General features: G+C 35.9%; 1 protein-coding gene across 2 annotated transcripts; it reads left to right on the forward strand.

Moving 5' to 3' along the window:
• The first annotated feature begins 59,282 nt into the window (after positions 1–59,282).
• Positions 59,283–175,550, forward strand: GPM6A (glycoprotein M6A). Of its 2 annotated transcripts, XM_063402180.1 has the most exons (7): positions 59,283–59,464; positions 135,090–135,282; positions 148,270–148,426; positions 161,996–162,149; positions 164,273–164,349; positions 166,729–166,794; positions 172,807–175,550. In XM_063402180.1, exons 1-7 carry the CDS (start codon positions 59,428–59,430, stop codon positions 172,957–172,959), a joined length of 837 nt encoding a protein of 278 aa, XP_063258250.1. In that variant the 5' UTR covers positions 59,283–59,427; the 3' UTR covers positions 172,960–175,550. The 2 variants fall into 2 exon arrangements, with proteins under 2 accessions (XP_063258250.1, XP_063258249.1); XM_063402179.1 differs by lacking the exon at positions 59,283–59,464 and having other exon boundaries at positions 134,048–135,282.
• The last annotated feature ends 112,808 nt before the right edge of the window (positions 175,551–288,358 follow it).

Consider the following 288,358-nt stretch of genomic DNA (forward strand, 5'->3'; position numbering starts at 1 on the left):
GGATTGACAGCTAACTGATGTGCTCAAAATAGAACTGACTGTATGTAACTCAGCAGGGAGTCTGAATATCAATTAGGGAGGAGGGGGTAAAGAGGAGGGGGATACAGAGAACTAAAGCCCGTACAAACGCGATATAATCACACCTTAATAAAACTTTCCAACTAACATTTCCTCATGTCTATTTTCCACCCACAATAGTAAACCACTCCAGAGTCCTTCTCTACTTTTCTCTGCCTCAGTTTCTCTCTTCCTTAATCCTTCTGTCAGCGCCCTCAGCTACTGCTCCAAACAGTCCTTTCAGAGTCTTCTCCCTCGTCTGTCTGTCAGCCATCTTAGCACAATCCTTTTAATTCACTTGCTCAGTCTCTCTGAAGATCCTTGTCTCGGCTTTCATCAACCAAATACTCATAAAGGGTCTAAATGAACTCATAACTCAAAAGCACACACCGCCACACCCGAGGATCTCCGGGGGCCACTGGTGCGTCCCCAGGCTTCCCAGTTACCAAGCCAAGCACTGTAAAGTGAGATGAATATTGACTCATTTAGCTGTAGCTGCACTTCATTCGCAGAGACCGTAGCTCCATGCTGAGGGGCTGAAAGGAACTGCAGATTAACGCACTAATCCCATCAAACAGGAGTCACATAACGCATTCCACCAGATCCCACTGCACCTGGGGTTATCACGTACATACATGAGTTTATGATTCACAGACACTTATTGGGCCACATCCACTTGTTTTCCTCTTCTACTTTTTCCCTCCCCCAACTGTTTGTGCAGCTGGATGGTGGCTTGCAGTGTGGAACTTGTTTCGTGAAAAGCATTTTCCCTCAAATTATATTTCATACAGAAGAATTTCCTGGTCCAACTCAGTTTATCACTGTTGCTTTGTTCATGTCAAAGCAATGTAAACAATGGGAAGGTACCCAATGGACTGTGAAATTACAGTCTCAAAGATAGTTCTTAATTTATCTTCAATAAAGCTAACAGAATCCACTGTACCTGACATGTATGCACACTCAAATAAGAAAAAATATCTTCTTACCCTGTTCTCTGCAAAAAAGCAATGTGTTGCTTGAGAAGATTTGTTGTACCATGTAATTCCTGACAAATCCTTCTTTAGCAGAACAAACTGAGAAGACATGGATAGGGGATCACTGTCTATGATTTACTCTGCAGAAAATTGACAATATACATCACCTGCTAGTGAAACTTTGCTTCCTTCCTTAGAAGACTATGCACTGTTTTAACCTAAATGACCTTGAAGATCGTAGCAATCATACTTGATCACAGTCTCAAGCACTATATATTTTCGAAATCCAACAACAGTCAATATAAGAAGTGGGTGCAGACAGAGAACGGAACAAAAGGCCCTTAAGTATTATACTTCAAGAAAAGCTTCTAGCAAAGGTAGATGCAAAAATATAAGGAAAAGAAATTTATTTTCTTACTCTAGAGATTGTATCTTTTGGCAATTATAAACTAAGAGATTCTTATACTAAATGTTGCATTCAAGGTCAGGGTTATGTACCCCATATATTTATCCACCATCCTAGAGCTTTGATCTCCAAAACATCCCACAACACTGAACACTATTTTTAAAGTCAGCATTTGCATTTGTTATTTTTAAAACACCCATCTGGAAATCCATGTGCTCCCTTTTTAATGACAGATAGCAAATAATTTTCTGTTCAATTTTTGTCTGTTCATGCTTTCCTAGCTCTTTTCAGCCAACACTTCCACCAGTTGACGAGATCTAGCCTATTTTCACTCTTAGATAAGATCTAACTGATAAACACAATTTTTCACACTTGTTGCCTTTATCTTTTCTAGCTAAACTTCATTCTTTTGGCCTAGGGTGACTGGAACTGCTTATAGGTTATTCCCTGAAAAGTGTCAGTCTGGATCAAAGGACCATTTCACAGGATCATAATGTAGGAAAAGAGGATGATTCAGATTAGAAGGACCTTCTAAGACAATCTAGTCAAACCTCCTGTTAAAAGCAGGGTGAACTATGAGGACAGGACAGATCTCTCAAGGTTTTATTTTGGCAGTCCTCCACTGAACTTAGTCCCTTTTGTTGATGTCTTTCTTGTGTTGGGGGCCCAAAACTGGAAGCAGTATGATAGATGTGGCCTAAGAAGTGCTTAGTAGAGAGAACGAAGTTAAAGATGTAAAACAGAAAACCATTTTAATACTTTCTCTTTTACATGCTAAGGATAAAAACATCTTCTTTAAATAGAACTAATCACATTTGAGTGCATAAGGTAATTTTCCCTTGATTCTGAGATTATATTTAGTGCTGCAATCTCTGTTGTGTTGTGTTTCATTTTATTTACTCAGAAAAGAAATAGAATTTTTACTATTAGTAGTCTTGATTAACACTGGCACACCTAATAACTCTTTTATGCAAGGTGTCTAGCGCTACCACACTATTAAGAATAATCCTACTTTTTCTAGCTTCTCTGTGACTCAAGAAATAAAGGTATCAAGGTGAAATGCTGTAGTTTATTGTCACCCCATGTCCACCATACACAATCTTACCTACAGCATTAGTTATAGCTACTAGAGCCCTGAGTCTTTGCAGAATTCTTTCTTGTTTTTTTTCAGTCGCTGGAAGATAAGGGGAAGTTTATTCAGCTGCTTGTTTCCTGTTCTTACCAGAGCTCTGTATTTTCTCCTGCACTGGTGTTACTAAAGGACATCTTTATCCCAATTATGAATATTCAATAAAACCAGTAGAAATACAAATTTAAATGGATTGAAAATGCAATTTTGATTTCCATCATATGTAGAATCAATGAGTACTTAGAATTTTGGTAACTTTCATTTTATTCCTATGATATGAGTGACCTCTGGTGGGTATATATAAATTAAAAAATATTATTTTAATTTCTCACTAAGAATGTTTGGGGTTTTTTCCCTCTAGTGATCCTATTCACTTGCTGCCTGGCAGGGAACATATGCCTTTCTACCTCATGTTAACTGAGGTAGAAATTATATCCAGCAAGTTATTTCATGGCGGACTCAGGCTGGTGCTTATCTTCCTCCGTTTTTTTTAAGAAGTCTTTACTGAAAGGTGTCAAAATGAGAAAATAGTTGAAAGAAGCTTAATTCATTGTGTTCATGCAGTTGTTTTATTAGGTGCATAGTCTCTGCTGTGACTAAAATCAGTAACATTTCATAAACTATTTTAACAGAGGAATTGCTACCTTGGCAGTGGTGTTGATGTTTGTTGGTAATTACAGCATTAGGATTGCCTAGAATTCATTTCAGGGAATGAAATGCAATGAGTCCAACATTCGCAAATGACATCAAGTCAAATCAGAAAGTCCCACTTGTCCTTAGTGACTTGCACAATGTAGACTTTGAACAGACACTGCAAGAGGAATAAGAAGGTGGCTGATGATTAGTGGTAGTTTTCAAAAAGAGGTAACCAGGGATAATCACTACTCTGAACAGGCTGGCAGACAGGCTCTGTTACCAAATCTAGCACTTGGGTGAGATTGACTTTGAAGGGCTGGACCAGTAGGTCGTTACTGTTCTTTCTCACAGGATTCCTCCTGTCAGTAGCTCAGTTTGCAAGAGACTAAGAGTTTAGGATAAAATTAGTTGTTTGCTCTAATCTATTGAATGTATTGATTAGATCATTACTGACTATAATGGGAATTTTAAACACCTAAATTTAAACCATCTCCAGTGTTTTAGTGGCAGGAGATGTTTGGGCTAGATCACGCCTCTGTCCTAGAGTGATACTGACCATCAGACCCTCGCATACTGCAGAGCTACCAGCCCAGATAACACTGAACCTGAGGTGGCTCAGGCCGGTGCTGTGCTGTGCAGCACATCTCCCCAGGCTCTCAAGCCTATGGCTGTAGAACAACTTTCAGCCACCTCATTGTGACAGAGGAGGCTGCAAGCCTGCTCCCACTTGGCACCTAGAGGCTTTGCCATTGTCTAGAAGTGCAGTAGGAAGTTTTCCTGCAGGTATCTTTCCTGTTCAGGAGTAGAAATGATGAATATATAGTTATATACATGTAAAAAATTCCTATAGCAGCTCAAATGACCAATGTGGGGTAGCCTTTTCTATAGGCAGGGTCTCCATGGTGTGCTGCACACTGTTCAATGCTGCACAACTTTGATCTCTAAAGGAAGGTAAAATTACCTACACTGTTTGCTATTTCTTTATATTTTTTAGCAATTATACAGAGCATTTTAACTTATAATTTGCAGAGTTCAAGTGCCCTTCTAACTGGGAGCATAATGGACCATAATCTCTAGTCTACAGAGAAGAGAAAAAAAGTAACCTAGAGGCAAATATTTTAGAATCAAAAAGGTGTTGAGGCTTCTTTGCTTCCCTTCTTCAGGTTTAATACAGTTCCAATTGGCTTGGCAGAATTCCTTTGAGGTAGAAAATGCAAGGAGCTGGCAAATGTAATTTTATGTAACTCCTTTTATTATAGATCAGAACAGATAAATTTGATGCACTGGAATAGAGTTCCCTGAGAACTTTGTGCTCTTACACATCTGTATAGGAACAAGCTTTTAGCAATAGTACATAAAAGCCTTTTTGTTAAAGGCAGTACCTACTAATGTAATGGTATGTACTTAGTCCCTACAGCAGTAACTCAGGTCTATGCTTGGGTCTCTACAACCAAGATCTATGATTAAACCATCAACATTCCACCTGAAATCATTATTTCCTTTTTACAATGCATTCTGTAGTGGCCACTATAGCGTTCTCATAGAATAACAGAATCATCAGGGTTGTAAGAGACCTTCAAGATCATCTAGTCAAACCATCAATTTTGCATCATTAAATATCAAATGCATAAACCTAAGATGATAAATCCAAGAGTTAACTTTTTTAGCTCTGCTGGATATTATAAGATGTGCTCAATGGACCCTTTGATGTAAAAGTACATTGTGTTCTCCCTCTCAAATGCTTCCTTCTTCATCTGCATATCCTTCTTCAGAGACAAGGAAAAAAGGGAGAGAGAAGGATGGGTATAAACTGTTTTAGCATTCAACCCCACTAACAACAGCTCTAATTTCACAAGTAGCAATTTTGTCTCAAATACTTTATTTCATGCACTTCTAATTAAACTTTCTCATCTCACATTTAACCTGTGAACAAATCTCACATTAAATCTTGTAAACTAGGTTCCTTTCTTTTTCTTCTGAATATCTTGACACTATTTTGAAGTAAAATATTAGATATGAGAAACTCTATGTTTTATGAATTTTGTTTTATAGCAACTAGGCAATCTTTTTTTTTAGCTTTAAATAACTGCAAAAGCTGGGGTAATATCAGGTCTTTAATGATGGACAACTTTTCTACTCATTATTAGTAAATCTGCTGGTAGAAAGGAAGAAGCTGTACAACTGTTTCAATAGCAACAATAGTTCAAGAACAACAATAGGTGCCAGCTGTACCATAATTTTGTGTTTTAAATCTATTGTTACTCATGCTGCAAGCTCTTAACACTTCCAATGAACATTGATATTGTAGCACTGCTAGGGCCCAGATCTGCCAACACAAGAACCAGATCTATCATCAGACACAAGGACTGAAATCACCCCTTTCGCTAGGAAAGTCTGTCAGGCTCAAACAGCAGTGGCTGGATTGAGATGAGGTGGGATGAGGTGATTTCCAACACAGTGCTGTGTCCAGTGCCAGCAGGTGTGTGGGCCGTGGGCCATGGAGCTCCCTGGGGTGTGCCATGGAACAGGGATTAGAGCTGTGTGCTGTGGGCAGGGGCCATGCAACGTAGGTGCTGTAGGATGACACTACAGAGCATGTGGCATGTGTGAGCCAGACATCATCATTTCAGGAGATGGAGACGGGAAAATGGTTGAAGACAGGGTTTTCTGTTTTCTGCTGAAACTCCAGTTTTGGGGTAGTCCTGTTCATTGTCAGTACATTGAATTGTATAACTACATTCTGTTCTCTTCCCTTATGTGTTTATGAAATAATTTCTTTAATATTCTTACTATATCCTACCCTTCTGTTCTGCCTCCATCTTACTTCTTTCAGTCTCTCATCTGCACCTTTTATCCTTGAGAAGCCTTTCAGTGACCAGGTGCATAGTTAATTTTATTCTAGCCCTCTCCGTACTGTGCTTTTCACAGTGCTTAAATCTACCTCAGTGTAGCCTCTCCCTAGCAGAAGTTCTCTTTGCTTTTCTTTCATCTTCTTCTACTGCTGTCTCTTGATTATAAGTAAAATCTGACAGCTTAAATAAGGGATGGTAATATAGTCAATACACAGTAAAATTATGTCAGGCTGTGACAGTTCTGCTGAAGAATTAAAAAGTCAGAGTTCACACGTCTTTTTTTTCTGTAGAAAGACATTATGAGCATTCTTCATATGCAAAAAAAAAAAAGAAAAAAAAAAGGAAGATTAAAGAACAATTCGACTTAATTTGGTTTCTTTTGATCTTTTTTCCTTGCCATTCCCTCCTGCTTGCTCCCTGATGCCATTCTAAATCTTCAGTTTTCATTGAATAAAGTAGAATATTATGTTTCTTGTCAAGTGCTTTCATGCAGGTATAATTTCTTAATGCTTTCTTATTCATTTCTGGAGGCTAAATCAGACATTTGCAAGAAAGCAACACAGTGGATGTAACTGGAACAGGAACAAGTTCCAGAACAGATATCTTGTTGCTTTCACATCTGGAGCATCTACATAAAATAAGGATAACACTAGAACTGCTTTTGTAGAAACAATGCATTTAAAAAGCTGCCTTTTAAAAAACTTTATAGTAGTAAGATCCAAGAGTAATGAATCCCACATTTCACTATATTGAACAAAAATTTTGTTCCTGATTTCAATGGGGCCAAGATTGTGCATGGACACACTTGAAACAGAAAGATAGAGCCTGTTTTCAACACACTTCCAACATACTAGAATTTACTGAAATATCAAACATAGTGTTAGGAAAGTTAAGCAGAGCTACTATAGCAGATAAATGCATTCTATGATTCATAAAATATAATGCAACCCATTTTTTTTAGTCTGCCACATTTGTTTAATAATGGCAAATATATGCTCGACTTGCCTAAATGAACTAAACATAAGAGTAATGTACCCTTCAACAAAATAGCAAATTTTTTTCCTTTCATAATGCTGAACATTTCATAATCCAGTGTCAGTGGATACACCAGTACATTCAGTAGAAGCCAAATCTAGTACTTATTCTGTACCAGATAATTTACAAACTCTATGATTGTTACAATGTCCCCTTTGCTGCATAACTGAAACTTAAAAGCAGGTAGAGCATTCTAATTTTCCCTTTTTTCTTTAAGTAGTTAAGGCTATTTTTCAATTCCTTGCTGTTTTTACTCTTCCTCCTACCCACCCCCTTTTCTTTTTTCACATTTTTCTTAATGTTCTTATTTCGTGCTATTTTTACCTGTAGATCTGGAAAAAAAAATAAGTGTTTTCCCCTCAGACTGCAAACCCTGCAACTTTCAGAGTGCTTTTCTCCAGTAACAACCTCAATGCTTTTGCCTTGTTGCTGAGAGACCCCATCTCCTGACCGTACAAGCTCTGCTTGTGTAACTTGACAGTTTCATTCAACACTGCTGAGAAATACAGTAAATAGCAAGGCTGGCTTTGTGGATGGAGATGTGCTTTTTCAGGAGTATTTGAGTATTTTACTGGGGAATCTGGAAGAGTAGTGTTATCTTGTTTGCAGAGGAATCGATCCACCACAGAGAGTGGTGGGGTGGTTTTCAGGGTTTTGTTTGTTTGCTTTCTGTGCCTTTTTGCTGTTGTTTGGCTGTGCTGGATTTTGATCTCGGGTTGTTTTTTTAATGTGGGGGAGGGATGTTCTATAAATTGCTCGTGTTACCTGCATGGCAGGATGTTGCGATTTTTTCTGAGAAACGGTGTTTAGCGCTGTAAAACACGGGGGAGTGGTAATATTGCTGACTGCCTCATCAGCTCTGCAACCCATTTAGGCTTGTTTATTTATTGCACAAGAGACAGATAATTCACATTCGGTTTGCAGTGTACGCCAGTGACATCACCGATTGGGCTCTGCTGAATAACCTGAGCCGATGGCTGTCCAATGCGAGGCGTTTCTTTAAGGCTTTCTTTACAATCTGGTCGTGTTCCTATACCAAAATTTTCAGACCAGCTATTTAAAAGATGTGCCAAAAACAGAAAAGAGAGAAAAGAAGAAAAAAAAAAAAAAAAAGAAAAAAGGAACCCGAGAGCAGGGTGAAAACCTGCCGGAACACTTGCCCGCCGTGACGGTGGGTGGGTGGCGGAGCGGAGCCGCCGCAGCGGTGACGTCATGGCGCGGGCGCTGCCGGGGGGCGCGGCCAGCAGGGGGCGCGCGCGGCGCCGCTCTGTCGCCGCTTTGTCCCCGCCGGGCGAGCGCTGTCCCCTGCGGCTGCGGCCGCGGAGCCGCTCCTCAGCGGAACGGAGCGAGGGAGAGGACCCCAGCGGCAAAAAACGGCCTCTTGGCGATCCGCCTTTTCTTTGCTGTATTTGATTTTGTCTTCCCTTTTCCGGGAGTGCGTGGTAATTATCTCTGTTCTCTGGAAAAACAACAGAAAAAAAAAGTCGCCCCACCCCCTTAAAAAAAAAAAAAAAAGCAGGGGTTACGTCATCTGTTTTTAAAGTGAGTGGAAATCCTTTTTGCTTGAGGACTGGAGGACTGAAGGGAGATTGTTTTTCCCGCAGCCTCCTGCTGATGGAGAGCTGGAGGATAATTTAAGGTCTGATGGAGAGCACGTCATGCAGTTGGACACAGAAGACAACGCAGTTCCTAATCTCAGACAGGAATTTCTTGAAGTCAAAATTGTTGATCTTGATTCGAGTCACCGCCCCATCATAAAAACAGCCTTTATATATATATATTTTTTTTTTTTTTTCTGATTAATTAGAGCTGTTTAGTTTCATAGAGGAATGCAATTCGTATGAAAAACAGTGCTTCCACTGGACAAAGCCGAAGCTTCTATCAGCTCAGAGAAGTACCCCTGTAGACCCACTCCCCTATTACAAAACCTTTCCGTGTAAACCCAATCCAGCTGCCAAAAGAAATAGTCCTAGAAGATGATTGTTTCTGTCTTTGTAAGCACATGAAACAGTTCAGTGGTTGTTTCAGAACAGGGTAGACAGTGGCTCAACAAAGTTGCAATAATCAATTTTCTGGTAAAGAAAATAAAATGTACTGCCACTAAGGAGGAAAAGGGAGCATGTTGAAGAAAGCTTGTTCCAAAATGTTGCTTGTGAAATATGCAACATTTTGGTAATCTTAGAAATGAAGAATACTCTCGAATGTGAAAATACCCAAATCCTTTTTGTAATATCATCCTGAAGTAATTTTGTGAGAATCCTTTTGCTAATAGTGAAACCGATTAGAGCATTGTCAGATGTGCTTTGATACTGTGTGAGAAAGCTAGTGCAATCATGGAAATTATTAGCATGGGGAAAGAGAGGATGATAACGTAAATGAACAAAGGGACAGATACTGGAATAAGAAAAAATACTGATAATACTGAAAATACTTTGCTAATGACTGGTGCGTTGAGAACTTCTGGCTTTAATAAAACACAAAATTTCACAGGTATCCTAGGTAGACATGATTTCTTTATCCTGAATATTAATCCATTTTACTGATGCCATTTTGGTTTGCTTTTCTCCCCCAAATCCCATTGATTCATTGACAGAATCCCTGTATTCTGAGAGGAATTTATTTTCAGCTGACTTTTAAAACTATAAATATTTCTATAACATACTAAAGATAGTAATTTGAGATTTTTCCTCAAAAATCTCAAAATTTTCCTCAGTTTAAAAGTTGTGTAGGTCATGGGACATGGCTAATCATGATATTTTTGTAGGTATGGGCTTTTGCATTCTCTTCTCCTCCAGCTGTGAAAATACAGTTACAAAACTAAATCCAGTTTCTGTTGGTTACCTTTTTTTTTCAAAGTTCCAAAGAAATGGTTACGTGTCTCTGCTAATGAAGCTGTGACTTCAAATGCAGGAAAAGTTGATGAATATAGTCACCATGCAGGACACAGATGTTGAATTTAAAGACAATTATAATGACAGTTTTCCTCACCCTAGTGATGCTAGTATGATGAATGTTAATGAGATCCTATCACTGGTTCTACTAGATTTTCTTCCTTTAGAAGATGTTAGAGCTTATGCAGTACAGGAGATACAACAGTAGGAAGCACATTTTGAAGCAAAAACTCCAGGCAGAAGTAGCAGGGGGAAAAAAGTCTCTGTCCTTCAAAGTGTTGCTCTTCATATTTTGTTTTATGAATATTTACACTGGTGTTGAGAGGCAGCAGGAGGAGTAGCCCAGAAAAACACTTAACTGAGAATGATCAAATTGAACTTATTAGATGGAGTGTTTTCTTGAAAAAGGAGTTGGAAGTGTAAGATTTATCTGCTTTTGTATTATTCAGGCAATGAGGAGAAAAGGTTTTAGTTTGATCTAAAGGATTTTTTCATTTCAAAGCATGATACTGATCAACAATCAAATACTTTCTGACCAGGTCAATATCAGGTCTTTCATAGCAGGAAACTGTCTAAAAGTACTGGTATTAAGCATGGCATGTGAAATGTTTATTCATCCTGTGCCATAGCCCATAGAATGGTTTGAACCAGATCTCCTTCCACAGTCATCTTCTGAAAAAAGTGTGCTTTTGAACAGTTGTCTTATATTAATGCCCCAACAATGTAACAAATAGCGACACTGAGTATCATAAATTGTCCCTTCAGGTAGGTACAGTTTTCTAATATATAATATAGCTAATATACCTACTCTTTTTCCATTTTAAGATTTTAAAATCTTAAGGGGATCTCTGTGGGCCTCTGGTCACTAGCCTCACAGACCTCTGTGGCTCCTGTGAAAATCTGGGGAAGCAGATTGCTGACTATGTGAGAGGAAGACTCAGTTAAGGTTCATATAAACAAACTGAGACTGCTGGATGTACATTCAATATTGATATTTCTTATCCTTATTTTAAGATTATGAGAGGTCTTCAGTAACTGGAGAAAGCTAATTAGTATGCCCATTTTCAAGAAGGAAAGGAAGGATATCCAGAGAGCTGTACACAGCACTGTCTCATCTCAGTTCCTGGGAAGATTATGAAATAAATCTTCCTGGAAGCCATTATTAGGCACAGCAAGATAAATAATGTGATTCATATCAGCCATTGTGGCTTTATTGAGAACAAACCATGTCTGACTAACCTGATTACATTCTGTAATGAGGCACCTGTCTCTGTAGATGAAGGTACAACAGGTAAACTGTTTTGTTTACCTTGACTTAACCAAGTATTTTGACATGGTTTCGTAAAGCATTAGGGACTAGTGGCCACAACACAGGTGGGAAAGCAGCTCCACTGTATGTCTACATACAAAGGTCTACATACCACAAAGGACAGAGGTGTACAGCATGATGTCTAAGGAGTATCAGCACTTCAGAGGCTAATACTAGTGCTAATATTGCTTAATATTTTCATCATTGACATGGATGATGACAGGGAAAGTGCCCTTTTGTTTGTGAATGACAGCAAAATGGGTGGCAAAGCAGGTCAGCCTATACACTGGGCTATACACATAGATAGCATTCAAAAGGAATGTACAGCTACCCTGACTGTAAGTTATCTGGTGAAATTTGGTAAGAACAGACAGACCTGGCTGGCATAACCCCATGCAGCAGCAAGGCTGGTGAGTGACTTGCCACAAAACAGCTCTTTCATAAAGGACTGGAGTCTGAGTGAGAATTTAAACATGAGTCTGCACTGTGGCATGAAGGCTGTCTGCCTGCTTGGTGGTCACATGTGTAGCCTGCACAGCAAGGAAAGTGATTCTTGCCCCTCATTTAGTACTTGAGATTGCATCAGGTGAGTGCAGCTCAGAGATACATCCATCCTTCCTCCATACCCATCAGGAGATTGCTAAAGTGGAACATTTTCAAGCAGATGGCTATCAGAATAGCTAAGGGGATAGAGCACCATGGAGATTTTTGTCTGTTGAAAACACAGAGGTTGCATTTCATAAAGGGATAAATATATACAATTATTTAATACAGAATGGATCATTAAGGATTATGTGCTTTTAACACCTAGGGCTGTGTGGGTAGAGAAGATCTGGAGTAAAAACAAAATCTAATACCTAGGAAATAGTTTGGAAAAAGTACTGTTCTTTCCAAATGTACAAAGGTTAAAAAAACAAAGTATTATTGACCCTTCATATTCCAATTTGCATTATGAGAAGGATTAAAAATAAACAGATTAAAGGAATTTTATGATTGGCTTGTTCACTATTCTCCTTTTACACTTATTCTAGTCTGCTTTGGTTTCCATAGCTACTAGTTTAATCATGATGCACAGAGCTATTTCTAATTACAGTATATGCCAGCATAAAATTAATTCTTTGAGTATCTCAAGCAAAAAAACCCAGCTTGCAGCTTGTTCTTTGACATTTTATTATCACAAATCCTGAAATAACACACTAGCACATCATATTTAGTCTGTTCAATTTTATTAAAAAATAAAGTCTTTAAATATATATCTGCTTAGATCTATGTCAAGGGAGACAGGTTACAGAAGGACTGTATTGTACCCAGGACTGATGCACTAATTTCAAATTATATAGCACTTTTAAATGATCAGTGGCTATTATAGAAAAAAAATTGTCATACTAAACATTCAATGTCATCTAGTTCTGTTCTCTGTCTTTTATCAATTTGAAGTTTCTGTGACATCTTTAAATTCTTCTTAGGCAAATACATGATTTTCCTTCCAAAATAAAGAGAATGAATTAGAAATCTCTTCTGTCTTGAAGAATTTGCAAGGACTCAGGTTCTACAACTGAGTATAGGTGAATTAGACATACAGCTCAGTGAGAAGTTATTCAAATGCAGTGATTGCAGGCTAGGTCACAAATTAATCTTATTTTGAATTCACTAAAAGTAAGTAAAGAATGTGAATTGGGATCGGAATACATTCCTAAGTAAGATCTAGAATTTTAAACTTCTAAAATGACACACTGATTTTTCTTGATTTATGAGTTTTAACAATGTTTCATCAGTTGGAGAAGCTTATGTTCATATTTCCTTTCAACAGAATTTGGATCATGGAATACAATAACCAGCGTCTCCCATTTCCTTCTTCCGTAAATGTGGTTGCTATATTGTATAGTGAACTCTCTCTTTTCATATAGTGTACATTATATACTTGTATTTCTTTAAAAACGTTGCCAACCTGTATTGATTCAGTCACTTCTAGATGAATTTTCACATGTACATCAAAAGATGCTGCACTCATTGTAAGATAATCATTAGTGTCTCATCACTTGAAAAATTATCTATAGACTGAGGGGTTTAATTGTTTTTTTTAAAGTTAACTCCATCTTGCTTCATCTTTAGCCTTCATCTCCAGCTCTCTTAGTTTTCCTGTGTAGAACTTTACCTGCATGAGATGGCTGGTCTACTAGACTTTAAAGGTACTTTTTAACATTTTAAATGTATCTTTTATAGCTTTTTATATATAGCTTTTTATATATACCTTAATTGTGGACTTGGATTGCACCAAATTAGAATATGCTTTTACTGAAAAAGTATGAATATTTCACTTTCTCATCTGTAAAGTTACACTCAAACAAAATCCAGTCTAAAAACTCTCACAATTCATTATATTTTCATATATTCCCATGAACACTGTTTTAAGATTAATAGGCATGTATTTGTTTCAGTAACTATGGGGCTGTACTGATAATACAAAATAGTTTGTTTCTCTCATTGGAATTAACTATGAAATTCCATGAAGAATTTCCAGAGGATTGTGGATGATTGCTTCAAATTGTATTGACATATTTGAGTATATTGGTGTGTTTTTTGAGCAGAGTCATTGGCCATCATTTGTTATTGGCAGATGGAATTGATATCTGTGTGTTACAGATTATAATCAGCTCAAAACTTGTTCTGTCCTTATTCTTCAAACCTAATACATACTGCATAAACTAGTGCTTACATTAATTTGTTTTAACTGACTTGAAAATTTACTTTTAAATTTCCCTTTTTGAATGATCTTATAGCTATCCTAGCGTGTTTAAATAACCAAATAACTGCTAAATATTTTTCTGGTAAACTCATAAGGGAGAAAAATAATATAGAAGATACACAAGAGCATTGGATTATATGATCATCTATATTAATTTTTTCCTCACATTTAGTGATAGAGGAAGTGTGAATTGATCCCATAAAATTAAAGTTAGTGTTAGCTAGTTCAGAGTTAAAATAATATTACTTGTTTTGTTGTAGCCAATGAACCTTGCTAGATGAAAGGTGGCAGCTTCTCTGTTTGTAGGCAGTCTCTAGCCAGGCTACTTCCCACTGGGCACACACTTATACAGACACAACCACATATATTGCAGGGACAGCCAGCCATTGCAGACACCTGCAAAACCACACAAAAAGTGTTCATAAACATGATTAAGATAAGCCAGACAAACCTAATGACCAGTGTGTCAGGTCTCTCTTATTCCCTGACTTCTCTCAATTTTGCTGGTCTTGTTTCTTGTTGATTCATCTTGATCGCTCCTCATCTCCATCCTTGTCTTCCCCAAATTAACAATTTTTGTGTAATTACTTCTACCCAATGGGTTGCTGTTGTACCTGGGTACCACACGCTTTACACTCTCTGTTTGGTAAACCATTTTGTTCATCTAAATGCTCAAGTGATTTGTACTGTTTAGTCTAAAATGCCGTGTGTGGTTGTTACTGTTGCTAGTTGGAGGAAATAGGCAATGGAAACAAACTTTAGTAACAACAGGATTGTTATGTTATAGTTCATATTTTATCAACCCTTTAAGTGAAACATTGGTTAAAATTATTCTAAAATGTTTTGAAAAATATTCTGTGTGACTCATTTAGAGTTTGGGGCTTTGTTCTCAATGTAAACTGCAGTAGTGTGGTTTTTTAATATCTAATGGCTTTGAAATTCAGTGTATTTTTTTATAAGCAAAAAAATTTACTGTTTTTTACATGTTTAAAAAGCATGAAATGCAGATGTTTAAAATTATGCTTATTTTGACTAAATGAGTGTTTCAATGGATGATGATGCAGACATTTAAATTTCATAAATGGTTGCTTTTCAGAATCATTGTTAATGGAACTGAAAAAATATCAGTATCTCTCTATTTTAGCCGTACTTGTGAAGTACACAAGGTCTAGTTTGAGATGCAGTTAGGAAACGAGTTCTATGAGAAGTTATATATATGTTAATAGTAACACATTTAAATTCAAAATTTTTGTTGGAATAATCCAGCCATTCAGTTAAGTAGTGGTTATGTAGGGATTAAAATTTAAAGTGGGAATTAGAAGGGCCCAGTAAATAGCTACAGTGTTTTTAGATAGCAGGGAATTTTTTAAAATGTGAGCAGAAATAAGTTGAGCATTCCTAAGCAGGTTCCTGTTGAAAGTAAAAGGATAATATTTTTGAAAGTGAAAAGTCTAAACACATGAAGGAGGAAAAGCTCAGGCATAACATTGCAGTCCTAGTTTAATTCAAATGAATAGGTTTGAGGTTTACTGTGTGCATGCTGTCCCCCCTCCCCCTCAAGTTATTTAACTAGGGATGACACCAGGAGAGAACTCATAGACCGCTGGAGTATAAAATTTGAACTCAACAAAAATAGAGCTTACAGCTGGCAATGACACACTGGAGTGCCTTTAGGTAAGGATTAAGGGACAAACAAGTAATGTGGATGTCATTGTGGGAGTAGATTATAGACCACTTAGCCAGAATGATGACACCAAGGAGTTATTCTTTGAGGAACTATGAGCCACCTCCAAATCAAGTGTCCTTGTCCTCTTGCCAGAAATTAACTGGGAGCATCACACAGCTGGAACAAACAGATCTGGAAAATTCCTAAGGCATTTGGATTATAACTTCATGGCTCAGGTACCAAGGTGTAGGAGAAGGGAACACAGGTGACCTTGCCCCTGATAAGTGACAGCTGTGTTAATTACCCAACACAGCCTCACCCCTGATGAGCCACAGCTGTGTCCAATAAAGATAAGTGTGATAAAAGGGAGTGGGTTAGCTGGTGAGGAGAGTCATTACAGAGGAGGAGCCTTGAGGAAGAGGGAATGAGAGGATCATACTGTAGAAGGATCCTGGGCAGGGAGAATCACTGCTCTGAGGTTGGTCTGGGTCTGCAGATAGAGCCTGTTTTTGGATCCTGCAGTCACAGTCTAACTGGGTAAAAGCCTGCAGCCAGAGTCTGCAAACTGATCCCTGCAGTCACAGTGTAGCAGGAAATAACCAGCAGTCAGAGGCTGCCAGGGAAACCTGCAGTAGGAGCTTGATGCAGCCAGAGCCAGTGAGTGGTTGGAGTTAAGATGACTAAGCTGTAAAGGACTCTTTTCATGTTGTGTCTTGGCTCATTTCTATTCTCTAACAAGAGGGCTGCTGCAACACCAAGGAAGGAAGCAAGCTAGGAAAAATGCCGTCATTGATTTGTTCATGTTAACAGAGTGGCTCTGATAAGTGGAGATTGGTGGCTTGCTTGTCCGCAGTAACCACAAAGCAATTGAGTTTAAAAGCTCTGTTAACAGAAGGAAAAGTGCCAGTGCCAACAAAACATCAATGCTGGATATGAGAGTAGACTTGAGGCTTGTCAGGGAACTATTGAGTGAGGTTTCCTGAGAGAGTGCTTCTGAAGATGCTAGAATCCATCAGTGCTGGTCAGGTTTTTATGCACCACCTTCTAAAGGCATAGGACCTGGGAATTCTAAACTGCCTGAAGTCAAGCAGGTAAGATGCAGAAGGCTAGCTTGGCTGACCAGGAATTTTCTTTTGGAGATAAGGTAAAAATGGAAAGAATATGGCCAGTGAAAGCAAATGTAGGTGACATGTAAGGCACACAAAGATGCTGATTGGCAGTCAAGGGAGAAAACTTGTGTGGCCACAGTTCAAGTGGGGTTGAAGCTCGTGAGAAGTATGAGGGAAATAAAAGTTTTTTAACATCTATTAATGTTAAAAGGTGGTGCAGAAATTATATCAACCCATCACAGAACTAAAATGGTCACCACACAGTCAAGTATATGAATAAGGCAGAGCTGCTTAATGCATTCCTGGGTTATGGGGATCCCAGCATCCTGAGCAGGAGGATCATGGCTGTGAGACTGATAAACTCTGAGTTGACTCTGAACTTCTGTAGAATTTGCTGCCCCAGCTGAATCCCTGTAAATCTATGGGCCTAATGGGATTAATCTGAGAATATCCAAAGAGCTGATGTCATTACAAGGCCTCTCTGGATGATTTCTGAATGATCTTGGGAGTTTGGAGAACGCTCAGTTCATTGGAAGCAGTTGTTCCAGTTTTCAAGAAGGGCAAGAAAAATGACCCTGGAAGTTCTAGGCCTGTTGGTCTCATTTCAGTGACTGGTAAAATGATGGAGAAGATTACTATGTGAGGTGTTGAAAATCACCTAAAAGATAACATTGGTCACAGCCAAAATGGCTTCATTCAAGTCCTGTTTGTCAGAACTGATTTCTTTTTATGAAAATGTAACCCATGCATCTGACCAAAGGAAGCCAGCTGATGTGATCTTTTGGTATTTCACTAAAGCTTTCTGCACTGTCTCTCATAGTATCCCTCTGAACAAAAATATTCACCTGAGTAAACACATCATGTGATGGGTGAGCAACTGTCTCACGGTTGGGCACAAAGGGGGTTACTGTGGTGTGATAGCATTAGGTCAATGACCAGCTGCTGGAGGGCTCCTCTGTAGGGCCAGTGCTCTTCAACATCTTCATAAATAATTTGAATGCAGGACTTGAAGGAATGGTAAGTTTGCAGTTAATAGTAGATTTTGAGATGTTGACTTCCTTGAGGCAGGGAGCGACCTGGATAAAATAGAGTGTTGGAAAATCACAAATTGTTTAAAGTTTAGCAAAGGCAAGTGCTGGATTCTGCACCTGGGAAGGGGCAACCCTGGATGTACAGCTAGACCAGAGAACAAGAAGCTGGAGAGCTGCACTTCAGAAGAAGATCTGGGGGTCCTGATCAACAGCAAGTTGCATCTCTGCCTTGGCAGCCAGGTGGGCCACCGTGTCCTGGTACACCTCAGGCACAGCATCACCAACCAGGCAAGGGAGGGGGTTGTCCTGCTCTGCTCTGCACTGGGGCAGACTCATCTTGAATCCTGCGTGCAGTTTTGGGCACCACAACATAAGAAAGATATTAAGCTATTAGAGAATGTCTGAAGGAGGGCAGCAAAAATGGTGAAAGGTCTTGAGGGGAAACAGAAAGGAGCAGCTGAGGTCACTTGGTCTGTTCAGCCTGGAGAGGAGGAGAGTGAGGGGAGACCTCTTTGTTGTCTATAGCTTCCTCACAATAGGAAACAGCAAGGCAGGCTCTCATCTCTGCTCCCTGGTCATAAGTGACAGCACTCTAAGGAATGGTATGATGTTGTGTCAGGGTAGGTTTAGATAGGATATTAGGAAATTGGATTTATCCAGAGAATAGTCGGGCACTGGAACAGCTCTCCAGGAAAATGGTCATAGCACCAAACTTCAGAGTTTAAGAAGTGTTTAGACATTATCAGGCACATACTGGTGTTCTTAGGACTGTACTCTGCAGGATCAGGCTCTGGATTTTGATAATCCTTGTGGGTTCTTTCTAGCTCAGGATATTTTATAATATAGTAAGATACAGCCATAACACACAAAGCTAAATTGTTGTGGTCATTGCTAACTCTATTTTTACATAATCTACAGGAGCAAGATTCTACTCAGAGAGGATCAAACTTAAAACATTGCCTCAAATAATGTCTTACAGGTTTTTAGTAATGAAGATAGTAATTGACTGCAACAATCATAAAATTAATCTGAGACTGCTGAAACCTGATATTGTTTTACTGCTAACAGGTGTTTTAACATACACCTGAAGCCAGCCTTGACGGTGCTAGGTAAGTGGCAGATAAAAGAGTCTTTTTTTTTTTTTTTTTTCTTTATAGGGAGTTAAGAGGGCTCCCAAAAATTTTTTAGAGTGCTACTGATTAAATTTGTTTGAAAATTCAGGCTATAGTGAGGAATATCCCTTGTTTTACTTGTAATGGTGTCTATTAATGATACTTTTTTGAAAGGTGAGTATTGGGCTATTAAGATGTTTTGGTTTGATCCATAGGACTATTTCAAGTGGGTTTGTGTTTTCTTATGTTGATTGAATTTTGACTGAACTTTTCTGTTCAAGGGTGGAAAGGTATTTTAAAGATTGAAAAAGTCTATAAAATTTAGGCTAGCAAAGAATATGTCTAATTTTCTATGAAATGTGTCCACTAACTTCTAGTGAATTCATAGTTTGCATATTTCCCAGCATGCGTATCTTTATAATCCTTCAGGAGGTTCCTTATAGCCTGTATAGTGAACTTAGGAGCAATTGTAAAAGAGTTTTAAAATGTGTAAGGACGAAAATTAATTGCTAGTTTTGGTTCCTAAATATTTGAAATAGCAAAATAGCAAAAGGAGATTGAGGTTCCAAACTGTCATTTTACCTTACACTAGAGTGCAAGAGAAATGTAAAAAAAAAAAAAAAACCAAAAAAAAAACAACCTTTGGGTTGACTTGGCCATGGAAAGTGTAAGAGAGGATCATTGAGTACAGGGTGTCTAAAATCATAGCAGCTGGGACACTGATCTTCTTGGGGAAAAGTCAGAAGATAGATCAAAATACAGTCTGAGTAGTTGACAGGGTATGGGATGTGGGTGAGGTATCTGTTTTTTTCTGAGAATCAGTTGGGAAAAGGAATGTCCCACCCAGAGAATGCTACAATTTGGTGATGAGGATGCATCACTAGAACAGTATTTGAATTGCCACAGGCAGAAAAGGAAAATGAATTTGCAGCTTCCATTTCACAGGTGAGTTTTTTTGGATTGTACTGTGGTATATGTTTTCTTTTTTCTCCATCTACATTGTACAATAGAATATTTATCTCCTAATTATTGAAAGAGATGCAGTTGGCATTTACCCTCCTTCTGATACCTATTTTACTGAAGGTGTGCCAGACAAGGGATAGATTTTTATATATTCTGCATTTCTTAGACTTCCTCTTGGTTAGTCCTAGACATCCTTCTGATTGATGAACATGATATTATTTATATCCTTTAAAATATCAAGTTTTGTTTCTGGGTTCCTCTCGTAGGGTCCTAAGTTTCAGACTTGTGACCAAGCAGATAAAATTAAGGTAACTTGTAGATGCCTAAATATTTTCTTACATCTAGTTCTTATCAAAGTGTTAAAAAGATCTGAAAGTGCGTATGAAAATTTAACTACACACTGATTTCAAATCAGCAAGAAGCAGGAGACATGGGGGTTACTTGTGTAAATAGTTTTTTTCTTATTCTAGTGCTGTTCTCTGGGAAAATATTCAAGCCTCAAAGAAAGGACCATTTAATAGGAATCCTTGCTATTGCCAGTGAGCACACACACTTCCATGAATGAATTGAATAACTAGGCCAATTTTTCCTTTTCTTATTTTTAATACATTGTTTTCATCAGATCTTTTTAGATATTTTGATATGATATTATAATGTCATGTCGATCAATCACCTATTACTCTATTACATGCATCAGATCTAGATGGATGTATTAAACCTCACCCATCTGTTAGTGATTTTAATTACTGTTGTGTCCCTTGCTTGGATTGACAAATATGTGTCTTGCTTCTGAGTCATTTCTGCACAGAGCATACAGGGACCATCATGCTGAACACATCCCCAGTCATGTGACTGAGGAGTCTGCTGCATGATTTATCTTGAATCATACCCTGTAGTTTTGTGGAACAAACAAGATATATTTGCAACAGCCAGGAGCATAGCAAACCTCACTGGTTTTCTAAACAGACATTGCACTAAGCTCTTTAAAAGAGTAGAAAAGTTAAAGCTTATTCTAGCTTGTGCCAAGAGATTTAGTCTGCATTCCCAGTCCTCTTTTCTGTCATTTTTCCTTTATACACGGGGACAACTTAGCCTCCTTGCTTATTTCACACACATTTTCTTTGGTGGATATGTCTGTGATTTTGACTGCAAAATCCAGATATTGCTTATGTATTAGGTAATCTGTGAGTCTGAACCACAAAAGATGAAAAATCATAACCGTCTTATGGTAAAAAGTCTGCCTTGAGTTACTAAGGCATTTTTGTTTTCCAGACCTCTGGAGAAAAGCAGATCTTCCTATTCACTGTTTCTGTTGGCAAGTCCTGGATTGTTCCCTGGTTTAACCTAGAATGCTGTCCAGAGGGTCTAATTCTGATATGCCTTAGGAAAGGAGTTTAGGTGTTTAAATGGGAGAATATTCTGTAACTACTACTATGGATGTAACATTAGAACAAAGTCTGTAGCAACAGCTCTCAGGTGACTTTGGAAGTCTTTTTGTATAGATGTTTTCTGGTTTTTTTCTTTTTTTTTTTTCATTTTATATGTTTAGAATCTTAAATGCTTTTTTTCTTTAAATAGAGGTTTTTGAAAATGAATATTCTTGTCACTAGAACAGTACTGCAAACAGAAAGGTGTCATACTGCCAAGTGACAGTGAATGCAACAGTTGCTTTTGGAACTGAATAGAGTTCTTTTGATGTGGTTTCTACTGTGAAACATCTAAAAATGTTATGTACTTTTCCACGCTATATAAGTAGTAGTAATAGTATGTCAAAATATACAGCTTTAACATAAATAGTGTTTTTACTTGCAGATTTTACTTTGTATGCCCCAGAGTGTAAAGAATACTTTTTTCCCATAGTGAAATCCTGTAAGTGTTGAGTTGGAATTGTATTTATAATAGAAATTTTATTTCAGAAACTACTTGGCTCACAAGAATAAGCATGTTAATTTTAACTAGTCACAGTCAGATGAGTTTAGTCCAAAAGTAAAATAGAAATTTTTGTTTATTACTGTACTCTTCACTGCTGTCCAGGCAGACAAAATTAATGTTTTTCCTTCCTATTTTGAAATTACCACTACTGTTGCATTCTGAATCCTAAGAAAATCTACAAAGATTTACTCTAAGATTCATTCATCCACTATTTGAAAATGCTGATATATTTTTTTACTATTTTAAGGAAAGATGATGAAATGGCTTTAGCATGTGGTGTTTCATACTATGGTATCTGTATGTATGTATGCAGTGGCTTTGTCTGTATTGAGTTGTATTAGATTGGAAATATGCAACAGCTTGTTTTCTTTTTAATTTTTAGCTGTAAAAATTCTTTGGAGAAGACAGACTGACATAGATTCCAGCAAACATTTATTTTTCTTGTTTTGTGTATGTTGCAAATTGTAAGATTTTTATGGTTATTTATATCTGATCCACATTAGTAAAATATTTTATTTAAATGTTAAATTTGTTACAGTATTTCTTCCCATCTCTGCATTGCCTATAAAACTTTTAGTAGCAGAATGCTGCATGTACTTTCCAATGGATATCTGAAATTAAAAAATACTCCCACTGTCATTATTGTATTAAGGATGGCACTGAAATAAGGACATGACTCCCAAGCTTATTAGCAGAGTGAGAGCAATCTTTATTCTTCTAATTCTTTTTTATAGACAGCTCTGAAAGAATAAAGTTTCATTGGTCAGCAAATTAACACAAGACTATCATTGCACAGTTAGGAACAACACTTGTTTCTTGCGAGTTTCTTGCAAGTAAAAAACAAGTTAGAAAAACTCTAGGCGTTTGAATTAGGATATTTACAAGGATTGTTTGGATTCTTCTTTATGGTTTCCTAGACTAAAGTGAGAAAGCTTTCTGTTTGACTTGTACAGACTCAAGCTGGTGGCTGAAGCCTGAAAACTTCTTATTTGACAACTGTCAGTTCCCATATTCCCACAGCAGTCATATATTCAATATCAGTCCTGTTTAATACTTTTATCAGTGATCTGGACAAGTGGATTAAGTACACCCTAAATAAGTTTTCAGATTGCATTAATGGGCTGAGGTTTGTACAGGGTTCAACAAGGCCAGGTGCTGGGTCTTGCGCTTGGGTTGCAACAACCCCCTGCAGCACTACAGGCTTAGGAATGGGTGTCTAGAAAGCTGTCTGGCAGAAAAGGACCTGGAAGTGTTGGTCAATGAGAGCAGAATTTGTCAGGTATATGGACATCTGGAATTTCCTTTGGCCTCCCATAGGGTAATAAAATGTGAGGGTCTTTCTTGTATCTTTATAAGGTAGTCTAAGTTTCAGTTATTTGTATGTTCTGGTAAGTTGTTTGTGCCCATGATGAGTTTTTTCATCTAGTAGCTACTTACCACCTACTAAGAAATTAAATTCTTACTTACTTATCTTAGTACTGTATTTATACTTTGAATTTTCTTGTGGATCATCTGAGAATTGGAAGACTTTGTCAGGACTCCAGCTGGACACATGAGTGTCAAATGCCCACATTTCAAAATTTAGAAGCATATACTGGCCTGAGAGTCAGTTGTCAGAAAGTGCAACTTACAGGCTATGCCGTGTTCACTTGTCATTACTGGCTCTACATGATGAAGATGGCTTAAAATAGACACTGTTTTAATTTAATGCTATGACACCTTGATCCAAGAGTTTTATGGAGAAGGTACTGCGTGCTATCAGGCAGTCAGTAGTGGTGAGCAGGTAAAGGGGAGCAGGCAAAGTACGACGATCTTCTGGGAATTCTCAGTACAGACATTCTGATCAGTTTTGATAATGCTTGTGTATAAATCTCATTAATTTTCTCACAATTCCAAGTACAAAGAGCTGCAAGAGCAAAAGAATGAAATTGTATTCTCTTTTAGATATCTTCTGTATGTAAATACTGTTTAAAAATCACAAGCAAAACCCGGACCATCTCCTAAGAGAAGCTCCTTTTTAACACAGGGCAGGCTAATGCTTTGTCTTCATTGCTTGACTAGAGTTCTAGCATCTGTATCTCTGGCCCAGAGGCCTTATCCTTTCCAGGAATGGTCTTCAGCCTATACCTGCTTTTATACAGCTGGATTAAGATGAAACAGATGGCTGGTTGGAAAAGAGAATATAAAACTGCATAGAAATATTCTAAATGCTCTACTGCTTCTCATCTTGTTTAACACAAGGTCATTTTGTGATTTTTTTTCCTATCCAAATCCTTCCTGAAGACTAAAATGTGCTGTGGGTTGTAAAACTCTTAATTCCCCACCCTTAATGGCCTGATGAAAGATTGAATAATCCTCATGCAAGTTAAAACATTAACATGAAGTCCACAGAGGCGGAAGGAAACCAGGAAAGCCTAAAAAAGAAAGATCAACAGCTTCTGATTAAACAACATGTTATTTTAATTCTGTCTTGATTTAGCGGATGAGTTAAAATCAGTGGATTTTGAATAAAATCTCTTCTACACAGTAGATGTAGTGTGTGTCTGATGCAAGTTGATATTCAGAATAGAGGTTTATCATCCTGGGAAGCTGTTTACTAGTTTGGGATGACCCAGCTTTTTTGATCCTTAAGGGATAGAGTCCTTACTTTTAATGAGCTTGAAGATATTTATGCTTAATTGATTAGTTAGATTTTTAAAGTAGTGGTGCATGAATTTCTTAGTTTGAAAAATTATTTCTGCCTGTGGTCTGCAGTGTTTTCCAGTTTAACCATGGAGGATGCAGAACTTTGTAGTCTGATAGTGTTTTCCTTTTTAAACTTTTCCTCTGATTATCATCCCCTGTTTTAACCCTGGGTATCCTGATCTGTTTGTTTTAAAATATTATTCAAATGAATTAATTGCATACTTGATTATCAATTGAAAAGAGGAGTCAGTGGAAGACTGATGAACCTACTGAATAGAGTAAAAGATGTTTACTACATAATAATACTTATTCCTCTTTATCAGGTAGTGTCCTTGGCATCTCATCTTCTAAGATCTGTGCATCTCTTGATATATTCACCTGAGAATAATTTGCAGTCTGCAGTGTTCCACATTCCTGGTATTTTGTTTTGAAGACTGTAGTACTTTCATCAGCAGTTTTTGTTAGACAGGCTTCTGCTCTTCTATGGGAAATATGGCAAAATAAGGAACTTTCATTGTGGCTGATGTCACTTGGTTTTGGAGGTTAGCTGTGTCTCAAATTTGAATTCTAAATTGAAGACAGAAAATACTGATATCTTGCTCTGTAGTTCAGGGAATAAAGTAAAATTATTGGGGCTTATCTGACTTTCTCCAAATCAATCATGACTAGCCTTACTGAAATCAATATGGTTAGAGTGGTATAAAATCAGTGTTGAGTGTGTGTTAAATTAAGAGTATTTAGAAGTGAGCACAATCGATGTAATTTCTATAGCCTAGTATTTTATCTTTTCTTATCACATGGAACATCACTGCAGTCTCCACAAATGCTTCCATAGAGCCTCTATGCCTGGCTAAATTCTAACTAAATAATTTTTAAAGGAGTTTACAGAAGACCTTATTCATAAGCCCTATTCCACCTACTGAAACCAAAGCTATAAATAACCCACCTGCTCTCTGTCTGCCTGCTAGCATATTTGCTGACTTTTGCTTTCTTTTTCTTAATTGGCGTAATTTCTTGTATGATATATGAACAATGAAGACAAGGCTTTTTTAAAAAACAATTTTTGATAGCTAACTTTTTAACTGTTTCAGACTTCCATGACTGTGAAAATTTGATAAAATTTATCTGAGACAACAGAAAAGTGGTGATGCTGCTTCAAAATAAATAATTTTGCCTAGAAATAAGAAAAGAACTGTCATCTAACCACTATGTTTCCAGAAAGAGCATCTCAAAGTGGCATAAAATTATCTTGAGACAAGTTCAAGATCAAGTTTTAATACTTTATTTATTTTCTTGTGGTCTTAGAAATTACAAAGTAAAGTTTGCAGAAAGCTCATTGATGGCCTGGATTAGTGGATTAAATTACAACTTTTCAAGGAGTCTCAAGGAACAGATAAAAGAAGGCCTGAGACTGAGTTTATAGCTTCATTGATCGAACACTTCTCTGGAATATAACTGTACTGTTAAGCAGAGAAAAAGAAGGCACTTTTCAGAGCCTATGGCAAATTGCCTAGTTGTGAAATATTTATTCTGCTTGAAGATCTGCTAGATGTTCTGGAGATGGTAGCTTTAAGATTTTAATTGTTAAAAGAAGTAATTATTACTTGGGATTTAATTTTGAAAATCTGTCAAGAGTTCTATGGCTTTCAGAGAGAACAATAAAGGTCAGCCCATCATGACTCAATTTCTATATAATAGCTGATATTGTGGTACATGTGTACAGTTCAGAAAGAATTCAAATTTAACTCAAGGAACATGTAGTTGTTACAGCATCTCTTGTAACCTCTGGGTTTAGTAGGTGTGCCCTTATTTTCACTTCCATAAATTGCTCATTTCTCCATGTATTATATCTAAATACTTCTTAATACCAGTATCTTAAAGCATTGGGGAAGTATAATGAAGGAAGGGAGAATAATTACTTCCGTTTGATGAGAAGGTTATTCTTAAAGACAAGAAAAAATGAAATTTCTGAGTTGTCAAACATCACTTTTTCTGTCACAGTATTTTCATGTGTATTACATATTTTAGATGTTCCGTGAAATGATAATGGTTCTAAGGACCTTGGGAAATGTAATCCAGTCTTTCATCTTTAATATTGTGGTCAAGTAGCTCTTTTTATTTCCAAATGAATTTGATGACTTTGTTTTAAATAATGAAGTAGCTTCTGGTGAGGCAGAGCTAGAGATGCTTGTGAATATCAGTAAAACTCCTGGAATGTTGGAAGACAGGAACTGTAATCTCCTCAAATGGAAGGACAAGAGGATTTTATTGCAGTTACCAAATGGAAGCTCCTGTCCAAAGATGTGTTAAATTGGAATATATACTTTGAGAGAGGAGTGCTTGTTGGTGTATAATTCTTTCAGGCATATCTGTATTTTCAGTTGCTATAGGAACAGGACTTTAGATAGAGTTAAGTAGAGAATAAACTGAGAACTTAATGTACAGCTCTTTCTGATGAAAGAGATGTCCTTTAATCCTCACATCTTGATGCCATCTGGACTATAGTTCAATATTATTTTACTATGTCATCTAGGTTTCTTCTAAAATATACTTTTGATCATACTTCAGCAATAATTGCTGAGTACAATCAACTATTTGAGTGGAGAACTGTTACTCTGCAGGGGGTGGGTAATTCACAATTATAGGTAGAAGGCTTAATGATAGATCTCAATTTCCTTTTACATATGTTGCATATATGCAGGTAAAATCCCTATGCATACATGAAACTTGCATAAAACTTCAAATAAAAATTCTGGAAATAACTGTATCAAATTCTTTTTAGTCTTCTTGTGGAAGCTGGTGCCTGATCACTGTCTGTTTTCAAAGTTAACGAACCTTTCCTTCGGTTGTATTGACTGAGTAATAAATGACATCAACAACACTACTTCTTTGTGTTCAAATATAAGGGCTGGTACTGAGAGTGCAGGACTAGTCATGAAGAGGAAGATTTCAGATTACATACTTAGATGTTTCAAATACAGGAAAAAATACTTAAAATAGAACTCTGCATCAGTAAAAGCTGTATAGTGAGGATAATGATAAATTTAATGAACTGGGAATTTGATAGGCTTTAGAAAAGCACAATGAAAACTGAGAATTGAAATGCACCAAAATATTTCTTTTGTTACAAAGAAACATTCTCTGAGAAATATGCTACAAAAACCTTAGATTCTTCTAAACACCATTTTCCCTGTTCTCAGTCTTATGGATGTCCAACTGTGACCTGAAACTCAGTAACTTTAAGAGTCTGTGGTCTCTGCTGGATCCCCATTGCCTCATTGCAGTCTCTCTTTTCATTTTTGTCTTTTCTTTTTTCTTTTTTTTTATCACAGACAAGCAATGTTACATATGAGACAGTCTGTAATCTGTGTCTTATCTTTTGACTGATATCAGACCATTAGATTTTTAGTATGTGTTTGTATTGAAGATTCATTCTGCATAAAATGTGTCTAGAGACTCAATCTTTCCTCTTCTTCCATACAACTCAAACCTCCAACCTGAATCTCATTATTTTGAGATGTAACAGAGAGGTCTTTTCAGTTAAAGCATGCTTATGTAAACTGTCTATAACTTTGCATTTTATGATAGTATATGATTTTTTTTTTGTTTGTTTCTTTGATTTTTGAAATGGCTCTTGTGGCCTCATATCACCTTCTTATTGTAAATAATGACATGATGAAGTGGAACCAAGAAATTGAACTGAACTAGTTTTCATTAACTAGAACAAAGGATTTTTGATGTACTTCAGGGTGTATTTGTTATAGAAATGACAGCTGGAATAATTATTTCTCTATAAACCTATGAAAATACTTACCAAAGAAGGATGTTGATCCTTATTAGATTGTGTTCTTGATTTTTCTGAATGTGTGTGCCCAGACAGCCCTACTAAAGGCACTCTGGAGTGCCAACAGGAGATAAAAGTCATTCAAGTCTGTAGGGCAGTAGAATAATTACTGTGCAAACAGAGGCACTCTAAACAAATGGACAATTTGAGAGAGGTAGTTAAAGTCCAAGAAGAGGAAAGTATGCATTTTTGAAAAATCAGATCTGCCAGTCTAATTTTTTCTGTGTGGAACAGAATTTATTCTATTTGTCTGAGTAACTTGGCTAGTGCACATAAAAAAAACAGTGTGTCTAAAATATTAACACTTTGATACTGTCTCTTATCAGCAAAGTATAGAGGAAAAAGAAAGTAGTTTCATCTAACCATAAGATCAGTGCAAAGATATCTGAAATGTTTTATTCAAAATAGGTAGAATTTTTATGAAAAGTGATCTGATAAATTGAAGATTTCTGAAAGCAACAAGTTAAAATCAGCAAACTTGAGGTGGTTTGGGTTGCTCAACCTGGTGAGAGAAGCTTTTGGGGAGACCTTAAATCCACCCTCCAGTACTTAAAAAAGGCCTGCAAGAGAGCTGGAGAGGGGCATTTTACCAGGGTAGGTAGTGATAGGACAAGGGGTAAAGGCAAGAGGGCAGGTTTAGATTAGATGTTAGGAAAGAATTCTTTACTGTGAGGGTGATGTGGCACAGAAAGAAGTTTCATGGAGAAGCTGTGGATGCCCCATTCCTGGAAGTGTTCAAGGCCAGGGCTCTGAATAACCTGGTAAAGTGGAACAGGGGTTGAAACTAGATGATCTCTAATGTTCCTTCCAACTAGACCACTAAGATTCAATGAAATACATATGTATGAGGCACAGCACTTAAGTCAAAAGCTAATGAGAATAGCAGAATAGATGGAGCTATCACAGAAAATGTAAATCTAATGCTGGGAGATGCTAAAGAAATCCTTGAATGAAGATGCTGAATGTGCTTCATTCCCTTGAGTGTTCCAATATTGTATTAGAGAGCATCTGTCAAGTTTTGGCCATTACTGCAATGGAGTGATTAATACAAAATGTCAAGTCGTAGAAGGGAGGGAAAAGTAATAATAGAAAGATTGGATAGAAAGGCTCCTCCAGTTCTCTTATAAGAGAGGAAATGGAGAATAATGGAAAATAAATTATAGTTTATTAGAGTAATGATTGTAATAAATTTCTTTCCAAATCCACCCCTCCCTCACTCCCCAATAGGATAAGATATTAAGTCCCAGGAGGCAGAACCAATATGCAGAATATTTTACAAATTACAGAATTCAGAAAGCATCTGCATTAAAGAGTCAAATTTGTTCAAAGCAAAATTGTATGTTTTTTACCCCAATTGTACTCCTAGTTTATATCAGAACGGCTTAATGCCTTTTTAATGTCATTTATGTAACTACTTGTCCTCTGAAAATTTATAATTTAATATGATTATTTAAAAAATTGTTTCCATTATAAAATGTATTTGACATGAAATGATATTTTTATATTATATGAGGATTCTTAGTGCATATTTAGGTGAAAATAGGTGGAAAGATGCATGATTCCAAAATATAGGATGAGTGTCTTACTAAGATTTATATATATATTAAAAATTACTTTTATATATTCACTTCTTATTTAAATATCTGTTCTGCACAAAGTATAGTTCAGGTCATTGTAAGAATGATTTTTCTTGTGAGGAATATTTCTTTTCCAAAAAAAGTGCATGTCATCACATTAGATTTCTAATAACAAAAGAGAAACTACTGAAATATAGAAATTTATTCTATATGTATTCTATAATATTTATGAATAGGAGAGTATTTAATCAGATATAGTACACCCACTATATCACTTATACCCACTTATAACAAAGATTGCTATTCTTATTCATGATTTCAAACATTTTTGGACACTATTGTATACAGAAAGAATGCGACTATTTTATACAATCCTGTTTACAATTTGAATATTTTTCTTCTTTTGTGGGAAGAAAACTTTCATAACAAGTGCACATATAAGAACTAAGATTTTTATTAGCTGACTTATTTTCAATATGAATTATTAACAGATTTATTTGTGTGGCAGTCTCTTCAGGTATGGTTGAATATCTGCTACTCAGGGAGCACTCATAAATTTTCAAAAAGTCAATCTGTTTCTTGTGTAAGAATTTCAGATCTTATCTATAATACTTAATATTATATTGATGTGGTGTTATGAAAAATTATATAGAATATACTAATGTAATAGAATATGTTATTCTGTAGTGAGTCCCAGAAAAATAAAGCTAGGGTGTTTTGGTGGGTTGTTGGGGTTTTTTTGAATGATCTGCAAAATCCAGGATTTATGAGAATAAAATTGGTATTATTACCTACTTAAATATAGCAAACTCAAAATGATTGTCAGGGAGAGCAGAAATAGGACAATTGTAAAAGTCTGCCCGCAATGCTCTGGCATGTGGGGTCTTCCTCAAGTTAGTTCAGGGGCTTTCTGCTCTACAGGTGAGTCTGTGGACTCCTGCCTGGCATGTGTGGTGTTTGTTCTCTGAGACTTGGTTGCCTGCTTCACACGCTGCTCAGCACTAATCTTATTCTCTTTGCCTGAAATGCAGCTTGAACCTCTTCAGTGCCACTCTTGCTTCCTCCTTTGTGTGCTGCCTACTTCAAAGTATCTCCACCATTAGCATGCTCAGCCTCTCCTTGGGAAAAGAGCAGCCTTCCCCTGCCATCCATTCATTTTTTTACTTTTTTTCCCAAGGGATCTTACCTTAGATAGTTCACTAAAATCATATAGCATAAATGAAGAATAAACCAATAAAGTACTATCTGCTACCTGTACATACTATTTTAATTTCAGTATTTTTAAAGACCGTTATATCAATCATATCAGTAAACAGAATTGCAGCCTTTTGCTTCAGTTCCTTAGGGACTTTACTGTAGCATAATAGAACAAGTAACATGAAAAACCTTTTAGCTATAACGAAACTCAAGAAATTGTTTAAACTTTTATGAAGTAAGATGATCTCAAACAGGAATAATCTGAATGAGTATTCTAGCTACATCTGGTTATGTAATAAAAAGCATCAGACCAGTGATATTTCCCCCTGGTATTGGAATGAGGATATGAGTGGGAATTTTAGTTTGTAAGAGATGTCTTTCCTATATTTCATTTCAACTCTGTTCTATTTCTCGTCTCACTTGCTTCTGATTCATTATTCTTTTCACCCTTTTCTTTGAACCCTTCTTTTACAGAAGGGATTGCTTGAAGCTGTTATGGAGGAGATTTGACTTATTTTAAGATGTTTCTCACTCCTTATTTTATTCATTTTTTCAAAAAGTCTGGATTGTGCAGATACTGTTTCTTTTTCCTGCTGACTTCTTATCACATAGCTGCCGACTTGGTCTGCAGTCGATTCGGTCCACTTTGTCTACAGAGGCAGTGCAAGCAGCTGTTACTTAGCCAGACTGGGAAGTAAGCATTAGATCTTAGTTGTTGCATGTTGATCAGTGCTCAAGCCAGTACAGTCTTTTTCTGATTGGAGATGAGATTTGCATTCTAAAGATTTAGTTAAAGTATGAGTTTCCAAGGCAGTCTACACTGACTTGGTTAAAATTTAATTCCTTTTTATTAATTCTTCTTCCATGGACTTCATTCAGTTTTCTTAGTGTAAGTGTGGGTAATAACTTTTTAGTCATACAGGACAATCCCCAAAAGGCAGTGCTTTTCATGTCCTTTTGTAATAGTAATACAAAACAGCAAGCAGTCATTTTCTGTGTTCCAGTGCTTTTCCGTGGATCTTTTCTCAATCTAACTTCTACAAATGTGAAATTCCCCTGCAAAAGAGGCTTTCATTTGTTACATGTTCTGTTTGGACAGAAGACTTGTGAGGGAGGTGAGCAGTGCCAGTCGGGATGGCCATAGGTAGGTACTGTAACTGGAACAAAAATGAGCAGCTGCTCCCTGGTGGATCTGTGTTACTGAGGACTTAACATGCTGTGATAAACACCCAGGTCTGTGCAGCCCATAGTGCACAAGGGCAAACTAAGTGGTCTCTAAAGTCCTGAAAGTAGCTTTGCCTTTTTTTGCAAGTTTGAATCTGGCAAGCTGACAATGTATACTTGCACTTGACCTCAAACTCAGACATGATCTGTGCGGATGTCACAGGAGTTAAATCCACAGATTTCAAAGATTTCACAGAATATTCTGAGTTGGCAGGGACCCACAAGGATCGTCAAATCCAACTCTCAAGTGAATAACCTGTATAAAAGAGATGAATTATCCAATATACGACAGATATAAAGGCAAATATTGTACATCTAAGGAAATAAAATACCCCATCTTTCTAATGCTGTCTCTAGTCATAGTGATCCTCAATGCCCAGAACCTGTCACTGGATTTGTGGTCTGGTAGTTTTAAGTTATCGTAATTCAACACTAACACAAAACCCCACAGATTTCTCATGCAAATAAAATTCCTTTATGCTATTCTGTGGAGCATCCTTAAATGCAGTACAATGAATTTTGTTTTCACAAAATTTATAGATAATAGGTGCATTTTCAGTACTTAAGGCCCACCCTATAGTGTAAGATAGGCTACTTAGCCATAGAGTCATGTATCTGAATAATTATCCTATGAAGTTTTGGCTTATATTGTTTCTTTTTATAATTAATCTGGTGACAGCTTGAATGAAAATTAGTTAAGTGACATTAGCTAAATGAATAGCATTCATCTAATTATTAATAGACCTTGAAAATATCTGTCTTCTGGAATCATTCAGCTATTTTCTTTTGCAGTGAATGTCTTAATGAAAATTAAGATCATAAAGGGTATGCTTCTGTTCTTACTGAGTTGAAAGCTGTGTTTGTGGTTTGAAAAAGTGCTGTACCCTTTGCTCTTTATTAATCACTGGGCTTAATAAATACAATCATAAGCATTTTAAAATCATAAATATTTCTATTCAAAGCAGGAACATTACTTGTGTGTACCTCTGGCTGATACATGCACATGTGTTTGTATGTATATATGTATAACAGTTATATGCATTTGAATAAAATAATAATAAAATAATTTATTTTTCGAGATTTAATCTTAAGTAATGTAATTTTATTTGCACCTCTCAACTTCTGGATTGGCAAATGGCATTTGTTAATGATGTTAATCTTAAAACATTGTGAGACCATTACTGTGGATTAAAGTCAGCTGCTTACTTTGGCTTCCAAAATATGGGTATATATGGGGATATAATGGATATAACTAAAATTGGAATGTGGGCTGATTTTTATTCCCAGTATTGATAAGCAGTGATGGAAGTGGATCAGCAGATAGACACTTAAATTAAAGCATCTAACTTATACTGGAACTGAATTGCAAGATGCTATTTTCATATACCCACCAAAGCAAGGTTTACTGCATAATAGTCTAATAAAATGTTCACCAAGATATGAATTTAAGTAACAATTAACATAAATACAACTAACATTGTAAACCAGGTGAAAACAGTTCATATCTTTTGCTTCACTAACTAACATATACTCATTCAGTGATTATGTAATCATCTCTGGTGGAGATAACACAATAGAGCACGCTGAATTAAAAGGCATAATCGCTGTGATAATAACTAAACAAAGATGTGACTCTTTGGGGTTCAGGTTGCTTGTTGGAACCATAATGATGTTTTTACTTTTTTGTATTCCAGCTTTATTTTTCTTTTGAAAAAGGTTTTTCTATTTTTCCTATATTTAAGCTTACCAAAGGCATGAAGTGAAAAAGGAAATGAAAGCTGCAAAAAACTACAGTTCATATTGCAGTCACAATTTATCTTGATTCATTGCTTTATGGTCTCTTTAGGTCAGAATTTCCACCACTCTGTAGAAAGTGTCAGAAATCCTTATTAGAAACAACGTGGATTAGTCTGTCTCCTACCTTGTGGCTCACTGACATCTACCTTGAACATGAGTACGTTTTCAATCTGAAGTTTGGTGTCACTAATTAAATCTCTGGATCTAGATTTGTCTAGATCTGATATTTTGGTTTTTTAATGTTGTAAGTAAATCATCTTTTGGACTTTGAGAAATATGGTTAAATGTACATTTGCTAAATGAGAATGTTCAAAACATGAGATGGAATTCTGATTTCATAATGGTTGTGATTTTTAGAAATGGTGATGATGAAACCTAATCATACACATTTAATAGAAAATTACATTTTTTGTTACCTTTGCTTATGGTACATTTTACAGAAGTCCTAGGGGTAGAACAGTGACAGAAATGCCCAGATGTTTGAATCTCTTGATTTTCTGTAATAGGCTAAGGACTTGTGTCTCAGAACATTCACACCAAGAAGTTGTAAGTGATATTTCTCATTACTGCAGTAACCATTTCCACCAAAAGGATGTGATTTGGATTACAATTGAATTTTTTTGGCTGCTACATGTTAGTGCAAATTATTATACATCTATGTGACAAGTATTATGAACATATACTTATGAGAGGAAATAGAATGACAAATATCTCTTTAGATGACATATAATTCTTGCCATAATTTATGAGGAGAAGATTTCTCACATAGTTTTAGTTAGAATAGAGATATAAGGAGATATGGATTTGGAGCCTGTAATTTCAGTGTTATTTCTTTTAGGCAAACTTACCAAATCATTAATGAGTGTAGATTAAGATAAAACAACTCCAATGAACACCATAAAAGTGTCTAAGTCCAGATAATTTATTTCAAGGTTACAGACTGTAGAAGGTGAAGACTGAGGATTTGGACAAGTAGTCATTATTAATTGATTAAGTACAGTAATTTATTTTGAAAACAGAGATGCAGATAAAGTAACAAAAATATCTGAGGTTTGGTCTTGCACTAAGTTTCATGTTATAATGCCAACTTGTTCTGAATCTGAGATCACCAAGTGTCTGAGTATCATAGTAAAGTAATGCATGTCAAACCTCTGTTATTAATCTTCAGAAGTTTCTAATTTTCTTCCTTTCTTACCATTCTGTTGCAGTGATGCCCCATACCTCTGGTTGCATTTTTAGTTTTGTGCCTATTTCAGGGGGTATGTTAATGCATTGCTGTTTTGCACCTTTTTTGATAGGGGATTCATTTTCATGCTTGAAAGGACAGCATTTTGTGGCATGGTCCATATCTCTGATCTTCTGTTTTAACAATGCATGACACTGCAGGTCTGTGCTACCTCACCGAATTTCTAGGAAGTGCCACATTATAATTGGAAAAATGTTGTGGTTTGCTTCCACTTTCCATATCATTAACATTCCTAGCTGAATAGGAGCTTAACAATATTGTATACTTCTTCAAATGCTGTATAAGAACTTCCAGGGAAAAAAGATCAAATAAATAATATGGTATCTTTATCAATATTTATTATAGAAAGTTGTACATATGCTGAAGTGCATATGTTACATATGTTACATATACTGAAAGTTGGGATGATCAGGTTCTGCTAATTAGTAGATGAGATGCTGCTCACATTACAGTTTCATGAAAATGAAAATTTTGTCTCCTTTTTTCACAGGTTATTCCATCTGGCTTCACTTTTATTCAGTGCATGAATAACATGAGCTTTTAATTTTTATCTTGTACAAAGTGCTAAATTAATTCCTTTATTTCCTGTTTCTTCTAAATTGTTAGCCTAATTAAGAGCTCACTTAGCAGAATATTGCATATTAATCACATGGCCTCTTTCAGTAAAATGCTAATTTATTAGTATAAAAATAACACTAACACTTCAAGACATGGAAATTCCATAGTGTTTCTATTCATAATATCTAAATTTTCAGAGTTATCAGCAGATCTCATCACCCTGCTTTACTACTGAGTTAAATATGTGGTATGAGTGTTCAGAGATGGAATTTTAACTTTTTTCTAGTTAATATTACTTCCAAGTTCTCTTCTTTGAGGCAGTATCAGCTGCAGAATATGAAGTTGGACCTCCTTCAGGAAAAGGATTTTCCGCTACTCTAGTTTAGTATGTAAGTTTATTTGGGAAATATGAGATAGAGTGTATGTGCTTTTGAAATTTAAATCCAAACCCCCAAAGCCTCTCAGGTTTATGAGACCAATTCTCAAAAAAATTAATAAATTTCTAATGATTATATGATTTAATTAGTTTTTTACTATTACAGATAATACTAAGTGAGTATGTAATTTTAATTTTTTATCATCACCAAGAACAGCTTTTATTGCATTATTAATTCAATAGAATGGTCACACAAAAGGCTATTTTTCTCTCCATTGTGTCTTAAACTTAATAAAATAATGTGAATTTTATGAATTGAATGGTTCCACCAGAAACAGTTGGCCTGACCATCCACTTTAAAATACAGATGTGCTTTACATACTGTCTTGGGTTGAAAAATGTAACCAAAAATGTGTATTCTGTTTTAATCTGTTGAAACGTGTTGGGATATACTATTCTTCTCTTCTCCTGCACCCATCTCCTCCTTCTCCTCTTGCACCCATCCTCCTCCAATGGATATCACCTGTGAATGGGCCATTTAAGGCCTCTTACATGACTGACAACATTTCTTCATTCCATTGGGAGATGCTCCACTCAGTGGGAGGAGCCAGAGCCTTTCCACCAGCATAAAACCTGCAATCCCAAACACTATTGCAGCTGGTTTTCTACTGAATTCTTGGAGGAAGACTGGATCCATCTTGCCAGCACTGGACCCTTTTTTTTTTTTTTTCTACAGGATCACCTCTACTCCACAGCACAACATCTGTTACACCAGGAAGACTTATTTGGATTGCTTCCAACACCCTGACAACAAGGTGTCAGGTTGTATCTCTGACTCTGTCAGGGTTTTCTAGGACTTTTGTTTGTTTGCTTGTGTTTTTTTTTGTACTACTGCATTTGTATTTTTTTCATATTCCTAGTAAACAACTGTTATTCCCATATTTTTGCCTGACACCTCCTAATTGCAAAATTGTAATAATATGGAAGGAGAGGTTTTTACATTCTCCATTCCAAGGAAAACTCCAGTTTCTCCTGACAGATACCTGTCTTTCCAAAGCAAGACACATACCTTGTTACTTCAAGGCTGATTTCTACATGTTGAACTTAAGTTGTCAGGATGAGTAATTGCACCCCAGGTGAGGCTGAATCTGGAGTGCTGTGTCCAGCTCTGGGCTTCTGAGTGTAAGAGACATAGAACTCCTGAAGGTGTTTGTGTGTGGTGTGCCAAAGAGTGTGAAGGATGACAAAGATGATTAAGGAACGGGAACATCTCTCTTATGAGGACAGGCTGAGAGACCTGTTCAGCCTTGAGAAGGGACAACTGAGAGGGCACCTCATCAATGTCTGCCAGTATCTGATGGGAGGGTGCCAAGAGGATGGAGCCAGGCTCTGCTCAGTGGTGCCAAACAATGGGACAAGAGGCAAAGGGCAGAAACTGATGCACAGGAAGTTCCACCTGAACATGAGGAAGAACTTCTTAACTGTGTGGGTGGCTGAACCGTGGAACAGATTGCCCAGAGAAGTTGTGGAGTCTCCCTCACTGGAGATATTCCAGAACTGTCTGGACACAATCCTGTGCTATGTGCTCTGGGATGATCCTGTTGGACCAGAAGACCTACTGTGGTGCCTTCCAACCTTCCCCCTTCTGTGATTCTGTGAATTTTTCTAAGTGAACAGGTCATGAAATACATGCAGCTTCCAAATGCTGGAGTAGATCCTAAAAGTTTGTAGATATGGTTTGGCAACAGAGTTAGTGTTACAGATTATGGTATATTTTGTTTAGTCAGATATCTCTGAAAGTAACAACACTTTGCCTTCCGTCTATTTCATATGCTATCAAAACTGTATCTTTTAGTTGATATTTGAGTAGGCTTAGCAAATGATGTGCTTTATTCAAACCACATTAATAATTTTCAGGTTTTATGGATTTGTTCTATCATTCTAGTATCATTCTCCATGTTTGGAAGAAGCAATACTTAGATACCCTCCTAAATGTCAAAACATGCGTTCTATTTATGTGCCTTTTGTCACTTCTGTCTTATCCTGAAGAGATTTAGTTTTAAGAACCAACTTTCTTAGGTTTTTAAAAAAACCCTTGTAAAACAGAAGTAGTAGTTCCTGAAAATTGGCATAAGAATTCTACTATTGGAAAAGAATGCGGCAAAAATAATAAATATTTCTATTCTTATCAGTATGATTCTGAACTCAGCCAAGAGACTAAATATTTCTTATGACACTTTGTTAATCAGAAACTGAAAGAACCAAAAATAATTGATGCAGTCAAGTTGGGTTAAAGGAAAGGAGATCTTGCTTGACAAAATTAATGCCATGATATGTTTAAAAGCAGACAGGGCTGCTGGAAATCAGTGTCCTTAAAAATGTAATACAATTTTTAGCATAGACACATAGCATGACACAGCATAGAGTAGAATTTGGTTGATGGCTCCCAATTCATTTTAAAGGGTATATAGGCACCTATAGGGTGTATTTTAAGGGTACACTGAGGACACTGATTACAAAGTGTTTAAGGGTTTGGTTTTTTTTTTTTTTTTAGAGATCTGGAACAAAATATGAAATTACTGGTTATAATGAAACAGCCAGAGAATGCACTGCATCTTTTAGCCTAAAACAAAAGTTCTGAGATTATCACATTCTGAAGTATGATATGATAAACAAAAACTTGACACTAGAAAGCTGTTTAGTCTCATCAATATAGCATACAGCTGAAAGCTGAAAATGATTTTCAGGCCAATGTTTCCCAGGCAGAGCTTTGATGGTGCAGGTAGTCTTGTGTTGGGATAACTTCCTACTGGCTGTTGTGGTGATTCTCTGACCTTGCAATGATGCAGAATCCATTGACAGGTATGCATAAGTGGGATTGACTACCCATCAGGAAAACCTGATGCTTTTCAAATCTTAAAAAGTTGAGGTTCATCAACATTTTATTAGCATACTGTGCATACATGCTGTATGGGTTGAAAATAGTTTACATGACTAGTATACTGAAATCCTATCTCAGGATTTTGTCACAGCCAAGACTTCACCTTTGGCTACTGCCTTGATTCAGACTGCTCTGCATGTGTGGTTGAAAATTTGAAATCAGAAGAGGTAAAACCTGTGAGACTTTATGCCGTAAGCTGTACAGTGTGTGAGCCTCTACAGTACTGGGGTCTCTCTGCCGTCATCTGCCATCCAAGCCCAGCCATCTGTGTTTTGGCTTTTAATAGCTTGGTCTGCAGTAGCAGCAGAGTGTTTGTAGGAACTGGACTGTCTTACTGTTCTGCAAATATTCAGTAGCCGTTGAAAAAAGACACCATGGGAATTCTAAATGTTTTGGCCATATTCCTCTAATGTTAATTGTTCCTTGTTTCATCTGTTATCCATTATTTCTCTCCCCTTTGGACAAGATTTATATCACCATAGGACACCACCAAAAGAGAGTTTAGAAGTCCCTAGATATGTTATTCTTGCAATGATGCCTTTCCTCTTTCTCCAGGAGGATCCTTTTCACCATTTCTTTTTCCAGCTCCAGTGGGAAAGGACCTGGAGACCTATCTTGTTGTAAGACCCAGGAGGATACAGTGCTTTTCTATCAGTTTTAAGGGCTCTGCAGCATTACCTAGATGTGGTTCTAGAAATCTTACCTCTTACTGATAGTGGCAGTCTTCTTATCCAAGAGCTAATAGAGAAAAAACAGACTAGATAATTAATGATCTTCAAATTTCTGATGCAGAAACTAACCTTGAGGTCTGACATGTATGCTTATCTGTCAAAGGATGTGAATAGAAGAATTAATATCTATGCAATTTTACAACTGAAAAGGCATGAAAAAATCAGCTTTAGGAGTAGAAAAATACACACTGAATTGATATTGTGAAAGTAAATGTGTGGTCATATCAATTACAGTTAAATTAAATGTCCAAGCCAATGAAATATCTATAGAAAACAATTTCTCTGTTTGGTGGAAGGTAGCCTTCCTCTTCTTTGTGATCCACATATTACAATGTGTCAAGAGTATAAATGTATACATTAATATTAATAATTTCTCTCAAGTCATACATGTAATAGATGTGCTAATTCTCTTAGAATTGCTTAGAATTTACTTTGAGTAGTTTTTGCCGTGATTTTTTTTGGCATGTTGTGTTGGACCAGTACTTGCCCAAATAGATCATTAATTCTTGTTTTCTTTGGTTCAGGAATCTGGAACAAGGCCTACTAATTTTGTCTTTAAAACATTCAAACGGAGTGTTATTCTGACTTTGAAGCACAAGTTGTGTCCATTATACATAACACTAGTAAAGAATAGGATAGCTGTCAGTCCAGATTAGAATCTGAAGATGTTTCTGCAGAGCTCTTCACATTTGTGTGTGACCTCTGTTGACTTCCCTTTCCCATTTCTGCTTGATGTCAGGGAGAAAGAGTGAAAGCATGTTTATTCATTTCTCACAGCAGTTCTCCCCAACACACATCTTCAGGGTTGTATTTCTTAAAGTAACAATCGACAAAGCTTCAGCAATTCTCTCTCAGGGGATTTGCAAGGTGTTGCACCACTTTTAGTGACATCTTTTCCTTCATGGTGGAAGTATAACAGAAAATATGACAATTATAGGGGAATATATCACCAGAAAGAATAAGATAGCAGGGCAGTGACAGGCCTGTGGGAGATAGTCATCCACCCTGGCAATCCCTTCAGAAAATGACCAAATGGAGGAATAATGTGCTGATGGAACCAAAATTTCATTTGCAATATTTTCCCTTTTGTTGGTCTCTGGTTTAACCTGTATGTTTTTTAGTATGGTCTTCCATTTTTTTCATGTAATCTTTAAGAAAAATTTGTGGGAGGACATCAAATTGGTGTTCTGTCTTAGTTAAACAAATGTCTTAGTCTTGACCCTTTTGGAATTCATAAAACAGCAGGATTTGCTATTTCTTTTCTTTTGTAACAGGTAGAAAAAAGATATAGTATTATGCTTTCAGTAGAAAATTCATCCTAAATATGATATATAATTATCGTTTAAGAATTAAAAAGAAGTTTTATAGAAAAGGTTTGAAATTTTTTGTTTATTTGATACTTAAGAAAATCAAAGACAAATATTTGTCTTGAAAATATTTATTGTATAAGTTTTTTAGGGCTTGGTTTTTTTTTTTTTTTTTTTTTTTTTTTGGTTGTTGTTGTTTGTTTTGTTTTTGTTTTAGTATTGGTATTTTTTCCCAGTACCGCCATTCCCTCTTCCACTTTTTGCAGAGGAAAATATGTGTGAATTCAGGCTTTATTTGCATGTGGGAGATTGGGACATCTTGGAATTGTGTATTCCTGTTTTGCTCATTTGACAGGATTCTACCAGAGTACCATTTCTTATAGTATGGACACTTTATGAAGTTAAATATATAATTTACTGTGACAAAACTGAAATATAGTTGCTTTTGAAATAGAAATTCAGCTCTTTTGTCTGTTAAATGTTAAAGTGATTAATTCTTTTTTCCTCTTCACTTCTTAGTCCAACATCTTCCACCAGCATTCTTGATTGTAGTCATCAATGCAGTCCTTGGAGGGTTTTCTGGGAAAAGTTTGTGTGGTGTGTTCCTCCCCCAGGTCTGCTTTTTTGCTGTTGTTGTTGCTGCCTTCTGTAAGCTCTTTCCAAATGAAGGCATGGAGTTGCTCTTCAAAACAGTCTTTTTGCTCCCCAAAAGCTTGCATTTGTCCTCATTAGCAGCAGCCCAAGCAAGGCAAATACCCTGTCTTCAGCAGCTCAGCCATGCTCACTAAAATACAGCTTACAGGTACTAAGTGGTGACCACAAAAATGAAATGCATGCATCCATGACAGGTCATGATAGTGTCCTAAACAGGACAGAAGCTTCCAGAATGGGATGTCACTTCAGCAGAACATTATTGAAAGTGAATGGTTGCTTAGAAACAACACGACTCTGGACATTGAGCATGTAGGAAGAGGCCTGCTTTGCCCAAGAACCAGGGCAAGCTGGACAGCTAGCAAAGAAGTTTGCTACTAAAATTGTATTGCTATGAGCGTTTCACAAAATACTGCATTACAAAGAGGTTTTTCAGTGTCACCAGATAGCTTGTTTTGACAATTTTTCAGTAAAGATAGCTGCAGGCGCTGTGCTAGTCAGTCAACAAAATTGGGACTGTGTTTTAGAGAGGAAAAAAAGGAAGCAGATATTGGCCTGTCCATACAAATGTGAAGCAGAAAAAACGCCCTGAAGAAACTCCCATAGCTCACTCACACAAATACTTTAAATAAGCGAGAATAAAGAAGGAGGTCTGTAGTTTCTTTAGTCTTGGTTTACAACTAGGTTGGTTGCATATGTGTAAAAAAATAAACATGTATTTGTAAAATAAAATAATGTTTTTGAAAAGTAAAAATAGTGACATAATCAATTTTTAAAATATCTAAATAGAGATTTGCAATGTTTATTCAGACATTGAAACAGATATTATAGACTTATTTATATCTCTGTGTTGGATCAGCCATAGAAATTATTTTCATACAGTAGATTCTAGCTGACATGCTATTAGATGCTTAAGTTTTCAGGTTGAGGATCCAGTTCCTTGTATCCAGAACCTTGTATCTTCTGGGTGCTTTTAAGGAATGGTATGTAGATTTGAACATGTTGTCTTTAAGTTCCAAAATCATTTTGGCTGGATAATCAGTTTCAAACATAATTTTCTTTAACTTTGTCTGAGTCCCCTAATTATAATTTAGTTAGAAAGCTATTTCAGTCTTTATTCTGCTGTTGCATTGCTTATCCTACCTGTTCAGAGACCATTTGTAAAGATGAGGTATGACTTTTTTCTAACTAGATAGAAAAAGTTGTCAGCTAAAAAATATTCAACTCTGATGCTTTGTGAAGTCTTGAGCAGAGATTTTTTAGTATAACAAAGCAATATATTGTAATGATGTAGCAATAAGGTGCTTTGTTTCTGAAAATTGTCATGTAGCAAGTCATTGTTGATCATCTCTTCAAATGGAGCATGATAACAATTCTGACCTAGAGTACATAATTTTTCAAATTTAGCAGTGTATGTGTATGTTGCCAGCATTTTTTTAAAAAATTCTGCATTTATGATCACTTATCAGTGTTTTAGAGTGGCTGAAGAAGTGATTTTTTTTTTGTTTTGTTTTGTTTTGTTTGACATTAGGAAAAAATCAAGAAAGGGGGAAAAGATTTAAAGTGATCACAAGGCAGAGATAAGCATGGATTCTGGAAATACTAGTTGATATGATAGAAAATGAAAGAGCAAGAAATTAGCAACTTGTGAAATGAGACAAGGGTTTTTTTTGTGAATGACATCGGTAAGGTGTAAAGAGGTGCTGTCAGTGATGAACTTGGATTGAGTTGTGAAATTGTGGAATGGGAAAGATACAGCAGACAGCTTGGGTCCAGGTAATGTTGTCCAGCTAATGAATCTGACACATAGCTGAAATTCTGGAATTTTGTTAAGCTGGGGAGAATAACAAGATGCAAATAATTTTAGGAAGAAGTTGATTTTATTTACTTATTTATTTTATATTTCTAAACAGTGCCAAGTAAAGGATCAAATGTTTCAACAGGTAAGGAGAAAATGATCATTTTACTCAGACCAGAGATCTCCAAAGGGACAGTTTAGATACAGTTATAGTGACATAAGAAGACTGGTATATTTTGCTTGTCATGAGAGACTGATTCTGTTTCCATCTTTATAACACAAGTGTGTACTTAAATAAATGTGTAAAATATTGGGGGGGCTGCCCTAAAAAGGTTGTGGTTACACACATATAATCAACAAAGAGGAAGGAATTTTATATATATACATACACTCAGATATATATAAATAGCAATGTAGAACAGTCTCTGAAGAGCAAAATTATATAGGCTTGTTTTGTAAATGAACTTCATAAAGCCAAATAAAATGTGTGTGTGAGAATTTCGTAGCTTTGTGATAGTTTTATAACTAATATTTGGACTTCTGTGAGAAAAATATATTCAGCATTGCACACAATAGCTCTGTTTCTTTCCTATAGGTACCACTTACGTTTCCTTTCTTACACACCAAGAGTAATCATTTGTCTTGTATTCACTTATCAGTTTGTTTATGGGAAAACTCCAGAGCAAGAACTTCTCTGCTTAAAAATAAAAAATGCAGTTAATGTACTGTCTGTTAGAGAAGAATGTTCTTCTGAAGTTTAGTAGCCCTTACTGATGTGTCTCTGTTGTCATGGAAATGAGGAATTTTTTTAATAGGTTTATTTGTTCGGCTTTTGCTTTTTATAACCTTCCTTTTATAAGTTTAACTTTGTACTGGAAGTGTTGTGCTTCATAAAAGAAAAGTTATACTTCCTTTATAAACCTTGTACTTCCCTTTTATGCCCACTAGAGTTTGATGGCTAAAAGGCTGAAGAAGAAACAAATATTGGGAGATAAGAAGATACTGGGCATGTGCTTCACCTTATAGGAACAGAGTCTCAATCTGGCAGGAAAAAGAAGGCATCAGTGCAATGAAGCATGCAATAATAAAGTAAAAAATTGGATTGGACTAAATACTAGTTATTGTTAACACTTTCCATCTCTTACAGATGTGAGTTGCAGTGTTACTGATGGAAGCCATGAGAGCAATTCAGTTTTTACTGTTGTCTCTTTTCTGTCATTGACTGAACTGGAGGTGTTTTTTCCTTTGGGCTTAAATACAGTGTCATGTTGTTTACAGTTCTTTCATACTTATTTTTTCTAGGTCTTGATAAGAAAAATGATTCAAATATAAAAGTGGTTAATGCTATTTACAGAATAATTAGAAAGTGACATTACTGAGTTAATCCTGTGTCAGTTCTGATGCCAGGAACCCCTGAAGTGTGTCAGTGTCAGACAGACCTCTTCAACATGTCCATGACTGCACAGAATTTCCATCCATAGTGAGGTTCAACATACCTCGCCACCTGCCATGCTTTTATAGTTTTCTTCCTCACCATTACATTTATCAGTTAAAAGTGGTCTATTTCATCACAATAAAGCCAATAATTTGTGATCTAATGTGAAATGTCCATGAAGGACATGTTAGACAGGACCATCTGTACATCCTCCTGTAACATCTGTACATCCTCCTGTAACACCTGCAAGCTACCATGGCAGGACAGAGCACGGGGTCATTCAGCGGCCACTTGGGATGACATATGGGTTCTAGCTGGGGAGGCTTAGCTGGGTCAGCATATACCTCAGGATCACTAATTCCTCATTATGTTTTCAGAATGGTTCCCCCATTGCAGTTTTTCTGTAAGTATACATGCAAATGAGCTGAAGCATTGTAACAAGTGATACCTGTAAAAATAAGCACATAAACATTTTTGTGCTAGTTTAGAGACACAGAGAAAGCACAGTTCAGCTTGTGAATAATTTGAGCCTCTGCTCTGCAGACACAGGTTTCTTGCTTCTAAGAAAAGGTGGGAAAAGTTAAGAGATCATACTTGAGAAGCACATATGATCTCTTTTGTGCATACTGTCTTCTTTCATGGAAGAATCTTCCTTTTACACCTACCATTGTTTTTGCTCTGATATGATATTTCAGCCTTCCTTCCAAAGTTCACATTATAATGAAGTAGGTATGCACTGAATGACAGCTGCAGCTGAGTTCCTAAGAGATAGATCGTGCAAACTATTATAAGTTACTATAGTCTGCTAAGAGCAGGGAAAGTGTGGGGAAAAGTCTGCAAAACCCATGTGTATCTAAGCTAGCTTCCACTCTTTCTCAAATTTTTAGTTGCATGCTGTGCCTCCAGTATCATTACTGTTGGGGGTTTTATGCCTTCTTCGAGTACTTAATATTTTAGCTGTCCTGGTCATTTCTTTTTTACCAAGTTCCCTTATTTTTAAGGTTCCCTATATGAAGGTCAGTAAAACAATTATTGATATGCTATGTTCTTTTTCTCTGTTTTGTCTGTCTTGCTTTTTTGTGTTGCTGTATGTTTTGAAATCTAATGCCTCAGTGTCTCACTGATTGTTCTCCTTCTGTGCTGATGTACTCAGTTCATTAGTGTGTTCACTTGGGGCAAAAATATATTTACATTTTATATGTGTAAATTGCTCTTTCACTTTAAAAATAAACAAAACAAAGGTATTATACTTTGATGCTTATTATCACAGGTATAATTTTTTTAAAAAAGAAATCTTGTTAGTGCAAGATAATTAAAAAAGGTACATAGCAAGTTAGTACTAACTAACAAAAAATTATGTGGGTGGTTAATTCACATCTGAGATTACTTCTTTTAGGCTTTATGTGCTAAGTATACAAAATATTTTTGAAGTGATAAGAACATGGTTTTTGCAGTAGATATGTATTCTTAGGTTCTACTTTGTTAGCAGATTGTTTTCTTTCTAAATCTATCTTCATGCTTAATAAAGCATTACACAATTCAGAAAAGTGTTCATTTTACTGGGATGCACACTTGAATACTTAATGGTAAAATAATAGTAGAATAACTGTCATGAGCATAACAACATTTAAAAAGTCCTGGTTTTATTTTGCCCAGATTTTTCTGTTATTTGGACCATAGTCTGAGACTGACTAGTAAACTTCCTGAGAATTCATTACCAGAGTAGTGCTGGTTTTACAATTATTATATTTATACAAGGATTCCTGGAAAAAATAGTTTGTGATACTTTCATTTGCTAAAATTTCTACAGTGTAGGGTGTACATTTTAATAACTGCAAAGAAGGCTTAGAGAAATCTGATATTTGAGACATATCTAAACCACTAATCAGTTTACTTCTGCTAGAGTAAAGATGATAATTCCAGAAATGTGGTTTGCTTTACTGTGTTTTAACCATCTGATAGCATTTACTCTCTGTGTGGGAACCCTTTTTTTTCTTTTGGTCATCTGAAAACTGATCTGTAATCCATTTATGTGATTTAGTTTTCCAGATTAGGAAGATCCTCTAATTATGTTGTATTAAGAGATTGCAATTAGAATTTGTAATGAAATCTTAGCTTGAATACCACCCAAAATGTGCCACTTCAACAAAAGAAAAAATGTTTTACTAATCTTTATTTCCCCCAACTTGTCCTATTGTAATGTTGGTCTGTAATAAGAATATTGAATGCTACTTTGAGTTTTTCAAAGGCAGTAAGTAAGTAACAGAGATTAAAAAAGGGATTACAGGATCCAGTGAGTTCACTGAACCAGCATCATTAAACTAGTGCTTATGGAAGATATTTATAAACTGTTCTTTTGTAGCATGTAATTGAACACTTAGTTTCAGTTAGAGTTTTTAAATCTCTCTCTGGTTTCCTAGGAATGATAAAGAAGTAGGGTGAGGGATGCAGTGGAACACTCAATGTATGTTTTATCAGGACGTGATTTACATGTCTTTTGTTGAGGAGCATGCACATTGCATAAAGGTCTCATTTGCTGGACATTTTGCATCTGAATAGAACTACATAGGAGTATATATATGTATGGGTGAGTTTATACGCATAAATCTACATATATAAATACATACACATACATGCATATTTTACATACATATTTTTATATCTAGGTGCAGTTCATCTCTAGAGCTTTGAACAGTGTTAGAAGTCTGCAATTTTTCTTTTTTAAAAAATTCATTTTTGGGTTTTCCTTTGGCATGACGGTTTCTTTAATAGAATGGCTACGATGCCTGTTTTAGATTCCTTACATTTGTTGCTTTAAAGCTATAAGAGACAAGCATGCATTGCTCATTAGGGGGCATACTAAGGAGTAAAAAGCTTGCTGGTAAACTGTTATACGCAGAGTCTAACTTCTATTATTTTACAAATTGTGTATTTGTGATCTTTCAAGTTTAAAAAATGGGACAACTGAAGTTGTCATTATAATAATCATTAAACATCTATGATTGTTTCAGCTTGACAATTTTCCATAAATCATAAGATTTCTATGCCAGTGGGAGGACCAACCCACCAGCCTTTTGTTTATGCATCTTTTTTTTCACTCAACTCCTAATCTCCCCTTTTTGGCTTGTTTTTCCTTTCTTATTCCTTTCAGAGCTTGGCTGAAGTTGATGCAGTTGGAAAAAAGTCAAATGTTAGCAAAAATGTAGTTTGCATCTACACAAAGAATCTACTGTAAGTGGTCTCTGTGTCTCAATTCAGTGTCTGGTAAAATCATGGAGATCATTCTGAGCATTGCTGAAAAACATTGCAGTCATTAGTCACAGCCAGTACAGGTTCACGAGGGGAAGGTCCTGCTTATCAAACCTGATGACATCCTTTTATGACAAGGTAGCCCACCAGTTGGAAAAGGGAAGGCAGTGGATGTAATCTTTTTGTATTTCAGTAGGCTTTTGATACTGCTGTCTCCCACAGGATCCTTCTGGACAAAATGTCCAACACACAACTGGATAAAGGACAGCGGTGTAACAGGTAAGCAACTGGCTCATGGGTCAGATGCAAAGGTTACATCAGACTGGGGACATGTTCATTAATGCCTTGGATTCAAGACTCAAAAGAGCACAAAGTGTGCAGATGCTAGTAAATTGGGATTTTTAAGGAAGACAAAGCCAGATCCTGCACCTTGGAAGTGTCAACTGTAAATGTACATATACAAAGTGGGAAATGAGAGGCTGGAGAGCAGCCCGTGGAGAGAGATCTGAGTGTCATCATCAGTGGCAAATTGAATATGACTCAGAAGTGCCCTAGCAGCCAGGAGGGCCAACCCTGTCCTGGGGTGTTTCAGCCACAGCAGCACAGCCAGGCAAGGGAGGGGATTGCCCTCCTTTGCTCTGCGCTGGGGCGGCCTCACCTAAGTCCCGTGTGCAGTTTTGGGCACCACAATGTAAAAGTATATAAGGTATAAAGTTATTAGAGAATATTCAGAGGAGAGCTACAAAGATGATGAAGGGCCTTGAAGGGAAGCCTTATGATGAGCAGCTGAGGTCACTTGGTCTGTTCAGCTTAGATAAGAGAAGACTAAGGGGAGACCTCACTGCAGTTTGGCATTTCCTTGTGACCAGTGATGGAACCTGAGGAAATAGTCTGAAATTGTGTCACAGGAGTTTTAGGTTGGAATTAGGAAAAAGTTCTTTACCCAGAGGGTGTTTGGGCACTAGAACAGGCTCCCCATGGAAGTGGTCACAGCACAAACCTTGACAGACTTCAAGAAGCATTTAAATAATGCTCTCAGGCACATGGTGTGTCTTGGGACTGTCCTGTGCAGGGGTAGGAGATGGACTTGATGATCCTTGGGGATCCTTTCCAATAAAAGATATTCTGATCCTGTGGCTCATGTTATTTAAGAGTCCTAACTACAAAGATAGATAGATATATATATATATATATATATATATATATATATATTTTTTTTTTTTTTTTTTTTTTTTTTTTTTTTTTTTTTTTATCAAATAATGAACAAACCCAATGCCTAAACTAGAATAATGGGGAGATAACTTTAAATTAACCAGCTTGGGTATTGCAGGTAGACAGTCAGATAGCTGAAGAATTATTCTGTGGTTTGTATGCTGTACATGTGTAGGAACTTGGCTATTTGTTCTGTGATTTGTGTGGAGAAACTGTAGAATCTGAAATGTAAAGCAGAAGAATGGATGAATTATAGACAAGTGGATGAATTATAGACCTGCCCCACAGGAAGCATAAATCAACTCCTTCCTCTGCACCTTGTAGCCAGAGCATGGATAACAAATAGTGAAACTTAAGGTGAGATTTAAGCATAATAGTGTTTTAATGATGCCTTGAATTTAGTCCCTTACACTTGCGCATGGTGAACTGTGATATTAGTGAGGGATCATGAATTCAGTCATTTCATGTGATGCTTGTGTTTCCCAACAGGAATGGTTGAGCCTTCTTTCTATTAAGTAGGAGCAAGATATGACTGATAGTGACAGCTGTTTTGAAGCATTCTTGTCTGTGCATTTTAATTTTTTGCCCCCTCCTTCTTTATTTCCATACTGTTACATTAATTTTTTCTTGTTACAGTTATTATATGTTATATGTGTGTTGTGTGTTCTTCCGTGCACAGCTGCCATCTTAGGTACTAACTTAGGATTCCTTGTCAAAGCAACGGACTATATATTTTGAAATCATCAGAAGGTTTCAGACATTCCTCAAACTTTGAAGACGAGACAGAAGATCTACAGAGCCAAAGAGAAACTTGAATGCTTTAATTGACCAAATACCTCCAAGGGAACAGAGGCACACAGGGAAATACACATACTGTTGTTGCATATAGGATGGATAATATTTTTAATCACAGGTTTTTTGGCTCCATAAGACTGGTGGGAAGGGAAGAGAAAACAGGGTTTGGCTGTAAATAATTCTTTTATTCATCAGACTCGAAAATTTTGAAGATATTTGAATGAACACTTTGGTGTACAAAGACCACAAAAATCAAGGGAATCTCAGAGCACATTAAGGTATGAAATCTCTCAGCAAATGTGATTACAGCTTTAAATAATTATGTGATTAAAACCCAGAAGGGTCTAATGTGGTCATTTAGCCCAAACTCCTGCATAATGCAAGTATTAATCAGAGAATTCCTATGACCTAATTAAATTAAAGTTTTACTAGGAAAACACAGATTATGATTTAGTTTTGTGTGTGGGTCCAAGAATCCAGTCTTGGATAATTTCTCTAGTGTCTTGAAGAACTAATTTGAATAGAATTTCTATTCTCCAGTGTCTAGGTTCAAATTCCACTGACATCAACTTAACTTTAACAACTTTCCATTAGATGTTTTCTTGTAGATACTCTGGTGTTATGTAGGTACCTCTTATCTTTATTCTTAAATTTGCCATCCTAACACTTTACGTTTTTAAATTAAAGGCATACCTGTGGCCAGTTTTGTAGTACTTCCAGTTTTCAGCAGCAACTTTGCATTGATGGCACCAAAAGCTATATGTAATATTTCAGTGATAGTTATAGCAGTAAAGAATCTTTGAATATGACCACGGTGATGTAGTTTGGAGATGTCCTCTGAAAATAGTGCAATCCAAAACCCATAATAAAAGCAGAGTATGCTAGAACTGTATGTGTTGAGTATGCTACTCTATAAAATGTTCTTTTGATAATCATTTGACCTAATACATATCTGTATGGGTATTTATTAGTAATAGTAGTATGTATCTATTTCCTGTAGCACAATCTGGGGTGACAAAGGCTCTATTGGATGATCACAATTCGGTGCTTATATCATGGCATCCAGTTTTGAAAGGGGATGTGAATGGCTATTTGTTCTTGAGCTTTAAATATACTTACAGCCTTACTGCTGAGGTTTAGAGTATCCATGTGGAGAATCTGGCCATAACATTTAGAAACTTACGTGTAAAAATGTATTATTGGGCATCTCCCTCAATTATACTGACATTCATGTTCAGTTGATTGTTCTTCATGAATCCATCAACCAGCAGCATCTTTTCAGAGTTAAAACTTACTGAATCAGTAGCAGTATTGTCCTGGTTTGAGGGGGAAGTGAGTTTTCCAGGAAGTTGTGGTCAAACCAATCAGTGGTCAGGTTTGAATGTTGGCACTGGAGTGGCCACTGAGGGGTTGGACACGCCTCTGAGAACACAAGGGGTTAAAAGCAAGGACTTCCAGAGGGATTTCCTTTTTGGTTCCGTTTCAGAAGAGAGAAGCATCTTCTCCTCTCTCAAGGTTGCTGTTTCCCTGAGATACTCCTTGGGGTTGCTGGCCCCAAGGTAATAAGGTTTTTCCCCAGGGTTGCTGTTCCCTGAGCGTTTCCTCTGGGTTGCTGTTCCCAGAGGTAATAAGGTTTTCAGTCTTCTCTTTGCCCTAAGTGTTTCACACCGGAGGTAGAGACGACAAGTTGAGTCCGCCGGTGCACATTTCCAAGGTTGTTTATTCTTCATTATCTCAGTCCTTTTTCAGCTCTGCCAGGGCTCCCTGGCAGGGTACCTTATCTTAGTTCTTTTTCAGCTCTGTGAGGCATCCCCAGCAGAGCAGGACACGCGGCAGACTGGGCGGATCAGAGAGCCCCGTACCTTAAGTACGGTATCTTTGACCCAACCACTGTCTGAGATGTATTTTTTATTTACAAAATTTTACCAATACCTATTACCTATACTAACATGTCAGTTCTACTCTAAGCCAATCTCTAAAACCCAACTCAGCACAAGATGGGGGACGAGAGCAAGAACAAGGAAGACAGGGGCCACTCCCCAATTCCTCCATCTTGTCTCTTCAGCCCCATATGCTAAGAATCCTAATTTCTATATTTATATTCTATAATAAACCATCCACTACTTATTTTAAATTCTTATGATTTGTGATTTTTCCTGCATGTGAGTGTTCACTCCCATGGACAGGGATCAGAGTCAGTGTCCTCCTGGGATCTGTGTGGGTCTAACTGACCCCCCTGTCTTGATCCCAGACCCTCCTGTACAGTCTTCAAATCCTCCAGGGCGGCCAGAGGGACATTCTAGACTCTGACACTCCTCCTCCCCTGCCCAGCTTGCAAGGCTGGGCGGGGGAGGGGGAGGGAAACCATGTGGCCAGGCCGAGGTAGGCCTGAGCCCCGGGGGGAGAAGAGAGTGAAAGGGACGGGAGCTGGGCCAGCCCCATCCAGGATGGAGGGGTGGGGAATTGTGGAGGTGCCTTCTGTCCCTCTCCCCACCCCAGGGAGAAGGTGCCCAGCTGTGTGTGCGAGTGCCTGAGCCTGCGGCCCTGCCGGGAGCCAGAGACTTTTAACTCTTTCTTGGCAGAAGAAAACTTTGATTCTCATGTCTGGTGGTTTGAGAGAAGAGAGAGAGACAGCCTGGGACTGAGATGATAAAGGAAGATGAAAGGAATCTCAGATGGGCAGAGATGAAGAGGAGTGGCTTTTTGGGCTGGACTTTTCTTGCATAATGTTAGCCATAGATGGAACCTGAATTCTCCTGAATATAAATAAGACTGTATTTTGGGTGGATGCAGTTGGCTCAAAACCAAAGACTTTGTGGCAGTGATTTGCCACTGTAGGTGTGGAGTGAACAGAAGAGAGGAAGAGGGTGTGGTGGCGCCCTCTGCCTTGAGGGGTGAAGGTCTCTCTTCTTGGAACCCTCGGCCCCAGGGGAAAATGGGGGGGACTGTTTGTCCCAATATGAGAAGATGGCCAGTTTTTGGTACTTGTCCAAACATCCTTAAAAGAGCCCTTTATGTGGTTTTGGTCCATGGACGGTGGTGAGAGCGCTGGACATGGAAAGGAGGGTGTCACCCTGGCAGACTTCTCTGGGCGGTGCCATGGGTGACATGGGAACACGGGAGGGTGGACCTGTGTTTCCTGTGGGGGGGTCTGTGGTGCAAGAGAGACTCCTCTCTCCCTGGATGGATTGAAGATTGGTTTTTTTGAGTGATGATGACTTTGATTGGGATCCCAGGGTTTTGGTTTAAGCAAGTAAGATGGAAGGCAATGTGTAAGTGGTAAAAGTTGGAGTGTGGAAGGGTGGAAATTAGGGGAGGAGAAGAAATATTCTGGGAGATTTTCATTTCTAGTTTTTTGTGTCTTTAGGGTTTTTTTTAAATTTTCCATTTTCTGTTCTTATGTAGTTTAATAAAGTTTTCTGTCTATTTCAAGTTTTGGGCCTGCTCTGCTCTGTTCTTGACCACATCTCACAGTAGTTGTTAGGAAAAATATACACTCTGGCCAGCGCCAACCCGTGACAAGTATCCTTTAAAAACATGGACAACTAATTTTGATCCCAAGATATAAAAGGCATAATTTTCTTAGTCTTAGGTATCAAAATGATTGAAGATCTCCAGAATTTTAGAGGAATTATATTGACAGAGTTAGCTAGTTTTATTTATTTTCAAAAGTAAAACCAGTAAGGATCATGAAACATAGCCAGTCAGACTGAAGGTTTTAAATTACAGATGATGCTTAAAATAGCTCCAGATAATAGTCTGGAAGTATATTAAGATTGATATTCTGAATCAGAGATACTGTTAATCATTTTTTATTATCTTTCTCCTCTTGATCAATATAGCGTATATGAAATATATATTTGAATACTGTTATGAACATGTTACTTCTTATCTCTTGTGTTTTAAGTCTGAATATCATATGCAGTGGTGAAAGATTTTCTCAGTGAAGGAAATTTTTTAACCAAACAAAACATTCACAAAGAGGTTAATTTCTGAATACAATAATGATGTTAGTGTTTATTAGTATGAAACATAATCAGCCTATGTGCAAGGAGGTTGTGTTCTCACTCTCCTCTTCAATAAAATTTCTGCTTCTGGACGTGCTAGAATATAGAAGAATGCAGAAAGAAATGAGAATAAATTAAGATCATCAGGGAGAGGATGTCCATTATTCTTCTGTCAAATGTAACATGCGGACCTGAGCACAAAAACCACTAAGAGACTTATTTCTATCAGGCGGAGCCCTGTACTGAAATTTCTTTAGGTTATGTGACCATCCTGCTGTCTCTTGCTAGCTGCCTGTTTTAAACTGATGACTTGTTCCTCTAGAAGAATATAATTTTGTCAGAAAAAATAATTATTGGAAATTAGCAGAACTATACAAATCACATCAATGGGATATTCTGCTAATGTTACATTTTGCCTTCTATATCCTTCCTTCCTCTCTTAACATTCTGTTTCCCCCCTAATTCTGATAACTTTCATGTCATTAAGCATTTCTCCTTTCCCTGGACACTTGTGTGAGTGTCTGCTCTGAGTTAAACTCATGGCCATGTGCTCTTGGTTTATTATTCTGTAAGTATCTCATGAAGTTGTAAATATGAAATACACATCCCAGAGCAGATATTTAGAGACATTTTGGAAGTCTTAAAGCTTCCAAATGCTTCCTTAAACACCCCTCTGTTCAGATATTCCAAACATGAAATATGCTGTGCCATTTTTATAGTTACATTTTAATTTTGAATATAAAATATAAATTGTGGAGCACCCTAAGTAGAAAATTGGAGAGCCAGTTTTAATTTTTCTGTACGTGTTTTCCAGGTTTCTATAATCTGCTGCCCAATTTACATAAAATAATTACTACCTGTGCATCTACATTAGTATTTAGGTGAGTTTAGAAGTGAGCTTTTAAAATGTAGGTCCCACTTTTCCTCACCTGCTGTATTTAGGTTTGCATCATAGAATATTCTCCAATAACAGAAATTGGTTTTGATTTATGTTTTCATAAATGTTTTTATATCTGCATTATATTTTTTCATATAATGAAACCAGAACATGCTTTCCAGGAATGAACTGTACACTACTCCAACTCCTGAAGGGCAGTCCATCAGTGGGACCTGACTGGCATTAGTCCAAAGTGAATTCCCTCAAAGCACAATGAACAGGTATTGCTCCACTCCCTATATCCATCACAACTTCCTCCTTTAGTCAGAGACAAAATAGCTGAAGTAATCTGAGCTGGCAGTTGATTTTTCTTGCTTGGTTATTGAGGTAGCAGTATTAGAAACATAAGTAATTTTGTGCTTTTAAATTATGTATTTGTAATCAAGTTTATTATGTTGTCATGATCAAGACATCACTGCAACACAACATTATCATTATTATGTAGTTGAAAATCGATAGGACTGAAGGATGGAATGGTAAACTGATTTGAAGGCCATACAAAACTGTGAGTAAAAGTCAGGTGTTTGTCACGCTGTTTAAAGCTGTAAGTGCTCAGCTACATTTCATAATATCATAATGGACACCAGGGGATCCCTTAATGTCATCAGCTTCCAATTATTCTCTTGATTAACTGTTTATTTAGTCTCATTATACAGTGGGATGTTCTGTCTTGCTCTGCCATTTACAATTGGCATGGTTGTCCAATGATCACTTGCACCAATAATTTCATTTCACATTAGAAAGGGAATTTTAGGCAGTTGATTGTATTTCCCAATAACATAGCTCTTTTCTGTGCTAGAAGTGTCTCCAGAAACAGAAGTTTATGTAGTTTCTCTGTACAGTTTTAAAGTAGATTATGCATCACTGATGGTAAATATGTTTCCCAGTATGCTGAAGAAAGAAACCCTCTGTGGTTGCTGCTTAGAAAGTCACACACTGCTGGCATTTTCTGCATTGATTTGTTGTTCTGTGTAAGATTTGCAGAGCTTTTCTGTTCTTTGGCTTTAGGATTAACATCTATTCATAATTTAATCTTGAAAGGTCCTTGGAGCAGTTCTAAAGAAACATTGAGCAGACAGATTTATGTTTCAACCTTGTTAGTAAAGCACAGTTAAATATGAAAGAACCTTACATGAAATCTCTTTCACATTTTTTGCTGCTCACTCTCACACAAGCTATGTAGATGACCAGCACCTGAAACTAAGCAGAGTTCTCTGAAGAAGGAGCTTTGGCACTTTGTAGTTTGGAGGAGTTGCTGTTCAAGAGGAGGATCTGTCAGTATCTTCATAACAATAATATTTACGAAGAAAAATAGATTATTGTAGGAGTGAGGGTAAAACTTAAAGCCATTTTTTGTCAATGTTACGCTTTGCTTCATCAATTACAGTGATTTCATCTTAACCTTTGGCATGTGAGTATAGTAGGCTTTTTAGGAAGTTAAAAATCCTGTCATTAAAATTAAGGGTTGTGTGAACCTGGTCTGAAAACTACCATAGTGGAAAGTAGATCAAGGATTCATTCAGCTCAACATCTCATATGTTTGTGTCAAAAACAGTCTGTCTTGGAAGTAGTATAAGAAATGGCTAAAACTTTTTCACAAAATATTCCTCTACTCCCCATTGATTCGCATCTCAGGGATCCCATATCCATGAATCTTTGCAATTCAGATTCTCCTTGTTATTTTGTTGGGTTCTTTTCCCCCTTTACAAAAGCCTGAAAAAACAAGTTTCCACAACTTAAATACATGTTGTGATATGCCTTTGTTTACTTCTGGGCCTACTTTCTTTGCAGTTCCTGTCCCTTTATTGAACAAGTTGTTTCTTTTTGACCTTTTTATGTCACTCAAGATTGTGCCATCTTTATTGTACCTTCTCCTAGTTATCGCTTTCCAACCTTTTTTCTTTTTGTTTCCTGTTATATTGGAAAAAAGTTCGTATGTTTGTTTTAAGGAACAAAGTAATTTGGTTTCATCAGTGACCTATATATTTCATTGTTGCAAACATCACTATTGAGGATGTTGGTCACCTCAAATATTTGGTGCTATTGAGAAAAGCAACTTAGAAGCAGTTTGCCAGCCTAGGTAAAATATTTTCCAGACCCTTTTTGAAATATGAAGATTTCTTAATGCTTATGTAAGAAAAGATTTTGAAGATAAAGAATAGTGGAGGAGACTTACACAGGAGATCTGCTTTAAAGGAAATATGCCTCTCTTAAAAAACTGTCTAAAAGAATAATTCCTAGAAAGATGGAAGATACTTCTATCCTATGGTATTTGCAGTTGATACTATTGATACGTCTATACGTGTAGACCCTCTCAATGTGTTGATTTTTAAATGATCAATTAGATCTGAGAATGAAAACAACTGATAATTTTTTTCACTTATTCCAGAAAATTGAGCCCTAGAAACATGAATTAAAAGGGAAAAAAATGGTAGGAAATATGTTGAGTTATAAATAATGATTCTGTTATTTAATTATATATACATTTAACTTCATATGTGATAATTATTGTGATGCAAACCAGACATGAACAGATTTATATGCAAATAGGTTTAAAAAAACAATAACCCCCCCCAAAACCCCTCCCTAAACAAAATCCCAAACAAAACCCAACCAGCTAAAGTAAACAACTTTTTTTTGTGTGTCTCAGAAGGCAGAACTAAGTCAATGTATTCAGAAAGCATAAAGTAGATGGGTGAGCTATTTGTTATATGTTAGTAGGAATTTTCAGCCATAGTAGTTTTTATTTTTGTTGAAGTTTTAGTCACTTGGCACAGAAGGCTGAGAAGTTAAACCTGCAAAACAAAATTGGAATTCTTTTCAGTTTGCACTTCTGGTGAAATAATGAAAGTCTTAAAATGATGATATATTACTCTGTAGACTAAGGTACAAAAATGCTAATTTATTGCTAGACTGCAGCATCCAATTTGCATTCCAAATCAGACTGCAGAGCTCCCCAAATTAGTGGGTGCCCTCACAGTGTATTTAACCTATGTTTTTCCAAAGCAAATTCCTAGCAGTATATGTGTTTGTATGTGCTTCCTTGTGTATGCATTCACATGTGGTGCTTCACCATTTTAAGATCCAGTTATTTTAAAAGAGCTTTGAAAAAAGCTAATTTGGGGTATGAGGAATCAGAAAAAGAATTGATGCAAGAACTATTTGAAACCTCTGAACTGCCTCTAAATTCCTGTTTACTGTGACAATGAGAATGTGTATAGTGCATAAAATTTGCAGTGATTAATGTCGAGTATTAAATTGTGCTTGTGTATAAACACATATACATACACACAAAATTATATTGCTATAAAGATATTTTTTAAAATACTGCAAGGGCAATAGTGTATATTTGTTGTTAGTTCCCAATGATACAGATATATGAGAAGAAGGGAGATGAAGAGTCATATTATTCTTAAATGTGCTGATACAGGAGGAGGGGGAGAGGCGGGGGGAGAGAGAGAGAGAGAGAAAGACAAGTAATACAGCATAAAGAACCCACAGGCATTTGGGCTTTCCCACTTCAGTAGCAAATAGGGGGAATTATGGGTTGGTGGTCTGCTTTCCCTTAGGAGGACACCCCTCCATCTGTTTTCAGTACAGCCTGTTTTCAATTTAAACACAGATTTCAATACAAACCTCGATTTCTTTACTCCATTTTATATGCAAAGTGAGGCTTATGAATCGGTGTCATTGCCATAAGGGCTCAGACCAAATTTCCCCCCAAAACTCACAGGCTGTTCATTTGAATACCTGCTTACAGTGGTACACAATGGGCAGCTTTGAGAAGAAAAATTGATAATCTTCACGGAAGAGTAATTTGAATGAAATTACACTTGACAGCCTGTCTCCAAGCAAACAAGGAGAGTGAGGAAGCCTTAGCTAAGCTCTGAGGACTTGCCTAAGCCTCTGCTGTTGGAGCTTCCCGGGGAAAAAAAAATCCACACTTTTTCCTTCATCTGACTGAAGCTTTTGATTAATTCTCTGTAGCTGTTTCTAGTGAAGAAAGGTAACCATGGAAGAGAATATGGAAGAGGGACAAACACAGAAAGGTATTGTGTTTAAATTGCTTTTTCTTTGCATGGAGATAATTATTTTGCTGTTCCTTATTTGCCTTAGTAGCATGCTGTAAGGTTGGGGAATATCCATATGTGGCAGATGGGGAAAGACATATTATTTTCATATCATTTACTTCAATTTTCTGTCTTCAGTAGCACATAGTATTAATATAGTGGCTGCCAGCTGATATCTGGTATAATCAGAATGTAGGTATCAAATTCTGCATCTATACGAATAACGTTGCAAGCATTTGATGCAGCCTGCTTTCCAGACTAGCCTTTGTTAATGTTCATTTATTTTACATTTTCACGCTTGTCTAGCTGGGTCAAGGGAGTCTACTGTGAACTATGAGAGAGCTACTCACACAATATTTGGAGCTGGTTGCAGTTGGATATTTAACAATGTAACCAGTATTTACACCTTGAATGAGAATCCAGACTGAACAAAGACATGGGGTACATTTTGTATATATTAGGCAGTATTGAAATTTCCCTCTGCCTTTTTCACACTCTGGTTTGTAATGTGTTGCAGCAGACTTGCTATCATTCTAATATTTGCGTGGTACAAATTTGCTTTTCGCAGAAATTAATTTTGCAGGCTGCAGGTGAAATTGTGTTAGTAAGATGTACACAGCATGTTCAGAGCATTTCTATTCCATGGCTTCTGGTTGAAAACAGCTGAATCTTGTGGGAAATGTTAGCACTTAAAGGTCCAGTTTAAAGTGATGGTGGACAATTAATTAATGTGTGGATCTTTGGGAGACAGTGTTTTCAGTCTTTTCACACTTTTAAGTGTTATTCTGTGCAAATGACATAACAGTAGTAAAAGGAACTCAGGCTTTTTTTGTTTTTCTTTCCTTTACTGCAAGCTCAAAGGGTAATCCTAGTGAATATTTGCTGTTAAATTTTTATTCTTTTCATTTTGCATTTTTTGAATTCATTTCCATTTTTTGAGGAAGATATAGGAAGTTGCCAAAAAATTTAGCATAAATTGCCTGTAAAAGGTATATTTTTCTCTGCACTGATGCCATATTCAGTTTTTCTGCTCCCTGATCAATCTACTTCCTACATATAAATGTCATGCTTTCTCATTATAAGTGACCCATTTAGACAGAATGCAGCTTTGAATTGTTTATGGTCTTGACTTGATCTAGATGCACAGTATATAGTCATGAAAACATTAAAAGAGGATATATGGGCTCCATGTGTATGCACAGTTACATTTATAGATAGATTAGTATCTGATAACAGCAGTTTCTTCAGTTGAATTTTATTATTTGTTAATGAAAAACAGAATAGGAATGTACAGGACAGGTCAGTTTTTCTGGTGTGGTTTGGTGTGGTGTGGTTTTTTCCCCAAAGGTAAAATCAATACTTTCACTGTATGATTCAAACTGTTTAGGTCGTTTACACTTAGAAATTGAAGACATGCTTTCTAAAAAATTTTGAAACGCATTCTCTTGCTTCTTAAAGCAAGTGAATTAAACTGTTTGACCAAGGAATCAAAATACGTCATTGTTACCAAATGATGCTACCTGAAGACACTGTGTGAAATTCAAAATCCCCAAATTCTTATTAGAGAGAGGTAAAAAAGAAAAAAGCAAAACAGAGGAAAAAGAGAGTATTTTTTGTATATTGAAAGAGTTTGTTATTGATAAACTGTGTCCTCGTTATTCATATGATAAGCAGTTGAATGACCAATAGCCACTCAAAATGGTGTGATTAATAGTGTGATTACAACAGCTAACACTACTTACCCCCCACCCCCATTTAAAATGCCATGTGTTCAGCCTTTTTTCCCTTTAGTGGTACCCAGCTGTTGTCACAGACAGTAGCACAAGAATGTTAAGGGCTCATAAATCATGTGTATTTTTTCTTATTGCTGTGATAGGGGATGCTGCTTAATTTCTGTGACCATACCTGTGAACTTGTCATTTCAAGATGTCATGTTCCTTCACTGAGTTATGACAGCTTTTAAAATGTATTTAGAGTTTCAAGATAACTCGCAATTCAGGAGGCAAATTAAAAAATATTTTCAGTTTTGAGTTTTCAGAGGTTCTTGATTACATGACAGAGAAGTATAGGGATGATTATGAAATCATTGATCTCCTTAAGTTTTGCACTTTGCACTTGAAAAATATTGACTAGTATTACATGATAGTTCACTTTCATAGTTTCTGGGTTTTTTTTTACTTTCAGTTAGTGTGCTCTATCTACTGGGTGTTTAATTGATATACACAGGATAGTTCCAGGTCATTCAGACCAATTTTACTAATTGTAGCATTTCAGAAACAGTAATTCATATAATCTATTTTTCATCCTCCTACCATCTTGAATTAAAGTGTTTCTTTCTCTTTTCTGATTGATATGAAATCAATGGGAGTATAAATTGTCACTGCTTATCAGCTCCTGTGCTTTTCACAGCAGATGCTTTGAACCTCCCACTGAACAGCATTACGTCTTGCTAGCAGCCATGATGGAAGTGAATAACTTCATATTGATGCGTTTCATAAATACGATCAAGATAGCTCCAGCAGATTTGGAAGTCTTTTTATTTCTGAAAATTTTATGAAGTAAGATATAATTAAGGGCAAATATAATTCTTATTGCAGTGGTTCCAAATAATGATCTGTCACAGTCTCTCAACATTCTAATGTTTAACACTTATGATTTCTTTATGTCTGTATCTTGAAAAATTATAAGCAGGGAAACACATTCCATGATTTTTTTTTTCTCTGAAAGTAACACATTACTAGAAACTAATTTCAAAGTCAGGTACATCTTCTCCCTTCCACATTTTCTTTCTATTGGCCACAGAAAGTGTGTTTTCGTACTGGCGTCACTGCCCTTAATATGGTAAAATGAGATAAGGCTCTTGTCCAGTAGTTTTTGTGTGTAAAGCTGTAAACATTGAAACCAATAATAATTTCTTTTCATAAATTTCGTGTTTTAAAGTACTGGAGGACTTGTTGTGCCTCCTCCACTCCCTTGTTTTTTTTCCTCCTGATGTCACATTTCCCTTGCTAGGAAATCAGTACAGATTGGGGAGGAGGTTTCAAAGGTATTTGCTCTGCAGCTATCTCTCACTGTCCAAGAACTGAAAGTGTGTAGGACATCTGTCTCAAATGCCTCAAAAGTAAATTAACACTAAAATACTTTCTAAAAAAGGTAAAAAGTCATAACATGTCAGAAACATCAACTTGTTCACAATTTCTGTAACATTGACATTATTCTACATCCTAGACTTCTAACATACTAAGACATTTGATTATAAATTTGCTGTCTGGAAAACCCAGAGTCACTAAACTGGGTTTATTTTTCAAATAATATCAGGTCCACTAAGAAGCAGAAATTTCACTGATGTATTTAGGGATGCATGCTAATTTTGAAAACCTCATGCATAAATTGCATGTGGCAGTGGTAGGTCTCAGCTGCCAGTGTTTGAAGGGCCATGATGTCAAACTGATAGCTTTGTGATGTAGAAAAATGTATATGTCCAGTTCCTGAATTTCAGGTCTTCCATCTGTGACAGAACTACAATGATGTCCCCAGACCCAGTTATTCATCTCAATAAAGAACTTATCAGAGGGCAGGCACTGTAATTTTTTGCATTTGTAAGGAACTTTGTACAGGGGAGTGATGAATTATTCTCACCACAATCTGTTTCAGAAAAAAAGAGAAATATTCTGTAGCACAGTAAATCATACTTATACCATTTGCACTAAATGGAAGGTGAATTTGCCTTTTTTTTATGATTCATCCATAACTTCATTTTGCAGTTTGAATTCCCGTGTAAAATAAAGTCTTGAGAATGAATGGAGTATCATGTGTTTGTACAGCAACAAAAATGAGAAAGATACTAATTTTACTTAAGCTCCAACCTAAGCTCTAACTGTATATACCCCAACACAGTTAAGATTTCATCTATTTCACCTGTAGGATAGCAAAAAAAATATATACAATTATTGTGACTAGAATTGATGGAATGCCAGAAATAATGTTTGGCCTGCATTAGCAATATAAGTGGAGCTGCAGCTCAGTTATCAGAGCTTTTTCATTTGTTGTCCCAGCATACCAGTGAAGAAGAGCTTTAATCAGAGTTTTGGAAGAAAATCATAAGGAGACTAGGATGATATCAGTAAAATGTACACACAGCCTCTGCTTCTTCAGCCATGAGAGGGTAAATTGTTTCCTCTTCAATATTTTTTGGAAAATGACAGACTGACTTAGTAGGATAGTATAGAGTAGATGAAAATTATGTGTTTTATTTCATATTAAGAAATACCAACAGCTAAGTGGTTCAAACACTGTTGGTATCCTTTCTAAGTCAGTCTTCTAAGTCTTTTCAATTACCTCTAAGAGAGAAGGATTTTACTTCTCTTTTGACTGTTGTTGCAAAGTTTGTTAAAATAAGAGTGAGGAAATCCCAGTATTTTGCACTTTGATTATTTTTGGTGACAACACTTGTAAATAAAGCAGAGGAGTTTTTTGTTGATATATATATATATACATATATATATATTTAAAAAAAAAAAATTCTTTGGTGTAAATGCCACTCTGAGTGAAAGCCATGCTTGTATCTTCAGTTAGATCCTTTTTATGTTATTAGTACTCAAAAGTAACTTGGAAATAGTTATTAAGTTTGGCTTTATGAGTAGGAAGTAGCAGACATTTGCTGGCTGATATTCTTCATACCAAATCTGGATTTGTGGTGCTTCATTCTTAAAGAAAACATGGTGGGCAGTGGTCAATCTCTATTTACTTTGGGAATACCTTTTGAATTTAGTAGGCTTAGTTCCCAAGCTTGTGTTCAGATTGGATTTTTGCAAGTTGCTTCAGAGTAGAATGGTCTTAACTTTCATCATGTTTATTGTTTCCTGTTCTTAAGGTGTATGTGTTATAATAAGAGCATCAGATAAAATACTCACTTAACAGTTACAAAATCACTAACAGAGGAAATAAATTTTCTTCGTAATCAGTGCTAAATATGGAAATAAATTGTAGCATCTGGCAAACTATCTCAGTGTATTTCCTGCTTAATTCTCTTTAGTAGTTAATCAATATGGTTTATTAAAGAAAAATGCAAGGACAGTCAATATGAATTTGAAATTAATTGTTCTAATACTATAAGAGTTATTCTCCTTTATGCAGTAACTACAGGCTACCTTACTTAATATTCTTGCATAAGGAGCAATGACTTGTAGAGCTGTAATTTTAATATGTTATTATTCAATACATTAGGCTTTTATTCATAGATAATGATGTAAATAAATTTAGTCTTGCTTGCTTATTTAATCTTTAACATTGAAATGTCTCTGTTAATAGTAGAAAACTTTGTATTTCTAACAGGCTTAACATTATACTAGTCCTAGGCATGAAAATCCAGCATTAATAGGACTTAATTGTAATTTTATATACACTCTTTCAGGGGAAAAAAACATTCCAACTGCCTCAAGGCAGATGGAATCCTCAATTCAATGTGTGAAAATTTAAGTCTTCATGGTTATTTTGACACTTGCATGTCAATTTCATAAATAAGCTATATTAAAAAGATTTTTCATAGGAGATGTAAATGCTTAGGAAAAAAGTGTTGAATATATTTTAAATTATTGATTTACACTAATTAGTGAAAAATACTGTATCAAAATAGCAATACAAATTTATAAAAAGCTTCTTTAACACTTTGTGAAAGGCTCACCTTTGGGGAAAAGGGTCTACTCTGGGTTTCCAATTACTCTAAAAAAATAAGAAATTAGGAAGAACAGTGCAATACTGTAGATACAGCAAAACCAAATTTGATTCAGCTGAGTGGTTATGTTCCTTATGGAGAAGGATTGAGAGATTGTTATACCTAAAATCCAAATTATTTTCATTTTAAATTGTGACTGTGCATTCATTTCTGCTAAGTACCTTAAATAATTTGGCAATGTAACTTTGTAACCTGTTTTAAGTAGCCTGCCACCGCACTAAAAGTCAACGTGGAAGAATGGAGGAAATGCTACTGGCCTCATATAATGATGTTTGCTTTTTTGATAAAATAGCTTTTACCTATTAATTCTCCCCATATACATAGGCAAGAGTATGGTATTTCCTCCTAGTAATCTTATATGGAGGGCTGAGTAGAAAATGATTTTTTAAAAAGCCTCACATTTTTGGGCTGTTTTGCCAGAGATTGTAGACACTGAGAATGATTTTATAAAACCCATGAAGAATATAGGCAGCTGATAGCCATTGAAAAACAGAATGTAAAAAAGGCAAGGATGAATATTGATCTTATATGAAATACTTTGTCAGTAATATTCTGTTTGGCAATTCTATTTCAGAAGAATTTTCAGCCAATTCAAGTGACTAAAATGCAAAATTCCAGCCAATATCTTATCACATGGCTGATTTCTGAGACAGGCAGCAAGCTGATGTGTTGTCACAAATCTTTTTCATGTGGGAGTGGGCAGTCAGAGAGGCTTCAGTTCCACTGTGCACAGGATGAGGAGTAAGTCTTGTCATTTCCTCAGCTGCAGATAGATCAAACTCAGAGCATCAAAGTTTAGAGGGTCAAAGATATACACCAAAACTGGCAACTATTGCGTATGTGTGCTCTAGGGCCTTATGAAGGAACAACACTGACACAAAAAAAGTGGCTTACATATTCTCTTAGCCTTGTCCATGGTAACACTTATGCTTCAAGGCATTCGTCTCAAGAAGGCTAATTTTTATCTTTTATTTTTTTCCACTCAAAATTTTTTATCTCCTTCTTACTAGTTAGCATGTAGGAGTTCAGTAATCCTTCCAAAATTTATACGTCAGCCATCTGGAACAACATTTTTCCAAATGACAGTTGCTGAAATACGACTACTAAATGCAAACATTACTCTCCTTTTTCCACTTCTAATACACCTGACAGTGCGCATTTGCACAGACATTTGCACTTGGACAGTTTTTAAAGACTTTTTATTTGGTTCACACAGTGAAATTTTCATTCCCCTGAAGTGATAACAATACAATTATAGAGCAAAGGCCTATCACAATAAATCTAGGATCAATTTTTAAAAAGCTCAGTTTTATTAATAGTGGCATGAGGGGAATAGTGCATTTGCTGAAGTTTTGGTGCAAAACTACACCAACAAGAATGCATTTGCTCCACTTTTGGTATATGAGAATTTCAGAAAGGTACTACTGCCAGAATTTTAAAAAACTTAAGGCAAAATTTTTTCCCCCTCACCTGTCAGTGCCTTCATATTTGTACTCTATGACTTCACTTTTTAAAAATCCCTCTTAGAATAAAGAGAAAAGAAGTAGCTCTCTTTGACTGTTGTCCTGATTTTCATTTTTCTGTGGAGGCACTTTCTTTACTTTCTTTTTAATGCCTGGAAGACTTGGTACTTAAATTCTGAAACATTTTGAAATCTCTTCTAGGAACATGTAATGGAAAATGACAAGTGCTGCATGCTTATTAATTAAGTCATAGCTGGTCACATCCTACTTCTCAGGTTGCAGAAGAATGATTTTTTACAGGCAAAATTGGACATTAAGGAGGCATTTGAAGGAAGAGAGTGTCATAGCATAGCTAAGTGATTAGGCAGGGATTGCTCTGCACTAAGGCACAAAGGAAAATGTAGAGATGATTGATGATTGTGCTGATAGAGGTTCAAGAGAGGCAAAATGAAGAGAAGAAGAAAGGAATAAGCACTAGAATTTGAAATATTTTTGGAGGGCTCTAGAAGTCTGAAACTGATATGGAAATCAGTGGATATAGAAAACTGATTCTCCTTGTCCATCTAATATGGAGAAGGGGAATCTTATGATTGTTTGTGTTGAAACAGACCTCTGAGGTCATCAGGACCAACCATAACCCTAGCACTGCCAAGTCCACCACTAGACTATGGTGGAAGACACTATTAGAGTTGAAAGAATATTTGAGTTTTACATAAGAAATTACTAGAAACGTAAATTTGAATTATCTTTTTAAAATAGTGAACAAATAATTTAAGCATGTTTTTCCCCCAATTAAAACAGCAGCTATGTTCATGGCTACTAAAAATACTGTAAAATTACTATGGTAATATTGTAACTGTGGGCAGTTTCTAGCTATTTGAGGCTATAGATGAGGAAAGAGGTAGAGTAAGTCTGGTTTTATTTTAAAGTGACAAGAAATAGGAAAGATTCTGTTAGTTGGAAAAGGAAAGTATATCACTTCACATTCGTGGGAAAGTTATCACAATTGACTTGTTGGCCTAGTTTCTCTGGTGAAGGAAGCTGGTATTGCACCCCCTTGCTTAGCAAGGTGATGTAGCCAGCGTGGGAGGCTCCACAGTGTAGTGGCACCCTCTGCTACTGGTGAATCAGCTTAGCTTTCTTTATGTAGTTCATCAAAGCCTCCCACCCCCTGCCTTACCACCAAATCATCTCTTCTTCTATTAAGATACATGCAATAGTAAGCGCCTGGCATAGCTTTGAATCAATTTTAAAGAGTTTAGAAAACAACCATGGGAAGATATCATGGGGTATCTTTGCAGTTCTCAAGTGAGGAAATTTGACCATAGCTAAGAATTTAGATTTGCGTATTTTTATGCAGGAATAGATCCTGAGGTTCTGATGTCATGGTTTTGATTGGTACTGCAGGGTGAGATGAGGAGACCTATCCAAACTAAGTACTTATCCTTGTTCTTGGATGGCACAAAGCATTTTCTTTCATCTGTCCAGAAGAAAGCTAATACATACACCCTGTTGCTCTACTTCCATCTGCCACGTTGTTTGCTCCCAGTCTCTTTTACCATTTTATGACTCATCTCACATCAAAAAACCTTTAAAAATTTTTTGTCTCTGAGACAGGGAAAGTTACTGTCAGTATCATGAATGCTTTGGGAACATTTTTCAGTTATCTAAGTAACAGTGAAGTCATTCAGTTGAGGATTGCTTTCCTTGTTAGTGAATGGCCATAGACAAGGTAAAGTTACCTTAACCTGTCCAGTAAATTAATCCTTGCCTTTTGCCACTCCAATACCGTAATGTGTCTTAGTTCATATGTACTAAGTGATATATATTCAACAGCCCCTTGCTCTTTACTGCTCTGCTTGTTCTATGATCTCTGTGATGAAAATTTTTTCTAGCTACATTTTTCTGCATAATTTATTTATCATGTTCATGACACTACTTGGAGTTGGGATCTATTCTCTGTGGTGCTTACGTTTGATTTGCTCCCTTTCCAATGGAGGAGGTAGGGGATGACTGAGAAGAACATGCTGCTCTTGGACCAGACAAATGCTTCTGTGCCCTACCTGAGTGCAGTGTTAAGCAGGCCAGGAAGCTGCATTAGGAGAGGGTGCAGTAGCTGCTACGGGGTATAGCCTCTCTGGCTGCTGGATTAGTCTATTATGAAAAACCTTAACTGAACAGATGCCTGTGAAATTATTTTTACTGAGAATGATGATGATAATAAAATAAAATAAAATGTATTTTGAAGTCTGCATATGTTGTGAAAGAACTTACAAACTCTAAAAAGATAGTGTTTTTCAAAAGCATTATAACCAATAAAGAACATGTAGTTGAAAATATGGGAGTAGCGGGTTAAGTCATTGTAAAATGTAACTCAATATGCATAACTGAGGATGAAAGTAAATGTCTAAAATTGCCTTGAGAAAGGGATCATTGACTATTAGCCACTGTGTTGGTTGTGAAGGTATTCAATTATATTATTGAATGTTGTATTATTGATTTTTAAACTGAATAGGTTTGGTGTGAAATGCTTCCTGCTTAAAATAGCTTGCCTTTGTTCATGACTTGTTGATAAACCAGTCCTGTATAGAAAAGGTATATACATTTCTAGCTCATTGACACAAATACATTGATTTACTTTATTGTGACTTAGTCTATTATGTGTATAAAATGCTTCACCTATTTGTTGTGGCGTTTTAATCCAGAAGCACAATTATATTCAGAGAATTTCTCAGCCTTCTAATTTTTTACTGACGTGCTGTCCACTGCTTCTGACCAGCATACACTTTTGATATTACGAATAAACATAACCATGATTTCCCTCACCTTGCCTCTTAGTAGCAGTTTGCAATTCCTCGGAACCACCTGCAGGTTCTCTTTGCAGTTCTCATGGTAGTCAGATGCCTTATTGCCATGTTACTTAAGTAGATGGCTGAACTAGATTAAAATGGAAGTGTCTTGTTCTCCAGATATTCATAGTCAGCTTGACATCTACTCCTCTGAATCACAAAACATGTCTACTGTTTAGTCTTGACTGATATTTGCTACTAATGCTTTCCTTTTGCTAGAAAATTCATAGTTCTGACAGAGCACTAAGGACCCCTTTTATCCACACTGACTACCAATGTTGTAGAAAAGACTAAAATTTGATTGTAAGTGCATATATGGTCCTTGATTACTTCTGAAAATGATAGACATTAGTAATTTGAAAATCTGAACAAAAAATGACCAAAGCTCTGATCTTGTAAAGACTTAAATATACCTCTTTGATGTCATTCACTGTGAGTAATCCCACTTGTTTTATACCAATATAAGCAAAAAAGAAGCACATGAACATCAAAGATTGGGACCTAACAATGCCACGAGTAATTTGCATGTTGCTGTCAAGTTTTTGGCAGGATATCTGTGAGAAAACATGATGATGCAATTTAAAAGGGTTTGAGAGGAGACTGGAAGGAAAGTTGAATGGAGTTTGTTGATCAGCTGAGGATTTTTTTGTTTGTATCACTTGGTATCACAGTGATACAGTGCTTTGGGTCTCCTGTGGCTGTCTGCAGTTTCTGAAAAATATTGTTCTTCTTAGATACTTTTTTTTAAAAAAGGTTTTGTTTGTAGTTTTCTTTGAATTAGTGGAATTTGGATTTACTCATGGGCAGGGTGGCAGGGATTTACTCTAGTGGCATTGAACAATTTTGCTAGTGTGTCCTGTTCACATACTTAAGCCAAGATGATCATCAAATTTGCTGTGCAGATGGAATTTTTCCCAAGGCAGGCTACTAGTGACCTTCTTTTTACCTTTTTTTTTTTTTTTTCTGCATAGTGGTTTGCTTTCTAAGATTTGGGAGTTTATTTTCATTAAATTCTTGTATCTGGTGCAAGACTAACACTGGTGTTTTCCTTCTTGCTGTCCTACAGTAGCAAACTATAGATGATCTTTGAATGTAGGTCTGGATCAGCATGCTGGTTATTTGCCTGTATTTTCTGGGCTAGATTGGAGTATATTTAATAAATCCTTCTGAACTGAACATCAGTTACAAGGTTTTCTTTTATTAGAAGGTTCTGGATTCTAACAGTGTCTAGGCTGAGCACTATGCATTTTTTATTAAGATTTTTACCACAAGAACTATACTGTTAAACTTTTAAAAGGAAAAAATATACTTTTTTCTGCTACATGTAGAGTTGGAGTATCTTCTATTTTTATGATAGCTCTTCATTAATATAGATAAAATTAATAAAAAGAATGCTTATCACTGTGACTGTCCTAAGAATTCTATAAAACATGTATGCTTCAACCACACCCATGACATGTGGCACAAAGGCCAGAAAATGAAAATTAATTCAGATAGTAGACAGCATATGGAGGCTACCATTTCTCAAAGATGTCATCTTTCAATATCTCCAAATTATTCTTGATTTATGAACATTGTTCCCTAGTGAATACACTGCCGTAATCATAACCTAGTGGTGGGTAGGTCTTTTAGGTCAGCTGTGTTTATGCTTGTGGTTTAGACAAGATATTTTTCTCCCCCCTCCCCATCTGGTACATTCATCAAATATTTAAGACACAAGGGAACCTGTTAAGGACATTTGGGCTCTTTCACCTGCTTTATGGCTGCATTTATCTAATGGGGACTTTTTGCTTTTGTTACACTTTTTCATTTTGATCTGTTACATGTCTATACCATCTATATTGTCTGTACTTCCAGCAGATATCCTTCCTTTATGATGTCATATCCCCTTATAGAAGATGAATAGATTTACTTTCTTGCATAATTATTGACGATACAGACTTTTAGAATCCAGTTTGGACACCTCTAAACTGGATATAGTGTTTGTAATATGTGGATTTCAAGACTTTAAAGAACCTGTAGCTGGCTGTGGATGTATTTTGTGAATATTATACACAACCAAAGAGCTGAAATACACTTTCCTGAAAGGAGAGTAGCTATGTCCCTGCTTGGGGAGTTACCTTCTAATACACAGTTATTCCTGCTTGTCTGTCTTGATTTATTCCTCATACCATTTTATTTTTATTATTGTCTTTTAATGTAGACTCAACTGATTTGATATAGCTGCTGCAGTTGCTGTCTTCATCATATCCTCTGGGATACATTGTTGCTCCTTTCTGTTATTCTTGCCTTGATCACTCCTGATTTTTTTTTTTTTTTTTTTTTTTTTTTTTTTTTTTTTTTTGACTCTGTACCAGCTCTGTACCTCAAGCTGGAAAGATGCACTGTCTCCTACTAGAGGTATAAAAGTATTGCCACTCCAGAATCCTCGATCTGTAATCATTCCTCTAATCTAAAATCTAATACCCTGACAAGGTGATAGACTTCAATGTTACAGAATGTGGTTGTTTTATTTCTAAAGGGATAATTTTACTAGGCTTTTTGTGGTCCTTCAGGGACAATGAAATACACAATGGCCCAGATGTAACAAGCAATATGTAGCAGTCATTAAACTAAATTATTGCACTCGTCTTCACTGTCCTTAATCTGTTAGTGTTTTGGTTGGGGTTTTTTTCCCATAACCATCTCAGTGTGGTAAACTGTATAATTTAAAAGCTTTCCTTCCAAAGTGTGGTTAAGAATAATTTGACTAAGGGTGGAAGTGGGTAGTAATGATGCAGAATTTTCAGGTAAGCACGGTCATAAATTCTATGATAAATTAAACTAGTAAGTCCTAAAATATATAACACTTGCATAGAATGAATATGATGAAACAAATTTCTTCCTTGTAAGTGGGAAAACATGTTAGAAACTTTGACAGCAATTCATTCACCATTGTCAGAATATGAAAAACTTTCAATGTTTTTCATTTCAACGATGTTATGTAAAAAGAGAGTAATTATTTGCGTTTGCTTTGTGCAGTTGCTTTGACTCTATTTTTGTTCTTTGTCCATTATAAATCATTTTATGAAATTGTTTGTTTTACCTTCATTAAGAATTAAGAAAACACCTCTTTTCTAAGTGTCTTTATGGTTACTGAGGTAGAATAGCAGTTGCTCTGTCAGTGCCACAGTGTTTATTTTAATCTCTGAATTAATTTTCTTGGTTGCTAGGCAATTCTACTTCATAGATTTAATGGAAATGCCTAATTCAGTGTGCTCTCATTTCATAACAGGCAATCGTTTGCATTAAAACTGAAACTAGGATTCTGTATGACATAATGTTTGACAAATACTCATATCAGTTTACAATTTTATTACTTTAGTGAACAAAGTATTCAAATTTCTGTTATCCAGTCTTGTATTTCTTGTACAATCCAACAAAGCTGTTGTAAAAATTAAATGTTGTAAATATTAAATAAATTCAATATTATGTAAATATGTAAGTATTTGAAAGAAGGAGAATTGGGATTTTATATATATGTAAAGGGCAAACATCTGCCCTAAGGTCTGATATTTTGGAAAATTTTTAAGGCATTTTGTGGAGATGGTTCTGTAGTATATATTTAGAGCTGGTGTCAGTTAAGTCTTTTCACATCCTCAATGGCAGTAGTGTAATTAATAAATGCTCTGTATATCAGTTATTCAGCCTACAGATGTATTCAGCAGATACAGCTTATTAGCAGTACATGGAAGTTCAAAAATAGATATGAATATTCAAAGTAATAATAGCCATATTATTAAAGAAAACTTCTCAACTGTTGGTCATTCTGGAGGTTTTTCATACCAAAAAAATGTAATGCATGAGGACAGTTTCTTTAAATTTTACAACATTGTTTTCTGCTATTTCAATACTACTCCTACTTAAGAACAAATATGTAGGAAAAAGAACTTTAAATGAAGCTTCTTAGGTTCCTCAGTATCAGGGTAGTGCAGAAGTGCAGAGCTCTTTCATTTTGTTGCTACCAGCTATGCTTTCATTTATTCTGAGCTATCATCTACTGAAATACTGTCGTTTAGCTCGTTATCTCCTTTTCACTCTTATGTTTCCATGTTGGGGAGCTGCAAAGCTTAAAAGTGAATGGAATCCACCCTCCTCTGTAGAAGAATAAAGGATTCTGTGGGCCAGACTGTCAGTGGTGTATCCTAACATTCTCTGTGCTTCTGACATTAGTTCAAGGTTTATCAGTTCAACTTTAGCCTAGAAAATCATTCTGCATGCTTATTTGCTCTTTATTTTCTTTCTCTTTAGTTTATCATACGTTTGTTTTCCTGACAGTGGCCACCTTTTTGTACAGTTGGTGTGCTGAAGACCACAATTCACTTGATTTATTTATATAGTTTGTGGTCATCAAAACACTAAATTCTAAGTCCAGTTCACAAAGATATAATATTTTATCAAGACAGCGAAGGCTGGGAATGCTGTATATTTTCATGATTTTGTATTTAGTACACAGTCTTTCAGGATCTATTACTACAAAAATCCTCTAGAAAAATCTTCAAATTGCTATTTCACAACTTTAATTACCACGGAATGGTGGTAAAGTAAGCAACAATACCATGCTATTTTTGAGCTGTCGAATTGGATTTGAGAGAAAACAAATTTCAAAAATCACACAATTAAACGTATTTTAAGATTTTTTTTTTTTTAATATTATAGGAGGAAAGATATAGATCACTCAGCTGTATTCCTCACAGAAAAAAAAAAAAGTTCATTTGCTCAGATTTTTGTTATATTTGAGCTAATAAAATGGGTAGTTAGCCAGAATTCTTGCAACTGTAATGGTAGTGGACAATAAAAGCAAGAAGTTGGCTGATTTGTATACAATACATACTTGTGAGATTGTTGCATTTTTTTCTAAATGAGAGGTGGAGTATGGAGCCAAAATTAATAAGATTATATTTATTTCAGTGAACTCTCCCAACTCATCTTAATATATTTTAACATTTAAATAAAGCAGTGCTGAGATGATAGTTTTTGGGTTGTGGAACTGGGTTATGAAAGTCCTGCAACAGAAGCATGAAAATGTTAATGTGAGTGAAAGCAAACCTCTAGTGAAAATGAAATAAATTTCTTAATCAATATACTTCATTTCCCTGGCTCCATGAGGCAGAACACTTGGATAAACTGGTTGTCAAAACAATCTTTAATAACTTACAAAATAACGACAACTGCCTTTCAGCAAATGGGATAATGGGAGAACCCCAAAAATCAAATCAAGGACCTCCAGGAAGTGTCAGCAGTGTGCATCTTCAGTAGGTACAAACATGATTTTTTTTTGTATGGAGATACTAGGAAAAGGTTCTTTACCCAAAGGGTGGGATTCTCAGTAATAGTACACAATTACAAAATGAAAATATATCATAGGAATAATTTCCACCATGGCTGGCAATTCTGAGGAGTGAAATTGTTATGAAATAGTGAAGTTATTAAAAGGTTTGGTATTGGATTAAAAAGTAAGCTCTTCTTTCAGCCATTAATTTGTAAGTTACTCCTTTAGAGACAATGATTTTTGAAATTACTGGGACATCATCTAAGATTCTGGATTGAGATATGAAATATCTGAAATTTGTATTATTTACAAATAAAATTTTCTTTTTTCATTTTTCATTTTTGTATTTTTACAAATACAAATTTTCAGTTTGGCTTGCAGAAATTACTACAAAATTATTCATGACCCTGAAAAGTCTGTCTGTAATACACTATATTTTCATTTCCCATTTATGAAAAGCAATACAGGACATACATAAACTTTCATTTCTTCCACTCATTCTATAGCATGTGTATCACTTTGATAGGTGGTAGCCTTTACAATTCTGCAATGAAATCTCAGTTGAGTCCTCTTGATATTAAAGCAAGATGAAGTATACTCAGGAATACTTAGTAATTTCTAAATAAATAAATAAATTGCATTCAATGTTCTTTGCTACTAAGGGTGAAATGCAGTGTAATTGAAGATTCTTTCCTGTCCCACCTTAATTCCTAATCAAACATTTTATTTAAATGAGAAAGATGAAAGGAGTTGCATTCATCATTCATATAGCATATGTGTTGTTAAACTTAAGTGTGACAGACCTTTGATTTTTAGCGGTGACATAATCTAAGCCATGTGATAATAAGTGCTGTGATATACATATGGTGGATGTCTGTACAGCATGCCAAAGGAAGGAACAGTTCAGAAAGTTGTTAACTTCATTCTCTTCAAAAACCCTGAATTTCATAGTGATTATAATATGTGATATGGAAAATTCAGAATGGATATGTCTCTACTAGTCATTAATACCTTTTTAAACTTAATTTACAGAAGTCCTACCCAATAGAGACAAATTAGCCTATGTTTGCTTGTTTGTTTAAAAAAATATGCATTTTCTTCTGATGAATGGCTGTTTTTCTGTAGGAAGGTGATTGCAACATTTTCAGCTACTGAAATGATGAAAAAATTGGTTCTGTCTTTGGCAGAAAAAAATAGAGACTTTGTTTTATCAGCACAGGATGGAGCATAAACCCAAATACGAAGAAAATTTGAGGCTGAAAATTAGCAGGTCTAACTCTTAACGGAAGTATACTCAAAATACTGTTTGTTAAATGTGTCTGCTTTTTTTGAATATGTTTGGAATGCAGGCCATGCAAAGAGAGTCTCTGAGCATCTTCCTGCACGGTGCATGTGATGTGGTCCCATCACGTCACATCCAGTCTCTCCCAACACCGTAAGCACCACCATCTCACTAGTCTTAGTGGGAAGAATGCATTCTGGTGAGCTCTACACTGTTACAGCAAGATTTATATCTGCTATTCAGGCTATCATGTTTAAGTGTTGTTTATAAATTCCTTCTTTAAGACTGCTGTCTGTTAACAAGATGTACAATTAGATTAGCTGTGGAAATAACTAGTCTACTGCATCCCTCTCTTAGTTGCAAGGTTGAAGTCCTCTTAAACATCAGCTCCAAGAATCATGCAATGTGAAAAAATGTCAGCAGTTTCATTACAAAAGCAAGCTTCTGGCCTTACTGGCTTCGACAGAAAAAAATATCCTCATTTATATATATTTCGTCAATAGGATATGGATTATATGGAGGCTCTGACAGTGCTGTTGACACTTCTGGCATTCATGGGCCCTATCTTTGTTTTCATTTATATGATTCCAAAAAAAATTAAAAGGTTGGTTCATTTTATTTTCTTTCTTCTATTTTCTTTTCCTGTGATAAATAAGAGTATTCCTCAACCTTTGATATTTTAGTTTTAATGTCAAAACGTGTGATGGTCCTAGTGTTTGTCACGAATGTGTTGAATAACACTGAAGAGCAGTTCTGCCCTGAGACAACAAATGTTGTATTTAGAATGACTGAAAGCAATGTCAAACTACTATAGGCTTCCCTAGATATAAAAGTAGACAAGAAGAACTTATTGCAATTTAAACAATTGAAGAGCAGAATATAAAGTTTTCTGAAGTATAGACTGTCTAGTATGTGGGTTGGAAAAAAGTGGATGGAACTTTATCTTCAACATCCAGTCAGAAATTGTAGTAGTAAAGTTAGCTTACTAGAGAGGATTAATGATAATACTAGGTCAGTCCACAGAAGCATATTTCCAGTTATTTCCAGTCCTTTTTTTTTCCAAACAAGAAGTATTCAAAAGATTTACCTTAATTTTTTACATAGTTGATGCTAACCTATGAAAATACATACATGAATTCAAACATTTTAGAAGAAGATTTTTCTCTTCATAATTCTATCTAATCTTACAGCAAATTCTTAAGAAGTTTGAAAGGTTTTTTATTATTATTTCTATTAATAAGTGTAGTGCTGTCTTTATATTGTGACATGCTGTTGTTTTTTAACCCTAGTCAGCAGCCAAGCCGACACAGCTGCTCACTCACTCCCATTCAGTGGGAGGAGGGAAAGTAAAAGCCAGTGAACACGTGGGTTGAGATGAAGATAGTTTAATAGGGAAAACAAAAGCCATGCACACAAGTAAAACAGAACAATAAACTAATCCAGTACTTCCCATGGGCAGGCAGGTGTTCAGCCATCTCCAGGAGAGCAGGGCCCCATCATGCATAGCACTGACTTGGAAAGACAAACACCGTAATTCCAAACATCCCTCCTTCCTCTTTTTTTTTTTTTCCCTACTTTACACATTGAGCGTGATGCTATATGGTGTGGCATCCCTTTGGTTAGTTCAGGTCACCTGTCCTGGCTGTGTCTCCTCCCAGCCTCCCATGAACCTCCACCTTCCTTCCCAGCCTGGCCATATGAGAACCAGAAAAGGCCTTGGCTCTGTGGAACCCCTGCTCAGCAATAATAAAAACATCTCCCCATTATCAGCCCTGTGTTCAGCACAAATCCAAAACACAGCCCAATGCCAGCTGAAGTGAATTAGCTCTACTCTGGCCAAAACCAGAATAAATATATAGAAAACTTCTTGCCCGTAAGTAAACACTTCTACTTGTGGGGGGGAGATATACTGGTGGAAAAGGCAGTAAATTTATAATGGTTTGGTTTAGTCATGAAACAGTGCTTTCCTGATTAGAGAGAGGTAAAGTAATAACAAAAGATGCTTAGAAAATGAAGGTAATTTGGGTCTGCAGTCTGGGGCTTATAGTCATAGTAGGTCGTACTAGCTGGAAGAGCAGAGTATGTAATGTTTTGAAAAATTATTTGGTTTTCTCAGTTCTGTGAAACAAATTCCTGTAAATGATGATGAACAGACCTTCAAGTACATTTTTTGAGGAAAAAAAAATCACTTTTTGTAGAATATTTGCCTTTGCTGTGTAGCAAGCATTAGACCATTGTTCAGAATTATGAAGTTAAACAGACCCATGAAGTTTCTTGTGCTAGCAGCAGGGGTAAAGCACAGTTGTATGTGTTGTATTCCTCACCAAGAAAAATCAGGAAAGAGGAAAATGGAAAGCAATTGCAGCTTTCTCATGCTCCACTGTTCAGCAAAGCCAGGTAGATCTGAGGATGAACTAGTCTGGAAGAAATGAATGATTACCAATATTCATTACCACTGGAGAATGAAAGAACAACAAAAGAAGGAAGAGGACTTACAGCATGAGGAATCTTTGAACAGCTATGCAGTACATGAGGTGTCTGTTGCCTGAAGTTGTGTGCCATATCTGCTTAGATTTTCAAAGTCTCCAAGGACTAAGTAATAATGATTAAATGAAAATATTAGTCTTAATGTCATTAAAAATGAGGCACCTTAAAAATATGAAGTGGATGCAGTCTGAAAGCTCTGGAACCACAATAAAGAAGTGAAAGAGTAGAAGACCTGTAAAAAAAAACAAAAACCCAAACAAAAAGAAAACAAATTAACAAACCACAAACACCTACACACAAAGGCAAAAAAAAAGGCCCCAAGCTTGTTGTAAGGGTCACGTGGAGGCCTGATTTTCAAGTCAGGCCTTATTTACAATTGATGGCAATTAATGTAGTCCTATACAGTTAACTATTTTATGATAGTAAAGCTATCTGTCTGTCGTGGTTGCGGGGGAGGTGAATTTTTTCCAGGGGGATGTAGGCAGTCCAATCAGTGATCAGCTTTTCTGCTGGCACCTAGATTGGTCACTCAGAAGTTTGGACACGCCTCTGAGGACACAAAGAGTTAAAAGCAGGAGTCTAGGGGGTTTGGCCTCTTTTTCGGATCCGGGTTTCAGCAGAGAGACGTCTCAGGCCTCCTTTCCCTGCCCGGCCACGAGGCTGGGTGGGGGAGGGGAAACACGTGGTCGGCTCAGGTAAGCCGGAGCCCCTGGAGGGGGGTGGAGAAGAGAGGGGACAGGACTGGAACTGAGCTGCCCCGTCCAGGATGGAGGGGTGGAAAACTGTGGAAGTGCCCTCCGTGTGTGCTCACCCCCCTCCCCCCCAAACTCCGGGAGAAGGTGCCGAGCCAGGTGGGAGTTGTGGAACCTGGGAGTGCCTGAGCCTGCACCCTGCCGAGAAAAAAACTGTTAACCCTTGTGTAGCAGAAAGAAACTTTTCTTAGACATTGATTCTCATGACTGGTGGTTTCGGAGAGAGGGAAGCGGCCTGAGACTGAGATGATAAAGCACGATTGGAAGGAACCCGATGGAAGAATGAGAGGAGTAGCCTTGGAGCTGGACTTCTCTTGCATAATGTCAGCCATGGACTGAACTTAAGTCTCTTTTGAACATAAACTGCATTTTTGGGTGGATGCAGCTGCCCTTGCTTTTGCTACAGTGACTGGCACTTGAAGAGTGGAGCGAGCAGAGAAAAGAGGGGGAGGGTGAGGTGGCGCCCTCTGCCCTCAGGGCAGACCTGCTCCTGGAACCCCGGCCCCTGGGTAAAAAGGGGGAGAGCTCGGCATGCAGCATCCTTAAAAAGCCCTGTATGTAGTTTTGGCCTATGAGACAGCGGTGAGAGCGCTGGACATAGGAAAAAGAGAGAGTCACCCTGGCAGACTTCTCTGGGCGGTGCCACGGGTGACATGGGAACACATAAGGAGTAGACCTGTGTGTTCTGGAGAACAGTCTGTGGTGCCAGAGAGACTCCTCTCTCCCTTGCTGAATTGAAGATTAGTTTTTTTTGAGTGGTGATTGTTTGATCTAAAACCCAAAGGTTGGTCTGTGAAAAGTGATGGGTGGGGAGGTAGAAACTGGGAGAAGAAATGTTCTAAGAAGTTTTTATTTCTGTCTCTGTGTGTGTTTAAGAGTATTTCTGTCCCTGTTCTTATGTAATTAATAAAGTTTTGGTGGGTTTTTTTTGTTTTCAAGATTTAAGCCTGCTCTGCTCTGTTCCTGATCACATCCCACAGGAGTTGTTAGAGAAAAAACATATATTCATGGGTGCATTAACATCTGGCCAGTGCTAACCCATGACACTGTCCTTTAGCAGTTCCTTTCATTTGAATAATGGATGTCCTGGCTCCTAAAGCAGATAATAACGGAACTACACAGGATGTGTAATTAGAGTGTCTGCATCTTAGGAGTGTTGTAGAATGCAATAGCTGGGTAGAGACTTAGGTTATTATTCAGTGAAGATCTGCATTTGCAGGAGCTTGATAGTGAGGACATCTGATGGGCCACAGACAGGACTGTATAATCTTATATGGAGTGAGAGGGTGGATAGCTGCTGAAATTGCCAGTGCCTGGCAAATTAGGTAACTAAACAAGTTGGAAGGGTTTAATGTACAGAAGGAGTTGTTAGGACAGGACTCCATCTTTTATTCTGTGTTTAGGGAATGTGATATCATACCTACATAATATTTTACTCCTGCTACTTGCTATTGAAGCAAGAAGCTGAAAGAAGAAAAGTAAAGTGACTTTCCAGCTAGAAGGAGTTTCTGTAGCAGTTATGTTGGATCTGTGCAAAGCTGTCGGGGCGGCATTGGCACTGAGACTTTAGCCAGAGAGGAAGCTTCAAGGACTGTAACAATTCCCCCAGGCAACAGAAGAAAACAGACAGAAAATGCTATGCCTGCTCCTAGCTGCAGAATTCCTATAAACTCTTACCCCTAAACCTTATCAAAGAATAAGCTGAGTTGGAAAGGACCCTCAAGGATCATCAGGTCTAACTCATCGCCCTGCACAGGACAGCCCCAAGAGTCACACCATGTCCCTAAGAGCACTGAGTTTCTTGAACTCCGTCAGGCTTGGTGCTGTGACCACTTCCTTGGGGAGCCTGTTCCAGTGCCTAGCTGGTGATGCTATGCCTGGTGCACCTCAGGACATGGTTGTCCCTCCTGGTTGCCAGGGATCAATAAGTCAGATTAAACTTGTCATCAACCAAGATCCTTTCATTTCTTTCTACAGCACTGCTTTCCAGTGTCTCATTCCCCAGTCTGTACTGTACATACAGGGCTGACTCATCCCAGGTGCAGAATCTGGCACTTTCCCTTGTTGAACTCCCTGTGGTTGGTGATTACCCAGTCTTCTACTTCACCAAGGCCCCTTTGCAGGCCCTCCTTGCCTTCAAGGAAGCCAACAACTCCTCCCAGTTTTAAATAATCTGTGAACTTGCTTTGTATCTTCCAGTACCTTTTGGTCCTGCATCCAAGTAATTTAGGAGGATGTTGAAGAACACAGCACTGAGGACAGAGCCCTGCAGAACCCCACTAGTGACGAGTCCCCAGTCTGATGTCACCCCATTCACTGTAATCCGTTGTGCCCAGCCTGGGAGCCAGTTGCTCACCCATCATACGTTGTTTATCCAGCTGTGTGCTGGACCTTTTGTCCAGAAGGGTCCTGTGAGAGACAGTGTAGAAAGCCTTACTGAAACAGAAAAAGATCACATCAGCTGACTTTCCTTCATCAGCTGATAGGTTACTTTGTCATAAAAAGAAATAAGGTTTGGTAAGCAGGACTTTCATGAAGCCGTGCTGGCTGTGACTGAGGACTATGTTGTCTTTCAGATGTCTTTCAATATCTCCCAGAATAATCCTCTTCATAACTTTACCAGGCTCTGAAGCAAGACTTACAGGCCTGTAGCGGAGATCTCTCTCTCCTTTCTTGAAAACTGGGACAATGTTTCCCAGTTTCCAGTCAACAGGGACCTCTCTGGATTCCCAATACTGCTCAAAATCATCCAGAGAGATTTTGTGAAGACATCAGCCAGCTCCACCAGGATTCTGGAATGAATCCTGTCAGACTCCTTAGATTTGCAGGGATCCAGCTGGAGAAGCAGATCCTGCAACATTTCAGAATCAACTGGGAGTTGATTGTTCTCACAGTCATGATTCTCTAGCTGTCTAGTATCATCATCTAGGTTGCAGTGCTGCATAGGATGTGCACACTAATTTTGATATAAACATTATATAAAAACATTGCTTTGCTTTGAGCGGCAGCTTTAGCATAGTCCACTGAGAAGGTACTCTTTGGTGATACTTGCCAAAAGCTCAGTGCAACATGTGCAATGAATCATAGAATGTTCTTCTAGTAAAAAATTGAATTTTCTCCTTTTTGCTGCCCTCAGTCTTTGGCTTTGGGAAATACATTTTGCAGGGGTTTCTCATGGAGATGAGGGACACTGGACTGAGATCTGCTGGGAATTTTCCCTAAGCTGCTAAATAGGAGGAAAGGCCAGAACTGTGGAAGGGAGGACTATGTAACAGCATACAGTAGAGTCTGATTTTTTCCTTTCCAGATGTAGTTTGAAAGGTGGAGAGAAAGCTGAAGTAGTACTTTCTCCCAGTTTGGCATTGACAGCATTTGGAAAGCGTCACTTGTAGAGAGGCAAGAATGTTGAAATCATTCTCTCACAGTGACTCTCATTTAAGGATGTGTTGAGGAGAAACCTAGCTACCTTTTAGTCACTGGCAGATGCAAAGCAGATAACTTGGTGTGAGGAGCAGAGAAGAACTGGAAGGTTCGTGTGTGCTGCAATCAAGAACAGCAGACTGGGCTGTAAGAATTCTTACAGAGATTCCAGTAACTGGAAATCATGAAGAGCATTTGGTAAACCAGCAGATATTCCCTCTTCACAAGGGCACCATAAGGTTTCTGCAAGATGCAGTCAATTTAGGGTTATTCTTTCTTTGTCCTGCTTTGCAGAGATAGAGGAGAAGGTGTGCTGTGGCCCCAGCAGACTTGGACTGTATTCCTCGCAGCATTTGTTCTACAGACACAGCAAATCTCTAAGTGTATGTGTATGTATCACAAATTTCCTGGAACAAGTCTGAAGAAATTTTTAGGAATGCTTCAAAGAGCACACCTTTGAGAGTATGCCGTCCCATTGCTATTTTCAAGTCCCTCCTGTAAATTGTAAAAGAAATCTTAAAGTTGTTCAAAGAAAAGCCTGCTAGATTTCCCAGCCCCAACAGAAAATTAATATATTTTCCTTTAACTTCACAGTTTGGAATAGTGGGAGGTATTTTGGCTGTAACTTTAGAGATTGCAGCCTGGAGGGACACCCTGCATAGCCAAATGCATCCTTAATAATTGATTTCAGAAATTAGCAAATAAAAAAAATGTTTTATATTGGAAAATATTGGCATAATAATGCGAGTTCCTACATATGAGAGAAGTGGAGTGTAAGGAGTAGGGGAAAGAAGTGGAACGAGAAAATCAACACAGCTGTGTATTACTGGTATGTAGTATCTGTGAAGAATGAGAGCTTATGGATCTCATAAAATATGTACTGTTTAAAGAATTTAACTTACATGGTTTTATTTCCGATATTTCAAACAACAAATACAAACGCGAATTCAACTGCATATGGGATAAGACAAGATAATAAACAAAGATAACCCTCCTAGGAGATAGAAAGGAGAGCCCCTGTGTTATTTTGCACAGTAGCATAGGTCTAGGGAGTCTTTTAAAGATATGAGAGATTTGGGATTAAATTTTGTGTAAAGAAACAAAGCTGGAAGAGCCCAGAGGAAGGACTGAGTGGTCAGCAGTGTGCAATATAAAGAATGTACCTGGGAAAGGTGGCTGGAAGTAAAAGGGTGGTTCACTATATCTCTAAACTAGCTTAATTATTAGACAACCTTTCGAGGATATTATATATAATCTAGAATTGCAATTTTTACTACTCACTGATGCAGAATTTTCTAGAATAATTTTCACCTTTGTCTGGTATCAGTAATCTCATGCAGGCATAAGGAACATTTGCATTCCCCTACACTGCCTGAAAATAATTTTTTAAAAAATGTCATACAGAAACTATGGGAGTCTGCAAGCCACAAAGATTTGGAAATACCAGTTTCAGGATGTGAAGCAATACCTTCACTCTTAGGTGTTCATTAGAAAGGTATTTCTGCCAGAGGTAAGTGATGGAGAAACAAGGTAAATCGAGAATTTTGGTAATATTTAATTAAAACAGAACCCTGCAATATGGTCTCATATAGCCAGGCAACTAATAGAAATATACAAAATGTTAAGAGTAAACATATAAATAAACCTTCATTGGATTCAAAAATAGCCTTTTCTACAGATACTGCAGAAGGCTGCAGCTATTTTTTGCTCACTGCATGGTTCCTCAGATAATTCCATTTGGTAACTGGTGACACATGCATTTAAAAAAAATTGCTGACTTTCATTTAAAGTGACAGGGTAATATTGCTAAGAAACTGAAGACTGTAGGTAAACACATATTGAGCATACTTTTTTTTGCATTTGGTAGTATACCATTATACTTAGTTCTTGGTTGTTGACAGCCTTTTAAAGCAAATTATTTATGTTTGAATAATCTATTTGCAGAGAATGGAAAGAACAGAACGATACTGGGAAATTAAGGAACAGGGAAGATTTTGAGCATGCCTGCAATGATATATTTGTAAAGGGGCGGAATTGAATGGGAAACCTGTAACTAGCCTGCACATAGTTAATTTTTAAATACAAATCTATGATCTAAGTGTCTAAGAAATCACTGTGGGGGTTTTTGTAATGATTTGCGCCTACGATAGCCATATGTACGAATATATTCTAAATTAACCATTACATTCTTATAGCTTGAAAGAGGGTTTTCAAGCTATAAAGAAGGTCTTAATTCTGCTCAGCTCTAGCCAAGAATGCAGTATACAAAAGCTGTTTCATTCTCATTACTCTTATAGCAATATTGACTTAATTTTGTGAACCCAGTTAAAAAAATAAATACACAAATAATGAATAGAGATTATCATGGTGGAAATTTTTCCTTTAAAGCAACAAATACATGGGAGGATTAAAACATATTACTGTTAACTCTGTTTATAGTGCTCTGGCTTTTCAAACTGACAAAGATTTTTTTCCAGACATCTTTGTAGTTCAGTCCCTGGGATTTAATCTCCATAATGTGTTACACTCACTATTGTCCCAGTGAATTTGTTGACAGACAGTAAGTGGGTCACTGCATTGAAATGCCCAATGTAAGCCCTGAGTTCTCCCTTTGCGTTGGCAAGGCAACGGCAGTGGTCCAGGAATCATGCGCAGAGCAGGCTCCCAGCCTGCTGCTCTCACGGGGTCTCGCTGGAGGGCAGGGAGAAAAAATCCCTGGGATGCTGGAATAGGCAGAGGGTTCTTCCCCCTCCTTTTTAATGTGTCTATTGTCTTAGAGTGGGGGTGGGAGGGACAGAAATGCAAACTGACAAGTAAAATGAAGCAATGCACAACAATTGGCTCTATGTTATTGTTTGTTCTAAAATCTTTGAATATTATTTTAGTTTGGTGGGATAAAATACATTATACATCAGTCAGACCTAGTTGTTCTAATGTATAACACAAGGAAGATAAATATTTCATAACTGCTTTAGATCTTGCTATGGTTTGCCATTCTCCCCTCCCCTCTTCCACAGCTCCCCATAGAAAAGAAACTGACAAAGTGCGTTTTTTCCATGAATCTGTAAAGAGGCAGAATTCCATGTATTGTAATCCCTATGTGTGCTAACATTCAAAAGACATCTGCAATAATTAAATTTATAACAGTTTTTTTAAAAATAGCCCAAACACAGAGAAAACTTGAATCTGAACATCCGCAAGTTCATAGTAATTGTTGATCTAATAAACAGCTTTCTGCAGTTGACACTGACCTTAGGATATTACTACCAAAATTTGAAGAAAAGGGAAAAAAAATTGAAGAAGGGAAAAGGACAGAATTTTGTAATTGCAGAGAGATTCAAATTTTTCCCCTGTCCATGTCACAACATCAATGAAAGTCCCATACATCTAGAAGAAACAGCTTTGTTACTGACAGTACTATGGACTCTGTGCTCATTTGCTTCAGTTGAGCAGCTGATGACTGGAAGAGGTATGAACTTCAGCAAAACCATCTGCTTCTGTAAAATAAGAGTTGTACAGAACTGAGGGCATGTAATGTTCTCCAGTTACAAAGCTTTTTTCCTAGAAAACTATATGCAAGTAGGATTTCCTATGAATAGTTTTGTCTCAAAAGCAGCTGTAGAAGTGGGAACATAGTAACAGCCAGCTCTGTTTTGCCATTCATGCAAAGCTAACATAGGGAGCCAGGCTTCACTGTATCTTTCACAAAAGTTTCAGCTAATCAAAAAAATCCCCAAGAATGCCAATGTTGTAATGCTGCACATCTGGACCCAAAATAATACATAGCTTTTGTTACCTTCACAATTCATATGCTTCCCATCCTTGGCTGATGAATAGAAATTACTTCTTCTGGAGAGTAAACTCACATACATGGTAAATATTTCATACGTCATGTTTTGGGCCTGCTGGTATTTCATAACGTACCAGAAAAAACATCCTTTGGAAACCATCTTATACACAAAGATTCAAACTACTCGAGAATCTCAGAAAGGATATTTCTTAGTAAATGCTCTAATAAAAAATGGCACCCCTGACAAATAGGAGGTAGGCAGACTCCAACTCAAGATAGCTGAAAATAGAAGGTGGGAAAATTAGTTATAAAAGTTATTCAAGTTTAAAACTGAGGCTAGATGAACACTGAGTCATGATCTGGTGCAATGTCTTCTAATGCTCACTAAAGATTTTAAGCAAAATGGAAAAAAGTGCAGAGCTAATAAGTCAGTTCTCCCAATGTCCCTTGTAGCTTATCTTTATCTTTTATCCTTTTCTCTCAAACCATCCTTGTCTGACTTAATGATTTACCTGCACAGCTTAACTCAAACTTCGAATAGAAAAATAAAAAAAATTAATTGATTATTATACTACTAATAATAAAAAAATAAAAGAGAGAAAGACAGTAGATTTTGAATGTAAAATAAAATGTTGTTATAATTTCTGAAGTAGTTGACTGTTTTAACCTTTCATCTTTATTGATTAATTATTATGTAGACAACCGAAGGTATGTTTTCAACAAGAAAATTAAGTAAAACCAACAATACATAAGCATTTTTAAAGGCTGGCATGCATCTAGTAACGATTCTAGATTTTGTTCCTGATGAAAAGAGCAGAGAAAATTTTCCTTTTCATTCATTTTCAGTTCAAGTTTGAAGAAATTCCATGGCCTTTGAAAGCATTGCTTGTTCTTTCATAAATGAGAAATAATGTTGTGCAAAAAATTTTTCAGCCTTTTATGAAGTACTTCTATAAAATAATTTTTTTCTTTCCTTTAGGAAATTTCCAGTTTCTTGTAGTCTCTTTCTCTAATATTTTCCTGCTGTTTGTTTCTCTTCTGAGCAAAATAGCTACACATATTTCTGTTCAGTTTTATCCAAGTAGACCTGTGATTCTAACTCTGTGCTGCTTTTACAGAAATTGAGAAATCTGCACAGTACCCACTGATGTATAGTCAGATCTTAAATTATTTGCCTCTATAGGGCTTTAAATCTCTTCAAGTCCATGAATAAATGCTTCATATTTCATTGGAACATGTTAAAGAATGTGAGAGACAGAGCTGCAAAAAAAGCCAGAGACAGTAAATAAAAAATGGCCACAACTCCAGTCACTGGCACAGGGGACTCAGATTTCTGGAGGCTGTGCTTAAGGAGTTTATTTTCAAGTGGGTGCACAAGACAGTGGGGGACATATGGCACAGTCTTAAATCTCACAACTTTCTCTGTTTTTATTTCCCGTTTGTAGCACAGCTATTTCCAATGTGTTCCATATTTTCCAAAATGAACTTTGGATAGTCAAAAGGCATAAGAAATAAATTTTGTTCACCTTCAGGCCCTTCTCTCCTTTAGACTGTGTATATGGAGACAGCTAGTACCTGTAATAAAGTATATCTTAAACACTCAGTAGATCTTTTTTAACAGATGGACTGCAGTGAGAATAAAGGAAGCTGGTGCCAACTTCCAGACAGCAAAGTGTGACAGAGATGAGGATATCTTTAAGATATTAAAGGAAAAATAGCTTCCCCCTGTACCAAAAAATGCCCAGATTCTCCAAATCAAATCAGTCTAAAAACCCTATCACTTTGATTTTTGAAGAGGGATTTACTGCATAACTAAAATGACATACAATTTTCCAGAAAGAGCAGAAATGCATTTTCATTTTGAAATTATTTAATTAAATATTTTACTTGTATCTCGAGATGAAGGTGCACCTCTTTCTTGGCATGACTCTCAGGTCTTTTGAGTAGTCTACTAGAGGTGAAAGGTAAAACATATATGTAAATTAGTGTACAGAGAAGTGGAGAAGATCCTTTTACTGGGCTCCAACTAGGTGGGGCTTCTTCTAGTGTCTTTTCCAATTATATTTGTTTGATTGATGGCTTTGAAAGTGCTAGATATGACTTTTACTTCATTCTTAGGGAAGTAGAACATAGCGTAATGGATTGAAACACCACAGAGAACATTTACAGTTTTCTGCATTTTAAAATCTTGCAGAGTTGGAATGGAATGCCACTAAAGCATCTCTCTCCATGTTTCTTTTTTTTGTGTAGTAGACAATGTTATTGTAACATATCCTGCTGCTCTCTTTTATTTCAAAGCTTTTTGGGGGGGTTTAATTCCCTCCCCTTCGTTTCTCTTCAGTGGTGGGATGGAAGAAAAGCTGAAGTCAATAAACATGAATGGAAGAAAGCACAGTTCTTACTGTGATAGGTTTCTGCAACAGAAATACTGGGAACTGACCATGACTTTGTCAGGGTTCATATGCAGAACAAAATATGAATGCCTTTATTTCAACATCTGTGCAGCCTGAATCTGCAGATACTTTAGCTGCACATTTTCACATTTTCTGTCACAGAATATTAAGCAATCCTCGTCAAAGGTTTGCATGAAGTGTCTACATTATGAACTTCCAAAGTAACTTGTCTTCAAGTGTATCCATGCTTCAAAATGAAGAAAAATACTTCTCGCAAAAGAAATTGTGGGAGCAAAACTATCTGATACCAATGGGAAGATCTAAAATCTCATCATGGTGTTTGGTTTTGTGGGTTGGTTTTGTTTTTTTTTTTGTGGGCTTTTGTTTTTCCTCCTTCGTCCTCCTCCAAAGTTTCTTAGGTGCTTATCCCCAGAGAACCTCCCACAACTCAGCTTTGGATTGGATTGGATTGGATTGGATTGGATTGGATTGGATTGGATTGGCAAGGAAACTTCCTGCGGCAGTAGTTTCATGTAGGCTGTAGATGGACAGTAGTGCTATATTTTCAGGTTCCCAGCCTGAATCTCTTGCAGTTGTCTGTATAAAAGGAGTGGAAGACTTAGGACTATCCAAAAGGGAGTTAGAGTTTAGGTATGTGCATTTTAATCTGATCCTCACTAAATCTCATGACGTTTCGCCTAACCCTGATGGCTTCTAAAATCTGTATGTACCAAAATACCTTAACCTGCATTGGAGACATCCTGCAAGTGGAGCTGCCAGTAACTGGCTTAGTGAGTTTCACATCTTTGTGCAGTTCATCTACGTGCAGAGTATTGCTTTGCCTGTGCTGACTTCCAGGTTTCATCTTGAGAAGTGTGATCTGAAAATGCATCAGAGGTGAAGAGTGCTAAGTTAATGGTTACAGCATATGCTTGGGATCAAGTCCCTTCTCACCTACATTTCCCATATCCCTGAGTATAGTCTAACAATTGATCGGTATGTTGGGTTAAAATGGGGCCATTCTATTTCTGTTGAAACTGTTGAATATAACTGAAAATAATTATAGATTGAGTAGAAAAGAGAGAGGAAAGGGGAAAAAAATGAACAGTAAAGAGACCATGATGAGGAAGTCTAGTGTTTGCATGCATATTTTAAATAGGCTGTCACTAAATAAATTATTGAAATAATAATTTGAAGGTTTGCTTATTGTGGGGGACTATCACAGTTGCCTTTCTTGTAATTCTTGTCCTTCCACTTTTAATTCTTTTCCTTGTCTCAGCTAGGAAACTTGTGCATCTTACAAGAAAATTTCGTGTTCTGCAAAGGAGATATGAAGCCAGGATTATTTTTACACTTGTAGCTTAATATGTGTAATTCTAGACACCTGAATGAAAAAACCCTCCAGTCTTAATATAGGAACAGTAGTCATTTTGTATCATAATAAGGGTGTCCATATTTTTATTTTTAAAATGTCAAATACTAATTCAATTTGGAAATTACTTTTAAAGATAATGTGGTCATCCACCCTGCCACACTCAGCATGGGCAAGGACACTTATCTTTAGACCAGATTGCTTAAAACTTCATCCAGCCTGGCCTTCAACTTCCAGGAATGGGGCATCCATGGTTTTTCTGGGAAACCGCTTTGGATCAGATTGTATGTGACTCAGCACTCTCAAAGTAAAGAATTTCTTTCTTACATCTAGTATAAACCTACCCTCTAACAGTTTAAAACCATTCTCCCTTGTTCATCACTACATGTCCTTGTAAAAAGCACCTCTCCAGCTGTCTAGTCATCCCTTTTTAGGTACTGGAAGGCTGCTAAAAACCTCCCCAGAGCCTTCTTCAGGCTGAAAAACTGCCTCAGCCTGACTCCACAGGAGAGGACTACTCCATCAAGTCCCTGCCCTTCTTATGCTGGGAGCTCCAGGGCTGGAAATGTAATATAAGAATGCAAAATTAATTCTAAAAATTCAGCTGATACTCCCAGTTGCTGAGATTCTGGGGTTGATGGTAGTTTTGAGTCTTCAAAGAGTGTTTCAGTTCAGCACACACACTTGTTTTCTGCCCTTTTTATAATGTTAGGATACATGGGACAGCAAATTCAAGATCTTAATTGTGTATATATAAACAAAGCATTTACAATCTGTTAGATTCTATGAATAAAAGAATAAACCTGCTTTTGCCTAAGCAGCTTAAATATTAAATGTTGTTGCAAATGAAGTGTGAAAGATGAAGATGAAGCACATAGCTGACATATTTCTATGAAAATATTAGGTATTTTAAAATTTTATATATTTTTTTCCATTGAGCTATTTGAAAGAAAAAGTGCTAGCTCATAGCAGTTAATGGAAGGTAATTTAGGAAGAATGTGCTGGGGGGAAAATGAAGCTTATATAATGAGTGAGACATCACAAAGGAAACAATGAAATTCTTTATTCTGATATCTTCCATGTTTGAAGTTGTTTTATTTATATGTCATTAGTAAATTAAGGATTCACAAAAATGCTTGAATCATCCTATGAAATGGGATAAAGTAACAAACTTATGTAATTTTTTAATTTTTCTTTTCTGTTCTCATTGTCTAGCTAGTTTTTTTGAGTTTTGATGAGTACAGTCCAGATCACTGTGTATGTAATACATTTCCAGTAACCAGTATTAAATAGGACAGGAAAAAATACTGAAAGAAACTGGCTTAGGTAACAACTGTAATTACTCAAACTGAACCTAAAAAAGAAGTAAACCAACATGAAAAAGGAGGAATGTCTTAAATGCATATTTTGTATGTTGTATTTTTTTGTATTTTGTAACTGCATTTGATAGTTTTCTGATGAAAGCCATATTTATTTGTTTACATATATTATTCTAGTATAATTCTTGTCTCCTGGGTTCATACCACTGTGCATGATTTTTCATAGAATCATTAAATAAGTTGAATTGGAAAGGGCCCACAAGAGTCATGGAAGTCCAACTCCTGGCCTGCACAGAACAGCCCCAACATTGTACAAACACTCCTCGAACTCTGTCAGGTTTGGTGCTGTGACCTCTTCTCTGAGGAGCCTGGTCCAGTGCCCAACGACCCTTCTTGAAGAAGAAGGATATTAGAATCTTCTAATATCCAGCCTAACTCTTCCCTCACACAACTTTATGACATTCCCTCAGGTCCTATCTGTGGTCACCAGAGGGAAGGGATCAATACCTGCCTCTCCATTTCCCCTCGCTAGGAAGCTGTAGATGGCATGGAGGTCTGCACTCAGAATTGCACTATTCAAGGTGAGGAGCACCAGTGCAAAGCAAAACAGGACAGTCTCCTCCCTTGACTGGCTGGTGATATTTTGCTTAATTCTCCCTGGGACACAGTTGGTCCTCCTGGATGCCAGGGCACTGCTGACTCATATCCAACTTTGTGTCAGCCAGGACACCCAGGACCCTTTTCAAAGAGCTGCTGTCCAGTCTGCAGGTATATCCAAGGTTATCCTCTCCCAAGTGGTCAGAATTAATCTTCTGCCTGACTAGAGTACTTCAGATGCAATGATCAAGTAAAATATTGTTTGATCTACTGATATTTAAAATATACCTTCATTTTACTATGCGTCAAAAAAAATGTGAAGCACCTTAATTTAATTAAACTGAAGGTACTTAGTTTTCTATTAAAGAAATACATGATTAAAATGGCACAGAAGGTTTTTTAAGAGTAGAATGACTTATTTATTGGGTTGAAGAGAATTGTCTCATGCATGAAAATTTCAATATGTCTCAGCAATGTGCACTTGCAGCCCAGAAAGCAAACTACATCCTGGGGTGCATCAAAAGAAATTTGGCCAGCAAGTCAAGGGAGGTGAGTCTGGTCCTCCACTCTGCTGTCATAGATCATCTGAAAAACTGTCCAGCTCTGGGATCCCCAACCAAAAAACATGTGGACCTGTTGGACAAGTCCAGAGGACGGCCACAAAGTTGATCAGAGGGCAGCAGCTACTTTCCTATGAGGCAAGTCTTGGGAGGTTCAAACTGGAGAAGGCGCTGGGAAGATAGAAGCCTTCCAGTACCTGAAGGGATCTTACAAGAAAGCTGGAGATGGACTTTTTGCAAGGGCATTAATGTGAGAACTAGGAGGAATGGCTTTAAACTGGAAAAGAGTAGGTTTAGATTAAATATTAGGAAAAAATTCTTTACTGTGAGCGTTCCCAGGCACATGAACAAGTTGCCCAGAGAGGCTGAGTATGCCTCATCTCTGGAAATGTTAAAAGCCAGGCTGGATGCGGCTTTGAGCAACTTGATCTAGTGAAAGATGTCCTTGCCCGTGGTAGAGGGCTTGGATCTAGATAATCTTTAGATGGTCCCTTCCAACCCAAGCCATTTTAGGATTCTATGATCTTAGCCTAACCTAGCAGGAACAATATTAAATCAAACTTGTTTTTAATTCTCAGTCTACCTAACATTTAATTGTCTAAGTTGAATCATAACTACATGGTATTTGCTTGAATGGGATTGTGCCTCCTTTTGGCTGCTGGGATGTATGGCCAAAAATTGTAAATTTCCTACCCAGGTGGGCATAGACAGCATCTCACATGAAGCAGCATAATAAAAAATAGTTGAGACTTACCTATATTTTTGGATATCATCTTTAACTGTTGTTGGTTTTGGTAATTGCATCATTATTTTATGCAACTCTTCATTGGACTGTGCTTCTGTCTTTGTTCTTACATTATCTGAATTTTCTGATGTGAGTATGCTGCAAGAGCCATTTGCCTATGGTAGACTTTATCTGATAGTTGGAAATAAAGACTGGTTGTTGTCTCTTATTTCTTATTTATGTCTTTGTAATTGCCACACATTTTAAGACTGTTTTGGGTTTGCATTATTAAATCATATTTACAGTGTTTATAATATGGTTTTGATATAGAAAAATAAAAGATTGAAATTTTGTGGTAGTAAAGAAGACTAAATTGTTTTTATCTATTCAAAAAGAATGGTGTGAACATATTATATATGTCTCCTTATTTTTCTTTTGTGTATATGATGCTGGTGTTAGAAGTTCCTCTATGTCCATAGAAAAGGGTTCAATAAAGTCTGATGAAAAGTCATCCTTTCAAGCAAACAAAAAAACTGCTAATGATAATCAAAGAAGTTATGGTAATATATCACTGCTTTTCAGAAACTGATAAACAATTTTCAATTTTAACTTCTTTACTGATAAATTTGTAGTATACTGCAGCTTTAGTATTATAGCTTTAGCATTACTCTAGTGTTTTGCTTAGTCTCCTACTTTTTTATTAAGCAGAACTGAGAGAAGGAGGTTTCCTGGGAACTTAGTGCTTAGAACAGGTGGGAAAACTTAGGGTTTCTTTTGAAACTTAGGTAAGGGTTTCTTTTGTTCATTAGAAAATATTTTCAGCTTTATTTATTTGCCCTTGAGTATTGAAGCATTGCACTGCCTTTGTACTCAGTTCAGAGTGCTTGCTTGTCTGTGTTAACCGATAGGAAAAGCTAATGCAGAAAAACAAACTTCCTGCCGTGTCCATCCTTGCACTTTCCTAATTGATTTAATTTCTGCTCTGTTGAAGTCTCAAGCCTCTTCTTTAACCCAGTCTATTAGTCTGATGAGAATCATGCTATGAGGGGGCCTTGATTTGTTTGTCTTTATTGACTTAAAAAAGCACGCAGCCAAAAAATCCTTAATCTTTGCTACATTACAAAGCTGTGGACATAGACTTAAATCACTCTGAAGCAAGCTAATAGAAATATTGGTAACTGATTTTTTGAAAGAGTTTAGAAAAAAAAAATCTGTGGCTTAATGAAGTATTTTGCTTTTTATTCTTTCGAAATTGTGCAACAAAAATGAGCAAAAGAGCATTTTGTTTCCATTCATTTTTGGCTGCACAAAAGCTATGCAAGGTCAAAGACAATTCATTAACTTTTTATTTGGCCTGTACAGCTGGATATAGTAAAAACTGGTTTTCTACTCAAAAGTGTTTTACTCAAACTGGTTGTCCCCTGATTTATTCTTTTTCTGTAATGATTTTTTTTCTTTTAATGTTTAGTTTTCTGTTCTTCTCATTGTATTTGATCAAATTTAAATTTCTATAAATGTATGTTCAGCTCCTTTTGTTCTGCAGCAGAAATGTATATTTGTGGAGGATTTCGTTTCACTTTCACCACATTATTTTTTTACCTGAGGTCTGTATTGTGTTGAAATACCTCTCAGCATGCTATAATCACCTTACTTGGGACATCTAAAAATACTGATAACATGAAAATACTGAACAATCATGGTATAGAATATGAAACACATAACAGTTTAACCCTTGGATTTTGGTGAATTTTTAATTCTAATAATATAATTGTTGAATCTGTTGATCTTGGAAACAAAATTGTGCTGAATCAAACATGGCCAACAAAAAGAGGTACTTTGTTTCTAGAGATGCAAATCTGCTGGAATGGCATGATGTGGTTTGTGACACCCCATGATAGGGAGATTAGGGAGAACTTCTGAAGTCTCAGTGTACTCAGGTAGTGAGTGCAGTTGTCTGAGACTCTTCTACACTCTACTACACATTCCTCCTACCTGGAATGTCACATTTTGCCATAATTTTAAATGTGAAATCTAAAGTAAACAGTCCACGCAAGTGAGATTTGAAAAACCTGTCAACTTTATTTTAATTTAGAAATTTACATATACTGAAGAAAAATACTGATCTCTGAGCCTTGAAGTGTCAGGAAGCTGTCCAACCAGACAGAGTTATATGTCAGACCATGATAGCCTTCACTGTAACATGCTCTGCTGCATGTAGCCAGGCATCCCTCATCTGCTCAGAAGTTGTATCAAGTGTTATGGTCACAGAAAAATAAAAGTATTTGCCCTACAAATAAGTTGGAGGAAATAATTTGATAATGAAAAATACACACATGCTGGATGTGAGGCAGAGGAGATTCAAAGGTGCAGAGTAATGTTTATGAAAATGTTACAGGTACCTAACCCTTTTCTTTCCCCATTAACTTCTGTTTTTTCACTATCTTTCCCCTAGAAATATTTTAGGTAAAACAACATTGTGAAACATTTGGCGACGACCCTATCAACTTACTATTTTAACCACAACTATCAGACAATCAGTGGATGCATGCATACTGTTTTTAGATATGTATTTCCTCTTCTGACTGGGAAACAGCTGGTTATTCACCCTCTTGATTGAGCACTGGTGCTTTGTTTTTGTATTAGTTGTGATTAAGTACATGTAGTAGTCATTTATAATACACAGTGATGTACTTAACTCTTTCAAATGCTTTACATTGCATTTGTAGGTATGTGACTTTACCCTTGTTAAAACATTCAGAATTAACACAAAGCTTCTCAGTGTGTGCATGCTAAATTCGTTGGTATTTGAAATATCTGGCATGATAAATTATTAAATATGTTCATCTGAATTGACTTTTCAGGGCTTACTAGTAAAAGAGAGTATGTTTTTACCTAAAAGTTAAAAGAAGTTTTAAAGCTAGGAAGGTTTTAAAAGCATTCTGTATGCACAAAGTCCTTGTGATATAATCCACTTAAATCCTGTCTATTTTGTTTGAGCTGTAAAGTCAAGTGCTAGGCAGGTCGTGTGCATTAAGGTATCTGGTATCCTGTCTGCATTAGCATGTGATAAAGATACTATTTTGCATATATTTCAGCTTCATATGGGCAGCAGCACATTCAAGACAAAACCCATTTGCATTTATGGCTTATACTTAAAGAGCTACCTCTTCATATTCTCTTCATGTCAATAATCCTTACAGTGATTCTTCTGAGACCCAGAAAGATTACTTGTCCCTGCAAGTACTGCTGTACAAGTACTATTGGTGCCATACAACTCCATCTTGGCTATTTTTCTGTAATATGCTTGGACAGCTCTTTTAGACATAGAAAACATTTTTAAGCAGCATTTTTTGCTACTCTGGTTGCTACTTCATAGAACTACGTTATTTGCCAGCAGTTTTTAGCTAGAATCAGCTTTTATATGGTTCTATGATTTTATAAATATTTTATTAACAAAGAGGAGTTGTACCCTGGTTGAATGGTGTGGCAGTGATAACTGAGTGACTAGAACGAAGTGTATGGTAAAGTCTCAGTCGCTGGCATTAATTATCTGTATGTGGAAAACAAAGGTATAAAGGTATATTGCAAGGAGGATAAAAGTCTACATTTAACTTTCCAAATGAGAGCTGTACGCTGTAGTAAGTAATTCGGCTGTGCTTTCTATACCATATTAGGACACTAAATGTTACAGTATGTGCAATTCTTATCTAAATGTGAAAACAGCAAGTTGCAACCAATTGGTAGTATTCTTCATCTAATTGCACTCTTCTAGAGGTACTGCTAAGATGTCCATTTTAAAGCTTTTCAGAATAAAACGCATGAAGAAGAAATAACAGCTTAATTCTTCAGCCTTGAAGGAAAGTCTGTCTTTAGTATAACAGAGAAAATAATTTATTCAAAGACAGTTCTTTACTATTTTTTAAACCTAATTATAATATTTCCACCATCTGTACCTGAGTAAGCAATAAACAAACTAAACTAAGGCATTGTAGAGACATTTTTCACATCTGTCTTTTTTTGGAACCCATCCAAATTGCTGAAGTTTTCTGAACTGTGCTAATTAGTCCAAATCATTCAAGTTTTTCCCTATCTGGATTTAACTCCTTGGTATTCCCAACCAGCCTAGTCACTGTTCTGCACGCCAAATGTCATGATACATACCTAATTTGTATGAGCTACATGAAAAAGACGTGACACAATTTTCTCACATCTTTCATGTGTCAACTTGCACAATATGGTGTGGCTAATTAAATATATATATATAGTGTACTTAAGACAACTAAATATTTGGCCAAGGAAAATTAAAAAAAAAAAACAAACCAACTTTCATAGAGTAAAAAGAGTATATTACTACTTAGGTAAATACACAGAAATGTACCAAGTTAGGCACAATGATGCCCAGATTTACAGTTCTGTTCCAAGACTGTCATATAACTTAAAATGTCTGTAGGATCTCATAAGATGCATCTCAGAGTCCTGAGAGAATTGGCTGATACTGTTGCCAAGCCACTCTTCACATTATTTGAAAAGTCATGACAGTCGGGTGAAGTCCCATGGGACTGGAAAAGGGGGAAGGTACTCAACTCTAAAAAGGAGTTTTAGAGTTGAAAGGGGGACCCTGGGAATTACTGACCTGTCAGCCCCGCCCTGTGCCTGGGAAGATGATGGAACAGATCCTCCTAGAAGCTCTGCTAATGTATATGGAGTACAGGGAATGTACTGAACTTGGGTTAGGACAAGACCTGGTGTCAACACAGACTAGGGGGATGAACACGTGGAGAGCAGCCCGACTGAGAAGGACCAGGGGATACTGATGGATTAGAGGCTGGATGTGAGCTGACAATGTACACTCACAGCCCAGAAAGCCAAACGTGTCCTGGGCTGCACCAAAAGCAGCGTGGGCAGTAGGGCCAGGGAGGGGACTCTGCCCCTCTGCTCTGTTCTGGTGACACCCCACTGCAGTGCTGCATCCAGCTCTGGGGACGTCCAGCACAGGAAGGACATGGAGCTGTTGGAGCGAGTGCAGAGCAGGGTCACCAAGTTATAGAGGGATGCAGCCCCTCTCCTGTGAGGAAAGGCTGAGAGAATTGGGATTGCTCAGGCTGTAGAAGAGAAGACTTTGAGGTGACCTAATTGTGGCCTTCAGTTCCTAAAAGGAGCCTACAGGAAAGCCAGAGAAGGACCTTTTACAAGTGCTGTAGTGACAGGAGAAGAGAGAATGGATTGAAACTGAAAGAGAGTAGGTTTATATTAGGTATTAATAAGAAATTTTTTACTGTAATAGTGGTGAGACACTGGAATAGGTTGCCCGGAGGAGTTGTGGATTCCTGGAAGTGTTGAAAACCAAGCTGGATGGGACTTTGAGCAATCAGGTCTAGTGGAAAATGTCACTACCAATGGCAGGGGGTTTTGAACTCAATTACATTTAATATGATATTCCAACTTCAGTCATTCTGTAAAGTCTTATATCACCAAACGATCATCTTTTAAGTAAAAAAAAAAAAAAAAAAAAAAAAAAAAAAAGGGAGAGAGAGAGAGAAGATCATTGATAGATAACATACCATAAGGCTGTGAGAACTGCCTAATGAAGGCTGCATTTTCAACTCAGTTTCTTTCTGAACTAAAATGTGATCATTATTGAAAAATAAACTTTGGCCAGAATTTAGCATATTAGGTTATCTCTAACGTGCAATAAAAGAGTCTGCAGAATGGTAGTGAGAGTTAGATCTTCTTGTGAGTGCTGAGATCCCCATTTGCAATAAGGATCCTACTTGTCCCACATCCTCTGAGAGAATTCATTGTTTTCTAAGAAAAACCACATTTATTAATATTCTCCAAAACATTCCTATGGGCTATGCCACTGCTGCCTGGTATAAAGATTATCTTTCTGTATATGTTCAACAACAATTGGAACAACTGAATTAGTTCTGAACTTATTTTTATCCCAGTGGAAGCTCTGTGGCTTTTGCAGTAGAAAAGTCCCATGGGAAATGATGAATTCATTTTCTTTCTGTGTTTTTTTTTTTTTTTTTCCACATATTTAGGCCACAGATCTGAAAATCTTCTTAAAGCACCTAAATCAGTAAACCTTTTAAGTGGAGAGGTTAGTGTACTACCACTGTTTAAACAGAATTAACTTTTTGTCCTAGTTAATTATTTACTTTAGTCTGGTTATTTTAGTTTAGATTTGTACATTCACTTAGCCTGAAAATATTAGCTAGATTGTTGTATGTGATGCTGGCATGTTCGGAGCTGTTTTTTACTTTTTTTCCCTTCAATGGAACATGCTGTTGGAAGTCTGTTTTTTTAAAGAGAGTTATATAAATATGGCTTAAAAAGGACCGTGTTTTTTCCCCAGTAGTGTATACACTTCACAGCATGTTTAATTCATCCACTGAAGAAACATGACAGTTCATTTTTAAGATTTATTTTATCTTTTGCACTGAAAAAGAGGGGTTTGAAATTTTGATAAGTATCTTTGCACAATACGTGCATATTCTTTTCAGCCTTATGACAGTTGGTGAATGTGCATTAAGAGATCATCTTCCTGTCCCCCACAGGAGATCACCTCCACACAACATATGCAGCATTTATCTGCCAAAATTCAGAAGTCTCTTGAATCAAGCTTTTCAAAAAATTCTTCCATCTGGAGCTCTTAGTGTTTTCCAGAGATTCTAGAAACCTACCAAGAGAAAAAAATTACAATATTTCAGAAACTATAGTTAATCTTAAATATCTTCTATTTAAAAGAGAAGGAAGGAAATGCTTTTAAAGGAAAAGCACGGTGAAACCAGCACAGAATTTTAAGGACCTGTGTGTGTATTTCTGTGTTTTAATATAAAAAAAAATTTCTTTACATGCATGTAAAATGCATATATTCTATGTATAAACAAAGAGAAATAAACTGTAGTGTATTACTATTATTATTACTACTATTATTATTATTGCTATTATTACTTCCATTTGTAGAGAGATTAATACACATGATTAGTGTCACAAATATGGCATACATTCCCTGGGAGATTGTCATGTTCTCACTACTCACTCATAAATTTTATACTAATACTGATTGCAAGTTTGTATTATTGGCAAGTGAAAAATCTATGCTGCTTTTAGATCAGAGAACTTGAAAAAGAGAAGCAAAAATGGAGTGACAAAAATAAATGGAAATTACAAAGCCTTTATTCTTCTCACACTTTTCTCTTTGGTTTATATACACAGGATCTAACTCCCTAGTTGCCTAGACAGGGTAAAGAAGGATAGAAGCGATATTGTGAATACTAAACAATCTCTTCAGTACTGTTTTTGGCTGGGAAAATGTAAACTTTTTTATGCTAGCTTTGCAAAAGTATTCTTTCAGTTATAGTGGTCAGCACAAAGAAAATTATTATTGAGGAACAGGGCTAGGTAAAGGATTAGTAGATCTGCTCTATTTATTGACTATTGACTATTTATTTGAAGAAAGACAATTGCAGACTATGACAGTAGTCAGCATCCAAGACTGAGTGGGTGCAACTTGTTTTAATTGAAATTATAAGGTAATTTTATAGTTCCATCATATCAGATGGTTTCATTTAGCCAAAGGCTCATATTATAGACTACTTGTTTCCTAGCAGATTTTGACAATCTGATTTTATGAAATGGTTGTCTTGGTAACCCATTCACTTTGCTTCCATCTACAAAAAAGCAAATGAGAAAACAGTTATCTGGCTTGAATTGTTTCTTAAATCTTCAGCCACTTGCTTGTTTTTATTTTTGTGTTAGATAATATACAAATTTGAACCCCGAACAAGGTAATACAAATATGTAATATGTAACCCTGAATAATGTTTTCTGTATAGCTCACAGGAAGATAGATATACTATCCTCAATTACTTAGTATATAATTCACAGGGGGGCTAATTATAAGCTCTTCAAGGCAGTGACCTCATTTTTGGAGACATCTGTAAAGTGCCAAGCATAATAATGGTACCATCTGAATAATAACACAAAAGCTCTGCAAAAAATAATTTATGAAATAGAAGGTAAATTCCCATTTGTTCATTATAGATACATACATATATACATATATGTATTTGTAATGCTCTCCTTTATTTCCTTACTTACCTAATGGTTATTTTTGTCAAAACACATTTGAACAAATTGATTTGTTTATATCATATTTTCACCTTATGTACTATGATTGAGTCTCTGTAGTATGACTGAGCATTTGTTTTCATAAGGTACAGTACTTTGGGAGGTTTAAATGCCATAGGAAAATTAGAATTTTTTTACAAAAAATGTAAATGACAGAAAGGTTATTGAAAATTGTCGGAAAATGTTCTGTTATGACTTAACTGAAATTATATGAAATTAGGGCATTTAATGTCAGGGTTAGCAGCCTTCTTGTACTCAACCTAGAAGGTATAACTCAGATCACATATAGCCACACAGGAATTTTCCATTTTGGGAAAGCAAATTTGAAATTCACTAAGAAATATAGTTAGTATATGATAAATTAGTAAGAAAATTCTGCCAAAATGGAACACAACTGAACAGTCTTAAAAAACACACTGGTTAAGGCATAACTGATCACATCTCCAAGTGAACAGAAAGAAAGAAAAAGGAAAAAAGCCATGTGCTTTCATGATAGGGTTAAAGATGTAAGGCTGAGAAAAAAACATAGCTCCCAAAAATAAAGGAACGTAATGAAGCAATGTGTCAGCATTAGTTAAAATGGAAAGGAAGAAAATAAAAAAGCATTAATGGAAAATTAATTAATTTTTATCAAAGGGTTAGAGGACTTATGAAAAGTTTGGGGAACATTATAATGAGATTAAAAGAAAATAGAACCAATATTAGGAAAGGTAGGGAAAGACAGGTAAAAGAAATGAGGTATGGGGATTTATTTGTTTATGTGTTTATTAAGAAGAACTGAGTTTCAAATTGTAAGGTTTACATCACTTAAATTTTTAAATTATATTTTTATTTTAGAAATTTCAACAAAAGTAAGCCTTGATTTTCCTTTTTCTCTCTTTTCTCCACTAAAATTCCCACAGGAATGCTAGTTCATAAGAGTTTAAAAAAAAAGAAAGAAAAAAAGCCTTTCACATGTGAGGCAAAAGATTTGCTTTCTTGGTTTCATTGTGACAGAGAACATATTTCATTTTCTACTGCTTTTTTCCTGAGATTTTGTTTGGACAAGTGGTTATAAAGGTGTGATGCAAAGTAAGAGTTCAGGATCAGCTTTTGTGTGTCATGTGTGATACCTTACCTTAGTTTCACATGGTGAATTTTTTAAATTTGTTTTTTGTTTGTCATAAATGTCAGAAATTGTCATGATTTCTCTTTATATGCTAGCATTCACTTTTCAGTTCTAAATCACTGGAAACCAGTAGAAACTGAAAAGGAGAAGGTGCTGTAGAAACACAATTTGCATAAATTTAGTCTTCTCATTGTTGATGGTTTTACAATTAATTCATACTATTCAGTCTCTCAATCTGAATATGACAAGCAGATTTCAGAAGACTAAGCACTTATTCTCGAATAATTGTAGTCACTCTGTGTAATTTAACTCCAGCTGGTGGTTTATGGACTGCTTTATTTCCTGCACTCTGTTCCCATAACTGTTGTGGTGAAGATCTCCAATATTTATGGAGTTCCAGAGTGTCCCAAACCTTACTCAAGTCACTTTTGCTTCTCTTGACCCCTGCTGTATCAGCTTTTATCTGGCCTTTATACTTCAGTGAGGTCCCACTTTGTTACCTGCTCAATGCAATGTTGGTGGTATACATAGGGGTTCCCAAAGCCTTAAAAACCGTAAGCTTTCCATGCTCTTTTTGTGATGAATTCCTTGCTATTATCCATTCTCTGAAATAATATTTTACTTTAATTAAATGATGAAAAATGCAGGTATACACAATTATTTATATAACAGTTAAATCAGGCAGTAGGGCTCCAGGTTATTATAGGATGCTTAGGTAAAGAATGGTAAGAAAATATGCTCTTACATATTAATCTGGCTGTATCATAATACATCTCTTCCTCTTTTTTCTTCATCTGTCTTTGTTTCCTTCTTGATCAAATGATAGTGATAATTTCAGCATTTTTTCATGCCTTTTCTTTGTGTTTAGATTTAATTGTGCGTATTCTTTCAAGTCTTCTCAGGTTTAATCTTTTTTCCTGAAATTCCTTCATTTGTTCCATACAGTGGGAGAAAATTGTCATTTGGTGTGACAACGAGCTTGAACTTTTGCTTTCCCCAATGGTGAAAATCTTACTGCCAGTAACATGATCATAGTAGGGAATTTTCAAAGTCCCTCATATGTATTTTTCTGTGTTGTTTACCTTCCCTGTTTTGGTATTTCCCACAAAGCACCAGCAGTCTTTAGACTACTATGGGCACACAAGTCATGTGTGAATGCTGTGCACAGCTGGCTGGGAGCCCAAAATCATTGGTCTGTGGTCTTGCTGAATAGGAGAAAATCCTGGTACAGCCTGGGCATATGGCTGTACATTACATTGTGTGGTAGGTAAGGTTTTGGCTTTAGGCACAGATGGATAATATGAACACATAAAATTTTTATGCTAATATTAATAAAATAATAATTGTAAAATGTGGAACATGTAATACAAGATGACATGTGGTGAATTAAACATATTAATATTCATTTGAAAAGATCATTAGTACTCAGTGAGACATCCTGCTGATGGTCTTTACACCACTGCCTCATGTATATATTATCTCTTTCTTCCCCTTAATGAGCCAAATTTTCCAGTGTCACAGAACCTTATCTTCCTGGTCAGCTAGGGATATAGAATAGATATGTAGTTCTGGTAACTTCATTTCTGGGATGTATTTTAGGTTCTAGAAGAATTTTTGAGGTGAGTCTTTGTAGTGGTGCTGAGTTTGAAAAAAAAATGGTAATTGCATCCCTTTCACAAGGCTAATTATTGCCCCCAGATATGTAAATATGTATCCATTTCGTTTGCATGATAGATTGCTAATTCTACTGATTAAAAGTGTCAGCAGAAGAAGCTTAGGTAATAGAAATAAAAATGCCACAAATCTCTGTTGCTTTCTGGGTTACACAGTAATCTGGAAAATGAAGACTAAACAAATATTTATAATTGATATTCAGCAATGGCTCTGCCTTACTTTCTTGCTTATCTTGTAACTCTGCAAAGCTTATGAGGTATTTTATGAACATTTGTCCTTCTGTTGTAAATTTTCTTGAAAGGAAACAATTTGTGTTCGAGAGAGGCTGATTCCTGAATGTGGGAATAAAAGATGCCCATATATTCCTGACACTCCACTAACCTTCTATGAGTGACATACTGCAGGCCTTAGAGAGGAACTGAATTTCCCTGATTGAAATAATTTGTCATGATGTAACTCAATAGGTAAAAACAGAGGTTCAAGTTAGCTGTATGTGGATGCTGCAGGAAACCTGAGATGGATTTGACTTAGGTGGTGTATACCTAATAGCTTAAAATTCTGTTATGCTGAAATGCTACTGCAGACTGCTCATGGATTCTGGTGATTATCTAGAAGGAAAAAAACAACCCCCCAAAAAACCACTGGAAAGGTAATTTACATTTGTATAAGTTTATGGATGGCAGAATGAATCTCCAGTTTGTTCTAACCACGTGATGCATCACTGTTGGCTCTCTAAATTATGTGGCGGTCATCTGTCAAGCTCGTGGAGTCGCGGCACAGTGTGATTTCCTCTGGATGCATCAACACTCTCCCTTAGCTGGCATACACCTCTCATGCAGAGACACCATCAGGAAAGCTTTAAGGACAAAATAGTTGTCTTTCTGGAATACCAGACCTTGAAAAAATAATTCATCTTGTCTATAAAAACTATGAGAAAATTCCTTTAATCGCAGAGAATGGGTCAGTCAAATTATATTACAAAATCAGTATAACCTGGATTTAATGAATTGTGATATGCAATGAAAGTGAAAGTCTCTTTTAGGACTTAAATGAGGTTCTTATGACTGAAAGCTTTTATGGTATTATTCATGTTGCAACTTTGGAACTGTATTTAAATATTTTGTCGTTGTCCTTTAAGTTATGTATTTGAGCACCACTTGTTTCACTTGGTTGTTTTGGATCTAATAAATGTTATGTTTTTCAAGGAGCTCTATTTTGAAAGAACACAAGGCCTCATTATGCAAGCATCTACAGGTGGGCAGATAGTCTTTTGCACATGGGGCTGAGCAACACCCTTAACAACAGCTGATGGGTCTATGTTCACACCTCCCTATCAAATTTGCTAATGTTTGAGTGGAGTGAGGGCAAAGAAACTGATAAAAATAAAAGGTGAAATGAACTGACCAGGGCTCTTAGCTGGCACACCATTTGTCCTCAGGCTCATCCAATTAAAATATTCCCCAAAGGAAATAAATTAGTATGAGTTTCTCTGTTCCTTCTGTTTGGAGAGTTTTTGGAGTGTCTGCAGAGATGCAGCAGCAAGAGAAATCTGAGATGCAGATGTCAATGCTTGAAGATTGATTGTGCAGAAGCATGAGTCATTTAGGCAGAGATTTTTTGAATTCCCATAATTGACAGGCTTAGAAGCAACGACTTGACTGTTGTAGCAGAAAGTGGACAGTCCTACTCTCCAAGTAGCCAGAAACACTGGAAATAAAATATCTTTTTAAAGTATTATCTCAGGAAGCCTATGCCACTTTTCAGAAGGCTCTCAATATATTCTGGCAATAAACTGCAGATTCCTATGCACTTCTAAGATCCTACAGCTGTGAAAATCTGCAAATCAGGAGCAGGAGGGCATACCAACAATCTTAGTACTTGAGCAGAATCCTGATATGGTTCTGAACTGAATTTTCCCCCAAAGTTCTGTTGTTGCTGCCTTGTTTCATGTTGAAATGTGTACATAGAGGAAAAACTGGTAAGTAGTAAATGTTTATTGCAGTATGTGACTAAAATATTATCCAATATATACTTTAATAGAATTCTCTGGTTTGTAAGGCAGAAAAGTTTTAGTGGTTTTTTTTTCTCCATCATTTAAAAATTCTGGTTATGTCCAGGTAGGTGATGATGTCAGACTTTCAACAAGTGCATATGAAAGATTAAGAACATTTTTGCCCTCATTATTGGACTGTGCATAAATTAACTCCCATCAATACTCTCAGTGATAATGTGTTGCTTTACTATCTTATCTTGAAGTTCTTGAAGCATTTTAGGGAAGAAATACAAACATTTGCATACCTCTGGTCTGGAAAGTACAGTGAAGTATAGTTCACATTATTATCAAACTATAATTTCAATTTTTTTTCTCTTTTGCTGTGTTAAGCCAGAGCTGATGAAACAGGGAAAATTTTTCATATTTTGCAAGGATAATCAAAATGCCTGAAACTATATTTCCTATTTTTTGTATTATATAAATACAAAAAAGTGGTTGCAATTAAAAGGTTGGGCTTTGTCTTCTCTTTTCTTTTCATATTATGTGATAAATAGAAAATTTGATTTGCAAACTGTTTGCATTTTAATGGTTTTCATTGACTTAGATTTAGAAATCTTCATTTATCTCAGACACAGTCTTTATATGTTACAGCCATCTTTTGTACCTTTTATAACTGCACATGCTTTCATGTTTTACAATGTGCATTTATAAAGAGTCTGTATAGATACTTTAGTGGATTCAAAAGATCTCTGATGTCCAAAGAAATATACAGAAGAGCCTACTGATATCAATGAGTGTATAATTTTTTACCAGTATTTTTAGCAGCCAGTATTTCATTGAAAATCTCCTATTTATTCATGGGTTTTTTTTTTTAAAAAAAAAGCACTGTACTACCACACATCCTGAATTCTAAATTTCAATAAAGGAAACGAAGGAATGCCTTATAGGAAAATCTCATACAAGTAGTTTGTGTTAAAGAGAATTTGTATTCTAGCCATACCCCAGTGGCAGCTGAAACGAACTCAAATTATTTCAGGCTTAAAGCTCTGCTGGTTGCAGCTTGTCTACAGATTTAGTCGTTAAGAAATTGGATAAATGGTAGTAACTGCTACTTCTGAATTTTTATATATCAAACATTGGAGGAGGATCTATTTGAATAAATATGCATTAAAAATGAGTTAAAGTTTATTTATATTAAAAATAGAATTTGTCCGTTATGCCTATGCTGGTGTTCACTGGCTGACAGACTGACACTGAATTCACGTTGTGTTCCAGCTTTATTGATATGACTAAAAATCTTAAACATTTTTTTATGTGGAATTTCTATTTAATAAATTAATTGCTAAATCAGAATAGTACAGAAATATGAATCTGCTGCTTCTTTCTCTTCATTAATGCTAGATAAAAAGCAGATTCTATATTTTCATGGTTTACATCATAACTTGCCATCTGATCACTGAAGTTAAATGACTATGGCCACAGTCGTAGTAACTATGGTCATAACTTCTATGTAACTTCTGTGAACATTATGATGGCTCACATCTGTTTATGTGGGACAAGAAAGCAACTACCATTACTAGAAAAATCCCTGAATGCAAAATAAAATGCAGAATAATCCCCAAGTTTGCTGATTGCAATTTCATTCCTCTTCATTGCCACCATTAAGCAGAATTTTAGGTTGACAGAATCATCAAGATTGAAAAAGGCTTTCATAGTCCATCAACATAGCACCACTATAATCTCCCCTAAACCATATTCCCAAATTGAATTTGTATTGGTCCCTAATGAAGACAAATGCCCGTAAACTCTGGTAGGTTTATTTTGTGTGGGAGAAGGAAGTACAGGTGACCTTGTGTTGGAGGTTAGATTTGTTTCTTTTTCACTTACAGAATTTTTCCCATGAGTTGCTAGCAGACTAATGACTGAATGCTTGACTAAAACAAAGAAGTGGTCAAAGGAGATGGCAGCACTGTGCTACACCTGTTATTTTTGGGTCTCTGGGAGTTTCCCCTCAGAGAGGGGAGATAACATGAGTTTTGGGAGAAGTAAAAGACAGGGTTGGAGCCAGCTTCGCCCTCTTGTTCTCGGCGTCGGGGAGGACGGTCAGGCTGCCCCTCGCTGCAGGAAGAGTTCACGGCCATCACTCCCTCTCATCCTGGGAAATCTACCCTCACCTGCTCCTGTACCCGGGAATCCTGAGCTCGCTTTCTCCAGCCTCCCCCCACCGCCGTTGCTTCTTCAGAGCTTTGAGGTTCCCCTGCTACTCTGTAGCCCTGCCCTGCCCAGCCCTGCCGGGACACCCCTGCTGCTCCAGCTGCCAGCGCAGAGCTCCTCATCTCATCCACCAGCCTGGGACTTTCCTCCCTTCCAGCTCGGCCTCTCGGAGTCCTGCAGGGGCACCGAGATCAAACTGCCCCGGGCTTTGTGAAAGAAAGCCCTCAAGGTTCCTGGTTCTGTTTATTATTAATGCTGTAGTTGTTGTTTGTTTGTTGTTTTGTCATACATACTAGTAAAGAACTGTTATTCCTATCCCCATACCTCTGTCTGAAAGCCCCTTTAATTTTTTAAAATTATAATAATTTGGAGGGAGGGGATTTGAATTCCCCATCTCTAAGGAGGTCCTGCCCCCTCCCTAGCAGATACCAGTCTTTCAAACCAAGACACCTTGCTCCTGATAAGTGACTGCTGTCTTAATTACCCAATATAGCCTCAACCCTGATGAATCACAGCTGTATCCAATAAAGATCAGTGTGATAAAAGGGAGTGGGTTAGCTAGTAAAGATTATGAAGGAGGAGGAGCCTTGAGGAGGAGAGAGCTAGAGGTTCATGAAAAAGAAGGATCCTGGGCAGGGAGAATCACTGCTCTGAAGTCAGTCCGGGTCTGCAGCTAGAGCCTGTTTTTGGATCCTGCAGTCACAGTCTAGCTGGGTAAAAGCCTGCAGCCAGAGTCTGCAAACTGATCCCTGCAGTCATGGTTTAGCAGGAAATAACCAGCTCTCAGAGGCTGCCAGGGAAACCTGCAGTGGGAGCTTGCTGTGGCCAGAGTCAGTGAATAGTTGGAGTCAGGATGGCTGAGCTGCAAAGAGGAATAAATCAGGACTCCTTTCATGCTGTGGTAAACAAGATGTCTTTGTCTTGACTCATTTCTACCCTCTAACAAGAGGGCTGCTGCAACAGTTTCGGTGTGAGGGGTTTTGTTTTGTTTTGAATTACAAATTTTGGTGCATGGTGATGCTACATGTCAGAAAGGCTCAAGCAGGCAAGAGGAATAATCAGGGAAACCTGTAGTGCTGCTAGTGTTTAGGATTGTTACATGATATTCTCTGAAGCTTTTTTTGAAGCTGCATTTCCATTAAAAAAGGACCTGTTGCAGAAGTACAATGATTACAAATATTTGGCTTGATAATGTGAATGAAGCTGAAGCAACTGGCATCAAATAGCATATTGTTTTCATTAGTTTCTCTTCTTTCTTCCTCAGTATTTGGAGACAGTTTAATTCTAATGTTACACTGAGGTTTCTTTTCAGCCTTAAAATTCCTAGAAGAAAATGGCCTTGCATCATAAGTGTTGAATAGGCTGCCCTTTCCTATAGTTATGGTTTTCAATTAATGGAAGGGATATTTTGGCCTTCATCAGATATTTAATGGGTATAAAAACATTCAAGCACAATTGGCTGTTGCAGCTCCTGTCTGTATGACGTGAATTCATGAAGAAATGAATGTAGCAATAAATGAAGAAGTTTGACACTACTAGATGGGGTTTGAGGTAGAAAAATGTTTCAAAATCTTCAGATCAAAATAGTCTAAAATATGAATGTTGTTACAGCTGAGGAAGTACACAGAAGTTTTTCTGGCTGTTCAGGAGCTGTTTCTTAAGTCCTGCTGTGTATTTGTTGTAGAGCAGGTAGCATTGTGGTTTATTAATTTTTTAAAAGTGAAACCTGAAGTCTTCAGCATCAAGAAATTTATATATGATAGCTTCTATCATGTATTGTTCATGTATCAGCCTGTACAAATCCATACTGTTTATGTTCTGTTGTGGTTTCTGAGCATCCTAGAGATTTCAGTAGATCCCTCACTTGTCTGTATTACCAACTCCAAACACCCAGCCCATGCTTTACCTTTCTGTTGAAGGACTCAGTGTCTTTCTCTTCTATTTAAACAACAGATGCCAAGGCTTTGTCATCATTCAGCATTTTTCAACAAAATTTGGCATTATGCTGTCAGTAGATTTCCCAGTAACAATGGGAGTACAGCTGAAAAACTGTCCCTTATACTGAAGCCTTTTTCTACGTTGCAGCTATAGGGAGAGCTTGATAAAGCAGTTCTTCTATGAGAACATCACCTTGGGCTGTACAGGTGAAACTGCACTCCATGACCTTCTGGAAATTCCTCTGGAACTGATTGTTAGTTCTAGATTTCACCTTGCATTTAATATGATTTTTTTAATAAATGAAGCAACTGCTAAATTTTCAGTTGTCACTTTCTGGATCTTTCAGGAGGCAGTAGAGGCTATACCACCTTTGATATCCTCTATTAGAATATGCCTATCTTGGGACTCTAAAATAATGACAATTATTTTATAATAGTTTACACTAGAGCTACCCCCTTCAAAGGTCATTATGAGGACTTATCTCAGGCCAAGATATTATTATTATCCTGCTGGGCCAAAATATTAATAGTATTTGAAGATTAGAATAAACTAAATTTACCAATAAGATCAAAAACCAACCTGTTTTTAATCTGTGTTACCTCACCTTATACAATAGATGAATGCTGGTGTTAATGCCTATAGAAACTAGCAGTTCACCATTTGGAAGCATACATGGATAATTTCTTGCTTCTTTCAGTCTATACTTCTCATCTTCTTTTCGGCTGATTCAGAAAGGGAGATTTGAAACGTCAAGAAACAGGTGTCAGGAGGCTGTTTATTTATTAAACTTTAGCTAGTGAAAAGAGAAGAGCTTTCCACTCTCTGGTTCTTTTCAAAATAATTTCAGAGTTTTAATATATTTTGCACCAGCCGTGTGAAGGCACATTTTGGCACCCCAAATACCATTCTGCAGTAATTGTACAGAAAATCTTGAGAAAACTATGTTCTGTTTTGCTGTAGAAATGACTTATGAATAAAGAATAACAGAAGAGCAATGATCTCTGAAACAATACCTTATTTCTTGCTTAACTGAAAAGAAATTTTGTTTTTGTGGAACATTCTTCATCATTTTAAACTCAAGGAGGATGTATTGCTGTTATGTTTAACTGTGTTGTAGTAATTAGTTGTTTAACAGCCTTGTCTGTGTGGCTATAGGCATCCATGTATATATAAAATTATTAATATGATTTTTTTTTTCAAATTTCCAGGAGTATGTTTTTGATTCAGGTAATTATCCCAAATACTGTGTTTTATTGTTGATTTGTAAGATCTTGGATATGGATTTTTTTCACCCTGGTAAAGTCCTCAGTTAGTGGGTGTAGAAATACTGGGAACTGAAAATATTTGCCTGCCTAAAGAAATATCTTTAACCTGAGAACTTGTTTAATGACTCATCTGTGCTTCATAAATGGTTAGTGATGAAATGATGCCATATGAAATGTGCAAACAAGTTATGTGTTTTGTCCCTAGCTTTGCTTTTATTTTCCTTTGTTTTTTCCACATTATATGAATTTCATATTTAGATTTCTTGCTATATAGTATTTCAGATATGTCCTGTTCATATAACTCATGATGTTATATAAATATTGACATATTTCGTCATTTTCATATTTAGAAAGAGATTAGGAATTATAATAAATTGGTATATAAATATAAATAAATTCTAATAAATTATTTATTATAATAAATTATAATAAACTTAAACATTATTTAAAGCAAAGGTATAGAACATCTGTTGTCAAGGGACTTCCAGATGAGGATACCAGAAAGCTAATATAAGAACACTGGGCATGACTAATTTCTCTTTGATAGTAGTAAACGGCGTAGATAGACTTTGGAGGCCTCTTCTTTCTCATTTTATATCATATGATAGAAATTAAAATCTGCACATCTTAAATATTGTGTATTGTTATTTATATAGCAGTTCTGGGAAAATCTACTGTTCCATTTTGGATTAAAGCAAGCAAACAAAAGAATAAAGGGGGAGAAGGGAGAATTCCTTCTAGCATATATTACTCCTATACTTGCCTCATGTCATCTACCAGAACACTACAATTCAGTGTCATCAAAGAGCTCAGACTGGAAATAACCCATAATACTGATCCAGCTTGATGGATCACTATGTTGTGTTTTTTTAATTTTGTGAAAAGAAGGAAAATTTTAGTATAAAATCTGCTTCTCACAGTTTATGAGGTTATAGGAGCTACAGCTGTGTAGGCCATGTTATGACCAAAAGATCTGCTTTGAGCAGTCATTGAGAATGCAGATGCTTTGTTGAAGAAATCAAAGGAAATCTATAAGAAGCTGTGTCATACTCAAACCAATACAGAGATAATATAAAGACAAAGAGATTATGTGATGGAATTTTGCTAAAACTCTAGTATCTGACCATTGGTTGAAGACAAAATATTGGTCAGCTAAGCAAGCCCATGCTTTAGTCTTGAATAGGTAAAATGGAGTCATGAAGAAGATAACCTTTAAAAGTCTTCTGTGTTCTAAGGAACTAAGGAAGAATAAAATTTGATACTATCTTTAGGAGAAAGCTCCTGTTATATAGAATACTTTCCTTTATAAACAGAAAAAAACAATGCTTATCTTTTTGATTATACAGAACAAAATTTAAGACTCTGCCACATTTATGGATGTCAAGTATGTCCTAGAAGTTTATATTCTTTGCAAAATTCAAAGACAGTTGCATTTCTGAAAGGTGCTGACAGAAAAGATTTGGTATTTAAACAAGTATCAAACTTTTTCTATATTTAAACATTTTGACACAGGAAATAAAATTGTAGTCTACTCTCTCTCAAATTCATCTCTATTTCCTTCTGATATTGAAGTTCACTTTTGTTCTTTCACTTTTTTATTTTCCTGTAGGTCTTACTATCAGAACATATGCACACAAAAGAGCAAATTAAGTATATTCTTTGCATATATATTTCAATATTTTTAACTTGGTAAAAAAACAGGGGCTTGAGGGAGGTTTTGTACCAGATTTATGCCATCAAATTCAGTTTTTTACAAAGTATGTTGGACAATATTTTGTCCCTGAGGAGGACAATGAACTTATGACTCAATTCTGACTGAATCAGTGCTCAATGTATTAACAATATATTTTTAGCTCTTTAGGAGAAGTGGAAAAGAAGGAGCTCAAATATTTTTATTTGCAAAATTTATTCAAATGTATTTTTTTATATCTATTCATTGGCATTTTTTCCCACTTTGAATGGGTTCTTAGTCTTATTAAGAGAAATTATTGACAGCATTTTTAACCTGTGCTTCCCTGGGAACAAGTGCCTTGGCAGCTGGCCATTGTAACAGATTTTCTGGGTGACATGCATATTCTATACTGATCTTGCCAAAGCCTGGTGTTTCAGATGCTGCTTCCTTTTCAAGAGCAGGTGTTCATTTATTCCACATCATTCTGCAACCTTGGCAGATGAGATAAAATTCAGAACTAGTGTAAGAGAGCTCATTGATCCAGCTCCATAGAAATAAATCTTAACACTTGGAGCTTGAAGTAGAAAATCCAGAACGAGGTAGAGTGTGAAGTGGTGAAGTAGCTGGTTGGATTTAGAGAAAAATAGTGACTTACACATGGACACACTACCATATTAACTGTCTGGATTATGCACTTTTCAATGGAATATGACAATGGTTTTTCTGGACAGGAATCTTACAGTAATAACAAAAGTCTCTTTGCAGAAATAGTTGTATCTGACTGCAATAGTTTCATTCTTGGTTAAAAAAGTCTCATTACCTCTCATTTTCTTTTAATATATTGACTTATCGAAGTTGTTTAATATGTGTAATTACACATAATGTAAACAATCAAAATCCATTCCTAGTGCAAAACACATGCATGGGATCTGATAGCAAAACTGTGCTTGAGAACAGAATGTGTGCTAAAACCCCCCAAAATAAGGAAAACATTTTCAGCCTGTGTAGTTCTATGGCTATTGTACACTTGAGGGAGGTAAATATTTGATGAGCTTCATCCTGTAGTAAACTCGTTTTTCATTTACTTTCATTGCCACCACCTCTGTTCCTTTGCTTAGAAAATAGTAAATGCATTTTATTTTGAAATTACTCCACCTTTGCACAGATACTTAAACCAGCTAGGTAAAACCTATGTCTTGTGCATTTCTGTATTCATCCCATGGTCAACGTAATTGTTTGGAAGCTGTTCGTCAGACTTACATCAGAAAAATAAACAGTCATAGATTTTTAAGACTTCTGAGAGAAAATAGGCTTACTATAAAAGCTATAGAGTATGTATATGAAATAAAATTCAGTTAGAGCCACCTAGCTGGCCTACTCTGTAGACTGAAGGCTTTCTGTGATGATTCAGAATCATATCACAATTATACAAGAAAGAGCTATATATTTTCAGATAACCTATTGTAAAATGACAGTGCATTTAAAGGGAGGAAAAAACAAGAAGCAGCTCTTGGGCACGTTTCTGATCTTGCTTCATGCACGAAAAATCAGCTTAGGTATTCTTATCAGTGTACACTGGAGAGGACGCAGGCCAACGACTGAGTGGGTTTCTCAGGTGAATTATGGAGCCTGTGTTGCTCTGTGATTGCACAACTGCTCTGGTGGAGATACCTGAGCTTATTGCTGTGCATTTCTCTGTGATTTAAAATTTACTGTCTGAAAATAAAATTTAAGTTCATCAAATCATGAAGAATTAGCAATAGTTCTCTGAAAAGTAAATATTGACTTTCTGGAATAGATTTACATCTGTCCTTTGAATATAACCACTAGTCAAATCTTTGTGTTCTGCTGTGTTTTTAAACAGACAGTCCAGTGCATAAATGACAAAAAGTTCCTTCAAACAACATCTTTTCTGTGAAACATTTTATTCCCATTGAACTTGCCTCTTTACAATGATTTTTTTAAGATAAAAAATGACTGATCAGCCCAACTCTTTTTAAGAAAAAAAATCCATTATTTTTAGATTATCAGCAAGATTGCAAGCTTTTCTTTAATGGTTTGAGACAGAAATGTATCTAGGTATCAGCACCATACTAACATTGACTTCATAGTGATATACTTTTCCTTCTACATTCTGGAATCCTTTCTCTTGATCTGCAAAGCAGTGGAAAAAGCTAAAACACAGTGTAGTGGAAGACAAGACCATAAATTTGGAAATGCAAACTGCATGATAGAAGCAGGTTGTAAGGTTTTAACTGATTTTGGCAAGCAGTAAGTTCATATTTTGTTGCCAATGTCACTGTAAGTTTTTTTCTCATTTATTGAGATGAAGATGTATTGTTTTTTGCTAGAAGATTCTTAAAATTCTTATAAGTTTCCTATGTAAAGAACTCATAGCACATTAACTCCCTTGTTGCTCTGAACATTTGGAATCTTTGAAAGATATTATTTTGAAAGTGTTTATTTTGAAATTTTATTTTACATAACAGTATTAATCATGGTTCTGCAATTTCAACAGTACTGTAGTCTAACTTGTTTCTTAATGCAAGTTAGCTTTCTTTTTGTTCAGTTTTCATTTTTTTACTGATCCTATTTTTACAAACTTATGCATTTGTCTTGTCTTTGTAATACTAGTGCACTGATAACTACAGAAATATTCATCTCAGGAGGTCCTGTAATGTGCTGCTGCTGACCTTTAAAAGATCCAAGCTTTTTTGGATAGTAGTCAAGTGGAGATTTTCTTTATTCCTCAGAAAAGACCTTCTTAGAGGTCTTGAGAACAGAAACCAGAAATTTCTATTGGTCAATTTTGTGTGTGTATGTGTCCAGGAAAATAAAACTTTTGTATATGTTTCTAATGAGGAACTATAGTCCTTTTTGTCTTTGCAAAAAGATATGTTTCTAATGAGTAATTATAATCCTCTTCTTTTCAAGAAAACGTGTGAGTCGTTTTTTTATCAGAAAAAATGAACTGGAACATATTCAGTGATTCCTGAGGCCCATCTGGAACTGGACACCAGTAGAATGGCCAGGAATAGCTTTTCAGGCTGGGAAACTGCATGTGTGGCAGTGAACCTTAAGACTGCATGAGAAATAAGTGTTGCACCAGGCTCCCAGGCATTGTACCGGGCGTTTACTCTGATCTAAAGATGCACATGGAGCAGAATATGAACAAACACTTTGCTGATACTTAACTGTCCTAACTTTAGGTGTGTGGGAGTGGGCATCATCTAGAAAATGAACTGTCTTCTTTTTTTAGTGCAGTTTGGAGCCCATTCAGCCAGCATAGCTCTTCAAAAGATTGTTGGTAGGAGTCTTTCAAGCTGTAGTAAGGTTTAAAATAAAAAAGGCCAAAGCAAAAAAAAAAAAAAAAAAAAAAAAAAAAAAAAAAAAAAAAAAAAAAAAAAAAAAAAAAATCTACCAAAAACCCTTTCATCAGCAGAGCTGCAAATTGTTCCATGTTGAAATACCATCTGCTCTCCAAAAGAAATGATTTTTACTAGAATGCAGTATGTTTGGATGAAGATGCACCCTGCTGCATGTTTTGCCGTTTTCCTTTGTTGTACTTGCCCCACCATATTAGACACTTTCCTAAGTTTTTGACTTCTTTATTAAATATTAGTTAAGTGGATCTGAAGTGTACACCTTCTGTCTGAAGGCATGGCCAAGGTTTAAAAAGATTCTTAGGTTCTCTATCATCATCTAAAATATTATATTGACCTTTTCATGGCTCTTTAGAATGATTTTCCTCAGAAGGTACTATTTGAGAAAACAGAAGAAAGCATTTTAAGTTCATTTAGATGAGCTCACATGGACATATTTCCATTTGTGATTTGTGGAAATGAGCAGTTTTCTGTCATTAGGGGACATATACTTGAAAATTCGTTAGGATTTTTTACTGAGCTTACTGGAATTTATTGGCAAAATGCGGTGCCAACCTTCATGTATTTGTGCTATCCTAATCTACAGAAAAGTGAGGTTTGTGTGAGGGTCTGATGAAAAAAATCGTGCTGATTTGGCCCTGTTTTTCTGGTCCTCTCTTGTAAGATTTTTAAGTGTATGAAAGTTAGACTTATTTGAAAATATAAGGTTAAACTGTCTGTTACTTTGTAACCAAATATTTAGGGGAAAAGCAAGTGTCTTCTATATCGGCAGCAAATACAAGATTCTAGTTGTTATATTTGTCAATTTATGGAAATCGAAGCTTTTTTTCTTTGCTTTTCTCTCCAAGAAGAACTGTCCTTTAATGGACATTTATTTGCATAAAACTGTACAGTTATTCATATAATGCAAATTGCTTTGTACTGTATATGTGTCATTCTTTCATGGCTCAGAGCCCAAGCAAACTTAGAAGAACCATCCAGTGGTAAGTTTACTGATTCTAAAGATGGGTTTCTGGAGGCCACTGTATGTGATTGCAGGTAATGTTTACTACAGTTTATCTAGAAGGCCACTGGTTTATAAAGTGAGTTTACTGAGTTGTAGGAGAAACATTTGCACCCAAATATAACTAGCAAATGATAAAAAAGAAAAAAGTAGTGTCAATTTCATCTGCATTACCTTGTGTTTTGTATTACCTGGTCTCTTGGCTTACTCAAGGACTCCTTCCATTTCTGATTTGCTTGTTGAAATTCTATTTAAAGGTCTATGTGAATAGTGTGAGAAGTTTACTTCACTCAGACTCTTCAATAGTCTGTAAAGCTGAGTCCACTGGGAGTGGCCTGAATTTTCAGTTTACCAAGTTTGATAAATAAAGCTTTGTAGTGTTTCCCATAGAGAAAAGGAAACAATTCATTTTCCCCAATATCTGTATTTGGGTATGTAAACTCTCATTAGCTTGTAATGTTGAATAAGAGTAGGGAAAGACACATTATGTAACTGGAAAAGGAAGATGTTGCCTGTGCTGTTTATAGTGCCCAGATGTGTTGTTATTATATGGAACCTAGTCAGTAATGATTGTTAGGGTTCTTTGAGGTGTAATATGTAAGATAACTTTGTACCATTGCTGGAACTCTAAATATTTACTCTTTAATATACTCAGTAAGTACACATCTGCTTCCCTGACTATGCATCCTGCATCCACGCTAAGATTTGCCCACCAGGAACTCTCCAGCTATTCAAAAAACCTACTGTACTCACAGCACTCAGTGAGTTTTGTTAACTACTCAAGGGAACAATCTACTGTAAATAGATTTTTTTTTTTTTTTTCCCATCATCTCTTTGGAAGATTTGTACTTGGCCAGCAAGCAGATGAAATCCCTGGAGGCAGCTGAATTCTTTTTTCCTGTGCTGGTATCTGTAACCTAGCCTGGTTACTACTATCCCATGGTTGAAAGCTGATTGGCAAAACCCATGTAACACAACAATATGCTCCCTGCATTAAAACAGAAAAGAATGTCAGGTTCTATTTTTTATAAGAATTCAGTGGATTGACTAAGTGATTTGAGCATAACTTTGTGCATTTCCCATGATATTTATCTACAGCATGTGAAATTAATCAATTATAGTTGTTACTATAGCAGTTAGAATGCTTTTCATAGTGCTCCTTGATGACATTTGCCTGCAGCATAAAGAGCTCTGAAATCTTCACGTGGGGAGATCCTTGATTGGGAAGAGAACTTTTCATGCATTCATCTGCTCTCAGGCACTGCTAGATTTGGCTCTGTGTAACGAGAAAGACTAAAGGATTTGTTTTCGGTAAACTGGGAGAACAGTGTTGCAAAACCATACCAACAGTGTTGCAATGTTAACAGCAAAGTATTTACAATGACAATATTTTTGTAACATTATAGTCACCTGTTGCTTGCAGTTTGCTCCTGGCTTTTGCGTCTTAGCTAACAGAGAATATTGCAACTTTCCATCTTGGATAATAGCCCGTTCATGAAATGGAAATTCTCAAATCAATGTTTTTTCAATAAATTAAGTAGTAAACCAGTGTCCTGGTTTTGCTGTCATGTATGACATCTTGTTGTAACTCTCATCAAAATATAAATGCCAATAACTTGCATATTTCTCTTATGCATAGTTAATGGTTTAATCTTCAGCTTGTTGGTAGGCTCTTCATGTTCTTGACATCTAATCAGAGTATGTGATGTTCACTTAAAATTCAGTATTTTTGTCTACTTCATTTCACACGCATTGAGGATTTGGCCTGGAAAACAGCTCTCTTCCAAATGCTTGGGTATCTCCCTAAGTAATGTTTACTGCTCTCAGTTTCAATTCCTGTCTTGCATGTTCAGAGAAGGCATAGTACAGCTACTTGGCAAATGAATCAGAATGAGCTTGTCTAGAATTCTGATAACATATGTAATTACAAATGAAAAGTTCAGAACTCTTCAAATACCACCAAGTAGAACAGATTATGCAAGTAGGAAAGTATGCAAGCTTTCTAATCTTTGTTTAGAATCCATTGGAAAAAAAAACAGAAATGTAAAATTATACAATAAACCAAAGCCTGCCCCCATCTTGTTTCTTCAAAGTCTAAAAATAAAAGGGGCATCACTTGTCTGCTCTTCATAATAATTCTCTATCCTGAAACAGCTAAAGTTTTGAAATCTCAGTTTATTTTATTTAGTTTTTAATTCAGAGAAATAACTTAGCTTTATTTAAAAAGTGTCCTAATTTTGGCTTTATCATCATCTTTTATATAAAAAGAGATAAAGAAATAAAGACAGCTTAAATTTACAAATCCATTTGAAAATGCTAAAACATTTTAAAAGCAAATAGACCCCCCAAAACTTAAAAAAAATTGTGAAAATCATAATGTCCCTTCCAAAGATTGGTTTAAAGGAACATTTTTCTGAAATGTTTGGGGCAAGTGGATTAAAACATTGCTCAAAGTACCTGTTAAAGTAGGCAACACTCATTTGCCTGCCTGTATAGCTCTGTGCAACTCCTTCACTACCTCAAAAAGAAGTGTAGTGGCAGTCAAATAAATTAATTATCTACTTGCTGTTTGTATGGATGATATATCACAAAGAATCTGTTACTTCCATTTAAAAAATTTTGTCTATATTCCCATAGTGAGTGCTGTGACTGTGGCCTGTTATCACAGCTTTGGGTACGAAGCTGGTTTTTTTGTTGGGTGCAATACAGCTTGGTTCTCACATGTAAACAATGAGTTTCTCATGAAAATGTAAGTGAAGGTGTGTGCTTGGAATAATGACATTTTAAAGCTTACTAGAAATCCCAGTCAGAATGGCCTATAAATAATGGCCATGGGCCATTGATACAGTAGAAAAGACATATTGTCAAATAGTTTTTCAAAAAACCTAGAGTTTAACCTAAATTAAGTTGTATAGTTGTATAAATACCTATACATAAATGTGGTATGGATATACATATATCAATATATATAACAAATGATTTTTCCTTAAAAGCATTTTTCTTTGGTGGTGTGGTGGTTTGTTTGTTTTTTGTGGTTTTTTGTGGTTTTTTTTTTTTTTTTTTTTGTTTGTTTGTTCGGTTTTTTTGTTGTTGTTTGTTTGTTTGTTTTCTCAAACCTGTGTCTGTTGACCTTTTCACTTCTCTACTTTTTTATTTCCCAAGAGTAAAATATATTGCTCCTAGCGCAGTGTTACAATGAAGATACTGTATAGGCACTTAATAAGACTTCCTGAGACTGTGACCTTTTTTAATGCTAAATGGCTTACCTCTGGAGATAGATGTGCTAACCTAATTTAATTAGTGCAGAAAAGCTGCAATGGATTAATTTTGACAGTTTCACATTTAAAAAAATAGTGGTTTACAACTATCACATCTTTAAATTTGGTGTCAAAAATTATACATTTTTATTTCCTCTAAAAAAAAAAGTTTTTTCAAAAAATATATAATGCTAAATGGCTTTTTTGAACAAGCCCTGATGTCATTTTGTTCATGTTTATTGAAGGAGTAGGAAGACTTTCAAACTGAAGATAATGAAATGATAACAAGTTTATTCACCAAATGTGTCCACAGTCAACACAGGATTTATAGCAGTAATCTTTGGTAAAATAAATCACTTCTGTAAAAGAGACAAATATCTTTTATTTGTATAGAAGTAACAATGTGTTCATAAAATATCTGCTGTTCCCTTTCTGTAGTGATCTTACTTTAAATCCCCAGCAAATTTCATAGGATACTCTATATAGTACATCACATTATTACATATATTATGTTAGAAAGATTTCAAGTTCAAACTTTTTGAGAGTATGAGAAAAATAATTTGCATCTCAAAGAAAAACATGCCACTTGAAAATTTTCTGTTTAACTGTAATAAAATAACTACACATCTTTTAAATAAGAAAAAGCCAATATAAATCTTACATACTACAAATATTATTTGAAAGACTTTGTTTTCACTGCCAAAGTACTAGTACTTATGTGAAATATTGTTTTGAACTTGTTTTATTATATCTGTAATTTCTATGCAAATGTGGTATATCATCGTGATTTTGCTTTGTTTGATTTCTCTCTCTGGAACTACTTCAGTGAAATAATTTACTGGAAGGTAGGTATTTCTGGCTGTGAAATGTGAGATTAGCAAGCGCCCTGTCACAGTGTTGTTGCTGTGAAGAACTACAGAGATCTCCAGCTGTTGAGCAAGCTAGCAGAAAAGGAGATGCATGAGAAATGAGAAGCAGTCATCATGGATCCTGGCTGCAGGACAGTGCTGCTGTAGCTCAGGATTGGCCTGGGGGTTTTTTTGTTTCATGTAAAGCCTTTCCTTTCCTCAGTATTTGGAATTTAGGAAGAACAAAATTTATGATAGAACAGTCTACAGCCAACATAAGCTGTGCTCAACAACCGCAGGCATTCCCTATTTTTAAGTTAAGGCGTAGGAAGGGTGAACTAGTATATAGAAAGTAAACGATATCTCTAACTAGGGGTATAGGTGAAACTGTATCTATGTGAGCTCTTAGGGTACTGCTAAATTTCATGCAGTCTTGTAGTTTTTATTTTGTGCAGATCACATGTAGATAGGTTTCATTCTACATTATTTGAAATTGATTTCTTTCTAAAGAAATTTTAAAAAGAAAACTCTAACTGTAGGTTATAGTGTCAATGTAATTTTGTGTAAGGAGTAGGTTGGTCTGGCTTGGTTTCATGACAAACGGTTAAAAAAAAAAGAAGATTAGTAGATGTCTGCCACTATTAGGATGAATATGTTATATGGCAATTCTACTTTTATTTTTTAGCATCTTTCCCACCTTGTATTGCCTTTCATCTTTCACAGACCTTTCTTTGCTTTCATGTGCCCATCTTAAAAATAGTTCTCTAACCTTAGATTTCTATGGGGAAAAAATAACTACATATAAATGTCTTACAAATGAACTTTTGTGAAACAAGGCTGTCTTTTCTGGCAGAGCAGCAGCTGAAATATGATTTCAGAGTCTGTTCTTTAAATAGTTTTATTGTCTGTGTCTCATATATTATATGTAAATGTCTTTTAGTGTTTTAATGTATAAGTATAAATGTTTTTTCCACTCTACATAGAGAGTGAAAATGAAATGCATGCTTAATGCAGATTGATCTTGCACTAGATTCTATTCTGTTTGGTTGAGAGCCATTTTCTTCAATACAGTTATTCATTCCTTTACTTTAAAACTTGTTTTTACATTTAATACTTGTTGAGTTTTCTGTTCCTGCTGGAGTCAGTAATAAAGGCTATTTAATTCCAGTGAGACATAGCTAAGGTTTTATTTATGTGGGCTTTTGAAGCCAGTAGAAGTCCATTGCGGATGTTTCTGTTCAGAAGAAATACATAACTTAATCTGAGGTCTTGGTGGAAGGAAATTTAATGACTCTGTTCCAATAAAAAACCCTTCAGTTTTATAACCTGAAGGTTTTTATTTGTAGACTGGAGAAATAATGTAATATACTCGTTCACAGAGACTTTGTTTATCACCTGTATCTTTCAAGTCATTATCTATTAAAAAAAAAAGCATGTGCAAATTTGCACTGACTAAATGACACCCATAGATTTTTTTATTCCAAGTTCATTAACAAATACTTATGTTTGTGTTTTATTTATGTCTACAAACCTGCTTATTGATAGATTCATTGGTTTGTGTTTTTAAATCAGATTAAGATACTAATTACTATATAGAAGAGTTCAGGTAGCACATTTTAGTGTTATACATATTCACATATATTTTTAAATATGTACAATGCCATTAATTGGTTTCATGGAGCAGTCTTCATAAGTAGTCATGTCTTGAAGGATAGCAGTTATCTGCCCCATCATGGTTTATTTTTTTTTTCTTTTCTGAGGTGTAAAAGTGACAGTCGTATAATGCTTCCATTAAAAGATTATGGGTTTCTTTCCAGACAGAAATATTCAGAATATTCAAAATTTCATAGTGAAGTTTTTTATAATTCCCTTTTCCTACTACTTTAGTTGAAGGTGTTCTATGCTTTTGGGTAGTAAACCTGTGCATGTTTGTTTCATGTTTTTGGGGAATATCTCAGTGCCTTAGAGAGGGGTGGTAAACAAGGATGGGCAGAGAAGAGGGAAGCAATGCTGTGTTCCTGATGCTCATTCCTCAGAGCAGATGAGCTTTCTGTCCTCCAGCTTTGAAGAGAACCAGCAAGATTATCAGCTCTGATTGTTTCTCAGGCAAATAGGTGTTCAAGGCAATAGGAGGAGCCAAGATGAAGAGATCCTGAGGGTAAAGGGAGCAGATGAAGCAAAAAGAGGCTTTTGAGATAAAAGTGATGTAAAACATGAGGACATTAGAATCAGAAGTTGCATATGATGTAGAATAAAGAGAAAAAGCTATATAATTCCAATTAAATTAAAGCTTTAATTGATATTATTTACAAAAGTCTGGGCTTTTGAGTTCTAGAAATCCACTGCTTTCAGCTAACAGCTGTGTGTGTGTATATATATATTTGTGTAAATATATATATACAAAATACACACCCTATTCTCTTTAGCAGTGAGAAGATCTGTGAGGTAAAAAAAGATCATTAAGGAAGTTGAATATTTGGTATTTTCTTTGTAAGCTTTTGAGCATTGTACCCTGCACAGCTGTTGGAAAATTTCCTGAGATAAAAGTATTTGCATCTTAGCTCTACTTGCATTTTTATTTCTGAGTTTTAAACACCAAGAATTGAAAATGACAACAGCAAGGGATGCTTTGATTATATAGATGTAAATATTCTGAGAAATCATTTTCGTCTTATTCTGAGTAACAAACTGAAAAGTCACTTGACAAATAACCTGTTTGTTCCTCTGTTCCAATACCTGAAAAAAAGGAGGGTGCTACCTTCTCTAAAATGTAGGTGTGCAAAACCCACAAATACCTATTAAATATGTAAGAGGTCTGTAGAACATTCCAGTTAAACCAATGAGTGCACAGAAAATTCACGAAGCTATGGTTTCTGGGTCTTCAAGATTTGAATAATGCACTAAAGTGAAAAAATGTGTAGCTTAAATTCTAGTATAATTCAACCTGTTTGTGGATGAGAAAAAAATATTGCAAAATTGTATTTCAGTGTATACTTCATAGTAGCTTTTCCTTTGGGAGAAATAGTTCTTTTCAAAGCTGAGGGAAAGATTTGAGGGATTGATTCTATGAACTCTAGATGAGAGAGATGAAAAGATACTTATTTTCTGGTTTCATGATCCATGGCATTGTCATTCACTTTATATTGCACAGAATTAGTGGTACCAATTATTGTTTTCAATTGAATCAAACTATAAAAACTTATAATTGTTTCAGTCATCATCTATGCATTATTGATATATATATAATATGTTTATAACCCATTTATTACAAGAATAAATTGTTAATTTATTTAATGTACAAATCTTAGATAAATGATCTGTGGAGTGCATATAGTGGGAAAACTACTACATTTGAATTAACTGACCCACATCTTTGTTATTTGTATCATGTGTGTGAAGCTAGTTTGTTTATTCCTGTCCCTTTAGCTTCAGAGTGATTTTGAGGCTGACAAATGTCTGTGTTAAATCAGCCAGAAAGATTATAAAGATTGACTATGTTATGCCTGAATGATTTGTATTTTAGGCAGTGATTGCTCTGTGTCAGTAACTTAAATACTTATTAACTGCTAGATTGAGATCTGTCTCATTAAACAGCAAGAAAACATAATGTACTAGAAGACTCTATAATACTTAATCACAAGACAGTTTTCTGTACATTGTTGTAATCATCAATTTCCAAAATATGATTATTCATTTCTGTCCAAGGTGAGAATATATAAATTTTTGCATGCATATAATTAAATTATTTTAATTGATACTTTTTCTGAAAACTATGCATTTTTTTAGATTGCAAGCAATACCAATACTGACAAAATCAATCTTCTCGAGCATTTACAGGTCACTTTTCCAGTGTTTTCTCTTAATAATGTGTTTCTTTCCAACCAGAAGTATTAGTCCCTTGGGCACAGATAAACAAAACCATGGACATTTATAAATATCTCATATGAATTTTTTTTTTTTTTTGGAATGAGTTTAGAACAATGAAGGTGTCATATCATCTAGTGTAATGTTATGTAGTTATGGACACCTACATCATATTCTGTATATTTTATTGAAGTTACGATGTTAATTTGATTTTAAGTCAATCGGACAAGCCACAGGTTTTCAGCCAAGCACATTCTCAATACTTTACTTAAATGGAGCCTTGTGTAGGGACCTAAATAGTAGCTGAGCCAATTTCTTTGACAAGCTGTGAGGTGTGCAGCCGAGAGCTTTTGCTTAAATTAGTTCTTGGAATTACAATTGACAGGGCTGGGAGAGATAGTGCTGGTAGCTTAAAGGAGGCATGCAGGATGTAGGATGATCATTTACCTGTCCATCAAAGAAAAAAAGCCAAACAATCCTAGAGTTATGCAAAGGTTAGTTTCCTGTCTGACTGACAAAGCAAATGAGGCATTTTGCTTTAAAAAAGTATTTCCAGTCAATCCAAGGTAGCTTCCCTTTGTTGTTGAGAGCTATGGAGTAGGAAGGAAATACAGAGTAGGTTTCAAGGTGTTGTGCAGTCTCTGCTAAAGCTAAATGTACCTTCACTACATGAAATCTAAACCTTTGATCGTGACTCATGATGAGACTTAACTGCCAAGCCACTGTTTCTCTTAGAAACAACTTAGATCTGCATGTTGCCAAAAGGTACTAATCAGGTGTATTGCTTCACAGTGCTCTTTTATTGTGTATATAGTGTGTGATATCTAGTGATTCTCATCATTCATTAGAGAGTTGTCTGAGTTCCACAAATACTTTGGCAGAATACTCTGGTGCAACAGAACAAGTCAACAAGCTATTTGATTATTGATAAAAGAGTATAGTCCACCATGATGGAAAATGTTTTTTTGTATGTGTATATATAAATATATATGTATATTTATTCACATTCAGCTGTCCTAAGCTGTTTTTCAGTTAGTCAGGAAAAGAGGCTGTAGGTGGCCTGTTTGGGGTTTTTTTTCCCCCTCCAGATTTCAGAGCAGTTAAGATGGATGGAACAAGAGAATCTTGTTTATTATATTGGGATTAGTACACACATGTGACTCCTAAAGTAGGAGAAAGAGAGGATCTCTTCTTCTTTGCCTCTTTTTTTGTTGTGGGCTTCAATGAGAATTAAAATCACTTTTCTTTATGTTAGCTGTGTCTTCAAACTTAGCTGAAAACTTATTTTTAATATAATTTAGCTCAGATATAAAATACATCTTTAATTTGGCTTTGAAAGTTTGTTTTATCAGTTGACGTTAACACAGAAGTTATAGGTCATTCAACAAGGTGGATTTGAAAAACAACTGTGTGAATAGCTAAGTGTTGTAGATGAAGGCTTCTTGAAACAGTATTTCTTCTCATTGGCAAGGTAGTTTATTTCACTTTACTCCAAGTCTAAATTAGAACAGTGAATTATTAGGCATCTATATAAGCAATCCATTTGAGATTTAATTGCCTTGAATATAAGTGAAAAAATGTGTTCAGTGTATATGATGAAAATGCAAATCTAAGTTATATTTCTGATGTAGGAGGTACCATGATTATTAGTGAGCTTGCTGAATTACTTTTTTTCTGTAGTGACTGCAGTTTGTTAAACACTACAAATTGAACTGGACTACTGAGTTCTTAACAAGGAACAAGGGACAGTTCTGGATGAAATCATCCCTAATATTAAACAGTGTACAAAAAAATGAACTAATTCTATTACCCTTGTTCAGATTTAACTGTTTTCTGTTACTCAGATCAATACAGCATCCATATGAGAAAGGGAGGGAGAGATTTTGTGTAATGTACTGTATTTTATTAAAACACTATGTAATCCCCAGATCACCATATTTCAAATTAAAATAACTGTGAAAGAAGGAACTTTAACATTTGCATACGCACTAAGGATAAAAAGTTATTCATAAATGAATTTGTAAATTAGGTCTTTGAAGGTCTTAGTAATTTTCTTTTTGAAAAAAAATTTGCTGCACAATTTTCTAAATGTTCTAAAAATATTGGTGCTGCTACCATTTTTACAAACTTAAAAATAAAAAAACACTTGCATTCCAGGAAACCCTTGAATTTACAGTGGACTGCTGACCTAGGCTGATACTAGAATTCTAAAATCTCTAACTAAAACTTCTCAAAGAACTAAACTCAGTTTAGAAAAGTTTTTACCATATATTTTCCTAGTATGAGTACTGAGCAATCTTGTTATAGAGTAAATGAGCAGTTTATTATTTCAATTTTTTTTTTCAAAATCGTAATAAAAGTGAGCTGAACTCAGTTATGTTCCTTAGACTGTGGCCATTCTATTCATTTTGCTTTAATGACTACAGAGAAGATTCAGAGTATTTTCTGCATTTCAAATTATGTTGAAGAATCAAATATTTTACCTTTATTACTTCAGTTTCAAGTATTTCAGTATTTAGCCACATAAGAAAACATCATTTCTTAAAGCTGTCAATAAAGATGTGACTTTTTTGTCACTAAAGAATTCCTGACATACACATTCAGCTCTTGAGGCTGCATTTTCAGACCACTTTATTACAGGTATGAAATTTTCCTTTTAATTTTTGTTTTGAAACCTCATTGAAGGAATTTATTGGGGTTTTTTATGTTAGTGAAAGTCATTTGTATCAAGCTATAGACAAAATGTCATAGTAAATAGGATGCAAAATTGTGGCTTTTTATGCTGCAAAATGATCATTTTTGATGTTGGCCTGGGGCCACTGGCAGATATCTGTGTCCAGACCTGATATGTCCATAGTGAGATAATCCAAGGATCATTCAAATATCTGAAGTTATATTATTTTTATGACTGAATGTTTCCCTAAGATGGAGAAATCAGAGCATGGGTGGGATAGATGTTGCAAAGGTAAACATTTTGTTGCATTTTTGTTAAAAGAGGAATTGTGTGAGATGTTACAGAGCAGTTTCTGGCCTCAAGTTGTAGAGAGGTTTATCCTTCATATAATTCCCTGGGCAGCAATCTTATCCAAACCAGTCCACAAAGGTGGTTTCTGGGATTTTTTTTTTTTTTTTTTTTTTTAATACAAGGTAATGTAAGCACAGTGGTCTGGTGAAGGGCTGGGTTTGTGGGAGCTGCTTCCACGATCCAGGATAACCAGACTAAATTTTCACTGCACAAAGTTGTCATCTTGGCTAATGGAATTCTCATGAACAAACACACATTATAGTGATTTTGACAATGCAAAGTGTTAGGTATGTCAATTTAGTTTGAGGCATTTTGCACCTAAATGAGAAAAAGACTTTATAATTCCTCTTAGCCTTGGTCCCATACTGAGTGCAGTAACTGAAGCAACAATTAATTGCACAATGACTGTAAAAGCCTAAGGACTAACATTTCCATTTTCAGTAGTAGCTAATATCTGATTAGTTAATATGCAGCCACATTGTGGAAATAAGTCAAAGTAGATCCAGTAACGATACACAATTTAATATGTAAAAGGATGCATTCATATTTGGTTTTTTATTTTCATGCAATTGGTTGTCTATTTCCTAAAATCCTTTTGTGTTTGTTGGGACATTATTCTTACTTTTCTACATATGTTTCTTACAAGTTTTCAATGTCTCATTTACTTGTTCACTGTAGTCAGGATACCAGAATTAATTTTGTGGTAATATTACTCTTTGTTGCTTGATAGGTAATTCTATACTTGTCAGCATTCTATTGAAGATTAATCTAAATGAGAAATCACCTCCTGAACAAAACTAATAAACAATTTCAGTTGTTAGCATTACTGGTCTAGTTTCCAGTAGATATAATACTGTATATTGGAGATGGTGTATAATGTATAATGGAGATATTGTATTGATATTGTATAATGGAGATTGTGGAGCAGCGTGGGATGTTTTCCATTAATGAGCACAATAGGGATTGTGTATATAGCACTCCTTGAGGAGGTTTTCCAAATCAAAGTACAGAGGTGATCCTTGATGAGTCATTCTCAAATGTTGCTTCACCTCGTTTGCTGCTTGTGAAACCACATTGTGAATATCTTGTCTTGCTTCTGTCCTTGGGGATGGTATTGAGGGAGCTGTATTTCTTCTACCTGCTGCTATTCTGTGATGTCCTTGAGACCAGTTTCAGATCAGGAAGTCATACCACATGTTGAGTAATTTAAGGGTATGAGATATAAGTAAAAAGTGTTGCTGTTTGTTCAATACATTGTGTTTTGATGGCTGTGTTTATCAATTAAAATATTACATAAGAGTAGCTTGACTTGAGGTTAAGTCTAGCTTAATAGAATTCAGAAGTAAATATTCATGTTTCGTGATGGGGCTATGAAATTCTATTTGAGTTGATTAGCCCTGAAAGCTGTGTGACAAGTGGTACAAATTTAGATATGAAGAAAATGCATGCCTAGCCAGGCATGGAAGACACAGACTATTCTGTTATTTTGTTTTCTGTTTCAAGTTTTGGACTATGTTGTCCTGTCCTCTACCATTAGATAGAAAACTCTTTAAGAAAAATAATTCAAGAAAAAATGTTATTGATATGTTGTATGTTCTTCAAAGGTACTTGTTCTTATTGGAGATATAATTATTTGTGATTAACCAGTATATCTTTGGATTTGTAGTCTCTGATTAATCATTTAGGTGTTCCAGCTGCAAATGAGTTGGAAAGAATGAAAAAATAAAAAACAGAATACCTTTTTATATTTTCTATGTTCATATTTATATATATATTTGAATATTGATTTTCTTCCTGTTAATATTTGAGGTGAATTGGTTTTCTTAACCTTTTATGTAAAAGGCAGTAGCATAACAGCATTTTGAAACTGGTTCTGATATCACTGATTTAACTTCACTTTCACAGATAGAAGTAGCAAGAGATGTAAGTCCTGAATCTTTTTTTTTCTTTTAATATACTTACCAGAAATAGATTGAGGATTTTATTTGTTAGTTATATGTCCAGATCTACACTAAGGAGAAAGAGTTCATATATCACTAACACACAAAGAAATTATTGTGGTGATTAAATTTGTGTGCATAATTAGAGGTAAATCACAGGGAAATTTTCTTCTTCTGCTAGATACTTAGATTTTTTTTTGCCTTCCTAATATGGAGATTGTATAAACAGAAAGCTTATTTTTTGGCTGATGCACTTGAAGATATAATAGAATATTTACACCCAGACCCCAGAAACTAGAAGAGATCTGCACAGATTTGCTTGTATAAGGAAGTTTGGATAGCTATATCAAGAATATTTCTGATGTAGACAATAATAGTTGTTCCAAGAGGAACAAAGAGGTAGTTGTCTGTGAGATATTTGTTGACTGGAAATGGATGCATGTAGTGCACCATTAATATGTTGCATTTTGATAGTTGAATACAACCAGTATCTGGAGTTTTATTTTAACCACTTAAAATAAAATTTCTCATCACCTTCTCTGCATTTCATGACTAAATTTTCTCTATGGAATTATTTTAATAAAATAGAGAAAAGAAAGAACAGTACAGACCTTCATGTTGAAAACTGCAAAAAAGAATAGTGTTTTTGATTACTTGCTATGGTTTTGGTAAAGACACAAGGTCCCAGAAGATTTAGATTTTTACCTGAAGGAAAAACATTTGTACACATAAGCAAAATAATAAGGGTAGATGCTGAAATACATAGCACAAGCTTATTGTGCAGAGTGAAACCTTTGGAATATACTGAAAAACTGTATTTGAAGATGAAAACAAACATCAAAGGAGCATACAACCTTTTTCATCTTCCCTAGTAATTATTCCTGTGACTGTATGTGTTAACTGCCTTGTGAAGAGGGTGTTGGGAGAGGTGAATGACTGCCTGTCTCCCACAGACACACACATCTCACAGCTGAGTCACACCCTGGCTGGTGATTCAATATCACTGTGCAGGTTAAAATAGCATTTCTATTGTTCTGGTATTAAACAGCCATTTCCACATTCTGAACAGCTGAAAGAAAAGAATTGGAGCAGATATTACCTATAGCACATTACCTTGTATGGTGTATGAATGATGTGTAATATCCATTTTAAAGTTGTAGTGCTGATTCATTGCTTTTCTTTAGTTTTGAGTTGATTTTACAACACTGAAAACTGTGGAGTTACTCGTGAAGTAAGCAGTGAGACAGGTAGTAGTAGGGCTTTGGAAGAGCTAAATAAATGATCAAGGCTTTGACAAGATATGATTATTTGAAAATTTCATGTGGCTGAATTAATTTTTTCCCAGTATTTTTATGAATGAAAAAATCTTAAGTTAGTGAAATATACCACTAAAAGCTTCCCTCAAAGGCCTATAAACATGAACTGTTTTAATGCAAGAGATGGATAGAAGCACTTCTTCACAAACTATAAATTTGTTTATTATTCTACAAATTTTGAAGTGATGGGGGGAAAGAAACTAATTTTTTTTTTGATTAAAGTTTTCCTTGATTTGTACATTATTGCATCTATCATTTATACTGTTTTTACTTTGTTATTCTACTTTACTATACTTTTACACTGTTTTACTATAGTAAAGCTCAAGTAATATCACTCACTGGGGTTTTTGATGATATCTGAATTTGTGACATCTGAGTGTGTGCTCAACTCTCACTGGATCTAGACACTGAGGTGCAGCTGCTTCAGGTGGTAAAGCACGGCCAGCAGTTCCCAGACAACAGTGCACACAAATTTCTCTTTTCCATTTCATCGGTTTTTACCCTACTGTCATCTCTCCCCTTCTTTTTTTACTTTGTCATATAATGTTGATAGATGTACTGTGATACTAGTTTCCTGAGGCTTTTTCTGCCCTTATTCTGTGTTGAAAATGGCAATGGGTGTTTTGTGATAAACTCTGATGTCAGGTAACTATGTATTGTCATGTAGTTCTTGTTCAGTTAACTTATTTTAAATATGTATTTCTTAGGCTTTTGCTTTTAAGACAGTAGATTTCCTGTAGAATTATTTTTTCCTAGCATTTGTATAGTCTTTTAAACACTGAAGAAGTAATCACAGTTGTTATTATTAAGGGTAATCTTAGAAAACAGGACCAAAGGAATTTTAAGAGGTTCCTGCAGTTATCTGCATGCAGAATTAATTACTCTAAAAGCATGTATACATTTTTTCAAAGATCTTGCACTGATTAAAAGCATGAAGCCCTTGGGTATAAAACCCCCATAGTCTGTCACTGAAGAAAGACTCAGTGATCCCTGGGCATCCAAATCCTTGTGCTGCTGAAGAGGGAGAGCTGCCTGCTGCCACTACGATGGAATGGCAGGAATTGCAAGGACGATTTGCTCTTCACCCAGTAATGTATGGGCTCAGAGACAAGGTGGGGAAATGAATGCTCTCATCTAAAAGTCTGGAAGGTGTTACACCCACAGTGTGATGAATGCTGGAGGTGGGTGACTTGTACAACAGGTTACTCAGCAAGGCTTTGGCAGCAGTTTAAATGTATGCATTTACACATTTTACCACTGGCATTTCACAGTTGGCTCTGATACACTAAATTATCTTTAAACAGAAGAAGTCTCAAGTTATAACTTTCTCTTTTTATACAACTGGCATGCATACTTGGGTATTATTTTGCCTTTTATATATTTAGTATATATTTTTTAGTTTATATGTATTTATATGTTTAGTGTACCATATTTTTTACCAGGAGCTATCCAGCCACTTGAATACTGCCTTCCATAATATTACTTATATTTACAAAATAGCAAGGGTTTTCTACATGGGTAATATATGTACATATTTGAAAATGGCTTAAACTGTGTTCTCTTGAGGGAATCTTGCATATAGATTTATAGATATATAAATGCTAAAGAAATATATATGGCTATTGAATATTTGTTCATTAAAAGCAGTAAATGAAGGTTTTAACATACAGAGGGAATTAATACTTTGCTTGTCTAGGCTAAAGGAAATAGAAACATACCAAATTAAGGGACAAAATTTTAAATTACGTAGCAAAGTTGCGTTTGAGAATTAGACAGAATGAAAGTAGACATACTGTCTTTAAAGAATGGCTTTTTTTCTTTTGATATGTCTCTGGTACTATGATCTAGCATAGCCTAAAGCCTTTGCAACATTGACTCACACCTGTTGAACATCTTATACGTAATTTTTAATTGGTCTTTGTCTGTATAAATATTTAAAATCTATATGCTTCACTTTGTTTTCTATTCAGGTCCTTTTTGCTATAAACTGGTAGTTTTTAGGAGAAAACACAGCTTCTGATTATTGAGTCAATGCCTGCTTGTCTTCTCTCAGCCAGTGGTTCCCACCTTCTCTGTCCCTTCAGAAGGCAGTAGGAAGGGTTCCTTGGGATGTAAGAGGTATTATGGGACTGAGGAGATTTGGAGGAGTCAGAGATGCTGCATTCATGAAACTAGGCAGGGCAGTGCCAGAAACTTGAGCACACTTACTGAAGAAATGTTTTTTTTTTGTGGAACTGGGCACTGGTTTAGACACTGTGATGGTGGGAAAAGAGGCTGGCAATTTATAACTCAAGAGCAATTACCTTCACTTAAGAAACATCACACAGGGTAAAATATATTGAGAGAAAATTCAAATATATATTTTTTCTAATTATGTGCTTTTTGGTGGATGTCTATTTATTCTTGTGAGGTATTTGTGTGATACACAAAGAGCTGGTGTTGCAGGCAGGAGCAGTTCTGTTTGATTTTTGGGGTGTTTTTTTTTTGTTTGTTTGGTTTTTTTGGTTTGGTTGTTGTTTGTTTGTTTGTTTGTTTGTTTTGGTGATGGTTTCCTGTTATTAAGAGTCCTCTTCAGTAATCAGAGAACTGACCAGCAGGAATTGTGAATATAGGTGTAACTTAGGACTAACACTGTAACCTGTTCTGAATAAAAACATGAAGGTCTGCAAGGAACTAACTGTTTAACCTTTCCTATTAATCAGATGGCATGTCTACATTTAATAGGTCAAATAGCAACTGAGAAAACTCAGAAGCTGGATTAACCTTTCACAGGTTTTCTGACAGTCGTTGTTATACTTGACCTAAACTATCTTTGGGCTACAGCCTTTAATTTTCAGAAGTGTTTCTCATGAATAAAACATTCTTTTTGCTTTTTGGATATAATTTAGTAGCATTTTTTTTTTTCTTTTTTTCAGGATGTTTTGAGTGTTGCATCAAATGCCTGGGAGGCATTCCTTATGCATCTTTGATTGCTACTATCCTGCTCTATGCTGGAGTTGCACTGTTCTGTGGCTGTGGGCATGAAGCACTTTCAGGAACCGTCAACATTCTGCAAACCTACTTTGAGATGACAAGATCTGCAGGAGATGTTATTGATGCCTTTACCCTGTAAGTCTGCTGTTCTATTAAATAGTTTCCTTTTAAAACTGCTGAAAAATTCCACTAGGGATATAAATTTGACTCAAGAAAATCAAATTTTTCAAATCACAGAAAAAAATGTTTTGAATAAGCTTAGCAGATTAAGTTTTGACTAAGCTGATATTTTTAGTATTTACAAGCAATTTGTAATACTATTAAATATCTCACAGTTTTAATTAATTACTAAAATGTACTTCATATAATAGTGATAAATCTGTTCCATGCATCCTTGCATTTAAAAAGTCAACCAACCAAACAACAGAACCCCAATATCCACAAAACTCTAAATAGGTAAAGCAGACTTGTGCAACAAGTAACAGTTCTGGGAATAAACACTGTAAAGAAGCAACCAAGGAGTTGTGCAGATCCCTGAGACTTGAAATGTCAAAATTCTATTACCTCTGGCTTTTCTAGAATTAAGCTGTTTTGAAGGTTTCATGCTTTCCTATTTCTGAAAATCTGTTTCTGGAAGACCTTTATTTTGCTGAGCATCAGCTTCTATTGGTTAAATTTATTACATTTAAAAAATAACTTACTGTATGCTGAAATAAAATTAAATGCTTTCTTGTATCTTTAAATTGTCTCTTTAAAATATGACTTTCTTAGATATTTGAAATTCAAATTCTTATATGGCTGATAATGGTTGTAACTAAAACTGAAGAAACCTATCCTTAAATTTATGATTATTTTATTTCATGAATATTTTTCGTAAAAGTGAAGTGATTTGATCATCAAAAACATTGACCTCTTATGATGGATAGCTCCATAATAAAAATCTCAGGGCTTAGCAGTGATCAAAAACAAATCAAGTACCACCAAGTGGAAAAATCAAAGTGAAACAGAGAACATCCTTGTGCCATTGTATAAGTCCATCTTTCACTCATATCATATATGCTGTACACAACTTTGGTGCCTCAAAGAATGTAAAGAAAGAAGGATTATAGGACAGAAGATACATGGTTAAAAATGAGTATAGGTGGATTCTTCAGTCTAGAAAGAGGGTGATTAGGAACTGTTACACACATGGTCTGTAAATTCACAGTATTATGAATAAGACATGCAATATTAGATTGTCTTTCTATTACAGAACAAAAAGTTGGAGATTTCAGAGGAAAGTAGTAGGCACCAGATTCAGCAGGAGCAAGTACTTCAGTTTTTTCCAAGCAAAACTATAAACCTGTTTGCATATTACAAATGCCAGAAGTTTTTATGGCTTCGAGGGAAGACTGGATAATCTTAGAAAACAAATCCATTCATGATTTCTGATGACACACAGATTTATCTGGCTCAGAAAGTCACAAAGGCTAGGCTAGTGTTGGACGTTATCCTGTTGACTTGTCTGCTCTTACTCTTCCCTTATATTCATTGTTTGACATAGAGAAATGAATAGGATATGTATATTTGATCTGACTGAGTAATGTTGTTTGCATGAGAGCTAGAAATGGATCTGAAATTTCCTAGCTTTTCTTGGGTTATGTTATTGACATCCTATCCAAAGCTTCTCTGCAAATTTTAGGTGTACTCACTGTGGGATTAGTAGCCAGAAGGGAGCATGGACCAAATAAGTACATCACTGCTATGCCAAATTAAAATTTCTTCTTTGGATCAAGGAATTTTTATGTCCTTGTATATAGTGGGTCAAGGGCAAGATGTATCTTCTGCTTTGCCTTTTTGGATTGTCATTTAGAATAATGAGTCTGGCTCGACTTGGTGGCTAAGGTTCACTGTTATCTTGAATGAAAGATCAGTCATTTTATTAGGCTCTAACTTATTTTATTAGTCCCTAGGAAGCTATTAGTGCAGAACAGCCTCAAATCAATGCTTTCTCTTCATAGCACATTTTCCAGCTTCTCTCTGTCACATACTAAAGTGAAAGTATCAGTCAGGGAATATAGTCCAAATACATATAATTCACCATGAAAGATTAAGGAATTGTAAAGGTAATTTTTTCTGCCCTGGCATTTGTTTTTCTTAGCTAGTAGCTTTTGGATCTGTTTGTTTTCTTTGTTTAGCTAAAGAGATATTAAAACCATTCTTTCTTTGGCAGACCTACTGTAATGAAATTTGCTTTTATTCGGCATTGAAAGGTATATCTAAACTTTTGTCTTAAAGTCAAGAGGAGCAAAAATTTTGACTAAACGCAGATAAGGCATTGCTGGGAACTGTAGGACTCTCAAAGAAATTTGAATGGTAATTTTCTACCTGTTTAAGTAGATATTACACTGCTTATGAAATAAGTTTGTAGGGAGAATAAATCCTTTATATTTTCTCACAAGTATTAATTAACCATTGGCAGTACAAAAGCTGTATAGTAATTATACTTTTGAAAGACCAAAAACCAGAAAGAATAATATGTAAGTAGAGATAAACACTATAGTGCCTACATTCTTAAAACAATACATATTGACATGGAAATAAAACCTAGGGTTTTTTTTTTTTTTTTTCTGATTAAAAATTATAAGAACTTCAAAAAAATCTAGCAGTGTGCTCTACTCAGCTGTAATTTTTAAAGGTTATTTAATACAGGCTCTTAATGCTTCTAGTGCTGTGAAGTGTCTGAGGCTGGCCTGGGGTCTGTCCTTCTGTGATAAATGTACCAGGCTGATGCTGCAGTGGAGTGAAGTGGATTAGATTCTGTTTAATCATGCTTGTGGTTTCTGTCTATTTTTTTATTAGCATGCTGGATTTCAAATGTCCTTCAGCATAAAAATCAATTCCTATCTGAAAGGTGTTTATGTGGGTGGCAAGAGAGAAATGCTGTTCTAACTGTGTTCACAAGTGTTTATTCTGAATGCAAATACACAACTCACAAGCCCCCTGTATCTTTTATCTCTGTCAATGCAGCTACTGAATGTAATTTAGAAGAAGCAGTAGACCCCTGTAGAGAAAGCACGGCCTAATGAAGGCATGAACAAAATCTGAAACACCCTCTAAATGCCTAAAATAAAAGCCAAAATACCTAGATCCAACGAGGCCATTCAGAAACTTCTGTATCAATGTCCTGAGGACATCAACAACCCTGGCCTCTCCTAGGGCCTCCCCTGTCAGCTTTCCCATGGTCCAGGACCACATTTCAGTGAAGCCAGAGGGGTTCAGACCCTCAACACAGCCTCTCCTGCCCATGAAGTTGGGGCTGCTCTGGGCTGCCCACACTCCACATGATGCCTCAACACTTGGGAGAGATTAATTAACTACAAACCTGCAATAGACAGCAAAGTTCCCTTGGAGCATTCAGCCCTTGCGGATTCAGCCAAGAGCAATAACCCTGTGTAATAAAAGAGGTGGTCTGAGTGCTGGTCTTGCAGAGTTGTCCCTCATTCCATCTCCCTGGACTGCTGTCGAATCCGAAGAGTATATACCACCTGCAGATCATATCTGCTGTGGAAATATTGACAAGTAGTAAATATTTGTATTTAAAAATTATGAGCAAGTTTTGCAGCTGTCATTTGAATTCTATAAATGCCAGTGAGCTACATGCATTTTTCTCAAATTTATGGTTTTTGTTCCAAGTTAAAAGAATGTTCATTGTCAATAATTCCAAAGTTATGGAGGCAACCTAGAGAGACACTGGTTAGGGTAGAGTGTGTGGGTTTTTTTGTTTGATTTTTTTAGGGGGAAAGTATCCTGTAATAATATTTGAAACCCAAAAACTTCTAAGAAAAATATTTTTTTTAAAAAGGATTTTGTCTCAAAGCACCAGATTTTTAAAGCTCCTGACTTTAATTTCCTCAGGGGAGAAAGGTAAAATAACTATTCTAAATACTTGAAAGCTGCTATAAATCAAATGTGTTCAAATTCATGAGAAAACATGCTATATAGACAGGTATTCTTATGGAGAGAACATATAATCAAAAATCACACAGGTGAATGGTAGACTTTTCTCTCTTTAGACACTTTTAAATCCATGAACTTTTAATAAATTGGATGGCTATAAAAAACATTTGTAATTATCAGTATGTGACCTTTTCACTGGGCCTAACCTCTAATTATATGGCTTTCTGAATGACTTTTGTGAAGTTTCATATCCCATAGTTCCAGAATTTTTCACTATCAACATTATCACTGTTCTAATGGTAGCTGTTTCCCTCCACCCGTTCCCCCACTAAGTGAAGGAATGCCTGTCTGGGAATTTGCAGAAGTCATAAGCTTCTTTGGGGGGGATGTGGATTCTTTCAGTGGCTGTAGAGTAGTTATTTTAATGCTTTGTGATCTAAAGGAAGCCTAAGAAAGTACATATGATGCTTTAAAATATCCTGAGAACTGCTTTTATAATATTTAACTGCAAGAGGTGAATGGTTTATGTTGCTGACTTTGTCAGTTTAACAGCTCTGTAGGTTTCACTAAAACTGAGCAATCACCTTGAGGTGAATGTGGTATTCAGCTATTTTCCTAACAACTTAATCAAATGCAGCAAACACTCTTTGAAAAGTACCAGGCATAACTAGTTTTTCTTACTTAATCACTGACTTTGAGAAGATTACAAAGTCAGCAGAAGCAGACATATGATCATCAAGCATGTATCTCATGAGCTGGATTTTTACATTTTTCTGGTGTTTGGAACAAATTCCAAAAGAAGATTTAGAAAGTCAGCAGCACAAGGTATGTTTTGTGTATTTCCCAACAGCGTCCTTTTCCAGTTCTTTCTCTTTAGAACACAAGGCCAGTTAGTGCCATCTGTCACATGTTTGTGATATATAGGCCATGGAACAAGGGAATCATGCTCTTAGAGTCTAAAAGGAAGAAATCTCCCTGATAGTAACATTAAGCCCATTTTCCTACTAGAGTCAAAGCTAATTCAGGTCATTGTGAATTCACTTCCTTTAAAGGTGTGAAACCAAATAGTAAACTAAATGAGGTTGCAATATGTAAATCTGTTGTCACTGTATTCTTTACAGAAAATTTCATAGACACTGCGTTGGTACCATCTTCCTAGGTCTAAAAATTTCCTTCCTTTCACAATGTAAAACCTGTGTTTCAGGTACTGCCAAGTTTGATGCTTGCTGATGAATTTCTGTTAGAGTACAGTCAGGTTTTATTAGGATGGTATGGTTTTGTAGAATACATATGTTTGAACAACAGTTTTCTTTTGAGTAAAACAAACAAAAAAATGGTGTAGAATCTTTTATATCTCCCCTCTTAGTGATAAAAAAACCAATGTTTTGAGAGGTAGATAAATGGATGTAATGATTTTCTGTCTTTTTTTTTTGTTGACTTTGCTGCTATCACAAGTTAAATGCTGCTAGCACTTAAATATTACTGTTATCGTAAATATTTCTACACTTGTATTAGTGAAATACTGTGAAAGCTATTACAATGTGACTCATAATAAAGGAAAGCTAATATGAAATGTTATATTTATAAACATTTGCATTAGACTGTGTGATGATTCTGTGTAAGGCATCTACTTAATACACAATAGTAGTCGTCTGGTTTTCCTTATACATTTTTGATCTCTTACAAAAGCTTGGCATTCTTTAAATCTGAACATACATTATGTTTTTAATACTATTTGTGTTATGGAAAGCAAAAAATATAAGGCTCTGTATTAAATAATTACTAATTTATGCAGGCCTGTGCTGTAGCATGTCTGGAAACAGCAACTGACATTGAAGATTGAAGTTACCTCTGCATTGAATATTCAACCTTGACCCACAATTGGCAGGAACCACCAGAGTACAATGTCATTGAAGATGTAGTTTACTTAAGGAGAACGGTTTTTATTTCATTGGAATAATTGGTTCACATTAAATAGCAACAACACTGGACAAATACAGTATATTAAATAATATTATAATAAATAAATATTATATGCAGAACACAGAATTTTAGATCTGGTATCACTGGCAGATACCTCAAATATGGCAAAAAATATTAACATGACCTTTACAGGATTATACAGTGCTGAAAAATCACATTTACTGCCTACTCCGCTATATTATGTAGTCCACTTTTCTGTATTCTGTTAAAGGCAATAGCAGTGAGAACTTATGTAAGTAAAATTTACGATTTGGAAATTACCTGCAAAGACATAGTCCTCATTTTATGAAATTTAATAAGGAAATTCACACCACAGTGCACCACAGAGCACCACAGTGGAATAATCTGGAAAATTCATAGCAGTGCATGCGAACACTAGCAGAGTGATCTTACATAAAGAATTTATTGGTCTTCTCCTGTGCAAATAGAGTATCCTACTTTTTAGCAGCCATCTGTATTATTTAGTACTGTGTTAAGTAGCTCTCCTTCCTGGTTGACTGGAATCTTAGATTAGCTGTAATCCCTTCATGTCTTGTGATTTTTTCCTTTTTCTATAGGTGGTTCATCTCCATAGAAATGTTTTTTTCTTTTTTAACTACCTTTATTTCCCTTTAGTCTTAGTTCACTTTGCAAACAGATAAAATGGAAAGCATAAATTTATATGTAATATCCATATTGCTACATATGCTTTATGTGCCATGTAAAACTAACTGTTTGTTCCACAGGATATCTAAAAAGGATAAATTCACTATTATGATCCCAATCTGTACATACAGTAACAAGTTGTCTGTCTTACAGCATGAGTACTTTGTATGTCTCCAAGTTTATAGTTGTACTAATGAAATACTCACAAATCCTGTTATATGCCTTTGCCACAACTTTTTACTCTTTAATGCTAAAGAAGGTTGCCTGGAAATTCAATAACCATACAACAATTCAGTAACTGTACAACAGCCATAATGTAATTCCACTAGAAGTCAGCACAGTACTCTGCATTAGTTCCAGTGAGGCTTTTGCCTTCTTCAGACAAGGCTCCTGATCTCTTCTGTAATTTGCATCTCCAAAAATCTTTCTAAGAAAGAAGTTTTGGACAGAAAAAAATTAGGTTATAAAAAAACCCCAAACAATGTTGAGGAGAAACCTTGTCCATCAGTCGCAGTAAAAATTCCGTGTTTTGTACTCAAAGATTTCATGATTACTAAAATTCTTATGCTGGATCTTTTCCTATTTCAAGGAAGTTACAAGATTCATAGAGCAGAGGTGTGTTTTGTGCTGCTTTTGCTCTTCTTCTATTAGTTTGAGAATTCTGTATGGCTTTTTAGGTGTTCTGCAAGAAATCTCTACTCAACTGTTCCATTCCCAGGAAGGAAGCAACAAACTTTTAGAGGATGATGATCTAGGGTTCTATTTTGCATGCCTGTAGAGAGTTGTACACCACAAATTGAAACCAATGGGTGCTTATGTCACTTCAGCTTTGTTTCAGAGTAGAATGAGAAAATCTGGCCCTTGGAGATTGTGAATGTAACTTGCATATTGTAGTAAGATGATCTCTTCTTTATATATTACTAACAATCTGGCTTTAGTTTTGAGCAAATGTTTTGTATGATCGCACACAAAATTTCTTCCAGAAATGCATAATCAAAGTCTCTATTTTCTTTCTATTTTATTCTGTTTCTATTTTAATAAAAATTACTTTTTGCTGGGTTTTTGGTCTTATCCTTTCTCTAGCATTAATTCTTTCTCTTATAATTTCCTGATAAAGTTTAGTTGAGCATTCTATACACCAGTTTTGTTTTCTTCTAACCTGAAATTTAGTAGTTAGACTCCTTTATTTAACCTAAAAAAAAGCTTCCTCATAGACTTATGCTGACCTTTTCTTAGTAATTCCATTTTTCCCTTCACAGTGAGACTATTTCAGTTTCGTTTACCTCATTTAGGCTGTTACTTGGGGGTTTTTGTCTTACATTGCAGGTAGTACATTAAAGGCGGAGCCCTGGTAGATCGGGGGCTGGAATAACGTGCGTCCACACCAATATGGTTCTAAGCACGTAATCCGATTTATTCTGTGAGATGGTGGGTTAAATACAGACAGAATAGTTTACAAGAACAGGTGCATTCTGATAGGCAGTGAGAATACAGAAATATGTAAGCTATTGCAGTTTAAGGTAGCCACCGTGTCTTCCCAGTAACTGTTCTATGTTAGTAACACTACTACCTTAATACATTCTTAGTAGCAGATAAGTTTATCTGCTACTACGTATGCTGAACGTACTGAGGCCTGCTAGACCAGGTCTGAGGCCTGGTCTGAGGCCCGGTTTGAGGCCCAGGTGTGGATAGCTCTACCTTATGATACAAGCTATCCTCCTACAGTACATGGCTATTATTAATTCTTCTTTCTCCCTATTGGTTTTCATTCTACAGTTTGTCTTTGCTTGTCTCCTCCTTTTCCTAACAATTTCTGTGTTTCATTTTACCAGCTATCTTCTTTCCTTGACCTGTTTAAGTCAATAGGATCATGAACTGACACCCAGAAATTGTTTCCAGCTGGTTTCCAGGAGAGCCTGAGCACATCTTTTCAAAAGTTCCACAGGGCTTGGTTTCTGGATAGCCTAAACAGACCTTTTTACTTGCAAACATCCCCTTATATCTTGTCTGTCTTATAAAAACACATTTGCAGAACTATTTCTAACAGCTTGAGACAGCTTGAGGAGGGAGGCTGCTATCTCAGTGTCTTAACAGCCTTTAGGATCAGTCCCTTAGGGGGCAAGAGGATCAGCATGGAGGCCAGCATTTCTGGTTTACAGAGTAACAGAGATTATTGTGTGTTCTAGATGTAAACATCAAGTATTCAAAATTCTCTGCAACTGAAAGAGAAAAAAAAATTAACAAACAAACAACCCCCCAAAACAGGAGAAGCCCTTCTACCCCAATGGTAACATTTGCATGTGTTTCTCACCCGTCTAAATTTTCTATGCAGACTGAAAAAATGAAAAGGCAGTTTTTCATTAGATATTGTACTATGGTAATCTTACTAACATTTCAGTACTTTGATTACTATTATTTTATTTTTACTATAATATTTGGTATTTTTTTAGCATGGGAATATATCTAATTTCCTGAAACTACTTACATTCAGAGAGTATAGGTACAGTTTACTGGTAATCATATTCTATTTAACACGTGTAACATCTTAATATCATTGTATATGTTGGAGAAATTATGTTATAAATTTGGGAATAGAAAGGTGAGACAGAATTATAAATTCAGGAATACTAGTAATATCTAGTATTGTGGTTGGTAGGCCAATGAAAACCTTTGGAAATATTAGGCTTTTATCACTTGATCAGGCTGAAGTGTGCACATAATCTATTTGAATATAATGGTTTTCTGGGCAGCATGAGAATCGTGTCACAAGGCAAACCTAGTGTGTGAACTTTAGCTGTTAAATACAACTAAAAGTCTGTAGTGCAGTTCAATGTTAATCAAATTTTAAAAAATGAACTATTCCTAGCAAGTATGTAGATTTTTCCAGAACAATATTAACACACTTTTCACAAAAACCTGCTGAACATAGATATGATCATTCAACAAATTATTTTATTTCTTGCTGATTTATTATAATTGTTAATATTTAAATTTGCCAAAACACCATGAAAATACACAGTAGGAAATCTGCAACATTGGTCTGACTCACTAAGAAGGCTTTTACTCACCTCTGACTTGTCTCTGCTGGGATAGTCTACTTGGTACTCGGTTTCAACCTGTTCATCAAGGAGTTAGCATTGATGGCTTCCCTGAATACTTTCTGCCAGAAGAAGAAAGTGTTTTCTCTAGAGATACTTTAAATATGCTTCTTGTTGGATAGAATCCAGATTCAGACTAATAAATTAAGGAGTCTAGTTAATGTGGAATAATTAATTACCTAACAGCAGATAAAGAACTAAAAATTGAAGGATCAGCTTGATTTAAATCACAATTTAAAAACAGTAACATTTTTGTTTTTAACATTTCTGAACACAACGTTGTGAGGTAAGGCAGATCCAGAATCCATGGGAATCTACGAGATTAAGGCAGTATGCAAAATATGGTTTAGATTATTCTACATTAAAAAAAACAAACAAAAACAAAACAAACACAAAAGAAACCCACCACAAACAAACAAAACAAAACCAACAAAAAACAAACAAAAAAACCCCCCAAAACCTTTTACTAACTTTACTAAATTCAAGATGCTTTTCACAGTTTTTTATGCTTCATCATCATTCAACTTACTCTACTCAGCAGCTGTCAGAGTAACTTTAGTCTTCACATATTGTATATTTTTCTAATCCTGTCAGAAGAACAAAATTTTATCTTTTTTGTCATTGTTTACATTGTTTTGTCTCCTTTCTTTGCTCATTACCCACCTCTTCCTTCCATTCCATCTTACACAAGTGTAAGCCTTTCCTGTTCTTTTTATTTGTCCTTACCCATCTTGCCCATTGGCGCACGTTCATCACCCTTCTGCTGTTCCCTTCTACCTCCATGGTTGCTCTCATGCTCTGTCTGCAGCATTTGAGAATTTGGTGAAGCACAGATGGCAATTAATCTCCCTGAGTTCATCCACAAAGAATCACGTTTTATTTTAAATAAAGACAATTTCTGTTTTATCAGGTCTATCTTTTATCTATTTGAACTTAATGAGAAAATAAAAGTTTACGTGAATTGTATTAGATACTGCAAAATAACCTAATAGCAATGCTATCTTCAAAACTATTTATATATAAAGTTATTGTTGTAATATATTTTCTTTAAATACAAGACACTAAGTGTAGCTATACTGCAATACAATCCTATCTGGCTTTTAAAGAGGTAATTGAGTGATTCTCACAGTTTTCATTTATCTTTTTACTCTTTGCTTTATAGAAGATCCTTTTCCCTTGGAAAAAGTCTGGTTATTACCTCCTGTGTAGTCTGATGAATAGAGATTTTATGACCTCTCTGTAAAGAGTGGATGGGGAAGAAATAGATTTCTATATTTGGCTAGTGTTGGGCTATATATATATTTTCCTTTTGTGAAAGGAAGGCTTAGGTGAAAATTATTCCTGTAGATGCACATAAGGCTAAGGAAAAAGCAGAGATCTCTCAGTACACTTTTTGACACAAGCAGCTCAGTGGGGGACTCAGAACAGATGGTTTAAAGGGCTGTTGTTAGGACTGAAACAGTCTCTGGACTTCTCAAAAGTCCTAATCTCTTTAGGGCAATGAGACCTCGTAACTGAGCACACAGAGGTCTGAGAGGAGCTGCTGCTGGCAGAACTCCCAGACTTCAACCACTGGTGAAGGTCACAATTGTTTAAAGTACATAATACAGGAATTGGAAGAGATTTTATGGAATAGTCACAAAGTTGCTATTTGTTTTTGTAAGCTTTTTCTCAATCACTAATAACAAGATAGGCTTAAAACATAGTTTTGATGTTAAAAAAAAAGCGTTACAATGACTGAATTATGGTCAAATCAGGGAAATGGGATTTTTGCAGTGTAATTAGAATCATATACATAAAAATAAATTCCATCTGCATCACCTCATGCCATCTACAGTGTTAAATTTGTTTCACCCTTTTGATTGTTCAAGTATCCCACAGAGAAATTGACTTACTCTAGCTTTCACTTGAGAATAAAAAAAAAAAAAAAAAAAAAAAAAAAAAGGGCCTGGAAGTGCTTTGGTATCAGAATGTTAGGGAAAAACAACCTGTCTCATTTCCAGAAGCATTAATTAATAGTACTTCTCCCATTCCCAGTTATGTCAGAAGTTTAACTGCATTTTTCATTGTATTTTTTAATGTAGACCTGAGTCTGACTTTGAATCTTTTGAAAGCCATTCAAGGTCAAAGACAATCTAACAGATTTTTGAGTTTTTTAGTTGTATTATACATTTAAAATGTGTATTGTGAGTTGTCTCTTGAGTGATGATGGAAATTGTGCTCCTAGAGAATTGAGGAATTGTTATCATTAAATATTTCCTTTCATAACAGTAAAAATATTAATCATTGTCTTGAGAGAACATCCAGTTTGGGTAATGGCAGGTCAAATTCATCTGCAGATCCTAATGGTTGGTTCTCAGCCTTATTCTTTGTCTTTTGTTGTTAGGAGGTGTTGCTGTTTTGGAGAATAAGATTGCAATTTCATACCATCTTAAATCTGCATATTGCCATTTTATAAAGAGCTCCACAGCTCCTACCCTGTTACATCAACAAACTGCAAATTTTGTGGCTAGTTTTTTAGAGAAGTTCAAGTAGAAAACTTTGAAATCTGCTGATCTAAGGCTATGATCAGTAGGAGTGATTCCAAGTTTAAACAACATAGCAGAGAGGTACCGCTGAAAATCTTTTCATAAATGTTGGTCATGAGAGAACGTTTTAGGAGGCACAGTCTCCTTGAGCCAATGCTGAACTTATAGGCAGTGCTGGGCAGAACCAGCACACAACCCAGGTGATGCTCTCTGTAGTAAATTGAGCCTTCTTGGACTCTGCACATTGCACTGCAAGCCATCCCTCCATTGCTTCAGCTGTGTGTCTGTGAAATTACGTTTTAAATCCTCCTTCCAGAAGAAATTCCAGGTGATCTGACCTCATTACTTCTGGAATAATATGTTTGTGGTTTGAAGTAAGGTATCTCTTCTTTATTATTGACTTTATTATTCCGTGCCTTTATTATTCCATGTCAAATATTTTGTCCACTGGAGAATAACAACAGATAGTGCAGACTGACATTGCAGCTTGAGAACTACTTGTATGAGCAGAAATTTATTGAAGATTGTAACTAAATCTCTTCTATAACCTATGTGCTGGATAGAATATGTGACTTAGGAGATGTCAGATTTTTGCTTCCATTTTTTTTTCTTTTCCATTTCATCTAGAAAACAAAAGCTGAAAAGTAACCAGGGTTTAAAGTGATGTGACAATTTTTGCCATCTTACCTAAACAGATCCAATTTTACATTTAATTAGATTAAATGACCCAGTGTTTCTTGTATTAATGTTATTTTATTTCAAAGTTCATTCCTGTCCTCAGCTTCACCTGTCATTATGGCACATCAGCACTTACACTGACTCCAGTCAGTCATGAAGTTTGAGACTCAGGGGGTCAATTAGCCCCCTGGAATTTCAGAGTCAGCTTTAAATATTTATGCAGATAATTAATTTTTGCTGTTCCTATACAGGATTGACATCTTCAAGTATGTGATATATGGTGTAGCAGCTGCATTCTTTGTATATGGCATTCTGCTGATGGTGGAGGGATTCTTTACAACTGGTGCCATTAAGGATCTCTATGGAGATTTCAAAATCACCACTTGTGGCAGATGTGTGAGTGCCTGGGTAAGTATGTAAGAAAGCTTTTGTACTTACCACAAATTCAATATGCTTTTCATATTTTTAGTGCCTTGTGATTTTTGTTTTTTGGTTTTGTTTTTCTTTAATATCTTGAAATACCTCAATTCAGTGCCTAAAAATTACAGCAAAGGAGAAGAGTGTTATAAATATTCTCTGTATTGTTTAAATGCTAAATAATTCTACCAGCTGAATGAGAAAGCTTGTTACCTCAGCAACATAAGCTGTACTGAACAGGACTAAAACTGTAAGGCCTCCAGCTCTACTGGGAATTAAATATTTCCCTTACTAATATTTTCAGTTATTTTAGGAACCTTGCATGTTCCTTTTGGAACAAGCTGAGACCTGTCATCAGGTTCTATTTCATTTCTAAATGGCAAACAGCCCAATATTTACTCCTGTGTTAATCTCTGGTTTGGAGAGACCATTCACTTATGACCCTTGAAAACTTGGATTCAAAAAATTCTGATTTGTACAAGGACTTATATGGAGGCTTATCATACTAAAGTTGCTGACTGTTTCAACTGGGATTGTTTTAACATTTCAGTTCAGTGTCAGGTAAGTAACTAATTTTTTGGTATTTGACTGTTCTGTATCTAAGATAGGAGGCCTGTGCACTTCATAGCTGTTGGAGTTGGATATTTTTGAAAATACAGTCTGCATCAAACCTCATAATTTGTGATGAATAATAAATCAATAAATACAGCCAAATAGATCTGGATGTTAAAGTACACTTATTTTTTATGCTATATCAATGATAAATAATATATATAGATTAATAGGGTTGGGTTTCCCCCTGTACTCTACTGCAACTGTCAACACTTAATTAAGTGGAATACAGTCTAAACAAATATAAGCAATAGATACCTCCAGTCAAACAGAGACTATCAAAAATAGTATTTTGAATATCCTGACATTTAAGGTTGAACTGGACAGATGATCTGCATCTTGTAAATTGAAGAATGCAGTCTGTAGGTCATCTCTACACAGATATAACCTGCACCACAGTAACCCTCTGGTTTTGTCTCTTTTTCTTTCATTCTTGTCATCATTGTGTGATTTTGGCACTTTGACTAAGACTGCTTTAAAACCTTTAAACAAATATATTAAAAAAGACTTAGAACATTTTAAATAAAGAGCAGTTTTTACTTATGCCAACACAGCTTTAATCTTCTGGAAAGAAGTCTCTAATCTGTATTCACTGAGGACCTACGAAGTTAGTTCCAATTCTGTATTGAGTAGCAAGATATTCAGAACACTTTTTCTTCACAGCTCCCATGAATGCCTGTCCTCACTATTGAAGCACAGCAGAGCTCCATCCTCTCACAGTTTTGATAACTGTAATTCTATAGCACATGTCTAGAAGAAATGAACAGTTAAACAGCTACTCTATGATTATTATCATTGTTGTTATTAACAATTCATTACCTTATTTCCTTCAATACTTGACTTTTCTCATCAGTAATTTGCACTGTTTGCAAATGTGTTGCAAATGTTGCAGGGAAGCCCTGGGTTTTGATACACATTGTGCAGTTAAGGTTAAGTCTGTATATTGTTTATGATCACAATTACAATAATCCATAAATTAGTTTGAGTTAAATACCTTGTTGTCATTATTCTTGAAGTCAGTGGAAGTTTTTTTTCCTGGTGAAAATAATCCCCACAAACCTGCTGTTTGATTGCTTGTGTCATTTTGATGATCTGTTAGTAAGATTGCTATACACATGTCTGGAGTTGTTTTTTATTATTATTCTGGCTTTAGTATCTTTGCTCTAGAGAGTATGTCAATTAAAACTGGATGTCCTTTTGACTAGGCTGATTTTAATTTTCTCATACTTAAAATTCCTAAGGGAAAAATAACATCTTAGATTTAAATATATACTTATATTTGGAATTAGAAAATATTTCAATCCAAGAGAGACATGTTTAGAATCTATTCAGTTCCTTAACTCATGCAATGATATAAAGAAATAAGACCTAAGAACGAAAAAAAGAAAAGAATAGTGGAGAGGTAAATGAAACCAAATCAGTATTGTGTGTCAAGGCCAGATTGTTCAATTGTTAAAAATGTGTTGTAATAAATTTTGTTGTGTACAGTTGCCAAAATGATATAATGCTATTGAAAGGGGTTGGCAGATACTACATGTTGCAAGAAACCTTCCTTGTATAAAATTTTGAGCTAGTAATTTTGTAAATGTTAAAATCAAAACTGTCAGAGATTAAACATTTGGTTTCGTTTAGCAGTGTCTTAATACTAACAGAAATGTACACACAGAATATTTATTGTTTTGAAAAATTAAAATTATAAAAATGGCTCCACATTAAAAACACTTTTGTAAAAAATTCAGTTGTGACTAGGGTTTCATATCAAATTTGTTGATGCCTTTCCAAATAGAAGTTTAAGCATGTTAAAGTCTGAAAATGAAGTCCTTCAGCTTTATTGTTGCCACCAGTTATTTGTCATTAATATTTTGCACCAGCAAATTTGTTATGCCTGTGACTAAACCTATTGTGAAAATGGACGAAAAAATCAATAAAAAATTTCAAGAAGGACAGTTTATTTTAACTTTATATGGATAAGCTGTATTTCTATATGTGAAAATATGAAAAATAACATCTTTTTCTCAAGAAATATTTTTGAAAAGCAGGCTTTTAAGAACACCAATAGCCAACATCTGAAAGAACTTTTCATGTGCCCTTCCTGACCTCCCTCCTTAGCTGCAAATAGCTCACTTTCTAGCTTGGAATCGGCAAAAGGAATTCTTTTTGCCTGAAGTAATGGAAAAAGAAATAGCTCAGCCTGACCTTCCCAGTGACTGTATAGTTGACTTATCAGCTGATATGAGCATTCAGGGGGTTGGCATCCAAGTCATGTCAGTGCTGCCATGGAGTAGAGCGTCTCACATCTGAGACAGGCCTTGTGAAAGTGACAGTGAAGACTCTCACTGGCAATGTTTGCAGACTTAATTTACTGTGAAAAGTAAAACAAAAGCAGTAAGACAATGCCAGTCACATTTGAGGAGGGATGGCTTTGTTTTTAGCCTTCATTTTTCCATGCCTGGACATGCTTTTAGAGTATTAAATAAACAGTCATACACAACTGTGCTGCAGCATGATTAGTGAAGAATGGGAGACAGGCCTGAAGCCAACTGTAACACTGTTTTCATGTTTGCAATTTAATATCCTTCCTATTTACATTCAGCTCCCTTGGCCATGGAAAGCCTCATTTACACCTTATTTTAGAATATCTGCTTACAGGCTCAACAGAAAAAAAAAATGAACAAAGAAATACAAAGACACTTTCTCCCTTCGTGTTATGTTCTAAAATGGGAAAGCAGGTTTGGTTTTTGTTTTATTTCATCATAAGTCATTATATAATGACTTCATCGTGGCAGTTGTATTTCTATTTCTTTGTACCTTGCTTTTCAAAAGAACCATGCTCTAGAGAAAGATGTTTTATATTCTAAACTGTGCTTACATATTCCTTCTGTATGTTTCATTTTAGGAATATTTTATTTTAATTACTGACAAGGATTTTTCTGCCTTTGAAAATAATTCTGGGTACCTGATTACCTATCAATAGCATGTGCTATTTCACACAGGCTCCTTAAATGCCTAAACCAAAACATGAACTTCTCAAAATATTTTCGGATTTTGTTTTGCAAAAAAACCCCACAGAAACTTCATAAATGTTTTGAAAAACCATCTGTGGACTCATCACTTCATCTTTTCCTTACCAGACCAGTTATTCTAGAGGCAGTGAAACTGCATCATATTGACATTTGATTCTTTGTGTAACAGGAGGAAGAGATTTCAGTGCAGCTCAGCTGGCTTTCCCTCCCAGAACAGATGCATTATTTCTGAATGTTAGAAATGAAGCTCTCCTTTCTGAAAATTAGATGCCGTGTCTGGATATTCTGGGGAAAAAATGCTGATCTGACAGACAGGGAGGCCTTGCTTCTGATTACATTCTGCTCCATCTGAGGCATGTCATGTGCTTCATACCATATTTGTGAGAAATAAAGAACTTTCACTCCAAGACAGCAGATATACTTATGGGTCCAAAATCCTTTAAACCAATCTTAGCTAGGGAAAGTACCTGAAAATCTCTTGTCCTCATACATGTTTAGTTGTGCATGCTGTAAGTAGTTTTAGACTGTGATATGGGAAATGGGGAAGGTGAGATTCATAGTGCTCTAATCTTTCAGATTGCTCAACTGAAAACCAGAAACATGCTTTTTTTCCCACAAATTATCCAGAAGGTAATGGAGTAGTTAATTTCAGAGGGAATATATTATGACACAGATATATCCCACCTAATTAAGAATGTCACTAAGGTTGTCAAGAGAAAGGCCTATGCTCGCTCAATAGTTAAAGAAGAGTGAGGCTTAGGAAAACTTTCTCAGATAAATTGTATTTTTTTGTGACTGTCCTATTTTCTGCAAAGAGAATAACCTTCAAGTCTTTTAAGTTATGTCTTTTATATTAAACTCTTCAATCAACTAGATGTGTTTAATTGGATGTGTCCCACCTGGCCCCTTTAGATGGAAGTTAGGTGAATAACATTTGACATCTAAATACTGCTGGAGTTAGTAGATAAAACAGAACATATTAACAATTTTATAGGTTGTTGGAAGTCATCTTATCCCTGGATACCAAACCAGTGTTGGAATTTTTTTAGACATATGTGTTCCTTGCATTTTTCTGATCTTGATCTTGAAATAGGAAGCTCTACCAATAGTTCAAAACTCAGCTGAATGGTAAATAGAGTAGTGTCATTCTCTCCAAACTGTATTGTTAATATACATATGGCGTCTTGAAAAGAAGGAAGCAAGTTATCTTTTTACTGTTTGTTATATTTTTAGAAATATTTTGCAGTGAGCTCAGAAATTATTTTGTTATGCATATCTAGGTGCTGACTCTACTTTTTTTCAGTCTTATTTACTGTAATCTGTCCAGACCTTTTTGTTTTTCTTTATTTTATAGTTCCAGATTTCCTCACTCAAGGATATTGCACGTATAAAATCATATTTTCTTTTGCTATTCCTTGTCTCCCATAACTTCCCATATGTTGTATATGCAGTCCTTTTTTTGACTGTGGTATTCACCACTTCCTTTAATGGAGGAGTGTGCCAGACATTGTAATGTGCCTTGCCAGTACCTGCTCATCTTCTCTTGGTCTTGCTGCTCGCTGACAGCAATGTTGTTGGTGGTGATAAACTGGATGAACTGGATGTTTTTGCTTCAGATTGTGCTCTGTGTCTTGCACATTGATGACAGATTTTTTTCTTGGCATGAGAGCTCAGTCAGTAAGTATTTTTTGTTAATTAAACTGCTGTCATACATTTCCAAAGTATGCATAAATTGCTCGAGATGATAGCTTTATTTCCCCTATGTTCAGATAATCCATCTCAGCTTTAACTTGAAAGTTTCATCAGATGATGACAGTTTTCCCCGATCCTTGTTCTCACTTGGCTAACTTATTAACTGCATCTAGACATCTTACTCTTTTTATAGTTATTTAGGCCTTTGAATATCAGTGGAATTATCACAAATTACTTTTATGGTGAAAGAAAACCATATACCTTTGTTCTTTATGTGAATTGTGTCTTCTTGTTAATGTCTTACAAATTCATAATTAGCTTTTTAAGTATTTTTTTGTATTGCTTGCACAGGAAGGAGGAAAACTTTTAAATTTATTTAAGGTCACAATAAAAGCTTAAAAGGCTGGGTTATTGACTTTGCTTGGCAAGACAGGAAACAAGCAAGGAAGGTCCCCACCCCTTCATTTTCACATAGGCTTCTCAAAGCCCATTAAGAATGCATCAGGAAACACTTTTTTTTTTTGACAGCCAAGTATTAACCTTGAGTGACACATTTGTTTAGACTTATAACTATTATTTCTACTTTAAGCTTCACTGCCTTGTGTTCAACTACAAACCACAAAATCTTCCTGAAAAATTGTTGCAATGCAAATTTTGGATATGTGAAAAATGTAAACAATCTGTATTGTTCAGTCCTTTCCCAGCTGTGTGCTCTGTCTTCATCTGTGTATAGAAAAACTGTCATCACTGAAAACCATTAGAGTATAAAAATTTATCAGCTGTTTGGTAGCATAACCTAGAAAATTTACTATTAGGACCAGCCTACAGTGTCAGGGAAAAGGTAATGATGGAACTGATCATTTTTTGTACTTTATGCCTTTTATGACAGCTACATGGCATGAACATAGAAAGGAGAGGCCATGAAAAAGGAGTATTTAATGAAGATATCTAACCCATATTTTTAAAAGCCAGTTTTAAAACCAAATTATTTATTGCATTTAAATACAAAGCAGACAGCTTAGCTATATTCCCAGACAGTACTTCCTAGAATTAGGAAAATACCACCAGAAAGAAAAAAGGAGGAGGATAACTTTGCAAATGTGAAAATATGAACATGTGCATTTTGAGAAAAAATAATTTCTGTCTGAAAGACTGTAAAAAAAACATACGTGGGAAATTCTGCTTTTGTCAAGCAGCAGTAAAGATCCAGTGCTTTCTATAGGGTTTCAGAAGTCTGTCAGACTACAAAAATTATAGTCTTGCATGATAGATATATAAAACAATTAATGATAACTTTAGGCAACACAAATGCTACAAACCCATCAACACTCTAAAGAAAATTCAGAAATAAAATGTAAATTACAATATTTGGTTTCTAAGGAAGTAACAAAGGGATAAATTATACGATCTTAAGGCAAAAAGGTCTTGCATCAATGCAAAGCCTTCTTCTCCAAACTGATATTTTATAATTTTTTTGCTAAGTAATATTTCAAAAAGTGAATTAGTTTGTTAGAGAATCATTTCTGATGTGATTGTAGAAATCTCCTCCTACAATATTACCAAAAAATCAACAGCATAAATCAGAAAGTAAGCCAGGTTTTTACATGCATCTAAAAGGTTTCCAAAGCAATAGACATACAGCATGGAATATTTGAACTTTGAAGTACACATTTAGAAAAATCTATGTGTAGATGAATAGCAGAAAGCACAGTGAGAATTAATCCTAATTTTGACTAAGTCAGTTTTTCTTCCACCTAAACTAGTTGTGGAAGAAAAATATTTTAAAAAGTTAAACAAATCTGTTCCAAAATATAATTTTATTTTTCTGAGATTCTGTATTTTTTTGTTAACATATTTTAATAATCAAAGGAAATTCTCATTAGGTAGTACCCAGTATATGAATGAATTTCAATTAGGCAAACCTGAGAAGTCTGTCCCTGTATGGAGAGAAATTTGGACTGATATTGGTTTTTTTTTTTGGTTTTTTTTTTTTTTTACTCTTGAAGCAGTTGACTTGAATGCAAGCCAAGGAATATCAACCACATGACAGTAATAGCACACCATGAAATCCATCCATGTTTCAACAGACTTTTGGAGCTGTGCCTGGGAGTATAATATGTTAGAGAGAAAGAGGGGATGAACATATTTTGTAGAGGCAGTAATAATAAATGTCCAACAAGTGATTGTTAACAATGAAAGTGATGTGATAGAAAAGACTTTGCATGTGTCTATTTTCTGTGCATTTAGTGATAATATCTGAACAACAGTCTCTTCCAAAAGCATTGTATATAAAATGAGACAAGCTGAAATATTTTTGCTTCATCCTTTATTTCTCTCCATGAATGAAGCATGAATTTGGAGATGCTAGTTAGTACAGAAATGGAAATGTTAGAGGCCATTTCCTTGTGAGGGACTCAACAGTTCTTCTTAAACATATTAATGTCTAAAGATATCTGTACATTAATTTTTTTTTTATTTTCTCATTTATTTCTATTTAAATAAACAGTAACATTTTTGGTTGTAGACAACATTTTAAAATAAACAGCTAAGCTAGTTTTAGCTTCTGCATTGTTAAAATGTTTTCCAGAGGAACTCAGCAAGTTTTCTACTTGTTTTCTTTCATATTTACATATAAGGAATTATACATGTAAGATGCTGTCACAAAAAAAAAATCCACTGGGAAGAGATGGGAGTATCTATATAGAGACTTTTCTTTAAAAATGAAAAAAAAAAAAAAAGCAAAAATCTGCTGGATGAGGTCTGAACCTCTGAACAGAAGAAGTAAACTCTTGTAGGGTAATAATACAGATGATGAACAGGAACAAATATCTAATTTTGAAACAACTCTATCATAAAAGTTTATTGATGAAGAGCCCTTATTGAGTCTGGATTGTTGACTTAACAAGGTATAGTCAGAACCTTGCATTGTAGAAAATGCAAGTAGACAACAGGCCTGGAGTGGGTACACGTGTAGTCCTTTAAATCTGACTTTGTCTAAAGGAGTCAGTGACTAAACCCAAACCTGAAGAGAGAACTGTGCACTCTATCATTACTCTCCCAGTACAACTGCATCAAGCCAAATTTCAGCATTTCAGAAAGTATGTGTCAGCTGCAATGAATAATTTAAAAAGAGAATGCAAATGCATTTATGCAGAATGTGCACAGGGTAAAGAGACAGTAGCAATAATTCAGACGAATTTTTTCTGGGTAAAATGAACAACATAAAGTAGAAGATCTGAAAGCCAAAGATCTGTTATGAATTTGAGGCTGGGCAAGGTGCTAAAACTACATAAGTTTTTATTAGTATTGAACCCAATATATAGACAATTGAAAGTGAACGAGATGTTTGAGAGAGAGGACAATTCAGGAAGAAACTGAAAAGATCCTTCTGTTCATGCTTCTGTGTGGCCAAAATTACAACACAGAGCCTTTTTCTGACATTCCCTGTTTGGAAAATGCACCCAAACCCAAGACTACACTGCACTGCAGAGGCCAGGTGCTCCCCAGTATTCCCATAAGAGACACCAGGCTATCCCTGGGCTTATTCTGGGTGATGTCCAGCACTGCTAGGGTTTCACAATGAAGCATGATAGGCTTTGAGCAGGATGGATGAAAAGGATCTCTGTAGGTGCAGTTTTGATCTCTGGCAAAAACCATCTAAGAGAATTTCTTAAACTGTGATGAGGTTTGGAAGGAACCTCTTAGTTCCTGTAGCTGAAAATATACATTTTTTTGTGTTTGTGTCATAGGATAATAAATCTAAACATGATGCAAACACAGCAAGATGTACATATTTTTGTGACTCTCTGTGTTGAGAGCTAACATCAGCTCATGGAATTCATATAAAATAAGTATATGATGAGATAAAGAGAAAATGTAAAACTAAGTACTGAGTGGTTCAGAACAAAGATAAAATTACATGGCAACTTGAGTTTACTTGAGTTGAGTTTTATTTGGACACTTAATTTGTTGCTATGTTTCTGTATTATTTTTCTTGTTGTAAGCAGTAGTGTCCTCATAAAATGAAATGAATGAGGTTTAATTTGTTTCCTTTTCATTCTATTTCTGTTTGTAGAAACTGTACCTTTTAGATAAGATTTCACGGTCTCTGTCCCTAGGGTCGCTGAAGCCATCATACAGTGTTTCTTCAGGGGTACTAAATTATTTATAACAAAACTAAAATAAGAACAGTGTTTGAAATTTAATGAATGTGCTTTTCATGGGACAAGTAACCATGAATTAGAAAGAAGGAGGGAAAAAAACCCCAACAAAACAGTAACTGAAATCTTGATCTTATTAAAATAGATAAGATTTGGGTAATGTTTTCAGTGGAAAAGGGATTTTAACCAGTTATGACCACCAGGGAAGTTGTGCTCCCCACAAACAATTTCAGAATATGCTCTGAAATACCTGCTCCCTGACATTGGTCTGTTTTGACTTAAAAATCATTCCAGAAGGTTGATGATTTTCCTGCTTTGATAATTTATAACTCAGAAAAGCCATTACAGGCACTGAAGAGCTTACAAAATCTGGCAAGAGCATTTTGCCCGCCGCAGTGATGATAGAAAAAAAAATTACCACTAAAAAGGCTTGTTTGTTCAAATAATTATTCATTTCAGCTATTCTTTGCAAATGCGAGCTGAGTTTAAATTAGTTACCTTTTATCTTCATAATTTGGTAGATGAATTTCACTATCACTTTTAGCTTGTTTTGAGTTTTGTGTTTGGCCTCTTAGAGTGAAAATAGAACTGATCAGAGAAAGCAATTCTCACTATAAACACAATAGATAGGATGTTAAAGAGCAAACTGTGATACATCTTTAAGATGCTATACTGTTTCAGAAATCCTCAGCTTGTCACGTAGCAGAATGCTACTTCAAAGGAGAAAGATCTCTTTGAATCTCAGGAGATTGGGTTCTGAATTTAATTCCTGGAGTGAACAGGCTCCTTAAGCATTCCTTGTAAGTTCTCTTGAGCAAAGAGGGAAGGTTGTAATAGCAGAGAAAATTATCAAAAATTACTTTATTCTTTCCTGTGCTTTTTTAAAAATCAAATAATTCATCATGTCATTCAATTATAAAAGAAATTTATAAGCTACTACCTGCTATTGCTAGAAAATAATAATTTGTTGTGCAGGGTTAGACTTTTTTACTGCTCTTACAGCATGAATTATATTACTGCCCAGATCACTTTTCTGTGGTTTGCTTCACTGATATCAGTGATAGCAGCTTCCAGGCATAACCCATAATTACCCCATGGTTTAACTTGAAGTTTTGTATTTTAGTTATTCTTACATAAACAAAGGAAGCTTCCGCATTTCTTCCTGTTTTTCTTGGTGTCATGAAATAAAATTAGGCATGTCATTTGGCCACTGGTTCTTCAGCTGAAAGCAACTGACAGAGGAAAATTGAAGTTCTTCCTTTTCTGAAATATGTTTTTTAAATGAAATAATTCGTCATTTGAGCATCTTTTTCTGAGGTACTCAACCAATCAGACTCATGTTCTTAAAAAGAATCCATTCTATAACAAGCAGACAATTCTCTCTGAGAAGGCAGCTCTTATGACTCATAGCAACTGTCATCTGGCAGATCTCTACTATCATTTTATGCCCAAGGCAGATTTTTTAGAGGCTAATAAGCTCTGTTTTCCCCCTCTTTGCTATACTAGTGCTTTGTATTACCTCAGTGGAGATTTTTGAGTAGGCTTCTTCGTCATTACTCCAGATCAGAAAATAAATAGCTATTAAAAGAATTTGTAATGCTCATGGTAAGGCCTATGTTTTTTCCTCCATTTGGTGATAATCACAACATAAGAAAATTCTCACATTTATATGGAGCCCAGTCACAAAACCAGTTATTACATTTCTGTAGTGTAACTAATATAAAAGATTTAGTACTTAGTTAAATTATTATGGATGTGTTGCACTGAGACATGTACTAAATTTATGAAGTATTTGTTTCACAAATTCTAGAAGGATCACAAGAAAGATTTCAGACTTACTTGTTTTTGACAAGCTAAGAATAAAGTCTATGAGACTGGTTTACTTTTAAAACATTTCTAGAATAAATGACAATTTAAAGTCTGTACCAAGATAGTCTTCTTTCTTATTTATTGTTCCTGCCTTAGGAAACAATGAGTGCAACTCTTTAGCTTGATAATAAATTAAGATCGGAAATAGCACTTTAGTTGGGAATTCATATCCCTGAATCCACATTTCGAAGTCATTTTCCAAGTAGTTATTTGTAAGTGCATGCCTGGGGCTGAGCCAGATGTTGTTTTATTAACTTTAACACTGTAATATGGAAAGGAAAAAGAGAAAACAGTAAAAGAACAGTAACAACAGAAAAAGGAGCATGTACAGAACAGTATTTACTTGTGTTAACCCTTTACTCTTCAATAGATGGAATAGACTTGCCATTATATGAACAAATGATGCATGGAAATGTCTACAGCAGTATTCAAGGGTGCATATTTAATTTGCACTTCACTTTCACTTTTTCTGCTTTACAAACTGAGTTTCTACTAAGAGGGTTACTGGGAAAAATTGGTAAGGAAGACAGCCATTATCTGCATGAATGCATTTTTAGAATTCTTTGTGTATAAATTAAACACAAATGTTTTTCTTTTAAACTAGTTGAATGTTGAGAGAAAAGTTAAATCAATTTGTAACTCTCAAACTGATAAGCATGGATGTAAAGTATGAGTATTGAAACATGGAGTACCAACTCAAGAAAAGGACAGAAAACTGATATCAAAAGTATTAAACAGCTTTTCAAACTACTACAAGTCTCATTTACCTTGGGACAATCAGGAAAATTATTCTGAAATAAATTTAAAACTGGATTAATTAAACTACATTAAATACCTCTGTAAATATACTTCCTCAGAATTCAAATTACTTTTACTAAATAAATATTTGGAAGTGAGTTTAAATCAAATTACAGTCTCTTTAATATTGCTTGAGATTATCCATCTTATAACTTCAAAGCAATAAAAGTACCTCATGTAAAATTCAGACCTTTTGTTGTTCTGGATTGATTTTCCTGATGAGATCAATCTGGATAAGCCGCCCTACTACAATTTTTAGTATCGTTTACAACCTGTTAGATTCTGGCCTTATTTGATTTCCATAACTAAAATCTGTACTTATATCAGGCTTTTCCCTGTATTACCTGAATTGAGAGATGCTACATTAAAAAACCAAAAATAAACAAGAAAATATCTTCCATTTCCCCTTTCTTTACTCTTTAAGGATTAATTTTAGGCAGATTTTTTGATTATCTTATTCAGCTTTCAAAATATTTCTTATTTCTTATTCTCAGAGCCAATATTTTTCTGAGGTAGGCAGCTAGAAAAATGTTAGTGTGATGAAATTTTTTGGTTTCTAATAATGCATTCAGGTTCATCAGCATTTCTGAAGCCACCAAATGCTGGGACTATTTGGATTCCATATTTAGAGATTAATTTCCACATTTTATCATGTAGTCTCTATTTTCACAACATAAGATGAAAAGATGGTTTGTTATTAATAAGTGTCTTTCCCAGTGATGTCAGTTCAGCAAAGGAGCAGCAAGATAGCATGTTGACATATTTATGGGACATTTACTTAGTTTTTTTCCTGAATGATGAATTTGCTTGTATGTAGACCCCAAATACATCTGAATGCAACAACAGAATGGCAAAAATATAGTCTCATTGGTTCAATACAAAATGGATTTTCCAAGGAGATTTTGTGGCAGTCAGAGACAAAGGCTCATTTTTATTAAGACCCCAATTTGAAAAACAAAAGAAGCAAAGCCTACAGTATTCAATTTTCATTTTTTGCATCATGATTGACAGTGGAGGATACAACCATAGGGCCTCTTGTCCTAACTATGGAGTGGTGTGGATGAGAGAGAGGGACAGATGCGTTTCACGGAGCATGCAGCTGTCTGTACGTCAGATGCGCTGCTTTGCAGCCATCGTTGGCAAAAGAGGGAGAGGAACACAGAGTAAGCTTGCACTTCTGGAAGCATAATTCTTGTTCTTCAGAAGCAGTACGTCAGAGCTCTGGCATCATCTTGACCTGATCATTAATGGATTATCAGACCAAATCCATAAATTAAATAAGCACAGAAACAGATGAAGCCAGTCATGAATGTGTTTGTTACTTCTCTGTGGTTCCTTTTCTTCCAATGGTGTCTCAGTCAAGTTCTGACTTACCACTGGTTTTGTTTTTCCTTCTTTTACTGCAGTTTATTATGCTGACATACATCTTTATGTTGGCCTGGCTTGGAGTTACAGCTTTCACTTCTCTGCCTGTTTACATGTACTTCAATCTGTGGACCATTTGCCGAAATGCCACCGTAGTGGATGGAGCTAATCTCTGCTTGGATCTTCGCCAGTATGGTATGTAAATAAAAAGCACTACATGAAAAGTAAGATTTCACAAAAGAAAACATTTCACTGCTTTGCTTCCATGTGTCTGAAATGAACTGTTCAGTGTTTCTGAAGCAATTATTATGTGTCTCTCTCTGCCCTTTTACCCACTAGTCTAGGCAGTGTATGAAAGATGAACTGCATTTCCAGACCTGACAAAAATTGAGTCAACCTTGCCCATCTTCCCAGAGGAATGAAAATCTGGCATGGGGCTTTGGCTTATTCTCTTCTTTAGAGATTGTTGCAACTTGTCTGAAACGCTTAATTAGTCATTTATCTGGAGAATGACTTGTATTCTTGTGGTAGGACACTGACCTGGAGATGTGAGATCCTAGGTTATCGGCTGCCGTGAATTGGGACATGACAAGATTCATTGCTTTCAAAAACCTTGATGAGGACCAGCAATACTGATAGTAACAGTCTAAAAAAGCAGTGGAAAGAGAGACAGAGAGGGAGTGAGGCTAAAGCCTGAATAGTGGAAGTTAGAATGATGTGGGGATATGCACCTTTGTGTGTTTTGAGAGGATACAAAATTTTGATAGAAAGGGATTTGTAATCTTAAAATGTCTGAGGATTCTTGTACTGGTGACGGTAATTCAATTCCTTCCTTCTACAAGACTGGTTTGATTCCAGATGTTATGGTCTCAGTGATTTCTCAGTGCATAGAGCTTTGGGTAATCATACTCTCAGTGCAGAATTTCTTATCTTTCTTGTGTTTTATTGCCCTGAAATAAAATCACAGTGTATTTTTAATACACTGTGTGGAGATACAAGAGATGCTGCATTTCTTGGCAAAGAAAGAGTTTCATTAATAGTAAACATTCTAATTAATCTAAAATAAAATATTTGATGTTTTTCTTTCATGAGAGGGAAGAAAAGTTGGTGTTTGTTATTATTTATTGGGTTTTTTTCCTACACAGCATGAGGGGTGATTTTGAGAAGCAATTATCTGTATAGATCCCATCGAGTGTATTAATTTTTCTTTCTATGACCTTTTATTTTGTTAAGATTCATTGATTATTTTTATTAATATGATTTAAAATTTTCATGGAACACTAACACGTACAGTGTGTAATCTCTGAATGTACCTGTTTCCAGTAAATTCAGAAAAAAAAACCCCTGATTAATATTAGAAAATAACCATTTTTCATTATAAATGAGTTAACTTATAAAGCAAGTTAGAAAAAGTTTATAATGCAACCTATAAAAAAGTTGCAGTTTTTTCTTCAAGCTAGTCTTTGATTTAGTATTTGAACATTAGCTAAAGAATACAAGGTAGATTCTATTTATTATTGTTGAAAAGAGAAACAGTAAGGTATAAGTTTGTGCAATGCCTTTTTATAACTTGTGAAAGAAGCTTTATACCAAATCAATATGTTTGAAATCAACATACAGCACATTTCTCCACATGAATGTTTGTGAACATCTTAAGTGTATTAAATGGTCACAAATAATTTCTGGTTTTTTAAATGTTGTCCTGATAGGGAATAAAGATATGCTCAAAAATGGCAGAAAAATTGTTACTTATGTGTTTCTTACTAGGGCTTTTACTAAATAGATGATGTGTTAGTTTTGTGGTGGCTGAAATAGAATAGAATCCTAGAATGGTTTTAGCCATAGGACAGGGAGACCTTCCTCTAGATCAGGTTGCTCAGGACCCCGTCAAACTTGTCCTTCAACACTTCCATGGATGGGATGTCCGCTGTTTCTCAGGGAAACATGTTCCAGTGCTTCAACACCTTCACAATAAGGAATTTCTTCCTTGCCTCTAACCTAAACTTATCCTCTTTCAGTTTAAGCCATTACTGCTTGTTCTACTGCAGCATGCCTTTGTATAAAGTCCCTCTCCAGCTCTCCTGACTGACTCTTTTAGTTACTGGAAGGCTGCTATGAGGTCTCCCTAGAGCCTTCTCTTCTCTGGGCTGTGCAATCCCAAATGCCTCAGCTTCTCTTCACAGGAGAGGTGCTCCAGACTCCCAATCGTCAACAGAACCCAGATGTCATTGATAAAACAAGTTCTTAGCTTTTCTCATACAAAGGAAGTTGATCTGTACCAGGAATTCTAAATAATGTGAATATTTATTCCTCTCCAGGTATTGTAACTATTGGAGAAGAGAAGAAGGTTTGCACCTCATCAGAAAGTTTCATCAAGATGTGTGACTCTAATGAGGTAAATAAATATCATAGTATTTTTGGCAAATCCATAATATATGTTATAGTAGGAAGCAGATGATATATGTTTTCTTACTATAATGGTCTAATTCTAGCTAGGGTGATGAATTTAATCACAGTGAAAAATACAGTCAAGCAAGTAGTTTTCCTAGTCTTTTATCAAGTACCGAATCTAGTCAGTGCAATTTCTCGATCTGTTTGCTTTCTAAATACACTTGTGGTGGTGTGTTGCCATGAATTTTCCTGGTTTGCTGAGCGTTCATATTAAAGGAGAAACGTGCAGTTTCTCACACTGGTGAATTGTAAACACAGGACCATGTTTTGTAAATATTGGCAATGTTATGAATACTTTCTCCAAGACAAGGGGAGGTTGAATGACAGCCTCCTGGACCAATGTGACAGGAGAGGTGGCGATACCCTTCTCCAATCCATGGTCACCTTGCCACAGGTATATAATGGAAAAATAAACTAAGGGCAGGGTCTTCTGCCCTGCTGCTCTTGTTGCACCCAGATCTGTGTCCCCAGTCTGTGTTCCTGGTTGGGCCTCCACGGTGATAACGGTGTTGTCTTGTTTTGTTTTGTTTTTGTTGTTGTTTGTTTGTTTGTTTGTTTTGGGGGTTTTTGGGGTTTGGTTTTTGGGGTTTTGGTTTGTTTTGTTTTAAGAGTTCCAATACCTTGTTCTTTGTCACTGAGATGTTTTTGAAAGTTAATGCCCCTGCTGCACAACAAATAGGTCCATATAATGGGCCCTGATTGAAGGGCTTATGATTACTCTTATCACAGGTCTTGGGTGGTTTTTTCCTGAGAAATGTGGGTTTACAATCTTTTTTACTTTGAATGCCCGTGCCAGAGGCAGAAGAGTCAGAGTTCGCCAGCTCAGGTTTCTCAAGGTTGTTTGTTGTCTCTTATCTCTAAACTCTTTCTGTGCCCAGCAAAGGTCCTTGCTGTGGCAAAAGCATGAAGTGACTCTCCCCCAGGCGAGACACACTGGACCTTTTTTACCCTTTCTCTGACCCAACCATCGTCCACAATGTATTTCTTATTCACAGGCTATTAACAATACCTATACTAGACATGTCACTTCTGTCCTAAACCAATCCCTTGTGACCTGCCACAGCAGAAGATGGAGGACAAGGACACGAAGGAAGAAGAACAGGGTCACACCCTGATCCCTCCATCTTGCCTTCCCCATTAGCACACGTTGATAAACTAACTACTATTTACATCAAACTTTTGGGCTCTGTAGATCTTCGTGCAAAGCTGGTAATTTTTCCCATGGGCTCAGATCAAAGACAGTGTCACTTTGGGCCCTGTGCCAGGGTCTCAGACCCCTCTGCCAGGGTCTGAAACCCCCCTGTCAGAGTCCTGGACCCCTCTGCCAGGGTCTCAGATCATCCAGGGCAGCCAGAGGGATGCCCTGGATTTCAACAGACAGGAAAGCAAATGTTTCAAATGGATTTGGCCAAACCTTGTCAAGCATTAGGATAGTAGCTCTTAGTACATTTTTCTTTGCAGTTTTTCCCTTGGGCAAATGCCACCTGTTTCAGTGCAGCTGAGGGTTCTGGTTTTGTTTTTAAATGATAAAAGATGAACATGGGATGAACTAAGTGACATCTGCCTAAAACAGAGAGGCTAAAATGTTCATCCCTCTGAAGCTAGAAGGAACAATATTTGCTAAGTGTTTTACTGGGTCTTGCTATGGTTGAATAAATCTTAGAAGGAAGGCACACAATCCACCCTTATACAAAAACCATCTTAGAAAATGCAACTCTTTTGGTGCAGTTGACTCTCTGTGGCTGCTGCATAAGCCAGGTCACTGAAATTAAAAGCAAATGTAATCATTTGGTTTGGAGTGAGGTGAGGAAGGTGGTTCATTTGAATTATGTAAGTAACATGGTTTATATCATATCACTGTGAACAAATTTGAGTGGGAAGTGGATCAATACATGAAGATACAAAGCTAATTAATGAAAGGAAAATGGAGTTTCTTAGGCTGTCTCTGCCACTGGAGAAGCCACCACAAACATAGTTCATGTAAGGTAATATAGTTCTTGTAATACTGTAGCCTTAAAAAAAACCCCTCAATTTTTCCTAAAGTATTTATTTTTAAATAACTAATTTTCTTAATATTTTATTATTTAAATGCTATGTTTTAAAATACAGTTATGTTTTTCCCCTATATGAGCATTGTAACAAAACAAGTACAAGGACAATGACATGTAGTGATATCAATCTCTTGGAAAAATATTCCCATAATTTCTTTTGTGGAAGGGTGGCACCAGGAAGATAATAATATGCTCTATGTTATTCTGAATTTTTGTTCATTTTCTGTTTGCTGTACAACCATGAAAGTCCTTTTCTTTGCCTCCCTTTGCAGCTAAACATGACATTCCACTTGTTCATTGTGGCACTTGCTGGAGCTGGAGCAGCAGTCATTGCTATGGTAAGCTACCCAACACTACACCTCATCTGAATTGCTGAGACCTTCATACCTTCTGGTTCTGCCTTAGGATCAGCTGTTCCATTTCAATACTATCACTCAAAGCTATTATTAAAATATGGTTCTGTAATTCAATACTCTTTCTTTCTTTTTTAATATACTGATGGAGTCCCTTTGAAGTCAAATATCATAATTACTTTTTGAATTTAAAAAATCCCTTTAAGTACATGCTAAGAATTTTTACTATTCTCTTACTGTATTCAGACAAATGTCTCAACTCACATGTCTGTGTTGGAACCATAGTATTATACTTTTATGATCTCTGCCTTTCTGGGTATTCACAGGCTTGCCACGCTGATATTTTAGGAGCAGAATCTTTTTGTCAGTTCTGTGAATATGTATGAATGTGTTGATTTTTCTGTCAGAACCAATTTTTCTACTCCTTTATAATGAAGATTACTTTACATTTACTGACATTTTGTCAATGATAAGGTTCCACTGAGAGAAAAATGTATGAGCTAGTGCCCTGCTCTTCTGTCTTTTGTCTTCTGTATTTGCTTAAAAATAAAGATATTTTTAGACTTACAGTTCTGTACTGGTGTAGGTTTGCATTATGCACACTGGAATGGAAAATGAAAAGTGACTGCTACTTGGTTTTGTTGCATTCATTAGTGTTAGTGGTAGTGATTACTATATACTGCTTATACTAGTAATTTTTTATGGATTGTAAGGCCATGGTTATTTTGTTATCCTTATAATTACAATTATAAAAAATTACATTCTGAAAATATCCAATGAAGCTAGTATTCCTCTTACATTAATGATTTTTTTGTTGTTTTTTAATCTGCCATTTCTTCATTATTACATGACACCTTACAAACAGTAAAGGTAACTAAATGACAAATACATCTTTTCAGCATAGTTTTTTGTCTCAAGGCCACAAATAATATGTGTAATAGTAGAATAAAACTCATATTACCAATTTAATTGGGTTTTTTTAAACTGAAATTTTTCTGCTTATAGTTCCAAAAATGGTGACCATATAGCAATTATGATAATATATTATTAGTTTTAGGAAATTAAATCCAAGAGATCATTAGTTTTGCACTGTAGGTTTATTTTCAAGTGTATTCAGTAGATATCATAAAATGCTATTTTGTTCAGATGAAAATTCTTAATTTCAAACAAGAGTTTTGAATCCAAATAGCTGCCAAAAGATATTCATAACAATAACACAAAAAAATAGAAAAATACCACATCTTCAATGAAAACAAATTAAATACATTGTGCCACATAGCTGAAATACATATGAAGTTTTTAAAAAGACCCTTCAAAGCTCAGCACATCAAAGATACCATAGCTGTATTACACCAGGTAAAAATGCTCTTTGAATTAATTTTGATTTATTCACATATTTTTGAAAGCTTACCCATATCCAAATGTGCTTTCTCTCGAGTTTTGTGACTGCACAGAGGAGACATGATAACACTGTTTCAACAAAAATATTAATTAAAATTTTAAGTACCAGTAAATTGCATAATGTCCCAATGTTGCTAGACATATGTTTCATTAAATGTTTGAGACAGTTTTATACATATATTTCAAGTTTGGAACGATACTGTTTGTTTTCAACCTACCATTCTAATCTGTTAGATTAACCTGCTAAATATTAGCACATTCCACACTTTGATGGTGGTAATTTCTAAATCCAGCATACCAGACCACATCTGTAGGTTGAGACATGTGCTTCACACTTCAAACAGTAGCCCAAACACAATAGGACATGAGGGAAAATTCAGAATTTTGCAGATATTAACAGGTTCTCCTTTAAGGCGAGTTTACTTTCCCAAGGTAAAAATAATTTAAGGGAGGAAAAATTAATGTGAGGTCTTAACTATCTCATCTAGGAAGAAGATATCTTTTTTCTCCAGATCTTACTCTCAAATTAGGAGAGAGAGGTAATGCATCAGCAGTGAGAAACACTGTGCAGAAGTCATTTTAGTCATTGGAGAACCAGTGCCCTTCACTACATGTGCTATTTCAAGATTAATCAGAAATATGAAATAATGACATTTGTGTATGTTCAGAACACAATTGTGTAATTCAACAGGAAAATTAGATTAAAATACCAATCTTTTACAAAAGCAAAAGCTTATTAATATAATGCACTCTTAAAACATTTCTTGCAAACAATTACTTTAAACCAGAATAGTCCACCTGACTAAAGTGGTAAGTATATTGTATTTATGGCCAGCCAGTAACAGTAGTGCAACATTAGGGACACTGCTGAATAACTGCTGCATTGGTAAAATATGCTCTCTGAATTGACATTTAAAGTTATGTCATCACTATACTCCTCTGTATCCTCACTTCTGAATTTATAACCATTTGCAAGTGCCAGACTATTTAATATCTGAAGATTTCTTAAACCCTCTAACATCTTTATGTTTCTACAAAATTCCCAAAAGGATCAGCTTATTCATAAATGTTAAGTCCGTTTGTCCCCTGGATATTTTTCATGAAACTCTAACCTAAATATATATATATATATATATATATTGATATATATATATATATTTAAAAAGTAGTAATTTATTGCTAAAGCACCACAAAACTTGTAAATACTTGCAAAATTGTTTGGTCATAAATCACAAATTCCCCATATCTCTTGGTCTCAGATTTGTTTAGGAATGTTAGATTTTTTTTCACAATTCACTAGATACCTCTTTAGTCTGCAAAGGAGAATGTTGATTTTGGTTCAAAAGGAGAATTCTCCTATGTATTAGGACTGATGTATAGAAAACCTCATATTTTTTACAGTATATGTCAGGGAAAGTTTAATTTTATAGCAAAGAACACTGTCAAAGAGTTTATTTTTAAAATTTATCATTCTTATGTCAATGCAAGATGGGGAAAAAAGAGCTAAACCCGAAACCTGATAGAATCATTTATGTTGTAAATGCTTTTTGAGAGTCTTCATCATGGAAAAAATAGCCAGGCTTTTGAATCATATTTCATTTCTACCAGATATGATTCCGAGCAGTTTTGTTCTTTCTTACATCTGAATGGATAACAAATGCATATGGAAAGTTCATTACAATAATACCTAAAAATTTTGCTGTTGCCAATGCTGTGTTAGAAACGGAAGACATGAAGTTGTTTAAATGTAAGCTCTAGCATTCAAGAGTTGATTGCAAAGCTGATATACATTCCACCTGTGACGTTTTCCCAAAAATACTGTAGAAAAACTTAATTATGGGATGCACAATTTCCTTTCTCAAGTTACCATGTGTTACTGGTAATTCTTTTGCCTTAACTTCTACAAAAAATTATGCCCTGCAAGGTGGAGATACAATCAGTTTTCCTGAAATAGCAACAAGGGAAATGTAAGATGGTCTATTCTTTTCTCCAGTACAATTGTGCTCTTCTGCAGAGAATGAGAAGCCTATAAAGGGAGGAAGGAAAGTTATTTAGACTTGGGTCCTGAATGGAAAAATGCAACACCCTCCACCCCCCCAGACACCCTCCTAGGCTGCAATTCCACAATTTCTTAGCACTGAAGCATACTTTCACCTTATGAAGAAATCTAAGCAGGAATAGGTATGGAAAGACCCTGCACTGTCTTCCATATGTCTGTAATTGAAACTTCCTGAGGCAGGCTGTGGAAGCTGCCTGGCTTCAATTTAAATAAGCCTTGATGAGGGCCCCACTGGCTTCAGGCTATTCAGGTCATGGAATTGTGAAATGCAATTAGACAGCCACTTAGAAATGACCTCCTTAGTGTGGCAGTGTTATCTAGGAACTTGGTGTTAAAATAAAAAACAAAGGTGGTGGTACTGTTCAATGTATATGTCATTATAAAACAGGGATATATATTTGAGATTATATAAGTTAAAGTAGGTGTTTCCTGGCAAGTCTTCCTACTTACAGTGAACATGAACTCCAAGAGTTTTCAACAGTTATTATGGTGGTTTGATTCAGTAACTTCATAAAGAAGGGATGGGCAAAGCATGGGTGTTTAATGGTCAGACCGTTACCCATATACCTTTAAAATAGTCTATTTTTTAACAAAGAAAAATGCTGAGTGAAACTACAAGACATAAAGTTTAAGTTTGTCTCTTGCTGGGTCATTACCAAATATTTTGAGAGGATAAGAAAACTGCCTACACCATCCCATTTTCATGATAGATTCTTCAGTTGTAAGGATTTCTGGCAAATATGTTTTAAAAGGTCATGAGGATGTGAGTACACTGCTCAGATGCCCCCCACTTTCAGGATTCTCATGTTTACAACATTTGAGGTTCAGATTATATTTTTAACTGAAATTCCAGATTCAAAGGACCAGTATTTATGTTTTAATTGGGTGCAAATTCCAATTGATATGACAGAATTCTTAGGATTGCCAGCCCGCATATTTTATTTTTTCTCAATAATTTTGCTGTGGAGAATCTAAGGTGTTTCATTCAGTACAATGGGGATCCAGAACTAGGGTCTCTCATTTGATCTAGAAATGCCTGATGCAGAAAGTACACATTGTGAAAGCTTTTGGAAGAGCTGAGTTAGGATGGAAGGTGTTTCTTTTTCCTGTGTACTAAATTATGACTAGAGAGTGTTCCAGAGTGACACACATGCTCCCATTTCCAATATCTGTACTCACGGATTGTGTTGCTAGTGTTGTTCCATAAATATTAAGAGAATCCTAAAGATGTGTCAAAATACTATTCTCTAGGGATTTTTTTCCTAGAGGACAGATTCTCTGAACAACTTCCTTCTATTTTATGCTTCCTTAAGTCAGACAGTATTCCTCAAATAAAGATTAATTGGAAACTTGACATAAAACATGAGGATAAAAAAAGGGAACAATAATATCTGGCCTTTTTAAGGGCCTCAGAATGCTTTCCTTGATCCTATCTATCCAGAGTAAGAAACGTAATTTTGCCTGTACTAATCAGCAACCAACTGCCAATAAACACTTGTGAAAAAAAAGAAAAGTCCAAATAACCTTGGATATTGTAAAAAAAAAAAAAAAAAAAAAAGAAAAAAAAAAAAGAATGGATCTATTTATTTAGTATGAATCTAAGGTACTCACATCTACAACAGTACAACATGAACAGGAGAATTTGCATAATCTCAAAGTTCTTTATTATTATTTATTTAATATTATTTCATTTTCCATTTACTGAATCCCAGTATAAGTTTTTGATGTCTTAGAGAGGGGTGGAATATTTTGGATCTCATAAAATTGTCCATTGCTTCTGAGGAAGTAGATTAACATAAATTAAAGAGGTGGTCTCATCAGAAAGTGTCTGAAAGCCTGCTAAGGAAGGAATAAAGATCCAGAGAGTCCCAGCATAAACCGTTTGAATATCCTTGTGGAACATCTTTATTTTCTGACTGAGTACAGAGTAAACAGAGCATCCAATTTTTTTTAACTATATTTTCTCACGTTTTGCCTAACTGAACTTAGTTTTCCCCAGGTTGGCGAGTTGAATACAAAGCTGGAATTGTAATTGAAAGAAGTCACAGCTAAATGGAAAGACAATGCTAACTTAAACAAGAAATTAAAAAGCAAGATTTTCTGTAATTGTATTAGATATCAAATTATACGATGTGTCTGTGGCATATTTCTGTCTTAAGAACTACTTCAACAATACTTCTTCAGCGGAAAAAGTGCACAATAAATACATAAGCAGAATGTAATTTTGCAGACCAGCTGAAAAATGATGCATGAGTGATTTGTGGATTTTTCAGGTTTTAGTTTCTTTTTTGTTTTTTTTTTTTTTCTTGTATCTGTTGTTACCAACTACTAGTTATAGTAACAGTAACAGCTGTGGGACGAGTAATCTGAAGATTAACGAAGCCTGAATTTGCCACCATGGTCCTATAGTACTTCCTGTCACAATACCCAGCTCCTGCTGATGAGAACCCAGTCTCTGTCCTACAGCCTTCAAGTATACACCTGCTCTATCCTGACTACCTCTATTGTTTCTTAACGCTGTGTTACCTCTCTTACAGGTTCATTATCTCATGGTCTTGTCTGCCAACTGGGCCTATGTGAAAGATGCTTGCAGAATGCAAAAATATGAGGATATTAAATCAAAGGAGGAACAAGAGCTGCATGATATTCATTCTACTCGCTCTAAAGAGCGGCTCAATGCTTATACATAAAAGAAACCTTGTCTTACTTCCTAACATGTGAATGCTTTGTTGTTTAACTAAAGGCCATCCTACCATTTTAAAAACAATTGAAAGTGCTTCTCACAAAAGATAGTTTGGGTGACTTACATATCACCTACATACAATTCTTGGTTGTCTAGCACTTGGTTTCTTAATTAGTTCTTACTTTGTGTGACCATTCTATACCACAAAGCTCCTATATAGCCTTTCCCGAATCCCTTTAAGCTAATTAGTTCTGATAGGTCAAGGATACTAAACTATTGTCAAATACAACTATGTGTTTGATTTTTTTAATCACTTTGTATGTGTTATGCATAACACCTTTTGCATTGTTTCTTATATGTTTTTGGAAAAAAAGTAGCTTTTTATACTTTTTAGTTATGAGTTCAGTAACTACTTTAACTACAGGTATACTTCAAAGGGACCATTGTACATTATGTACAATATATAAAGAAAACATTCTGATGACTTTCCTTTATATATGGAAAACTTGCCAGAGGGGCCCTGATCAACTTGAATGAAGGTCCTAAGAACGTTTTAAACAATCAAAGGTGCAATTTCTAAATTTGTAATAGTGGGTAAAAAAATAAAAAAAAAGCGAAAAAAGAAAAAAAAAGAAAAAAAAGAAAAAAAGTGCTTCTTATCTTTGTTAACATTGTATTATTGATGTTTTTAAAGAATATTCTCTTGTTTCAAGTTCCATGGGTGATAATTCCTGTTTGTATTGTGAGCATGCAGTCCGTGGTGCTAACAATGCATGGCCACTTGCCTTTGAAGGAATTCAATACCACGGCTACCTGTTAACGAGTTATGGTATATAGACAACTGTTAATTAAGTGATATAGTTATTCATAGTTTTCTACAGAATAATCTCTCTTTAATTCAATGATGGTTATGCTAAATTGGAGCTGTCCATGTGATGATGTAAGAAATTACTGCTTAGCTACATTTATGAAAGTAATATATCTAAAATGCAGTGACCATAGAAGTCAGATGTCTTTTTACCTGCTTTAAAAATTTAAATGGATTGCACCTGTCTGAACTGTAAAAGGTATATCAAAGGAGACTTCCATAAATGTTATAGCTTGGCTTCTAGCTTTCCTACACATAATAGTTTACCTGTATTATGTTGAAGTAAGGTGAAAGACCACTACGAAGCTTATTATTTCAAAGTGTAGTAATATATTTGAACTTTTATTTTGACAGGAAAATGTTATCAGAAAGATAGGTCATCTTAATTTGAAAGAATTACCTATATCAAAAACAGAACAAAAAACCCTATTTAAGAAAAGTCAGTATTATTGGACCAAATTTGGTGGATTCTTTTTTTTTTATTTTGCCTATTTCTAATGCTACAAGAATGCTGTAAAGTGTCTTTTAAAGTGATGTAGCCTGACAAGACATTTTTGTCAGTGTTAAAAATCTTAGATAGTTTTGTGCACTTATTGGACCATTGTGAATTCTCTCTCAGTGTAAGTGCATTTCTAATAAAACTTCTTGAGTAAAACTCTTCTTTGTACTATTACTAGTCATGCATCATCAGTAATTTTTAACAATTCTTGTAGTAAGTAGAAGGTAATACTATAGTTACTTGTGGCATGATAATGCATTAAGTAGTATTAGTTGGTTGAGTTTCTTTCTTTTTCTTTTCTTTTGCTTGTTTTGGGGGTTTTTTGGTTGTGTTTTTGATTTGGGGTTTTGGTTTGGATTTTTTTTTACACTTAAGCTGTCCTACGGGGTCAACAGTTTTCTGATAATGTGCAGTACCGGTATTACAGTTCTGCAAAAAGTATTAGGAACCTCTTTTTGGATTCTATATTGTAGTGTTTCAGTTTTGTGTCTTAAAATGTTTGTGCTGATTTTTAAAATTATGTCTTTTAAACTCATGTAATGATGTTAATGCTTTTGGCTCTTCTCTGGTATTAGAGTTTGTATTTTCACAAAGAATGCTTTGTAGCAGGCATTACAATTAATCTGTTTTGTACATAAATGTGCCAACAGCTTGATGGTGGCGTTTTTGAAATGTAGAACAAAGTGCTTGCAAAATGTAATAAACACACTTGTGTACTTTGTGTTCTTGTTAATTCTTTGTGTAGTTTCTCTTTGCCTGTTCTGGACACGTCGCTGTAACTACAAATGGAAGAAGCTTGTTTATCCTATAGACCTTGCTAAGGCACAGGTTGCTTTGAATATGTCTCCTAATCAACATTTAGTGTCTGAAATTATATATCTTAAGACTAAGAGAGTAACATATTTTCTAAGAGCAGAGTTTCATAGTCTAGGAAGTGCCAGGTAGCAGGAGTCATACTTGCTATATTTTTAACATATCAAAAGAACAGTTGGGAAGAATTCCAGTTACTACAGTGTAATTTGGAATAGCTCAGCAGCAACTGATCTGACAGCAGTTTGAATATTGCTGAGGATACTGATTTCTGGATGTTACAGTAGCTTATACTTTGAAACCTCAATAACAACAACTCTACATTACTTACGTGCATCTAACATAATTTAAATGGTTAAGAGAGATCTATAGCTGTGCCAGCTAACATGATACCACTAAGAAAAATAACTTAGAAACAATTCCACAATGTGTTTTTTTCTCAGTTAACTAGCTGTTATGTAGCTCTTTGTGAGAACTTGTGCCATAATGGCAAACACTTTTTCAGGAACAGCACAAGCCAAGGGAGTAGAGGAGCTTCCCACAGCACAGCACATCAGTTGTAAGTGATTCACTTCCAAGTCTGCACATATTTGGTTTATTCTAGAGTCTTCTCTGTTTTTTGACAGCCTAAGTTGATTCTTCTTGGAGTAGGATGCATGGATCTTCTGTGCTTTATCTAAACTTGTGTCTATTATGTATCTTGTGCTTCTAAGAAACAAGAAAACCATTGTAAGTTAATCTGTTTGGCACCGAAATAAGGCTACATTTAAATGAGAATTTTCAATTTAAGAGGATTCCAGCCCTAGATACTCAGTTTTGCATGTTCATTACAGTTTACTATGCCCCATAAATACTACTAATAGCATGTTACAAAACAGATTCAAAAAATTATTTGAGGTAGTCATCCTTCCCAGTCCTTGTCTCCCACTGACATCACCCTCTTTTCCGTTGCAAGAGATTATTTTATCCCTCAGCAAGACTGTTTCCCCCTCAGCAGCAGTGTTTCTGCTTTGAGCATGAGCACATAAAACATTGAATCAGCATGATTTAGACAATGCAGAGCAGTGGCAGACCTGGGGCTGAGTGTTTACACCTTGGCAGAGAGAATGGCAATTTTTAAGCCAATGCACTGTATAATTAGGTGATGTAGTTGAAAACAGGAGATACTGAAATTATATGCCTATTTAATATTTCTAAGCAGTTAATGATATTTTTTCCTACAAGACCTTAAGTAAAAGAATTTCAACTACAACTGGAAATACATCTATAAATTAATTTAAAATTATATATGCAACTTTTAATCTCACATTAATGCAATTATTTAAATTGTAATATGTATGCATTGATTGGAAGTATTTATTGAACATTATCATGATTGCAACTCACCTTCAGATGATGTAGTATATTTTAGGACTGAATATTTTTATACTGTACTTCCTATAACAGCCAACGGTAACAGTTAATAAAGTCTCTTCCATCATCAAGATCCAATGCATTTTTTAATTTTTCACTTCTGGGTTACCACAAGAATTTATGTAGTTGGTTTTCTAAAGAGCACAGCTCAGTTTATAAACCATAAACATCAAACTATAGCAAATTTCATCTCAGAAGGAAAGGGGATGTTTATACAAGCTCTCTCTTTAAAAATCCCAACATTTTATTTTCTTTGGGTTGCACAGATACCCCACAGATACTGTTAAGCAGCAAGCCAATTTATGTCTCACATTTCAGCAATGCCTGCTTTTTGGGTAGATATCAATTGGAAAGGACAAGTCCAGATCACACAGTGTCTTTAACAGCTCTTTCTGTTCTACATGAGTTCTTCTAACTTGTATTTTCTACAACGGAGAAAGTCCAGCAGTTTCTGAATTTTCACCTATAGTTTCCTGTTCTTTCAGGTGTCTGCAGAGGATTCCAACACACCACAGAGTTACTTCTGTGTTTAACAGGTATTAGCAATGATGGAGACAAGTAAGTGTTTCTGCTGCCACACCAATAGGGAGGGTGACTAGTGGAGAAGTGGATCATCTTTGGCTTGCAGTGGTCTAAGCATCAGACAGATTTGCAGCTATTCTGCAGGGAGAAATTTATCCTGAGAAAAAGGTTCTGCCCATAAGCTGCTGTGGACTCTTTCCTTCCCTGTGTAAAGTAGAGTTTGGTCAGAAAAATGTGAACCCCAGGGAAGATCATTTCAGCTGGTCTTTGATTTGGCACTGCTGAGCTTCCCATGTTTGAAAGGGATGGTTTGGGGGCAGGGATATCTACTTTAGGACTTATCAAAAAAACAAAACTAAAAACCCCAAGAGACTTGCATGAATATCCTATGGTTCTACATGCTGAGTTACTCAAGACAGAATACTGTGGAGGCCAGAAAATGGATTAGAGCTAGGTTTTTCAAAGGGTCTAAATAGTTTTCTTAGTTGCTCATCTAAATGATATTTAGCATGAATAACTTTCCTGTGGTTAATAGAGAATATTTTAGTCTCTGAGACTGTAAGTCCTGCATTTTATTAAATAGCTTTACTCACATGTATTTCTTTGTAAGGATTAATATTAATGTTAGAATAAAATCTCATGGGGAAACAAATTTATCCTCAACAAATTAATGTTCCTATTAAAGCATGCAAATCAATTCCTGGAATTTTACAATTCAGCTAGTTTAGTTGCATGTCACATCTTCACTACTTTGTCCTTTTGAAATTATGAACTAGATCACATTGTTAAACACAGATGAAAAGTGTCAAGTTCATCAGTTGCCTGGTTTATACTGACTAAGCAGGTGGAAACCTTTCCCAAGAAGGCAGTGTTGAATGCCTTATATGGATGTCATCTGAAGTATGAAACATGTTAAGTACAGAAGCCTCATTAAAGTGTTTAATTTTTATTTCTGCTTTCCTTTCATTATTTTCTTCTCCATGACATGCTGTGCGATAATTTGAATTGAAACTGAAGCAATGTAAAATTTGCTGCTGCTGAGGAGGGGCTGCACCAATGCCACTGAGCAGCAACGTACCACATACTTGGAAACAGGGATGAGAGCAACGAAAAAGGAAAGCAAAAAAAGAAATATAAGATTTTCCTTTCCTACTAAGCCCCAGCTAAAAATTAATAAGCTGGACTTGAGACCTGTACCTCAGTTAAAGCATTATATACAGGTATGCCTGGCAGGACTAGGGCTTTGGGAGTAGTGAGAGTTTCTGACAAGGTGCAAAGGGCAAATGCTACTTGGAACACAGTGATTTTGAACAGTCTAAAGCCACGTTTCTCCTGGAAGGAGCAAATGGCCAAGAGAAACCTGTAAACCTTTAATCATCACAGCACGACCTAGTGACCCCTCATCTGGCCATGTGTTCCCAGGATCTCTGCCCAGCACAAGTAACGCAGTGGCAGAGCTGATGTGTCACAAGTGCAACTGCATGGAGCTATGGGGTATAGCTTGTATCACTTCAAGCACCTCAGGGGATGATGCAGAAGAGGATCTCTGTTGCAGTCATAGTCCTGGCCTCACTGCAGCAAGGTTGTTTTTTACTAACACAAGGAAGAAAAGTAAGGATTTGAGGGTCATCAGTCTGGAAAATTTGATTTTTGTATGTGAGACATGTCAAGTGTTTTTGCAATGTAATAGTTAATGTTAAGTGTTTGCATTTTTCATATATTTTGAATACACACATACATACATACAATACATAGTCCAATGAAATAGATTTTTTAAAATGAACCTCTGTCCTACAGTAATTATAATGACAGCCTTAAAGCAAAATAGTTAATTCAATGATTAGGTGGAATTTTTCGTGCAAGAAATGGCCTTAATTTTACTCTACAACAGTTATCAGATACTTTGCAAATGATAAGATCATCTACAGAGATAACAGCAGCTTTGACTTTTCCTTATGACCCTATTCAGCTTGTTTTGCTTTCTGATAATAGCAGATTTCTGGCCTTCAGTGTTGGGTTTATTCTCCTATAGATCTTCCAAATATTCTGACAGAAATGTTAAGCCTATTTCTCAGCATTTAACCCATGGATATACAGGCATGAGCAGATATTTTTCCCTGCCTTTCTTCAGCGAGCTCAGTGCTGTCCTTTCTCTCCCTGCACAGCCTCCAGAGTGCATCCACAGGTGCTTTGCCCTCCTGCCTGCTTTCCCCGGCGTTCCCTTCACCCACAGTCACTGCCCCTGCTGGGCTGGGCTTCCCCCTTCATCTCTGTGGGTTTGCTTTGCTCCAGCTGCAAGTGGCTGAGACTGAGCCCCCGACCAGATATTCATCCTGCTCCTCCTGGCACATCCTCAGCCTCATTATCCAAATGTGAGGCACCCTGTGAAGGACAACTGTGGAGATGATGTCCACTAGGGAGAAAAACATGAGCCAGCTCCCCAAAGAAATTTCCATCAACCTTCAGTATTCCTGGGAAAAACAGGAATTGGGGAGATATTTATGCATATCATGTTACTGTAAGTTCTAGGCCAATTTGTGCTATGCAATACTTTTTAACTGATGCTCAGGATTTATTGTTGTTCTTCTTTAAGAGCAAACAAAACAGTAAATGGCAATATTAGACAAAATGATTTTTTCCTAAATTGGGAGGGATGTTCATCTGTGACAAAGAAGCCACTGTTAAAAAAAAAGAAAACAAAACAACAAACAAACAAGCAAAGTCAAATAAGCTTGCCAAAAAATATTAAAAGCAATAATGTGAGTTCATACCACAATTTGTGGGACATAATTAAGTGAGCTGTAGGAGGTGATAATCCTAAGGAAAAAGGTTGATTAAAAGAACGTCCTTTTTAAAGTACAAGACAACTAACAGTACTCTGAAATGTTTTGGTAATCTGTGAGCAACGTGAAATATTTTGACAAGAAATACACAGATTCATATATCCAATTGTACTTAACTTTATTAAAATATAGTAGAAGACCAAGTGCATTGAAGGAGCCATTGAACTGTGAAAGTCATCTCCTCTTACCAAAGGTTTCCCTGTGTGCCGTGGGGAGCAGTAAGAGTTTGTTATCTGCATTAATCTCTTTAACTGGATTAAATCCTTGAGAACAAAATCCACTCAGTTCCTGGACGAGTATATGGGCCAGATCTGTTGAACAGGTATTTATGAACAGACGTGCAGACAATTTGACCATGTTCCAGAAGATTAGAGTTGAACTATATGTCACAGGTTTTCCCAGGCAGCTAACTGAGAAGGCTGCACCTCTTTTTAGGGTCATACTCCTTCTAACAGTTCTATTGTTTTTTTTCTTTGATTCAAATGGAAAAATAATAGATGAAAGCGTCATAGAAATCTGAATGAAAATAAAACTGGTTTTGATTCGGGATTGGTTTGGCTACTACTTGTGAGTTTTTGGGTTGATACTAGGCAGAGACAACATAATCTAGTGCTACACTTCAATTTGATAAATGTTTTGGAGACGGTTTTTAGTTGCTTTATGTTTTTATTTTGGCACTTGCAGTCTTGAATTCATATGCTTACAGGTGACCTAACTTAATTTCTTCTGTGTAGTATATAGACAGAAATTTTCAATATCATTCAATTTGTTTGGTTTCAAACTTTCTGGTCATTTTAATTTTTTATTAATTTAAAAGAATTTTTTCAATATGAATTTTTGAAAATGCAATCATTTCAGCTCCGTTTCTTTCTAGGAATTTGTTCAGACTGGGAAATCTGACTAAACTAACTTAGCATACTTACCCTGTTTTTTTGAAGTGTTATAAATTTCAAAATGCCTTAAGCTCAAAGCAAATCTTTCTTCTACTGAAATAATTCCATTCACAAAAAAAACCCAAAACAAAACAAAACAAAACAAAACAAAACAAAAAACAAACAAAACAAAACAAAACAAAAAAACCCAAAACAAAACAATTTGAAATCAAGAATCAAGTACAACTGCTGTGGTGACACAGAAATATGTGTACATATTTTTCTGTTCTGAATTACATGTCAAGATGTGCTACAAAGAACTGCAAGCAATCTTCCTAAGAAATTCTGGCATTCAAGTTTATTTCTTGATGATCAGGCCCTCTCTACTATAATTTAAGTAAACATCAGTGGAAATCCCGAAGGAAGAATGTTGTGGTGGGTTGTTGTTGGTTTTTTTTTTTGTTTTTTTTTTTTTTTGTTTTTTTTTTTTTTTTTTGTTGTTGTTTTTTTTTTTTTTTTTTTGTGCCAGTATGACAGAGCTGAGTATTCTATTCCTAGACACAGTTGTGGATACATTGAAAGCATGCTGATTTTCTTGCTTATTCCTCACTCAATACAAGTATCTTTACATAAACACCACCACCCCCAGCCCCCAAAACACAACACAACGAGATTATCAACGTCAGGTATTATTTTGTAGCTTTTAATGACAGCAAGAAAAACGTTGTCATTAAAAAGGGGATGACGATACCGTCGATCTCACACTGACGAATAGAGTACTGACATCTGGTGGTAAAGCTATGTAAAACAGAAGAATGTGGCTCATAAGCCCATTCGAGAGGGTCTGGTTTTTAAAAATAGCTTTCATAAGATCAATCTGCTTCTTTTCTACTTCTGTGTGTTTCGAAATTATTTTGTAGCATAGCTTAAAAACATTCAAACACTCTATTTTTATTTATAGATATGGATATTAAAACAGATTCACCCCTTAAATATCAGTCACAAGTGAGAGTGAATTAACAGGGAGTGAATAACTAAAAGATTTCAGTGGGGAACCTGATTTCTTGGGATTGCTCATCATTCTAAAGGGAGATTTTAGTCTGTAGCAGGTTTTTCCACCTACTTTAGAAATGGCATTTGTACGTAATTATTGTTGCAAGATAGTAGTGTGAATCACCACACCACCACTCCCCACTTCGAATGACACTTAACCTTTGTAATACAATGACTTTTTTAGCATATCACAGGTAAAATTTGTCAAAATGGTATTTATGATGCTGACTTACCTTACCTGGTGGGAATATAACTATTATTTTAAATTAATGATTAATTAATCCTTAATTTTTAATTAAACTACTAAGTGGTAAAAATAAGTAGTGACATCTTCCAGCTATATCTAAGCCTTGTTTGTAATTAAAATGAGAAGCACAATTCTAAATTCCAGTGGAGCAGACCTTGGATCAAAACCATGGGATCCTGAGGCCCCTCAGCTTGGTGATGACCGTGGTCAGGGGCGTTACCTCTGCAGACATGGAAGTTGCATTAAGCTGCCTTATGTCTAGCCAGCTAAGCAGCTGTCTAAAAATAAATTGTGTTTTTACTAGAGCTTAAAACATAGAGAGGGGTAGACCAGATGATATTTGTGATAATTTTAGGGGTCTCAGGATATCTCCCCTGGTCTTCACCTACTACTCCAGAGTGCCAAACATGATGTCTCACACTTGCTGGCCCTGTCAAGGGTGTCAAACACCCTGAAAAATTTAAAATGTCATCAAGTTACTAGACTTAGGTGAGTCTTACATGTCTTAATCCTCCAGTGTTTTGGCTGGGGCTTCTCAGCACGGGGTAGACATCAGAGCCAGCCTTGTGCTGCTGTCCCTGGCTTGACTCTCTAGTCTTGCTCCTTGGCAAGAAGACAACACAGTCAAATTCACCTGTGGATTCCAGATCCCAGCTGGAGGAACAGGTACATGTGTCACATGTGTAGCTCTTCTCTTGATACAGCATTTCTTCTTAATATGTAATTAAAATATAAATCTGATTTAATAAGGAAAATAGGTAGGGTTAGGGCAGAGGATAACCTTGCCACTCCACTTTCTGGTGCCTTCCTAAAGGTGACAAAATGGAAAATGTTTTTTTAAAAATGTTAATTCAATTCAGCTGTGGTATGGTTTTGTTTTGGGTTGGGTTGGGTTTTTGTTGTTGTTGTTGTTGTTGTTTTGCTTGTTTGTTTGGTTTGTTTTTTTCCCAAATGTACGGACTCCTTTGGGGAACTAAGTCATTATCAAAACAGGATTCTAGCAAGAGGAAAAAAAGTAATTTTTAAAAATTAACTCAATGCATTACCAAATATTTCATTTTCTCAGTTCTTTCTTAATTCAGTTTAACAATATATAATCCCTTCCCCTGAAGAAAATTCCAAGCTAAATAACTTTTTTGTTGAATTTGCTCTTGATATACTTAAGTATGGGAAATGTGCCTTGGCCACTGCTTAATTTTAAGAGAAACTTAAGTTTACTTGCATATACACCTCACCTGGATGACAGGAGCTGGCATATATACACATTGGTTTCTTGATTGGACCAATTATTAAGATTCATTATAGAGCATCATCAGAAAAACTTCTCTTCCCCAAAACAAGAACCTTATTGTTCATAAATATGTGTTTATTGTTTCTTTTCTCTTAAAAGTAATTCATAACTGACTGCACAGTCAGTTAATCTCTAAGTCCAGAAAAAAGGCACCAGAATAAGTGACTAAGCACATTCAAAGACAGAATATCTGTAATAAAATTTCTGATTCAAGTGGAAATGTTGGCAGGGTTGAAAATCATGTTACCTGTCAAAGACTGTCTTTGCTGTTCCCCTCTCTCATCTGCCAAATGTGTGAAATATCTTCCTGCCTGCATCTCATCATTATTTCTGCAGTATCTGCAGTCTGGAAAGAGTCCTGGAAACTTGGCTTCTGGCACTAAACAGGGGAAAAGGAACTGTCAGCACATAATGTTAAAATACACTTATCTGATTTTGGTGCACTTATTTTATTTGGTGCACTACATTTTCCACATGTCAGTACCTGTGCTTGTGGTGACAGTGTCTCCCCTTAAGTGCCACACAGCCACGTGTACCACACATAAGGCTGGTAATCATTCTGGTAGTCTGTGTGTGCCTGTCTCAGAGCCCCTGCTGAGCGAGGAGAGCAAACTGTTCCAATGGGCTGGAATGGATGGACACAAAAAGCAGTTGGTGGGAAAATGGATAAATGGGTATTGCTAGCGAGGCGAAGAGGACACGAAAAGAGAAAGAAATGGCAAAACAAAATGGTGACAGGGTAACAACTGAAAGGGAGTGAATCAGAACATCATGCCGTGTGGCAGGGAGCCTTGACAGTGGAATCAGAGCTGGAATGGGTCACACCTCAAGCTCTGGACAGGATGGGAAAACCACTGAGGCATGGAGATAATTTCCAATCTGATATGAGACTACAGCATAGATCTGAATGAGCAAGCAAGATTTTGAAAAAAACAACACTCACAAATACATACTGGTATAAGAGCAATAAGTCTATTTAGAAGCACTTGGAGATCATGGACATGAAAGAAATTAGTTCTGCACAACTTACAAACTCAGCAAGACTTTGAAACAATTGAAGAACAAGAAATAAAAAAATTGCATCTGTTAAGAGACATATATATATATATATATATATATATATATATATATATATATATATATATAATATCTCTTGACAATCAGATGTCCGAGAACATCTATAATAAGGCTGAAACACAGAATGAAAAGAAAGATGAAAGATCTTCCTCTTTAAATACATAACTTTGCAATGACTCAGTCATTGAGAGTCAAGATCCTATGAGACCAGAGAAGGGAATGAAATAAAAGTTTCCTTCTGAATTTATTTTTGACCATCAGAATGATAACAAGTAGCAAAATGATTTCAAATACCTGTCAGACTTCTCTGCCATGTTTTTGAAAAGTTGTGTAGAGTATTATAAATGCATATATGTATATAGCATGAAATAAAATGAACATTCCCAAAGATAATTTCTTCCCATAAAAATGTCTGTTTACTGATATACTTTGTACTGCTGTTTGCCTTGTCTTCTCTAGTTTGCTTTTCTACTCTACAATTTTGGAAATGGAAAATAAAGTACTGTATTATGACTGAGTCTTCACATTTCCAAAAAAACTCTTAAGGTATCTCTGAACACCACAAAAGGATTGCTCTTGTGATTTGGCTGGCATCGCTTGCTTGTGTCTTTTTTATTTTAATTTTTTTTATTAGCAGGATAAGAATAGTAATTAAAAAGGATAAACCTAACAAAACAAATGTTATTAAGTATAGAGCAAATGTTTGCTTTTAGGTTCAGAATGTATTACCCTTCCATATTTCTAGTATGACATATCCTTTATGGAAAATTAATTTTCCTACACTGCTGTCCAACCAGGAGAAAACTAATGGTCTCCCAGGAAGCAGAAACTTCTCCAATTTTCAGCCATTTTCAGCAGATGAAGCCTCCTACCTCCATCTTAAGGGTCTCTCTGATATGAGGTGAAGAACAAGGTAATATGAATACTTGTCTTCTCATACCTTCTCATTTTTAATGTCATCATCCCTATTACTCTTGTCAGCCTCTGTTCTGTCCTTTTGTTCAGGTGATGGGAATTGTCTGCTGTGTTACCTGTGGAGCATTTCATTAAAAGGCAGGGGGTGGTGGTGGCTGTGGTCTGCTCCTGATAGGTGAGAATGTGCATACAGCTTTGCATGCTGGCTAGAAATAGCTCTTAGTTTCCTTTTGCCCATTCCATCTTCATGTCTGTGCAGCTTTCCAACCCTCAGAAATGCATTTTTAGTCCCATATTTTTCTGGCAACAAGCAGAAAAATGAATGCCAAGCGACATAAATATTGCATACACAGCTAGTGAAAGCAATGAAAGAATGCCAAGTGTCTTGCAAGAGTTTCTGGTCTATTCTCTTCAGATTACCTGGAGAATAATAATGTAGGCAGAGGGAAGTGATAACCAGAAATTAGCAAATTTCAGAAATATTGCTGTTCCAGTGTGTGTAAATTGAGTATTTTAAATTCCAAAAATAATTTAAAAAAAGAGATAAAGTCCTAAAAAAATGACTTATGCAGCATTTAAGCATGTTCTTTCATATTTTTATTGTATTCTGTTTCAGAATTTCTGGAATTGAAGTATTTTAGTCAGGCACGGAATTATTTTATTTTTCCTGGCATGAATGAAACTTAAAATCACCAGTATCTCTTTGCAGGACAGGCATGGTACAGTGCAGATTTGGCTGTCAGAGCTGGTTGTTCCATAATGCAGACATTCACACAGCTCTCAGAGCATTCAGGGGCTTAGTTAAGGAGATTAGGAAGGCTCACGATGCTTCTTTCCCAATGTCCTTACTTAAAGAAACAGGTTAATGTCTTAGAATTTTTGAAATAATTTGAAATTAAACAGGCCAGGCAGCTTTGGGATGAGTAAAGTTAAACCAAACCAAACTATTTTATTTCAGTTTCAATCTAAAATATTTTTGGAACACTTTCCCAAATAGCAGTTTGGATTGGAGGAAACTATTTTCATGAGCGTAGTCGCTCCTGTAGAAAATAACTTGTTCCACACTGTGTTCATACTTTGCAATCCCTAATTGTTTCTTTTTCCTAAAGTTTATATCCAGATCCCTTGCTGCCACCTGCTGTTGTCACTCAGAGTGGCTGGAATAGTTACCCACAGGAATTTTTAAGTTTTGTAATATTGTACTTCGTAAACAAGGAGAAAATATTTGGTACCTGATGCAGTTTTTAAGTAAGTAAGGGGGAGTATTTTTGTGAGATTGAAAAAGAATACCAAACCCAAATGACCAAAACTTCAGACTAATTTAAGAGTCATATAAATACTCTTTATATGTCAATAATACACAATTTGTGTTGTCCTTTTACTTGTGCAAATACTCAAATGAGTAAAAAAACCAAGTGTGGGATTACATGCTATGCCAGAATGTTAGCTGGAGATCTATTTAGGTCTCTGGTTTACATATGCTTGCATAGCTGCCACTCCCAAAATCTCTTGATTATGTATCCACAAAAAACCCTCTACATAGCTGTGCTACTACACAAAAACAAAAACAAAAACAACAACAACAAAAGGCAGCTGTCAGAATCTTGCTTTAGGCACAGTGAGGATAGCATATATCCTCAGCAAAGAGGGGAATTTGTAACTGAGGAATGAAAAGCAAGAGGTTACTGTTTAAATCTGTAAAACAGAAGAGATGAATAGGAATACCTCCAGACCACTGGTCCCGATGATAACATGTAGTCAGGGTTTCTTTCAGATTTTCTGCAGATTTAGGCATATAAAATGCTTTCAGAAGTTTATTGTGGGAAAAGAGAAAATAAAACTTAGGTATCACTGTTATATAATAAAAAAATATTTAAAATTCATTGATACGGTGATGATCCAGAGAAGCATTATAAGCCTAAGCCCCATGCTTTTCTGTCTTCTGCCACCAGCTCTGCACCTAACACTGATGCTTTGTCGAGCTCATAGCAGTGCACCAATAAAATACTTGCTTTCCATACCTGAAAACATAACTCCAGAGTACCACAGGAAGCCAGTTTATATGTTTTGCCCTTAATATTGCATTCTAAAATGTGAAAGGTGAACTTAAGCACTGAATGTCTGGTTGTTCACTTTGCTTAACTGCCAATTCAGTTTGTCAAATGATCTATTTTCAACAAATGCCAAGACTTGTTTTTGTGGGATGTTGTGCACTAGGAAAAATGGATGAGACTGTAACAGATTTTTTCTGAAAAAAAAAATAAAAATAATATTAGAAATAATCTTAGGAAGTCCCTGGCCCAGTCCGTCAGGAAGTTTCCTACTGTTATTTCTCCATGGTTTCATATAAAATCTTTAACATTCATCCTCAGTTTCCCATGTAAAAATATTTTTATCAATTACAATACCACCTTCATTTTATGTCTTTCACTCTAAAGTTTAAATAACTAAATAAATAACAACTATGCTATATCTGTAAAGACACTATATCCAGGCTAGAGGAAAGGCCCAGCCCAGCTGTGCAGTACAGAAATGGCCAGTCTGCACTACTTGAACTCATACTGAGATAATGGTCCTTATTTATTCTATTTATTCTATTTATTTATTCTATTTATTCTATTTATTTGTGTTTACATTATCTTTCCTTTGTTTGCATTTATGATGCCAGTAGCTTGTGTTCTGTGCTTTTGAAAGGTTTGACACTTCCATTAAGATACAGCTTGGAGCATGACATTTAAAATCTACTGGAAGGCTTTATGCAAGAGGTAAAATATTGCCTCTCACTAAAGTTAGAAAAACCCCAACATTTTAAATAAGATGAAATAAAAAATAGCTTGTAAAGAATAGCAGAAAGAAACTTATTGGTTACAAAAATATTAAGACTACTATTTCAGTCTGTGTTGTTTTTATTGGGTTTTGTTTCACATGACTAATAAAACTGCCCCACTTTTGTGGACTTGTAAATAAGCAATACCACATTTACTATATATATTGGATTTGAAACCTCACTGAAGGAAGATCGGGGAAAATACCATTTTAAATGCAGCAATTTTTAGCTATAAAATAACGTGAAACCTCCTTCTCTCATTTTAATGCTGAATGTTTTCCTTCTGTCCCACACCAAAAAATCATTTTTACCAATAGGATGAGGGAAAAAAACTCCAAGAAAAAGAATTTGTTTTGATGAACATATTAAACAGACAGAGGCAACAGAGCTCCTGCAGAACTGTGATAACGTTGTTATACTAACTGAGAATAAGTGCTTCAATAGGATAACAGGACTGCCTTGTGTAAAATCTTAGCTGAGACATAGCGTGAGGGGACTTCGTGCAGTTCAATGGAGTTGATTTTAGGAAAGAAATGCATGGAAATATTCCAAAGATGACCAGGTAAATGGAAAAGAGGCCATGAAGGCACTGACATATTCAGACAAGGAAATCAAGGCTGAGTGGTTTTGGTTCTTGCCTTCAAGAGAAAACATGAATGACTCTAGTGAAGGGCAAATAATTAACCAGTCAATCAGCTAAAACTAGCAAAAGAATAAATAAGCAAAACCTAAACAGCTTGAGTTTAGGCTGGAATTTTTTTTAAAAAAGAGTCTTAATGTTTAACGTAAATCTTCTCGATAACCTTCTAATGGGAAAATTGAAAAAAAAATCATTTTAAACAGAACTTCACAGTGATTTTGAAATTATTCTATGCTATTTTAAATATTAGCAGAGAACCAAATGCAGTGATGTCAGGGATCACTTTACTTCTTCATTTCTGCACTTCTTCAGATTATTAAATGCAAGAAGATAATATTTTTTCTCTTCCAGAAGAGAACAGGGGAATAGAATTTTACAGTGAAGCTGCCACCTAAAGAAGTGAGTCTCACGTTGTGAGTCTCATCTCTAGATCAAGGTAAGATTTTTATTTTAATTTTTTAAGAATTTATATTATTTGTCCATGTTCCTGGTTTCTTTTTGTATGAATGAATTATACAATGCTTCACTAACTAGAATGGATAAGATTAATCATCAGAAATATAGCTGTGTCCTACAACATCAATCCATCTTAGTTCACCTCCTATTGTCTGTGTTTCAGATTTAAGCTTGGAATCACCAATCTTTGGAACAAAACCTGAATGTGAATTTTACCTGCTGTGATCTCTTTCCCTCATGTCCTCTGTCCTCATGTTTCTGATACGCAGATTCAGCTCAGACTTACCTAATTGAAAACCTAAATTCGGAGCTATAAAACTCCATGACAGGGTGAATGCAAGAGGCTCCCTCTGGATACATTACATATTCAGCTACATTACTAGAATCATTCAGATCACATCCACAAATTTATTTTTTGACTAAGGAATAACATATACAGCAAATTTCCACAAGGTGGGGATAAAGTGATGTTTCATACCAAGGAGTTTGCTTTTACAAGACTCAGTTTATAGTTTGTACTTCTGTATGAAGTCTGTGGAAGAGAAATTTCATCCTACAAATCAGAGATTCAAATAAAATATTCATGAAAGCCCAATAGCTTTCCACTGAGTGTTGTAGGATAAAATGATGGCTGTTAAAATTACTTGAGCAGTATAATCCTAAGGATTATTTAGCAGGGGTCCTGAGAGGGTTCAAGTCAATATTTTTCACTTTGTTTGATTTAAAATTATCAAACTTATGCTGCATTTGTCTAAGGTTTGGTTATCCTGCATTTAAGTGTCAACATTCTAGTTTTATAATTATGGAAAAATATGGGAGATTATAAAAACTCATCTTGTAATGCTCAATCCAAATAAGAACAATTGTTTTAGCACAGTATAAGGAAAAATTAAATGCAAAAAAAAATTAATACATGTAAATCAGAGCTGGAGAAATTACCAACTAAGCATAATTAGAATAAGAGATTTTACATCTTCAGAGTATTAATGAGTTTTCCACTAGAAGGTTTTGCCTAGTTTGACTAATCCTCAGTTCAGCAGAGACAAAAATTCTTTCAGAACTCACCCACTTGTTTGTCTGAAAGATTTTAAATGCTTTTGTTGTTAAGGAGGAAGTTCAGCAATGGCTCGATTGAGAGCTACACAAAACATGAAGTTCATGTGTTTAGAATGAGAGTACTAATCACCCATGCTAATTTAACTGTGTGTTGTATTACATGCATTTAGAAATTGAAGAAATACTGCATATAATGGCTTAAATCAAGAGGAGTGGGCTGAGATCAAATCAAGAAGAGACTTGCATGCATTTACCTGTTTTCAAACTGAACACACAGGTTTCCAGTTTAGATTAATTACACATAACTGTGACAGGTTATTTCACAGTCCAATACTATCTGAACAGATCCCTTAGATATTCCGCACAGCAACAGTTTGATGTTTTAATACCAAACTTACATTTTTGAAGATACTTGACTCTACACAGGATTTAGATTTAGCAGTGTGCTTGGGTAAGTTATTGAAATCACAGCTGGAGCACAAGGGTTACAAGAGATACAGCTGGATCACAACACAAATGGGATCCTCATGAGTAGTGTCAGTATGCTCACTCTCACACTGTTACCCCACAGTTGTTGGGAGGAATACATAAACTGAAGTTTTCTCAAACTCTCTACTTCCTTCAAAAGGTCATTTTGTAGGAAGTGATAGGCTGAGCTAAGTGCTCTGTGTTGAGCTGAGCCACTAAACACTTCCCCCTGAAGGTCTTGGTAGGTCAGGAAGGACATTCACACCTCCTTTGGTGTGGCCAAACTGGTTCATCAGCAAAACTCCACTTGGCATCTGCTAAAACCTGATTATTGAGAGATGCCTCAGCCTGAAACAAGGTACAAAAAAGACCATATGCTGAAGTCCATAGCACAGATTTTATTTAACATTAAATTATGATGTAGAGTAGAGAGACAGAAAGAAATAGAAAAGAGAAGAAATGGGGAGGCAGACAGGGGGAGACACAGAGAGAAATTTAGGAGAAGATAGTCACTACCTGTGGATCCAGAGTTTCTTCTTCACCTCAGGTTTCTCAGCAATGGTCACTATTTACATATTTTAGCAAAAAAAGAAATTAATGCTCATTACCTATACAGTTATCTTATTTTATTGGTTAAATGACTCCCTTGCTTCTAATGCTTATTAGTCACATGCTCAGTGTTTCTCTTCTTTTGAGCCTGTGGGTTTCTTGTCTTGCATTGGTGGGTTGTGATCTCCCCCTGCCAGAAAAACCTTTTACCCAGTCAGACCTGATTCCAACACACGTGCCAAACTGGATTTCCTGGTGGCCTGTAAATTCCATATTTGTGGCACATAAATTGTGCTTGCTTTGTGTGCATGTAGTGGTGATACATTCTTCGTCCCCAGCTTTGTTACCCTCTCCTTAGGTCTGAGATACCACCCTGGTCTTATCTCGAGTTCCTGCTGTGACGGCTTAATTTACTGTGTAAATTCCAGGTATCCACAGAGCATATTCAGTGGGGGCTTTTGTTGTCATCGGTGTCACAGATGTCATCTGTCCCATAACTTGGAGCGGTCTTTGTTTAATTGGTGATATGCATACGAGCAGTTACTTCATTACTAGTTTGCCACAGTGGGAATTTTTGAATGGATGCATTACCAAGAACAGTCTAGCCAGATCTCACCTCTTCCAGGCTGGACTTATTGCCATCCTGCTTCTCCCTTCTGTGCTTATCTCATGGCAAACTCTTTGTGTGGCCTTAACAGAGTTTGAGACAGGCAACTGTGCTCTTTATGTCCTTAAAACCTCAGAGCTCTTTTACATTTGGATGACAGACCAGGCAGGAACTGTAATGTCTGCTACATGTACTGGTGACCCATTATGTGACAAAAATTTACAGGCTATGAATCCTAAACCAGTGACTCTTGATGTATTGTTCTTGCATCTATTAATTACACATTGTCTCTTTATCAAGAGATTTCTATTGGGTTTTTTTTATTTTATCTGGTAGCTAGGGACATAGTCCAGTCATAAACCAGCACCATATGTTTAGGTCAGGCCATATAGATTAATATGTTGCATTTTTCTATTCCTTTCCCTAAAACACTGCAAATTTTCATGGTTGTAAACCCATAAACATCTTTTTCAGTATTCTATTCTGAAGTTGCTTATAAATTACTTGGATCCACGATGTGTTTTTAAAAATTAGTATTCATATTTTTCAGGCCTGTGTATCATTGCTCTGTGTTATACATTTGATTTTAAAAGTGTTTCTCTTTGTCTTATGACATGGTTTGTACCAGCCTATTTTATTACTAAAAAGATGCATCACTATACCACTTCTGCAATTTTTTCTCATGCTGGGAGTTAGTTGTAGATGGCAGAATACTTTTTTTATCAGTAAGACAAACACATTAATTGAAGCTATTTAATTCCTTAATAACACTTTTATTAGCTGCTAGCAACTCCATTCATACTCTTGGGTCATTAACTTTGATGCAGCAGGCAAGTGTAATTTTGTTGTAATCAAGAAGGCAATAAAAGGATAGTTTGTGCACCACAGGACAGTTTATAATAGCAATAAAGCCTAATGAATTCTATTATTCACTCTCTCCTATTCAAGGCTGAGTTTAGATTCTGATATCAAATATCTGGGGAATGAAGCAAATAAGAGAGGGACCATTCTGTCCTAATATGAAATTTATAGTTTGCACTTGAGAAATTAAAATGAAGCAATAGAAAGTAAGTGGATTCCCACGCATATTTCTGTGAGAACAACATGTTGTGTCTCTAATGGAACCTATTCTTCGACATGATTGTGAGTCAGCAAGATTAACCTCAGCTAGATTTTACTTTGAATGTTTTTACAGCATAAGATCCCACTGCTGGGAAAGAGGAGTCCAAAAACTAATTGTTGGATTTATCCAAGATGGGCTGACAGCTTTTGTCTGGTTTCCCTTTTTTCCCTGTGTATGTGTTAACCATTGGCATTTGACTTGGCACAACAGATTCCCTTATCACAAGAAAGGGAAAGCTATGGAATCCTTCCTTTCCTATCAATATAACAGTTCTTTTGGAAGTTTGTGTCATGGATCAGATTCCAGAAAATGGTTAGAGCAATAAAGAATGATGGAACCTGATTAGGACCTGGACTACAATAAATAGAAACATGACTGCTTTTCAAGGTCTTGTCTCTTTTAAGGTTGGAAAGAGTCTTTGAGTTCTAGAATACAGGGAAGCCTCCTATGGAGGTTGCAGTAGTTTTGAAAATCTCTTACTAATCTGTGTGGTTTGTAAGAAACCTTTGCAGGGACTGGGGAAGAAACTGAGTTTGCTTGAAGCTGTGTTCTGTAATATCAAGATCATGCTTTTTTTTTATTATCTAAAAAATTCATGTACAACAGACACATGCCACAAATTGGCTGTACCTCCTCAGGTATGTGCTGTCACAGTGCATAGCATCATGCCTAGGCATATGGTACTCACATCCTTAGCTGCACTCTTGACAACATTCAAAACGTAGTACAAGGAAAAGGCATAACACTGTACTAATGTGTACAAATGGCCTGATGAATAGGAAAATCCCATGTTTCCTTTACTCCCCTTTTCTTCTTTTTCCCACTTTTTGGACGAGTTGTACCCAAAGGCAGTTTACCTTGGCGTTCGTATACATGGTGCTAGTCCTCCTCTTTCACAGTAACAAAAACCCAATTTCATACTACTTCCTTCCTCCTCAGAAGGAAAAAAATACTGGTTTTCATTATTGCTGGGGTAACTCCAATCATGCCTTCATCTAAATCTTGCTCCTAGCATTTACCACCTCACCAGCACAGTACTCCCTGTATCCTCAGTTTCCTGAGGGGGAATGCAAGCCCAGGACTGCCTGCACTCTTTTATTGGACCTTGGGAGTAGCTTGGATGAGAAAGTCAAGTGCTTCTAACGAGCTGATTGATGTTAACTGACAGTCAACTGACAGTGGCAATCCATTGTTCTGCAAAACAAAACAACATATGCACAATTACTGTAAGACAAGACCTCCCTGTACTTGTGCCTGTTTGAGGATAACAAGGCTGCTTGGGGTAGTTTGAAATCTGTGCATAAGGCTGTTCAGTGAAAGGTGTCCTTTTTCTGCCTAATCCGACAATTACAAATAAATTCCTTTTTGTATGTTGGTGCATACTGGATCAGTGTCCTTAGGGAATGAAGGTGCAACCCTGTTTGTTTCAAAGTGCCTGAGACAGCTGGGTTGGCACCTCTGCCAGAAGAGTGACACCTTCTGGCACAGGACTTAGTGAAGGTTGCCAGTAGATGTCTAAGTCATCTCCAAATGCAGTCAGACAAATTTTGCTCTATTTTCATTCTAGTTGGGATGTCAGTTTAAGTAAATGAGAAAAAAATACTGTAGTTGTAATTCAGTGAAAGGTAGATACAATTTTTCATTTATTAACCTGATAGCTAATAGTTTTTTCAGAAATAGTATGGAGAAATTTGGTTAACTGGAGGGGTAGAGAGATTTATTTTTTTACTCTGGGGAAATACTGTCAAAGATTTCCTAGAAAGGCTGTAAACTCTCCATCCTCAGACTGAGAATGGAGCAATCTCCTTCAACTTGACTTTATTTGAACCAGAATTTGATACTTGATGGTTTTAAGAGGTGTCTTCCAACACATTGGATTCTAAGATTTGTGTCTATCTGATAACATTGTTGCATATGCTACTAATCAACTCAAGTTAGCAGCTGATACAAATGGGATTATTCATAACAAATACATGCAATTATCTTTTTTTTTTTTTTTTCCTGAAGGCTTTCAAGCCTATAGTTTAAAGCACACCAGTAGGCAATGCAATACTGTTGACAACAGCAAGTAATTCTTAACCCTGGTAATTTCTAATCCATGAACTGCAAACCAGCGATGTTTGAAAAACTTCAATTCCCTACCAAACAAGGATGTTCAATACCATGTTTGAGCTAGAACTTGGATCTCATAATAGGATTTTGGAGAAGTTCAGCTGGAGAGTTCACCATTCTTTCCACTCTTTGCTACACAAAAGAGTAGTCTTTTGTGTGGCACCCTCACTGAAAATAGTTGAAGGAGCAGTGTTCTTATCATGCCTCTTCTTTTTTACTGTTCACTGCTGTACCTCAGCCTTCCAGCAGCCTCCTTTTGCCACAATCCTTTTGCTGTCTCATCCTTCACCTCATGCTTCTGTTAATTCTTAATGCAATTGATGATTCTATTTTCAGTCTGATGTTGACTCCCTTCTGTGAAAGTGTTCAGCCACTGCTAAATCCGGGAAGCAAACGAGAATGGATATCTGTTCAAAACGTTTGAGGACTGATCCTAAAAAAAAAGGTGCATCTGGCAAACCAACGTGATGGCCATCCAGCTGAGAGAAAAAGCCCCAAACAATTCAACCAGAAGTCTCTGACGTTTGTGCAAAGGGATTTATTTTGGATCTGACTTAGTAAATCACTCCCCCAGGTTTGATTTCTTTCTTCCTAATGTTACAGATTTAAATTCATTTAAACATTTTGATAGCCTGAAGAGCTTCAGTTGTCACTTATGCAGTGTAGTGTAGGCCACTTTCACCAATCTTTTATAGGAAAAGTTTATTAGTTAATTTTCTACTGACAGAAAAATGGAGCAACTGGAATGATTGCTAAGGATTAGAAAGGCCAGGCACCACTCTCACAGGCAGATGTCTTATGCAGAATCTTCACTGAGGATAATTTTTCTGTTCACGTGTAAAAGATTCTCTAAAGTCAGTAGACATATATTTTATTAATCATTGAGCTCATAGTAGCCACAAGATGTCATTGTGGGCCTACTAAGATAAGCACTGTTGGGGTTGAAAAAAATATAAATAGTATCAATTAGAACCACACTGAAAACCACAAAGAAATATTTTATCATAGATTAAAAAAAATATTTTGAAACATTTTCCACATTTGTTATGTCATTACTTTTGAATATAGAAAACTTGAGTATGTGGGTTCTTCACATCATGACTTTAATACTGTCAGCCTTCTTCTGGAAGGCATTTGTTGCTGGGGCAAAAACTATTTTAGATGAGATGAAACATATGCTTATATAAGGTTAAACCAACATAGAAATAAAATACTAGAAAATAAAGTTTTAAAATTACAGAGATGCTATGAATGCCTAGGAATTTTTAAACTTTTTTTTCATGCAGTCTTGAATTTGCATTACTCCTTTGGGAGTATGTACACATAGAAAATTACAATTTTCTATAGTTCAAAGTTATTGAATGCAAAGATTTTCATTCTTTGGGAGTTCTTCATGAATGTAAAAATGAAATAAATTTTTATGGTGGACTCCCTATGATATTCTCCCAAAATATGAACATGAAAAAAATGTAATGGAGATTACTTTGGGTACAGTTAGATTAAAATTTCAGACCTGATTACCTGTAGTTGAACTCCTAAGATCATTTTTCTCATTCTCATCAATTTTCAATTCTCATCAATTATGAGACAAAAATCAGGAGGGAAGCTTGGGCTCTTTAATCAATGTTGAATATGGCATAATATAATTTAGATGTTATGATATTTAACATTTAGATGTTTCACCAGTTACCGAATTTCAAAGTGACCCAGAGATTGGAAATGGGTGTTATATAGGAATTCACGGATTCACACTGAATGATGAATTACTAAAACACATATAAAAATGTCAGTAAAAGTTTGACTTGTTCCTGAATCATGCAGGGAGAGAAGTGCCCAGTTTTGTACTCAGAAATGGATCTTCACTCTTGAAACTCATTCTTACCGTCGGTCAGCATTCTCCAAAGTATCATAAAGAAGTTCACTATTGAGAAATGCAGTGTGACTAATGCTGGAAGAAGAAAAGCAAACCAACAAAATCAAACCAATATCAACTTATTAGATGTACATTTCACATATTTATTTAGGAAAGGAACCAGGACAAACATGCTGATATATGGCGAGTTGTGCTCAAAATCTACAACTGGAATTCATAAGAGAACAGACAATTCTTTGATGATGTTGCAGTATTGCTCTTCTGAGAATTTTGATTCCGTAAAAATTTGTGAAATTCCAGATCTTTCTACAAAAGAATAAAAACTTTAAGTTTTCTTATTCAAAAATGTATGCAGTGTAAAGTTATCTTTTTGTTCTGGTATCACAGATATTTCTGATCTAATTACTGTACATGACCTGGGTCACCGTATCTTCATTGAATCTTCAGTGTTTTTCCTTACGTTAACACATGTTCTGTTAATTAATGAACCAGGATTCAATTACATCTTAGAGAAATTTGCAGTAACTGAATGATACTCAGAGTCTGTGGTCTGACTCCCAGTACAATAATTAGGAGAAATTTTGAAAGGGCCCATATTTCTAAATATAATCCTTTTTTTTCTTATTAAAAAATTACATATTTGTTCAACATCTCTCACAAACATTATTAGCTTCAAGCATAATTAATTTGACTATGTAAGGAGAAGGAAAAACGAAAGAAAAATAGTGTTACTTGAAGTAACATAATTCCCTTGGCATTAATAGGATTAAGACATGATTACTGTTATTCCTTCTTGAAGATAGAAATGTTACCCAGAGAGTGACAAACGTTTTCAGCATTATAACAAGGAGTATCTCTGCTTTCACTATATGGAGTTCCTTTATGCTTTTTGGACAAATATTTTACAACAGCTAAAGATCCTTGAGGTCTCACTTTTCTTGTATAATGCCATTATAATCTGGTACTAAGACAAAAAAAAAAAAAGAATGCTGATCAAAGCTGTAGACATAAGGTACTTAATAAAAACTTACAGTTGGAATTAAAAGTACTCGAACATTTTTACTGTCATATGTGAAACAGAAATAAGCCATTGGATTTTTTAGTAAATTTTGCCTATATGTATATTTTTAGAGTCTAGAGAAAAAAATCCATTCTTATTTATTCTATTCTTTTTTCTCTCTCTCTCTCTTTTTTTTTTTTTTTTTTTTTTTTTTTTTTTTTTTTTTTTTTTTTTTTTGTGTGTGTGTGTGTGTGTGTGTGTGTGTGTGTGTGTGTGTACCCATGTCTAATCAAGAGGAAGTTTTTACCTCAGTGGGAGCACAGCCAAATTCTGTTTGTATTTTGGGCTATATGATAAGAATCTGTAAACCTGTGCATATTCAGAATGTAACAGACAGAATCAAAATTAAGTCATCAGCAGACAAAAATGATTTTATGGAAAGTTATTCAGTAAAAAATCTGAGAAAAGGAGGAGGAATGTTCAAATAACAACCTCAAAGGGACTATTGTGGTAGGAATTTTTGTTGGTAGGATGATGTGTGTGGGATGGTGGCAGACACTTATATTTTGCCTGCTGAGATGTTTAAAGTGATGGCATTGAGAGAATTGTCTGGCAGACTGTCTCAACATCATCATCTCTGCTAGAGAAACATGCAAGGCATGAAAAAGACAGGTAGTGCCTTTGAACTATTTTCAACAGGAAGAAAATATGTACAAGGCCAGTGATTGCTTGTTAATAATTTCTTTGAAGGAAGTGGGGAAGGGAGATACCAAAAATAAGGCTTTCTGAGAATCTGATTCACTAATAAGATGAGGAAAGTAAGTAATGAGAATGGGGTGTATCTGTGTTTTTTGATGAGGTGATGCCAAGTGAAAATCTGTTCATCACGTAACATGAAGATTAATATAGGAAGAAATAGAACAAAACTTTCTGGGGAAAAATATGTCAAATTATTATGACTGGTCATCCATCACATGGGAACCATAATTGTTGAGAACGTTTTATAATGACCTACTTCTACCAAAATGAGAATATTATTTTGAGTGCTGAATAAGGTAAGTCTTGGTAGGCCATGAAATAAATGATGTATTAGGTTATTATTATGGAAAGACTGAAAACTTTTGGCTGAGAGACCTGGATTATGCTGAGAAATGAAATACTTTGTTTGGACAAGTCTTTATGAAATAATAAAAAAATAGGGAAAGGAAAGCTGGAGGGTGTGAAACGGACATCACATTACTGAGCTCATGATACTGCATACAACATGGATTCAATGCAAATGTTTGTTGTCTGATGAAAATAAAATGCTTCTATTCCTTGACAGGGAATTCCATGATATACACTTGCATCCACTGCCTGGATTAGACATGTTCCTCATACTACCTGTTGCAGAGCTGGGGACTAAGATCAATTTTATTTGAAAACATTGTAAATTAAGCAAAGTTACATAAAATAAAATTCTTTGTTGTTGAAAAATTTCAAATGGATTTTCTGCTACAAAATTGAATATGCCTGCCCTTTCCTTCCCATAAAGTTCCCAAAGAATGGAAATTCTGTTATCTTCTCAGCTCTAATCACAAACTTCTACTTGAGCAAGGAAGATTCTTTTGGCTGTATTATCCTGCTGCAGCCTTGCAAAACAATTTAAATGTGCATTCCTGAATTGTTCATGGAATTTGAGGGAATGATTTAAAAAATTCTTTCAGTCCACCCTCTTTCTGATTTGATTTGATTTGACACAGAAGCATATGTAGGTCAGAGAGCATGATGGGACCTATATGTTGAATCAATGAATTTTATTTTGTCACTAAGTGTTTTGTTATGGGTACTCTTGACATCCAAATTATCACGTTTAAAACTTCTCTATCTAATATTTATCTGAAACAGATTTCAACACAGTACATTTTCTTTTTCCTCTAGTGAGAAAGTGGTTTTTTTACTTCTTGTTCTCTAAGTATGAGCTAATAATTTTATTTGAAATATATATCTCCAATGAGATAGTTCTATCTATATGCATACACGTTATGTATCCAAGGATAAAATTATGGTTTAATTTTATTACTGTTTATTAGTTTTATATGGTTTTATTTTTAACACTGTTCTCCATTCTGCTTCAACTGTGAGATTACAGAGCAGGATATAGACACCATGCTTTTCTCTGGATGATTTAGAAAAAAGAAAATCCCATCAGATAAAATTTGACTCCAAAAATTTGAGCCAGAGATCAAACAAGATTTTTCATTTCAGCGGCACTTTTAAAAGATTTGTCTATTTCTGTCCTGGCTCCTTGTCTTGCTTTGTTTCTTTTGTTTTTTCTCCTGTATTGAACTGATTAGTCTTGACCTTTCTCACTCAGATTAATGTGCTCTTATAATGTGATGATTGATGCAAACCAAAATTTTCAGCCTGGTAGCACTATTTAAAAACACACAAATAATACCAGGTCTTCTCTGTGAAAAGATCAACACAAAGCCCATTGCTTACAAAGGAAAAATTTTCACTGTTCTCTTCAGGGAGAGAACCTTGGGGCGATCCTTCTGCTTTCCACTGTGTAAATTAATCTACATTGTTCATAAGTGTCACTTGTACGTTTGGGTAAAGAGCAGGGATACCCTGTGTTAAATCTCTCTGTGTGGAAGTACCATATTTATTACAACTGTGGGAAAGATGAAAATTAAATTATTAATGTAGCATTTAAGCAAGGATTTTTTCTGTTAATTGCTCAGTTGTAGTAGCAATAGCAAATAGGAATAACATAAAATGCTGGACTTACTATTTATAATTTACCTGGCATTGTAAGGGGTATATCTGACATACACAAGGGCTATTTTTACAATCAAGTGTCTAGGTGAAAATTTCAGTTTTCCTTGATTCCATGATAAAATTATAGTTTGTCTTATTTCATTTGGTGGAGTCTATAGTGAGCAGCATGATGGAGTAAAAGGAGAAATTACTGAAATACACAGAAAGAAGGGATGTCAATCCGTTATGTAAGGACAGAGAATTTTTATGGGAGACCCAGTTAAGGCTAAATAATTTCCTGTGAAAATGGTCACTCTCCTTCTTTAACCCATACTAGAAACACTTAAGCTCATTTTCACCCTTCCAGTACTTTGCTCTTGACTACAGAGTGTTGCTCAGTTAGATAAGCTAGCGTTACTAATAGAAATATTATGCTAATCCCCAGTGCATTCAGTATACATGAGTGTCTGTATATTTAATGTGAAAATTTGTCTTCTGCAAAGTATGAATACTAATCATTTGCCTCAGTTCAAGACCTTACCTTCCAGTCCCATACTCAGAGCTGTAGATAATCCTCCATTTTCTCTCTGAGAAAATATGGGTAGAATGAAGGTCATATATTCTTGTTTTACATCCTCATACAACTTAGAATCTGAATTCTCTAAATTAAGAAACAAAACAAAAGCCACTGTACTGATATTTTGAATTTTTTCTATATGATCCTACTTTTATATAATTCATAATTTATATAATTAATAATTATCATGTCAAATGATGAAATATCTTAGGTCAGTATTGCACCAAAATTAATGTGGTTGATGAAAATTATAGTGCTGGCATTTTAATATACAATTGAAGAAAATTACATTTTAAATTTCATAATTCTGTAGTATGAATTCAAATTTTTGATTTAATAAATGTGTTTCAGTATGTATTGATAGTGATGAGATTTATTTTAATATATTATAAAAATCTTTGTTATGGACTACTTAGATAATAAAGTACAAAAGTATTTTTGAGGCAAATGGCTTAAATCTGCAGAACAACTGCAGAAAAATTGCAGAACAATGGCTCGGTGTATAAGATTTGGAATTTATTTGCTTTAGTTTTGGAAATTATGTATGGACGTAATTTAAACCACAAGTCCTTCTTTTGCTTTTTCAGATTTGCTTTCAGGCTAGAAAGAATAATTTTTCTTTGCTGGTTTTAATTTCTTTACATATTTTTTCATCACCTCATGCTTGCACTCAAAATTGGGGAAAAAGCTCTCGCAAACAACCATCACCACTTCTTTTAAGGGGAGGGATAATACATTATTTTCGTCTAGTAATTATTGCATAACTGTCTTCTTGCACTTTTTTCCCCTCTCAGATTTTTTTTTTTTTTTTTTGTATTTATAAGGTTATAGAACTTTACAATTTCTTTCAGTATCTTTTGGAAGATATTATTTGTTTTATCTTTAAGCAGCTCATATGGCATCATAGATATCCTCTTCTTTTTCAAAGTTTTTATTTGTTCAGAGATCAAGAAGAAGCAATAAGTAATATTATCATAAATTTTGAAAAATTGTACTAAACAAACAAATGCTGCTAAAATCTGCATCTCATAACTTAAGCAAAAACTGGTCTTGACTGAAGAGGTACTTTGGGATTTGGAACATCAGTGTTAACTGATGTAGTTAGCTTCAGAAGTGGCAGGATGTACGCACTATACCCTGCCAGTAGTTAAGGTAACATATACACAATCATTTGAAAAGTGGTAAAGGGTTAAATCAGCATATTTTTTACTGTGCTGTGGAAGGAACCATGTGCTCTTTCTAATTCCTCCTAAAGGTTTTGGTCCTTAAAGAAATGGAATGGAGACATCTCAGAGAAGACAGTGACAGGAAAAGTGAGAGAAAAATCAAAGAAGAAGTTGATATGAGGTGACTAACAGGAGATAAAATCAGCAATTCGTGATTTTTAAAATTTGGTGTTTTTATAGACTGACGTTTCCCTGATGAGGGTTTTGCTAGTGTTTGAATGTGTGCATAGCAAATGACAGCTCTGGTGTCCTTAGTTGTGTGCTAAGCAGAAATGACATGCGTAAGTCCTGCATGGAGGGAAAATACCAGAAAATAAAAGAGGCTTGTGGAAGGTCAATGGCCCAGTCATGAACAGGATGAAGGTCTGTACCTTCCCTTGCAGTGGCCTTTCTGCTGAAACACATGGTTTGCCTATCTTGTATTATATTGTTTAGAAGAGCTATCTAGAGGATATGGAGAGAAAACAACACACCCAAGAAATCTGGTTGAATTATTTTATTAACTCACCTCCAACAACCTTTTGAATACACCTTGCAAAGCTGGGATCATCTGACAGGTGAAAGAAGAATTGACTGGTTTTCCCCATAAAGTGTAATACATCAGCTGGCTGGAAACTCTGAGGGAAGCACACAGTAACAGTCTTAATGAGTACAGAAAGTTATTAAGGTACATATAAATTAGACTCCTGGAAAAAATAAACTCTAGGAGGTTAGCAGGGGAGAGCGTCAGTAAAACACTCTCTTCAGACATCCACTGCATAAGGATGTGTACAAATATACACCAACATAAAACAAACAAACAAAAGCACCCCCCAAAAGATGAAAGTATCAAAACATCATACACTGATAGAACTATGTGTATTTGATAAATAAAACTGAGATTATTTTATCCAGCACCAATAAAAAAAAAGTATTTTTTTCAGGTTTCTAATATCTGAATTAACCAGAGATATTGCATTATACATGGAGATTAAACCAGAACTGAATTCAGCAGAAATGGAGAAAGAAGACATAGAATTTTAAGTAGTTCTGTGATACTGCAGCCTGCGTGGCAGCTCTGAAGATTTGCTGCCCCTAATGAATAATACATAGAGTGTGATTTCTTTCAAGGGAATAATAGCCTATCTAATGAAAACTTTGAAGGAGGTTGCAATTTACCTGCCTGAAGTGAACTGAAAATAAAAAAATCTAGACATCTCATTATCAAATAAAATAATATCAACCCTAGGGAAAAAAGCTTCTTTTCTTAGTTTCCAGTTATTCTCTCACTTTTTTTTTTTTTTTTCTTTTGTCTGAATATGCTGCAATAAAAATTATACCTTTCCCATGTGTCTTGGTTTGAAAGACAGGTATCTGCTAGGAAGGGGGCAGGACTTCCCTAGAGATGGAGAATTCAAATCCCCTCCCTCCAAAATATTCTAATTTAAAAAAATTAAAGGAGCTTTCAGACAGAGGTATGGGGATAGGAATAACAGTTCTTTACTAGTATGTATGACAAAACAACAAAGAACAACAACTACAGCATTAATAATAAACAGAACCAGGAACCTTGAGGGCTTTCTTTCACAAAGCCCGGGGCAGTTTGATCTCGGTGCCCCTGCAGGACTCCGAGAGGCCGAGCTGGAAGGGAGGAAAGTCCCAGACCCGTGGATGAGATGAGGAGCTCTGCGCTGGCAGCTGGAGCAGCAGGGGTGTCCCGGCAGGGCTGGGCAGGGCAGGGACACAGAGTAGCAGGAGAACCTCAAAGGGCTGAAGAAGCAACGGCGGTGGGGGGAGGCTGGAGAAAGCGAGCTCAGGATTCCCGGGTACAGGAGCAGATGAGGGTAGATTTCCCAGGACGAGGCAGAGGCAGAGTGAGGGCCGCGAACTCTTCCTGTAGCAGGGGGCAGCCTGACCATCCTCTCTGAGGCTGAGAACAAGAGTGAGTTCTCCTCCCCCAGCTCTGTCTTTTTGCCTTTCCCAAAGGTCATCACCTCTCCCCTCTGAGGGACACTCCCAGAGAATTAAAATCAATAGGTGTAGCCTTGTGCTGCCATGTCCTTCAAGTACTCCTGTTTGTTCTGACTAAGTAGTCATCAAGGCTTCTTGGAAACATGGGAAAAAATTCTGTAAGTGAAAAAAAAAAAAAGCAAATCTAACCCCCAACGCCATGTTAAAAACAAAAGAATTTTTCAACTTCGCAGATAATAATATTTTTTTAATTTCTATATTGAGGTAAAAAGATGAATGACAAGATGTTGTAGCATGCTCCTAAAAGGTAACTTCAATATGCTGCCCATCAATGATAAAAGAACATACAATATTCATTTTATAGATTTTTTTCCTTTGTCTTTTCTTCTTCCTTAACTTTCAAATCAGAGGTGAGTTTATTTAAATGTGTTTATTGCATATTACACTTGACAGTTCTAATTTTGTCTTAAAATGTACGGATGGTAAAATAACTAAGCATCAGGGAAGTAAAATTAAGGAGAATCAATATGTCTGCTGTGTTTAATGTGAAGACTTTTATTCACCTGTAAAGAGCTGAAGGCTCTTCATTGACTTCATTGCACGTGTGTGTCATAAAGCAGTAGAGAAGGGAATGCAGTCTATAACATCAACCAATCTGGAAAAATTCCTGAAAGGATTAATGTAATTATAGAATGGTCTAGAAGGCTGAAAGAATATGCTTGTGTGGGATAGGCACAACCACTTACTCTAAGTGAATTATATGCCAGGTTCTTCAGCATAACGATATTGGTTTTGTAATTATTGTTGTAAGAAGTAAGCATTTAAAAGACATCAGAAATCTACACTAAATGAGAGTCAAAAGAGAACATATTATTTCATATAGAAGCACCCTTGCAGTGCTGATTGGTACAAAGTAAACCCTGTTTTGCAGTCTAGTTTCTATGCTCTGCCTCTGCACATCCCAAAAAGTCTACTTTGTACTGCAATTGATTGGAAGGTATCTGGCAATTACTTGATTTGTCGGCACACAAAATATTTTGCCCACAGCAATGGTTTTGCTAAAGGGCCTACAAAGGAGTCCAGTTCTTGCACAATTTGTACTATTTTGTCAGCTCTATAGCAATAAAAAATCTGGAGTCATGAAAACCTCCATGCAGAACCTTGCATCCAAGCAGTGGTTAAGTTTCTTACTCTGGAAGGAAGTAGTTTCTGGAGCCTCATTTCTGTGAGAAATTTAGTAAAACTAGCTGTGCAAAAATCAGCCATACCATCCTTCTTTATCTGCATTTACTCAAGTATAGAAAAGTAAAAATAAGTAGCCAGAATCCATTTTACAAATGAATATTTAAAAAACCCCTATATTATTTTTAATGCAACACAAAAATTCACTTCAAGATTAAAAAACCCCAAAACATTATCTGCATACAGCTAACAGAAAAAAATGAGTTTTTATGATTGATCGTAAGACAGATTCTGTGACAAAGATATTAAAGAACTGTTAGACGGTTTATTATTTTTTGCAATTGTTTCAGATAGAAAGAGTTTTTCCAATTGCAGAGCTGCTCAAATAATTTTTTTAAAGTTGAAAATTACCCCTTTGCTCTTTAGTAATAATTAACTCTGCTGTGACTAATTTTCTTCATGTAATATGTACAGTATATTTTCCTACTCTCTGGATAGAACAAGGTATAAAGAACAGAGAAAATGATGATGAGAAGGACTTAGAAATTATAGTAACTTGTGTTCAGCTCTACACTTCTATGCTGCAGAGAAACGCAGTTTCTGCATAAAAAGGGACAGGGAACATTCCAAAATGAAGCACTCGGGCATTGCATCCTATATATGCTAGAAGTGGTCCAGGTTATTCCAGAACTATTCAGGGCCTTATAAGTCACTTTCAAAAAATGATTAACTCACTTGAATCTGTCTTTTATCATATTAACTGCATTTATGTATATATGAGAAAAGAGAGGATTAAAATGAAATGTATTTTTTCTACATTTAATAAAAAATAACCAAAGAAGATCATTTCAGCTTACACTGGGAAGAGATATATATTATTCTTTATAGCTGAATAACCTGTTTGGTACTTAGAATTTTATATATGGTAAGTTCTGCTCTACGAGAAGTAAAACTGAAAAGTAACATGTCTGGGGACAAAGCACAGCACTGTGCAATATGTGGACTCTATATAACTCCTCCTGACGTAATAAAATTTATTAAGCATGTTTATCATTAATAACATTTGAACTACAATTCCTAAAAGAATGTAATGAGCTAGTGCCCCCTATGAAAAGCTAAGTGGGTGATTAATTATCAACAGAAAACATGAGAAAATTTCATCAGTAGCTTAGAGTTGGTGTTAGATGGTTGTTTATATATAGTAATGTAAATTTTACGTATTATCTTACTATATCTCTATGTAAATTGATACAAATTATAAAGTTTTATGTAGTTAAAAAAGCATAATTAAATTTATATCACAATTCTGTACTAAACTGATAATATAATTAACCCTGAAGTGTATGAGCTTCCTTCCTTTCTCTATATCTCCTGGTATATCTGACAGTAGGTTATTCACAAGATTAAAGCTATTAGATAGGAATGATTCAGAAAAAAAGTAGCTGATAGAGTTGCTTATTTTTACCAGATACATGTGTTACTCTTTACCCTCAACTCAAGCTTTTTAATTTGATATGTTTTCTTGAAAGATAGGCTCCTATACAGAGGTTGAAATTGTTCACTGTCTTGGCAACACGTTTTATGTGGAGATATTTTAGGAGGCCTGCTGTTATACTCTTTTCTCTCTGTGTTAATTAATGCACAGAGGCCTTTTCATGTAAGTATAGCTTAGTCATCTCTAAAGTGGGTATACGAGTTGAAACCCCAGAGGTGCAGTTTCAAGTTGAATCACTGAGTGTGGTGATGCAGTATGTAATACAGGCCGACAACTAGGGCTTTACTGTTGTACTCACTGTCAAGCCATGCTACACAGAAGAGGAGGAAAGGTGTTGTTTTGACAGTATTCACTTGCCAGGCAAGCGTGGTGGGCTTCCCAGAAGTGCTCTGCTCTGATCTCAATAGCCGCTAAAACTGATGGCAGAATTTATGAACTCCAAACGAATTCCTTCTAAAATGAGAGGAGCGAAACTGTCAGTGTTATCAGTGCTGCAATGTCAGACAACTTGGTGTTTGCCAGACAATGGCAGTAACTGCAACCTATGAAGCATCATCGCAGTGTTGCTTCATGGCAGACCTGAGATTTATGGTCCACAAGTTCTGTCTCTAGCAGGCCTCCTTTAATAAGATGTTAAAGTATGTACCTCTAACAAGGCACTGTCACAAGATCACGTCCCACGAGGTAAATGGAAAACTTTTACTGTTTCTGTCTCAGCTTTTAAGTAGGACTCAAAACCAAGCAAATTACATTTGTATACCTGCTTTGATGTTCACATTTCATTCTTGTCACAGGGAGCTGGGCCACCTTGGAGTCAATGAACACTTCCTTCTTGTGTCTGCAGGACTGCCCATCCTGTACCATCCTCCTGATTCTGTGAGTCTAGTCCCCTGTAGACCATTCTTTCCATAGGAACTGATATGATAAATATCTTAACATTTATTTTGAGGATATATCCAGTGATCAGTGTCATAGAAAGATCCCTTACTTCCCTCCCCACTCCCCTCCTTTTTAGAGGGAAAGATCAACTTACTATCCTGGATAGTCATGAAGTGCAGAAGCAAGATAAATCAGTGAGCCAGAGCTTGTTCTGCAGCTGTGTGTAATGTACACAGACCCTAAAGGCTGCTTTGTCTGTTTTATTGGTCTACACATGTGTTCAATATGATGTGTAGGCTGTTGTTATGCAATCAATGTGTTCTGAATGCCTTGTGTGGTAATACTACTGTTTGTATTTAATTAATTTATAATGACTGTTAATAAAGGTTTACAATAAGCCCTCACATCTTCAACAGTTACCACCCTTCCAGTAATATAAATTCTTGTCCAGAGGTTTTTTTCAGAATGTTTTGTTCTCTAATCACAGAATGCTAGAATAGTTTGAGTTGGAAAGGATCACAAACATCATGTAATTCCAACCTCCCCAGTCTCAACTGTTCTGGGCAGGGAAAACTTTCACTGAATCAAGTTGCTCAGAGTTCTGTCCTGCCTGGCCTCAAACACCTCCATGGGTGGGACACCCACAACTTCTTTGGGCAACCTCTTTATATTGCCTCTTCACCCTCACAGTATAGAATTTCTTTCTAATATCTAATCTAAACCCATTCTACAATGGTTTGAAACCACTCCCTTGTTCTGTCACTATGTGCCCTAGTAAAAATTGTCTCTCCATCTTTTTTGTAGGCTCCCTTCAGGTACTGGGAGGTCTCAATTCAGTCACTCTGGAGCCTTTTCTTCTCTAGGCTGAACAACTCCAACTCTCTTAGTCTTTTGTGGGAGAGGTGCTCTAGAGGTCCATCCCTCTAATCATCTTGTTGGCTTCCTCTGGACTTGCTCTAACAGATCAATGTCCTTCCTGTTCCTTTTGAGATGTCATTTTTTCTTTTCATACTAAAGAATAAGTGGGAAGTTAGGTTCCATATACCTTTTTTGTCTATATTTTTTAAATATTTTCTTCTTTCCGATTTCATCTAGTCCTATAAGCAGAAGATTAGGAAACATATATTACAGAAAGTTGTACACTGGAATTACGCCTATTTGCCTGCTTTCTAAGTAATTCAAAATGGTTACCTCAGGATTTGTAGTTGATAATTCATGCACAACAATAAATCTGAAAATGTGTAACAGTTTAAATCTGGTCTTGAACAGAGTCAGTCTTCTGCAGGTCTAAATGGAGTGTCAGATTGTTGTTCTCACAGATGTTATTAGACAAGTATGTACAGGTGCACGTCTTCAGAAATCCAGCAAATATTTTTTCAACTAGAGTATAGCAAAGGTTTGCAGGAGTTTGAGTAGAGGGAACTGTTTTGTTCTGATTAGCTGAGCTGCAAACAGCATTCACATCCTGTCCTTTTGACTCTAAAATTCTGTTTAGCAAGAATAACTAAAGCACAGGTCATCAGAGACAGCAATACTGTTGAGATATAGTATTCTGTAAAAATATTACGGTTTGGTGCTCTTCAAAAAGATTTTGAAAAACAGTACAATGTGGTGTTTTCAACAAGCAAATTGCAAATATAAAATATTTGTAACAGCACAACATCAGGGATATAATCCTAGATCACTAACCTGGCTTCCAGAATGCCATAATATATCTTACCTGTCTGTCCCTCTCTTGCATTCATTTTATTCAGATAATAACTCAGACACAGACTGAGTCTCAAGTCTCTCAATCTATTGCCTGTAAAATGAAGATTTAAGCATTCCTTATTTAAGCATCTCTCTCTGTGTTTCCTATTTACTATTATTTTTACTTATTTATGTGTGTTGCACCTGACTTAACCAGGCTTCATTTTTTTCATAGGTACGTATGTGTGCAGCAATGAGAAAGGAAAACTGTCTCAGTTTCCTAAGGAATGGCTGTATTTTCTTATTTAACAAAAAAACCACACATTATTAAAGCTAATTGAGTAACTATGAATGATGATGCTCAAATCTTTGCTACAGATACAGGAAAAATTCCCAATTATATAATCAACATAGTCTAAGTATTTGCTACTGTGATGATATCCAATGTCATGTGAAAGCTTTTTCTTCAAAACCTTAGCCTACAACAGTGTTTGCACATCTAGCACTATTTACAACTTTGAGCAAAAGTTGTTGAACCTTTTTTGATTCGTTTCTTCCTGCAGTCTATTTACATATACTGAAAATACAAGATATAAGTCTTCCAGTATGAATTTTTTAAAAGATAGACATTTACATTCAATTTAAGGACATTTGAAAAAAAAATCAAAAAGAAAGGAAACATTGGAGGAGTGACAACTTCTGTTCACCCCAAATGGTTTTTGCTGGGTTATTTATTTATTTATTTTGTTTGCTTGTTTCGAGAAGTTCACAGAGGCAATTCTCTTCATTTTGAGTCAGTTTTCTACATGACCAGTGAAATGAACAGTCAGCTTTTTTCATAGCACCTTTCTATGCCAGTTGTCAATCTGCCAGTATGGTGCTAATGCTGTCAAACAAAGCTGGTTCTGTTTCACTGCCGGCAGCTGAGCCAGTGAGTTGTAACGATGGGAACTGGAATTGGCTCTTCCCTGGAAAATGAAGCAGTGACTCTGAACAGGAACTTGGCTAACTACATAAATGTGCCATATTTGCATCATGAATTTTTAATGTGAAGCATTTCAGATAAAAATTCATTATTTTTATGAATCATAAATAAAAAATATATGGCCAATTTAAATGTGGTCAGCAAGAAACTGTTCTTGCCTGTATAATAAATGATAGGAAGTGTGAATACATAATTAAAGGCAGCTTACAGTACCATGATTTTTAGAAAAGCAGCCAGACTGGTATATCTGCCAGTGGGCAAACCCACTTTATTTCATTTAATAAGCTTTTAGTTGCTGGATCATGCCCAGTCTCACAGAACATTTGCCTTAGCCAAATACATTTCTTATTTATGAAATACAGGCAAAAACTCAAGACCTCCTTCCTATTTACAGTTTTCTAATTAGATGGTGAGCAAGACAGCAGAAATGATCCATAAACTAATTGCAAATATTTTGAGTGCTGAATCAGGAAAACTAAAACTCCATTAGGTTATATACAAAACTATAGCAGAATTTAGAGAAACATAAGCATAACAGCAATTCCTCTCATGGTGGGAATGGCTAAACATCACACTCTCTACAATTTCTTCCTCTCTGAGTTTCAGATTTGGTATTTCATTCAACTACAACCAGGTGGTAAATACTAACTTCTGGGAGTGCTTATTTGGATTAAATGACAGTAATTGACAACAGCTTGGGATCACCCAACACACTCTAAACTAATCTAATTTAGATTGTAAAAGTCTGTAACACTCTGCTGTCTGATGTACAGGCCAATTGTACAGGAAGTCAAGCAAGATTAACAGGTGGCTCTGAGACTGCTGCAGGGAAGAAGGGTCTCAGATGCTCATATCTTATAAGGTGAGCAGAGAATCCTCCTGGAAGGTAGATTTCACCTGAGGACCCAGGAGAGCCTTCCAATCTTCAAGGTAGCATGATTGGAAAGAGCTGTGAAGGATGCTCCTGTAATTGCCAGATTTAACATGAGAGATGACCCAGCCTTTACAACATGTTATGGAAAGTACACAGCCTTTCATTTCCTTACAAACTTCAAAAAGTAGTATGTGCTGGAAGATGAGTCTTCTTGCTTGCTTTTCATATGAAAACCATTTTATAGCCTCGATTATCTTGTCTGTTTTTAGAATAGATCTTAAGAAAAATTCCTTCTCTGAAAGGGTAATGAATCGTTGGAACAGTGTGCCCACGAGGGTGGTAAAATCACCAAACCTGGACATAAAAGATCTGTAGACATGGCCCTCAGGTCCCTGGTTTAGTGGTGGACTTAGCAGTGTTAGGCTTGTGGTTGGACTAGATGATCTCCAGAGGCGCCTTCAAACCCCAATCCTTCTGTGATTATGTGTGAGCACAGTAATGTCTTCTCTTGTAATGGGGAACCAAACCTTCGCATTCAACATACAATTACTCCATGGATGTATAACTTTCTCTGCTTTATCTTCTGTTCTCTGTTCCTTTCTCCACGTTTGCTAAGATTTTTTCCTAGCTCTTTTGATGCCGAAGAAGTGAAGCATCTTTTGTAGCCTCTTCTGCTGTAATATCAAAAGGTTTCTCTAATTTATAACTTATTTGAATTTCAATTAGCTGTACTGCAGTTCCAGGTACTCCTAGGTTTGTGTTTTGAAATAGAATTTTGTAGGTTTGCAGGAGGCAGTATAATATGCTGTATGATTAAATGAAATTATATGTGCTGAAGGTATGCTAGGTGTTTGCTATAAAATTTTGAAATTTCTTGTGTTTTTGCAAGAATATGTCTTTAAACACCATCCTTTGCAACATCTATGTTATCAAAAAGCAGTCCTTACGTAAACAAATCCCATTAATATGGTGTGATTACTTTTATATGGATGCTGAAAACCTGATCAGAGAGAAATCAGGCAGCAGCAGAGTTTGTGAGAAACTGAGGCACATAACTTTCTCACATTGGCCTGAGAATTTGTGAGGAGGATTGTAACAGTCTTTGAGACTGAAAACCCATTTCCACGGGTGTTGTTATTCGTCCTTGCAGACTGGTGTTTTTCCAACTTGTTTACTCGCAAGTATGTTTGAGGGGTGATGTTCTGAGTGTCCAATCAATTTTCTCTTGTTTGGAACTGTATATATAAAGGACAGTGTAAAATAAAGTCTGGCTCTTTGTCTGAGAATAAAGAGGCCATGTCGTTGTTCTACCACCGTCCCTAATCAGATGGCACTTGTATTCCTATATTAGTATATGGATAAAGCCTTGAAAACATCGAGGAGTTTCCTCAGAGACCAATACTGCAAATCCTGTTGCTAGGAAACCATTTTTATTTGTTTTCCTTCAAAATGACTAAACCATTTTATGCCTGGTTTCAAAGACAGATGGGAAGATAGGAAAGGAAGGAAATGCAGTTCAGAAGTCTTATCTCTTCTCTGCTATTCTTTCTGATATGAGGAGAGCAATGAGTTACTACAGTGTAGTGGGATTCAGGGGAACATATGACTACATGACCCACAAGCAGTGGAGTCTGTGTGTGGCTGCATTGTGTGAAGCAAGGTGAATATGTGGGTGAACCTCCCTGGCTCTCTTACAGCTTACTCTCTCAGTGTCTCTTTTACCCCCTCCTGTCACCTGCTCCTTTTTCTGGGAATACCCCAGCTAGGTACTCAGTGGCTCCTTTCCATCCATTTTTTGGGGCTCTCTGGGTCTTTTTTATTCCTTTCATCCTGCTCTGTCTCCTCAGCCCAGGTTGCCCCAGTGGGTCTGGATGGGTGGCAGCTGTGGTGGCTGTCTGTCCCTTGCAGGAGGTGGGATTGCCAGGGCCAAGGTTTGGGCTGGCCTTTCGGATGAGCAGCTTGGTCAAGAGGAGTGTGGGCTACACCAGGTTGTGGTTTAGGCCAGAGGGAAAGCAGGGAAAGATTGGTCCCTATGGGGCAGATATGGAATAATGGGAGAGGGAAAAAGCCCTGGCTCACTTACTTCTTCATATGCCTTCTCTTCATGTGCCTTCTCCCATGGCTTCAGTCTTTCTTCAGGTCTGGAGTCTCCTCTTATTGCTTCTGGCTTTCTCCTCTCCCACAGTTCCCTCTCTCCTGTCTCTTCTGGTGTGCTCCAGCCTGGGTTGGACCTTGAACCAGAGATGGTAATTGCAACCATGTGGAACAAAGAGACATGGACTCCCCTACGCATTTGAAGGAGATCACTTTATTGTAGCAATCACCCTCTTTTAATCTAAACCAGAAAACCCCAAAACTTAACAGAAGAAGTGATGCTTTAAGTTTTAACTTTCATGCTTTTCAGATTTTGTGCTGCCTAGGGGTGTAGTTCTGAGCCTCATATTAACATTTAGTAAGCTACCTTCACAGAGTAGGTAGACAAAACAAATCCTTTTCCAGATGGAGACCAAGGATAACTTTCAGGCCCAAAAGCATAAACAACAGTGGACTGAAGAGAGAAAACAAGAAGGATGGAACTTCGCAATCTGAAGCTATAATTGTACAATTAACCCCAATACTCAGATGGACCAAAACTTATAAAAGGTGAGACCTCACGAATGGTTGTCCATTTTTTGACCACTTCGAGTCCACCTTGGGTGCAGCCCTGGCCAGGCTCTTGTACTGCCTGAAGTGTACCCTTAAAGATCTTTCAATAAATATCTACTTTATTCCCTTAGCTCTGTCCAGTCTCTGTTCCAGGTCAGCCTTCCCAAGGCATCATTTGGGCACCCACTGCTGGCTCAGCTGCAGCCTACTGTCCATGAGCCGTAAGTGTCTCTCACCCCCTGACCTCCAGCTGTCCAGCCTGCAGCTGTGCCTTCCAAAAGAGCCTTCTGGTGAACATAAGCCTTAACAATTTTAACAATTATAACCCCTTATCCCACAGGAAAAGGGGATTCTCCCTAACTGGGCCCCATTTGGCACCCAAAGTGGAAACAAAAGAGAAAATTTCTTATTAACTCTTAGTTATTTCATGGAACTTGGCTCCAGTAGCTGTTCTTGTCCACTGAGGACAAGCTACAGTACGAGCCTGCAGAGGAGTAAAAGGTTTAGCACACCAATCCCCCCATTTCCCCCTGCTGCCCACAAGTACTTTATACAGAATTGCTGCTCTGTGCAGTCTCTCCTGTCAGAGCAAGTGGACTTTGGGTGGACGGTGAAGTTTCATGGAAGCAAAAGCCTTTGACTTTCTTCTTCCCACCTATCCAGAAAAGGGACACTACATTACTGTTTTGACCTGGACAATACCTTAAATTTAAAGACTCCCTGGTGGTAGCTACAGATCAGCTCAGGATTTTCTCTTCTGTCTGTACTAAACTGAAATAGTGCATTGAGATGTACCAGAACTGAGGGATATTTTGGTTCTTTTCATGCACTGAATAGGCAAAATTTTCAAAATATCATCTTATTCATAGCCTTCCACAGTTTTGGGCAGTGCTAAATAGTGGTGGTTAACCCAGAATTAGGGAGTTTTTGTTGCCTGTTTTCAACAGGCTCTGGGTATGATTCTGAATAAGTCTGAATCTGACGAGAGGAGGAGCTGCTACTTCTGTAACCCACATAGATTTTGAAAAAAGCAGTGCTGTATATCAAACATTTTCAAGGATGAACTAATTAATAAAAAGTTTTTCTTTTAGCAATGAAATGTGTTTCATAATGCACTTCCAGAGTAACTGTGTGCCAGTGAGATCTTTTTCTAAGTAATCATGTATCAGGATTGTTAATATCAGCCTACCTAAGTGGACACCCCAGGACAGATTTTGACCTTAATTCTGTTACTTGCAGTTGTACTGTTTGCTGTTTCAGTTTGTAAAATGGGTTCCTTTCCACTGGGTTGCTATGGGGTTTTCCTTGTATTTACAGAGAAGGGATAGGTGATTTATTTGTCTAGTGTCTTAGCAAATTCTTTCCTGCTCTCTTTTGGGGAGGATTGAATCCAATCTCTTTCAAATTTGAGGAATGGTTTTCTTGGTTTCTAAAGCATTAAAGATCTTTGTGCTTGTTTATATATAGAAGTTAATGGAAGTAGATTGTCTCTTAGCTCTTCTTAAACAAACTTTGTTTAGATCAGCTCAGGAGGTTCTCTTCTGTCTGTGCCAAACTGAAATAGTGCATTGAGATGTAGCAGAACTGAGGGATATTTTGGTTCACTTCATGCAATGGATAGGCAAAATTTTCAATTTATCTTATTCATAGCCTGCCACAATTCTGAAGTCACTCACTGAAAATCTAAAAGAAGTTGATAAGACAAAGTTCTGTAAAATGTGAAAAATCTACAATGTACACACTGAACAATTACTCAACTGCCATTTCTTGTTGATAAGACACCAATGTAGCTCCAAAAACAGGGGGAAGGGGCAGGATGGAAAGCCCACTAAGGAAACCCAGCAGACCTTAAATATGAATTTAAGCAGAATTTCTCTCATTTCCATTAAATTTTTTTCTCAAACGGAAAATGCCGAACATGAAAATAACTGCATCAGAACATCTGTTGACCAACTGTTTATGTGGCTACTATTAATATTTTCTGTCAGTGTTCAGTAAGACTGAAGAAGTTGATCCTAGCATCTGTAACATCAGTGTCTCTGTTGCAGCCTTCTGGCAAAATACAGTTTCTATAACATAAATCATGAGAAGTTTTCAGAAAAAGATGGAACACAGAAAGAGAATGTAGGACATAGCCAGATATGAGTTTTATTATGAAGTACCAGTAAAAGAAAAATAGTGTTTATATGTTATGTTTGCATATAAACTTGCAAATATTCCACATAGTTAAGATGCACTTTTAACTACATTTTTTCATTAATACTTCCATAAAGTAAGTACTTTCCATGAAAGCTTCTTCTTCACTATTTTCTGTTCTGGACTGTTGTTTCTTTTGTTTGACTTCTTAAAAGTGCCATTTCACTTTTCTGCTGTTGGTTGGTGACTGGATAGTGAGCTTAATTTTTCCTTTAGATACGCAAAAAAATTTCAAAGGATATATATGTAAAGATTAAGGATTCATAGAGCTGTATTCTGTCTAAAGAAACCCTTGTCCAATAAAACAGCAAGTTATTTGTATTCTGTCAAGTAGCAACAGTACAGCAACTGTACTGTCCTCTGTCTTGGGTTTCTGTGAAGGTGAAAAAAATGACAGGATAATTGCTTATAATGGCAGTTTGGAGCCTTTTAAAACAAACAGCCTCCCTGAGTACATATAAAGTGATGGTGGCAGCAACTTTTGATTACAAAATGTCAAGGGACAAGTTTTGGCCAAGGTTTTCAAACTAATTGGGTCAAGCTAGAGGCAGCAGGAGAATACAAGCTCTGGCTTCACGTAGTTTGATGTGTTTAAGATTTCACTGAATCTGGCGCAGAATGACGTTACACAAACGGGTAGTAAGCAAGCTTTAAAGCGCTTAGTAGTGTTTTTAAATTCTCAGATGCATTATCTAATAAAAACATTACAGCTTGCCAGTAGGATGCCTTGTGTACTTGTGTACTGCATATTAATTATCATAGAATGTGGAGTGAGTCCATTTGCTGTTTCATTTTTTTCCACAGAAATTTCTAAATGATTGAAGTTGTCTCTGGTTATTTCCCAAGAAGCAGGGAACAAATGGTCTGTGATACATTTAGTTTGTGAAATCAATTCAGTATGAAAAAGTTTTACCTTGGGGTATATTTAAATAAACTGGAGATTTTAGGTGCCTCACAGACTAACTAGGACTCATGAAAGCTTTTTATTTTTTAAATCAAGATTCATTCCTAAAGAAGAAGGATTTTCAGAAGTAACAAAATCAAGTGGCTTTTCAATAATCTGTAAAGTAGTGTCAGGTACTAACTATGGGGATAGGATTCCAAAACTAAAAAGAAACAAACTAAAAGGAGTAAAAACATGTTGGTAGTTTCTAATAAACCTTTTGATATCTTTCATGTTTTGAAATTATTTTTCAGTTTAGAATTTATTTAAAATTATTTTAAGAGGGTCAAAATTTGATAGCTATATTCTCTAAACTCCAGAAAATTTCCAACTTCAGAAAATTACTGTTGAAATTAAAAAAGAATTCTGAGTCTTATAGTCTACATTAACATTTTCATCTTAGACTTCTACTGATTCCTTGTATTTTACTTTTTTTGTCTTGCCAATCTTTTTAATTTCAGTATGAATTAATCCTTAATTTCTGTTCCAAGAATCTGTCAAATTCAGAAAGAAAAAAGTACAACCCTCTGCTTTTATCTTGGTGATAGCCAAAAATTAGAGTTACAGTCTCATACTTCAAAATAGACAGTCTATTGAAAGCAATGGTCTGCAAGTTTTTGAGGAAATTGTTGTGAGATCTGTAGTAAAAGTGAAATAAAAACTCTGGAATTCAGTTATAAAATGTTCACAGTGTGCTGTGAACTACATAATAAATAAGACTACAAGCAGTGTGAGCGACAGATTTGTTGGACAACTGTTTCCAGAATCTGTGTTTTGCCACTAGAATTCAAAGTGGTACTGTGAAGTATTGAAGTTTTGAAAGAATACTTAAACTTTTGTTTCATAGTTCATCAGATGTTAATTGATAGTCTTACTTATGTAAAAGGAAGAAAATAAAATCGTAATATTTCATCATCTTTAATGCTTTTCCAGTGTCTGGAATTTTGAATGATATTTGGAGAAATAGAATTGTAATGAAACACTTTTGAAAGTTGCAGTTAGATCAGTGCCTCAATAACTGCTAAAATCTTATAATAGTAGCATAACAACCAAGCTGGTTAAAAATGACAACAAAAGAACCCACTTGAAGGTGTCTTTTAATCATTCTGTTGAAATGTTATTTATACCTCAAGAATACCAGATATTTTGGGCATCTTGGTCAATTTACTTACATACTTTTATTATCAACCCATTTAAGCATTTTTACTCTAGAATTGAATTTTTTATTATATTTTAAAGTAACTATTGCAGAAATGATGAGTTATATCCATATCTGTCTTTGTGAGCCTATAAAGCATGCAATTTTAAGGGCTTTAAGATATCTGGGTCCAGTCATGCAAAGTCCTGCATTGACAATTCTAATTGATTTGTGTGTTAGTGATGATTGCTGTTCTGTGAAGAAATTCCATAACTTTGGCACTGAAAATTTGGGTTTTGTTGTATAAACACATTTGAAAACAAAACACTTGTTAGAAGTGTGATAAACATAGTTTAAGCAGAAACAAAAAATTTAACATTGGAAAGGACATGTCAGAACTCAGCTGGAAAACTGGGAGTAGAACTCAGCAAATACGAGAATGATTGGCATGAACAAGAGAAAGAAGGCTTTGAACTTCATAACATTATTTTAATTTTAAAAACTATTTGTCTTTCTATCCCATGTCTCATTCTATTTCTGTATGACAAGTAACTTTCTCTGCTTCAGGAAAATTTTGTGGGATGATTTTCTGTCACTGGTACAAATTCAGCATAATGACCTTCCTGTCTGTCTTCATTTGTGCTGTAGAAAACAGGCATTTTAAAAAAGTGTCTAATTCTTAAGCATTCATCAAAACATGTTTGTAAGGAGAAAATCTCAACAGATCTGGAGAAAGGATATAGAATCTGAGAATTTGTATGCTTTTTAATCTATACTCATCTAAGATTGAAAATCCTGTACCTGTTTTATATACAGACCTCACTGGTAATGCCAGCAGGATGCAAAACTGCCTTCAGAATTTCCAGGAACTGAAGCCAGTTCTATCACTGAAATAGTAATGAGCATCCTAGTGCATCAAATGATGCTCAGAACAGTTTAACTTCTATACTTTTACAGTCATATGTAATCATCATTTAATAAAGTCCTCACTCAGGAAACAAGGCAGATTAATTTGCCCCAAGGTTCTCATCTTTGAAAATATTTTCATTTCCTCCTAATACCTCACCCATGCACCACATCAGTACTGCTCTGTCTGCTTTCAAAGGCATTCACCCTACAGCAACTGGTGCCAGGGATATGACATCTACATTTTTCTGCCCTGTACTTTTTAGCTTCCTTTTTTTTTCTAAGATGTATTCAGTTCTTTCCCTTCTAATCTACAGAAGGCAATTTATTCTCATTTTACACATTTCCCTGGAATAATTTCCAGTATTGCTGCAGTATTCCACCATCCTAAGATTCAAACCGGAAATTCAGTTCCAGTTATTTAGAGACCGGTTAGCTGCTGATAATAGGTAAAGGATGAAGAATCCTCTTCCTCTGTTATCTTAACGTCCAATTCCATTCCAATGCCAAAGGAAAACACTTTTTCTGGTTATTAACTTGTCAATGAATGCTACCTGTTGGTTGGCATAGCACTGCTAAGAAAACTAAAAATGTATGTTTATATTTAAAGTCACTTAAGAACAGTTTTGGAAAGCATTGCTTTTTCAAGTTTTTTCAAGGAAAAAACACCAGATAAAAACCTCTGCAAAGCTCATGGTTTCCTCTGTGCTAACAGAGTAATGATTAACTTCTAGTCCTTGTAGACCAATCATGCAGTGTTCAATTAACTCGTTTGTGATGGAAAACCTTAGCAGAGGTTCTAAGACTACACTGTAGGAGTTTCCTAACTAATAGTAACTCCTTAGCTTCACAGCAGTACAGACATAAAAATTAGCTCATTTGGTTAAAGCATGATGTTAAAAATGTGGGTTTGATCCCCATATGAGCCACTGAATTAACTGCTGGACTTGATTCTTGTAAGTCCCTTCCAAACCAGAATATTCTGTGATTTGAAATAGACGTAAGAGAGTAATAGGGAAAAAATGGAAAAAACCCCAAGAATTAAATGTCTTAGTTCTGGTAGAAGTATGAGAAGAAATATAGCCTTTGAACAACATGACTATATAAAAGATGCATAAATGCATACTTGTTTGCATATAATTTGTCATATATATTTGTGTATTTAAGTGGTTTTCAAAGTCTGGATTCTGCACTTGTTTCTTTCCAGCTGTATCTAATATGATTCAGAAAAATGCTTTAAAGAAAAGAAAAAAATTTTTTTTTGCCTGAAAATCAGACAATAGGAAAAACAGAGTGTCTCTCAAGTTCCTAACATTTCTCCAGGAAAAAAAGTATGCCTACAGATTGAGAAATAGCAAGATTTTTGGGGTTAGGGTTTTTTTTTAGGGAACAAAGAACTACACTAACCTCCTTTAAGAATATTTCAGAAGCTTTTCTTAGTATTAGGCTGCTAAGTATTGTATCCAAGGACTGTCGACACATTCTGTAGCTAGGCAGAGATGAATAATTTGTTCAATAACTGTACTCCCCTTCACCATCTGGAAGTTTTCTGAAACACAACAATGCTAAACTTATTAACTAATAAAAAATGCATTGATCTCTCCAGCAAACACTTAACTACAGATTAATTTTGTAAATTTACCGGGATTACTGTTTGAGTCTGACTTCACTGGTTAATTAAACAAATCACTTGATGTTTCTGTGTACAGAGAGGGTAAAGCTGCACATTTTCTGCCTGGTGGCTGTAAGGAGGGGATTAAAACCTTTTAAAACTGTTGCAACATTTGTAGAACAGGTTCATTCATGCCTTTAATGCTGGCATTTTTTAGACTAAATGGAATGCTTCAAAAGGTCTTGCTTTCATGGCCTGTCTTCTCTCTTTTACCCACACTGGAGAAAGAAGATAGAGAAAGAAGCTGGAAGATTCCAGATTTACAATTTTTCTTTAAAATGAGTGTTGCTACCAGTGACCTATCTCTTAACCCTTAGTCTTGTGCCATTATTAGATACAAATAAACTTTGAATGTTCTTGGGAGGATTTTCACTTGTTCCTAGGTGAGGTAGTTATTCAAAGTTAATATGCAGCTATAGCCTAACTAAAATTCTCCCTGGGAAGTTACCATATTACTGGAGAAAATGGTTGGAGCATATTCTTAACCTTCACCTCCTTCCAGTTTTGGCTATGCAGATGAGACTGTTGGGGACAAATAAAAAGTTGAGCCCATTTCCTTACATTTCATTGTGAATCAGCTTCCTTTTTGCATTGCGAATTTTTCTTTTGCCTTTCACTAGTAATGATGTAATTCATATTTCCTTTTTTTTCTATAATATAACTGTATTTAAATATTTCTTTCTAAAATGTAATTTTTTTGTTTCTCCCTTCTGTTTATTCTCTTCCCCCCATGTAATTTATACTTCAGAGAGAGAAATAGACATGTGTTCATTGGTGCAAAATTAGTCTCTGTAGCAGAGATTTCACAGAATATCAGGATGTTGAGCAATTGATATTCATGATGGCCAAGACCTTCACATCACAGTGTGTTGCTTTTTACTGCCTTCTAGGATTGCAATCTGAAAAGCAGTACCTCTCTAAAACTGCAATATATTGATTTATCTACTGATGAAACAAAATATATGGGTAAATATACTGTTTCACTATGAAGCACCAATAAACTGACATTTTTATATAAAATAGAGAAGGTAAACAAGCTTTCAAGGTGATTAATCTTACTGTAGTTGATACAAATTATCATAGGGTGAATGCAAGCTCAATGGAAACAGTGTAAATCACATTTATTGTCCTTGAGTAAAATCTAAACATCCCATTGCTGTTTGGGACATTCATCTTGCTCATCTTTCTTAAGGTCTCTGAGTACATCTTTAGAATTTCAACTGGATTTTCACAGTTTCCCTGCTCTATTATAATAAAGGAAAATAAGTTGAATATACCTTGCATATTATTTATGTGGGTAAAATAAATTTAAGTACACAAATAATTTTCCCATTGTGTATGGTAAGAACAAATTCTCAAGTTTTTTTTAAGTTTCTTTGCAGATTGTCATTTAAATTGTGAACTTTTAGAAACTGTAGCTAGCCTGCAATTGAGGGCCAAGTCATTCTGCAATGGCTGGGGAAATAGTTATATGTTATTAGACCAAATTTGTTTGAGTTTTTAATTATCGCTATTTATTCAACTGTTGTTGCACAAATAGTTTACATAAAAATATTTAAAATAGTTTTATGGCTAGGCACAAATATCAGTATTCTATTTCAGTAAAGCATACCAGTAATATTTTCAGAATTAAGAGGTCTAATTGGTCTGCCTTCAACTTATTTTAATGGGATGTGTGTACATTTTTGTTGTTTTTGTGATGAGCTGGATATGAAGAGCTCCACTTTCTGCCCTGTAGAATTCTGTAAATGTAGATTTTTGTGACATAGTCTGATCCTGCATGCTTTACTCATGAGGTGTTCTTATATCAGTAAATTTGTAGCCAAATAGTTTATATGCATGTTCAATAGGTTATCCTGTCATCCATAAATCCCTGAGGGCTCCATGCAGTCCATTTTATTACACAGGTACAGCACACCAATAAGCCACAACAAACCTTCCCACTCAATACATTAAGAGTGGGTTCCAGCTATTTTTGAAAGAAATTGTATCAATCCTAGTTTTAATGATAGTCTTTGAGTGTCTTGACCGGAAAACAGTATGATCAGAATTTTATTTATGCAGAATGTCAAATGAAGAGAGAAGAGCGTACGACTTTTTTGGAATTACAAGATGCAACTTGTAATTGTGCTTATCCTGACAGGAATGAGCAGTAGCATTTAGTTTGGCATGCCCTTAAGTGTCTGTTTTCCATGCTAACTTGAACCACAAATATCAGGGGAAAAAGTTATTACTGGCTGTAAATAAGTGCTGAAAATACTATATAAGCTTGTAAAACAAACCCTTATTTTTTGTGTACTCTCAGTACACATTTCAACTTATAACATCAAGGATATGTGAAATAGAAGAGGAAAGTGTATTTTTAATAGATCTGCATGGTGGTTGCTTGAGTTATATTAATAGCTCATATTGTTTTGCATTTGAGCTGCAGAGCTTGCCAGCCATCTCAATTATAATAACAACAAATGCCTTGTGTGTTTAATTAAGGTAGAGCTATATTGAAAATGCAAATGCAAATAATTTCTGATACTCATTGTTATTTTTGAGATTTATTTATTTATTTGTACATAGCAGACTCGTCCTTCAGAAAAATTAAAAATTTATGAAAAGCTAAATTTTTGTTTCAGGCTGATAGAAGGCACTTTACATTAAAATATTGCATGCCTGATGATGACCATACTTTCTTGGTTTTTACCTGCACGGAGCCCTTTATGTTGAGAAAAGGAAGCAAAAAAATTGTCTTGAATTAACTAATCTAAGGTATGCCAAATCAAATACTGTGCAAAGATTATTTTGTTCTGAGAATTAAAAGAGACTTAGGGGACCCAGGGAGAATGTTGTTCTTTGGATCAGTAACAAAACCCACTCCTTTTAGCGGGATATTTTTTTCAGCAGAAACATTCTCCTGAAAACAAAGGACATTGAACTGGTCTAATAGTAGTGTGAAATATTTGCATACCTTCTAGTCATGCAATTCTTAGTCGTGCATTTTTATTGCCCACAAAACACCTGAAGAGCTGTATGGGAACTTTTGAATAGTGTCTTTAAGGGCCACTCATTCTGTAGATCAGAGTATCTCACCTTGTTTCTCAGACCTGAATCACAGAGTGATTTGCTGAAGAGACAGGGAAGACAGGACGCCCATATAAACCTAATTACTTAGAAGAAAGTATAGCAGAGTGCAAAGTTCTGGTTTGTTTCTTCCCTCTGTTTTGGGATTATTTAGATGCAGTTTACCTATCCCTAATGACAAGGCCATTGTGCTATCTTGCTTGATCCATGGGAATTAAGTATCTGTCATTGTTGCTGAACATACCCTCCTTTGTGCAATAAAAAAGAGAAAAACACACTTGGTCCCAGTGAATGCTTTGTTCACATCAAACTAAATTTGTTCTAAACTCATTGCTTTTCTGCTTGCAGCTCTGAGTGCTGCAATGTCTGGACAGACTAGCTGATAGAGTGTCAATATAATTCCATTAATGTACTCATTAATGCCTGAGACCAAGCTAACTGCTACAACAGGGTATGCTGGTTTCAGCTGGGGTAAAATTAATTTTCCTCCCAGTGGCTGGCATGGGGCTGTGTTTGGATTTGTGCTGAACACAGGGGTTGTGTGATAATGTGGAGATATTTTTGTTACTGCTGAGAAAGGGCTGGACAGAGCCAAGGCCTTTTCTACTTTTCATTCTGCCATGCTGGGGAGGAAGCAGGGGATAAATGGGAGGTTGGGATGGGACACAGCCAGGACAGGTGACCCAAAATGACCAAAGGGATATTCCAGACCATGTGACATCATGCTCAGTGTGTAAAGTGCAGGGAAGAAGGAGGAAAGGGAGAATGTATAGAGCAATGGCTTTTGTCTTCCCAAGCCACTGTCATATGTGATGAGGTCTTGCTATCCTTGAATGGCTGAACACCTGCCTGGCCACAGAAGCAAGAATTAATTCTTTGTTTTGCCTGTGTATGTATATTTTGGTTTCCCTATTGAACTGTGTTTATCTCAGCCCATGAGTTCTCTGGCATGTACTGTTCCAGTTCTCTGATCTCTCTGGTGAGGGAGTGACTGTGTGGGGCTTGGCTGCTGACTGGGGGTAAGCCACAACACAGAGCTCCTAATTAGCCCGTGAGGAATGTGGTTCTAAGATGTTTGTTGCTTATGAGAGCAGAACCTGCGTGGGTATCACTGCAAAGTACTCTTTTATTCCCCAAAACACAACCTATCATGAGTCTGTATTTGACGAAGTTGGTTTGAATAGGTTGTTGTGCCTGCTATTGCTGTCATCATTCTAAGAGTCAAATATCATGTTGAAAGGAAGGCTTTGATAAAACAATTTCTTTATAAATTTTAACTAAAATAATTGTTACTATCTTAATGTATCAAAAGCAAAAAAATAAAAAAAGTTTTATTTCATGGCCCTAATGTCTAGTTCCTTTTAAGGTGACAAATGAGATCTCCCTACACTGGCTTAAATTTCAGCATTGCTCACCTCCTATAGAGTGAAATATTTTATCCTTTGTGTGTGTGTGTGTGTGTGTGTGTGTGTGTGTGTAACACAGATTTTCCTACTTGCCTTTTTGTTAGTCTTGCACCTCAGACTGGCATGCTTGATAAAGATTAGGTCTTCAACAAAAAAATCAAAAAGTAAGCATTTAGAATATTCCAGAATGTATGGTAAAACACCGACATGAAATTATTAATCCCTGTCTATTTTCATTTGGAATCAGGGGTGGCTTCTTTCCTCATTTTTTTCTTGAGTAGGCAAATACATCAGTTTCTGACTGAAAGCATGTAAACTTTTTGTTCAGTGTGCAGGCCCCATGGCATGTCTCATTACATGTCCTTCATTTTTGGGTTAAAATGAGTCCTATCCCCTGGTTAGTGCAGTAATCTGCGTGATAGAGTATGTAGCTGAAATGACCTTTGAATAGTTCCAAAAGGCTCGGGGTGTGCCTGTAGCTTAAGGATATTTTGAAAATTCTAAAGGAGATGGTGAAGAAGAAAGATTCTAATTCATCAGTTGGACAACTTATTACTTTGATGCTAGATTTGGTTCTTTAAACAATCATTTACCCTGACATGTGAGTAAAAAAAATGAGCTTATCAGAAGCTTAGAGAGCTATTGTTTCTACTTCTAAAAATGTCAGAGTAGCTCATCATTTTCTTTTCTTTTCTTTTCTTTTCTTTTTACTATAGCAAAGGCCTTTTTCTGAAAGGTCAAATGATGTCATTGTAATTTAGTTCTATAGTTTCCTTTCCTCTGCTTCCTTCCTTTCTTAAAAAAGAATTTTTAAAGAAAACAGTGGTGGGAGGGAGGTCTTTTGGGTTTTTTTCCCTCCTTATGTCTACTGGAAGTTGAGGCAATACTGCAGCACACATTAAGACAGATTTTTATCAGTATTTGATGATGAAACATTTCTACATAAATTAAAGTTTGATTTAGAAGGTACTGGGTAATATTACACCACAGTTTGGAACCTATTAATGTGAGTCAGAAGTTATTATTATCTGGTGAGACAATCCAGATGAGGTTATATGATACTAGCATACAAATAACTAAGATATGCAAATTAACAAAACACACAGAGAAGAATGGATTTTGAAACAAAAAGTTGATGTTGACTGTGCTTTTGAAATCTAGAGTACTAATAACTTCAGAATTTGATCATTTGGGTATAGCGTGCTGTTAGCCACTGTTACTCCAAGTTCTCACAGTCTGCCTCAGGCTTTTGGTACTCATCACACACTTCAACCTTTGAGAATCATATTGTGAGCAGAAACAAGGATACAAGAGGAAAAAACTGTAAGATCTGCTCTGTGGCCTGAGGACATGATATCCTGGGAGAGAAGGATTCCATTAAAATTGAGCAATGTATCTGCTCAATATGAATATGAGGTGAATAAGGGGTGGAAGATCAGAGGAGGGGGAGGGTGTATTCATTAGTCTTTCCAATTGCCATGAACTTTTGGCTCCAGTGAGATGTAGGCTCTCAATAGTTAATATGTCCACTCCTCAAAGCTCTCCCTCTCAGAGTTGCTTACACCTGCCTGCCTGAGTTCTCTGCTCTGTACAGAAGAGTGAGAAAAGGCAGAAAGGACTTCTACTAATCCATTGTTATTGGATGTGTTATTACTAACGCATTTGCTAAAAAGAAAAAAAATAAATTATTTCACACTTATTCACACAATGTACAAATGAGCAAATTCAAACTGGACTGATTACTTACCTATTGCTTCCAGAGCAACATTATGTGATCATTGTTACAAAACCCCAAAACTTTTATAAATTAGCATACATGTACAGAGAGCCTTTGGATCTTCTAAATAACCATTATTTCTAGTAAATTTTAGAAATTTTTATGAATCATAAGCCTGAAGGCTGAATTAAGAAGAATTTGTTTTCCAGAATAATGTATCAGCTCTTTACAGATGCTTACTGGGGGAGGGTGCAGTGAGAGGGAATTATGTGGGAGGTATCTATCATGGAAAATAGACTTCCCATGAGAACAAGATCAACTTAATTGTTACACGAAATCTTTGTGAAAAGAAAACTGTTAGATTAATTAATCATCCATTAATATAAAATTTATACAGCCTAAATTAGTATTTGCCTGTTGAATCTAGATACAGTTCAAACACCGTATAGCTCCCAGTGAATTAGTAATCTCATACTGTTTATACAGTTTTAAATGTAAAAGGGATTTGTTTGGTTGGTTTTTGTTTTGCTTTTGTTTAAAGTCTAACTGAATACATAAAATATATCTATAGCAATGACGCAGAATACTTGCTTTTGATTCTAAGAACATTAACTATCTTTAAAATTGCATTTTTAAAATAGAAGAAAGTCAAATTTCAATGATAATATGAGGACTGCACTGCAAATGTCTCATAATTTTTGGAGACACTGCAGGACTGTTGTTTCTTAGGTATGTCCATATTGCAGAGCATCTGTGGAAATGTGACCTAGGACATAGCCTTTCTTTTCTCACATGTTGGTCCACTGATTCTAATTCCTCATTTTGTCTTCCTCTTCCCTGTTCTACCTCCCATGTGCCCATGGTGTGATGGAAAAGGCCTGATTTTCATTATCATCTACCCTGACAGCAAAATGAAGCAGAACTCAGTGCACCAGTCTCATAGATGTTGCCTACATTAGCCAGAATATTTATCTTTGAATTAATACTTGTCTGCATAGACTCAGCACTTTTGAATGCCATTACAGAGCATATCTGTGGAGTATTTTGATTATTCTAAATGTTGAAGGCTCCTCAAAAATTACTTTACCTATCCTCATAAATTGCAGACTTTTATATATTTACATCAGCATGATTAGGAGTCAAGTATTCGCTCCAGCCTGATAGCAAAAGGGGATGTGAAATAAATGTGGGCATAGGTCAGACAATATAAGATATACATAAAGAGAGAGCTGGCAAATAAGTTATTATTGCCATCCTGAGAGATATCACCCTGACTTTTAATAGAGAAGAAGCAAGAATGGGAATAGTGAGCCCAGGTTTTGGTGTGGAAAATAAATCTAATTATTGGATATGGACCAATAGTTATTGGATATGGAGAAAAAGAGATTCCTCTTTTTATGTGTAGTCTCTGCAACCATTGAAAAGGTATTTTGATCTATTGACTCTCTAAGAAAAAGTAATACCTGTCTTGCCACATATGGAGTGGTTTATTGAGCAAGTGCGTGGCATTTTCTAACCACCTATTCTCAGCCAGGAAAAACTGTATTTTTTAGGCTGTCCCTATGTGCCCCATACCCCTCACTGCGTATTGTCAGGGCAAGGATATAAAAACTTTGTCAACTACTCTTGAAAATCCTGGACAGAAATATTTGCAATGCCATTGCAATGAGTGCCAAGAAAACTGGTGCTAATGGTTAGATTGCTTGGATCCTGGCATACAGCAGTGATAATGAAAAGGAACCAAGGCACACTCATTTTAAGGCTAATTCTGGAGATGAGCCCAGCAGAGAGGACAGTGAGCTGAGATGAGGGAAAATAGCTGTACTAGGTTTTGAAGTTTATCTTCTGTTTGGCATCGAAAGGGTGACACAGGATGTGGTTCTGGCTGGGGAGACAGCCTGGACTTTCAATAATTGATAGTATGATCTAGAGCTCCTGTGACAGGATGGAAAAGCTATGTAATGAGGAACTGACCCTGTGCTCTTCCTGCAATGTCTAAAGATGATTTTGGCTTGTCTCAAGGTATTTTAGTGCTGTCTTTGAATATGCTGGTCGTGGATGCATGTCGGTGAAGGGAGACAACACCAGGCAGGAGTGAAAGACTTGAAAACACTCAGATTTAAAGTTTTGTTTTCCTGAGTTTGTTCATCTGGGCCACATCCAGGAAGCCCTTGAATATGCTCTGGGATTAAAAGAAGTTTAGTCCACAAATGCTTATACACTTGTGGGGGTATTCTTTCAATGCAGTATAGGCAATAGTTTTTCTGTGCTTTGTGAGTAGCACAGTAAATGCATAAGATGAACTAGAGCTTTTGCCTTCTGTACTGTCATAATAGCTGAGTAAATACTCCTCATTGTTCTCCCAAGTGCCAGTTGTCATTCTGTGTATACAGTATCCTGGTTAATTACAATAGCATTAAGATATTAAGCTACTAGAAAAATGGAAAAAAATTAAAATCAATGAGTCTTTAAAGCTCTCTAGGCAAGAATGTATTCTGAAATTAGAATAGCAAGTTTTATATTTAGTAGCACTTGCTTAAAGCCAAATTTTGTGCTCCAATTTTTAATATTGTTGAGAATTTAGCTTAAGGACTGGAAGTACATCCAGGGATGTGCTAGAGGGTTGAAGTGCTATAAGAAACAAGGGATTCAACTTGCAGGTGAAACAACTTTGCAATGTATTTCTTCTGTGCTTAAAGAATTTTTTTCAATGGATTTCACTGTTTCTGAAGGGAAATTCTTAACAAATCAGGGGGAAAATAAGGATTACAAACTAGTGGAAAATTCTACAGTAGGAGAGATATCAAAGAACTCTGGCTAAACAGCTATAATCCAGGGAACGCATTAATTTAAAATTAAGAAGGACTCATTGAAAAGGAATGTTTGAGGAAGTTCTTGAATTTTGCCTCCAAATTCATCTATCTTTTTGGTCCTTAATCCTTCCAAATATAGCTTGTGAGAATATAATTTATAGTAACTAAGTTCTAGGAATCAAAACAAGCCACCTCTGATTTCACCTCAGAAACTTCAACTAGAAAGTATCAAACACACAGCAGGCATTTGAAATAAGGAAAAACCGAGTGTCCTTTAACAGAAGAGTTTGGAGCGACATATGAATATTGCAGGAATTTCAGCTGCTAAGTTCTTGCAAACAGAACCACTGCCTGATATTGTGCTTGCTAATTACACCTGTAGGTAGGTGCTGCTGCAGCACTCACAGCTAACGTGTAAAATGGATTGCCATGGAGTTCAGAGGTGGTAGCAGTTTCTAGAAGCCTGTAGCTTTAAAATAAACTCCTCTTCACCTGCACATTGCTATGTGTGACTCTGCAGACATCTGCTGCTCTGTCTGTACTGGCAGGGCCCTTGTGTGAAACCATTGTATTTGCTGAAGGAATACTCCCTGCTTGCATAGAATTTTATCTCTTTAATTGCATAAATTAAAACAAAAATTTGTAAAACAAAACCTACTTACAGGATTTGTAAAGAGAATATAACTGATGACTATTACAGCAGCAAAAGCTTGTGATATCCTTCTGAGCAGAGCTTTATTGAGCAGACCAGTGTATTTACTCTATACAGATCATACTTTATTTTTGTTTTTAAATAGACGTGTAGATACTACAGTATTTTTTTCCTCTAAATTATCTTTTTAGAAAGACATTTGCTGAATTTAGAACACAAGACTGCTCTAGGGTGCTGAAATGTTGTTAAGGTAGGTTTATTTAGTGAGAAGCAGAAAAGCAGAACTAACACTGTCAAGGAAGTAGATAGACTTAAGAAATCCAAAAGCCTGAGGCAGTGCCCTAGGGTGAATGTCTCTGTGGGCCAGAAACAAATGAAGTCTACTGATACTTTGCTGAAAGTTGTCATTTCCCAGACTCCACCAGAGTCTGCTTTAAAGTTTTGTAGTTATTCAACAGAAGATTCATGCAAGTCCTCTGACAAGCAAAGGATGGAGTTAATGGTTATAAATTTCTACTTTGAACTATCTCCAGTGCAACAGCATTTGAAAACAGCACTGTGGTGTGAGTAAAATAGATGAAAAAAAGGCAGACTTCTAGAGGGCCTTTAATATGTTAAAAATGCAAATCAAGGCTGGCTCATAAATGAAAAGCACAAATTTCTATGCATATTTCTTAGTTTTATGTGATTCCTTACAAGTAATATGCCTTCTTGCTTTATCACTAGTTACTACTACATATTACATACTACTAGAACGGTAATTCATGTCTTTTCAAAAATAGCTTTTCTTTGATGGGTATTAAATTTGGTGCAGGTAGGAATGCACCTTTCTTTAGATTAAACTGTAAAAAATATGCCCTTTCCTCTAAATAGAAGAGACTATATATTTTCAAATGATATCTGCAAGTCAGTGTTATTTACAAAGGACTGAGAACCCAAACAATGTATAGTTTTCATAGAAGTTAGCAGAGTTTTTATCTGCTGTTCTGAATGGTGCACTGGCCACATAAGAAACTTGTTCTCAGAATTCCAATTTAACATTTCCAATGGCTTAAATTCTGATTTAAGCCGTGCTGTTCAGACCCATATTTTAAAAGTACGAGTGCTACCTCTTAAGGATGTTTGGTGAGTTTGCCCATCATCACAGTATGTGTATTTATCTGTTTTTTATTGTGTTTTAGCCTGATAGTCCATGGTGCAAAACACACTGAACAAGTGTATTTGTTATTTCATAATGAGTCATTCTTTTCAAAACAATCTTATTTTTTTGATGCTTGAATCAAAATTCTTTGTAGATTTTTCTGTCCACATGACTTTTTTTTTTTCCCCCCCACTGGTATTTGTGAGCATATGTGCATGCTCGTGCATGTCAAGGGTTGGTTTCTGATTTCCTGAAATTCTTTTTCATTCAGAGAAGCACAAATATGTGGAAAGAAACAAACCACATCTCCTAGTGCTATGTGAGCAGACCTTATAGCAGCCTTCCAGAATCTGACCTATAAGGCAGCCAAAGAGGGACTCATCTTAAGGAACTGCAGTGACAGAACAAGGGTATGTCCTGAGACTGAAAGAGAGTAGGTTTAGGTTTAGATGTTAGGAAGAAATTGTTTATGTGAGGGTGTTGAGGCACTGGAACAGGTTGCCCACAGAAGCTGTGGATGCCCCATCCCTGGCAGTGTTCAAGGCCAGGCTTGGTTGAGTTTTGAGCAATCTGGTTTAGGGAGAGGTGTCCCTGCCTGTGGCATAGGGTTTCGACCTAGATGTTGAGGTCCCTGCCAAACCAAACCATTCTGTATTTTTTTTTCCTTAAGTTTTCAATAATGGCTTGCATCTATTTGGCTATTACAGTAGCAAGAGGCAGTAAACAAGCTCCCTGTATGTGCTGTTCACATTGGAAATCTTTCATCTGGGCATCTCCCTTTGTCTTCCCCTGAAACAGGCTTCAGCAACAAGGAGCTGAGAAATACAGACTGTAAAGAAAATGGCTCTGTTCTGCCACTTTTGCTTTTGTAAATTCACTTGTTAACTCTGTATATGAGCTGCAACAGCACATGGAATTTATTGCTGCATTTTATAGCTGTAGGAAGCACAAATAACTGAATTTTTTATTAAAAGTTGTAGGCTGTAAATCCGTCGGTTGAGTCAGCATTAAACTCCAAGTGTGATTAGACCCCCTAAATAAATCTTTCATACTCTGGCACTGAATGTGGAAGTGCCCTCCTTAATTAAGCAGTGACTGCTGAAATGCAGTCTGTGGTTGACACAGCACATGAAAATGGGCTATTCATGCTTTCTAAAGCACAGTGGAATTAATCAAACATGTTCTGCTACCTTTGGGGACAAGGATAGGCCATTTCTATGCTGACTTTAATATATATTAGCAACTAATGAGACTAAAACCAACTCAATCAACTGATTCCAATTCACAAGAAACCATAGTCAGAATGAAGAATTTAAAGAAAAATGTAATGATAATATAGTACATATTAATATAATGATAATATATTAATATAATAATAAACTCAAAAAATCCCTGGGTCTATTTTCATTAGCTGGTGGCTAAGGAATTTAGACCAAGATAGAACCATGATCACTTACTTAATATTTAGATTCTAAATAAGCAGTCCAATTTCAACAGTGGAATAGGTAATCAAAGGTGGAAAATCAGGCACTAATTTTAAGGATACTCAGAAAACACTGAGAAAAACAGGAAGGAAAACACAGAGGGAGGACAACATGTTGGAGGAGAAAAAAACAAACCAAATCTTCTTCAGTACTATTCCGACTTATTTGACTTTCTACGAAAATTGCTTAGATGTGACATCTATCAACACAGGAAATTACAATTTAGAAAATATTCAGTTGAAAAACTATGATCATGCCAATCTTATTTACATTTCTTTCATTATACCAAATACCGAGATAAATTCACTCACCGATCTCCATGCTCCTTCACAAATTCTCCATTGGCAAAGGATTTACTTTGCCAATGCATTAACTTCTCCAAGGATGGTCTCCAATGAGTAATTTAACTTCATACTATGCTACTACAACTAGTGACTTAGAAAAAAATTGATCTTAGTCTAGATCACAGATTAAATATTATATTTGATTGTGGCTTTAAACAATGAATGCTAGGATTATTTCCAAGAGCTGAAAAGGAATTATGGAATATCCATGGCAGAATATCTTACATAGTGAGGCAGGGAAGGACAAAAACCAGGAGTGATGTAAATTACTGTTTTCTTGATTATTTGTGTGTCTGTGTGATTACCTTGAGTAATACACGTTTAAACAACCTTAATTCTAAAATTGTTGGGTCATCTGAATAGAATATAACATTGGTTGCAAAAAATAAATAAAATTATAGATTGCTTTTGAGTGAATTTAAATAACAAAACAAGCTGATCTAACCAGGGAATCTCATGAGGTTATTTAACCTCTTGGCTACTGTACTGCTTGTTATCTTAGCATGCAATCTTTTAATTTGCAGTTTTGGAAAGCCTTTTTTTCCTCAGTTTTTTGATTTGTTTTTGGTTTTTGGGCGGTTTTTGTGTGTGTGGGCTTTGGTTGGATTTTTGGTTGCTTTTTTTTTCCATAGTTGAGATATTTTGAAGGAGTTCTTTAAAATCATTGATCTTTTCTGCCTATTTCTCTTAAGGCTGTATTTATATTCACAATCACTTACAGGTACTTTACAAACAAAGTGGTAACACTAGGCAAAATTAATCCTCAGTATAACACAGTCTTTAACAGATGTGTATTAAGTACTGATTTTTCATGCAGTTTATTTATGTACAGAAAATTACAGAAACCTATGAATGCTTAGGTAGTATCTGCAATAAAAAAACAGATGTTTTCCCTAGGTTCATGTTTTAATATTTTTTTAAGTTCTAGAAGATAAAGCAACAAAATATGAAACAGTATTCCCTACACTGCCTAATCAAACACAATTTTTTTACTGTATTAAGATATTTCCTTGGTTATGAAGGAGCTAAGGAATAATTGTCAGGCCAGAAATGAATCCTTTGTAGAAGCAGAATCTCTGTTGAGTGTCATGTTATGGATGGTTTACAAAACATAGAAGTACCCATAAAATAGAAAAGGAAAATATAAAAATTTAAAAGCATATGTCTATATGGATTCCATTTACTATCCTGGCTTTTTTTGTTTGTTTGTTTTTTGTAGTTAATAACTAGAGTAGATATTGATAAAACATTAATATTAAGAAAAAACTTGGAACAATTATTTTAGATAAAAGTCCCACTTTTTACCTTTGTAATCTGTTTACAACAGTGTTGTAACAAAGAAACAGAAACAAATATTTTTGAGATAAGAGGTTAATAAATTAGATTTGCTGTTGAAAAAAAAAGTGACATGAAGTTGTATTCTTGAGTCAGTTTTCATAGGCATTCTTTGGAATTATTCACAATACCTAGATACCTAAATATACATGATAACCTAATTTGCCATTTAAGGTGTCTTGTTCAAGAACATATACATTTTGAGAAATGAGTTTTGGAAATTAAAATGGGACATAAACAAAAAGTAAGTCAATTGGAAATGTGATGGTGATAAAAATGAGTAAGTTGTTAAGACCAGTAGGAACGATCAGGGGTTTGTAAAGTGAACATGGCACACCTGAGGAAGTTAGAGTACAGGTGTAACTTAAAGAGGTACATTTTCAAGATCTGGAAGCATAGAATCACGGAATAGTTTGAGTTGGAAGAGACCTTTCAAGGTTATCTAGTCCAAATCCCCCTGCAACAAGCAGGGACCTCTTCAATCATCAGATTCCTCAGAGCTCTGCATATCCTTGACCTTGACTGTTTCCAGGAACTGGGAATCCACCACTTATTCCACTGGTGTCTTGGTTTGAGACAGGTATCTGCTAGGAAAGGGCAGGACCTCTCTAGAGATGGAGAATTCAAATCCCCTCCCTCCAAATTATTATAATTTAGAAAATTAAAGGGGCTTTCAGACAGAGGTATGGGGATAGGAATAAAAGTTCTTTACTAGTATATATATGACAAAACAACAAACAAACAACAACTACAGCATTAGTAATAAACAGAACCAAGAACCTTGAGGGCTTTCTTTCACAAAGCCTGGGGCAGTTTGATCTGGGTGCCCCTGCAGGACTCCGAGAGGCCGAGCTGGAAGGGAGGAAAGTCCCGGGCTGGTGGATGAGATGAGGAGCTCTGCGCTGGCAGCTGGAGCAGCAGGGGTGTCCCGGCAGGGCTGGGCAGTGCAGGGACACAGAGTAGCAGGGGAACCTCAAAGCTCCGAAGAAGCAGCGGCGGTGGGGGGAGGCTGGAGAAAGCGAGCTCAGGATTCCTGGGTACAGGAGCAGATGAGGGTAGATTTCCCAGGACGAGGCAGAGGCAGAGTGAGGGCCGTGAACTCTTCCTGCAGCGAGGGGCAGCTTGACCGTCCTCTCCAAGGCTGAGAGCAAGAGTGAGTTCCCCTCCCCCAGCTCTGTCTTTTTACCTTTCCCAAAGCTCATCATCTCTCCTCTCTGAGGGACACTCTCAGGGACTCAAAAACAATAGGTGTAGCCTTGTGCTGCCATGTCCTTCACCAACTCCCTTTGTTCTAGTTAAGCACTGTTGTTAAAGTTTCTTAGCAATTTATGGGAAAAAATTCTGTAAGTGAAAAAGAGGCAAATCTAACCCCCAACAACTGGGAATCCATCCAAGGATATTCAAGTGTTTCACAACTTTTAATGTAAAAAATGTTTTGCTAACATCCAATCTAAATCAAACTCCCTTTATTTTAAAACCATTAACCCAAATCCTATCTCAACAGACCCTGCTAAAATGTTTGTTCCCATCTTCCTGTAAGCTGCTCCTAGGTACTGAAATAAAGGTGTTTTTTTACTATACAGTACCTGTAGATTGCTGTGTAGTGCTTACTGCCATAATAAGATCTCCTCAGAGTCTTTTCTCCAGGATGAACAATCCTAGGTGTCTCAGCCTTTCTTCCTAAGAGAAGTGTTCCAGCCCTCCAGTCATGTTCATGGCCCTTCTCCAGACCTGCTCCAGGAATTCCATCTCCTCAGTATATTAGGGGCCCCGGAGCTGGATGCATACTCCAGGTGGGGTCACACCAGGGTGAACACAGGGGCAGAATCACCTCCCTTGACTTGCTGGCCATGCTGCTTTGGATGCAGCCTAGGATATGGCTGGCTAATGGGCCACAAGTGCACTTTGCCAGCTCATGTCCAGTTTTTCACCCACCAAGTCCTTCTCAGCAGGGCTGCTCTTGATCTGTCCATCCCCAAGCCTGTGACAACAGCAGGGGTTGCCCTGACCCAGCTGCAGCACCTTGTACTTGGCTTTGTTAAATGTCAGGAGATCCTTTAGCCTGTCCAGGGCCTTCTGGATGGCATCCCATCCTTCAGGTCTGCCAACAGCACCACTCGACTTGGTGTCATCTGCAGATTTGCTGAGGTTGCACTCAGTCCCAGTCTCTGTAACTGGTGAATATATTAAACTGTCCTGGTTGAAACATGGATCCCTGAAGGACACCACTTTTCTCTGATCTCCATCTGGATACTGAGCTGTTTATTGCCGCCCTATGGATGTGAACATCCACCCAATTATCCACTGGGCAGTCCTCCTATCAAATCTACAATTGTCCAATTTAGACAGAATGATTTAGAGACTGTCATAGGCCTTACAGAAGTGCAGATAGATGACATCTGCAGCCCTTATGAAATGAAAGTTGATGAAATAACACATGGAAAAGAAGTCAGTGCACTGCATACAGCTGCTCTCTTTTGAGGCTTCCTCTCAGATTTTCTTAAACAGAAATTGGTACGGAACATTTTGTCAGGCAGTATGGAAAATGTGTAGCAGAAAGGGCAAAAACCCCCATCCAGGGCCTATGCAGGCTACTCTACCCTGTAGCACTCTGAGATTAGTAGAAGTATTAGATCTGTAGATCTAATTTTGTAAAGGTCATTGTGAACTGGCGGAGGAATAGTGATCTTTTGTGTAAAAATGGAATTTTCCTGTAAAACTTGTTGATTGCCCTTACTTCTGCCTTTTCCATTTCTAAGGAGATTAATCACTGGTTTTGACCTTCAAAAATACCTGCTCATGGCTGGTGATTTTTGGCTTTCCAGTACCTTTGTTGGTGTTTCTTAAAAAGTGATAAAATTTAGCTGTTAAAGACTTACATCTCATAGTTTTTTTAGAATAAACTTGATATGTAACTTGCTACTGAATAGTTTTTTTATTAGGAAAAAATGCTGTAAACTATAGAACTCTAAATCTGAGGTATAAATTGACCATAAATTTTAACAGTGAGAAGATTAGTCACTGGAGAAAGAGCAAAAGGAAATAGATTTTCTGTCTTTTGTTAAGGTAGATGACTCTTTTTTCAAAGATGCATTTCAGCCAAACAAAAGGGTTTTGATCAATAATGAGATAACTGGTGGAAAGTTGCTACCCTGAATCATATAAAAAGCAAAGCTAGTTTGAATACTCCTATCAGCGCTATGAATAATGTATATAAGTATCAGGAAGCTTTTGCTTATGGCTTGAATACATTTCCCCTTTCATAATCATCTTTTATTGTGTTACAGCAAAAGTACTCTTTTTTTATACTGAGTACTATTTCTCATACTATCAGAAAGACTAGAATTTATATTTAGTTTTCAGTCAAAATTATTTTTTGGGGAAAAATTCTGTTTCAGTATTTGGGAATATTTTGAACATAAAAATATCAAAAACTTCTGTAAGACTTTGGAATTTGTTACTTTTTATGAAATAAGCCTTTGCTCCTTCTTTTTTTAGAGTAATAAGAAATTTCAGTTCTATTCCAATTTTATGTAGTGCTGAAATCTGAAAGCTTCCTGTTACCCTAGCCATTTCATTCTTGAAATGCACAGGTTAGTTATTGCTTAAATTAAAATTGATATTTTAATATGATCACATCTTGCAGTAAAGTATTTAAAATTGCAGCTTTCATTTATCAAGGGACTTTTCCTACCCAGCCATCTCCAAAGAAAAACTTGAAAGTTCAAATTGAGATGGTGGAGATTGGGCCTTTTCATTCTGTAAAATATTTTGTAATCTTAGATTTTTCCTGACCGTTATCAGAGGAAATCAAAGATATCTGAGTGTTCCCTCGTATTCAAGCTGTGATTTTTAGGATTGCCAGCTCTCTCTACTGAAGAGAGAAGAATTGAATGCTTTTACTTCACAGCATGAATAAATCCTTAGTATATATAGGCCACATGGGATCCACTTAAGTCTGAGAGTTATGATTTTCTGTCTTCATGCTCCAGAGGTGAGGACCAAGCCCTGATTAGGACTGCCTGGAGATATGTACATAGGCTTCATTTAGATTTCACTAACATGAAAACTGTAATGAGTCTGTGGCTGAAAAAGAGAGAGTAGCTGAATAGAAAATCACTAAAAGTTACATTGGTTAGAATATCTCAGAATTTAAGTATTTTCCCATATCTCTGCATTTAATCAGCAAATACAGGCCTCCTAATGCTTTCAAATATATATTTGGAAATTTACGCTGGTGACTTATGCCTTATTTGTTATTCTTATCAATCCTAAACTGCTCTCAAATTTTGACACAGAGCATGACATGTTTGAGAGCACAAGTATGAACACACAAAAGGACAAATACACATACAAATATATACAATGTATGTACACACATATGTATGTGTAAAACATTTATAAGGATAAGGAAAAACAAAAGTGCAGGAGATAGGAGGATGTGAGAGGGTAAATTTAAGGTACAGATAGAAACAGGTTGGCAGGTTTGATCTAAATGTAGGAAGAGAATCCTAATGTCAGAAGAGAATTGAAGCCAGTAAATGTACTGAAGACACATGCATCTTTTGCATGTAGTCCAGCACCTTATTTCTAGTATGCAGGCTGAGATAAAGACTTTCTTATGGCTAAAAAAGTTAGGTTCTGAATCACCAGCTGAGATTTAGTTATCATGTTGTTTTTGCAACCTCATTCTTGTTTGGATTTAATGCTGAGAGGCTTTTAAATAACCTTATTTGATCTTTCAACACATAGTCCAGATTCAGACAAATTTAGACTGAAAAATCTCTTACCCTAGGGATGTACATGCATCTTTTTTTTCTGTGTGTGCTGCAAGTTCTTCCTTTTGGGTTCATTTTACACATGATCATTTAATCACCCATTGCTATCTAGTCATATTATAGCAGATGGGAGAAAAGAAGTTGTTGAGGTTGAGGGTGTGCAGCTGAGTCAATGGGTTATGGTTGAATGTCAGTTGCTGAATCAATTCCATCTATAGTTAAGGAGTGTTTTTTTAGAAATTTGTTTAATAGAATTCAAGAATCATTAAAAAATGTGTCAAAATTTATGGGGTTTTTGTGTTCTTATGATGACAGAGACCCACTGAAACACGGTTCCCCTTCCCACTTCACTAAAAGCCTATGAAACTAGCATCTTCTGCAGCTAAATAGAAGACAGCCGCAAAACAAAACAGATACTTTATCTGTGAGGAGAGGTTTTATTTTAAGAATTGACAGATATTCACATTTAAAAGTCAATCAATTTTTTTAAATTTTACTATCTGCAGAATGAAGATTAAAAATTAAGATGTTAGTCAACTCAGGCTAAGTCAACTAAGTATCAACAAGTGTAAAGGGGTTTCTTTCAAATTTCCTGGTCAGAAATAGCCATCTGATTCAAAGTGACATCTCCAAAATGAGTGCTGATGATCACCTGTCACACTAAAACATTATTTTAAAAATCAAATTTAATAATTAGTTACAGCTTTTTTTTTTTTATTATTTTAACCAGTGTAGAAGAAACTATTTTCAAATAGAGAAAATTTTTACTTACTTTTTCCCTTTTTTTTTTTTTTAATTTAGCTATTCCTGTGTAATGACCCTTATTTTGAGAAGCATGTTATAAAGTATTAAAAATATACTACTGAAGGGTCACCTGTATTCTTTCAGAAGGTAAGCGATTCTGAATAAAGGCATCTTTCTGAATGCAATGTCAAGCACATTTTAGAATTCATAAATATAATTAATTAGAATGATTAGGCACTTGTAAAGTACTTTTAAACTTGTCACAATCTACATATAAACTAATTATTCTCAGCTTTTATCTCAGCAACTCCCCTGTGGTCATTAGGCTTGATTCTATCTCCCTACAAGCAAACCATTTAGATACACTGTTATCACTTGCAATTGGAAAGGCCAGTGAACTTCTCCCCGCTGCAGAATAAAAAATAAATGAAATGCAGCAGTACATAGTTCCCCTAAAAGGCAGACTTATCCTGTCTCTGTGATATTTGAAGGGGCCTTTTAGAGAATGTGTGAATTTTGACATTTCATAACACTTGCAGCTCCTAACAGAGCCAAAAAAAAGAAAATTGAGACAATGTTTTGTTTGCTTGAGTTCTGGTGGTTGTGGAGCAGTACATCTGTCTCAGCAGTATTCCATTTGTCTCAGCACTTCTTCAAACATCCAATGTTGATTATCTGTGGATGACCTTTGCCAAAGTGCCCCCTAAACCTAAGAAGGTTTCTTCCTTATTGAAACTTTTTTTCCCATTTTTACTTATATATCTTATATGTCATATATATTTTTCTGCCTTCCTCTGCTAAGGAAGAGAAAGGAATCTCACTAAATTGATTTTGCAGTTATTTCGTCATTACAAAGAGTCAGACCTAATAAAAAACCAAGAATACCTTACTGATTGAAGCCTATGGGAATTTCTTGCACAGAGATGGATGATCTGTACTTTTAAAACTCCTGTTGCAATTCTTTCCAAAATAGGAGAAACAAAAGCAGTATCCTTCTTCCTAGACATACTGATCACAGATCTGTCACATTTTCATACACATAACTCTTCAATCCACACTGTGTGGATTGTCTGTCAATTTTAAAGGTAATTTCTTTGTGTGACCAAGCATATGATGCAGCATACACAGACCAATCTATTCCATAAACATTTTACAAGTGAGGACTTTGTCACTTGCTCTAAAACCATATTTTCTTTAATATGCTAGAGGTTCTTTTTGTTGTCAGCACCTTCCACTTAAAATTATGTTTCACAGACCTTAATTTTGGTATCCTCTCTGAACATATTGATGCTAATGCAAGATACTGTGAAGCTGTTGCAAGATGTAGTATAAAGCTCATGGGTATGAAAAATTAATCCACACCAATTTAAGATGTTCATAAAAGCTTTCTGCTTTATATTCAGTTACAATTTACTGGGAAGAAAATATTTACTCTTTTTTAATACATTATGTATCACATACTTTAATCCATGTAATAATCCTTGTAAGTATTAAAAATGTGAAGAGAACTGGAAATAAGCAATAGACATCTAGAGATATTGCTCCTCTTACATGTGTCATTGGGAGAAGACAGAGGAAAAGTCTTGAACACACGGCGGGTTTTTTCATTCAGAAACTCAGTGCTGGAACTTTAGTTAAATGGGAAAAAGCTTTATGTTTCATCATGTTATGATCAGCATCATAGTAGAAAAAAACGGTGGAGTATGGGTAGAAGTCAAAAGATACATCCTGGTGTCTGTGACACACACAAAATCACATTGAGAGGTGCCATGCCCCCTGAAAGGCACATTAAGGGGGGCTGTGGAGACCCAATAGACACAGCCAGGGATCCAGGGTGGTGCTGGGCTGGTGGAATTGTTGATAGTGATTAATCCTGCAGGCAGCTGCCAGCGCCCTGCTGCACTTAGGGGCTTGGCTCCTCTTTTTGCAGGTGGCATCTGGCAACACCTGGCAAATCCTGCCTGTCACAACCCCTGGGGACTGGTGAGGTGAGGGGGTGCAGTGGTCATTCCCACTGGGCCACAAAGTAGACCTGACGGTGCTGGGCTGCAGGAGGGTACAGAATGGACCTGTGTCCTTCAGGAGCAGCAGAAGCAATGAGCTCTGGGACAAGGAATAGGATGAGATGTATCTGGAAGCCATCAAAGCTAAAAAAATTTGGGGGTATATATAAGCAAAGATTTTAGGGTCCTTCCTTTAGGACTGTATTACACACTAATGCAAAATAAGACTTTCCCATGAAAAATGTCTAATTCAGAATTGTTGAAAACTCTTTTATAATCTGATGTTGAGTTGGTGATAGTCCTCTTCTGATTATACACAATGCTGCCACTGGCATTGTCTCCTGTTTTGAGTTAATTTCCTAAGCTTAACTTTGAGTAGGCAGAAGGTGTAAGATGCTGAGTACCAACCAACATCAAGGTTTGATTCATCCCTTTATCACCTGAGCCCTGAGAGCCATCAGAAACTGTCAATGTGCAAGTGTTGCAGAGCATGTGAGAACGATTCCATGTGCAAGAAAAGGTCAATAAGGACATCTCTGACAGGTGAGAAACCAGCTGAACAAAGCCAAACCAAAAGCTAGCAGGCTGGAAAAGGAAGTGGAGCAACTGAAAAAGCCTTCTAGGAAGTGTCACTGACTAGTTACGTGGCAGAGAGTTACATCCGGACTGGAGATAGGCAAAGGAGCAGCATTATCTACACCTTGAGAAAGGAGAAAGGAGAAAAGGAGAAAATGCACCATCAAGAAGGCACAAGAGCTGCAGCAACAACTCCACCGTGAAACCTTTGAGGGGAACATCCCAACCTGAACCCTAACCCAGCGTTCTCCTCAAGATTCCCCTAGCCTCAAATGTGCTGCCCTCTACCCCACCCCAATACAGCCCTGGTCCCTGTAAATCTATACCCTCTGGTGTCTCCCCCAAAAATACCACAACCCCTCACCAACCCCTCTTGAGAGTCCCTGGGGTCCTGTCTCTCCTTAAAATATCCTTCAGCTCCCAGTTACCCACCCTATTGCCCTTGGGAGGCAGTACCCCAAAACCGCTAGACCCATATCCATTACCTCCTCCAGATGCTGTCCAGCCAGGTGATGAATACAGATGCTTCTAGTGGGGGCACAGCTGAGCTCCACCAGTCTGTCTGGGTACAACAACACTGTTGGGGGGAGGCCCAGGGTCAACCAACTCCAGGCCCACTCCAACCCCTCTTCCTCCTCCTCTTCCTTCCCACTGCCTCTGTACCCACATCACCCCCAAAGCTGGTTTCTGCTGGTGAACCCTTGTTGAAGCACCTGAAGGTGGGCAAACTTCTGTTTTGTACTCAAGAAGACAGAAACAACGAAATATTCTTCTGGTGTCTGTTCATTGCTGCATGGTGGAGTTTCCCTGGTTAACTGTTTTTGCCAGCATCATGTTGGCAGATTGATCTTAACTAATGAAGCTTTACAGTGATCTAAGTAATTTTCATCCACTCTCTGAAAGATATAATAATGTGGAAGTTTTTTGGTGTTTTCTATGTTTGTTTGTTTGTTTGTTTTGTTGTTTGTTTGTTTTTTCTTCTGTAAAAACAAAAGCATTCTCATATGTAAAATTAACTAAGGTGAAATGACTACAGATCAGAGCATTTTTCAAGTTGTTTGATTACATCACAGGGCAGAGTATCCTGCTACAACTATGTACTGCATTTTCAAGGTAGATCATCACCTATAAACAGGAATAAGCAGAGAATCGTGATAAGAAAAGTGTGTTTACAGCTAACATATAATGATCCTAACATTTTCTGAAGATATACTGTTTTAAACTTTTACAGCTTTGTTATTCTTCATTTGTTACAGTGAGAGTTTAGGAGGTTTGATACTCTATGTTTTTACAGTGTTACATTTAAAGTATAGCAGTTAACTGCTTCTGACATATATAACTGCTTGGCTATTCACAAGAGGAAAACTGTTTCTAGTTGAAACAACCAACCACACTGATTCTAATGTACCTCCAGAGTCAGATATGAAACTCAGTGATCCAAAGGCCATTCAGCTGTAGGCTGATGGTTTTTGTGGTGGGATGATAGAAGCATTGATACAGAAATCACTTAGAAGGAGCAGAGGAAGTATGTGCATATGGAATAATATTTCAAACGCTACTGGACATCCATGATTTTTTTTTCTCCTATTGTTCAACTGCTGTGCCTTGTTTTCAGCTCAAACATCATGACTTAGGACATACAGGCAGATTCTGTACTTATGCTAGAAGATGTTTTGAAGAATTTTCAAGATTGTAGGATTACTTTTGTTTTTAAATAGGTAGAAGAGATAATGTTATGATCCACCAGAATAATGTTAGGATCCTACTTCTGAAATAACGGTAGGGGCCAATTATTAAAAGATGTCTCGGCACTGGCCAGATGTTAATGCACCCATGAATATGTTTTTTTTCCCTAACAGCTACTGTGGGATGTGATCAGGAACAGAGCAGAGCAGGCTTAAATCTTGAAAACAAAAAAAACCCACCAAAACTTTATTACATTACATAAGAACAGGGACAGAAATACTCTTAAACACACACAGAGACAGAAATAAAAACTTCTTAGAACATTTCTTCTCCCAGTTTCTACCTCCCCACCCATCACTTTTCACAGACCAACCTTTGGGTTTTAGATCAAACAATCACCACTCAAAAACAAACTAATCTTCAATTCAGCAAGGGAGAGAGGAGTCTCTCTTGCACCACAGACTGTTCCTCAGAAAAACACGGGTCCACCCCTTATGTGTTCCCATGTCACCCGTGGCACCGCCCAGAGAGGTCTGCCAGGGTGACTCTCTTTTTCCTATGTCCAGCGCTCTCACCGCTGTCCAAAGGCTGAAAACTGCATACAGGGCTCTTTTAAGGATACTTGCATGCTGAGCTCTCCCCTTTTTACCCAGGGGCCGGGGTTCCAGGAGCAGGTCTGCCCTGAGGGCACAGGGCGCCACCTCACCCTCCCCCTCTTTTCTCTGCTCGCTCCACTCTTCAAGTGCCAGTCACTGTAGCAAAAGCAAGGGCAGCTGCATCCACCCAAAAATGCAGTTTATGTTCAAAAGAGACTCAAGTTCAGTCCATGGCTGACATTATGCAAGAAAAGTCCAGCTCCGAAGGCTACTCCTCTCATTCTTTGCCCATCAGGTTCCTTCCAATCGTGCTTTATCACCTCGGTCCCAGGCCGCTTCCTTCTCCTTTTTTCCAAAATCACCAGTCATGAGAATCAATGTCTAAGAAAAGTTTCTTTCTGCCAAGCGAGGGTTAACAGTTTCTATCTCCCAGCAGGGTGCAGGCTCAGGCACTCCCAGGTTCCACAACTCCCACGTGGCTCGGCACCTTCTCCCGGAGTTTGGGGGGAAGGAGGGGGGTGAGCACACACGGAGGGCACTTCCACAGTTTTCCACCCCTCCATCCTGGACGGGGCAGCTCAGTTCCAGTCCTGTCCCCTCTCTTCTCCCCCCGGGGGCTCCGGCTTACCTGAGCCGACCACGTGTTTTCCCCTCCCCCACCCAGCCTCGTGGCTGGGCAGGGAAAGGAGACCTGAGACGTCTCTCTGCTGAAACCGGGATCTGAAAAGAGGCCAAACCCCCTTGGGGGTCCTGCTTTTAACTCTTTGTGTCCTCAGAGGCGTGTCCAAACCTCCGAGTGACCAATCCAGGTGCCAGCAGAAAGCTGATTACTAATTGGCCTGCTTACCTCTCCCTGGAAAAATTCACCTCCCCCAGCAACCACGACAGGGGCCAATTATTAAAAGATGTCTCTGCCTGAGCAAAGGTTCAAATGAGACCATATGCCAGTACAGATTTTATGTAACAGTAATTGTGAGGTAAAGGGGGAGATGGGAAAGAAAAAGAGAAAGAAAGAGAGACGGAGATTAAATAGGAAGATAGTCACCACCACATTGGTTCCCACTGGCCCTTCTTTCTCTGGTCTTCTCTCTGTTGGGGGTCTTCAAATATTCTTCTCAAGGTCAGACTTTTGTAAGGAGCCCTTGGCATCCAGCGGTATATGTGCCATTCCAACAGCCTGGATGGTGTGTGTCTGTGCAGCTGCTTCCTTTCCAGCAGTTTGCCATGATGAGAATTTTTGTCTGAATAGTTTACCCAGATGTGTCTCACACAGCCTGACATTTTGTTGCGTCTGTGCTTTCCCCACAGCCTGCACGGTGAAATCTTGTCTGATGTGCTAATTCCAAATCTTTCACCTCCTGTAGGACAGAAATTAACTCCTTCCTGTTAGTCATCTCTGCTTGTTGTGATATCTCATCTTATGGGGACGTGTTTTGAGATATTTTTACTGCGTTTTTTAAGTTCTGGCAGGTAAAAACAAGGAAATGCTTCTTTAAGAAGAGAAGAATATGGCTTCTTGATAGCAGTAATCAGTTGCTCTACCTTTTTTCTGAGGGACTCAGTTTTATCTGTATTTGCTCATTATTTTTCTCATTTGTTTCTGCAGTGATCAAGAATGAAGAGCAGCCAGCTTTATATTTCTAAATAAACGACAACAGGGATAAATCTCTGTTTATTTTAATTGTTTCCAGAATATGTTAGAAAATACTGTCTTTTCTTGAGAACTGTGCTTACCGAGTTTCATTAACACTACCCTTTGAGTTTAATTGTTCGTTAGAGATGCTTGATGATAATTCAGAATATGTTAACATAATTGGACATTTAAGATTTTCAGTATAAAATTCTACTGTACCTAATTGGAATGCTCTTCATTAGGATTAATTAGCTATTATTTCTTCCTGCAAATCTACTGAAGCTTAACCAGACTTAAACAGTAACTGACATGTAAAAGTAGCTATAATTTGATTTATTTCAGTTTTGACAGACAAATTAAGGACACTTATGTTCCTTTTGTGTGCATCAGTGTCAGAAAGCTCAGTTATTTCTTAGCTCAGATGAATGTAGAGATCTTATTTATTGCTTCAGTGCCATTCCTTTCTAAACTCTCTTTCTGTACTTTAAAGGTCTAAATTCAAGAAGTAATTGAAAAGAGTATGGACATCTTTGTCCGTTCATATTGAACATCAATATTTTCTTACCTTTCCTATGTATCTTTTTTGCATTACATTTTAATTTAAACTTCTGTCCTAATGAGTCATCTGATTTAATTAAAATTGGAACATTAATATTAAGATCTTAGCACTGTTCACCTCATAATTCATTTCAGTGGAACTCTGTGTTGTGAACTATGGTGAAAGTCCTAATGGTGCACTGAGATGAGTCTTCCAAAGGCAAGAAAGCAGGATTATCATATATGAAAAGTAAAGATTAGAAGAATAAGATAAATCCTCAAATAAAGTTTTGGTGAAAAGGGGAAATGCCACCAAAATTGCCATTTGTGAATACAGCTAAAGTGAAGGAACTTGGAATGAACTGTAACCATATCCTGATTGTACATTGGGATGTGATCTGCATCCAGGCCATTCTATGCTGTTGTCCCTCCTGCTTGTCTGCCTGAATGGAAGGGAATGGGATAGTGGTGTGTGGTGGTGTGTGAAATTTAGTTTATTAAGTTTGTTATATGTTCCTTTGTTCCCTCCTCATCCACATGTGGCCCCTGAGGCAAGTGACTTAACTGTCAGTTTTCTGTCCGTCAGAAAGCCCGCGAGTTTTGTATTTCTCCCTCTCCTCTGGTTGGCAAAAATTGAACATTGCACCTGTGTAACGATCCCTAGAATTCCTCTATTGGTTGTTTCACCTTTACCCCTCCCTGACACCATCTGTATAAAGGTGTACGCAGAACCGCCCTCGGGTCAGTTCCGAGAGCAGACGCAGGCGTGAGAGATCGCGCTTGTGGCACAATAGACATCGCTACCTCGCTGCCTCCCACCCTGCCTCTGCTTCGTCACTTTAACACCGCTGCCAAGGATCTCTCATAACAAGAACCCACAGGAATCAGGATCGTCGCTCGGCGCACGAACTGATCCTCGTCCCGTGTCGCGGTGCCCGGGCTGGCCGTGCGTGGAGACGCTGAGGTCTCGAAACACAGCACCGGGACAGTGGTGTGCTTCAGTAAATTCCTTGATCTAGTTTTATGGGAACAAGAAATGAAGGTTGCACATTTCTCTGAGTTTAGGTGCAATTAGCATGATTGTCCTAGCAAAACAAAATGATAACTTTGAAAGGATGTCTTGACGAATAATTTATATTTTCCATGGACCACCAGAGCAATCTAAATGCATTCACATGTTTAAGTGAGAGCATATAATGGTGTCACACAGTGCCTTGGAGTAGCACTGAATGAGAATAGATGGCTTAAGCACAAGTACATGGCACAAGTGTCATGACTCACAGCAATGCAAGGCAGTTTTTACTTCTCAGTACAGTGTCTAATCCCAGTACTTTATTTTTAATAAATAAAATAATAAATAAAATTGTGTAATCCCAATGCTTTATTTTTGCTTATCAAACCTGTTACAAGCAGTGTGAAAATTACTCCTAATCTGGGCAACACAACATTTAATATATGAAGAAAAGGGAAACTAGATGTCATTTTTGTAAGGCGAAAAAATACCTGATCATTCATATACCTATCTAATGCATTAGATAACATAACATCTATGAAGAGTGAGTAAATTCTAAAATACTAATGTACCTTTATTTTCTAACATTTTAGCATCTCTACAAATGAAGGCAACATAATGAAAACAATCTATTTCATCAAATGGAGCAATTTAATCACTAAAAGTAGGGAAATCATACAGTTGGTATTTGAAAAAAAAGCTATTACTCTTTGTTTATCAAACCTGGACTTGCTACAACTTTGGATTGTGTGAAAGCATCAAACCCAGCATTTTTTTCTGATTGCTGGAGCTAATCTTATCCCACTGGATGCACATAGATATTTCTTTTGGAGTATAGGAAAACTGACCATTGTGTCCTGCAGTCCTTGTTGCTGAGGGAAGAAACCAAAAAATTTGAAAGCCTATTTCAAAAAGGCTCATAAGGATATGACAGCCTGGGTCCTGCAGCCCCAGGGACCCATCGACTATCCTTTAGGTCTAAAAACACTTCAAGCTTTAGGGAAACTTTGAGAAACCTTTGAGGGATTGCTGGGGAGAAGACACTGCAAAAAACAACCTCAGTCTCCAGCAATAAAATTAATGGGCAGAAACCAACAAGGATTTAGATTAAAGATCAGGAGGAGTGGGGCAGCTTAAAAACCTCTAGATGTAGTCTGAAGAGAAAATTGGTGCATGGATGGAGTCAGACATCCAGGTACATCAATTTGTTCTGGAAGATATGAATTTCTGTAGTTACTTAACAAGAATTTAATGTCTCTGGTGGTAAAACTGTGAACAGATTTTATTAACTTTGAAATATCTTTTTTAATGAAACTAGAAAAATCTGAACAATTCACGAACTGCTCATGGTCTTTATTCAAAGTGTACAATGAATTTTTTGAAGTTACATATTCCTATTCATATCAATTAGTATTCCTGCTGTACAAATTACAACTAACTAATCTGTATCTACTTTTGTTTACTAAGTTAGGCATGTACTTAACAGCAGTACAAAATCCTGAATCAAAGGGTTTGTGGCCCAGCCCAATGAGTACCTCTGCATATATATTTCTCTTGATATAAATACATAAAAATAATGAAAACTCACATGATAAGAAATTCTGCTGAAGATTTACTTGATGAAAAAAATATTTTTTTTTTAATTTTGTCAAATGGTGAGAAAGAGAGTTCCGACTTCTTATGACATAGTGAGTCACGTTTCAAAATCCACTGGCAAATTAAGTAGTTTTAAATGTGGGAAAAATTTCAGAAACAGCTATAACTAGAACTATTTTTAAATGTCTTTTAAGACATCCAAACTATTCTAAAGAACCTTATGGACTTATTTATCTTGAAATAATAGTTTAATCTTCATTTTAATCTTTATTTTTAACTTTATTGTTTGATTTTTTACTTAGTTTACAAGCTGGTACAGAAATAAACAATATTTATTTACTCTTGAAAAAAACATGGCTAAAGAGATCTTCTTTATGTCACTGATATTGCAAATTTTTCCGCTGTTAGGCAGACATATTATCATCAGATAATTTGTCAGGAGCAATTGTAAAATATTCTGATATTTAAGCTTGATACTGAACAAAGATGATCTGAAAGGATATCATGGTTAAACAAAATTAGTATTTTCACTACAGATTCCCATATCTTGATGGGAAAATTTCACATAAATGTAAAAACTGTATTTATATAATTATTATTATATTTAGTTATATTTCTTATTTAGTAAGTTTTCTTTAGATTTCAATTTTACTCATTGGCTTCATAATAATGTTGTTTTATATTTCCAGTATCAGCTAACCTCTGTTAATAAGGACAGGAAAAAAAAACTCAGAAATGCCATGCTTTCTTTTTTCCTGGCACAGTTCAAACAATAGATAACACTGTAAGACACAGAAAAGACTTTTATGGAAAAAGAAGTATGTTCTGCCAAACAAATCACAGTGGGCACTTTAAGCAAATTTAACAAGTAGGTAGAATAAATATGGTGCTGTGTGATACATATTTTATGAGACCGTAGGCCGTTACATATTTTTTCATAAATTTTTAAACCTGTGCAATTTTCCACTCCAATAATTTAAAATGAAAAATGTTTTACCTTTAGAGAAAATTAGTTAAAGGACTGAAAACCATTGTATGAATAAAGAAACTTTGCTTAAGAGAAAGAAAATAGATTTTTTAAAGTGAAAACCCAGTTTATATAATTTTGCTAAACGCTTTAAGTAGGAAAGTGCATAAGTAATTTAGAAGAGCAGAGTGCCTTGGGTTGGTTAGTAAATTGCAGGCATGTTTTAAAAAGTGCTCCCCATTGGTTACAAAACAGACTTGAGTAGGAGTCCTGAAATCAGTGTTGTAGATACAACAGAGCACGTCAAGACTTTCACTGACCAAACATAATAGAATTCAGCTTTTTTTTGAAAAGCAGGCTAAATTCGTTGGCTGGTATCCTCCAATAATGTAAAGGAGGGTTTTTTGTTTCTAATTTCCGGAACTCATCCTGGAAGTCTTTTGTGATGGTATTCTCTTCAAAGAAGAGAATGGTATTCTCTTCAAAGAAGCACATTCTGTTTGTTCACAATTGATTCAGGACTGTGCAGAAGTGGGTCAATGTCAATAATTTACTCATGTAGAAGTTTTTATAATAAATCTATTTTTGTCTATGACAAAAAGATACTATATTTCAGATTAGCTATGAAAAGTCTCAGGACTCTATTAACTGTAAAATGAGAAATTAAAATTATTTCTAATTTTGGCATGGATTTTCAAGGTTTTGGTTCCTAAAAGAAAACCAAAGCTTTGTGTTTGTCTTCTTCTCTTGCAAGTCTAATTTTAAAGTTTTTAGTAACTCGAGTCCCATCTTTAGGATAAAATGACAAACATTGCTAGTTGTTTAGAAGCATAAGTCAAAAGATTCCTTAGCTCTGAAATAAACTGTGATTAAATATTTTTACATGTATATAGCTAAATAATTCCAGGAAAAATAAAAACATCTCATCAGAACATTCAGCCTTAAAACATCCTGTAGAACTGTGACTCACAAATTCATTCATTGAAGATGTCTGGGATGTTTCTAAATGGTCATGCATGCATCAGAGGTTTAATAGGTTGTGGACTTACTTAAGGTCTAGTATAATGTTGCAAACTGCACTCAGTCATGAAGCCTGTTTTTCATGTAGTGTGACATTTCCACATCAGATCCCTTCTCTGCATTGTGGTTTATAATAGGAAAACCTTGAGAACTATTGCTTGAACACAAGTATTAAAATATAAATATTCATGTCATTGCTGAGACAGAAATATTATGTGAAAAGGGTTTAGGTACAAAAATTCTTTGATTCATCAAAATATAAGTAGTTTATAATAGAATAATAATGTTAAGAGAGCAGAAAAAAATATTCAAGAGAAAATAATGATTGTTTCAAGACTGTGAGCATCCTAAATCTGGAAGTTGATTTTTGTTTATTATTTGTGTTATAATGGTCAGGAGTTTTTGCTATTGACTGGAGCCTTTCAGGCCAAACAGTATGGAAGCAGAGTTTCATGGGGTTTGTAATGATACATTTTTTGATTGTTAGAGTGTGAAAATATGGAATCTAGAGGACATGGGATCCCATGTCAATCAGTAGAGGATGGCTATGTAAAGAATTGTCAGTACAATGCAGACTAAGTTTTTGTAGGTGTTACAAAATTGAATGTTTAAGTAAAATTAAAGGGAGAATAACTGCCTGATAACAGCAGTAGGAAAGAAGGCACAGAAATGTTTGTTATAAAATTTAGAATCACAAAGCATCTAGGTTGGCGGGAGGAATATGGAGTCATTTACTTCCTTCCCTCCTTCAAAGTAGAATGGTAAGTGGTAGGGTCTAGAATTCAAGGAAATTTTAAAAGAATTTTAGGCTGAATATAAAAAGTTTCAAACTCCCACCTTTTCAAACTTTTCAAACTTTTCAAACTTTTCAAACTTTTTTTTTTGTCCTTTGTGAAATAGGTTTTGCAGCTCTGAAATGACACCACACATTTCATCAAAGACATCCATGATACAGTAAGATACAGCAGTAAATATCCAAAGTACATGCAGCCTGTTTATTAAATGCAGAAAGCTCTTCTGAGTTTTATTTTAAATTTCTATTACTAAATATTCACTATAGAACAGCTGAGTGTACTTGCTAAGTGTCACTACATAAGAAACAAACAGAAAAGTGTTTTGGAAGGTACTTTAACAGATATTAGGGCAGGCTCCACATTGAAAATCTGCTGCACTAATTAATGTATGATCGAAAGGCATTTGGGGACCTTTCAACCTGCCATTGATTTTTTGGTACTTTGAAAAGTACTAAAACATTTAAAAGCCTTGGTTTAGGTAACCATATATGACTCACGATATAAAAAAAAAATAAAAAAGTTTTTGAGAGAGCAAGCTATTGCTGGATGACCCTGGGATGCTGCTGTGGTGATAAAAGGAGTTGAAAGAGTACATTAGAGCACTTCTACAAAAAATTATATATCTTTTAAGAAATATAATCAGTTTTGTTGTGCCAGTCATCTTTAAATTATGTCATTGAAAGTAAGTATGCAAAAAATCCATGTTATTTGGAATCTGGGCTGTTCCAGAACGTGTTTTAGTAAGCTCTAATTGTCATTATTTATAATTTCTTTTTTAGCATTGTTTGTCTAAGGGTTTCTTATCTAAGAATTAAACTCCTTTTTTGCCTTATTCTCAGTAGAAAACTGTGTAGCTTGTTATTTTTCACAAGGTACACTGCCCTGTAGAGACTAAATGTTTTTAATACAAACTGAACAGGGCTGTCTGAATCATTAATTATTAATCATTAATTTAGATAATTACCTAATAAAAGGGTCTGAAGGTGCATTTATTCATTTAGGAGAAGGAAATTACACTGACAAAATCAAAAATTCAGTTTCCTATTTAGCAGCAGTATAATTTAATGAAACTTGAAACATAAAAGTGAAAATATGCAAAACCATAAGCTGGTCTTCTCAGTACTTGGCTCTCTTGTTTGTTCAGCCACGCATTTAGTTTCTTGTTCTCGTCATTTGCTTGGATTTTTGTTTGTTTCATTTCACAACCTCTCTACATTAAGTCAATTTGCCTGAACCGAATATTGAGAGTGCACTGTGTTTTCACAAATTAAACCACCTCTCCACATATAATATTTTTGTTATTTCCATGCACAGCTGGTAATTTAGGTATTCATGTTAGCAGCTATCACACTGTTCTTTGCAATTGCCTGCTGGAGTCTCCAATCATCCACTTGAAATGCACTGAATTGTGTAAACCCTGTATATTTTAGAAGTTTGAGACACGTAGGAAAGATTTGCTAACAATATTAACTAAAGTAGTAGGAACCAAGGAGAAACATAATAATTTCTCTTAATATATAGCATTATGCTATATTAATTTTGTCAGCATTACTGCCAAGACCTTTAATTTTCTGACCATTATAAAATCTCTTTTTTTCTTACAAATCCTCTATTTATTTCCAGCTCATAATTGAAACTTCTGAAGTTCATATGCTGTGCCTATCCAGTGAGACATATGTCCAGCTGATTATGCTGTTTAATTGGTTACTTCAAAACATTTGAAAGTGCATGATTGTACCAAATCCACAGATTTCCTCATTCCACTATCTTCTTTTAGCAGGGGACATCAAAATTCTTTTCATCTTTAACTGACTAGAAAAGGAGCTGAGCATGGGGTTTTTTTCTTAGTAACAAGAGCTTAGATTTAATATATTGAGTTATACTCTTGCATATGTTCTTATTCTCATTTTCTGTCAGCTGACAGATGGAACCTGGAGATGTATTTGCAGGTGAGTGACAGATCAACAGGCATCTTTCTGCAACATAGTCAGTCAGTGTATTTTTCATGGAAAGTGTATTTATTAGGGTTGTAAATGTGAAAAGATGGAAAAAATAAGATATAAGAAATCACTGATGTCTCAACTCAAGCTTTTAGAGAAGAAGAAGTAGGAAATATTAAGCTTAGTAGTCTTTTTGTTCCATATATTTGAAGTGGCCTGACCTCAGTTCTGTGATACAAGTTTTGTTAGGCAGAAATAAAATTCAGAGCTTAAGTTGCTTAGAGGAAATATTGTCCTACTACGGCACAGAAAATAAATATTTTAAGTCCTTTATCTATGGTAATTTTAAACATTATCTTGTTTTGTGGTACCTGTATTTATTAAACTATTTAAAGCAGTGTTGTTGTTTTTGAGATACAAGAGATGGTGTTTTCAGATCTTGCCATTTTCTGTTTTCACAAAAAAATATTTTAAAACTTGTAGAGGTCAGTTCAACATCTGGCAACTGTTGTCCGCTTGAAAATGAAAAAAGAATTTACCTAGTGACCTGCTTATGAAGATAACAAAACACCATTTGCAGGGTGCAAAAACATTTCATCCACAGCAGGTTGCATCCAAGTCTTGAATTCTTTACAGTGCCCAAAACAGAAAAAAATGGAAGTATTTAAAGAAGATGGGGTTTTTAAAATGTGAGATTTTGCTGAACTGGAACATGGTGTAATTTCTGCTTGTAACTTTCAGTATATATTGATGTTTTGCTTGTTTACATAATCAACCAGATGTATCATGGCAATCTCTTATTTTTATTTTTTATTGTTTTGTTTCTTACTACTACAATTAGCTGATTTTTGTGGAAGAATATAATTACTGATAAGCATATGCAAAAGAAGATCACTATTGAACTGTGATTGTGTCTGTACAGCCTACAGTAACACAAATGTGAAATAAATATTTTATAACTCTTACCTTGCTAAAAAGTGCCAATGATTACACATTTTCCACTGGTAAAGTATAAGTTTTAGAGTTTTTAATGGGGCAAAACTAACCCTCAAAGCAGAAATCAAGACAGTCGAGCTTTGGAAAGTGTCAATGACCAATTTATGAGAAAAATATGTGATACTGCAGAAACAAACTTGTGTGGTGTACAAGGTTTTAGATGGGTGTTGTTTAGATCTGCTCCAGTGCCTTCCATTTTGAAAACACAGAACTAAAGGAATGGGTGGTGCAGACTGACTGCTGATGAATGAGTAATTGTTAGGGCATAGTGTGACATTTTGGTACTTGTGCTAAAGGAATAACCAATACCATTCATCTTAGAGGGTTGCCATGAAATTGATTGTTCTTCACATTTCAAAAAGTCCAAGCTAAAATCAGGCAGAAAGATGCCAGTAGAAACTGCTGGATCCCAGTCAAATGGTTCATTTGGATTCCATTCAATTACAGCAAAGCCCAAATAAGGCAGACACAATCTGTGCACAGATTTTTTCTAAAAACCATTATTGCAGTATTCCTTCAGAAAGAGTTTACTGAAAGATATACCTATAAGTCTAATGCATGGATCTATAGATGGTAAAATAAATCATAAAGCAGGAAAAAAAGCTTACTCAGAGGACTAGAAGATAAAAACTGGATATCTAGAGTTTTTCTTTTCATACTATCAGCAATTGAATTACATGTATACACGTTCATAGCTCTGACATTAATATTTCTAAAATTAGTGGTAAGCTCTAAGACTGGATAAAGTAGTCATCAGATAGGGAGAATAGATGCACAGAATGACAGTTTGGCTATATAATGGTAGGTTGGATGTGGAAAAACAGATGCAGAAAACAAGAAAAAAGAGAAAAGAGAAAAGCTTGAAAGACAGATATATTAAATATTTTATTATTTTTAATAAATTATATCTTATTGCTTGTTACAAGGTGAATCAAAAGCTGATGGATTTTCTCATGGTCATTGTATTTCTATATTAGGACAATAAATTCATGCTTCGATACCAGTCTCATTCTATTAACAATGTATTTTCCCAGTATCTGGTCTAGCAGGAAATTCACTCTAGCACCTCCTCAACATCTCCACAGGCATCTTGTTTACAATGATTGCTCAGTAAGATTTCTTTGAAAAGCGTGCTTAGTTGGAAGAGATAGCATTTGCATCTGGTTAGAATACCTGAATGAATTTTCACAGTGTGACAGCTATGTAGGTGCTTTTAAAAAAACACATGGAACCATCTCGTGCCCAGCCTATTGACTGACATATTTTGTTCCTTATCTCTTAATAGGCTGTATCACATACAGACACTTTGATTTATGTTATCTCATATCTCACATTTCCTTAATTCCAGTTTTAGACTTTTAAATAAAGCTTAGAATCAGATGCATCCTTTACCAACCAGGAAAAAGGATTCTTTTCTGACACTTGAAAATCCATTCTCCTGTGTTCAGAGCAGACTTCAAACAGTATTCCCATCTTAAATAGCCCTAGATATTATTATTGGAAGCAAGGCTTACCTGAAAGATTACTATATATTTATATATATAGTGTTATATATACACAATATAATATATAATTATATATTGATATATATAATGATATATATCAATATATATGGTGATATATATAATGTTACATATATACATATATTTATTTATAAATATATACATATATATACATATATATACACACATATATACAGTCCTAATGTTTTGTGGTTTTGATTACATATCCCATTAAATTTTTCTAGTCAAATTAAAAATTAAAACCAATGAGATAAGTATTTATTTGTAAACATACATACATATATTATATATACACAGACATTAATTATTATGCTGCTCTTTGCAAATCAATAGCTTGGAACTAACATGTAAATTTTCTATTTAGCCACAGAATCATGGGTTCTTTTTAATTAAATTGCTGAGTTGGGTATCCATAGTCAATGGGGCCCCTAAAGCTCTATTGCTCTTCAGTAAGCATTTGTTATCACACTCAATGAAACAGACTTATTTGTGATTATTTTGAAGTAGAAGGAATTAGATCTACCAGTGGGGAATGCTCATATCAGGATAGGAAAAATACAAGTGCTCTCATTTTGCTATGTGAGTATTGATAACATCTTTCCTTCCTTCTCATACTTTTCAATAATGTCTCATTCCTATGAACTGCTTTGACACTGCTAAACATTCAAATTCTTAGAAATTATTAGAAATACCTTTTTAAAATCTTTGCATTTCCATTTCTCTTTTTCATGTGGGTCATTAAATATTTCATTGTTGAAATGTAGCAAACATCTATGACACATAATATTTCTTTTAATACATTAGGACTTCTTACTTTGTCTGGTAGAAATCCAGTGGGTATTCTGGCTCCTAACAGGAAAAAAGAGAATGAAAATGGTTTTTAGTATCTATCCAATACCAGATGCTTGGCATTACAAATTGGTGAGGATCTTCACAGAGCTGTGTCTTATTAAGGTGCCACGTGCTAGTGGTGGCACTAATTAAAATATCTCACTAAAATGTCTTATGAAATGAGATGCTATTTCACTCTGACCTTTTTCACTATTCTTCACTAATCTCTATAATATTTGCCATCTTACCTGCATTTTTGCAGTTTAATTCTCTCTTCTCTTCTGATTATCTACTTCCTGGAGATTATTACTGTGATTATTCTTACTTGGGGTATCTTGTCTCAGATGTTGCAGTTCTATAAAAGAAAGTCTGAGAATCTAAATGTCTTAAGCAATTTCATGTGATATTTTTAAGAGGAGAGGGAGATGATAGGCATTTTTATGTGTCTGTCTCTCTGAGACCTCTCTGAAACTGGTATCTCACAATCCAATCTTTACCGAAACAGCTGTTGAAGTCTTTTGAATTTGAATTTATATAAAGATTATCTCCATGATTTAAACAATGAAACCAAACAAACCACAAACCCTCCTCCTAATGAAAAGGTAGCTAGTCCAATGTTCTTGTTTGAAGTGGGATAGGGTTAATTCTTTTCACAGTGGGTGATATGGGATTATGTATTGGATTTGTGACCAAAATTGTGTTGATAACACACCAGTGTTTTAGCTCTTGCTGAGGAGTGCTTAAACAGAGTGTAGGCTGACGGTGTACAAGAAGTTTGGAGGGGACACAGCTGGGCCAGCTGACTGAACAAAGGATATCCAACAGCATATGACATTGCAGGAAAGAATGGGAATATTTGAAGTTGTGGAATCTGTCTTCCAAGTCACCATTAAGTGTGATGGAGCCTGGCTTTCTTAGGAATGGGTGAACACTGACCAGATCATGGGAAGCAGTGAATGGATGGCCTTGTTCCGCTTTGTTTGTGCACGGCTTTTCTTTACCTCCTAAACAGTTCTCAACTCACACCATGACTTTTCACACTTTTATTCTTCAAGTTCTCATCCATCCTGTGGAGGAAAGTGTGTGACCAGCTGTGTGGGGCTAGACTGCATGCTGAGGTTAACCCACAGCATCCAGGTTTCAAGCTTTCACCAGCCACCTTCAGCTGGTTCTGGTGTTTGCCAGAACTCTCCTCCAGTAGCTCCAACTTAGTAATGGGAAACAAAGCTGCCATCCCTTGGTGTCCCCCACCCTGTTCTGTTTGTTTGTAAGGATAGTTTTCTACTATTTGATACCAACTGGTGTCAGAGGTCCTGCAAATGACAAGGCAGTGGTGAGGTGTCCTTTGTGATTATCCTCATCTGGTGAAAAAGAGCTGCTGGATCGGCACTTGCTTTCTTGCTCTGGGAAACAGAAATGAAAGGAGCCAAATATATAACAGGTCAGCTGGGATATTTTTATGTTCTCCACAGAACTTTCTCTCATGGTTCCAGGACCTCTGTTTGAGTCTCAGAAAAGGAAAAAATGTTGTTAGGATAATTTAGCAGGATTGTACCCAAAGTGGTTTAACCTGTGACTGCATATGAGTGTGTAATACTACAAATATTTCAGCAATAGTTTTGTAATTATATTAATATTCAATGGGCTTAGCTCTAAGAAAAATGGTAGTATATCTATGGATTTATTTGGAAAGCAACCTGTAAAAAACTCATATACTTTTTTATGAATCTCTAATTATGTCCAAAGCTGCTTTATGTAGAAGGGTTTGTTTTATTACCTGTGGGAGTATATATTTCATGGCTGTTCTCAGATGAAGCTGCCTTTGGAAAAACACAAACTGCTAGTCATTAAAATATATTCCTTATTCTTATCTTTAAGTTTTTTTTCAGGATCAGCCTGCCCTAAAATTCCTTTTTTACATTCAGATCCTCATAGTCAGCTTGTTCTAAAAGCTAGAGAAAAAATAATTAGGACTTCTGTGGTTCAGTGCAGAAACAAAGATTGTTTACAAATAACTGGGAAAGTTAAAAAAAAAAAAAAGTATTCTCAATTTTTCATAGGAAGCTCCTATAACAAAACCACCAGCTATCTAGAGGTCCCTGACAAGCAGGTAGAACAGATCTTAGTCTTTTTGTTCCAACTTGTTTTCTTTATGTCTCAAGGAATATGCTGCATCTGCCAACCTTCCACATGAAACCTCTCTTCTAGCAGTAAATGTTCTTCTTTTTTCTTGTAAGGAAATAAACATGGTTTACCTCATCCAGCTCTTGCTGCACAATTGAGAATCAATTTTTCTACAACAGCATAACAAAAATTGTTTTATAAAAATAAAAAGTTTTTCCAAATAGAAATAAATATCCCACATTTGCAAGGGAAGCTGGGTCATAACCACATCTTTTGCCCATTCCTAGAAGAGAGTTTTCTGTAGCCTGAGGAGGACAGAATTTCATCCTGCTGCTACAACAGCCCAAATCCAATGGAGCGATGCTGAAGCAGAAGTGATACAGACAGACATTCCTCTTGTTTAAATTGCTTGCATTGCTGGATCTGCTCTGTGTGGCATTGGATCTGTCAGGCATGTGCAGGATTATAGCCATGTCTGTGGGATTTCCAGGCATTGGCAATTCCTCAGGTCTTTACTTATGTAGAATTATTATTTGCTTAGTCTTTAAATGATAATTCTAAAAGAGAATGAAGAGCTTATTATGGAAGAGGGCTTGTAGAAAATTTGACCTCTTAACTGGGCAAATGACTATTGAATGTAATTTAATTAACAGAATTAATTAATTAAACAGAAATCTAATGAATTTTAAATATGAAATGCATGAATGGGTGGATATGAGGTCTCAAATTGTAGAGGGAATATAAGAACAGTGTGGTGCACTAAGTTCACAATATTTTGCAATGAAGGTAACTGAGTGTTTCTTTCACTGTGAAGACCTATAAAGAGTAAAGACCACAGAGAAATGTTTATAATTTTAAGAAAGATAACGTACTTGTGAAAGCCTTCTAAAAATGAAAGAAAGTATCTTCTAGTCTTTAACAATGAGCCTTACGGAATTTTCCATTTTTCACTTTTGGCTTTTCTGTGTTTTGCCTCTTTCAAACTGCAAAAATGTATGACATCAAATGGATGATGATGATGTATTCTCTTGCCACAGATGTATCTGAGTACAAAACATATGTCTCTGGTTGGGGTAAATTAACTGAATGGATAGGGAGATTCAAATAATGATGTAATAACAGCTAGATAGAGAGTACATATATTTTAATTTCTCTGGAATGGTTATAACCTTCAGCCCACTGAAACTGTCCATAAAGTCTTCAGTTCTGAAATGCATGTGAAAGCAGAAAGAATTTTTTGAAGTGAAATCTGAGAGTCAGGGAATTCTAGATATTTCTTATAGTTACATCCAAAATAAAGTCTACTCTGCATTTAGGTTGACTATTCCAGTGAAAATCCTGTCTTAAAATAAATATCCTCCTTGGCTTTTGGGTTGTTTCTGAATTATTCTCTGCATGTACTCTGTGCATGAAAGAATTTTGAAAACAAAAAGAAGCGGGAGAGAATATTAATGATAAGAAAACCTTGAAATAAAAGTAAAAAATCTATTCCTATTTACTAGATACCATCATGTTAAAAAAAAAAAGCTTCTTTACTTATAAATTAGAATTAACTTTCTGTGGTAGATGCAGGATTGGTTGTTGCAGCTGGCAACCGAGAGACTTTGTCAATAAGTTTAGTCAGTTTTTCCTTCACCTTGGATTACATTATTCACTTAGTGTCACTCCAGTGATGACCTTTTACCTTTTAATGAAGGGTATTAAAATCTTTATAAAGGTTTACTCTAACCTTCAGAGATAACAACATGAGAAAAAAAAAAAATCCTGGTCTATCAACATGTTTTAAAAAGGACATCAACTATATCTCGCATAGGCATATGTCTGGTGCATTTGTTTTAGTGTCCACAGGCTAATTGTAAAGTTCTATATGCACATTAATTCACTTATCACAGTACATCTTGTTGCTTAGTTTGCCAGAACACAAAGAGAAACTTACTGTACACAAAATAATCTCACAGCCTGACAGCATTCCTACTTACTGAAATACACACAGGCCTTATGTCCTTGTTGAAGATATTAGAACTTGCCCATGTCACCAAGTTTAAAAACAAAATAAAAAAGCAATATGTTCTTATTTGTTCCTTCAGTTAAAAATTTTGTGTTAAGTCATCTGCAGAGGAGCTATCATATCTCCTTTAACTGTTGCCACTGGTTACATCCAGAGAAAGAGAGTCTGTACACTGTGTTCAGACATGAGTTGGCAAAACTCCCAATGATTCTTCCTTATGCTGGGACAGGAATGTTTATACAAGCATATTAAATGAAAAACTTCCTCAGAAATACATTCTGCAATATAGTAATGCTATCAGGGAACAGCATCTCATATGGATGCAATTCCATTAGACGAACTCTCAATGTTTCTAGGGTTGTCTTCCTTCTACTTACTAGTCTTGTGACAACTGAAAGAAGAGACCATAAGTAAAGGCAATGAGAAATAAGACTGGTAAAATGCAAATGTTTAATAACTTTTGTATTATACATTTTCTATTTCTCCCACTTTATATTTAATACCTCTCTAGACTGATTCTTTTGGTACAAAGTATTGTTCTTCTAAGGTGTTTTTCTGTTATGTTTGAGTGTATTAACTTTTTTCCATAACAGACAAAATGTGTAAGAAATAAAAAAAATTACATCTACCTGTGGACGTACAATCCATTTGACACAGACCCTGATTTCTTTTCTGGTATTTGAAGATAATTTCCTATAACTGCTATTGCTGCCTGTTCTCTTGTCTTTGGGCACCATGCAGAAGAGTCTGTCTCCCTGTTCTTTACTACTCTCCACTAGATGTTTGTATACATTGATAGGATTCCCTGACCCTTCTCTTCTGGATGATAGTCTCTCACCCATTTGCTGCACTCAAATTTCTCTTTTGTGCAAGCTGGGTAACAGGTTGAAGTCAAGGATTTATTATTAATCTAGCTGAAACCTTAACAGTTCTAATCACAACATTACTATTAGCCCAGTTGTGGTGTTGCTAGAACTTACGAGTTTTAAGGAAGTACAGTTAAAATTAATAGATACAAATTTCTGCAAAGCATGCACCTCTTTCTTTTATAATTAGTTTCCTTCCATTCATCTCCCAGGTCCTGAGATTGATGGCTTTGGGCTGCCAGTGGACATGTCAGCAGCATGTCAAGTTCTTTGCCAGAAGTATGATGTTGATTTATTTCTTCATCTACATGTGGGAACCCAGTAGAATTTCTACACATTGCTAAGACACTCCACACCTTTGTCTTTCTTCCCTGGCTCAGGGCTCCATGGTGTATCCACATTAGCTATCCATGGAATGTGTTCCATACTTTCTTCTCTTTGCTGTCCCAAACACTGCTTTTGCTCCTTTCTCAGAGCTGCATTTCTTTGCTGACCAGGGAACTAACACTGGTGAGTTTGTAGCTCCGGTGCCTCTGCTGGCTGCCAGTGATGGTTCAAGGTTCCTGCTACTGTCCTGGCACACACTGCACCCCTGCTGCAGTCAGGAACAGTTATTCCACACATAACAACTCATGGTTCTTACCAACCATCTCCTGCAAACCCCAGATACAGCAGCAGGTTATAACAGCCACACACCTCCCTGAAGCTAAAGCCACCCGCATGTTTGCTCCTCCAGGCCAAATTACCACTCCAGACAGGCCAACACAAGCCCAAAGTCAGAGATGGCCTGAGGCCAGTGTTGTTAGTTTAACATGCCTACAGCCAGATAAAATCATTTTTTACTAGACTAAAAGGACTCAAATACTTCTGAAACACCCATAGCTGTAAAAGAAAAATATAAAGTAGGTTGCTATTTTCCTTACTTTCTGTGGTCTTGTGCCAAAGTTACATTAAACCCAGTTCTTTCCTAATAATGACGTTTGTAATAAAGTGGGAAAAGGCCTTTCACAACAGAAAGTGACATTACTATTTCCTGACTTTTGACCTTGGCAGAAATCTGATTGAAATGCTGTGAATATCCCAGTCATGACCCAATTTGTGTTGCCATCTTCCTGTTTCATCCATCCTGAAAGATGTTCCGTCTTTCTATGCTTTATTTATTAAACCAGGCCCTTATTTAAACTTGCAAAATGCAAATGGGAGCAGTTCTTTTCCCAGCTATGCTGAACCATCCTTGAATTGTTAAGTGATAATTCCTTATGTCTACCCATGATATGTTTTCACCTTTTTAGCTGCTCTTCTGTGGTTTTCACATTTTGTCTATTTCTACAGCTGTGGTAAGCTAAGCTAAGAAATAAATAAATACACTATTTTTCTACTTCTAAAAACTAAAAAGCCTATGAAAAGTCCTTTGCAATTTATAGTGTTATGAGTAATTTTCCCTTGGGACTCTATATTTATATATACATGTTCTAAAGAATTAATGATGCTGGAAATTAAACAAAACTGTTTGATTTAGATAATCAAAGAAGACAACCAACCTGCAGGAAGAATTTTTTTTTATCTCCCTGGGTTTTTTTTTTGTCAGGGCCAGTGAAGTTTCTTTGTAACCTGAAGATGGAAGATCTCACTAGACACTGACCTCCAGCACCAGAATGTGTAAGGGTGTGAAGTTTCCTTTGTACAGTGAAGCTAACAAAAAGTGACTACACCCATCGAAATGGACTAAAACATCAGAAAAATAAATTATTAATTCTGCCTTTAAAATTGTGCCATAAAAGGAACATTTTGAAAACCTTTAAAACGCAAAGGAGCATTAACTTCCAAGTGGATGGATTCATGGATATTTTAACCTATTATTTATTCATTGATCTTTTTAAAATACATAGTGTACATAACAAAAGCAATGGTAAGGATGACCTCTTACACCTTTAGTAGACTCAGCATAAGATGTAAAATTAGCCAGTGGAAAAGCATGGGTTAGGCACTTGGATTCTGGCTTTGTCCAATTAAATCAGAAATTGATTTCACGCTTTTTCAGCTTCCTGTGCAGAAAAAATAAATTACTATCCTATCTATCAACTATCATGCCTCCCTAATTCCTCTAAAGCAGTCTATCTTCTGTACCATATTTATTAAAATGCTCTCTGAAGAAAATTGGAATATTTTAATGTAAGGTACTATCACAAAAATTTTGTGTAGTATTCATTCTGATTTGGGGACGTTGACCATAACTTTGGCTATTTAACATAAATTTTGGAAAAATATGACTTTTTTAGTTTACTTTTTAACATAATTTAAATCTAAATCAGAGGATGTCTGAGGTATGCAGCATTATAAAGATTTAGAGAGCTTTGCCTTTGGGCCTGCTGCCATGAAATCCAGTTATTAACATAGCATTTATTTCAAGTCTTGTTTTTCTTGCTCATTGCTGTTTTAAAGAGTCACATTAATCACTGAGCATAAGCGTGAAGAGAGGCCATATTGTGTACATGGTTAGCATTCTTTCTTCTGTACCTCGAACCTTGTTACTTGCCTTCAGTAATCTGTCCTGGTTTTGCATTAATTAAATTTTTGATGAACAGGAATAAATCATATCAACCCATCACATAACCTAGATCAAATATCTTTTTCTTTAATAGCTTATTAGTCTTTTTCTTTAACAGCATTATAGTAATTTATTTGTGCTTACACAAATTTGTAATTTCTTCTTTATGAAAAGGGATTTTTTTTCTAACTTTTGATCTAGGAGAAAGCTTTTCTCCCTCTATTCCCTCATCTTGCTGAAAAATTTACTGCTGTTTTCTCTTATATCAGAATGAAATTTGTTTTCTCTCAGTTTCTGCTATTTCTGATGATAAATTTGTTTAATTCCGCAGACTTACAAGAGATAGTTTGACTGGAAAATATTTTAGGTAAATGAAGCAATCCTCTGGAGTGGACATTAGGGCTCTCTGATAGAGTTATGTTACATCTGCAGAGCTGCTGTGTTTGAGGTTTTTTCCCAACAAGATGGGCTGCTTCAACTTTACCTATACCAAAATTTTCATTTGTATGACTTCCCCATCTGATATCAGAGAAATTTTCTGTGAATAACATTTTCTCCTCTTGGTGTCAGACACTATGTGACCTTCACTGAAACTAATCTGCAGTGAAAGGGTTGTAAAAATGTAGAGAATAAATGGGGGAATAACAGATGTGTGAGAATTGGTTTCCTGAGAGTCAAAAAAACCCCACAGCTACTAGTGGGAAAGTAAGACATATCTTGATTTCATACTTAACGCCCTTTTATATGGAAAAACTTGATCGATAACTTTAAGGTGCTTGTGTTACAGTGACATTCATCTAGTATTTTCAGGTAGGAAACAATTATTTCCCATGTGGGAAGGTACATGTTTTCCATCTTTCTTCTTAATGTAGAAAGATTACAGGGAGAAGGAGTCAGAGAATCTCCTCACTTTTGCATCCAAATACAGAAATAAACCAACAAGAAAACTTTGCAGGGACAGCACATTTTGTGTCTGTGTACATGCTATACAATGCCTGATTTTTGTGGCTAATTGAAATGGTCATTTTAGAAGACATTGGGGTTAGGCATTGATTAATATCAATGTTGGTAAATATATTTTATTTCTGGGATAAAACCATGTGAAATCTTACAGCTCAATGGTCTGCTAAAAATTACAGTATATGCAATGTATAATCAGACACTTTTGGACTTCTTTCACATTCCTGAATGTTTCAGAGAAATAAATAGATATTATTCTCTATAAAGGAATTCTGAAGTGATGCTAGAAGGCAGAGTAACATTGTACTCCATGTATGAGGCTGCTTTTGTACTCTAAACCAGGCCATTTGCCTGTGTTTTCTCTCTCATTGGCCTAATGTTACACAGATAGGCTGAATAGACTCTACTGAAAGCAGGAGCAGGTATCAAGGGAATGGTCATATGGGGATATTTGTCTTCTTTGCTATTCAAGCGGTTCAAATATTTCCACAATGCAGGTTCACATTACACTGGATCCTTTAGGAAGCAGCATTTTAGTTTCACGTCAAGAATAGGGTCTAGGGAAAGCATTCCCCTTTTGCATTCATCCTGATGCATTTAATGATTCTTTTTAGACTGCTGCTCTGTTAACCTCATGTGCTTGCAACAGAGTCCTCCAAAGCACCCACCTTGATTTATGATAATCCCTTTTAACACTGCAAGGAGGCATTTCATGACTTGTCTCACAATTAAGTATTCAAGTGTGCATAATGTTTATTTGGAATGTTGTTGAGTTGATTAATAATTATCTTATGGAAAAATTAGTGTGGGCTCAGAAAGGAAAAAAAAAAAGAGGAATTAAAAACTTCTAGTGTTCCATCTATCTGCCAAATTTTTTTTCTAAAAGAAACTTAAAACTAGAAAGACATTAACATTTTTGACTATCTGAATAAATTCATATTACATAGCAATGTCATTTTAATACCAGTTCCTGAACATATATTTTGAGAAAAAAATGCAAGTTTTAAATATGAGAGAGAATAGAATTATATCTCTACCTCCATACTGGACTATAATTTTGATGAATAGTAAATGGAAAATGTAAAAAGAGGGATCTTAATAGTCAAGAACAATAAAGACTTACAATTTGCTAATTGTAAGTGAATATTTACAAGTAGTCTTTCCAGCTAACATAAAAAAACATGCGTTTTCTGTCCTGAATTCTTAAGAAGGAGAAATTAACCCCCACTGACATGTGATGGGCCTGGGCAGGGATGACACGGAATAGATACAGGTCCATCAACCAGCTTCCTGTTCAGACCACAAAGTTTCTAAATAAGAAGCTATTTATAAGGAAGCAGCCTGTGAAGGAGAACAGGATGGTGAATCACTGAAGCATGCCATATTGTAGTCACTGAATTGCTCTGCCCTCAGTCAGAAATGCAGTTTGGTATCAGGTGAAACTACAGAGGCAGAGGGGTCAGAGCCACTTCTGAAACCTGTTGGTCCTTTTAATCAGGTGTTCTACCTGGCAAGTCAATTAAAATATTTGTGTTTTGATAAAACCAACAGAAATATATAAACAAACTGAATGATAGATTCAAATCCTACACCGAGTCTTGTGCCTACCTAAGAAGGTTTTATTAGGTCAGAAACTGACATATAAGGAGGAAGAGTGTATGCAATGATTAAATCAAAAGCACTTTGGAGGAATTTTATACAGTAACACTTATGGCATTTGACATTTAAAATCCTTGAGGTCTAAATGTAACACAAAACATATGTAGAGATATTTTATATACTTTTCTCAGAAGCAGAATTGTTCCACCAAACGGAACAGAGAAGAAGAAGGAAAAGATGTCCTGTTTCACGAGTCTGTAGATTGCTGGGTGACCCATGCCTTTGTAGAAATAATGGTGCTGTATTTGTTGTGGTAATTTGGAAAAGTACTAGGACCTCAAATAGAAGGATTCTCTAATGAAAACCCAGCAATCCATGCAATTAAAACATAAATTTTTAAAAGGATATTTTGTGTGAATGTGAACTTTCTGAGTGTTGTTTAAAAGGTTAAATATTCAAGGAAGGTGCTACGAAATTTATTTCAGTGTTAGGGGGTTTTTGTTTTTGTATCATGTGTCAAACATTTTGAATATGCCTTTTGTTTTTCAATGAAACTGAAAAAGACTTTATGAGTTTGACACTCATGAAGAACCTGAAACTTAAGGACATAAATTTCATCCAAGATGTTAATTATAGAATAACCTCTCTGGCAGCATTTGATCCTTATAATTAAAATACATTTCCACACTGCTACAAAACTGAAACAACTATTGTCAAAACTGTGCCTAATTTTTCTGGCTTGTACTATATATCTGTAAGATGGACAACTTTTTACTCATTTCATGAAGTTTTTTGCACTCTTAAATAAAGAAGATTTAATATCTCAGAGCAATTGATAATGTCTTTCAATTCTCTTATCTGAATTGCAGATCACATGCAGCTCAACTGTAATGAAGGTAATTTTCTCTTCCAAACACTCTATGTTTCCTAAAAGGTAATTCAGGTTACACTGAAATTTTCTGCATTTTGATAAAGGGTTTGTGAATGAATACTATTATTAACTAAGGAGTTATTAAGGTGTGTAATGGCTGCCTTCTCTGTCCTTCTCAGGAGCAAAGTACAAGCACACCTTTCTTTGAGTTTTGCATACTGAATTTCAATTCTAACAGCTGTGGCTTGAACTGTAGCTTTATTCCAGTTCTTGAAAGCTTTCACCACAGGGTGCTAGCTGGGCTAATACTTACCCCCAACACACCAGGGGTTGTCTGAAAAGAGATTTCACTGAAATAATGCTAGTTTGGCCTGAATGAACCTCAGCTGTTGTAAAGGTGACGTAGGGTTAAGAAGAAACTTGAAAGGGCAGCTGCTGTGTCCTTTTAATCACTGTTTTGTGAAGATTTAATTTTTTAAAAAACTATTTCAAAAGATATTTAACTATTTTCTTCATGAACTAAATAATACGAGTATTCAGTGATGCATTGAACAAAGAAGAATTGTAGAGATAAAAGACTCCCAGAAGAGAAATAAATGATGAGCATGGTTGTGGGGGGGAGCTGCCTCAGGTCAGGAAAACTGGAGGAGTCTGGAGAGTATTAGAGAAGTCCACATAATTACATCTGAGCAGAAACACATAGAGCACCCAGAAAAGTCTCAGCACTGATAATAAAGTAGAATTGTCGTTATTTAACAGTCCATAATGAAAGATCTTAGCTTTTGGCTCTGTAATGCACGTTCTATATACCCTGTGATTTTTCACACAGAATCACACTGACCCTGGAACTGCTGAGAGAAGTATTGAATGTGTAGCGTGAAACAGCAAGAAGTCAAAATCTGCAACAGTCAAGGCTCAGCCATTCATGATCCAAGAGGAAATTGCATGCCAAAGCACTAAATATAATCAATCTAAAGGTAGGCTTCATTCAGTCCAGAACAGGATGCCTCTGGGTTTGCCTAGTCATAACACAATTTTTGCTTTCCTCATAAACTCTGCCATACCCATGCCTTAGCTGATCTTCATTTGAGGTGACAAGCATCAGTGTTACTTCAGGTCACTGTAGTTTAGATTTTGTGGATCTTTGAAAATCTGAGTCTCAACTCAGTCAACAATGTTTGACGTATGCTCATCCCTAAGGAAATCAAAATTTAGTTAACCTGACATGGACTGACTCTAAATTAATTAGAAGCACAAATGTTTGTCATGAGACACAATTATTGCCAAAAATGGATGGGAAATCCCACTTTTAATCCTATCTGTATGCATTTGTGTAGAGTCAAATGTTAATGAAACAGCAAATGTGGACTTTTGAGGTAATTATTGGGTCAGTGGTTGTTCTACCATTACTAATATCAAATTAGTAAGACAAACATTGCACAGTAACTGTAAAATTTTTAAATTAGTCTGTGATTTTCAAAGATGTGATGCATGGCATCGATTCCAAAGAGTGTTTATGAACATCAATGAGTATATCACCTATTTTAAAAGTGAGATTGTCATTAAAGAATAAATTAAATTATTGACATTAAATGAGTTTTCATTAACTGATAAAATACTGAAATGTACTCATTCTCCAACAACTAATTTAAATATCTATTCCTTAAATAGACAATAAAGGCAAGAAGGCAAGTTTTATTTGTAACATAGGAGATGAAAGAGAATAAATCCATGTTTCCTGAATGAAAGAAAAAAGGCTTTTAGTTTTATGTTTGGCCCTGACTTGTCTCTCTTTTTGTACAGATGTGTGATTAATTAAATTGATATATACAAAAACCATATCAAGTATGACTTTTAAAAGACATAGTGAAACATTCTCAGATGTCAGGTTTTGCTTATGTTTTAATAACAAGGAAAATAAATGTGCAAAGTTTATAAAAGTAGAATTACCATTTTTACAGGGTGCAAACAAATCAAATTAACTTATTTTCTTTCTCACAAGATTCTACTCTTGAAAAAACAGTGTAAATTTTCCTAAGTACTAGATCTAAACAAATGTGAGTGGAAAAGTTCAGAAAATCAGCTCCAAAGGTATTGTTTTCTGTTTTCAGTATTAACAGTCTTTGATGGATATGTTTTGTTGTACAGAGTGGGTTCATATAAAGGTAAGTTCTTCTGCATTGAGCTCCTCAAACAGGACATGAGTTCCTAATGTTAGTAGTAGCTGTCCACAGAGCTATCAAGCGCAAATGTAGCCAGATAGTAAATTATCTAAGACAGATAATTTACTGTTTCTGATCAGAAATTGTAGGAAAATTATCTTAGTGTCTATTATATTTGTCCATCTTTAAATTTGTTAACTGAGTGGCTCAAGGTTTGAAAGTTTTTTATGGTTTTTTTTTTTGAAGTTTACTCAACAAGTTTCCTTGTCACTCTTTCCTTGCTCTGTATTTTAAGTTATATTTTAATATCACATCATTGGAGACTGTGGATTGTTGAAGACCTAGTGACTTAATTTATTTTCTTCACGCCTGCATGTAGACCCTGAGCTCTTGCAAGGTAGAGCTGACTTATGCCTTCATTGCAAAGACTTTCTCTAATCTTCGTAACAATATGCAAAGGAAGTAATGTGGATTGTCACATGGATAGTGCTGTTACAGAGCAGATTTAGAATAGGTGTTGCAATGGTAAAAGTCAAATTCAGATCTTGGCCACTCAGTAAAGAGAAAGGTGCACAACAAGAAAAAATACTCACAGGAGAGTTTCAGGAACATTTAAATCCTCAGAGGTCCTGCTTCAGATAGAGGAAGGAGCAGAAAGCTGTCCAACAGATGAGCTACAAAGAAATAGCCAGTTGGTCCTAGGGAGATTCTTGTCAGCCTGATTGAATAGCATACGTGATTGTGTGGATTTAGAGCTTTTTTCCTTACATAAACAGAGATTATGTGAAATTTGTATCATCATCTATGTAAGCAAAGCTGAAGGGGTTTTTATCCAATTAAGACTAATGTTTGAAGGTTTTAAGTTATTTGTATTTGAGATAGTGTTTGATTTCCTGAAGCCATCTCTTGGTAGGCAGGTAAACTAGATTATGAGCAGATGTCTCCTCCAGACTTAATTACATTGTGATGCAGAAATTCTTATATTTGTCTTAAGGAATCTGAAAAATTGATTTTGTTTCAAATTTCTAACTATCTCCTCATAAATAGATCCTTTTGTCTATGTTAATCTTCATACTCATAAAAATTGTTTAGGAAAAAGCTCAAGATGTTATGACTGTATCCTTGATTCTTTTCAGTGTTTTTGATAATTATAACGAACTGGATTCAAACAGTTTCACAATACCAAAAATAATACATCTGTTTCAAAATTAAACTTCACAAAAGAATAAATGTTGCTCAAAGACATTTTCTTTACATTCTAAATTATATTTTATTGGTTTATATATTCATTTAGACAAAATTGGAGACACTGCAGACCGTTAAATACTTTAAGTATTTCTTTTATCATTCAACTTCAGAAAATTTTTGTTACTCTCACACAAAAGTCAGAATTTAATTAAAAAAAAGAACCAGCCCAGTTCTCAGGTTCTGCTTCTTTCTGGTGAAAAGGACTGGGTTCGTGTACTAAGGAGCATGATAATTACAGCAAATTTGAGACAACTGTAGCTTGCTTGTTAGTTTGGGGATTTTTTTTATAACCATCTAAAGAAAAAATATGACAACTCAAGTAAAAGCATTTGCTGTTACAAGTGGTGTAGAGCCCTGACGCTTGATAGTTTTCCAGAGGGCAGCCTAAGTAGGACTAGAATGCAGGGGGTTTTGTGGCCAATTGTGTGACAACTCTCTTGATCCCCTTTGTAATCTTGACTGCATTGCCCTGTTTCCAGGAGACTACACTTGAACTTAAAATGTTTTAAAGAGTGCCATAGTTACAGGCAGATCTAATTTTATAATTGAAGCGGATACTACTGTAGAAATTCAAGGACAGGATGTAAAGATTTCAGTTATTTAATTGATGTATCAACCCACTTTACATATTCATATATAATGTACAGATGTTTGATTTCCAGAGTATTATTTCCACTTTCTTTTGTCAATCAGTGCTTTGATTAAGACAATCATCCGCTCCCTGTTTCACAAGTGACTCATTTATTTGTTTCTCAAAGATATTATTTGTGGCTTTGGCTCCCAACAGTGAGTCACTTCTTTATGTTTTTCAAAGGCTCAGTTTTCAACTTTCAGTTCTTTCAATGAAATTATCTACTGTGTTTCAAAAGATCATTCAAAAGAGCTCATATTTTCTTAAAGTACTGTGTTACTCTTGGGATCACAGTACATTAATAGTTTTGTGTTTTCAGATATATTGAGCTTTTTCTACTAATTGCAACACATAGCTTTTCAGAAAAGAAAATTTTTATAAAAAAGGAAAGAGATACTGATCAACTAAAGTCTGAAAATTAAGTTCTCTTAAATAGTGTATTTGAGCTTTAAAATCAAACCACTATAAAATATTCTAATGTATTATTCTTAACAATATAGCTAAATTTTTTACTTGCTTAGGATTTCAGTTTCTCAGAGACTACACTCTGTAGTCTGAATTTCCACTAGATCTCTTTCAGGCTTTAAAAAATGCTAAGACATAACCACAGAATCTTGTACATCAAGGACTCTCATCTTTTAAATATAGACAAGGAAGCGTGCATTTTATTCGTGCTTTGAATCCTGAAGCACGTTCCATTACTGCTTACTGTAGCTTCAGTATTGAGGGGGGAATAGTTTTGCTTCAAAGACACACAAAACAGATCTAGACTCTAATTGCAGCCTGTATTTATTTCTATCTGGCTACACTAGGGAAGGGAAGTGCTGATTTATGAAACAGTTCTTTATGACAGCATAAAGATAACAAAGACTGGTAAAACAAGGGTATCATAGTGTTCTGTATTTTTATTATAACATAACATCAACTTGTGTTGGTTTGCACAGAAAACTTAATCTCCTGGTGTGTCCAGTACACCAACTTAGCATAACGTCAGTCTGAAGGGGTAGATCATATATTATGAGAGTTACTATAGAAATAGATAATCTGATTAAACAGAATCTGTATAATAAGCAACAGGTTGCAGAAATTGACCTGTGTTATATATTGTAAATCTACCCAAAAAAACAATTGTCTCTCTTCCTAGAAATATTGTTAAACAATGCATAAAAACTATTTTTTTTTCATTTTGACATATTTTACGTAATTATTGAAAAGCAGTGCAATACTAAACATTGTGAATTGGTGCCCAATATTGCTCAAAAATGATATTTTGACTTAACTGAGCTATATTAGGCATACAATACTTGAGGCACAGAAATTATCTTGATGCTTTGTTTGCACTGTACACAAAAATTTGCCCTGCTAAATAATAATCTGTTAATTGACTTACAGATTTAAATGGATGGAGGCCATCAGATAGGCCACTCATATAAGACACCCACATGGCATGGGAGTCTTTTGTGGTTCTGTTCTGATGAGTTGAGGGCAGAAAGAAAACACATATAGTAGATAAATCACTATAATTTGCATGTTGCCCTGAAACATCTCAATCAAAGTTGCAATAATTTTATTTCTGGGACTCCTAATTTCATTCAAATTTCAGATTATACTTCTTTAAAGATTAGCTTTTAATACACTGTGCTTAAAAAGAGCCAACACCTTAATTTGAGAACTGAGTTTCTCCTAAAATGCTTCTAGCTGCTGTAGCAATTGTACCTTTACTGTTGAAAGTGCACTGAATAGTTAATATTGAAGCTGTTAAACAACACTTCCTGAAATGTCTGTTTGCAATACTATGCAAGCAAACAAAACTTAAATACAAAAGAATCATTTATAGGAAGATTCCTTTTCTCCCAATTAGGTGAGATGCAGGGTCTTGGAAGAATTTCTCCATAAAGCACTTTGAGAACTGTGAAAGTTTTTCATGTATAACAGGTCCAAAGAATTACAATTGTTCTCTAAGACTTTGCCTGTGTTTTTTCCTCTGTCTTTCATTTTCTTACCTAATAATGTGTTGTTGAATTTTATTTAGCCTAATAATAGGAGATATTCTGTATTTTTACATGCAAAGCCTGTGGGTTTTCTGGAGAAATAACCACACTGGCTGATCCAGCTGACTGGTTGATACAAGGTGAAGTTCACCCTAAACCCATTTTTAACCCAATAATGGATTTACTCAAAAAAGCCATTTTACCAGGCTGTAATCTCTGCCTCACTCTTATAACAAAGGTGTCACTCCCAAACACTGAACTTACCTCTTGCGTGAAATATGAAATTTTTCTATTGTTATAACCAGGGCTATAGTGCACTAAAAATAGTTTTCTTGTAGTCTTATGAAATGCTATGGATTATGTATAAGCAATAGCAATAGCAGATATTGAGTGAGATATCCACTGAATCAGGCACTAGTTTCAGTTTCACTATACAGTGAACAGAAAATAGGAATTATTAAATTAGGTTATTTTTTATATGAACCCTGAGATTATAGTTTTAATGGGCTGAATTCATCCTTGGGTTTTTAGATATGGAAAGGTCAAATGAAGTTCCGAATGGTAGGTAAATATATAAATGTTTCTTCCTACAGGTCTATCTGGTCTACTGCTCCAAGGAAATAGAGTAGAGGGACCCTTTAATTAGTGCCACTGCACATTTAGTTCATGCCACCACTCACATTGCATTGCACGGGAAAAAAATCCTCATTACTCTGCTTTGATTCAGAAGAAATTTTGAATGCTTGGGATTTAGAAGTTTGTGACTTCACACCTCACCTAGTCAGTTTGGTTGTTGTGTTTAATTACTTTTGAAATACACTTTGAATTTCTGACAGTTGAATGAAAATTAAGTTTTCCTTTGGTGTTTGCTGCAGAGTTCATATATCCCCAAAGCAACTAACACATTTTCATCCTCATAACAATCTCAACTAACCTATTTACTTATTCTGCTTGAAAAATGAAAAAGTGCTTTCTATTTAAAAATTTAGGTACCCTTTCAAATTATTCCATCGTCACAAAATTAATCAATCTCTATCTTAAAAGAGTCACATGAGCAAAGTGACAGATTTGCTGTTTTCCTTAAAATTCTTCATAAAAAGTTTCATAGAAATTTCCACTAAACAGTGTAGATGATTGTCCTTTGCCTAGACATTTCTGTTTTAAAAAGGAAATGTTTAATATCAGCAAATATGCTGAAGGTTCTCCAAGGAAATATGCACACTTAAATCCGAGTGACATGTATTAAGCTGACTAGTTTAGCCTTTGTGGTGTATCAAAGCATTTTATGAACCTTTAAAAATAAAGGCATATCTTTGAAAGAAAGAAGAAGTAGAGCAATGTTTATGTGCACATGTGCTGGTTTTAAAAAAGGCAGAATGATGTCAAAAGAACATGCAAAGGTAACACCTTTTTCTTCACATGCTTAAAACCTATATTGCTAACTGAGTTGTAACATGAAAAAGCTAGAGGAGGAAAAAAAAGAATTGAAAAAACTGAGAGCAGTTTGAGACCTTACTTTATTTTTTGTCTTCTTGTACGTCCTACCCTCACTTCCTTTTTCTATTTCTTTACCCCACCAACTTTAAGCTGCTTTAAATTTAGGTTGGAATCCCAGGCCAATATTTAGAGTTAAAAACCCTTTTAGCTCTAATGAGTTCTGCTCAACTGTATGAGCTAATGGCCCCTTTAATGTCTCACATTTTATTTTGAGAAATACTGAATTTAGTACTCAGTAAACAGCTTTGGATTGCTGCAGCAAGCACCATCAGTAGCAGGAAATACAAGAAGTCCAAATGATGGATTGTGCACCTGGGACAGAGAAACCCCTGGGAATGAGTGACGTTGGTAGAGGAGTGGCTGGAGGGCAGCACTGCAGAGAGAGATCTGGGGGTGCTGGTCTCAGTGTGAAGGGAACTCCAAGAGAAACACCCCACTCTGAGGTACACCAAACTCAGCATGAGCAGACAACAAACAGAGGTGACTGTCCCACAGCATTCAGCCTTGGGGGGCCTCACCCTGAGTGCTCTGTGCACACCTCACATCCCCACACATCAGGGAAGATGTGATGGTCCTTGGATATGCCCAGAGAAGGCAACAAAGTTGGTGACAGAGCTGGAAGGCATGTCCTGGGAGGAGGAGCTAAGGACACTGTGTCCATCTGGCTTGGACAGAAGGAGTCTGAGGGGTGACCTCACTGCTGTCTGAGGAGGAAAAGTGGCAAGGGAGATGCTGAGAACTTCTCCCTGGTATCCATTGGTAGGAGGTGTGGGAGTGGTTCAAATCTGTGTCAGGGAAGGTTTAGACCAGCTATTAAAAAGCATTTCCATACTGAGGGGGTGGTCAAATACTGGAATATGGTTTCTAGAGAGGTGGTTCATTCCCTGAGCTTGTCAGTGTTTTGGAGGCATTTGGACAAAGGCCTTAACAATTTTTTTCGATTTCTGGTCAGGCCTAAAGTGCTGAGGCAGTCAGACTGGAGGATTGTTGCAGGTCCCTTCCAAAAGAAATATTCTTTTTTGATTGCATTCTATTCTGTAACTGCACTTTTGAAAAGCTGCACACTAATTGATGACAATAGGATATAAAGTGTTAGACTGCAGTGGTGGACTCATAAATGTGTCTTCCAAAACATTTGAGATATTACAGATGTAATGTTCATAAACTCTGAAGTGTCCACATAAAAAGCCAAGAGAAATAATTCTAATGTAAAAATAAAATTTAACCAGAAAATATCCAAATACTTTATCATGACACTTACTGAAGCATTGAAGTGTTATGTGGAATGAAAATATTTCAAATTCCATCTTGTATGATCTTGACAGATCCATCTGTAGTCCATTTAACATCAGGGCTTTCGGTCTGTCAGATATTACATGATAGATAACCTAAAAAAACCCCTAATTAACTTGTATATCATGTTGATAACTTCTCTTTTACAACAGTTGCAAAGGTCATGATGAGTAGTGCAAAGTTTGATATTTGTCTGTACTTGGTCTTTAGGCTACAGGTGTTACAATTTTCTGACTTTAATGCAGGCAGATACGACATAACAGCTGCTTTTTCACTTCCTGACTTGCTAGTTTCCTCCCATCTCGTGCCCAAGGCTTTTATGTAAGTATCTTGAAAGTGTCCAACATAAGTTCCTGTAGACCTGTCTCATGGACTAGTTCCCAATAGGATAAGAAAGCAGAAGGCTGGAAGATTGTAAGTATTCTGTCATCCCTTTTATGACCAGCTTTCATCATTCAAAGGCACTTTCCTCTAGAAAAAAAGTAAATGTTCACCCTGTTAAGCAACTCAAGTTGTTTAAAGCCATTCTACATTTGGTAGAAACCAGCTTCTGAATTTGCCTTAGTCTTTGTATATGTTACTGCTGTCACCCATCAATTCAAAAGTGACTGCCCTTCAAAAAAGTCATTATCAGATCTTACTAATCTAAAGCAGCTGATTCACTTCTTTCAGATTTGTTTTGTTATATCAAGAAATGTTCGATCTCTAGGAAAGAGTTCTTCCCCCTTTGTAAAAGTTGGATTACAATTAATTAACAATATTGTTTGTTTAGATCATACATGTTTTTATTCTACAAATGTGAAATAGCTTTATTTGTTAACTTCTGGCTGATTTAAACATATTCAACTTGTCATGTAATGTACCACATATGCTCATGCAGAAACCTTCAGAAATATATGCTTGGTTGTGAAAAGTCCAGAAAATTCAGTTTCCCACAGTACTTGCTTGGGGTCTGTAAGCTTTCTTGGTACTAGACAGATGTAACCTCATTTCTTTCTAGATTTTTGCATAGGAACTAAGTCTCATTATCTCTTCTGTTCTCATTTTTAGGCTTCCAAAAACATGCAGTGTTAAACTTATTTATGTCCCAATTCACTAAATCAAAAATAGAGTTTTATGTTTAGAACTGTTAGGGAGAATGCAGATTTCTCCAGCCTAGAGGCAAAATGATGTTTTCATAGACCTTTTAAAAAAGATTTAAGAATAAAAGTTTATTCTTTCTCTTTAAGCACTTACAGAGAAAGTGTCTCTACAACCTCTGAGCTGATCTCAGTATTTATTTCTATCTGTTGCTAGGGGTCTTTTGTGCTCTATCATAACATATTTTTTTTAATTAGAAATTTAGCTAACTGTATGTTCCTGTTTCCCTCAGTAGGAAATAACCAAATCTTTTGATGTACTATATTTTATAGGTGTCGTTTATCCCATATAGCTCCTCTCTGGACTCTTCTCATTTTTTCTAGATTTTTTAGAAACATGGTGACAGAAATAGTCATATTTGTGAAGTGGCTGCCACATAACTACTGCTAAGTAAGCTGGTAGTTCTGCTGGTACTTGTTGCTTAATTCCATTTTTGGCAGGTAATTTTAGTGAAATGTGGTAGTGATGTTAATCTCAAATTTGTTTCCCCTTCCTCCATGCTTGTGTTACTGTATTTTAACCAGACTACTAGGTGTTTTACTTTCTTTTCCTCAGGTTGTGTTTCTGTTTGTTTGTATTTATGTTTGGTTGGGTTTTAGCTGATGATTTGTTTTTTGGGGTTTTTGTTTTTGTTTTTTTGAGTTTCAATTTTGGCTTGGCAGAGGGTCAGAAGAGTTATCACTAATATTAAAAAAAGAAACTAAAATTTTAATCTGGTTTTCAAAGAGTGGACACTCCTTCTTTCTCAGTTGAGCAAAAATATTTAAAAGTTATAGTCCGTCTTTATTAGGATAGTTATCATTTGTCACAAAAGCAGAAACTCTCATCTAAAATTGGTATTTTTTTCTTATCTCTCAGCTATACACATCTACCTAGATACTTTTAGAACTCTCACTTATGTTCAGTTTTATAACACTGATGTCTTTGTCTGGGTAATGATAACACAAATACATCTAGCTTTAATTTTGTGAAAAATGGGAAATTTTCACAAATTAATTTTGTGAAAAATGATCAAATTTAGATAACTATGTTTAGAATACCTTTTCTTTTGGGTTTGGCCACTGAGGGAAATGACCAGCCTTCCAGGGCACAACAAGAGTAATAAAGGATAAATATTATATTATGCTCAAACATTATACTGGATAGATATTAAATTTTTTTTTCTGTGCTCAGCTAGCCTGCTGTGAACCCAGGTAAAATATTTTATTAGTTTCTAGTGTTTCAGCATAATATTAGTTCTTTTCTCTTCCTTTCTTATTATTATTACCTAATTTCCTTTATTGTGTGTTTTTTGCTTTGATTCTTTTTTTATATACATTAACTGAATCTACTTCTACAGATAAAACAATTTGATTTCTTTTCTCATGAAAAGAATGTCTAAGTAATTTATGAAGATGGGTAGAAATCTTTAGGAAAATATACATTTTCTCCATAAACACAGCCATCAGATTTTTAATGAAGCCTTCTCATTGGCAAGGTAACATGTATTTCATATCACCTATCTTTACTGTTCATAGTACTATAATTTCAAGTAAGGTTTAAGAGATCTTTACAAGGAAGGCAGCCTAACTTATTTTATTACTTTTTGGCCTAGAATGCCCTAGCTGTGGGAGCTATAGTTATATACAAGAAGAGAAAATGGTAATACGTGGTTTTTAGAAGACAGATTTCATGCTTTTATCTTGTCAAGCACTTTGGATAAGATCCCATTTGGGACTTTGGGGACACAAGTGAAGGATTGCCAAATTTAGCTTCAGAAGGTATTTGGCTCCAGGGTAAAACCCAGGATTCAGTGAAAAACCTAGGATTTTTTTTAATGTTTAACTCTACAAAGGATTAGATACTTCAGAATAAGAGCCAAACTATATTTAAAAAAAAAGAATAAAAAGAAAAAGTGGTTTACAGGTAGAGTGACTTGAAAATTTATTTCAGCTGGTTAATATGGACAGACATGTTTGAATTTATTCTCTAGATCTTTGGCTGTAATAACTCCTAAATTTCAAAAATAAACAATCTCATGGTGCTGTACAGGTAAAATAGGTTAGTGGCAGGAGGGCCCAGACTTTTTTGATGTCTTCTCTTAGAATAGTCTTTATATCTTACACAAAATGTACAAGCAACCATAGGAAACCACATGGAAGTAACAGTTTGTTTTATTTTGTGGAACATGGAACAAATTCATTGACAACATCATAAAATCATTTCACTAAGGAATCCTGTGGTCTTGATTCTTGGTTATCCTACAGATTAGTCCTTCCTTGATTTTTTAGATATTATACAACCCTTTCATAAGGAAAATGGGTCTTCCAGGTGAGCACTGAGATACTGGATGTTTCTTCCTACTCTTCCCACTGTGAGGGCCAGGTGAATGAATGCTTATGAGTAAAGTGTGATGCTTTGAGGAGAAAACTGAGACCTGTACTGTGAATTGTTGGTGTGTTGACTGTGGTAAGTTGGATGATGAGAAAATCGATAGCTGTTATTGCTGGCATTAAAAATAAACTGAAGGAGAGGTGATTTCTGAACAGAAAGAGATTAAAGATTGTCATAGCCAGTGAGAAAAAACCCTGTTCGCACAAAAAGCTGAGTGATTTAGTAGCAAACGTGTAGGTTGAAAGAACTGTCTGATTCTCATGATTTGTGAACTGAATAGGCTACCAGATATCAGAATTTTCTGGTGATAAAATATGTGTCCAAAATACTCATTTGAGACTCATAAAAGTACAGTATGAACCACATGAAACATGGAGTGGAGCTATTAAAAAAATAACTCACTTGAAAGTAGGAAGTATTAAACTAGGCTCCTGAATATTACTTTGTGTGAAACATTGTTGCTTTGTGTGATGCATTTTTGGATGCACAGAAATACCACCTACCTGCCAAATTGAAGAAGCATCATGAAAAAACAACATAGAAATGTACCCCCTGCATAACAAGCAAAATAATCTGAAGAACTAGGGCTGCTCCGGGGCAAATCTCTCTGCTTGATCTCAGCGGGATAAAGTGGAAAGAATGCATTCATGTTTTATGCAACATCTGTAAGAAAAGAAAAGGTTTTCCTACCAGAAGAATACCATCAAAGAAACACTGAATTCTTTCTTTTACATGGAAAAGCTCTGTAGAATCAGCATCAGGATTCAGGGGTGTCAGAATAGGCAAGAATTAAGATCTTGTTAGATTAAACCCAAACAAAATTCACTTTACAATTTATATGAAAACAAGTCTCTTTTGCTGAAAAAAAAAAAATCCCTTTTTTTTTAAATTTTAATTTTGCAAAGTGCTTTAAGTATCTCCACAAGTTCAGTCTCTGCAGATTACTGTTATTAAATAACATTATTTAATATTTAAGTATTTAATTATTTAATTACGTTATTTATAATGGTAATTGTGTGTTGCAATCATACTTACAGTATTGAAGCATTTTCCAGTCCTGGAAAACAATGTACTTCTTTTCCAGAAAGCTTCTTAAGTAACAAAATAAAGAGGCAGAACAGTATGAAACAAACAGGAGAAGAAAAAGAGCAAGTGTAAGAAATATGGTGATAATTCCTCCCCCAGGCCCTTCCAGGGCTTTGTCATGCAGTATTCTATCTAGAAAGAAAAAGAAAAAATAGAAAATGTGGGGAGGAGGGGAGAATAAATTAAAAAAAAGAAGTCAAAGCCTCTTCTCTTTCCACAATTTAGCCAGCTTCAGTGACACTATATCAAGCTAAAGAACCATTACTGGCAGAAATTATATTCTTGTGGCTAATTAACATTTTCAAGAATATTGTTCCAATAATTTACTTTAAAATAGATTTATTCTCATTCAGTAAAAATGGGAATAAGATCAGAATATTTCATTTCCTGTTAAGAAAGAAATATGTTAATTTTGCAGATCATGATAAAGGGCTGAATGTATTGCTATGATATTTGGTGGAATAAGAAATCCAGAAAAGAATTTCTGGATTATTTTGATGGCTGATGTAAGACAAGAGTGGAACAATAACTCGAAATTCTTTGTGTGTGTGTGTGTGTGCGTGTGTATGTGTACTGCCACACAGAAAAGATTAGATATCTAATGGTTCGTGTCTTTTAAACACACATGTGAAAGCCTTGGCAAAGTGATTCAGTTCATCAGTAAACATTGCATTGCTTCCTGCTAGGTGTTACAGAGGGGAATAAAGTAGTTTGCTTCTGTTAGACTGAGCTGTCACATCACCTCTCTTTCCTGACTTATCATCAAGAAAGAGTCATAAAAATTTCTGGGTTTTGTGGTGAATTGTCCCTCCCATCAGCCCAAAGAGGGAAATCTGATTCACTGAGATTTAAATGTTTGGTAATCTGATTACCATTTTTCTATGAGGTAATCCAATTAATTTTAAACAAATGCAACAGTTTCAATTTTCATCTTTTTCTCAGGTGTATCTATTTGGAAGTGGATGAAGTAAGAAGTACTACATTATTTCTCTTTTGCCATTTCTTGACTATAATGGCAATCATCATTACATCCCAACAGACTTCACAGCTGTATATGTATACATACCTTTTTTTAGATAGTGAATTTTCCTTAGATCAGTTTTTTCTGTAATGTTTAAATTCACGTTGCTTTTGTAAGGTTTTTTGGTGGATTTGTTTTTAGCTTGTTTGCTTGTTTTTACACAGTTTTTTATTGCATGAATGATAGTCTAGAGCAGAAAGGCCTTTAAATAAACAACTGCAGAATAATTTGTAGCCCAAAGTCTGAGCAAAAAGCAGAAAACAGAATCTTGGGTCTGTATTCCTAGTTTGAAAAACAACTTTCTTTTTTTTCAGCATCCTGTGTTTCTCCATTTTACGCAAGTTTCTTTGCACAAAATAATTAAACAGCTGTTTATCCAAAACATAATAAACCCAAAGTTGGAGCATGGCAGTTAACAAGTGATGCAATCTGTGAAAAATATGATGGTTTTTGCTCCAGGTGAAATTTTCAGTTTAAAAAGGATGCATGAAGTTCCATCAATTTTAATTTTCAAAGTAGATTAAACAGTACTTGCAAATCTCATACTATGATTCCTCCCATCCATCACTGCTGGATCAACACATACACTTACTTCCTAGCCATGGAATGCAGCTGGAGGCATGTAAAAAACAATAAAAGCAACCACAGGACTGCTCAGGAGCTAGGGTTACTCAGTTCTTCTTTATTCTTGAGTACATCTATATATTGGTCTAATAAGAAAATTAAAAGTAATTTTGGATTTGTTATTAAGGCATTTTAAGTTGCCTGTAAATATAGTTTCCTAGTGTCTGTGGATAATACTTTTGTCTTCACTGATGTTGCAACTTTAGTATCCTCAATACTATTTCATTGGGAGAATGTGAAGGACCAGATAAGAATTTCTTTTTTTCTATAGAGAAACCACAACAAAAACCCCTTACTTCGTATACTTATTATTTGTTGACCTCTCCATTATTGTTGCATTTAGGAATTAATATGTTTGTGGTTAAACAGAAATACAAACTTCTGTTACACCTCTCTTCTGACTACTTCAGACCTAAAGGGCTTCAGTGTGCACACTTAGTGGATCTGCAAAATGACTTTGGGAAAAATACCATTTTCTTGAAGTGAAATGCTTGAAAATTGTGCAAATAGTCCCCTTTAAACTGTGCATAGTGATCAGATATCCACTATAGAATCAAATATTCGATTCAGTTTTTTTTACTTTAGTCCCTGGTTAGAGTTGGAGCTGCCTGTGGAGTTCCCTTGCTTCACCATGAGTGCACACCTATATGCACATGTATGCATATAGACCTGGAGCAGGCCAGAGAAAAATACACATCCTAACCTAAAAGGTAGGAAGTGAAAGGTGTTAGAATGGAAAGGATATTCTAGGTGTTTGAATTGGTGAGTCTGATTTTGTGATGTTTTGCAGTATCCCAAACACATCACGTCTCAGCAAGGGGTCGGAGCAGCGCTGCTAATGGGGTTTTGCAGGGAGCCAGCTCAGCGTGTTCTGCTGCAGGGCTGATCAACCTTGGTGTGGAAATCCAGGGCACTGAGGGAGAACTGCTCCTCAGCCTTGTGAGAAATAATAGGGAATGGTCTCAAAGGATTGAGAGCTGGTGCTGGGGAGGTCTGTGTTTCCTGCTTTGAAAGATGTGTATGCATGAAGGGCAGAATAACCGAGCTAAAATTAAACCATGGCCGTACAGAACTACTGTAAGAGAACTGTAAGAGAGGGGACGAATTTATACTGAACTTTGGAAAAACACATGAAGAACAAGTCTCCTTAGAGAGCAATACCATTTTAGACTAGCAGCTGGCAAGGAGTGAGTAGTGTGAGTAACCCAACGTGCTCCTCCACATATGCTGGAAAGCAAAGAAAGGAAAAGAAAGCAGACTACATTATTTGACTGTAGCCAGAAGCTCTCAGAGGAGAGATCAAGGCCTGGTTAATCCAGCCAAAGGAAACAGAGAGTTAAAGGGTTTTATTTCTCCACTGGGGATTCACAACCTAGAACCCTGTCATAAATGTGAGCACTTGTTGCAAAAGAAAGCATTTTTCTTGCAGAAAAGTTCTGTGTTTTAGCTGGAGGAGGATCTTTTTCCTTAGAAATTAAAAACATAAGATACATGGATTGAACTCAGAACACAAAACAAAAAAATATCCAAAATTTTAATTTGAAATTGAAATATGTTACAAATTCAGGGAGCTATCACAGTCCCTCACAGAGGAGACTATGACTGTGGAACAAAAAATCAGATTGTAATTAGAGATAAAAACCTCTAAACCACAAAATTCAAATGCAGCTTGAGAGTTGCAAATACTCTGCTTTCTAGAAAAATTGAGAATAGCTGAGCAATAAGTGATTTGAAGATGTTTACAGAAACTGTGTATCATACATGGATAACCTATAATCAGCATCCTGGGCACTCAAACAACCTCATTCTGTTAGTTCAGCTGCAGCTCTGTGAAGGTCAAGAATAAACACCAGAAAAATGCATTTACTACCTCACAACACCATCAGTGCTTATAATTTTAATAGTATTTCTGCAAAGATATCAATGTTATTTTATTAACTGCGTTATGTGTTCAATAATTTCGATTTTTTTTTTAAACTGAGTGCTACCCAGGTGTTAATGCTGACAGTTTTGGAAGTTTGTTGATGGATGTTTGTGTTTGATGTTGCAGGGGTTTTTCTAATGTTCTAGTCAGTGGTATGTAGATGGTGAGAATATTAGTGAAATTTTTCTTAAACAAGTGGTAGGCTATAATTCACTAATAAAAATATTTATGGTTCTACTAGACGAACTAGAAAGATAAGACTTAAAAATTACTATGTTTAAGAAAAAAAGGCTGCATTTCCCTTCTCTCCCACCTGTATACTCTCCATCCTTGCCTCATGCAGTTAAAAATACTTTTGCAGCAGTTGATGATTCAAGGTTATCTGTGAATTCATAGGACTCATATTATTTCTTTTAATATGTATTTTAAATTTAGCAGAAAATTATTTTAAAATTATTGTAATCATGGCAGCATAATTTATGTTACCCTAAAGAAAAGGATCCTGTCCATTTTTGTGACTCATTTTAAAAGAGGATTCTTAGATGGTCACTTAAACAAGAATTTCAGGTCGGTACTTTTGTGCTAGGCACAGATAATGCAATCAGGCATCCAGAAAAAATGAACCTGGGGGCTTGATGTGCAAAACTGAGGAACACTTAGCAATAAACTTTTGTCAAATGTACTCCGAGCCCATATCTGTGAGCTTTATACCCTGCTGAATTAGATTTACTCCTAATTTATTTATCTCAAGCTGAAATATGCCTTAATCAATGTAGTTTAAAGTATACTTGAGGGTTTTCCTGAAGACTATTTTAATTTTTAATTTTTATTTTAATTCCTTTCCATTTATTGTTTGTTGGCAAAGTACCTCTGCCTGCAGAAGGAAAAGGACTTGCAATCAAAGAGCAGATGCTTAATTCCCTTATTTAATATTTTAATAAAAAATTTATATCATAAAATATATTAATTTTATACTAGATTAGATTAGATATTTATTTTATATATTCCATTTTGAGTATGTTTATAGAATTCATATAGTTATAATATATGAACCTGTTAGTCGCTGATCTTGAAAGCAAAATGAGTTATACAGGAGCTTAAAAGACCTGAACTTTTATTGCAGCTATATCAATATGTTTCCAAGCACGTCTGGTCTAGAGCACAAAAAAAACCAAACTAATGCCAAAAAGGAAAAAACCTCAGGACACTTATCTCTAGAGAACAGATCATGCTAAGACACAGCTTTTCTATATAAAACTGCTTCTTGAAGGGAAAACAAAATAAATGCAAGCCTTGCAGCAACTGCACGGGGCCACCCACCAAAGCAAAAGAAATGGGAGCCCATAAAGACTTCCTGGATTTTCTTGCTTGTGTTTCAGGGAAAATAAGCAGTGGTGGAAAGGGAGTTTTATCAGTTTTAAGACAAGTTAATCCTCTTTCTAAAAGTATTTTTTAAAGTTACAATCCTTTTTCATTAGCCCAGAACATAAGAAAGATTGAGAAGATAATTGAAAGTAGAGAAACATTGAAAAGAGAGTATTGATAAGAGAGTATTGAAAAGAGAAGTACTGAAATTAGAAGGGAGAGCAATGACAGCTTGTTGAAGTTGAACTGAAGAAGACAAGAGCTATTTGTCAGAGTGAAGGTGAGACAAAAATAGACCAGAAGTCTAAATGCAGCCCTGGGAGTGACAATAATTTAAGAGAAATGAGGCAATAAAGAAAAATTCAAAAGGAGGTAGTTCTACATCCATAGAAAGACTAAATCTCACATATCAACACTATTCAAGAGGTGATACCTCAGAGGCATAAGGATGGAAGTGCAGGCAATGGTTTGGGACTCTGCACAGGATACTCCAGTTGCAATTCTAGAAATCTGGAAGGTTCAAAAAAAGAGGAGGATGATATCAAGAATGAAATGCAAGTAGCAATACTGAAATCATACTAAACTGATGGGCAGGAAAAATCAACTACGACAGAGAAGAGAAACTTTCAAATTATTTTTTTCATTCCAATGGTGAAAC

Source organism: Prinia subflava, chromosome 7 (assembly GCF_021018805.1).
Source record: "Prinia subflava isolate CZ2003 ecotype Zambia chromosome 7, Cam_Psub_1.2, whole genome shotgun sequence".
NCBI classification, from domain to species: Eukaryota; Metazoa; Chordata; class Aves; order Passeriformes; family Cisticolidae; genus Prinia; species Prinia subflava.

What these genes read in the sequence shown, in the direction of transcription:
- GPM6A (XM_063402179.1), top strand. Translation starts at nt 135,023, where the DNA reads ATGAATAAAACATTCTTTTTGCTTTTTGGATATAATTTAGTAGCATTT. An exon ending in CTTGGATCTTCGCCAGTATG is followed by an intron (nt 162,150 to 164,272) that starts GTATGTAAATAA and finishes ATTCCTCTCCAG; the next exon opens with GTATTGTAACTATTGGAGAA. An exon ending in GAGCAGCAGTCATTGCTATG is followed by an intron (nt 166,795 to 172,806) that starts GTAAGCTACCCA and finishes CCTCTCTTACAG; the next exon opens with GTTCATTATCTCATGGTCTT.